Below are 254,047 nucleotides of genomic sequence, written 5' to 3'. Positions count from 1 at the left end.
CCGATGAAGTGAGCTGTAGCTCACGAAAGCTCATGCTCAAATAAATTGGTTAGTCTCTAAGGTGCCACAAGTACTCCTTTTCTTTTTGCGAATACAGACTAACACGGCTGTTACTCTGAAACCTGTCACTTACGATGAGCTATTACCAGTAGGAGAGCGGGGGAGGGGGAGGAAGAAAACCTTTTGTAGTGATAATCAAGGTGGGCCATTTCCAGCCGTTGACAAGAATGTCTGAACAGTGGGGGGAGAGCGGAATAAACATGGGGAAATAGTTTTACTTTCTGTAATGACCCATCCACTCCCAGTCTCTATTCAAGCCTAAGTTAATTGTATCCAGTTTGCAAATTAATTCCAATTCAGCAGTCTCTCCTTGGAGTCTGTTTTTGAAGTCTTTTTGTTGTAATATTGTGACTTTTAGGTCTGTAATCGAGTGACCAGAGAGACTGAAGTGTTCTCCGACTGGTTTATGAATGTTATAATTCTTGACATCTGATTTGTGTCCATTTATTCTTTTACATAGAGACTGTCCAGTTTGACCAATGTACATGGCAGAGGGGCATTGCTGGCACATGATGGCATATTTCACATTGGTGGATGTGCAGGTGAACAAGCCTCTGATCGTGTGGCTGATGTGATTAGGCCCTGTGATGGTGTCCCCTGAATAGATATGTGGGCACAGTTGGCAACGGGCTTTGTTGCAAGGATAGGTTCCTGGGTTAGCGGTTCTGTTGTGTGGTGTGTGGTTGCTGGTGAGTATTTGCTTCAGGTTGGGGGGCTGTCTGTAAGCAAGAACTGGCCTGTCTCCCAAGATCTGTGAGAGTGATGAGTCGTCCTTCAGGATAGGTTGTAAATCCTTGATGATGCGTTGGAGAGGTTTTAGTTGGGGGCTGAAGGTGATGGCTAGTGGCGTTCTGTTATTTTCTTTGTTGGGCCTGTCCTGGAGTAGATGACTTCTGGGTACTCTTCTGGCTCTGTCAATCTGTTTCTTCACTTCAGCAGGTGGGTATTGTAGTTGTAAGAAGGCTTGATAGAGATCTTGTAGGTGTTTGTCTCTGTCTGAGGGGTTGGAGCAAATGCGTTGTATCATAGAGCTTGGTTGTAGACAATGGATCGTGTGGTGTGATCTGGGTGAAAGCTGGAGGCATGTAGGTAGGAATAGCGGTCAGTAGGTTTCTGGTATAGGGTGGTGTTTATGTGAGCATCGCTTATTAGCACTGTAGTGTCCAGGAAGTGGATCTCTTGTGTGGATTGGTCCAGGCTGAGTTTGATGGTGGGATGGAAATTGTTGAAATCATGGTGGAATTCCTCAAGGGCTTCTTTTCCATGGGTCCAGATGATGAAGATGTCATCAATATAGCGCAAGTAGAGTAGGGGCGTTAGGGGACGAGAGCTGAGGAAGCGTTGTTCTAAGTCAGTCATAAAAATGTTGGCATACTGCGGGGCCATGCGGGTACCCATAGCAGTGCCACTGATTTGAAGGTATACATTGTCCCCAAATGTGAAATAGTTATGGGTGAGGACAAAGTCACAAAGTTCAGCCACCAGATTTGCCATGACATTATCAGGGATACTGTTCCTGACGGCTTGTAATCCATCTTTGTGTGGAATGTTGGTGTAGAGGGCTTCTACATCCACAGTGGCCAGGATGGTGTTTTCAGGAAGATCACCGATGGACTGTAGTTTCCTCAGGAAGTCAGTGGTGTCTCAAAGATAGCTGGGAGTGCTGGTAGCGTAGGGCCTGAAGAGGGAGTCTACATAGCCAGACAATCCTGCTGTCAGGGTGCCAATGCCTGAGATGATGGGGCATCCAGGATTTCCAGGTTTATGGATCTTGGGTAGCAGATAGAATACCCCAGGTCGGGGTTCCAGGGGTGTGTCTGTGCGGATTTGTTCTTGAGCTTTTTCAGGGAGTTTCTTGAGCAAATGGTGTAGTTTCTTTTGGTAACCCTCGGTGGGATCAGAGGGTAATGGCTTGTAGAAAGTGGTGTTGGAGAGCTGCCTAGCAGCCTCTTATTCATATTCCGACCTATTCATGATGACGACAGCACCTCCTTTGTCAGCCTTTTTGATTACGATGTCAGAGTTGTTTCTGAGGCTGTGGATGGCATTATGTTCTGCATGGCTGAGGTTATGGGGCAAGTGATGCTGCTTTTCCACAATTTCAGCCCCCCCCCCCCCGCTCTCCTGCTGGTATTAGCTCATCTTAAGTGATCATTCTCCTTACAGTGTGTATGATAACACCCATTGTTTCATGTTCTCTGTGTATATAAATCTTCCCACTGTATTTTCCACTGAATGCATCCGATGAAGTGAGCTGTAGCTCACGAAAGCTTATGCTCAAATAAATTGGTTAGTCTCTAAGGTGTCACAAGTACTCCTTTTCTTTTTGCAAATACAGACTAACACGGCTACTACTCTGAAACTTCCCATATTTAAGAAAGATCAATTCAAACTGGAGCCAGGTGCAGAGAAGGGCTACTAGGATGATCAGAGGAATGAAGATCCTGCCTTATGAGAGGAGACTTAAGGAGCTAGCTTGTTTAGCCTAAAAAACAGAGGCTGAGGGGAGATATGATTGCTCTCTAAAAATTCATTAGTGGGATAAACACCGGGGGTGGTGGAGAGGAGTTATTTCAGTTAGGGGCCAACATTGGGACAAGAACAAATGGATATAAATGACCAAGAAATTTAGGCTTTACATTAGACAAAAGTTTCTAAGGAGTCAAGTTCTGGAATAGCCTTCTAAGGGGAGTGGTGGGGGCAAAAAACCTAACTTGTTTCAAGACTGAGCTTGATACATTTATGGAGAAGGTGGTATTATAAGGTTGCGTACAATGGCAGTGGCCCATCTGTGACTGCAATTAGCAAATATCCCAATGGCAGGAGATGGGACACTGCAGGAGGTGGGGGGAGGGCTCTAAGTTACTACAGAAAATTCTTTCCCAGGTGTCTGCCTGGTGGGTCTCAGGATCTAACTGATCACCATGTCTGGGGTGAGGAAGGAATTTTTCCCCAGATTAGAGTGGCAGAGACCCTGAGTGGGAAGTTACCTTCCTCTACTGGGTGGGGCACAGGTCATTTAGGGGTTTGAACTAGAGTAAATGGTGGCTTCTCTGTAACTTGAATTCTTTAAATTAAGATTTGAGGACTTCAGTAACTCAGCCAGAGGTTACTGTTACAGGAGTAGGTTGGTGAGGTGCGGTGGCAGCCGGTCTTGACTAGATCATGATGGTCCCTTCTGGCCTTAAAGGCTGAGTCTATGAATCACAAAACAAGTGTCCTTTGGCCTGTCTGGCTACCTGTAATACCTTTTGCCTCACATTCATAATGGTTTTTATCCTCAGAACACCATGACAAGGTAGAGAAGTACTATTCGCTTCCTTTTACAGACAGGAACTGAAGCACAGAGATTAGTAACTTGACCAGGACCACCCAGAGAGTCTGTGGCAGAGCAGAGAATTGAACCCAGGTCTACTGAATCCTTGGGTGGTACCCTATGACTGGATCATTCTTCCTGGTCAGACGTGGCCATTACCACAGATCTGATATTGAAGGAACAGACAAGAACTATTGTCCCCTCTTTTGCTATAATAGTTATATTATAATATAATATAAAAGCTATTATAATAGTTATATTTTCTATTATTTCTTCCTCTGAGCACTTGCCTATTAGACTAAAATGCTGCAAGTATAAAAGTCACTTGGTTGCAGCAATGCTTTAAGCTGGATCCTCTAGTATCTCTCAGACACTAAAAGAGAAACAAAACACAGTATATTATCAAAAAGAAAAGGAGTACTTGTGGCACCTTAGAGACTAACCAATTTATTAGTCTCTAAGGTGCCACAAGTACTCCTTTTCTTTTTGCGAATACAGACTAACACGGCTGTTACTCTGAAACCTGACAGTATATTATGTAAGTGCTAAATGTAATTAAAGTATTTCCAGTCTAGGTCCAGTCTGCTTGGAGCCCATCTCTCTAGTCCAGTATCTGGGAGCTTTAATCATACTCTTCTGCAGTTCCTGCTCTGTAAAATGAGACGTGGTTAGCATTCCTGAAACCTGCCTGCTAGCCATTTTGTTTTCTAGTGTAGGCTGCCAAGGCTCTGTTAGAGCTAAGCAAAGATGGCCTGAGATGGAGAAAGCAAAGAGCCCATGAGGTGGCACAGTCGCTCTATGAAAAGGCAACTTTTTAAAGGAAAGTGGTTTAAAAGAAAAAGTTCAGATGAACTCACTGCACAAACTACTGTTTGTTTCCAGCAGCACCCCCATGGTGCTAGGTGCTGCACAAACATGATATGATCCTGGCTCCCTAAGATCTTACATGCTAAATTAACCTCTGAAGCTAAATAAAAGAGGCATTCAATAAAGTGTCTTCAGTTCACAAGTCTTTGGAACATGTGCTCAAATTTATTGCAACTGCAATCATGAAAATAGCCTGTCACCTCTGGCCTTCCCAAATTCCTGCATAATAACAGAGGTAACTATCTTTCCAGTGAGCTCTAGCTAACAAAGGAATTAATGTATATTTTTGCAAAGGAAGCTGTAATGATGTGACCCAGATCTGATAGGAGTTTCCTTTACATCATTCTCAATACTTCAGTTGCCATAATAAAATGGAACTGTCCTTTTTTTGTTCGGTGTATGATTTGCTCACAAGGAAACAAGCTGTTTTTCTGTTTCTCCTATAGATAATCCTCTGATGCATATACTGCATGGGATAATTTGACAAAAAAAAAAAATACAGGGTTGGTGCCTGTGAGGACACAATACACTTTATACAAAGGCCTCCTCTCAGAAATCTTGGCCATCTTACAAAGAAAATGTCCCCCAGGCTACAAGGGAGGGAATAGGCACTCTGAAGGGACAGCCAGATCCTGACATCATCCAGTGCAGTCTGAGCTCAGACAGAAATCTCATCGAGTGAGCAACTTTAATGGCAAAGAACAAAATTTGTTTAAAAATATTTTTTCTGGATAGTTGATTGAAATAGGCATGAATTCTATTCTAATTTAAACAAATGGGAAACACTAAAGGGAGTAGCTGGACTCTGTTTAATAATTTGCTTTTTATTTTACATGTTCCTGTACTATATGCTGCCAACTCCTAGCAGAGGGCATGAGCCTGTGAGCAAGTAGGAATGACCTAGGAACTCCTTCCTCCCACTCCTGGACTATAAAATGTGGTTATTCCTTCACACACAGTAGTCAACTCCAGTGCAATGCTAGGTGACTTTGTCTTAATCAAATCAGGCAGCCATTCCACCTTGCACTTATGTAAGTTACAGCTTGGTCTGGCAATCACAACCTATACAAATTCTAATGTTTGATTGAACCCCGCATGGCAGCTCCTTTGCATTGTCAATGCTGCCAAGAAACCCACGTCATCTGTCAGTGTCTGTGTCAGGGAGGACATGCCCCATCCCAAAGGCCTTGTGTCTACAGACGGGAAATTGACCTGCATGACTATTCTGGAATAACTCACTTCCTTTAGCTGGACACTGTGCTGGAATAATTACTCTGCTTTGCAACCAGAGTAATTATTCTACCAAAAATCACTTTTATTTTAGAAGAGAGTCCAACCAGGAAATATTCCAAAATTATTCCCCCACGTAGACAAGCCCAGAGTTTGTTGTGAGCTCCCATCCAAGGTAAAGGACGGTAGCAATGAACAAGGGCTTTACTCTTTTTAAACCTTTGTATTAGGGAAGTGGGTAGAGGTCAAGGTCCTGAATGCTGAATAAATGTGGTAAATGGCAGTCTCTGGCCCAAAGAGCTACCACTAAAAGCCAGAGCCTATTGGGTGATATACTTATTGTGCCTTGGCTTCTTGAGTGTTAGCTCTTCGGGTAACATAATAGGATGTGCCCAATCAAGGAGCAGTGATTACTGAGGTTGTTGCAGTTTTCATTAGGTGAGGGTCACACAAATTACTGGGGGGATCTATGGCCTCTATATTTACCATGCTCCTCTTTCCACTTCCTTTAAATACATCCATATGAACACCCTACCTGTCTGGCACCTGGATGGGGTCCTCAGTTCAAACTGATTGACATCATGAAAGGTCAGTTTACATGTCTAATCCTGTTGCCATATCAACATCTACAAGAAGCAAATTCTATAAAGGAAATGTCAACTGAACAGAAACAACCCAGCAGCGTCCTGCAGCCTGGGGCTGCTTCCTGGGAGTGTTATGTTGGGAGTGTCATTCTATGTAGGGGTGGGCAAACTTTTTGGCCCGAGGGCCACATCGGGGTGCAAAACTGTATGGAGGGTCGGGTAGGGAAGACTGTGCCTCCCCAAACAGCCTGGCCCCCGCCCCCTATCTGCCCCCTCCCACTTTGCACCCCCTGACTGCCCCCCCTCAGAACCTCCCACCCATCCAATCCCCCCGCTTCTTGTCCCCTGACTGCCCCCCCGGGACCCCACCCCTATCCAAACTCCCCTATTTCCCATCCCCTGCCCCCCTGAACCTCCGTCCTATCCAACCACCCCCTGTTCCCTGTCCCCTGACTGCCCCCCAGGATCCCCTGCCCCATATCCAACCCCCTGGCCCCAGCCCCCTTACCATGCAGCTCAGAGCAGCATGTCTGGAGCCTTGCCACCCGACTGGAGCCAGACACGCTGCTCTGCATGAGCACGCAGCCCCACTGCCCAGAGCGCTGCCCATGCGGCGGCATACCTGGGGGGGAGGGGGAACAGTGGGGGAAGGGCTGGGGGTCTCGCCTTCCCTGTGGGAAGCTCAGGGGCTGGGCAGGATGGTCCTGCGGGCTGGATGTGGCCCACGGGCCGTAGTTTGCCCACCTCTGTTCTATGGTCTCTCTTTCTTAAACAAGCCATACTTACAAGATCCTGGACTCTACCTGGGAAGCAGAGACTTTGAAAAAGATTTGGTGGTCATGATAAATAATCAGCTAAACACAAGTTTACAGCAACATTATAAAGGGCTAGTGCAACCCTTGGATACATAGACAGGGGAGTCTCAAGTAGGAGTAGAGAGGTTATTTTGCTTCTGTATTTGGTGCTGCAACTGCTTGTTACATTGTTAAAAAATTAAGATGGGATGTTTTTCTGAACAATCAGCTCTAGGAATTATTTTGTGGCTCTGCTGCCTATGTTACACAGGCTCTCAGACTAGATCACAGTGGTCCCTTCTGACCTTGGAAGCTATTGAATACTGGGGAAAAATCCAGTAAACCACAGTTATTTAAAAGTGAAGACAAATGGCTGGCTGGCTGGTGGGTTTGGGCCAGAACAAGGACCGTGGCCCTGGGGTGATGCATGCTTTAGAATAAGGTATTAGTTACTCTGCACCAGTACTGTGCAGAGCACTTTACCCTGCAGAGAGTGACTGAATCCTAGTCTCAAGGCGCTTACAATCAATAGGCAGCTGCATGCAGGAGGAGCCAACACCACAGGTTAGGGATTGGGTGTGCATAGGTGCCGACTCTGGGGGTGCTCCGGGGCTGGAGTGCCCATGGGGAAAAATTAGTGGGTGCTCCGCACTCACCAGCAGCCAAGCTCCCCCCGAGTGCGCCATGTCCCCACTCCTCCTCCTCCATCCCCGTGCTTTCCCCCCGCCACCTAACAGCTGTTTGGCAGTGCTTAGGACTTTCCGGGAGGGAGGGGGAGGAGTGGGGACGCGGCGCACTCAGGGGAGGAAGTGGAGAAGAGGTGGGGAAGGGGGTGGAATGGCAGAGGGAAGGGGGCAGGGCTGGGGTGGGGACTTTGGGGAAGGGGTGGAATGGGGGTGGGGCAAGAGTTGGGTAGGGGCGGGGCCAGAGGCAGGGCAGGGGTCGAGCACTCACCAGGCAGAGGGGAAGTTGACGCCTATGTGGGTGTGGGATGGGGGAGGGTGTCTGGTGAAAGACCACAGAGTCACAACCTAAGCCAGGGGGTTGCAATCTTTTTTCATTTGCAGATCCCCTAACTACTTCAAATGGAGGTGCAGACCCCTTTGGAAATCTCAGACATAGTCTGTGGACTGCTGGGGTTCCGCAGATCGCAGGTTGTAAATCACTGGTCTAAGCAGTCAGGGAGGCTGATACAAAGTAGTACACAGGGAACATTTTACATGTCCAAGACCACCTTCTCCATAAGGCTCCTTGCAAAAGTAAAATTGGAGCAGGGACTTAGAGATGGCCAGAAGAGATGTGCCATGGGAGTAGAAAAGGGGTAGAGTTTCAGTCTTGCATGTTGTGAGGGGAGGAAAGGCCTGGGGGCTTATAAGGAAAGGGTATGGAGTGAGATCCCAGTGAGTAGCTGGGGTAACAGAAGGAGATGAGAGGAGGCAGGAAGGTCATGGAGGGCCCTGAAGGTGAGGAAGAAAAGCTGGAATCTGATGTGTGAAGTGACTGGGAGCTGTGGGAGGGAAGTTAAAGGGGTGGTGACGGTGAAGTGGCTGTAGTTGGTGACCAATGCCACAGCAGAGGTTGGTCAGATGGTCGGAGGGGAGTGTCAGGAAGAGGCTGCAATTCATCTCTTTAGCTGGGTTGAGGCACCATGGGAGGCTCATGGTTAAAAGATCCATAATTTCTATTTATAACGGTCAGCACTAGCTTCCTGTGTCTTGTGGTTCCAAGTTGGATGTGACTGACGTTCAGTGGCTGGGGAAGGCAGGGCCAGAGCCGCATTCATGGAAAATGTGAGGTTATGCTGACGCTAGTGGAAATAATCCACACGTTTGTCTGCAAAGCCATGAAGCTGCTCCTGGTATCTAGACTACAACCACCATCTTAGGTTAGGGCAGGTGCCCAGCTGAACTGAGGTTTCTACCTTGATACCCAATGGTTTCAAACTGACATTCCCTAGAGACATGAAATGGGGGTCTTGGGATGAGAAATAACCTTTTGGCTTCTCTTTCCTGCACTAGATCTGTCAAGCCCTTGAAAATCTTAGTCTGGGGTAGCTCTTTCATAATTTTCTTCAATAGCTCTACAATCCCTGGCTGCTCTCACTGTGTACCCCCACAGGCTGAGAGCTCTGGGGCAAGAGTATTCTTTGTACCTGGAGATAATCAATTACACAATGAATTGCCTTAAAATCAGCTTTGTCCCCCCACAGGCAGGGATCACACGACTGTCACTGCTCATTAGCATCTTTTTGAAACCTCTGTCACTAACATGCTCAAACAATCTGTTCTGCACTGAAAGCAATCAGTAACAATCCCACAGCATCTGCAAAGGAAAGGATACAGCAATAAGTAACCTCTCCCTGCTCCACCCCAGATACCTGGCCATAGAAAGCAGGGCTGTGATTTGCACACGATCTGAATGGATGATGTCTAATTTTTTGCATACAGAGCGTGAAAAGGATCCTGGTTGAGGCATGGAAAATATGTGGTCACATGAGTCACTCTGTAATGGTTCATAAATCCTGGGAGAATCGCAAAAGCAAAACATCCAACACTGCATCTTCCCTGCCCAGTGGAACGCCACCTCTGGACATGCTCGGCCCAAGGATGTGGGAATATGGCAAAAGCAAAGAAATAGGATAATTTTCTCCTTGAAATAGAGGAATCTCATCAAACAGCAGCCAGGCTCGGATTTGCAACCTTCACAGAAGAGGCCATTCATAAGCGAACCAGAAAGAAATGAGCCATCAGTCATATTGCCAAACCAAATTCACAGTTCCTACCGCGAGGACTGCAGCTCCAGTTCTTAGGTCCTCGCTGTGACAAGCAGGCAAGAGCATTGTGGTGGGGCAAGAGCCTCCAACCATCAACTGCTGCCCCTAAGACAGTGTTACCTAACGTTGGGCTGTCCTCCTGCTCCACTGTTGTCCATGTCTCACGAGAGGGTAAAGCAGGCTGGGTGGGGCTTTTGCCATTTTTTTGCAGCAATCAGGACATGGTCTGCATTTATCTGAGAGATGTGGGATAGGTTGGGGACTCCCCCATAGATGTGGGATAAGGACTTGGCAGAGCACAGAGGGGGCTTAAAGTATTGAACAGTGAAAGTGCTCAAGGCCTATGTAGCAGAGGAGGGTCAGGGCTTGGGGAATATCTGGTGGGAAATGACAGGGTCACATGCTCAGGCAGGTCCCCAGAGGGCCCTTATGCAGCTGTAAATGGTTGTAAAATGGGTCACCCTCCTAGTATTGTCACCATATATAGACAGTAATAGCCTTTTGTTCCTCCAGATCATTCATTAGCAGGGAAGAGCTGGCAGGCCTTCCTGCAGGTTTATTGAGTAATGGGGCTCTGGAAGCACAGTTCCTTCCTAGGGGAGGGTCACTGACATTCAGCTTTATCTCCCCAGCTACAGAGCCATCCTGTGAATCCTTGTCAGACAGACACCATTTCCTCTTTGGTGGGGCTGTGCTCAGCATTCCTGACAATTATCAGCGGAAGCATGAAGCCTCCATCAAACTCCGAGATCATGCTGCGGCTGTTTATATTTTGCAGCACTTTGGGCTGGAGCTGACGTACTCAGATGAAAATAGCTCATTGGGTTCACACACAGTTTTTCAATAAATTGCTTCAGTGAACTCAGGAAAGGGGCCAGGGAGACCAACATCCCTTCTTTAACCCAGACCAGGTACACACCTGACAGCAGTAGGGCCAGCGAACCAGAATGACTCCGACCTGGGAGCTGGTCTCACATGGAACGTGCTGAAAACTATCAGCTGCCCTGAAATGAGGCTGCAGCCTCGATAAAACTCCAGCTGGCCACTCAGCCTGGGCTGATTTGTGAGCAGAGTGAGGCCCTGCCTCTTGGGACAACCTGCTGATCTGCAGCCCTCATGCATTTCAAAACATTGCCTGCAGCTGAAGCAGGGCCCTATGTGTGCTGGATGCCACTGAGCCACCAGGAAATGTCATGAATCCAGAGGAGACAAGGCCTCTCGGCTAGTGTGCCATGAATGTAAATTTCTTTCTTCAGGCCTGGGAGGAAAGATGGAGGTGCAGGCGGCTGCCAGGGGCTCTTGAGATATCTGATCCTGTTTGTATGGGTTTATATTCTGAACTGACTCTGAGGTGGCCATACTTGTCACGTCCAGGAATATTCTGGAGCAGGCCCAAATTAGAGTAATTTGACCCAGAATTTAGCCTTGACAATGAGAGAGGGCCCTGCAGTACCAAGAGCTGGAAATCTCCAGCCATGAGTCTGTCTGTATCCTTTTGCTGACATCAGAAATGACTCTATGCTCAGACTGCACAGCACAATGAAACAAACCACTGGACACAGACATGGTCTGTGACCCAAGAACCCCTTAATGCCATCTGGCAAGGCAGTTACAGGAATCTCGTGAGGCTGGTGTGTACATTCTAGTTAACTGAATAATGTCATGTGAGGTCTTAAATGAAAGGGGGGAGGATCACACTGGTTATTAATTTCACTGTAAAATGTATGTACAGACACCACGTAAGAAGTTATGTAATATATACTGAAAATATGCATCAAGGTATTAGTCACCAGCAGAAGTATAAAACGTTTCTGTCACACAAGAGATGTTTATGCACCTCTCTTTTTGTCAGGATGTAAGTTAAGCATTGTAAATTAACACAATGAATGCCTATTTATGTATCAAGTCAACAAAGAGATGTGAAGTCAACAGGGAAGCAGCACACAGGAAAAAACAAGCAAAGTGTAGTTATCCTGACTGTGTGCAAAAACAATGAACTTTGGGGGGGATATGTAGAAGGCAAAGAAGAGACCCTCCTCTCATTCTGCAGGTAGAAGGTAAACAGACGGCACGTTTACATTAATGGAAATGGGATCTCAGTCAACTTAGAAGAAAACTTTGGGTGAGATAAAACTTCTTTAGACAAGAGGTTAACCTGTTTCTTAGGTTTAGTCTCTAGAAAGTGTTATGATTTTATTTTAAATGCAACCATTTTTTCCCAATAGCCTTAGTTTCTATAGCCTGAATCTCTAGACTATGATAATAAACATTCTTGTTTTCTCAGTAAATATAGCTCCATGCTGCAGTGTTAAGCAAAGTGCTGGTACAGAGCTGAGATTTACAAGTTGGTGTGTACTGTTCCTTTAGAAACAGCAGAACTGGTATCTTCGTAGTGTTCAGTGGATAAGGGGCTGGACAAAGGGTAGACTTATTGTTAACCTCCAAGGCAAAATAAGGGCTGGCATAGCCCAGGAGAGTGTGCTTGTGTGGCTAACAGGCAGGTGGTGTTAAGGAGCTGATACCCAGCTAAGCACAAGCTGGTGGTTGGGGTAACAAGGTGACTCTCAGTCCTGGGAACCCAAGAACCGTCACATGGCCTGACTCAGATGGAGTGTTTTGGCAGCTCTCAATATCCTTTGTTCTTTTTTCTGCAAGAAAAGTCAGTGGAGCCCCAGCCTAGTGTTTCCGTGAGTTAAGGGCTGGGAACAGGAAATTAATAGTCAGGGCTATTAATACTGCCTTCCCCAGGCAACTCTGAACAGAGCAGCACATCACAGGCTCCCTTCACAGCATGGAGATCTCCTGGTGTACATTCCTATCATACAGGCACGTACTGTGGTGTAGCCTCTGGGGACTCTGCTTGGCAAGTTCGGACTATGATGGTGAGTGAGTGGGCATCTCGGGGTGAAAATCTTACTGCTCCCTTTGCTCCCTGGCATCTTTCTGTGGCTCCCAAGCAAGTACTTGCTGTGAGGGCAAAGGACACAAGCAGCAGTGATGGGCAAACGTGCTAATCTAATGAAGGAGAAGACACTGAAGGTGTTTGTTGAGGGAAATGTGGGGAGGAATTATAGTCAAAGGGGGAACAAAAGAGAAACTGGAGAAACCCCAAAGGCAGTTGTGGGGCTTGAGCCTTGCCTGAGGAGCAGCTCCTGCCCCTTGCTCTTGTTCTGACCCCCCTGTTTAATGGGGAGCAGTACTGTTCGTGCTGTAGGTTCAGGAATAGCTCTGTGGAGGCCACGCACTGACTGTCCTGTATGGACATCAGCCCTGGCGCAAGGAGCCCACAACCTGGTATGGACCCAGCCAAAGCTGTTCAGTGGCACAAAGTACCATCAGCTGCCACTAGGAGCTGATCTGATTTCATAGAGGTGAGGTCAGGATTCTGAGCACATATCAAAGATCAACAACTGGGAGAGACACATCTCTGCCTTTGCCAAAGAGCCCAAGATGGACTGCCGGAATTTGCCATCTATGGAGTTACTTCTGGCTGACTCAATTTGTGTCACCTGTACCCCCTGAGTGGCAGATCCCAGTGCTCTGTGGTGCTCAGTCCCCAGGTAACCAGTAGTGCAAAGGTATCACGAGCTGTGAGAAACAGCATGACTCCAAGGAATTGTGTGGGTCCTTGGACTTGTGACAACGACTGATCAAAGTAACTGGGCCCTAGAGAGAAGGCACAGGAGCTGCTGGAGGGAACTAGAACTTTCTCAGAATGAGATAATTTGATCTGCTTTTTGAGGTTGTCCTTTGCACGTTTGCTTCTGCTGTTTAGTTAATTTGAGCACCAGTTACATTTTCTGCTTATGGTAGGTCACATGACAGCCACAGACCTTAAATTCTTCTGATTGGAACTCATTATGCTAAACTCCCTCCCCACAACCCCAGAGCTCACCTTAGCATTAGCATGGTTGCCCTGCTGTGAAGTAGCTGGGCAAACTTCACCAGAACCTCCTCACAGCCTTAGATCTTCATGTTCAACCCTGAAATAGGGAGACTTGCCAGTTGGGGTTTGTTTTGTTTTACTAAGGGGTTCTAGCTAATTACAGAACCAGCCAATGGAGGCTATGAATAATATCTATGCAGCTTCCCAGCCCCCGCACCCTGTGGTGGGCACACTGTCTCGTTAGAATGCAAACCCCTGGGGGCATTGGGGCAGGAAACTTGTCATGAGCCCTGCCTGCAAAGTGCAAGCACACTGGACCCTGGACGAACAGTAACAGACTATGTTTGCACCACTAGATTACTCTCAGAACAGCACCAACGAGCAGGTGATTACATCGGCAAACACACTGTGTCCTCGGGCCATCCCAGGAGAGAAGGTGACTCGTGGCAACATCACCTACCTGTCCATCCATGAGGACTCCCGCTCCCAGCTGAGCAGTGCAGTCACAGTGTGGCTCATCCCCTGCCTCTATTCTGCTGTCTTCCTGGTGGGGCTGCCAGCCAATGGGCTGGCCCTTTGGGTCCTAGCAACTAGGATTGAGAAGCTGACCTCCACCATCTTCCTGATGAACCTGGCTGCAGCTGACCTGCTCCTGGTGCTTGTGCTACCTTTTAAGATCTCCTATTACTTCCTGGGGAACCACTGGCCCTTTGGGGAGGGCCTATGCCGGCTCACCACTGCCTTCTTCTATGGGAACATGTACTGTTCTGTGCTACTGCTCATGTGCATCAGTGTTGACCGGTACCTGGCTGCGGTGCACCCTTTCTTCTCCCGCTCCTTCCGCAGCCCAAGCTTTGCTGCCTGCACCTGCATCAGTGTCTGGCTCATCACTGCCACCTTCACCTTGCCCTTGACCCTCTTGCAGCAGTCCTACCCCCTGGATAAGGCAAATATCACTCTGTGCCATGATGCCCTCCCCAGGCATGAGGATGCTGAGTACTACTTCTACTACTTTGTGTGCTTGGTCGTCTGCGGCTTCCTTGTCCCCTTAGCGTTGATGCTGTTTAGCCACTGCTCGGTGCTGTGGGTCCTGCTGGGCAATGGAGAGAGGTATGCATATGCCATGAAGCTCACTGTCCTCGTGCTGCTCACAGTCGTGGTGTTCTACACACCCAGCAACGTCCTTCTCCTTCTCCACTATTCCAACAACTGCTCCAAGCTCTATGAGGACTTGTACGTCAGCTACATGGTGAGCCTGGCCCTCAGCAGCTTCAACAGCTGTGTTGACCCCTTTGTCTACTACTATGTCTCTGAGGACTTCAGAGACAAGGTGAGGCGGAGAATTTTCAGCCGCAGCAAGCGAACCATCACATCTCTGAAAACCTCCAAAGAGACTCTGCCTCAGAAGAGCTCCCATTCACAGTCCCTGGTGTGAGGTGCTGGCACCCCTCACTCCCATGGCATCTGCTCGCTCCAGGGCTGAGGTTCGGACACAGAGTAGAGTTCTGAGGTGCAGTCTAGGTAGGAAGTTAATCCAGGCAAGGAAGTGAAGGAGATAGATTCTTAAGACTGAATTCATCAGGCCCTTACAAACTCCTAAGAGGCTTGGAGCCCAAATTTAGATGGTGACTGCTATATGCATACTAACCTATAACAGGGACAGCACATATGACTTCCCATATGGTTGCTCTGCCCCCTTACTATGCTCACTGGGTGCTATAGGCAGGCTGTATAGTCGACTCTACATATAATAGCAGAGGTTGCTGGGGGAAGGAACCTAGAGTGTTTGAGGGAAAAGTGGAAGCTTGAGAATATATTTGCCCAGTATTAAAACTTGCCCGAGCAAACTGACCAAGGCGGGCTGGGGGCAACTTACAGCCGCCCACACAGTAGTCTCAGCCTCTGAGCCCACACATCTTGTGCATGGAACCATTTGGCTGGCGTATCAGTTAGTTGCTCTGCACACAGCATGTGTCCATATGCAGGCAAAGTTAGAATCTTCTTACCTGACTTGGTAAACCCTCATTCATGGAAATACTAGAGTCTCCTTTTCCTAGCAAGGTCGGTTTATCCCTATTTCAGCAAAAATAAGTACATTTAGGGGAAGTAGAGAAAGAGTTTTGCCAGAATTAAGAGTTTATAGAGTAAGAGAGAAAGTGGGAGTCAGAACTCCTGGATTCTATTCCAACCTCTCTCTCTTCCACTGATATGCTCTGTGCCCTCAAATAAGTAATTTACTCTCCTTGCACCTCAGTATCCCTACCTGTAAAATGGAGAGGATACTTATAAGGCTAAATTCATGAATGTTTGTAAAACGCGGTGAAATTCTCACGAGATGCATTGTTTCATGCTAATTATTCTGTGTGAATGAGGTGAAGAAAGCTTATGCTCAAATAAATTTGTTAGTCTCTAAGGTGCCACAAGTACTCCTTTTCTTTTTGCGAATACAGACTAACATGGCTGCTACTCTGAAACCTGTCTAATAAGCTGCTTCTCACTTTGCAAATCCTCAGCCCATTGCTGGTAAGAAATGTACAAACAATATCCACCCATTCCCTTTACACAAAATGCTCTGCTGTTCAGCACTTGTTATTTCTTTGAAGCAAACTGCCTGTCTTTAGTATGTTATGAAGGGAGACCAGCTTGTGCCCAGGAAAAAGGATTTTCATGTCTCTTCAAGACAGTATATTAATGAAGCATTGAAAACTCCCACACTGGAATCCCACACTTCTTTTGTGTAACCTCTGCTGAGACCCAACCACCCCACCACCCCAACCAAAAGAGCTGACCATGCTTGCAGCTGGATTCAGGAATGTGTTACAAATGTGACAAGTTACAGCCACTGTATCCCTCAAAACAAAATTGAAGGCACCTCCTGGCAAACAATGAAGTAGAAATGGATGGGACACCAGCAACTCCTTAGAAGTGTTGAATACTTTGATTCTGCTGATATGTGTATTAATGTTGTCCTCTCAGTGCTCAGAGCCACAGCCCTGCACTATGCCCCCCATGCAGTATTACGAGGCGGATGTTAGTAGAGAGGAGAGGAAGACAGAATTGTTTTAGAAATCAGTTTTTAATAAAATATTCATCAGTGTCTAAAACAACCCCTTTTCTGGACTCATACTAACATTTGTGCGAAGAAAACAAAAATGATCACAAAGCTGTTTTTTTTTTTTTTTTAAATATTATTGATGAAAAACTAGAGCCTATTTCCTACAGGTGCAATACTCAGAATGCTGAGAAAGTACCAGCTGCTGAACGCAGGAGAGATATGATGGAGTTAGGCCAAGAACCAGGGCTATCGTCACTCCACCAGAAATAGCACACATGAGAAAACAAAAACTGAGCAGAAGGGTTTTTTTTAACATTAAATTGACAGAAATGTATTTCTAAATTGACAATCTACTCACAATAATGAAATCCAGATTATTGCGCATTAAAGAATCAATGTCAGCAAAGCAAGTGCTGCTGTTTTCAACTCAATTTTTAAGTTGGTTGAATCTTTTTCTATTTGTTGTCTATTAAGGCTGATCAAGAAGGGGGAAAGGAGGAATGTGTGGACAAGAAAGAACAAAAGAACTTTTGATTTAAAATAAATACCATGGTAATGATTGCTCCTGATAATATTCATGTACAGTTACAGATATAAATACTAATTTCATTGGAGGGATTACAAGCAAAATCACTGATAACTAGAGAAAGCTATCAAGTCTAATTAGCAAAGTACCTTGGTATAAACAGGCGCTTCTGTATCTCACAGACTCACTGGAGTTTCTCTCCCCTTCATGTTGAATCATTGTCAGAGGAAAGGAGAAGACTGTCTCTAAGCATGCGAGAGAAATGGTTCCAAACTGGCAAAAATCCCAAAGCCCAAAGGAAACCCCACTGCTTGTCTGCCCTCTTTCATTCTCAGCCACTACACCCTGTTTTTTTGCTGGGCTAAAAATCTCTCTCTTCTCCCGCAAATAGCATTGAGGAGCTGATCCTGACAATTCAGATGGTCTGGGCCCTCAGTGCTCTGTCCTCTTAGCTCTCTCAGAGATAGGTGTGTGACTGAGAAGCCATGGAGCAAACACTGGGTATAAGCCTGTGAATGATCTAGAGTGTGAAGCCCCCACCCTGGGCCCAGTGGTTTACAGGGGACATATTCCTAGATGGAACATGTACTGGAACCAGCTCTTTGATGAAGGAGGGAAGGACAAGAATTTAATTTGCCTTAATAAGAGAATTATGATAATAGAAAATGGGGACAGTGAGTTTGGGAAAGGGAGAATGCAAGTGTGCATAATAGCTGGGCCTTCAACTGGGGCAAACATGGACTCCAACGCACAAAGTTACTCCAAGCAGCACCTACCTGTGGGTATAAGGCCTTCCTGCCTCATCATTGCTGTGAGGGGGGGAAAGTACCAGCTGCTCTTCTGTATTTGTGTGTTTCTTTCCTTGGTTCCTTAAATAAACAGCCTGTTTAACTGCAGCAAGAAGTTGGCTGTGGGGGAGACAGACTACAGCGTTGCCAGCACGTCCTTAGGAACAAAGGAAGTTCTACCCTTGGGGTGGAAAAGGAAATTGATGGCACTGACTACCCTGCAGGTGCCAAGGTCACAAAAAGTGTTCTGGCCAGGAGACGATGCACAAGATCTCTACTAACCTAGAAGAGCTCTCTAGCCTTATGGGTACCAGGGAATGGTGAACCCTAGCACAGTAATTGGAATACAGAAAGCAGCATTGGCTGGTAGTTAGAGCAGAGAACCTGCAAGCAAGAGACCTGAATTTTAATCCCAGCTCTGCCACAGACTTTCAGGAAGTCCCAACCTCTTTGTGCTTGTTCCTCCAGTTATAAACCTGAGATGATGTTCACTTTCCTGCCTATTGGCCACACCCAGAGCCCCTCTAGTGATGGGCAGAGTAGTAATGGGCAATGGGTAAGGGCAGTGCCAGCAGACCCCATCCTCCTGCTGTGGGTAATAGTGGAGAGCCTTTTTTGAATACTAAACTGGTGTTTTACAGTTAACAGAAAGCCAGAGAAGTGATGGGAGCTGGCTCTGTACTTGGTCAAAGCTTGGGGGAATTCATCCATCTCTACCCTCTTGTGTGCTGGGGTCACACCAGCTCCGCCTGCCCAAGGAAGGTGCCCAGCAGGGGCAGCACATCATGTGGGTGGGATTAATCAGCATATAATTATAATTAATCAACTAAAACGGAAAACCCCATAAAACACCGTTAATCTAATGAGACAATGACACCAACAAGTCAGGAAGCAAAGGGAGAGAGAGGCAGGTTGGGGACCTTGGAGCCAGGCATGAGGATTAGAGCTCCCAGCTACAGGAGGCCAAGGAGCCTGGCCCCAAATCACATGGAGCCTTGCCCAAGCACAAGGAGTGGAGGGCCAAGAAGCCAGATCACAGCCATGTTACTAAGGTGACAGTTCGTGTCTCACTCTTCCAGCCTTCTGGCCTTACTGAGTGCTGAGGCTGGTGTGAGCAAACAGCAGTGTTGTATTGTGAAGTCCCGATGTTTTTAAAAGAAGAAAATGCCTCTCACTGTAGCTTGCACTAGGCCTGTTATTTACCCAGAGGATAAATATTGACTTATGCTGCCATGTGTACAGAATAGCCAGTGCTTGCCAGGCCAATTGCTTGCTGGAAGCAGTGCCAGCAGAGATGGAATGTAGTCTGAAGGCATTTGTTTACCTGCTAGGCAGGAACAGAGCAGCTGGCGCTTGGACTGTGCTGTGGGGCACCGTTAGGATGTAGTCCATTCACACACATTAAAAAGACACAGCAAAATCTCCACTGAGAAGCAGGACAGGCAGGCCACATTAGGATCCTGAGAGAAGAGTTCAGATCAGCAGGGGAAGGAGTGATTTGAAAACTAGCCAGCAGAGATAATCTGGAATTTATGGGCATTTCAGGAACTGAGCTATGAGCTCAGGTCTTCCACCATGTCACATATGTTTGGGAAGTTTAAAGGCTGAAGCAACTACTCACCCCCAGCCTGAGAGACTGACGCTGGAAACTTAAGAGCCACCACAGCTAAGGAATCTTTCTCTTGCTCAGCACTCTGGCTGGAACCAGTACTTGAAAAATGGAACTCAGGGTTTGACTACATGGGGAAATTGGCCAGAATAGCTTTTATGGAATGGCTCCCTGCATGGACACTATTCCAGAATAAAATCCCTTTATTCTGGAATAATCAGTGCACTCACAAAGTGCCCAAATTATTCTGGAACAGAGTGTCCACAAAGGGAGCTATTTCCCAATAGCCATTCTGGCCAATTTCCCTCTGTAGACAAGCTCTAAAAGTGAACTGAATTGGGCCTTTTCTTATTTCCTTTCATGAACAAACACTCTCCATGTGGATTGACACCCCACTTTGTGCCGCGGGGAGGATGGAAGCGGGGAGAGGAAACACTAAGACTATTCTGCAACAGGCAGATGCACGAAACTCCTCAAAGCAGGAAGAAAGACCCAAAATGTCTCTTCTGCACTTCGAAACCAGACAGCTTTTCTCTTCATTTCACTGCAAAATGCATTGCTTAGACCCCAGCTGTCACTGCTTAGGGCAGTTTAGAAGACAGGAGCCAAAACTCTGTGACAAAGAGGAGGGGTTTGTACCTGCCCAGCAGCCCTAGGGCCATACAGACTGTGCACAGAAATTTACATCAAGAACACCCATTGCCCTGGGCGCCTGGTGGGAGAAGAGTAGAAATGGCTGGTGAAATCAGCCAAGGACTGAGAACACCATGGCCACAGGTCTCTTTTATTCTCATGCTGAAGTTACAAGGAGAGAGTAACCAGAGGGCAAAGGCTAGGAAGCTGCAGGCTGCATTTGGCAGTACTTATTCCAGCATGAATGGAGTTCAGCCACTTGACCCTAATCACTCCTATTGTGGGCATTCTTCCCAGGCAGAGTCTGCAGCCATGTCGTGGACTGTTAGGCTTTTAACTCCTGTGGAGTTCACAGATGATTTCACTTCTTTTGGAGAATACTCCCCCTGTCAAGTCTGATGAACAATGAACTCTCCTTTCTGCAGAGGGCTGCTGGTGCAGTGGGCGGTAGGGGGGTGGTGGGCTGGGGTTGTTAACCCTTTGCTGTGGCATACTGAGCTAAAATACACTGCTTTTATTATTTTTAAAGAAAACTCCTCAGCCATCTCTCCTCAAACAGCAACTCAGCTGAGCACAGAGGTCTGGACTCAGTGTAGCTAGGAAATGGTGTTGCAGGATCCTTGTAACATACTTTGAAGTGGTCTAAGGGTTTGAATTCCAGCCCCTGTTCTCCTTGCCTACAGTGGGGCAGCACATTGGTCTCCCATCCTTGAAATAGCTCCTAAGAGGATGCACAAAAGGCAGGAAAATTGATAGAAAAATAATGCTGAGCACCCTGTTGGAGCTCCTGCCCCCCATCAGGAGGCAAAGCCTACAATTCTGAGGGTATCAGGAAGTAGTCGTCATTTGGTTTCTGTTCTGCAGCAGGTCATCTGTAGGAACAAACTCGTACAGGAGTTGATTCTGAGCCTCTTCTTTTTATTTTAAATTATTTATTTCTGTTGAAGAGAGAATATAATGAAGAGAAGTCATTTCCACTCTTCTCTTCTGTAGCAGTGGTGGGGCCAGGCAGGGACAAGCTTAAAATGTCCTTTTGAATTTACAATTTATGTTAGGAACTGACACTTCCAGGCATGCAGGTCCCAGCTGACATCCCAATGTGAGCCTGACCTGCAGCTGGTCCTCGCCCAAGGCAATTAGCGGAATGATTATCAGTATGCCCTTTCTGCATTATTTACACTCACTCTAGACCCAGTGTCATAGTTATACGATATCAGAACTTGATTAAAAAAACAGAACCTCCCCCTCACATGTCTCTCTCACCATTCTACTGTAGTCACCACTTCTTGAATCTTGTCCACTTCTCTCAATGTGCTGCTTGCTGTTGTCAGCTCTGCTGCAACCTCAAAGACGTCAGCTTCAGAAGCATAAGGGTCGTACTCGTAAGAGTAGTAGGACAGGTCTGACTGGAGTGCAGGGCCTTCCTCTGGTTGAAAGGAAATAAAAAGAGGACATGCCTTAGCCAAAGGGAGCCTGCCACAGACAGCTCTTCCGCTTCTCAGCAGGATATGATGGGTATTGGGGGGAGTGGGGTAAGACACGAGAGGAGGCATGTTAGTCAGCCAGGGGAGCTGAACACCTCAAACCTCTCAACAGCAGAGGGGTAAGTGTATGCTGACAGCCCTGCATACATCTGGGACTGTGTTACGGCACACAGGCCATTAAATGGTTCAATCCCAGACTACAGACAGCAGAGCTGCACTGCATCAGGATTTTCTATATTTCCTCCTTTGAGATTTGGGTATTGGGGAAAATAAGAAAGAAAGCTTGGAAAAAGAGCTTTTTAATTTAAAAAACCACTAAGGCTATTTGTGTTTATTGTTGGCTGCGTGTAGGCTGGGGTGGGGTGAGGATGAGATGGCATACACACATTGTGTGTGGGGTGCTCATTCTGTGAGGGCATGCAGATCCTGTAGAAAGAAGCAGATGTTTGTTTAAAGAAGTTCATTTCAAATTACTTAATTACCAATTTTTTTAAAAGTTGAAAGTTCCTGTTTCAGGTACATCTCTGCTCCCTGCAGTTCCTAGCCCTCCAGGCTGAGGATACTGCTCTATCATAGGAAAAAGGGGAGGAGAAAGATGCAATCCTCACACAATTCAATAATGGGATTGGACACAGCACCTTCCCACATGTATGGGGCGCCGGCAGAAGCTTCAATGGCTGAATCAGGGAGTTTTATCTTCTGAAAACTATTATACATTAAGTAGAGATACAGCCTGGTCCATTGGTTAGAACCAAGGAAAGGGACTCAGGACCCCATGGCTCTGTAGGACCCTCAGCTCTCCTACTGACTATCTGTGCGATTCTGAGCAAGTCACTTCCCCTCTCTGTGCCTCAGTTTCTGCACTGGTAAAATGTGGAGAAGAATACTGACCCAGCTGAGTAAGGTCCTTTGAGATCATCAGATGAAAGTTACAGTTTTAAGTATCATTACTAATAAAAACAAGTACTAAGTCAGCTTATAGTCAATGTTAGAGCACTGTACTTTGTTCAAGTTCCAAGGGAGATTGGTTCATGTATCTGGATTGCTTGTCAGCCAATCTGATCACAGATTTTGGCTTGAACGTAGCAGGTGGTGCTGCTGGAGCCCCTCCCTCCATCAGGACCGTCCCACTGACCTAGCAACTAGCTGGAGTGAGGCATGCGTAGCTGGGGCAAGACTCTCCATTTCAGCTGACTGACAAGCTACAGAAGAGCTACCAAAGGATAAGAAAGGGACAGAGCCTTCAGGAGTGGGATTGAAATGTTCCCTCTACCCTATTGTAGATATCAGACTCTTGTCTGGGAAAGGTCACTCACTCGGCATGTTTCCCATACAGAGCAGGCTACCATTATCTAATTTGGCAGACCTGCAAGATGTCCCGAGGATAAGAGCACTGCTGAGGAAGACAGCTGAAAACATCCCAGGATATAACATGTCCTTATTTTCAGAGCTGCTCCTTTCTGCTGCAGTCTGGGCCGAGTTTCTTAGCCTCCCTGTTGGCTTCACTCATGTGACTACTCCAATCCAAGCCCAAGCAAACTGCTCACTTTATTCCACTTACTGCAGGGAGGGAAAGTCCCAACATAATATTTTGTTTTATTTAACAGGAACCCTCTCCAAGGCCTCTGAAAAATGTTTGTACTCCAGAAATAACAATCCTGAAGGCCTTTTCCTACCACCTTCCACACCCTCCCAGCAGCTTGCTCAGCCCTAAGGCAAGGGACCACTTTTCTGAAAGGAGAGTCAGTCTCCATGCTCACTCTTTCTTGGCCTCCTCCATAGGAGAACCTGCCAGATCATGAGATCGTTCTATGAATAGATGAGTGCTGTCCACCAGGGATGGAATTAAGATCACAGTACTCACTCCTCCTAGGAATGCAACATTCAATTCAAAGCAAAGATGAAAGGCCAATGTTTCCTGTTACAAACAAACTGCTCCCCCATCTCCAAATGTTTGTGCCTCAGCCAATGTTTGCTGCACACTGATGGGATGAAACTAAAAAATGGCCCCTGGCCAACCCAATCAATCCTAAGCAGTTAATGCTCCTGCAAAGAATGTTCCAGCCAGCTGGTGTCACGGTGTAGTTCCGTGGGGAGTAGAGTTTATTCCTGAACTCTGGGGCTGGCTGGGAGGCAGTGTCTTCAGCACGTGGGGCTGGGTGGTTTTACAGTGGCACCAGTGGCCTTTGGAAGAGGTCCCCGACAGCCCAGCTCCAGCAGAAGGAGGGTCAGAGCTGCAGAGGCAGGGGATCCCTGGGACTCACTGGACTCCCCTTTTTACTTACTTTACATCAATATGACAAGCAACGTAGAAAAGCCAGACAGCCAGAAATGTATGCTAGGTACTTACAGCCAGGTTTACAACAAGGACCCTGTCCCAAAGAGATTACATTTTAAATAAAAGAGCATATGGCAGGGAGCTGACGAACAGGAAACACTAACGGAGCATGGAAGGTTGGGGGGGGGGGGTCTTGTTGGATCCACGCTGTTCATTTAGATTTTCTTCCTACTGTCCAATTTGTCAGCAGTTCCCTGATGGAAGTAAGGTGATTCAAGTGTGAATGCCGCTCCCTAATGCCTACCCAGACAATTCCTGCAATTCTCTCCAACACAAGAGAAAATATCTGCGAGGCAGGGATGATCCATCTATTCATACTTGCCAGTCTGCAAACACATTTCTTGCAGAATAACAACGCCTGGCCCTATTGCGTCACTAGCATCAGCTCCAGGACGTGGGACAGTTACTACAGAAGACAGGATCTGGTGATGCACAGGAACTCATTCTCTGGCTTCTCAAGACCACATATTTGCCGGGGTAGTGCAGCTGATGGGTTTATTGAGGGGATGATCCTACTCATGTAAGTAGCTGTTACCCACATTAGGAATTCCACTGATGTGAATGGGACTATATTCCTGTGAGTAACTTTCCAGAGTGAGCCCAAGTACATTTCCAAGTTCCCCAGTAAATGAGCTGACAGGGAACTGGGTCACATTGTTCCCATTGCTGGGGTAACACAGCCAAATGCTAACAGTGAAATTATCACTGAGGGCCAAATGGAGCCTGCACAAGTGATATGGCAAATGAACAAGGACTGCAGAAAATATAAACACCACGAACCTCTGCAATAAAATGGCACTTCCTGGTGATTAAGTCTGTACTGAGTCCATTCTTCCCCACCCACCTGAAACTTGATTTGGCTCCTGGAGTTTTACATCCCTTTAGGAAATCACAGATTTAGACACGGATCATCTGAACTTGCACTAGAGCCCCACAGCACCTGAGCCGACTTAAACCAATCACATGCTTCATCACTAACAAACCAATGAGCCCAAAGGGGACGTGGGGGTAAGGAGGGATTCATTCACTTGTTGAACTTTGATTCATTTAATGCGTGGTTGGTTGGTTGACCTAAGATGAGCCCAGAGGATTATTTAGAGTCACATGCTGTTCGCTCTTCCTGAAGCAGGATTTAGCTTGTTTTATTTTATAACTTTCACTCTGCCATGACAGCTCAGTGCAGAGAAGCATCTCTGCTTTCCAGGAGCTTCCTGCTTCCTACTGAAATGACCAAGGCACTCGGAGATCCTGTGACCCAGTCAGGCACAATTGTTTGTGTTTAAATGTACCTGTGCCTATGGTGAGCAAAAGGGTGCACATTTTAGACATTCAAATAAATAAGACACCTGGCATAACAGAGACCAGGTCATTTGTGAATTCCACCTCTTTTGCCCTAGTCTATAGACAATGTGGCCAGCAGTACCTCTGTCTATAGTATAGTGACGTAGCAATGCCGTTATAATTAAGGTTGTGTCACAACTTTTGTTTAAAGGTCAACCTTTCTAAGTCCTCTAAAATCAACATGCTTAGACAGATCCTTTTAATATTTGTTTGTCTCAGGAGTGTGCAGAGTATGACTAGTGACCCAAACTAGGAGTCATTAGATCTAGGAGTTGCGGAGATAAAAGTCCCCAAAATATAGCCATTTTTCAAAAAAGTTTCTAGGTGGGGTTTTTTGTGGAGAGTTAGAACAGAGTCGGCACTAGGCATAAGCAAACTAAGCAATGTCTTAGGGCCCCAAGCCACTCAAGGGGGCCTCCTATTCGCTTTTTATGATGTGTTGTGGTGAGGGGTCCCAAAAATATTCCTGCTTAGGGCCCCAATGAGCTAGCACTGCCTCTGAGTTAGAGGCCAAACTATTGCTGTGATGTGGATCAAAATCCACCAAGTTTTACCCGAGGTAAAGCATGGCACTCACTAAAACTCTGGGGGACCCAAACTGAGAATGGTATTTAAGAAAATATACATTTTTTACAGTCTGCATACAACAAAGCAGAAAAACAGCTAGAGGGTTTCCATTGCCACCATCTGATGTTTTAAATCTCAACTCTTGTAAGTGCTCTAAAATCCAAGTGATTACTCGGACTGCTGTCTCACTGTGGCATAGGGTAACATTAGTGATCCAAATTTGGGGTCATTTGACCAAGGGGCTCCTGAGTTACAGGCGCCCCCCCAAAATGGTTTCCTTCTGCTGCCTTGCACTGTTAAACCAAGAGGTACTATTGACTTGATGAGTCACAGACCTCGTTGAGATTGATGGGTCTGCACTAACCCTTCCGGTAACACAACTTAGGATACGTGAATCACACGTGCCCCATCCTCTCCCCAAGAGAAAAGGAATTTTGGACTGAATGGCCAGAAGTCGCTGCACTGTGAGAGTCATGGGTGGCACTTTTATTTTGGGATGAATGTAATCAAAGTATTCGGGAGGAAAAAATCAGACATGTGAATGCTTCCTGGGAGGGGAGGAGTATTAGGGGACAGAGGAGTAGGGGAATAGGGGATAAGGGTTTGGGGCTGCAGTGAGGAGAGGGGGAATAAATGCAGATGGGTGGCAGGGCAGAGGAGAGAGGTTGGTGGCTCAGGTGAGTGAGCCATGAGGATGAGGGGGTCTGAAGGGAGATGTGGGGGTGAGTGGCAGGGAAACTGGGGGAACTACAGGGACAGGGGCACCTGTCAACCCCACATTCTTGCCCCACTAGGGATCTGAGGCCCCCTCCCCTCCAGATGATATGAGGAGTCTTGCTCCGGTGGGCGGGGCAGCAGAACCGGGGGAGGAGGGACTCATGCACCTTCAGTGGAAATATTGTGGGGCTCCACACCCATGTAAACTTGCACATTCAGCTGGGAACATCCCATTGAGATGAATGAGCCACTTCACACCTTTCAGAGCCTCCTATGCTGCAGACTGGTGCACAGAGTAGCCTTTTCCCTCCATCCTCCCTCTATCCTTCCCATTTAAAGGATGATGCTTCTAAGTGCTCTAAAATCGGCATGCTTGCATGGATTTTCTTAAAGACTAACAGACGTATTGGAGCATAAGCTTTCGTGGTGATGCATCCAATGAAGTGGGTATTCATCCACGAAAACTTACGCTCCAACACTTCTGTTAGTCTATAAGGTGCCACAGGACTCTTTGCCACTTTTACAGATCCAGACTAACACGGCTACCCCTCTGATAAATGGATTTTCTTGAAATTCATTATGCCTTGTGGGAGTACAGAGTAGGGTTACTGACCCAAATTTGGTGTCATTTGAACCAGGTATTCCAGAGATATAAGCCACACAAAAAAATGATCATTTTTCTAAAAGTTTCTAGGTGTTGGGTTTTTTTTTTGTTTTTTGTTTTTGCACAGAACTAGAGATCAAACTATTGCTGTGATGTGGGACAAAATGGTCTTGGTCAGTCTTTATCCACGCTAATGCCTGGCACCCTGGAGGCCCAAACTGTGGACAGTATTTCAGAACACATTCACTTCTTCGCCTGCGTAGATGTCCAGTCTGGAAGGATTACGGCGCGCATGCACCAATAAAGAAAAAAGACTCTGAGAGCATTTCTATGCAGCTACTTTATGTTTGCCTGGGGTAGTTAGAGGGAATGTGCTGAGGCCACTACCCCTGCTGACCCCGCCACTGATGTTTCTAATCCAGACCTTTGTACACCTATTCAATAAAGATTTAATAGTTTATGGTGCTTGCTACAAGTTGTCTGTGTTGTAACAGGTTTTTATTTTATGGGAGGTTTACTGTGAACACAGCAACATAGTCAGCAGCCAGTCTAACCAAAATTTTTGTTATATCTGGTGGGCATGAGCCAGAGGACTTGGGGGGCAGGGCGGGAGAGGAGGCAGGGGACAGAGAAAGGGGTTGTGGCTGCGGAGGGAGTGGGAAATGAGGATGGATGATAGGCAAGCCTTAGAGTCGCTGTTTGAAAAACTGATATTTTAATAGCCCCACAGGGGGAAGGCCAGGGGTGAAGGCAAGTGGCTACTTCCTGATCTCAGGGCAGATTAATGTGATGTTTCCAAAGACAAACAGCACAGAGGATTGGAACTGACAGTGCAGGTACCTTGATCATTAAGGGGAAAAAAAACGTGTGCAGGGCTAGGGTTGCCAATATGTGGATTCTGGGCAATTCCTAGATCACAAGGTTACAGACCTTTTTTTCGGGAGAGCAAGGAGTACACCATGACATGGGGACTACAGGTTGATTTGAGTGGATGCCTGCACTGGCATCATATTTTCCCCACTCTGCAGCAGTGACTTAAAAGGTGGTGATTTACCTGATGTTGTGATGACTCACAGAGGCAGAAATGATCTGGGCCTTGTTTTTGATGTACACTTGATGTACAGTGTATGAGAGCAGATTTGGATCGCATCACAGATGTGTGTCCAGGAGCTCTGATAGTTTTCTCTGATTTGGTTAAGTGTCTGCATGATTGCTACGGTGACGATATGAAAGCTATTATTAGGCGCGGGAAGAACATTAATCAGGAAATTGGAAGGTTCATGGCTAACTGGAAAACGTGTACTGTCTGGCATATAAACATTACAAGTGCTGACACCTCACTGTTCTTGGAGAGAGGGTACATCTATTGGATAGAGCTCAGAGGATCTTTTCTCAAACATAAAAATGTCAGTATTCTGGAACATATATCCTGTCTGTGATTTGTCTCGCTGGCCTTGTCACAAACTCCACCCCACCATCCATTTTGACACATGACCAGGAACATGATTCTACAGTAACTGTAATTGTCCTTCACTCCAGGCAATGCATGCAAATTGGGTTATTGGAGGGGAGAAATAACAGCAACAAAAATGTTTGCATACCAGGGAGTGAGGACTTCAAGAAGGTGTGTTCCCTGCTTACACTGGGAGGCCTGGGTACCATGGTGGGGAGGAGGCCAGGTTGGAGGGGAATGGGTTAGTGGCAGGGCAGTGATGTGTATGTGTGTGGGGTGACTGGCTTAGTATGATGGTACAACTACCTAAATGATTACTAACTCCTATCAATGACATATAATTTCTTGTTAAAAAATACTACAACATTCAACAGCAAACAACTAAATTAATGCAGAGTTAAGATTGCTTGGTGACATGTTGTTGCCTTGTAGAATGCTGAATTGAGCAAAACTCAAACTTCTGAAAACCAGGGAATGCACAGTTAAGGTTGCCCATGCAACCTTAACTCTGCCCTCTTTCAGCACTGCATCAATTTGCTCCATAGACACATATACATTTGCTCTACTAACCCAACAGTTGCCGAAATGTGCAAACTCTTCATCTCCTTTTACAACCTATTCATTCTCATGCACAAGATTCCACCTAACACTACTAAAGGATAAAAAGGAAAACAAAACAAAACAAAAAAGGTTGCCCATGCCACCTTCCTGGTGCACCCTTCAAGCAATGTCTCAGTATGTACATAGCACACAGTCACATTAACCTTTCATGCTATAAGATTCAGGGTGTCCACATCCTGGTTTACACTCACACACATGGCCAATTCACCAGAAAGAATGACACACAGGTACAATTTATGAACCACTTCACAGCCTTTTACAACCCCGTTACACTTACTCACAGGATACCATATCAACCTACACTTTCACTTACCCATCATTAAAGCATAAGAATCCTTTTATATTCCACCTCACTGCTGACAATATCCTTTGTAATAAAAGCCTTGTGCCCTGCTACTGACATACTCTACACAATTCTGCACAGAAATGATGCATACTGCATCCTGAAGGTGCACATGTATCTCTTCCCTTCTTCACACACAAGAGAATGCAAAACATAGATTTCTTCACATCACAATCATAGCTCTGTCACACACCTCAAAGTAGTCCACAGATCTCACAAACACACCTTTACCAAGCAGAGTTAACTACTGCTTGCACTATTTAGTACAGCTTCACCTGACACTCTACACTCAACTGACCAACTACACTCATATTACTTGGAGTGCATGCAGATTACAAATGCTTAGAATGCTCTCATACCCCACTCACTACTGACAATACTCTTTGTAATAAAACCCCTTCCCCTGCTAATTATATAACATACACAATTCTGCAATGAAATGAAGAATACTGGATCCTGAAGATACACATGCAGCTGTTCCCTTTGCTCACATGCATCAGAGTCCAAAACATATATCCTGTCATATCATAATCACAGTTCTGTTACATGCCTCAAAGTAATCCACACATGTCCTCATATCACAGACACACCTTTACCAACGAGATGGGGGACAGTGGATTGGCATTCATGACGCATCCCCCATAAGTAACCACTTGCAGCTTGTCTGTGGTTTGGAGCAACGGATGATCCAATGAGCAGACAGAATTCAAGGATTATCACAACTCTCAGTCAACCAATCAAATGAGTTCCAGACAATGATTCTGAACCGGTTTTGTACCAGAAATAGAATTTGTGCTGCAGCAGAACTTTGGAGGCGTTTTCGAGACAATCCACTGTGTCAATGTGGGCAGCCACAAACCATGACACATATTGTTGAGGACAGCAAAATGACTCACCTTCCTAGAGGTCTTCATGCCTTTAACATCGCTGATAAGAACGCTGTTGCTTGGCTTGATCGACTTGCATACGCCAAATAAATAAACCAAGGAGACCCAACCACTGCCTCCACCATTTAGTGTAGGTCTGACTAACACACTGACTGCTCCTGGAGTGCAAATAATTTCCATTGGCTACTGCCAGCTCCAGGGGACCAGAAAAAAGGGAGGTAGCATGGGCTATGTTCCCCCCTGCCTTTTTTGTCCTTTAATAGTTGGTGTTCTCTGGGTAAGAGTAAATGGGCTGTGAAAGGAGATGAAGAACTTGTACCTTTCAGCAACTGTGGGGTTATCAGAGTAAAGGTATGTGTGTTAATGGGGCATATTGGAGCATTGCTGAAAGAGGGCAGAGTTAAGGTTGCATGGTCGATCTTAACTTTGCATTTCTTGGTTTTCAGAAGTCTGAATTTTGCTCAACTCAAAGTATTCTGCAAGGCGATAACATATCACCAAGCAACCTTAACTCTGCATTTACATAGGAGTTTTTTGCCATTAAATAGAATGTGTCTCAGTGGTTTTTCCTTGTGTGAATGTTTTAAAGGATTCAGATGCAATTGGAAGAAAGAGATACAGAGCAGACCAGATTTATACAGCTTAGAAAAAAACAAGCATCCATATCACTTAGTCTTATGGAGAATCAATTGATTTATACATTATCAAAATCCAGAGTGAGTGTGACCATGACACACACTGACTAGATCAATTTGCAACTCCTCAGGTAAGGTCATCTGTGGGAACGCTCAAAACATGTTTATATATCTTGAAGAGCTGCCCAGTTGCTTTTGTTGAGCAGGGGAAGGGCAGGGAACATGAGGGGGCTAGATATATGCTGGTCTGAGCATCAGTGCCAGGAGAACATGGAAGAGGGAGGGGAACACAGCTTCTGTCCATTTACTTCTCACTCTGCAGAAACTATTTGTTTTGCTGATTTGTTGGAAGAGTTTGAGCCCAAGGAAGAATTGTTGAGTGGAACGCAGCCAGGAAAAATCCAGTCCAGTTCATTTACTAGAAACAGTGTGAAACAACTACTCTATTGACCCACCTCCAATGCTTCCTCGCAAGATTTATTGTAACTCATGAGCATTTTTGACATATGAATCTTGGGGAAAAAACTTCCCATAAATAAAAGCACCAACTGAAATGAGCAGCCAGCTTCCTCAATTCATTCAAACCCAGTAAAGTGGCAGCTCCTTCCCACTCCCCTTCACCTTGCACTTATTAAGGGCATTTACCCCAGACAGAGGCTTTAATAACAAGATCAGAGCAGCCATCTCAAAAGTGTAACAGAAAAGTTAAGGTAAATTTGATTCAGCTGCAATCTCTAGGGTTCCTGCAAATGGTCCAGCTGGCACCAAGTCCCCCTGACTCATTTGCTAGGACGAACTACACCAGTCTGATCTCAAATGGGAAGTTTTCAGTTTACCACTGCTAATGAGATGCTATGACAGCTGCTGAGTACAAGCTCCCCATATCCCAGGGTTTGGCGTTCATTCACCTGCCCCTCTCCGTATATAACTAGCTGCCATGAAATCTCAGGCTCTCACGGGCACTGAAGGTAGCACACAGCATATGTTAATTTTTTCAAAACAGGGGACAAGAAGAGCTGGGGTCGCATTTGTGCATTCATTTGGCCTAAATTCTCCTGCCTTCTCGCTTTTTCTAACTTTGAGATTTTCTACCTAGTTTTTGCAAAAAAATTACTAGTCACTTATTGCTCGTGATCAGCTCTAACTTTATCAAAGAAAAAGGGTTTTAGATCAATCTAAAGACAAGACAATACCTGCAGGAGTTTGTTGAATGCTAGGCTGCTCAATTCCGTGGAAATGTGTTTCTCTTTCTTCTGGCAAATTCTTGGCTGTAGAAGAAAATTATACAATTGCCACAATGTTGGTTACAGAACCACTAGAAAATGTTTCAGTTCCCCATGATTAAGGGTGGAGAAAGTTCTGGATTTTTTTTTTTTTTTAGTTGATGGCAGTGTCTTGGGTAAATGTTCAAATTTCACAGAATATGCATGGCTGCCAAGTCCCCACCCCCACCCTGAACTGTTGCGATTTTCCAACAGAGGGGAGTTGGCACAGCAGTGGGAATTTCCATTTCTACTTCCTCACTGAGGCTGTGACTGCTCGTGGGCGGTTAGCGGGCCAGCCCTAACCCATGGAGTGTAAAGGGGACAACAGGATGTCTCACCAACAACCAAGGTGAGGAACACCACCTGGGTGTGGAGTGAGAGCCAGCTCAGCACCTGCAGATGAACCACATGGGGCCAGCCCAGCCCGGCCTGGGGCAGGATTGGGGCCTGGCTCCTTCTGTCCTCAGCTCTGGCCCAGGTCGCCCCGAGTGCTTCCTCCCTGCCCTGCCCACTGCGGCCCTCACACCCCTGGGGGAGGCACCTCAGTGCCATCTGGAAAGGAGCTGAGACTGGAATCAATCCCCGCACTGTAATCAGCACAGTATTCAGCATTACCACCGCTTAGAACACAAGCAGGTGGGGGCGGGCGGGGGAGAGGTGTCATGGTGTGAGGGGGCCCTGTCCCACCAGGGAGATAGGGGTGGTGGGATGGATCCGCCTCAGCTCCTAGCCAGCTGGCACAGTGGTGTCTCCCTAGGGTTGCCAGCTCTGATTGGATATATTCCAGGAGGTTTCATCACAATACATAATGTTTAATTAAAGATTAATCTTTAATTCCTGGAGACTCCAGGACAATCCTGAAGGGTTAGCAACCCTATGTCTCTCCACCAGGCCTGCAGGGGCCATGGTGAAGTGGGCCAGGCCAGGGCTCCTAATTGCCATGTTGTCAGTGCTGACCCCCTCTCCCCACTGGCCACACAGGAAGCAGCGGTTGGCAAGCCCTGGTCCCTTGCCCAGGCAGGACTGGGCCGGACCAGCTGGCACCATGTGGTTGAATTTACACACAGTTGGCTTTCTCTGCTCATCCAGGGGCGTTCATCACCCTGTCCATTGTTGAGAACACCCACCTGCCCATCACACCCACCACTTCCCTGCCCGCCGTTGGCATGGGACTGGCCCGCTAATGCCCCATGAGCAGCTGTAGCCTCAGTGGGGAGGCAGAAGCAGGGGAACCCATCTCTGCTTTCTTACTGTTGGAGAACAAATCACAGTATTGGGCTAATTTTGGGATTTCTGTGCAAACCACGATTTTCACAGTGCCCTATCCACCATGTTCCAGCATAGTTCATCAAATTGCCACACTGCACCTGATGAAAGCACATGGGAAATCTCTCAGAGATCTCTCACAGGGCTCATTTATATCTGGAGACATCACTCTGGATGAATATCAGTGGAGCCACTGAAATTCCTCAAGGGTCATTTTGACTAGTCCTTTCGTCCTTGAGATATGCAAACCCCACTGTGACCATTTCAGCACAGCAGGAAACTGCCAACTCTACTAAATGCAAGGCCCAGCTCATGTGTAGCAGGACAGGGAGCTACCTTTTCACTTTTGGAGATGGAGTTCAAATCCTCCACTTGTCCACATCAGACACAATTTAATCAGCAGACCTTGTTCAGGGGAGGTTGTGGACTGCCTTGGCTAACCCGTAACAACAGAACAGGAAACTGAATGGAACTTACAGGCAGAACATTGAGACATAGGTATCTGCTCTATCCTTGTATTATTCCTGCAGGATGCTACCTCCATCTGGCAATGGTTCTGATAAATCATCCCATCTGATCCACACACTGGCTCCCCATCATAGCCACAGTCCCGGGAGCACATGCACTGCTCAAAATATTCATCTTCTAAACAGCCAAAAACATTGTTGCACGGCCCAGAGTGAAAGAAACCTGAAATGGAAGCAGGAACATCAGAAGCAGAGGAGAGAGGATATTTTAATTTTTTTTTTCTTGTGTTTCCTAGACATGTTTTTTTTAACAAGAATTCCCTGCAGCTTCTCAACAGGAGTTTGTGAATTTACTGAAGCAGGAAGCGGTGGGAATAGACCAGCCGCTCTGGAATAGCACTGGCTGTAATACTTCAGTTCCCCCATGCACAAACACACACACACGCACCAATTTGTGCGTCATGTGGGACAGAAAGAAGTAGGTAGTCATAGAATCATAGAATCTCAGGGTTGGAAGGGACCTCAGGAGGTCACCTAGTCCAACCCCCTGCTCAAAGCAGGAAGAAATTATTGTCATGGCAGACACATGAAACTACTCTGTCTTGCTACATAATTAACTTGTGGAACTCTCTGCCAAAAGTTGTTATTGAGGTCAAGAACTTAAACAGGATAAAAAATTGTAACATTTATATGAATGAATAATAGCAGCATCCACAATTAAGTTAGATAAAAGATTAAGAAAATTATAAGGGACATAAGGCTTCATATTCAGTGCATAACCCAACCAATAACTGACAGAGATTGGGAGGAAACTTCCCTCATTAGGAGATTATTCCATAATTGTACATTACTCGTCCTTCTGAAGCAACATGTACTAGCTACTGATGGTGACAGAAGACCAAATTAAATGCCAGGTTTCAGAGCATCCGATGAAGTGAGCTGTAGCTCACGAAAGCTTATGCTCAAATAAATTGGTTAGTCTCTAAGGTGCCACAAGTCCTCCTTTTCTTTTTGCAAATTAAATGCATCATTGGTCTGATTTGCTGTAGTCATTTCTATGCTCACCACAGGCATTTAAAAACTACCCACTACCGTAGCCTCGAGACACTGAAATAAACATTTTTTTAAAGCCCTCACTCTCAGTTCTGAATTCCCAAACTATATATCTTTTGGATTCCGCTTTCAGAGATTGCCAGTTCATCTTTGCTGCAACTTACCGACCCAGTGATTGGCTGAGCTTTCCACCTCATTGCACGTTGGCCCATCACAGAGCTCCCGTGCCAGGGGGCTGTTTTCACTCACATTGTAGAAACGAGTCGCTTCAAAAGCTACAGAGCAGCAAGAATGACAAATTATAAACAAGCCATGCGGCTAGGTCTTTAGCGTTAGCAAGATCCAAAGACAAAGAGCACATACCTGGCTCATAGTAATCATACACTTTGATGGGGACAGGGGCAGTTTTCCCAACTATATACTCTCTGAAGGCTTGAAATTTTACACAGGTCATGCATTGGCTAGGAATCTGCACAAAGGGCATAAGAGTTTTAGTTTAACATAGTCTACAGTTCTATAAGTCAGCGGAGTAAGGCAGCTGCTTACTGCTATACAGTGTGCACCATTTAACTCAACTCTCACTGTGCTAGATACCTGCACTAACCAAGGCACCTTCCAATACCAAGCTGTTTACTATGCTGAGACAAGTGTGGCATAAAAGCATAGACAGATCAATAAGATACAGGTCGAGCGGAGTCCTGTGTAAGGCACATCCTGCACTGGGGGCAGTGTATCAGCGCCACAAACTCAGCCTGGCATCTGAAACCCAAGCTGTGTTCTCTGCCTTGTTCATCAGCATCATCAGTCATAAGCTGTTCTGCAACTGGAATTTAGTTAAAGATTCTGTTGCTGATGAACAAGGCAGAAAAGACACAAGCTCCCCCTCCCAGGTGTGCACTGATTTGCAGATCCAACTCCGAATACTCATTGCAAATGGACCCGTGAGTAAAAGGCCATTGTTACATAGCCCCTTTGGTGACCCTAATGGTGCTTTAATGTCAGATTATCTTGTGGTTAAAGCACAGGACTGGAAACTAGGGGAACTGGGATCTATTTTGACCTCCTGTATGGTCTGGGGCAAGTCACCTCCATCTTTTGTGCCTCAGTCTACTGCCAAAAATGTGGATGATGGCTGCCTGCCTCAGAAGGGGTTCATGAGGCTTGCCAATTAAAGTTTGTACTGAGATCCTTATCAGCAAAGAGCTATCAAAGGCAAAGTATTCGTTATTATTTTATTTAAGCCTGATCCACTGATCATTTCTCTCGCCTTATCCTAACATAGAAAAATAACAAAATCATACACAAAGTCATTACCTCATCAAAATAAAAAAGGATTTTTCTTCCATCAACTTCATATCTTTTTAATCCAATTTGCTTGTTCATTAATAACTGGAAGGAAATGAAGAGGTTTATCATAAACCTATTTTATGGAAAATATTTTGCAGTCAACAAAAAACCAAAGCTTTCAAAGTGCTTAGGAAACACCTGATCAGAACCTAGAGAAAACACAACTTCTCTCTGTTGGAAAATTACCTCAGAGGATGAGCAATAAGGGTCACAGGTGCCTCCAGATAAACCAGGAGGAAACTAAGTTTGTGTTTTTCTGATGCGATCTGTCTATGGTATGATATGTCCTGTGAGGTGCAACGTGTTATGGTGCAGCACTTGCTAGCTACTGGGGACCATGCTTATCTCCACTGGAACTCATCTAATATTTCATCCATACTCTGAGTAGCTCCTGGATTATTTTCAGTACCAAGGCTCAAGCAGAACCCCAGATACCTCAAAACACTTGCTAGAGTGCAGTCTCTTGTTTACGCTCCCTCAGTCAGCCAGGGAATTATGCTGATGGACTGCACTGGGTATTAAAGGCCCCCTCCCACCATTGCTGCTGGCTCAAACAACTCAAAACATTCTTCTGCCAGGAAAATTAATCCTTACATTTGAAAAGGGCAGCCATCTGAAAGAGTCCTCGGCACCCTCCCTCAGAGATAAGGGGGTCAGGCCAAGCCCCTACTATTCACCTTCTCTACCTTTGGAGTCAAAGGGAATTGCAGTACACATTGTGCTAGCCAGGCACCTATGCTTATTCTGTACATGCTCATCAATTACTGTACTGTGATGATCTGCACACACTGGGGATTTCAGAGCAAGACCCACACCTACAGTGCTGGCTCCCTGAAATCCACTTCATCTGGTGTTGTTCATCAGTGTCTGCAGAGCTGTTCTCCCTGTGCTGTGTATGCAGCAGGATTACTACCCTTATGGAAAAGTTCAAGAGAATTTATAAGAGAATAACATGACTATTGAATGAATGAACCGTTCCACATAGACAGATAATTATATCCCTACTACATAATGCCATAGGATGCCTCAAAGGTCCTTAGAAGAGAACCAAGGATTAATGCCCAATGGAAAGGAGGGCAAGGCATTATTATTATTTGTTAAAAGATATAATATGGGGCTAAAAGCACATGCACTGTAATTCACCCAACCTGCTACTAATATTTTTAGCTGTGAATTTCTTTAGTGTGCTGCTCAGAGCTGTAAAACCCTATGCACAGCTTCCTGCTATTACTGTAACAAGAAAAGGAACATGTGTTTAAGTCCCACACAATATGGAAAGAGCCAATTTAATTTGTCCGTATAATTTTAGGGGCCTGGTGGTGGCTGTTATTACTCAGCCATGGACGGCTGCAGACAGCCCTTTTATGAGGGCTCGGTGAGACTGGCGCCACCGGGAAATGCTCTGCTCAGCTAAAGTTGCATTTTTTTGGTGAAGTTTGATATGCCAGCCTTTGGTGACCTCTGACCTTGTCGACACCCAGCACTATTAGGAGGATTTGTGGCTACACAGTAAGGGGGCCTGCCTCTTCATTAACCATCACCATCCTCAGAGCTGCATGGGAATCCCCTCTGTGTACACTATTCCCTTGTGAGTGCAAACACCTAACAAGGAAACCTGATTTATAAAAACCCCTAGGACACGATGGTAAGTGCGTGGAGTGGAGGAGAGAGTGGGAGCAGCAAGAAAACACAGAGATGGGAATATCTTGTGTCTCTAATGACAAACAAAGTAGTCCAAACAAGAGGCACATTTGGGGCTATGTGTTAAAAAGAGCTGCCTCCTTTTGTAGGCACAATTTGCAGGCACATTTTGTGTCACAACTGAACTGCAAGTGCAAATCTGTGCAATGCCTCCAAGTGCTACAGGTGTGAGAATTGAGACCTCCACCTACAGCACCTGCAGAAAGGTAGACTGGGCCACAGACCTTTGCAAATTGCCCCCTGAAGGAGTTAGATCTTCTAACTGCATGACTCCTTTTATCTCCAGTGGGAATCACTCAGCTGCAGCCCCAGAGAGGGTTGTGGAAATGGACTGCTCAGAACCTTCTCCCATGCAAACAACTTTTCCCCCAGACAGGGGTGCTGTCTGCGGAGTGTTTGGCTCACAGAACTTGCAGACTGGTTGAATTTGAATCAGCACCTGGGCAGTAAGAGCTATGCAAATCGCAGTGCTGCTTCCAAAGGCAAGAAGATGGAGCTGCAGGGACTCAAATCTCTCTCAGCACAGATGATTCATGCTCTGGGGTGCTTCATGGGTTCAATCTTAACATTTTAAGGTCAGGCTTGACAAAGCCTTGGCTACGATGATTTAGTTGGGGATTGGTCCTGCTTTGAGCAGGGAGGTGGACTAGAGGACCTCATATTCTATGATTCTAAGAAGCAAGTGGGAGAGGGAGAGGAATTATTTAAGCTCATCACCAATGTGGACACAAGAACAAATGGATATAAACTGGCCACCAGGAAGTTTAGACTTGAAATTAGACGAAGGTTTCACCTTCCTCTGTAGCATGGGGCACGGGTCACTTGCTGGAGGATTCTCTGCTCCTTGAAGTCTTTAAACCACGATTTGAGGACTTCAATAGCTCAGACATAGGTGAGAGGTTTTTCGCAGCAGTGGGTGGGTGAAATTCTGTGGCCTGCGTTGTACAGGTCAGACTAGATGATCATGATGGTCCCTTCTGACCTTAGTATCTATGAATCTATGAATCTAAGTGTAATCAACTCTCTTCCCCCACCCAGCAATAAGGAAAGAAAATTATCTGTTGCTTTATGGAACTAGAATCTTAAAGGGCACACCCCTCCATCCACCCCCAAACAACAATAGATCATTGGTGAACTGAGATCCTTTACTGCCTCGCCTCCCTGACAAAAACCCTTGGGGCACTGGGAACAGGGGAGATCAGATCTAGGGAAAGGGGAGATGGGAAAGGCCACCACAAACACTTTTGTTTATAGAGCAGAAGCAAAGACAGACCTGTGTGCCCAGTGCTTGAGAAATGCCTGATTGTGTCTAATGTGCTGGAGAGATCATTCAGTTTGACACGAGAGGGATATTAAACTCGCACATGATGCTTCTCAGATATTAATATATTTAACAATACATCCAGTGTGGGTCAGTCTTTGATACCTTCTCTACTCTGGCTTGGATATGTTCCCCATTTTTTTCTGTTCTGTCCCCCAGGATGCACGTCAGCATTTGGAAGGGAGACCAGCAGTACCTCAACATTCGCATAATGGTGCTAAATGGGACACCCGAATCCCTGAGGTCCCACGTGTTTCAAATATTCTGTGGAAGATTTGTGGTGCATTGCCCAAAGCTTCTTATGACCACACAATGGAAGGCTAAGGCCTTTCTGACTCATCCAATCTTTAAAGTGCCTGGGTGCTGCATAGAACAGTTAGCATGTACAGGCCACTTCGCATGTGCCATGCGCTGTGCAATTATTAACTAATTGCCAGAGTAGTCACTCCTGCGAGGCAGGTAAGTATTATCCTTATTTTAGAGGTGAAGGATATTGGGGCACAGAGAGAAGAAGTGACCGGCTAAGGTCACACAGTGAATCCATGGGGTAACTGGGATTAAAACTCAGAAGTTCCTGATTCCTACATCAGTGGTTCTCAGCCAGGAGTCCGGGGCCTCCTGGAAGGCTGCAAACAGGGCCAGTGTTAGACTGGCTGGGGCCCAGGGCAGAAAGCCCAAGCCCTGCTATGCGGGGCTGAAGTCCGGGGCCCTGAACTCTGCCACCTGGCGCTGAAGTCGAAGCCTGAGCAATTTAGTTTTGTGGGGCCCCCTTGTGATGTGGGGCCCTGGGCAATAGCCTTGCTTGCAAATCCCTAATGCCAGCTGTGGCTTTATGTGCAGAAAAAAGTTGTAGCACAGGCAGGCCACGGAGTTTTTATAACTTGTTGGGGGAACCTCAGAAAGAAAACGGTTGGGGGCCCCTGTCCTAGATCATGGTACATCCACTCTGGAGTTAACCACACATCAAACTACTCGTAAAGCTGAGCAGAGTGCCAGCATAAACCACTAAGTCCTGATGGTGTGAGTACTGAACAGGCCCTGTGCTGGCCCTCTGTTCAGAAGTGGAATTGCTCCTACTTTAAAACTCTCAACCTATAGATGTGTGCAGAACAAACCCCAATAATTCATTTCCTCCATGTATTAGAGAAACACCTGGCTGGCACAGCTGCAAAATCAGTCTTATACCAGAACACAATTCTCTTGACCAAAACCATCCTAGGATTAACTGACACACAAACTTTGCAGCCTCCAGAAAGTGTCAGCACCTGAGACCCCAAGAGGGAAATCCACCCCAGGGCTCATTCCACTGTTCCTGTGCTGTGGGGAGGCACAGGATAGGTCAACACAGCCTGTCCTGGGTCCTGAGAGCTCCTACTGCTTCTTTAGCTGCATCAGGCCCTACCAGAAATATAAGGAGCCCCTGGGGATGGCTTCTTAGCCCAATATGCCAGTGCTTCCTAGTGTTTCACTCCTTGCTTTTCCAGAAACAAAACTGGACCCGCTCTCAGACTCTTTTATACTATTTGCTTCAATTGCCCTTTTCAGTAACATATTCCAAAGACTTAGTCCCATTTGTGTAATGCAATTCTCTCCAGCAGAGGAGAGCTCGCACTTCACTCCTAGTGTTTGATCCCCTCTCCAGTGTGAACAATTTACCGTTAGCAACAATCAGTCCCTTCCATTATTTTTGAAACCTCAGAGCTTGCAAGGAGAATAAGCCCAGCAGCTCTCCTAGCCCTTCGTAGCTGGTATTCTCTCCACTGCTCTGCATGTGCCCCCTCCAAAGGAATAGCCTCCTTCTTTCAGAACAGTATCAGCTCACCTATTTTCTTCATTATCCATCCCTCTGGCTAATAAAGAAGAGGTCCTGACAGTGATTCCCACTGGGAATGTTTCTATGTGCTCTGAAGCTGCCCTGCACCTCCTGTTCCTAAGCCAGTTTTCCACCCATATCCTTTTGCCTTTACTTACAGCTCTTCCACAGGAAGTACTGCAAACATAAACCAAGACCAAAAGAGGCCCCTCGGTTATTTCCTCACTATCTTCCACAAAGCAATATGGGAGACTCCTATTGGTGATATTTCCTTATACTGATATTCAACCTCCCATTACCTATAGGCAACATATGTACTACCCACACGTCCTCTGCAGTATGTGAAAAAGAAGCAGAAGAGAGGTTCAACATTGCTATCTCTATAGCAAGGACTCTAGGGTTCCCCACAATTTGACCTGGGTTTTCCTGCACTTTTTCTACTCCACTTTAGGCATTTATGGCTGTACCACTTGTTGCAGGGGAAAGAGAGAATCCCAGACTCAGGAATTAGCCTGTAAGTGAAAGACGACTTCATTTTCAAATGCATATATTTAAAACACGGCAGAATGGAGACTCCAAGGGTGCACACACATTATCCTGCTACCCATATTACAAAACCTTTTCCATTTTCTTTTAAAGTAAAGGCTCCATGCATTACAGGCACGTATATCTGCACAAAAGTATACATGCTCTCCTAATACATAAAAGGTCAAATTCTATTCTCAGATCCTAACAAACAATCTCACTAGCTTCAGTGACAGTTACCGTGTGATATCTGAGGGCAAGTTTTGACTCAAACTGCAGCCCTCTGAAGATGCACATAATGGCTTCATCTTCACTGGGGGGGAAAAAGGTGCATTCTCAACTCAAGTTAACTAACTTGAGGTACAATCCTAGTGAAGACAAGGCAGTTTGTAGTCTTCACGTGAGTTAGTAAGTCAAATTAAACTGCCTTGTCTTCACTAGAATTGTGCCTTGTTAGTTAACCTGAGTTATGAACACAGTCCCCCCACACACACGCACACATACACACACACATACAGAAAAGACAAGGCCATTAAAGGAAGAGGTCTGTTGTGTAGAGAAATTCCTGATTAGCTCTTTTGCTGTTTCTCAGAGATAGCATGTTAGTTTCTTTTCTCTCTTCAGATAGAGTGTCACTAACAATTTTATTTATAACATCAAAAAGCAATGAAAACAGTGTAATGCTGCAACAAAGTCTAAAGTGAATCTGAAGACTGTAGTTCCTCCCTCCTAGAGAGCTGGCTGGGCAAGAGGCACATTCTGTCCACCTCAGTTTGGCTTGCAATAAACATGATGTTCTCCCAGAAAAAAAAATTCCAAGACACAGAGCCTCCAATGAAATCGAATCCAGATGTTGGAGATAATACAGCCCCTAAGAAGCCATAAACAGCTCCTGTTGGAGCACATTTTCACTTCAGCTTTTCCAAATGAGTCTCATTTAATTACCATGAGCCATGCACAGTAATAAAGGCTTATTTGGCTGAGTTAGGTAAATTTGTTAATCTTACTCAGAACATCTGTTTCCCCACTTCAGATAAATATTTTCTGACAAGTGAAATCTCCTACCCTCTGATTTTAATTACATCTCTTCTCACATAATATGGCATTTACCTCCCCAAGCACCTCAAAAGGAATCCCTGCTAATGAAAGAGCCATGGCCAACCTCTAAGCACATGCTCTGCACTCTGATCACAACATCTTACCTGCTCCAGGCTCTCAATATCTGCTCGGAAACCTGAGAACAAGGGTACCTCCAAGACAGCCATGTTTGATGATCCCGAATGCAGCCACCTTCCCAGGGGGGATAAAAAGAGAGAGAATAAAGTCAGGAACTAAGTTAAACCATACCTGGAGCAGTTGGGGATGAAGCAGACTTGAGACAGAAACTTTCAAAGAAAAGTGACACACAGAGTCTAGGAGGAGAGGATACCTAATCCCAAATGAAGGGCTTGCTAAAAGCCACATTCTCTTTAGTTTTATAAATGCTCCCAGTGACAGGTTGGACCACCTGATGTGCTGGGGTTTAACTGAGCCTCCCCTGCTCAATCAGCCTGGGTTCCCTCTCCCTACTTTGCTGAATTAGGCTCTCTGGCCTCTTGCAGCACACACAAAGTAGGGCCACGTCCTGCTGCAGACACAGATTGAAGTCAGCTCTGTGTGAGAGGGCTCCCCCAGCACTCACGTGCCCTCCCCTTTTAGGAGACAAACCCAAAATACTACTGTCTTGCACTGTATAGAAATATTTGCACAGTGCAAGCTCATCAAATTCACCCTCTTCCTCAATGTGAAGAGAGATGTGCACGACTTCTTGCCGCCCCTCCTCCCCAGTTAGAAATTACAGAAACGGGATTTAATAATAAACAAAACAAATTTTATTAACTACAAAAGGTGAATTTGAAGTGATTATAAGAGATAACAGAAAGAACAAAACAGATTACTGAGCAAATAAAACAAAGTATGCAAGCTAAGCTCAATATACTTAAGAAATAGGTTACAAAATGTAATTTCTTACCCTAAATATTATTTTAGGCAGGTTGCAAAGTTTCTGTGGTTCAGAGTTCCAGTTATATTTCTTTTCAGTCTGGACTCCGCCTCCCACCCCCTGCCTTCCCTTCAGGTGGCTTTAGCAGTCTTTCTTCTTGGGCAAACAGGCCATGGAGAGGAGGAGTCCCGTTTGCATTCTTCCCCACCCTTAAATAGGATTTATATAAGGCAGAATCCTTTGTTTCCCAAACTTGATCCCCCTTCCCTTCCAGTGGAAAGTTACAAGAAGTCCCAGGTAATGTTTAGTATCAGGTAACAAGACCACCTGACCTAATAGTGACAGGTTTCAGAGTAGCAGCCGTGTTAGTCTGTATCCGCAAAAAGAAAAGGAGGACTTGTGGCACCTTAGAGACTAACAAATTTATTTGAGCATAAGCTTTCGTGAGCTGCATCCGATGAAGTGAGCTGTAGCTCACGAAAGCTTATGCTCAAATAAATTTGTTAGTCTCTAAGGTGTCACAAGTACTCCTTTTCTTTTTGACCTAATAGTGTCACAGTTAAGTCCCCCTCCTCCCCACGCCTCCCAGGAGGAAGAGAGATTAGTATCTTCATGGTTTTGTTGTTGCTTCCTGATAGCTCATCAAATTTGATGGTGGGTGTCTATCCCAATATACCCCCAGTTGTAATTGTTACATAGTCCATATTCCTAACTTTAGATACAGACATGATACATGCATACAAATTGGATAATCACATCCAGTAAATCATAGCCTTTCCAAGCATACCGTACAAGACCCATCTTGCATAAAGTATATCTCAGTTATGTCATATCCATATTATAAGCATATTTCAATAAAGAATATGGAGTGTAGCGTCATACTCCTCTCTGCTTTTGCTAGCCAAAAATTAAGTGCAGCCCATAGAGCACAGAGATGTGAGAAGGCAGGCAGAAGAGGACAAGAAGGATACAGTCTATCATGGTGCTGCTAGACTAATTATTAATTATTGGACATCATTAGGCAAGTGCGCTGCTGACAGAGGGAAATGGCTCCTTGTGGGAGGAAATGCTTCTGCTTCTCCCTAAAGTGGCCTGCTGGGAATGGAGTAAGGCATAAGAAAGAGCAGTGCCTGGATTGGTGACCTTGGCACACATATGCAACGTATATTACAAACAAGAAACAATGCAAAAAGGTAGCTCAGGCATGCAACAGCTCTGCACAGATCCACTTTTGTGGATATGGGGGCATTCTAGGCACAAACTCTGAAATCCTCTCCCCAGCCCTGCACTTAGATAGCACGGTGATGGGTAATTAAAAATACACAGACTCAGTTCAGATAATGCCCATGGCACTTGCGATGTCTTGTCACCCTGGACAAGATGGGAATTCAGCCACTTCTATATGGAATAACTCAGCCTTAGGATCACCACTTGCAGAACTTCATGATACAATCCAAAGCCCTTACTGAGCATCACAAACATAAACTTCAAGGCTCTGGGCTTTATCTGCGTCTCTGTAAATAGAAAAGCATGGCCATATCTTAAAGGAAATGCAGAGACACACTGGGCTCAATGTAATATATATATATATGAAAAGTGCCTAAGGGCACATCTACACAGCAAAAAAACCCAAAACAAAACAAAAAAACAACCCCGCGGCAGTGAGTTCCAGAGCCCACATCAACTGACTTGGGCTTGTGCTATGGGGCTAAAAGTAGCATTGTAGACTCCCCCAGTCGGGCTGGAGCCAGGGCTCTGAAACCAGTGAGGGGGGAGGGTCTACGACCCCAGGCTCCAGTACAAACAGGAACATCTACATTGCTATTTTTAGCCCTGTAGCGCAACCCCCACAAGCCAGAGTCAGCTGACTTAGGCTCTGAGACTTGCTGCCGTAGGGTTTTGTTTTGTTTTTTTGCTGGGTAGACGTATCCTTAGAGAGTGAGCTCCCATTGTTAGACAAGAACAGGTATGGCATGGACAGAGGCAGTGCCATCTTCCCCACTGCCAAAGTGCTTTGCCCAGCAGGGGTGACAGGCTGGTTATGCCTCCATAGCCAGTTTAGTCCTTGGCTTCTCTGCTGTGGCTCTCAACGAGGATACTGATTAGTGCCAAGTGAGATCAGGATACATAAGACCCCAGATGGCCTTTCCCCAACATGGCCTTTGGGGCTGGAAGTGGTTACTTGGGGTTAAAGGAATTCATGTCCTATTACCAGGTCCCAAGCCATCCAATCCTGCTCGTCCAGAACTTTCTATAAACAGTTGGTTAGGAAACCTTGTTCTGAGGTGAAGACGATGTTGGCTAAAATTAGTGAGCTGTAGCTCACAAAAGCTTATGCTCAAATAAATTGGTTAGTCTCTAAGATGCCACAAGTACTCCTTTTCTTTTTGTTGAAGGCCAGTAAACCAAGGGGCTGAACTGAAACACTGAGCAATATCTTAAAGGTGACTGCAAAGGGGGAAGCAAATGGGTGTGGTTTTTTCCGTCCGCTTTTATCAATAGGACTTTGGATCCTGTCTACTTTGGGGACTGTATGGTGACTGGAGAATTAGGGATGTGATATCACAAAAGAGCAAAAACTGCACAGTATGGAAGGGAAGATTTTTAGTCTAGTTAAAACTGGTATTTTGTAAACATCCAATTCATTCCAATGCCTAATTGACACCTAGGGAAAAGAGTGTCTTTATCATTATGGTTATTATTAATAATTATCTGTACTACTGTAATGTCCAGGATCCTGAGCCATGGACCAGAACTCTGTTGTGCTAAGTACTGTACAAACACAGAAAAAAAATATGGTTCCTGCTCCAAAGAGCTTACAGATAACACACCCTCACTTGTTCAGATAATGTGAGAGAGCTCACTATGTACATCATCCTCTGCAACATCAGTGAGGCCTCCAGCAAAACCAGAGAAAATAAGACTTGTCATTCCTCATATTTCTATGGGAAAACACAAGCAGATGGAGGAGAATCCTTCCAGTCCATTGTATGTTACAAAGAGGGCAGATGCTCATTGATTTCAATTCCTCACAGCATGGAAACAGGGGCACTATTGCAACAAGGAGATTGGTGCAATTAAGATGTAGACCCAGCTAACTCCTCAGAGAGAAAGTGGCATTTCCTGTTCCAGTAGAGCACTCTCTTTTCTCTAAATTCATATAGTCATTCAGTCTCACCCCCAAAAGGAAATATCCTGAGGACTTGACTCCTCAAAATAAACAATTTCCCTCTTGTGTAACAACTCCAGCTTGATGCATTCCCTTTGCTATCCTTATAAATGCCTCCCATTCAAGCTCTACAGGGGAAGACATCTAAGGAGTTAAAGAGCATGTTTACTGGGGGACTAAGGGGCAGGGAAGATCTCATTTGCTTTTGTTTATTGTCCAAGACTTCGATCTCCTCACCCTGAACTTCCTCTCAAATTTCTGTCTTTGCTCCAGCAATTCCTATGGCAGAAGTTTCAGAAATGACAGCAGAAAGCTTGTGTTGATGCAAGGCAGCCTCCTTAGTTACAGACATCTTCAAAGAACAGATGAAGAACCTTTCAAATTGCCTCCCCATAAGATGCTCGTGCAATAGCAGAGTCAGGGCCTGGCTACGATAATGTAGCTGGACTGGTGACACAAATGGGCTGCGTGAGTGCAAAGCAGAGCAGGCACAGGGACCGCGCTATCCGGTAAGATGCTGGTGCAGATACCGGTTAACTCAACAGGCCTGAGAAATACCCCCTTCTTCCACTGATCATACACCCAAAGCTCCCAGAGCCAGGAGGGCAAAGCAGCAGGTGAGAACCTCAGAGCCAGGGAGAGTTTGCTAAAGAACCTGGACAGGCTCTTGTGGTTACACAGAACCGGCCAGACAATTTTCAGGGTCCCCAGCAAAATGCTGCGGTGGAAGGTGCAGTAGGACCTGAGCTGCTTGCCACTCAGACATTGCTGCTGGAGGAAGGCATAAAGCTGGCTTGTGAAATGCAAGTCTATGTGGGGCCAGACCTGGGGATTTCATGGGGCCTTGGCATTCGTTAGCATCATGACTGCCAGCAACATAACATAAGAGCCAGAAAGAAGGGTTTGGTGAGTTTAGAGACAAGAGAGTCCCATCTCTGTTTGGAGTCACTCTGACAGATTGTTTTCAGGACTGTCTCCAACTCTTTGGCAGGGAGGAGGTGGCAGCAGGCAGGACGCACAGACATTCCCACTGCTATGATGAGGCACTGAGGGACTGTGTTACTGCTGCTGAGATTTCAGGCATCCGGACCAGATAATTCTTTAACCTCTAGAACCCCAGCGCCTGGCACGTTGGACACGGAACTGCAACAGGGATATGAAGACTTGGTGAATTTTCAGTTTTATCTGCTGTGCACTCTGACATTCGTAAATGCCTCCTCACTCTAGCTCTGAGCTTCCCTTCCCTTCAGCCTGCCCTACCACAACCTCCTTGAAACCAAAGCAATCTGTTGACAATAGGGGCAGGATTTCAAGCTGGGGGTGAAAGTCTGGTGGATTCAGCATAGGAAAGAGTCAGGAGAGCGAGGTTCTATTTCCTGTCCCTGCAACTCTCTCATTGTAATACTACAGGCAAGCCTCTTCCTCTTTCCCAGGCCTCGGTTTTCCCACCGGTAAAATGAGGATAAGGCTGCTGACAGCCTTTACAAAGCATTTTGAGTGCTAGGGATGAAAATCAGTGTGTGTTGGTATCACTCCAGACATTTTTTCTAACTAATTTCTAACATTCTTTAATAAGAAACAAGCAGATAAATAGTCGGCTCTGGGGAACCATGTCAACCAAATAATCTCATAGACTGCATTGTTACCATAGTGACCAGAGAGCCATACCAGCAATCGGATTCCAAACTGATACCATGGCAACCAGCATCCTTTGTTAGAGTTTCTGTATCCAAAACTGAACAGACTGGCCTGAGCAACTCAAATAAACATTAAATTAGAGTCAAGTTAATAATATTTATAGAACCATGGCCATGTTTCATGTAGAACTACCTAACTGGCATTACCTAACTCCTTTAGGTTTCTAAGGAATCTTTCATTAATATAGCCTTGGAAAATGTTCTGGAACTTTTTCTTTTGCACCTGATGTAATGAAATGGTTTAGTCTGTTTTCTTCAGGTTTTGTAAGAGACAATAATAAATATATAAAGGTTTAATCAGAGCCAGTAGTCTCCAAATGTTACCTCCTTTCTATACAACAATTGGTAAATTCTTTGTGCATGTTTTTCCTCCTCTCAAAAAGTGCTTCAAAACTAAAAATATCCAAGCCAGCAACCAAGCACTCATAGGTAACCATATAATATCGAGGAAGTATGCACAGCCCAGCTTTCATGAGCATACTACAAGAACAAACCAATGTGCACACTCTCGGAAGTAAAGTAGTTTAAATAAGAAAACACATCAGTTTCAAAGAGGTAGAGTGAGAGAAAAGGCAAAAAATAAAAAAAAATCAGATTAAAAATGTCTCAATCATGTGTCCTACTGAATCAGTATAAATTATTGATGGAACCATTCCAATAATAAACTCTCCCTGCCTATCTTTATTTGAAACTCTTAACACTTGATATTTATTAATGAGTGCCTCAGACACAAACTATCTTACCTGTTACTCTGGCTTCAACACCTGAGCAAATCAAGTGAGACTACTAGGACAAGTAAAACGAGTTGTTCTGTCTGACTTGATTTGAGACAAGGACAACACAGCAAGAACAGTATAACAGTATGTATCCCATAAAAACACATTATAAACCCTCACAGATGTAGGGATGGGATGCAATTCTCACTGGAAGAACATCTGGGAGTGGTTTGAAATGGAAGGACTAGTGGAAGGATCTGCTGATAACAAGCTTAGCCAACCTGTACAGAGAGCCATGTTGAAGGAAATAAAGGGATTTCACTACCTAGTACACGTCTCCAGGATCACTTTGTATTCCTGGTGATCTTGATCAGAAGCTGGGTCATCGTCATCCACCAGTGCCCGTTCTCTGTGGGAGGCTTCTGAGCGATTTTCATCTGGAGAGAGGGGCCGTAGGGGATGCTGAGTTTGCCGATGACACTCTGATTTGGGCTCTTTCAGGTTAACCAGAAGCTGGAAAGCTGGTTTAGCAACAGGGTCAGGCACATTGTAAGTGACATCAATCTGCAGCAAATGGGGGGGTGGAGGGGGAGGAAATCAGGTCTGATTTTAGTGCCATTGACTATGAAGCAATAAAAGCATTGTTTAGACCCTGCAGCATCACCAGACACTTCCAGAGAGATGAGAGCAGAGACTAGACTCTCAGACATTTTGCGGGGAACCTTGAGCAATTTACTAGTAACATCCTGCATCAGTAACACCACTGCTCACAATGACATTTCAGCTGCCAAACCTACACTAACGTGTACAGATGGGAGATTTTACCAAAAAGAATCTCTTATAATCTCTTATATTGGAATTGGAAAAGGTTCAGAAAATGGCAACAAAAATGATTAGGGGTATGAAATGGTGCCATATGAGGAGAGATTGATAAGACTGGGACTTTTCAGCTTGGAAAAGAGACAGCTAAGGGAGATATGATAGAGGTCTATAAAATCATAACTGGTGTGGAGAAAGTAAATAAGGAAGTGTTATTTACTCCTTCTCATAACACAAGAACTAGGGGTCACCAAATGAAATTAATAGGCAGCAGGTTTAAAACAAAAAAAAGGAAGTATTTCTTCACACAATGCACAGTCAGCCTGTGGAACTCTTTGCCAGAGGATGTTGTGAAGGCCATGACTATAACAGTGTTCAAAAAAGAACTAGATAAATTCATGGAGGATAGGTCCATCAATGGCTATTAGCCAGGATGGACAGGGATGGTGTCCCTAGCCTCTGTTTGCCAGAAGCTAGTAATGGGCGACAGGGAATTACTTGATGATTCCCTGTTCTGTTCATACCCTCTGGGGCACCTGGTATTGGCCACTGTCAGAAGACAGGATACTGGCTAGATCGGGGTGGGCAAACTTTTTGGCCTGAGGGCCTCATCGGGGTGCGAAACTGTACGGAGGGCCGGGTAGGGAAGGCTGTGCCTCCCCAAACAGGCTGGCCCCTGCCCCCTATCCGCTCCCTCCCACTTCCCGCCCCCTGATTACCCCCTCAGAACCCCCCACCCATCCAACCCCCCCCTGCTCCTTGTCCCCTGACCGCCTTCTCCTGGGACCCCACCCCCTATCCAACCTCCCCTATTCCCCATCCCCTGCCACCCCCAAACCTCTGCCCTATCCAACAGCCCCTGTTCCCCGTCCCCTGACCGCCCCCCCCAACTGCCCCCTGTCCCCTGACTGCCCCCTGGGATCCCCTGCCCCATATCCACCCCCCCCCCGGCCCCCTTACCATGCTGCTCAGAGCAGCATGTCTGGAGCTGCACCACCCGGCCGGAGCCAGACACGCGGCCCTGCATGAGCACGCAGCCCCGCCGCCCAGAGCGGGGGAAGTGGGGGAGGGGCTGGGGTCTCACCTCCCCGGTGGGGAGCTCAGGGGCCGGGCAGGACAGTCCCGCAGGCCGAATGTGGCCCGCGGGCCGTAGTTTGGCCACCTCTGGGCTAAATGGATCTGGCTAGTATGGCTGTTCTTATGTTCTTTCAAACTATCCCACAGCTTGATATGTCCCTATCAGGATGCATTTCCTGACATTCAACCTAAATATTCACTTTTAAATGTCACCCCAGTCACTTCTAGTCACACCCTCATGTACCACCCTCCTTGAGACAGTAGAAAGAGACAAAGCAAAGGCGTAGAGAGGATTATTTGTTGGCTAGTCATGCCAATTCATCACTGGGGGAAGAGGTTGGAAAGAAATGAATGTTTAATAGACTGTCTTGTCTGTTTAAATGTAATCTTCTCAGCTCCTTTACACAGCCCGGAAGCCCCTTACCTGCATCAGACAGCAGCCTTCGCCCTTGGCACTTACGAACAGCCCAGTGGGAATGCTGGGGATCTAGGGACAAGCATGGGAGAATCCACAGTTAAGACATGTCAGCCTTGGTTTTTATGTGACAGAGCATTCCAGTTTACATGGAACCATATAAAAGCAGAACAAAAATGGCAGATTCTTCCTCAGTCCCTATATTTAATGCAAGCAGCCAGTGGTAATGATCCCAAACCAAACACCAGGCATCCATTGTGATGAAGGATGTTCTCATAACTGAGCATTTTGCTGCCTCTCCCATCAGAGGTTGGGCAAAATACCCAGCCCATTTCCCCCCACCCCCCCCCACTGAAATAATCTGAGTTACAACACAGAACCCAAATTCAGGTCGGTCACTTTGGGAAACTAGTAACATTAAAGCAGAGGAAGTTGTATCTTTTCAGGCACCCACTTACCACTGCAGTCTGGAGAACCTTTTTATTCATCTTGTTAAGCTCAAAAGTCTCTTGATAGTCTAAATTAGTGGAAGCCAGGGAAATGGTAAGGTTGACTCCTCCAACATAAGAAAGAATGGCATATTCAGCCAGAGCCTGCAGAGCTACACATGTATCCTATGGGATTGGGGGAAAAGACAGTTAGTGAAGAACCAAGGAGCACCAACCTTATGAACTAGCAACGTGCTGTACACTCATTAGCATCTGACAGTTCAGGTTTCCTCTGCACTTGCTTAGACAGTAAATGGAATCGCTTCATTCCCCTCTCTCTGCACCTCTTCCTCCCTCAGAAGTCTCAGAGAAAGTGAGAGAGACACTCAAGTTCACTCCTTGCTGCTCACACCCGAAAGGTGTGATAAACAGCACTGTGCGGTATTCTCTGCACCAGGATTTAGCATGACTCCTACATTCCAGAATGAAACCTAACCCAGATTAGTCCCTAGTCAGTCAGTTTGCATTGGCATTTATTTCTATGATGAAATTACACAAGCTGCCAGGAATTCACCTGAGTAGATGAGAATCCTCCAAGTGCATTTCTCTGCTGCGACAGCCATTTAACCACTGGAAGTGCAGAGGCCACATCTCCCAGGAGCGTGTATGTCAGCAGTGCATAGGCTGTCATTTCCACCTCTGCAGATACAACTGAAAGAGAAAACAATCAAAACCACATTTGGAGTAGGGAATCTGGGCTGAGCTAGGTATCACCTCTCTGTAGTTTCACAAGCTAAAAAAATCTTCAGGGTTCAAAGAGTCCAAGGCAGAAAGAGACAAATGAAGCAGTGAAAAATGTCTGTACCCAAATTACATCGGACATTTTCCAAAATGGGCCTCATGTGTCAGCTTCCAGTCTAAGCTTTCCTCTGGCACATCAGATCACAGCTCCTTCTGCTTGACTTTTAGCCCCTGCATAAATTTACTCTGGCTCCCTTTTCCCCTACATGCCACCCAAGCTGCATGGCTGACTCTGCATCTCTGTCATCGGACTTTTCATGCAGAGTCATGGTCTTTTTTGACCTGGCCCAACGATTACTCCATTAATTTTTACACCTTTTCATCTTGATAGTGGAGCCTGGGGTTTTAAATAGTTAATTATTAGTGCTGGCATATTCAAAGGAGACTAAGGGAGTTAGATGGCCATCTCTCATTGACTGTCAATGGAAACTGGGCACCTCACTCACTCTTAGGGTCCTTTGAAAATCCCAGGCCAAATAGCTGTTACTGTAAAATTAAGTATATTTGACTTCTAATTTCCCATGGCAAATGACTCCTCCCCTGAGGAGCCCCATAAGGCTCATAGTTCCCCATTTTATTCACCATCTCCTATGAAGCTTTATGGAGAGCTGGTGAGACAGCAGGGGCTGAAATGCCAGCAATGCATGGGCCACACCCAGCTCTGCACCTCCTAGTTCTCTTAATGTCTGGCCACTGCCCTCTCCTGCTCTTGACTCCTGCTCCTTTTCTGAATTGTTAACAAGACAGACATAAGGAGGGTGAAAGGGACATTAGGGTGCATTATAAAAAACATGCAACTAACAAGAAGTGTGAATGTTGCCCCACTCAGTCACTGGACTTTTGTTGCACCCCATTCCCCTTCCTTTGCCTTCACATGTGAACTCCTCAGGGTAGCGACCTTCCCTTCTTACCTACCTGAAAAGCAGTTAGCACACTGCAGGCATTATATAAAACAAAAGAGAATAATCCCAGTCTTTCCCCCAACAGGAGTATCATAAATAACCACAAACAGGGGTACCTGATTGAGAAAGCCCATCGTTAAATCCCATGAATGTATCTTCATCAGTAACCAGAGTCCCCATTAAGCTCCAGTGGGTAAAGCCATCTAGAATGGTAAAGCAGTAAAGAAGTTAAAGCTATTCCCTAGACATGGGGAGGTTCAAACTCTGCTGTCACATATTTGGTCTAAAACTGAACCACAACCTATACTGCATTGTCATTCCATTTACAGAGTAAGCTTCTCGGGGCAGGGACTATGAATTCCTTTGAGTTACCTACAGTGCTAACTACATTGTTGGTGCTTAAGAACAATTTGTAAAGAGGGATTTATTTTGGCTGGGGGCAGAAGGAAAGAGAGGATTAATGCTGGCAGGCTGCTGAATTTTGCATTCCGAAGAGCCATCTGCAGAATCAGATCTTGCATCACTGATCAAGTATTGTGGCACCAGAGAAGGATGATAAATGTCACACAGTGGCACGGCAAAGTCTCTGGTGCACTTACACTGCTCACAGCAGAGACCACTCATACCTGTACCGCTAGAAGCTAGGGAAGGTGGAGTCAAACCAATGCCTGTAGCTGAAGGACTCTGCCCTGTATCCTGAGAATCAGGAGAATTATGTTATAAAGGTCGATTCATGTTATGAGGAAGCCCTCATCTCAGAGGATATATCCTCCCCAGGCTGATAACTGAGATCACTTGTTCTCGCTGGCAAGTGCTATTAGCTTGTTTCCACAAGTGCCCTGGGGAGGCCTGTACTGAGTTCATTGTCTGAGAAGCCTCAGAGCAGCAGAAGTTATTTGAGGGGCATGCCAGCTTGGCCCTCAGGTGCACAATACCTTGCATAATGGCCATGCTGTTCATTTTCCGCAACATCACTGCAGCAGAGGGACTATGCAGAAGAGTCAGGGCATATGCAGTCAGGGCTGTGGTGTAGGGATCTTCTGCAGAATACAAGTTGGACTCCAAGAAGTGTTTTGCTTTGGCAACTGCTGCTTTTTCTTCCTAAATTGGGGAGAGTGGGAAAAAGACCAGCTATATTACTAGCACCTGCATCTCCAGAGCTGAGATTGCTACATTTTTCCTGAACTTGTGTCCATCAGGGAAGCAGTGTGAACATGCACTTTGCTCTTAGTGGTACAGAACCAACTGATCCTTCCTTTCCCTAAGTAGGGCCATGACTCCAGGGTTAAAAAAATGGGGACTAACACCACAGCAAGAAAGATCCAGATATTAATGTTGCTGAGACATATTTGTTCCCCTAATGCTGAAGAGGCTTCATTCCCCTGTAGGACTCAGCATGGACAGCAAAGATATTTAGTAGCAGTGAAGTCTCTGCTTTACATTTGATTGGGTCCCTTACACTCCAGAGCATCTAGTAGATACCAAATGATAATAAAGGCCAAGATTCCCAGGGCCACCACAGTCAGCAGACATGTTTTATTAACTCCCCCAATGACCTCACTGTGCAGGAACAAAGCTCTAACAATTTATAGAAATAATTTAATTGGATTTGATGTAATTGGGTTTCCTTTGATTGCCCTGTCACACTTACCTTCTTCCTTCCTCATTTCCAAGCTCAGATCATTAGTAACACTTGCAGATCTCCCCTAGGGAAACCACCAGACTGTAATGAACTGGAACTTCTGGGGCTATCTGACTTAGAAATGGCCTAGAGAGAACATCCCTCCCTGCCCTATCTTTCCCATAAAGGGGAGCTGCCGCAGAGGGGGTGGTGACTTACTCCTTTAGCACAGGGGTTCTCAAACTGGGGGTTGGGACCCCTGAGGGGGTCGTGAGGTTATTACATGGGGGGGGGGTCGCAAGCTGTCAGCCTCCACCGCAAACCCCGCTTCGACTCCAGCATTTATAATGGTGTTAAATATATTAAAAAATGTTTTTAATTTATAAGTGTGGGGCGGGGTCGCACTCAGAGGCTTGCTGTGTGAAAGGGGTCACCAATACAAAAGTTTGAGAACCGCTGCTTCAGCACTTTCAGGATCAGATCTTGCAAAGTGTTGAGCGCCCTCAACTCCCACTGAGTCTAACCGGAATTAAGGGTGCTCAGCACATTGCAGGCTGGCCTTATTCTGAGAGCTTTGCAAGGCACAGGCCTACAGCACGCTGAGCACATCAATCACAAAGGTTTTCTGAAGAGATCCTCATGGCTCCTCTGGGCACTTAAAAATCCCCTTAAAAACGGTGCTTTATGTCTGAACAGGAAATCAACATGTCTGAGTAGGGGACACCAAAGAGACACACTGAACAGACCTTTCTCTCTACAGAGACACAGGGTATCAGATTCATAACATATTTATTGTCATTCCCTCCCCACAGGGAATGCTTGGCTCAGCAGTTTTGAGTGTGTGCAATGTGTGATTACAAACAGGGTCCAGAGAAAGAGTGTGTGTGAGATCAGTAGCAGGCTCCAACATGCTATCTACAGAGATTCAGAAGGGCTTGGGGAACTCACTTTGTCCAATATTTGAAGTCCGGGTGGCCAGAGTGTAGCCTGCAGAATTCTACAGTGCAGACCTCAGGCCCCACCTCATCAGTACCAGGTTGCACCTCAACATAAGAGACAATCTGTTCCATTTTTGTAATTCTGTAGCTCCTAGCAAGTTGGCCATGTGGGGCTCAGTTTGGGAAAGTCTGGTCACCCCTGCACTAACCCCACATTTTGTATATTATATATAAAATTAATCTTTAGAACCTTGCTCATTCAAGACCTAAATTAATCAAATGGGACCCAGTTCACATTGGGGAGTGATATGGCAGAAGGCTTCCATAGTTAATTAACAGTAAGAGCTTGTCCTCTCTGCTGGAATGAGGAGGCAGGGATATATTTCTTTTTCTTTTTACTAATGTACCAACAGCTTGACAGAAATGGACAGTGAAATCTATCATTTATCTACACAAGTCCAGCACAGGCAACAGCTCTATAAAGTTGGGGTGATCATATGCTTTAGTGGGTAGGGCACTGGATTAAGAGTCAGTGTTAGGAGGCTCTGCCACTGACCTGCTGTACAACCTTGGGCATGTCACTTCCCCTCTCTGTGTCTTTACTTCCCTTTCTGCCTTGTCTACTTAGACAGTAAACTTTTGGGGGCAGGTGTTTGTTGTTACAGTAGTGCCTACAGTTGTAATAAAATAAATAAATAAATAATATGCTGCTTTACACTGCCCTGCAAATGCCTATTCTTGGAGGTGAGAGGAGAGTTCAGTCTCCAAGGGGCATTCAATTTTCAGCCTACCAGAATCAGCAGCTATTGAGGCAATTGTGGCCATGGTTTTTGGGACACAGCTATTTATCCAACAGAAATTGGACTGAGGACCATTAACTCATTCACACATCCAAATGAACACTCTTCAGATAGTAAATCAGCTTCCTCTGCTGGATTTAACAAAGGTAACACAGTACAGGGGATTCAGGATGAATGTAATAGGTAATCCAAGAGATCTTCTGATCACTGAGATCTGGCTGCCTCCTACCCTTCTGGAGTGATAGAAAGCAGTGGCTCTCCACACACATGCCTTGTATTAAGCGCCAGGAAATTGCATTACAGCAAAGGTGAACATTTTGCTGCAGAGTTTACATTCCACTACATCACAGGAAAGTGACTCTTCTCTAAGACATTTGATAATTTTAAATACCCTAATTGAGGAATCACAGGCTGTAGAATTCATGAATGTGGCTATCTGGCAGGGGCTGCCAGCAAACCCACCTATTAGGATCAGGACAAAGAGGAGCATAGAGACAGATTCATATTTATTGTGTTCACTGCCTTTCTGAGCTGCTCAGCAACTTATGTGGAAACAACTGCCTGCTGCTGGAGGGGATTTAGAGAGAGCAGCTCTGCTCCTCTGGAACAAGCCACAAGCTGACAACTCGAGGTTGCAGGAATCTCCATTGCTAACTTTAGAAAAGATTCTTTTGAGACATTCAACTCTAGATAAGTCAGGAAGACTCCACCACAGCTTCTGGTGTCTGACTGTCACCTCCAGAACCAGCTGACAAAGTCTCCACAGGTCAAAAAAATGCAAAGCCAAGCAACAAAAAGGAAATTTTCAAAACCTAGCACAAGAAATAATCTCTTAGCTATTTTAATGGCTGCTGTTCAGTCCTTTACCTCAAAGGTGATGCCTGTCTCCAACAGACCTGCAACTACGTATGCTGTCAGTGAGATCTTGCCATGGATTCCACCCTGGAGTGGGATAAACATAAAACAACTGGGTGAAAATTGAACAGCAGCACGCTGCATGGAAGGACTTTGGAAGCGAAGCAGGGAATAAGTTGGAACCATGACAAAGGCTAAGGCCATAGGACCCTTTCACATTTGTACTTGGTGAGCCTATAGTTCTGAAACCCAATTCCCCTTTGCAACTTTCTGCCCGGTCCATGGCTCGGTAACACATCTGAGACATGGAGTTTCATAGTTGAGATGCAGTTTCCAAGTGCCATGGTGGGATTTTCAAAGGGTGGCACACAGCTAAGCCCCAGCAGACTGCTTTATTGAAACCCCTCTTTAGTTTCTTTCCCATAGGATCATAGCCCTTTAACACAAAAATCATATGAACCATAAGATTACACTACCTCTAACCCTGGTAACATTCTAAAAACGCATTTGTTGCATGATTCTAAGTCTCTATAGTTTTTACCTGGATGTCCTTATTTAATATTCTACCCATAGCAGGGAACGAGCCATCTTCCTTCTGGTGCTGGATGATCCAGTCCTTTGCAGCTGTTAATTCCTTGGGATCAATGAAAATAAATCCACGAGACTGCGCAAAGGACTTGAGAACAAAGGCTGTTAGCCTGAAAACACAAATTCAGCAGGTTCTTGAGAATAAGAACACAGAGCACTATCTGGGAAATAGTGCTTCTGGGAAATGTATGTTTCAAAAATCTAGAAGAGGAGACACTATTGAAATATACAAAAAAAAGAATGGTGTAGAGAAGATACACTGGGCACTATTTACCCTTCTGGGTAATACACAAAACAAGGGGACACTGCATGAAATTCAAAGGCAGCATATTTTAAACTGAGAAGCATTTAAAAACAACAACAAAAACCCCATAAAAAAAGACAGTTAAGCCTGTGTAACTTACTGCCATAGAATATCATAAATAGAAAGAGAGCCAAAATTTGACTCAACATTGTCATTGGCTGGAATTAATTTCTCTTGTACAGGTGTTTAGCTGCTCCCTGACTCAAGCTTTTGAAATAAGATGCATACAATTACCAATTCAGATATAATACTAGATGGAAAAAAGGGAAAATATTGTAATTTCCCCTATTTTAATTATTTACTGATAATAAAACAACTGGAAATTCAAACCACTGCTAAAGTTTGTCTCTGTTGAGCGTTAGGATCTAAGCAGACACAGAAGAAGTGCTTTTAGAATTCTAAACCTCTGACATGCAAAAAGTGTGAACTCCAGCCGGTTTTGGGAGACTGAATCACTCATTTTACAAGCCCCGCAGGAATGGGAGGGTAGGAGGCAGGCTTCCTGGCAGGGGATTTTTCGAGTGTTAAGTAATGGTGTGTTACAGTATTTTATATCTAGGGACTAAAAGATGCCAGCTCTGAGATGAAAGTAGAGTTTATTATCTTTAAAAAAGTTAAGCATCATCATCACAGAAATTCTACTTCCCCTTCAAATGAGTTCATGGAGCAAGTCAATCTAAAGGAAAATTCAGAGCAGCTGAAGAAATTGAGTGACAGTGCAGGCAAATTAACCAAATGGAAAACTTTTTAGTTTAAGGTGCTGCATTTAGTCAAGTGAATGCTAACACTGAGGTAAAGCAGAGTCTTGGGGAATGAGGGGCATTCTAGAGAACACTGGAACACCCTGCCCCCTCCATCTACTGCCTCAGCACAACTGGTACCTTGAAAGGCCCTGCAGTTCAGTTTCCTGGGGAATCCATCCATCCATCCTGTTCTGTTTCATCCAGGTGGAGCTGGAGTCCACTGAAAGATGTGCTCCATTCTCTCCCTCCTGCCCTGAAGGAGGTGCCCTGCCATCTCCCCAACACAGCCTGGGTGGGGTTCTGTTCTCAAGTAAGAAGGTGCTTATTGAGGTCACGCACTGCCTATGCAGTTCTATGGCATAGAATCTGACCCTAAATGACAGCATTGGAACCTTAAAGGAACATGCATTAACTAACATCTTAACAGTCCCTCAGTTTTGATCCTCAAAACCCATCTAATGTGGGATCACAAAACACTCAGCAGTAGAGCATTAGCAGGCTTCTAGCCATTAAATATTATTTTTACTCTCTGCTATGTGCAACATCCTGACACAAACTGGAAACTTATTGTCCTTTTTGCCAATTATGTCCTTTTCAATTTGGCAAACACTGAATTTTTAACTCTGTTTTAAATAGCGACTTACTTACCACATACTCCCTGAGGAGTCCCTCTCACCAAAAGCACTGTATGAACCATCTTGTCTCTTATAGGTCAACTGGCGTTGGTAACCTGGAAATCACAAAAGAATTGTGGGAGTCCAGCAATTTAGGGCTTGGCTACACTTACATTTTATAGCGTTCTAATTTGCTGGCTCAGGGGTGTGAAAAATCATCCCCCTGAGCGCAGCAAGTCAGAGCGCTTTAAAGCACTAGTGTAAACAGGCTCTGAGCACCGGGACCCACACTCCCAGCACTCGGAGCTAATCCCCTCGTGGAGGTGGATTACCAGGAGTGCTGGGAGAGCACTCCTGCGACAGCACTTTGAAGTTTCCAGTGTAGCCATGCCCTTAGAAAAGCAAGTGTTTAAACTGAATGAAAACTCAGATCATCCAACACTGGTATGGTGGATTCTGCTGCCAAAGGCAATCTCCTGTTCTGCTGTGTATGGTAGAGCCAACCCTGTGTGTGTGTGTGGAATAGATCTTAACTAAATCTTATTACAGGCTAGTATTTATAAGTCTCCATACATCTCCTGAAGACAAGTGATCAAAATATAACTTCTCCTACTATTAGCCTCTTTTCCATGCCCAGCTGGAGGCTCTTTGCATGTCTATATATGGGATGGCACTTGTCAGTCATATCTTCCTTTTATTAGGACTTTCTTTCTCTTCCCTTTAGTTGAGAAGAATTCCTGAGCAGAAAAGTCAGCTTGGAGAACAATAAGATTGACCACCTTGGCAAGCAGTTTTTTGAGACATGCAATAGCTAAGTCATTGGGGTCTTAACATATTTGAACCCTTCCTAGCTGATGGGGCTGTCTTACAGAAGGCACATTTTAACCTAACAGTTATTGTGAAGTTAAATACTGAAGATCAAGAGAAAATACCGGGACCCCATTTTAGGATGCATCCTTTTAGAGCAGTCACCTTAATGTACAAGTGCTCCCTACGTGAACGTCCTTCAAAAGCCAAAGATAAAGTTGGGATTAGCATTTTAGCTATAATGGATGGAATTTACCTTTCACCAAACCTACTTCCCTTGTAATCATGAACCGTCAGTGCTAATAAAATTGGGCCAAGTCTCAATAATGTGGAAACTCCAATACACAGTAATTTTGGCAAGGATTTTAAATGTCCACTGGATCTAAATCCTTCAGAATGGCCATTTCTGATATGGAGATGTATCAAACATGTGCAAGAGGCTACATGACAGAGAGACATTTGGAGCCTGGCTAATCCTCTGACCCATAAATAGACTTTTCATTCCATGCTGCATGACATCTTTATGAGAATGGATTAATTTTTCATTTCCAGGGACTGAGTAGCTTTGCTGACCTCTGCAGATATAGACGGCAGTATAACCTCCTATCAGTGGCTGTCCATCTCCCCCTGCTTCTCCATAACCTCCAAAAGTTTCCCTTTTAGAGAGAGCAGAGCTGGGTGAGTTTGTAAAATAGAAAACAATTGAATTCCTAGAAATTAATTATGGTCCAGCAGTGAAAAGCTTGGGCTGGGGGTTTATAGGATATATGGATAAAAGTAAGAGAATAAAATCCACTTGTTCCACAGAAAGATAATGCAAAAGTAGCCTTAGGGGAAGAACCCAATTTGGTGAAAGAGAGAGACTCTGGGAGCAACCAAAAACAGAATCCAGGGTTATCACATTAATATTCAAATACATAAATCAAAGTTTACATTATTTCATTTGTGGAGCCCTAAAGGGACGAAGGGAACAGTGAAGAAAATGAAAGAATCAGAGTAAAGTACAGATACTTCTGAGAACAGCGGCTGAGGTAACCACATTTACCCCAAGGTCACCTTGCCAAGTGATTGAGTCTCTGAATGCCAAGCCTTTAATATTGGTTGGAGCATCTAGTTTAACTTAGGAGTGCTCTATATTAGTAATGGGCAAAAGAGGAAAAGAAAGAGTCTTCAAGCTCTGAAGCGTGTTTCTGAGAGGGTGCTACTGTGGAATAAAATCAGTGCACACAGCAACATACCAAGAAAAGGGAAAGTGGTGGAGTTTCTGGGAGAACAAGATCAACCCCTCACATTACTTCACCCTTCTAAAAAATTCCTAGCTCCTGCAGCCTCCTTGGTAAGGGCATGTCTACACAACAAAATTATGTCAACCTAAGTTACATTGGCATACAGCCACCACAGTAATTAAATTGTTTTTGCATGCCCACATTATGCTCCTTAAGAACATAAGAACAATCATGCTTGGTCAGACCAATGGTCCATCTAGCACAATATCCTGTCTTCCGACAGTGGCTAATGCCAGAGAGACTGAACAGAACAGGTTATCATCAAGTGATACATCCCAGCACCCATTCCCAGCTTCTGGCAAGCAGAGGCTAGGGATACTTCAGAGCATGGTTTTTCAACCCTGCCCATCCTGGCTAATAGCCATTGATGGACCTATCCTCCATGAGTGGGTGGTGCATGTCCTCACCACAAGCACTGTACTGTCAGTGCGGGGCACTGTGAGATGGCTTGTGAAAGCCCGTATCAGTCGATTTAAGCAATGCAGCATCTACACTGAAGCTATGTCTACACTACCACTTATGTAGGCAAAATTTATGTCACTCAGGGTGTGAATAATCCACCCCCCTGAGTGATATAAGTTACACTGACATAAGTGCTAATGTGCAAAGTGCTATGTTGGTGGGAGAGCTTCTCATGCCGACACAGTTTATGCCACTTGCAGGGTTTTTTTGTCCTGGCGGGAGAGCTGCACAACTGCATTGCTGTACGTGTAGATATGGTCTGACATTTCGTTGACCTAACTACAGTGACATTGACTCTATGCCTCTCATGGAGCTGGAGTTATTAAGTCGGCATAGCAGGGTAGTTACGTCGGTGGGAGCAAAATTTTAATGTAGACACTTATATAGTTAAGTCAAGGTAAGCTGCCTTTCATCAACCTAACTGTAGTGTAGACCAGGCCTAAGTTCACATCAGATACAAGTGCTGCATTCAAGCCCTGCTTAAACTGGCCTATTTGGGCTAAAAGGTACTCTGTTGAAAAAAGTCATTACCATGACAAGTGGGGTCACAGAGTTGGCAAGAAGGTTTACAAACATCTCTTCAACTGCTGCTGGAGCCATTCTACCCACCAAGCTCAACTCTGAGTGCAGACACAGACAAGAGACTAAGGCAAGCTGGTGGTAGGAATTGGCTTGTAATTCTGTGCATCCAGACAGCTAAGTCAATACACATATTTACTGATAATGCAACAAAAAGTCACTGCCTTCAGAATTCTTCAGTAGTTCTATAGCTTGCAGGAGGCAGGTGAAGCCTTTTCACACCCAGCAATCAAAGACAAAGATGTTCTTCTCAGACCAGCAATAGCTGCTGCATTAAATTTGACTTTTCCTTTATATTGAGATCTTCCCTACATAAGCCTCAGATACAATTTACTGCTGAAAAGTATTTCTTCATCACCAGATTGTATTCATGTTGGAAATAATCAATTCAGATTCATTTTGCTGGTAACTACTGGTAAGTTTCTGTATGTCACTCTTCTTACACTTTCCTTGGCTGTTACTCTTACATTAATTTTTCTTTGCTTGTTAGACCTCTCTCCCGAACCATTTCACATCTTGCTTGCTCTTATGAATGCTTGTTCTTACATTTTCTATGCATCCCTTTTTACAGTCCGGAGAGGTGCAAAAATGAGAGACTTCATCTCTCTAGAGTTCATCTGTGTTTTTAAGAACTTTGATGTGGTAAGGTAGAAATTTTACCAAGAAGCCCAGCACAGCACTGAGGATTAAGGGAAGGAGCTGGGAACTGCAAGTGATAATAGGTTCTATGATTTTGCTCTTTGATGGATGGGATTTTAGAGGGAAAAGAAAGTTTTCTTGCTCAGTAAGGCGCAAAGGCCTTCTTAAAGCAGGACAAGGGCTTTCTCCATCAGAACCTGCTACTTGGCAGGGGTCCCAGAGAGCACAGGAAGGTTTAAAGCCTTTTGGAATTTCCTCTGTGGAGGTAAATTAATATGCCGAGTTTGAAGCCCAAACATTTGAAAGGTTGTAAATTAAAACTGAATATTATTAAAAATGAGAAACTGAGCTTGGCTATTAGAAAATGCTCTAACTTTGAGGGCAAGCAGAGAGCACAGCAAACTACCAAGTGAAATAATTCTGGCCCAGTCCCTAAAGGCAAATAACATAGGGCTCTTGCTGATACGTACAGGGAACGGATTACATTTTCTGAGGAATCTCAGTTAACCCTGTCACCTATGATTCCATGACATGGCTATTGTCTGAGTCATGCACAAGGCAGGCCATGTCCATCCCCTTGTGGGTGATTCTTGTTTTTAATAATTTTCTCGTAATTCTTTCCTGTTCCTGGGAGCCTTGCTTTGTGTAGCTATAAACCATTCTGTACAAACCACCCTTCCTATTTGAATGCAGAGAGAGAAAACACTTGAAAAAGCAGATTGCTTTAGGCTACACACACAGAAATGACATGACATTGAACAGGGTGGGGACAGACCCTCTCCATATGGCTCTGGAATGACTGCTCCTGGGATACTAATTTGGTTCTGGATAAATTGTAACTAAAAAGATATTGACAAATTGGAGGGAGTTCAGAGAACAACAGAAATGGTTGGAGGGCTGGAAGGATTCATTTAGAAAAAAAAATTAAAAAAAACTAAATACATGCAGCTTGGCTAAGCAATGACTAATGGAAACACAATAACCTTCCACAAGTATCTGAAGGCTGTAAACAACAAGGAGAGAAAGAAAATATTTAGGAGAGTAAAAGAATGTATAACTAGGAGTAAATACGAAGAGAAAATATGGCTGTGTACCAAGGAAAACTTCCTGACACTGATATCTATGAGGCTGTATGATAATCTCCACAGGGAAATTGTTTGAGACCCATCACTCAGGATATTTCAGGCTAGACAGGACAATGTTAAACAAGTAATATGCTCTGTTGACCTAGACTACTGATAGGTCTTTTATGTCTCTACAGTCTATGAGTCTGAGGAAGTACCTTGCACCAGATAATCTGTGGCTTCGCTCTCCACCTCAGGGCTGAGTTGTTTGGTTTTCTGCAGATATTTTAGGACAAAGACATTGGGAGCAAAATGGATCATGTTCTGCTCCCCACATCCAAATGGTAATCGTAGAAGATTGTCCAAGTTGTTAAGCGTAGGGCCCATCACATCTCCTGATTAAAACAATGAGACACATTCAGTACTGCCACACAATATTTAACTTCTCTCTCCCTGTTGTCTCATTGTTTACTTTTATTTTCTAAATGTACAAGACTGAGGAAGGAGGAACCTGAATGGCTGATAAAGGCTCTACTCACAACTATAATGGCACAAACCCAATTAAGCCCACTGGTTTCCATCAGATGCAGGAACACTAAGCCTTAATATAAAATTGGAACCCCCTAAGATCCTCAGTCTTAACCATGCAGGGTTTCCCTTGGAGTAGAGAGGAAATTTCAGTCTCCAGGGCTCATTAACTCCTTGGCTAACAGCTAAGACCATCAACAAGAGAGCCAGTTAGTGCTACTTGTGATTGTGATGATTTTGTGCATAGATTTCCACTGGGTACTCTCATCTCTTTCCATAGAGGCTATTGAAGAACCATCAAACGATACCAACTTTCAGTCACTGTCAATCTGGACTGAGTTCAAACCAGCAACTGAAAGGCAAACCATTCCACATCCCAGAAAGTAATATTCTTTTCATTATAAGTGGGTATGACTATCCTACCTGGTTCATATTACTTTTAACTTTTAGTTTGTAGCATCTATCTTTATTAACACCCAGTCCCTTTTAGTTGGTACCTATTATTGAGGCAGTAGCTCTTTCTGATCCAGGGATCACATTGTGGGGGACTCCAAGAGTAAACGCTTCATTGTGATTTTCATCAGTCTCTTCTTTTCTCCAGATTTTAAACTCTCCCATTGAGCCCCAGCCTGTGGAGAAGCCAATGTACTTCACCTCAGGCTGTTTGGGGATGGCCCACTCCACAATAATGGATTCATTTAGCATCTGAGTACCATGGCCAACCTGAAAGGAACAAGCAAACCATCCAATTCCAGGATGAACATGCAAGTCAAACCTGCCTCTCTTGTTAAATTTGGAACTCTATTGTATGTGCCCTTGGACTCAGTGGCTTAAACCTGTAGTTGCATCATGAGAACATTACATAAACCAGCCAAACTCCACTGGATTTAATTGGAAATTAAGGAGATATCAGTAAGTTATTTCTCACTGGTCTCCCATCAGTACTGACCAGCTGGACCTGTGTTCTCAAGGAGCAAATACTTTTAATACACTTAATAACAATAATTTTTAAAGCTCAGGTTCCCAGGGCACTGCATGACAAAGAAAAACATTTTGAAACACAATCAAGTGTTCTAATATAAACTGGCCAATAAAAATTTAACATAGAAAAGGAACAGAAATTAGGCTCTTTCTTTCTATAACATGGCAAATGGAAATGTGCCATATATACACTCAGAGTCCTCTTGGTCTTGTTAAGGAAGAAAGAGACCATAGGGCTGTTGTTACACAGACAAATTCACTACCTGAATTATTCCATTTTTCCAGCTGATCCAGAAGCTCCGGAATTCATCCCAAGAGAGGATGCCAGCTGTGTCTGTGCTGACAACTGGCTCACCCATTTTACTAGTAGAAATCCACGTTTTAGCATTTTGATGCCCACCAATGACAATCTCAGTCATCTCTGCCATGTCATGTGGGCCAGAGGACAAGGCAAAATGAGCATCATTGTGTGCTTTCACTGCAATGTCGAAATGAGTCATCCGGGCAGGCTTCTGCATATACTGGTACTCATATTTGTTAGGTGTAGAAATGTGAATTTTCTCTAGTCAAAAAAATAATGGAATATTGTCAGAATTAGATCTTGACGTTAACTTAGGAGGACACAAAATTGTTAATAAAAAGCCACATAGCCCAAGACTGAACTTCAAACACTTGGGGCTTTGTGCTGCATAATATATCAGTACGCATTTGTCACTCCAGTGCCTCATAAATCAAACTAGCAGAGTAGATAGGGATGTCTCTTCCTAACTTCCACTTTCTTGAATTCCTTCCTATATAGAATTAGGACTTTTTAGTTCAAATAATCCAGGTATATTTCTTGTGAAGTCTATACATGATTTCTCAATTCCCATTTTAAAAGGTCAAGAAGACTCCCTGTTTAGCAGAAGCCAAATCATAATTAGCTACTGTAACCAAATCCAATTTATCTGAATCAAGCAGAAGGGATACATTGACTTTGGGTCTGAATTAAAAAATCAGCTAAAAATATACTATAGCTTAATTTAGCCACAGTTGTGCACTGGGCAAAACACTTAGTTTAGCCACTGTGCAAAACACTTAGCCAGTTTTATAAAGAAAGGGAAGTTCACTATTTATTTGCATATAGCATTTGGCCAATTAATATTGTCCATAGTTAGCCAGCCAGGTATGAAAGACCCTTTATATCAATAGCTTGATGTACATGCTGTTAACCCATCAGCCATAGATGGGATATAAATTTTACTGATTTTCCTACTGAAAAGAGGGAAACAAATGAAGTTTTTCCAGGGGTAAAGCAACATGTTTCTATTTATAACTTAAATTGTGGAAAAAAACAAACCTTGTCATATTGTGTTCAAACCAAAAACTTACCATTAGGGCAGAAGAACACACTGTAGGTATATTCTCTGGATAATCCCTCTGGCTACACAAAGGCAGAAATCCATTAGGAAAATAAGCACTTGGATTAACAGCAACCACCATTTAGTTTTAGTTATAAATACACAAAATAAAGTTCTGGTGCCATATAGCATTAAAGGCCCATTATACATTATGAAATATGACATTTCACTGGCATTGTTATCAGGAAGACATACTATGGCTCATCATTGCTTTCAAATGTACCTAAATACGGATTTAGGCACTTAACTTCAGGCATTAAAGCTTCAGAATTTTACACTTAGTGGCTGAACTGCAAACAAAAAATATGTTTTCAATCACTAAAGTCATCTACCATATTGAAGGATAGTGAGTGTTTTATCTGTTGCTAAAATGGTGCTAAGGGTGACCCTGAGAATGTCAGCCCAGTGTGCTTTACTTCATGTCCATGTAAGGTAGCTGAAACAGTAATTAAAGAGATTTATAAGATATCTAGATAATACGATATAAGAGGGGCAAACCAACACAGCTTCTGTAAAGGAAAATCATGTCATATCATATCACCTCATCCAGCCTGTTATAAATATTTTATAGACTCAGCAGAATCACAGTTAAAGAGAAATCAGCAGATACAGATTTCTGTTGATGAATTCCCCCACAAGAGGCTATTAAGGAAACTAAATAAATCAGGGGGAAGAGGCAAAGTTCTATTACAAATTACAAAATGTTTAAAGAGCTATAAAATAAAGAAATACATGGTATTTCCAGTGTGGAATGAGGTTATTGGGGGATGCCTCCCATATTTGTACTAGGACGAGTGTTATTTTACATACTCATTAATGATCTGGAAAAGTAGGTGAACAACCAGGTGGCAAAATTTTGCAGATGACACACAATTACTTAAATTAGTAAAGATTAAAGAGGATTGTGAGAAACTACAAAGGGAGATCTTCAAACTACCACGAGATCTTCAATGATCTAAAATTCAAAAAAGAGTCCTACAAAAAGTGGAAACTCAGTCCAACTACAAAGGATGAATATAAACAAATAACACAAGTATATAGGAACAAAATTAGAAAAGCCAAGGCACAAAAGGAAATTGAACTAGCTAGGGACATAAAACGAAATGAGAAAACATTCTACAAATACATTAGAAGCAAGAGGAAGACCAAGGACAGAGTAGGCCCATTACTCGATGAGGAGGGAAAGACAATAACAGAAAATGTGGAGATGGCAGAGATGCTTAATAACTTCTTTGTTTCAGTTTTCATGAAGAAGGTCGGTGGCAATGGGATGTCTAAAATAGTGAATGCCAGTGAAAATGAGGTAGGATCAGAGTCTAAAATAGGGAAAGAACAAGTCAAAAATTATTTAGACAAGTTAAATGTCTTCAAGTCACCAAAGCCTGATGAAATGCATCCTAGAATACTCAAGGAGTATTGACTGAGGAGATATCTGAGCCATTAGCAATTATCTTTGAAAAGTCATGGAAGATGGGAGACATTCCAGAAGACTGGAAAAGGGCAAATATAGTGCCCATCTATAAAATGGGAAATAAGGACAACCCGAGGAATTACAGAGCAGTCAGCTTAACTTCTGTACCTGGAAAGTTAATGGAGCAAATAATTAAGAAATCAATTTGCAAACACCTAGAAGATAATAAGGTGAAAAATAACAGTCAGCATGGATTTGTCAAGAACAAATCGTGTCAAACCAACCTGATAGGTTCCCTTGAAGGGTAACAAGCCTTGTGGATAGGGGGGAAGCAGTAGACGTGTTATATCTTGACTTTAGTAAGGCTTTTGATACTGTCTCACATGACCTTCTCATAAACAAACTAGGGAAATACAACCTCGATGGAGCTACTATAAGGTGGGTGCATAACTGGTTGGAAAATCGTTCCCAGAGAGTAGTTATCAGTAGTTCACAGTCATGCTGGAAGGGCATAATGGGTGGGGCCCTGCAGGGAACGGTTCTGGGTCCGGTTCTGTTCAATATCTTTATCAATGATTTAGATAATGGCATACAGAGTACACTTATAAAGTTTGTGGATGATACCAAGCTGGGAGGGGTTACAAGTGCTTTGGAGGATAGGATTAAATTTCAAAATGATCTGGACAAACTGGAGAAACGGTCTTAAGTAAATAGGATGAAATTCAATAAGGACAAATGCAAAGTACTCCACTTAGGAAGGAACAATCAGTTGCACACATACAAAATGGGAAATGACTGCCTAGGAGGGAGTACTGCGGAAAGGGATCTGGGGGGTCATAGTGGATCACACAAGCTAAATATGAGTCAACAGTGTAACGCTGTTGCAAAAAAAGCAAACATCATTCTGGAATGTATTAGCAGGAGTATTGTAAGCAAGACATGAGAAGTAATTCTTCTGCTCTACTCGGCGCTGATTAGACCTCAACTGGAGTATTGTGTCCAGTTCTGGGCACCACATTTCAGGAAAGATGTGGACAAATTGGAGAAAGTCCAGAGAAGAACAACAAAAATGATTAAAGGTCTAGAAAACATGACCTATGAGGGAAGATTGAAAAAATTGGGTTTGTTTAGTCTGGAGAAGAGAAGACTGAGAGGGGACATGATAACCATTTTCAAGTACATAAAAGGTTGTTAAAAAGAGAAGGGAGAAAAATTCTTCTTCTTAACCTCTGAGGATAGGACAAGAAGCAATGGGCTTAAATTGCAGCAAGGGCAGTTTAAATTGGACATTAGGAAAAACTTCCTAACTGTCAGAGTGGTTAAGCACTGGAATAAATTGCCTAGGAAGGTGGTTGGAATCTCCAACATTGAGGATTTTTAAGAGAAGGTTGGACAAACACCTGTCAGGGATGGTCTAAATAATACTTAGTCCTGCCTTGAGTGCAGGGGACTGGACTAGATGACCTCTCAAGGACCCTTCCAGTTCTATGATTCTATGACCTGACAAAACTAGGTTACAGGTTTGCAGAGTGATAGATTAAATTCAGTGTAGACTGGAGAGAATGGACTGTCTTGGAGTTAAAGCACTAGATTGGAACACAGGAGGCCTTGGCTCAAGTCCCAAATCTGCCATAAACTCCCTGTGTGATATTGAGCAGGTCACTTAATCTCTTCTAAAAAATGTGCATAATAATTTTTCCTTTCTCTCATATTCTATCTGTTGTAAAATGTTTGAGGCAGAGTCTGTCTCTTACACTCAGCACAATGGGGTCTCAATCTCAGTTGTAAAGTCTCAGCACTGCAATAATATAATAATAATAGTAGAAAAATACAAGATAATCCACATCAGAAGGAACAATTTGATCAAGTTGTACTCAAAACCAGGTCTTAAATTAATTTCATCTGTCATTTTGTGGCTCAGTCACACCTGGCTTTGCTAAATCACTTTGCCCTGAAGTTCCTTATAATCCATTTAGTTTTGACTAAACTGTCCAGTGACACCTAGTTTTTTTCCTGAATTGTATGGAATCATGTCCTCTTACCTCAATAATAACACTACTACGGACATAGTCTATCCCAACTGGGGTCCTTTTGTCCAAGTAATTGTCCTCTGAGTGCTTGCCATTCTTCAGGATCTGCATCCCATCCTGGCAGCAGTTTGTTCCATCATAAGCAAATGCTTTTGCTAAGTGAAAGAAAGAAAAGAGGAAGCAGGGATTTAAATGTAGTAGGATCTTCAGCAGCTTCAAACACTTCTCATTTCAGGATTGCTCTAAACTGAGTAGAGGTTACATTAAGTATTCTATAAATAAAAGGTTTCAGGGTAGCAGCCGTGTTAGTCTGTATCCACAAAAAGAACAGGAGTACTTGTGGCACCTTAGAGACTAACAAATTTATTAGAGCATAAGCTTTCATGGGTTACAGCCCACTTCATAGGATGCATAGAATGGAACATATCGTAAGAAGATATATATACACATACAGATAAGTTGGAAGTTGCCATACAAACTGTTTCAGAGTAACAGCTGTGTTAGTCTGTATTCGCAAAAAGAAAAGGAGTACTTGTGGCACCTTATAGACTAACCAATTTATTTGAGCATAAGCTTTCGTGAGCTACAGCTCACTTCATCGGATGTGAGAGGCTAATTAGTTAAGATGAACTATGATCAGCAGGAGAAAAAAACTTTTGTAGTGACAATCAAGATGGCCCATTTAGACAGTTGACAAGCAGGTGTGAGGATACTTAACTTTAGGGAAATAGATTCAATAAGTGTAATGACCCAGCCACTCCCAGTCTCTATTCAAACCCAAGTTAATGGTATCTAGTTTGCATATTAATTCAAGTTCAGCAGTTTCTCACTGGAGTCTGTTTTTGAAGCTTTTCTGTTGCAAAATTGCCACCCTTAAATCTTTTACTGAGTGGCCAGAAAGGTTGAAGTGTTCTCCTACCAGTTTTTGAATGTTATGATTCCTGATGTCAGATTTGTGTCCATTTATTCTTTTGCGTAGAGACTTCCAGCTTATCTGTATGTATATATATTTCTTCTTACTATATGTTCCATTCTATGCAAGCGATGAAGTGGGCTGTAACCCACGAAAGCTTATGCTCTAATAAATTTGTTAGTCTCTAAGGTGTCATAAGTACTCCTAAAAGAAAAGGATGAAGTGAGCTGTAGCTCACGAAAGCTCATGCTCAAATAAATTGGTTAGTCTCTAAGGTGCCACAAGTACTCCTTTTCTTTTTGCGAAGACAGACTAACACGGCTGTTACTCTGAAACCTGTCATAAGTACTCCTGTTCTTTCTATAAATAAAAGTCACTTATAGTTGTAGGGTCATATTATGCTCAGTCCATAAATATTTGGACAACCTCTGGGTATTGGGGAAAGTCTTTACTAATCCTAAAAGATTCATAAATTTTCGCACCAGTGATTGTTTACCTGAATGGGTGTACAGGATTGTGGATTATTCATTAGTCTCCTATTTTAAATTTTCAGTCATTCAAGCAGTAACTACACAACACAACAGGTGACCACACATCACAAATAACAAATAGTGAAGTCGAAGGGAATAGCCTGAAGTTTGTTCACACAAACTTCTGAGTAAATCCTTATGTAGGATCCATTTATAGAAAATTGGGATCAGCTCACAAAGAGGAAAAAAGGGCTAAATCTGCAGGAAGTATTATTCACAGTGAATGATTCAGCCAGCTCTGAACCTGAGGGGATCTTCTGCAGTGAGGAGAAGGGGAATGCTTTGCAAAATTCCATCAGGCACTCCAGCACTGAAGGATTTATAACTCTACAGTACCTGTGATGTTGCTCAGTCCAAGCTCACTGAAGGACAAGACTATGGAGGTGGGTTTGGCCTTTCCAGGGGCTACACACTTCTTTCTTGTCAGATGGTGTTTCCCAGGATGTCCCACAAACCTTATGCCTTTTGGAACTGAAATCTTCACATGAACCTGTGAAAACAATTATTTAATTGCATTTGATGCAAATCAGACTAGTAATAATGACAGAAACTGACACAAAACCCAAAGATCACAGCATGTTCAACAAACACATAACATACATGTCACATTAATCAAATGTATTTCTTAGAAGAGCTTTAAATGGCAGATTTAGCTTCAGTGCAGTGACTCGATAAATTGTAAAGGGATGTATGTTGACTTTACTTGTGTATGTTCATTTCTAAATCTAACCATCTATACCTGGCTTATGATTGTAGAAGAGCACTGGAGCCAGAAAGAGCATGCATTTGAAAAAGGTCTAGGTTTAGGAAAGAGAGCTTCTCAAATGTCCATGTGTAGCAGGTATCTCATCTCTGATAAACTACTTAAAGCAATTTTCTAACTAAGAATCAAGCTCTTCACCACGCTTCAATGGGAATTTTCCGATAGTCTCCCAAAGACTTTTTTACTTTTTGGGTTTTAAAGTGTTGCAAGGACCATTCAGGATGTTGCACTTGTCAAAAGAAAAGAAAATAAAGCAGCTACTTTCACTAATAGTACAAACTAATATATTCTTCTCTCTTAGTATGTATATTGCACTCATCTCATGGCATCCAAATACCTTATTGACCACGAATCTGCAATCACAATGCCTTGAACACGATCCTTGACGACAGAACCAAATTCAGTGTCTTGGCAATGAGTGAAAAATAAATAAAATAAAGATGCTATTACCTCTATGCAGACAGCCAGGTAATTGTAGACAGTCAGTGGGATTTTGGTCTGCTCCCCACGGATGACATGATAGGGCAGGGTGAAATCGATGAAGAAGGGTTTGAATGTCTTCAGTTCTGTTTGTTTGGCAAGTCCCAGCCCTTTCTTCTCAGACAGGCCCACAGCCTCTGTTATCCATGTAGTGATGGAGTCAGGCACTTCCACATCCAGCTGTGCTTCTCCTGATACATCACTGCCAAAAAGAATAAAGGAATAACTTGGGCTGTCCAGCTCAATGAGATACATTTGAACATGGCTCAAGCTCACAGAGCTAAACACTTTGGGGAATTCCCTCCCAATTCAAGCTCATAGTATAGTATAATATATGACTCAGGAGTGTCAGGGCTTTCAGCTACACTTTGCACACCAGGAGATCAAAGGCCGCAAAGCTGGATTCTCCTCTTGCTAGAGGTCAGCTGTTTTGGGAACCTCTGCTGTAACCAAGAGATGTATGCACATGGAGCAGGTGAGCAGTTACTAGCTAGTATGCAGTACAGTTGGTAACATGGCATCTAACTTCTAAATCCTTCCTGGATTAAAAGCTTTACAGGCATTTTCTCCCAGGCAATAGAAACACTTTCCTTAGAGGCAAAGGTCTGTATTAAGTAAGAAATAGAAGGAGTAAATTGGTTTATCCAACTACTAGTGAAATAAAAGTAGTCTTTGTTGGAACCTGTTATACTTGCTATGTACAGTGCCACATCGGAAACTCTGTCTATCATAGTGCGTCTGTCCCAATATTCTGCCATCTAACATTCTTCATGCTTTGTTAAAATCAGGATTCAACATCATCCTGCAGCATTCGCTCCCTTTCTCCCACAAAGGAGCTTTGGCCATGACTGAAAGGACGGACAGACAGTTTCTTCTAAAGCAAGAACAAAAGCTATTTCATGGCTCAGTTAGCAGGGTGATTGGTGCCATTACAAGTACACACTGAAGGAGGCTCTCTCTGGAGTTCTTATTTCCTTCCCAGAGTCTGATGCACATGCTGCTAGTTCTAGCACCTTTTGAGAAGAACTTACATCTCAGCTGGCATGTTACTAGGAGAATGAGAGAGAATAAGCACAGGTGGTAATCTCGGCATATCATGCTGCCGTCTCACAACACGATACCTGCTGATTCACTGGGGATATCCCAGAAGAGACTTAAGTACAAAGAGTTCAACACTCCTATTCCGCATGGGCTAGCCAAGTTTTAAAACTGATGAAGCATGTATTTTAATATGTTCTTTATAGACAGCTTTTAAGTCATTTTATATGATGCTGTGTTAACACCACAGTTAGGAAATGAGGCAGAGTATTGTGTATTGGTTTGTATGACTCCAAGTATTAAAAGTTAAATTGGGCTTTGCATTAACTTGAGTGTTTAAAATTACCTTTGTTTCAAAAGAAAGAAATATTGCATTTCAGAAAAGAACCAGCAATTAATGGGATTGGGAAGTGCCTGGAACTTGATTAGCTAATGACTGTTACACAAGTGACCAAGGCTACAAACAGATTTCAGGTTACTTTTCTATTTGTTGCAGTCATGCAGTTGCCATTGAAGAAAGAGAGAGAGAAAAACAAAGGGCCAATAAAAGCCCTAAATCAGAAGAGTTCTTTGAGTTCTTCAGCAGATACTTAAACCAGTTGTATTGACAATGGAGGTCTTAAAAAGCAGCCAAATACAAAAATATATTGTAAAATGGAATGAGAGATTATCTCTTGATTGAAGCTGCTATCTAATTGGATAGTTTTGTTCTTTAATATAGTAATATTTGTGTAAATGATTGTTTCTATCCTTTAGTTATCAGAAATATTTAACTGGTAACCTAACTGATAGTGCCAGTTAAATATTGCCCTGTTAACTGAGTTAAATACTCTGATCATATTTGCCACATTTCACAATAGAATTAGGTACCCAAAGAAACAAGAACAACGCTGAACTGAACAGTCAATGAAAAATTGCAGATGGGTGAAGTGAAGGAAGCTTAACCTGCTGCTCAGATCCCCTCAGCATTTTGCAGACATGGAGCCTCTATGGAAATCCCAATAGGGAAACATTAACATAAAACAAATGGATCAAGAAAACCTAGACTCAGTGTGTCCTTGGTAATCCCATGTGCTATGGTCAGCCAGTCTCTAGTGCCCTGTCCTGTGAAGACAGCCCTCCAGATCAAATTACAGAGAATAGCACAGGGACCTTCCTATTATTCAGAGCCTGGGAAATTCACTTGGCTCAGCAGCTCCATATTATTTTAACCTCTTTCAAGCACATTATTTTCTTAACATCTAATAAAAAGTTTGCAACCATAATAAGAGCTGGAAAGTTGGTACCTGCAACATAAACCATAGCTCGGAGAATCAGCGGAAGTGCATCCCAGCTTCAGAGCTGGCAGCATTCCAGTCTCTTTAACCAGACAATTTGTTGCAGCTGATATTCTTTCCACTGGGATTTCAGCCCATAACCAGCATTAACATATTATTTTCACACATGAGGGTACTTACTCTTCTGGGCGAGGGGCCAAGGTATACACATATTTCCAGCCATTAGACACTTCAACTAGGCTCTAGGAATTTTTAGAATCAGTTTGGGAAGTTGACATTAGACATTGTTTCTTTTTTAAGAAGTGTATATTTTAATTATAAATTATAGAAGAAAAAATTCTTAATATTCAAGGGAGTGGAAATCAGACAATGTTTGACTCAGTTATTTATAGTGAAATGAAGGGGAGAAAAATGCATCTGCAACTTTTTATTCCACAATCTCCCACTTATGATTAACTGGGCTTCGGCAGGCTGGGGCAAACTGGCACTTCTAGAATTCTTTGTGTATTTTTACAAAGCATATTTCATGCTCAATTGAACATATTTGAATACACTTGCTGAAAATTCCTGTCAAATTTAATTTATAAACATTTACTGGGAGTGAAGTTTACTTGCAAACTTGGAGAAGCCCTTGAAAATCTGCCTCACATTTCCTATCCCTAGCTTTACTGCTTCTGGGCGGGATTAGTTATCTATTTATTAATTTTTGTGGCAATGGCTGTGCCAGAAACAGGCTGTAATTTACTGGGCAAGGAGTTTGGATTATTTTGGGGATACCCCTACACAAAATGGAAAGTGAAAGGAGGGGCTTTGTGCAGTGTTAGGTTGACATGCCAAATCAATGTAGAGAGCTCACTTAGCGCTCAGCAATATTGAGCAAGGACTTTAGAGACATAACTGTCCAGGCCATATCTCAACACATCACACACAGAAAGTAGCAAAAATAAAAAACACATCAATTTGGGCTCCTTGTCACAGTAATCCATGGGAGCCTTGAAAAATGACCTTCCGTGACCCTGCCCATGCCGGTGGATGGGCAAAGGAATTTTCTTGAATTAGGCTTCAATGACAATACTTATTTCCTCCTTAGAGATGCTCAGTGCTGTCCACACATTTTGAAGGATGTCTCACACTACTCCAGCATCCTGATAGGATGAACCTAGGGTGACCAGATGTCCCGATTTTATAGATACAGTCCCGATTTTTGGGTCTTTTTCTTATATAGTCTCCTATTGCCCCCTACTTCCTGACCCGATTTTTCACATTTGCTGTCTGGTCACCCTAGATGGACCACATCCTAGTAGAGAGCTTGTCTCATGGAAACCTTTCACCACATTAACGATAATGCAGACCATCTCTCCTTGCATTCACATCTGCATAACATTCCTGGGGCAACTGCAGCAATTGCTCACATGAGGAATTAATACTAGGGGAGAACTTAACATGTTTTTAGCTTTTTTTAACACAGGTTAACAAATGGAAACAAAGACCTACTATCATGTGATCTAGTAGCTCTCTGCAGATTACCAGCAAAGTGTTCTGCAGGCCACCAACTGGCTCACAGACAGCATTTTGACAAGTACAGCACAACTTTATAGTGAACAACCTACGTGCATGATCCACAGAGATGTTATTAGCCAACAAATAGTGTCATGTGTTTCATTTCTAGATTTCACTAGAGATTAAATCCCAGGTGTATCTGCAAATCAGTCTGGCCACTGGCACGGAGTGAGCAAAAGCTAGAAGCTAGTCTACATGGCAGCCCATGGTTGCTGTTCCTGTGCCCTCTTTGCGGTTAGAATCCTCCGTTTATGACACCATGGTGAGTTGCTATGGGGAAGACAGTGCTGTCACAGACAGTTCTGACCTCAGGTGTGGGAATAAGCTTCAAGAATAGATTCTGGGGAATAGATTCTGTTATAAAGAATAGATTCTGGGGAAAGTATGGTAAAAGGCAGAGGATATGGTTGCAGCACATAACTGTCATGTAGGGACATTAATCTCCAGGTGAACTAAAATCTCCACAGGATTCTGCACAAACCACTGGATACCAGCAGAAAAGTTCCCCGTAGATACCTGACATTGAGGCAGTGCCAAATCCATGTTTCAGGGAAGAATGTTCTTTTTTTCTTCTCTGCTCTAAGACAAGAAACAAATCCTCAGCAATAAACTATTTTAATGAGACAGAGGGTTACAAGAAAAGGATAAAGAAATTAATGATATCACTTGAATCCAGCTCATATCTTGACCCAGGAGCATGGTAATCACCACAATTAGACAAACCAAGGGTCCACTAGTAGGATATTATTTAAAATAATAAGTAATAATAAATAATACTTCTCTCTTTATACAGCACTTTTCCTCAGTAGATCTCAAAGCGCTTCACAATCTGTAATAGCAGCAAAGAGTCCTGTGGCACCCTCTGCCGTTTTTACAGATCCAGACTAAAACGGCTACCCCTCTGATACTTGACAATCTGTAATGTATTTATCCCCACAATTCTCCTGTGAATCCCCATTTCCCAGATGGGAACTGAGGAACAGAGAGGCTAAATGACATACCCAAGGCTACATATGAAAACTGTGGAGAAGCAGGGAATTGAATCTGTGTCTCCCATATATATTATATATAGGTATATTGTTATATTTGGAAATACATATAATATATTTATGTGTGTGTACGTGTATACACACACACTTACACTTATTTATTTATTTTCAAATATAACAATGTACCTATCAAAACATTCTGGGTATAAGAATAAAATACATAAAACCATTAGCTCAAAATACATTGTGAGTTCTTTTGTACAATTACCCCAATCTCCAGGCAAAAAGGCTGAGAGAAGAGGAATAACATGTATCTTTTAATGTCAATGATCATCCTCTTTTTTTTAGGTTATGGAAAGGGGGCAGACAGGCTTCCCCAAACTGGCCTATTTTGTAGTACAGGGATCGGCAATCTTTGGCATTCGGCCCGCCAGAGTAAGCCCCCTGGTGGGCCGGGCCAGTTTGTTTACCTGCCACGTCCGCAGGTTCGGCCGATCGCAGCTCCCACTGGCCGTGGTTCACCGCTCCAGGCCAATGGGGGCTGCGGGAAGTGGCATGGGCCGAGGAATGAGCTGGCTGCCGCTTCCCACAGCCCACATTGGCCTGGAGCAGCGAACCATGGCAGGTGGGAGCTGCGATCAGCCGAACCTGCGGACATGGCAGGTAAACAAACCGGCCCGATTACCCTGGCGGGCCATGTGCCAAAGGTTGCCGATCCCTGTTGTAGTAGTTACTATTTTATATTCCTCTCCCATATCTCCTCTTGTCATTCCCTTGCCACATTGACTAGTCCTTGTCTCTGCATCCTCGCATTGTACAGTCTCCTTCTTTCTTCCTTCCCCTGATGCCTCTGTTTCCATTATCATCCTCTGGATCTTTTCTGAGTCTCCTGAAGCTATTTTGATATGAGGGGGACAAGCACTTAGTGGAGAATCCAAGAGGACATACTGTCAATTTACAGCATTATCATACTTTCCCTTCTTTCCCTCATCCCTTCTTCATACAGTCTGGCATCTCGCTTGCTTTAACTACCCACTGCATACCGAGCTGGTATGTGTCTACATTGTCCAGAATGATGTTGAGCTGTCTTTCCTAAGAAGCGACAATTAATGCAGAGCCAGTCAGTGTGTGCAAGGAGTTTAACTGGTCTTTCCAAGGTGCATTATTTTGTACTGGTCTATGCTGAAGTCCATCTACCGCTGTGTTGTCCAGTTACCTAGTTCTGTTAGTTCTTTCTGGACACTCTCACAATTTTCTCTCCCCTTGACTAACCTGAGGAGTTTCCTGATAAAACAGAGCTGTGAGAAATATTGTACTCAGTGTGAATTACAAACACACACAAAACCTTACAGAATGTTACCTGGGTACAATCTTAGAATGCATGGTAGCTACCAGAGTCCCAGTGTGTGGCTGAAAGGCTGGCACGGCCTCATCTGTGTACATGCCTCCATTCTGTCTGTGGTTTAGACTGACTAAATCAGTCATCACAACCAAACCAGTTTCCTAGACAACAACAAAAAACAACAACCCAACAATAAAGAAACATTCTACATGCACAACTGTGAACTTTCCCAAATGGCATCAGCTTGTCCAAAGTATTTATAGAGAAAAAACTAATTTGAATTTTTAAAAAAGTTTTACGGAAAATAAAAATGGCTGGCAACTTTTTTGGGGGGCGGAAGGGGATGGACATGGAGGGAAGCAGACTCCCCAGAGAGTTCTGGGAATGTTTGGAAAATGCATTTCACAAATATCTAACAGAAGCAGGTGTATGTATAATTTTCAAGTAACTGTAGGTGAAAAATTAAACATGGCTAGGTTTTATATATACACACACATATACATATACACTTACACACACATATTAGGAGATATACCTACAACTATAGTTCCTTTCTGCTCTAGAAGGTTTAATCACAGGTCATAGGAGGAGTTTATCCTTCTTTAAAAACTCCCAAATTGTTCTGTCTCTACCCCACCCCTTTAGTTACCAGGAGACTCTCACCCTGGATATCACAAACCCAGTTCCATTAGGGACACAAGGCAGAATAGAAGCTGCCCACATAATTTTACAATAAAAAACAAAGGGGATGAGAAAATTGTCTGTCAACTCTACTTACTTTTGTGCATTTATTTTTAAGATAACTAGCATGTGACCCTGCAGTTGTGACCTTGAGATACATGTGCTCCTGTGTCCAGGCACCAAAGGGAACACATGCTTTGTTTTCTTTTAGATCTGATTATTATTTAAAATAATTTATATAGCTCCATAATCATACACAGCAATTTACAAGCACATACATGGGCCCTGCCCCAAGACCATATACCCTGGAGAGGAAAGAGGAGAGGAAGACAAGAAAAAACAGTTCAGGACAAGAAGAACAAGAGTGGATTCCTGCAGAAGCAGGTGTAAAGAAAGGATTAGAAATGAGCTGGTGGGTAAGAAAGGGAAAACGCGTTGGTGGATAGGGCAGGAGACTGTTGAGGGTAAGGGCAGAACAACAAAAGCCTTTAAACCAAGTATGTGGAAAGGAGACAAAAGGAGCAGGAAACCAAGAGAGTTAGGATGACCACAGGGAGCAAGGAGCAGGATTTCGGGGTGGGAGGTACATAGGTGCTGGAACTAGGGGTGTTGGATTGAAATGGTTTGCATCATATACAGGGTTTACAGTTTGGTTCAATGGCTCTCAGCACCCCCACTATACAAATTGTGCCAGCCCCCCTGGAGGTAAAGGAATGAGAGCAGAGATATAGGCAAGGATGAGACTATGTGCAGCCATAATAGGGACAGCAGAAACGGGAACCCAGCACGCTGACAGTGGAGACCCGTACAAAATTTAGATGATCTCTGTTTACACCAAGACCTGACTCCCCTGTCTGGAGACGGGTAGGATTTATCAGAATTTAATTTCTCTCTTCTTGTTCTTTAGTGGACAGAGTGGTACAGTCAGGCATGTTTTTATGGACAGGATCACATCTCATTATGTCAAGGGACATGTACATTTCCCACCAGAATTAATGTCAGGAGTCATTATGCCATCACTTGAAGTCAGCAGGAGAATAGGCCCCAATAGACCTCATGCCAATTAGTGCTTATCATGAGCAAGCTTATCTTAAAAGACTTAGTTAGAAGATACCCATAGGTCTGCACCTTCATTCCTTTTCTAATTCAAACATTAGTAAACTTCAGGAAAATTTTTCCTAAAAAAACTCTCCTTTACAGAGCAGGAAGTTTTGCTAATTGTTACCGATGCTCTCTCTCTCTAAGCATCTATATACATAGCATTCATTGCTATACTCTCTATGGGTCAGATTAAAAAAAAAAGACAACAACTCCCATTATGACACTTGTGGCCCAGATCTAATGTACTGAGCTCTTTTGAAAGTCTGGCCTAAGATCTGAACGTATCACACAGAAAGTTGACAGAGAAGTCAGAGTGAGAGCACAGGTGGATGTTTCTTACCGTAAATGCAAAGCGGGCATCTTTGGTGATATCCCAGTGCCAGGGGAAGACAGAGGAGCGTCGTCGTCTGCGTGAGGACATGCCCGGCCACCAGAAATGCCCTTCTTCCTTGGGAGCCCCAAAGGCATCAGAAACATCATACTCTGCCAGCTCCTGGAAAACCTGAACAGAGAAGAGAGAAGTTGCCATCACATCTCTAAGTACACTGTGCTTCACTGCAGCTCCCTGTTCATTGAGTGGATAGGTCGGAGTGCCAGGAAAGAACGAGACAGAGCCTTGACCTCTATCTCACCTGGGTGGACGTCAGCTGAAAACCTGTCTTGAGAAGGTAGACACTCTTATCCACTGTGGCAATGCAGACACAGCTTCCCTTCGCGGCTTTAACCCTGAGGTTCACAACATCACCAGGCCTTGTCTCATTCGCTGAAAGTGCCACTGACACCTAGGTATTTAAAAAAACCCTCATTATCTCACATAATGTTCAGATGACAAAACTACAAAGAGTAACAAGAGAGGCCATCCTCTCCACTGGCAGTGTTGCGGATACCTGGTTTTCAAAGGAGGACTTGACAGTGAATTGCAAACTGTCTGTGACCCCTTCTCCATTCTCCCTGACGTAATACACCAAGAGACGGCCCAGAGGAGCCATGCTGTGAGCCACCACAAAATGGAGGAAGGTCATGCAGACTTCAACCTCTGCTGCAGGGGGGTTGGTAGGTGCTAAATGACAAATTGTACAAAGCACATAGTTATTTGTCAAAGGCAGTGTCCCCCACCCATGACTACTACCAGACCTGGTGTCCTCCCCTGCAGCCCCCATATCTGCTACCAGGTCCGGCGTCTGCCCATGTCTCATCCCCACGCACTACCAGGCTCAGTCTCCTTCTCCCCAGTCAAGTGCTAACAGGCCCAGCATCCATCTGAACCTCCTCCCCCATCCACAACATCCCTCTGTGCCTCCTGCCACATAAGAACGGCCATACTTAGTCAGACCAATGGTCCATCTAGCCCAGTATCTTGTCTTCCAATAGTAGCCAGTGCCACATGCTTCAGAGGGAATGAACAGAACAGGGTGATTATTGAGTGATCCATCCCCTGCTGTCCACTCCCAGCTACTGGCAGTTACAGGCTAAGGACACCGAGAGCATGGGGTTGCATTCCTGACCAGCTTGGCTAATAGCCACTGATGAACCTATCTTCCATGAACTTATCTAATTCTTTTTTTAACCCAGTTATACTTTTGGCCTTCATAACATCCCCTTGTAACGAGTTTCACAGGTTGCCTGTGCATTGTGTGAAGAAATATTTCCTTATGTTTGTTTTAAACTTGCTGCCTATTAATTTCATTGGGTGACCCCTGGCTCTTGTGTTATGTGAACGGGTAAATAACACTTCCTTATGCACTTTCTCCACACCATTCATGATTTTATAGACCTCTATCATATCCCCCCCGAGTCTTCTCTTTTCCAGGCTGAAAAGTCACAGTCTTTTTAGTCTCTCCTCATATGGAAGCTGTTTCATACCCCTAAATCATTTTTGTTGCCCTTCTCTGTACCTTTCCAACTCTAATATGTCTTTTTTGAGATAGGGTGATCAGAACTGCATGCAGTATTCAAGGTGGGGGTGTACCATGGATTTATATAGGGGAATTATGATATTTTCAGTCTTATTAACTATCCCTTTCCTAATAGTTTCTAACATTGTTAGCTTTTTTGACTGCCGCTACACATTAAGCAGATTTTTTCAGAGAAGTATCCATAACTCCAAGATCTCTTTCTTGAGTAGTACCAGGTAATTTAGTCCCCATCACTTTTTATGTATCGTTGGCTTTATATTTTCCAATGTGCATTACTTTGCATTTATTAACACTGAATTTCATCTGCCATTTTGATGCCCAGTCACCCAGTTTTGTGAAATCCCTCTGTAATTCTTTGCAGCCTGCTTTGGACTTAACTATCCTAAGCAATTTTGTATCCTCTGCAAATTTTGACACCTCACTGTTTACCCCTTTTTCCAGATCATTCATGAATATGTTGAACAGCACTGGTCCCAGTACAGATCCCTGGGGGACATCGCTATTTACCTCTCTCCATTTTGAAAACCCCTCCGTGTTACACAGCCCAGCATCCTTCCCCCATCCTGCCTTGAGCATTACCAAGCCCAGCATCTCTTTCCCGTCATGTACTACCTGTGCCAGCATCCTTTTCCCTCCACATCTCCAACTGCTACTAGGCCCAGCATCCCTGGTCACTTTCCCCCACAGCACTACCAGGCCTGGCGTCCTTCCTCCTATCCGAGTGCTACCAGGCCTAGCAGTCCCATCCCTACCACCCCAGCACTGCCAGGCACAGCATAGCCCATGCCCAAAGCAACATTAGGATAAGAGCAAATTTACCATTTACAGTAAATTAACTTTATATGTCAAAGTGTGCATAAAATTTAATGTGCACCCTTTCACACATTCATTCTGTGCCCTTTAGCATGAGCAAGGAACAGCTAAGGGGCTTAAAAATAAGCAGGTTTGTCTGCTCTAAGAGGGAAGCCCTCATTCTAGATAAGGGGGCGGATTAGCACTTTTGTTGCTAGGTTAAGATTTTAGCTACTGACCTGTTCCTGACAAATGAGTGACATGGATGTTCTTATCAAAGGGGAAGGTGGCTCTTTTGCTTCTTTGCTGTGTGATGTTACCAGGCTGCAGCCCTGAAAGGACAATATTACCTCGCGATGCAACTTCGTAATGTAGAGTGAAATTACATGGACACGTGGACTTCACGGCGATCTGGGCCTCCTCTCCCACCTGGGGAAAGAGACACAGCAGCCAGGGGTCAGGTTTGTTATAATGAACACTTCAGACCCTTCTTATTATCTGTAAAGCACAGAATTGCAGTTGGGGATGAGCATCACACAGAAGACATGGCCCCTAACCCAAGGAGCTCACAGAATGAAGAGATTGTTATATTCACCCTGAACAGTCTGGTGTATTCCTCCCATGCCAAAGGAGCACCTGTGTGCAGCACTTTGGTCCCTGAGAATCTAACAGGAGGATGAGGAGGAGGAGCTACATGGATTAGTGTAAGGCAGTGTTTCCCAAACTTGGGATGCCACTTGTTCAGGGAAAGCCCCTGGCGGGCTGGGCCGGTTTGTTTACCTGCCGCGTCCACAGGTTCGGCCGATCACGGCTCCCACTGGCCGCAGTTCGCCGCTCCAGGCCAATGGGGGCTGCAGAAAGCAGCAGCTGGTACGTCCCTCAGCCCGCGCCGCTTCCCGCAGCCCCCATTGGCCTGCAGCAGTGAATCGCAGCCAGTTGGTGCCGCGATCTGCCGAACCTGCGGACGCGGCAGGTAAACAAACCGGCCTAGCCCGCCAGGGGCTTCCCCTGAACAAGTGGCATCCCAAGTTTGGGAAACACTGGTGTAAGGAATAAAGGAATATCTGGAATCCTGAGGGTTAAGCACTTTGGCACAGAGCAGCTGTCCGAATGGGTTGAATTTTAGACATCCCTTTACAAGGTTCAGATCTCACAGTAGTGGGAAGGGGGAAGGTGTAATATGTGCTTTGCTGTTTAATTGAGATTACACATGGTGATTACTGTAACGTGCAGATGCGAATTCATACACAACAGGCCCGTCCTGAAATAAATCAGGAAAATCTGAACTGGGAAGAAAGTTCATTTATGATGTTGACTCTATGAGCCACATCAAACAAACAGACAGAAGGAGTGCTTCCCTTTCCCAGGCAGATACACCTAGTATCTGCAAGAGGTTTCAGATCAGAGCCCTTGTTTTCTGCGCTGTCTCTGCACCTCCAGTAGGTGGGAAAGAGCAAGCTGTACCCTGCCCAGATCTACTGTCCATACAGGAATTCCCAGGAGGAAGGGAGGGAGTCCTTTGAGGGTTGGCTGTTACCACTGCCATTCACCACAGGATAGGTCAGTCTTAGGCAGCATCTTTTCAAGGTCTGGGAGTCACTGACTTGTCACTGGCTCACGATACCTTCTGTGGGGCAGAGCACTTCATCAGCAGGACAAGCGTCCTCCTTTTGGGATTTGGGAATTAATATGTGTTATTGTGAGGCCACATTTCCCCACACTCAGCACCATCTGCAGCTCCCAGCTACCCTCACCCATTTAAGGTACAATATAATGTTCAATTAATGCTAAAAATGGAGTAACAAACCTGAATCCCAATGAAATATTTTGAGAAGCCTCTCTCTTAAGTGCTAATAGTCCCACCTCCCTACTGCATGCACATGGTGCAAACCAAAACAGTGGCACAGGGAAGTGAAAAGCTACCAAATGGTTAAGTGCAGTCAAAATGCAGAAGGGTCCAGAGAGAAGAGCCTTGTGATGTTAAATATTTGAGGCATTTAGAGTTCCAGAGAGCAAAATGATGAAACTGTTCATGAAAAAAATATGTAGTTGATTGGAACACCCAGTAAGAACTGGCTGAGCTGAAGAAATGGTTCCCACATCAGCTGGTCACACAATTCCCAGCTTTCCCACAGCAGAATTATTTCTAATCAGGTTATAATAAGAACAATGTGTTCAGATTAGTAGAGTATAATCCCCTTTCCATACCTCAGAAATCTTGTAAAAGATTAATTAGCCATTAAACTGCCATGAAATGCAACCATAAAACTCCTTATTTGGCTACTCTGACTCTGAAACTCAGCCTACCAGGCCTGCTGATGATATAGTAGTAGTCAGATATATGGACCACCAGATCCCAAAGTACTTTACAAAGCAAATATACAAACCCATCACTGACATGAAGTCTCTTCTGGGGTGGAGAACAGAACTTAAATGATGATCAGCACAACAAAAAGGGTGGGAAATTCTGGCTATGGACATATCTACTCTTAGGATACATATCATGAAAACTTTTACACACAGAAGGGAAGCTCAGTTTTTAAGGTCTCCTCCCAAAAGTCACCACCCTCTCTAATAGAAAACTACAAGATGCTCAGTTTATTTACCTTTGGGAGGTAAAGGACTGAAATGATGCTTCTGGGATTCAGACTCTTAATTCCAAGGAGACTAGACAGTTGATTTGAACCAAAATTTTAATATCATTGTCATTTTTACTATCCAATTCATATGGACTTTAGGGTGTGGGGAGCTAGTTTGTGCTCTGAGCTCTGGAGTCCAGTGGGTCTCCACTGGGGATCAAAACTCTCTCTTCACACACCCCTATACTTTAGGAAACATGGTACATTATCAGGGGGCAGGTAAGGCTGGCAGCACCATGAGTGAAGTAGCTCATGGCTAAAGATTGGTCAATGTCTAAAGTGAAGCCTCTTAAGGTCTGCCATGGATACAATAATAGGCTATAGCCCCCAGATATATCTGGAAATACTTCATTAGGACAACAAATATGAATGAGCCAAGAAATGCAGAGGTCATCATAATGTAACATGAAGTTGTCCTACCTGGAAAGGCTTGTCTGGTGCTTGGAGCTGGATATGGCACTTGCTAGGTGAGTACCAGCTGCTGATAGACAAGTAGTTTGGCAGATACTGGTCCCCTGCAGGTTTCCCATCAATTGCTGTCACTTTGGTCTTAAGAAAAAATGCATGTGAATGTTATTCACACCTAGAAAGCTGGGCTCCTCTCCCTCCCCATCATGCAGTCCTCACCACCACTCCCACTCCAGACACTGCCCCCTCCCACTTTCTCTTTTGCTATCTTTAAAGTACTGTGATAATACACTCACTTTCTACTGAGATGTTTGAAACTTACTCTTAATGCCACGATGTATTTGATCTACTCAGAGCAGACAACTCTATCCTGTTATTATTATCATCAGTTCTATCAGCAATATGGAGTTGGATAAATATTCACTGCAGTTCAAAGGTGAAAGTTTAAGTCTGAGCTAAAAAGTGTCCCAGTGTCACTACAGAGACAGGGTGGGTGAGATAATACCTTTCATTGTTGGTGAAAGAGACAAGCTTTCAAGCTCACACAGAGCTCTTCTTCAGATCACTGACTGATTTCCCATTTTTAGCACCAATTCACAAAGTGCACGTTTGACAAGATTAGCTTTATTAAAGCCCATTAATCCTATAAAGGGCTTTTACTCACCTCCAGCCAGACATACTGGGCAGCTGTAGGAATAGAGGGGATTTCAAACTCCACCAAGCCACTTCTGGATACCAGTTCACTTGTGTAAACGTTATCCTTTGGAGTTAACTCAGCTTTGATTCGAATTGTGACCTCATCAGCTGGGCTCCCATCAGGGTAAGTGACTTCTACCTAAACAGTTATTTAATTAATAAAACTAGCCCTTTCATGTTATTAGCAATTCCATACAGTTATAAAACTCAGCACCACATAAAAGGAACATCTCAGCACATGGTGTATAACATGTTAGGATAAATTGCCCATATAGCCTTTCTATCAAACACCCTGAGTGTCCCCATATCCTCTACCTTACCTTCCCTTTGTAGGGTAGGCCAGGTTTGAACTGCTTCCTAGTATCCTTGGTGTACTTGATGTCAATCAGCTGTTTCTGAACAGGCGTTGAGTCATCAAACGTGACCTGCTTGCTCCCATCAGAGCTGGTCACAGTGGCCCAAATATTAACCGTGCCTCGGAAATGCTCTGGGACATCAGCTGGCATCATGTCTCTCACACACACATCGAAAACAGCAGAGCCATCAATCTACCAGCCAGGCCAGGGAAGGAAAACATTACTCAGCATGTGCAGTTAAAAAAGTGTTTCTGGTCAAATACAGAACATGGGGCTTGCTTTCTTTGGGGGGTGATGGGGTATTTCTTTGTTTTATTTTAAAGGGTCTTGGGTATGGGGACACATTCCCTAAGGGAAAAAATACCTGTTCATCCATACTCTGTCTTAGCACTGCCCCAACCTCCATCACTCTCACACATTCTCCCCATCAGTATATTCTAAAATACCTAGCACTCCGTTAGCACTATCTCATTAAACACCCCTCCTCCAAATATTGACACAGTCAGATAACATGGGAAATGCTCTTGTATTTTTAGTATGTAGAGCGCAGGTAACACATTTAGACCCTGATTCTGCATCACTGAATCAAAGGAAGCTTTGGTATTGATGTCAAAGGGTGCAGATCAGGCCTTTCTATTGCAGCTGATTTAATGATTCCCCGCACCTCTATGGTTTTGAGGACAGGGTGTCCCACTTCATGCCTGTAGTACCCCACTCCATTTATAGTCATGTTGACAGTTAACTTTCCTGTCACTGGTTTCCCAAACGTGTATCTGAAAGAGAAGAAGCAAGATAATGAAAACCTCAGATTGGCTCCTCTCCATTTCCTTGATTAACCCCATGCTGGACCCACAACGCCTGCATACCTAGAACTCAGAATATAAAAGTCACCACAAGAGGCTATTTCTAAATGTCAATGGTTAATATCTCAGTGAAGGTTTTTACATTAGAAACTTCCAAACAATTGATCTAAACTAAAACTAGACTGAGAACAGAAAGATCCTGTCTCCAGCTTTGCAGGCTTCTGTACACAGTGGCATCCAGACTAACGGAGACTATCTGACTTGAAAGTCAGATTAATCTCAGGCTCCATCTGTTTTATGATTTTTTTTAAACTCAGCACAATCTTCTTCTAATTTCTATATATTTTTTTTCTGTTGAAAAAAACCCAGCATGTAGGCTCCTCCCCAATACAAACATTTCATGTTCATTCTGAGAGGAACAGACAGCTACTTTTAAAAGTTTCAGTGGAAACAGTTCTTTTTAAAATTTAAACAACAGCATCTGCAATTCAGACATAGCAGTCTTATGCCAGCATAACGATGAGAAACAGAAAGTGAAACTGAGCAGTCTAGGACCACTCTCCTAGACAGAGTGAAATGCAAAAAATAAACAAACCGCAGAAATGGTGGAAAGTGCATTCAGTGTTTAAATCATTTCACGTTTAAATTATTATAACAACAAAGATGACTTTTTTCTCCTACCACGCCACTCTGAACTTGAAAAGGGGTCCCTTTAATAGGAAAGTTTATCTGTGCTTAGATGAAAATTTTCTTTCTTTGAGCAATAAGGTCTACAGATTTGTTACAATGGGTACTTCAGCCTGCTTGTAGTTTGAGGGCAGAACTAGACCTGTCAGTCACTGGCAGCAGGGGACAGTCCCACCCACAGAAATTCTGCTCTGACTTCATTGAGACAACTTTCACAGTCAGGGTAATTCTATTCTACTTTTCTAAATTAGGTATATTGTATACTGCATCTTCTCCTGGACAGTAAGGCAACAAGACTTCTACTGAAAAAGAGCATTGGCTAAAGCCTGGATGATCAATATGTACTATTTGATGAATTGGTGGCCACATGGCTGCCAAGCAAATCTCATGACAAGAAATATGATTCTTCTGCCCTCAGATTGTCAGTGTTCCCAGTTCCCACAGAGCAGACTTTGATGCTTGACAAAAGAAAGAGTATTTCTTGCATTTACTTTGGGAATGAATGCTATGACAGTTGTGAGGACTACCTCTCTGAATTAAGAGTACAATACTAGTCTCATCTGAGAGCGCACAACTCCATAAACTCATCTGATTGCAAATAAATAGTTAATTGGAAGTCCACTTTAATGGATAGGAAGTATATGATACCTCCCACAATTACTTAATTGAGAAAGTGTTGTAAGGACCAGAATGAGGTTCCAAAGTTGTGCTTTTTAACTTTGGAGGGGCTGGAATCAGGGGAGGTCTCCTAAGAGGGTATTTAATGTCAGGTTTTGTACAAAACTTTATTTTCTTGAACATAATGAGAATGTTATAGTACAGAGACTTGATCTTTTGCTTGAATGTCCTCAGGTATCCATAGTAGAGGCCTCTTGGAGGAATCCAAGGCTATGTTTCACTTGTTCAATATGGTACTTTTATTTGCTGATTTACTTCTTTTATTTGCTGACTTCCTTCTAGAGTCCAAGAGTGATAATCACTTCATCCCTATATCCATTTTGAACCTAATGTACATATTGCAATAGCAAACTTCCTCTTTGAGGTAGATACACTGAAATATCCAATGTTAGGTGAGTCAGGCTGTAGAGAGCTACAGCCTCTTCAGGCAGAAAGGCATAAACAAACAGTGCCAAGCCCCTCTCTCCTTCCTATCTTTTGTATGGTCCAGGGGAGCAGCAGCAAAGGTGGGGAGGTATATAGCAGAGATCTTGCCCAGCTTTGGAGAGATCATCCCTTACCTCACATCCTAGGTCCTGACATATGGAGAGGCCACAGGGCACTTTATTGTTGTTTGCAGATACCAGAAATCAATCACCAGTCAATCAAAATTACTTTCAATAAATGAGGATACTTCTGGCTGCAGCTTCCACTCTGTTTAATCCAACTTCTGCCATGAAAGCCTTGGTGTTCTTCCAATACCTGCTAAGGGGGTGAGGTAGGAGACACAGACCATTCATTTTGCCTTTGCCATCCTCAGCCTAGCTCGCTCCCTGAAGCCTGCAGGGGCACCAGCTGCCTCAAACACCTCAGAAGTAGAAACAGAGCTGAGGGGAGCATCTCCGCAAATAGCAAATGCAATACTGGGACATGACTAGGAATTAGATGGATCTATTATTGAGCCTAACTGTTTGTCAGAAATTTGAAATAAAGTTTGGAATTTTCCTCAGAAAAGCTCTTCAGCTGGGAAGGATGGATGAGCCACCCGGGGCTGGGGAAGCAAATGAGACAGCAAGGAACTTCAGGAGATGAGGCATTCCTGTGCTGGCAGTGACTGACAGGTCTGGTTTTGCCCCCAAACTGCAGGAAGGCTGAAGTACCCATTGTAACGGATCTGTGGACCTTAGCATGATGACGAATTGCTATGGTGCTAAGCCAAACATCAGAGCAGCTTCCTCCTCTTCCAGAGACTTTATGCATAAAGGATTTGCTCAACACACAGTACAGCATACCATAAGAGATGTGTATGCGATGGAGGAATTAGAAACTTTATTACGGAAGCCAGGAGACCACGGGTATCTGAGCATCACATCCAAATGTGCAGTGACAGGAAAATCATCTGACAATGCTCCAAAGTCATGCTGGAAAGTTTGGAGGATGAGAGACATACTCCCTCTGAGCTTAGATGATTGAACCATCCCACAGCTACACTGCAACCTGTAAAATATGGGACTGTATCTGTGGCATGTCCCCTACCTGGCATGGACAATTCCCTTTTCACAAGTCGCAAGATCTCGGATATAGAGAGGTGGGTCAATCAACAGCTCAAATTTTGGTAACACTAAAATGGAGCAAAAAAGAGAAGAGGTGTTTTACAAATATCTTAGCATCCAGGATGTATTAACAGCTATATATCTCTGACAAGATCCCTTCTTGTGGTTGGAGCACTGCAGGCAAGGTGAAGATGCACAGCCTTGAATAGAGAATGAAAGCAACATATCAATATCAGCTGATGCATCAAACCAGCATCCTACTAGCAAGGTGCTATTAAGTAACCATTCCCTGGAACGAGTTAGTGATCAGCTGCCCCACATCCATACATCACGTTCCCATATGGAGGATCCGAGCTACAGAACTGAACCCAAAACTTCGTTTAGGGATTGGGTTGCAGGCACAGCGCTTCGCTTCTTGGAGCCCGGGGCAGGAGCACCTTGCATTACCTGCAGTACCTCCCATCGTCATTTCAGGAATAGGTCTGAAGACATTCAGAGACTGGAACAATGAGCACAGTATAAATACCTCAGTGGACAGGGTCAGATATTGCAGTTGGGGATCTGGGGGGAACCATCTCCATTTCTCATCAGCCAGAGGGACTCTGAGATAAGGCAGGGGGCATTAAGAGCAAAAATAAGAGAGGGGCGATGATTAGGAATTATGAGTCCCAAGATAGGATCTTATGAGGGAAGGAAAAAACTTAGTGACTGACTTAAAATAACTTTAACAGTTTTTCCAAAATAAAGTGAAGTCTTTGTTACCTATATGCATGGATTGTGCCACATAATGATGAATATAACCCCCTTTATATTATAAAAGATTATATCAACTAAGAGTCTGGTTAAATTTCAAGAGTCCATTTCCTGCCACATGTTACATCTGACAGGAATTTTTTCTCCTGGAATTTTTGATACATCATTTCTTGATTATTTCAACTCAACTCAAAAATATTTCATAATGTCAGTATTCTGAATATTTTGGGGATTATGATCAAAGTTGACTTGCAGGCAATAACTCACCATATTTCTGAACTTCAAAGGATTTGTTGTATGCGTGCCCTTGCATTTCAGCAAAGATGAACCACTCGCCAAATACTGGCTGATCAGACAAGGGGAAACTCATATTTACAATACCTAGGAGAGAAGAAAAGACACTTTGAGCCCTCTCTGAATATCAGACAATCTCTGTAAAGGTTTATTTCAATAAAACCACCCAAAAGGCAGAAATTAAAGTTAACTAGCAGAGGAAAATAAAGTTATGCTAAACTGTAACAGGTAGAAAATTTACCACAACAAAATGGCTTCAGATTGCTCCATTCTATCATCCGAGACCCCCGAGGATCCTAGAAAATTGTTTAGGACAAGAGACATTATCACAAAATAGGCAAATTTCACTAGTACTTTTAACTGTCAGCCTGCAACAAACAATTTCACTTTCACACAAATAATTAGCATCAATCTGCTAAAAAACAATAATAATCCATTGCTTGGGCTATTTTGTGTCAACACTAAAGCCAGTCAGTCAGTTAACAAAAGTACAGACCATGGTGTCAGCTCTTCCATTTCTTGTCAGATAAAGAAATTAGTTAAAAGAGGATGGTCAAAGAAAGGGTCCCTCATTCCCTTCAAAACAAAGAAGAAAGGGAGAGGGGTATATGAGTAATCTAGTAAGATCTCTTCATCTCCACGCATTTCAAATGCGTCCATTATCATAAGTCTGGGCGCAAAGAGAATCATATTACCCAGCCAGGTGCAGCATAGGAATGTATCTGCACAAGTAAAATAAGAGAGATGGGTAAGGTTGTTATATTCATAAACCCCAGTGGATGTAACCAATTTGTTCAGTTTTCCTTTGAAAAGGCATTTATGGGAAAACATTTCTGAACTCCAAGCAGAGATGGTGATGATAGATTTGGCAGAGCATGAACTTGTGACCTGCTCCCTTCAGAGAGGCCACAGTGACCCTGTATAATGATGCCACTTGCTAAATGGTGGATACTCACGACTATGTAGGCTTCAATCTGAAAGAAACAAGGAATAAAATCACCCATGAGACAAAGCCATATTTTTCTATCTTGTGAGAAGCTGTGAGGCTGGCGCAAGTAGGGTACCCCACAGAGTTTCTGGCCCCTGCATGTTGGTGCAGAAGGGACACGTAATAACCACTCATCTGAAAAAGCAGTTTAGTCAAACAACCATTTCACTCAAGCATCTGACTTGAAAACTAGCCCTGCAGACCTCTGCTTAAGTGACTGATCCTGGCCTCTGGATGCTCCCATAATATCAGTGTCAAAGTACTAGTCTCTCAAACACTCCTCCTCCACAGCAGCTTTGGCCTAATTATGTTTTATTGCATTACAGTATTACACCTACACAAAGCAATTAAAGATTATCACTTACTCCTACCCTTTGGCTACAATGTGGCCAAATTCAGAAACTAAATTTAAAACTACAACATCTTAGCAAGCACATGAATTATACCACCCCATAGTAGGAGATACCAGAGTAATTGAAGAAGAAGGGAACAGCCACTCACTACATTGCTGTGTAACTCCATGTATGTGTGTGATAAACAGGAAATGCTGAACACTTAAGACATTTTACTATGGGAAGGAAAGCTATTCTCTTACCTTCTCATTGATCGGTCGCAGGTCAGAAGTGACCATAAACAGGTTTATCAGCACTAAAAAGGGAAAAAAGGGAAAATTCATCAATCATCAAAGCTGGTACTCAGCAAGAGTTGTGGTCTCAGGGATTATTCTTAAAAGGAGTTCTGGTCTAAGTATTAAAGTTTTTGCTTGCAAAAGTGTAGACTGTGAGGTTCACAGAGGCTACTTTACCTTTCTGCTTCGGTTTATAGACAGGCTTGTCAGTCTGGATGAACACCGATGACCCTTTGCTATCTATGGTTACTGTGGTATAGTTATGAAAGATGTAACCTTCCTCCGTTAGATGCCTGTTTCCCCAGACTTTTAAATGTGCTTGTCCACGAAGCCCTGAAGGCACCTAGAAAACAGACCATGAGGTGGGGAAGAAACAGGACTTGAAAGAGTCTTTGTGCTTACAGGGGAGAACACAGAATGGGAAGGGACCTCGAGAGGTCATCTAGTCCAGTCCCCTGCACTCAAGGCAGGACTAAGTATTATCGTGGTTTATTCATGTCAAAGCCTCAGCAGCAAAACTGATATAAACATATTACCACCCCGTCTAAAGATGAAGGGAAGAGACACCCACTAAATCTGTGTGTGTGTGAGAGAGAGCATGCAGTCAGTAGAAAATGCAAAACACAGACATTTTAGAGTTATAAGGCAAGCTTTAAGAGAGCTTATGTCAGTAGCACAGCATGAAGCCCTCTCTCCCTTCCTCCATCACCCAAAGCAAAGCAGTCTCTGACCTGCCTATGCATCTCCTGCTGACCTGAACTCCCCCAATTCTAGCTAATCAGGGTTCAAGAATTAAGCAGTGAAATCTTCCAACAGTTTAAGATCTTTACCCTGTTTTTAAAATTAGGGCTAAATTGATGTTAAAAAAAGAGCCTATCATAATTGTGTGCAACTTCCAAGAGCAGGATAAAGGGAAAGAGGTGACCCAAGGTAATTAAATTTTATTATCCCTAACGGGCAGCAAAAGTATACTTAACACGACCTAATTGAGGAGTCACCCTAACTTAACCTCACTTGCTAAGCAGGGAGGAGTGATGCCAAATCCAAGTGAAAGTCAGAATGGTTGGGGACAGATGTTACTATTTGGGAGCATGGACTCTGTTTAAAAAGTGTCCTAAATACCATTTGATCCTTTACTTCCAGCATTTAAAGACAGAACTGATCAGAGTCAAATAGAATCCTTGTGTCTGCTCAGGGATCACGAGGCCTGAAATCACTGATGAGCAGGTAGAAGGGGATAGCGTGCAATGAAAACCAATGCAGACGATACAGCAGCAGTGAGTTTCCTCACTACCTGGTGAACTCACTACGAGTTTGCTAAGAGGTAGAACCTCAGAACGCTGCTAGAGGCAGAAGCAGTAGCAAGTGGCAAGCAGAGAGCGGTAGGAAGCGATCACAGAGACAGTGGTGAGCAGCAGCAAAGATGGCAGAGACCATAATAGCAGGAAGAAGTCGCACTGCTCAACCCCCTTTCAGGGAGGTGAACCCCTGTGAACAAACCCTGAATTCTGGGATTTTTAGTTCAAACAACCGGGAGTGGGTGCAGCAGGGGAAAAGGGGAGTGGTGTGTCACAGGAAAAGGGGAGTGGTGTGTTACAGGACATTCACTCATCAGACTTCAACACCACAAGATGGAAAATGGAGGCAAAGGACTATTGCCCAAGATACTGTGGGGTGGGTGTGAACTCGTGGTTTGCATACTTTTGAAACATTGTTATGGTGTTTTCCCAAATTAATGCTGAGTTCCTTCTCCCTTTTAATAAAAGTTTTCTTTTATTATACACAGACTCAGTACTTGCGAGAAGGCAAGAATTGCCTCTTAGAGGCACCTAGTGGTGGTGTTTGGTTTTCCCGGATTTCTGGGTGGAGGTTCAAAAGCCAGGTCTGTTTTGTAACATTATGAGGAACCACTAGATATTGAACCCAGCCCTTGTCGCTGTCGACACCACTTGATGAAAGTGATCACATATAAAAAAGTGAGACTCAGCCACACCACCAAGTTAAACATTTTATGCTCCTCAGAATTGAGAGTAGATTCTTTGGATGCTTGCTAACCCTCTGGGATATGCCCCAAGTGTTTTACATAGGGAAATAATTAAGCATATTATAAAGTATATGGCATCATTGAAAGAAATTACACACATTTGCACACTCACTCTGTTTACAATTATCCCTTTGTTTCATACATATGAACCAAATACACAACAACAAAGTTTCTTTAGATAAAAATACAAATATAAAAAAATCTGTCACAGAGTGACATTATGATACCAGTTCAAGACAATTTAAAACTGAAAGGGAGCAGTACACTGCCTTTATCAAAGTATGAAATCAGTAATGACTGATTCAATACTTTGTGAAATGTATTCAATAGTGAAATGCAAGCTTTGGGTGAACAAGTCTACAGAGGCTTCTTTAACTACGGATATGAGCTATAGATCTCCTCACATTAGGCCTTCTTACTGTGAAAGGATATGTAGTAATGGAGAATGTGCATTTGGATAAGTACATTGACCACATAAAAAAGAAGGAGAAATGTCTCAGACCCCTCCTGCAACCAGATTCCCAGGCTTAAACACTGGACAGAACAGCATGAATATCAGTCACAGGCAAACTGCAGAGCAGGAAAAACAAACCTTGGGATATGACCAAAAACAGGATTGCAGTAGGAATATACTATCAACCCCCTGACCAGGATGGTGACAGTGCCTGTGAAATGGCCATGAAGATTAGAGAAGCTATAAAGGCAGACAATCCAATAATAATGGGGGATTTCAACTGTCCTCATATTGACTGGGTATATTGCACCTCAGGGAGGGATGCAGAGTTAAAATATCTAGACATCATAAATGACTGCTTCTTGAAGCAGCTAGTCCTGAAACCCACAAGGGGAGAGGCAATTCTTGATTTAGTCCTAAGTGGAGCACAGGATCTGGTCCAAGAGGTGAATATAGCTGAATCACTGATAACAGCAAACATAATGTAATTAAATTTAATGTCCTTGTAGGGCAAAAGAAACCCACCACAGTAGCACTGAACATCAAAAAGAAGAACTAAACAAAAATGCGGAATCTAGTCAAACAGAAATTAAAAGGATCAGTCACACCGGTGAAATGCCTGCAAACTGCATGAAGACTATTTTAAAAGACCACACTAGAAGCTTGAACAAAATGTATAACCCATTTTTTTTTAACAGAGGACCCCGCAAAAAAAAAAAAAAGGTATCATAGCTCAACAGCAGAGTAAAAGAGGCAGTTAGAGGCAAAAAGGCATCCTTTTAAATTTGGAAGTCAAATCCTACTAAGGACAATAGAAAGGAGCATGAACTGTGGCAAGCCAAGTGTAAAAGTATAATAAGGCAGGCCAAGAAATAATCTGAAGAGCAACTAGCTAAAGACACAAAAACTATCAGCAAAATTTTTTTAAGTACATTACAAGCAGAAAGCCTGCCAAACAGTCAATGGAGCTACTGGACAATCAAGGTACTAAAGGGGCACTCAAGGAAGACGAGGCTGTTGCAGAAAAGCTAAATGAAATTTTTGTATAGGTTTTCACTGCAAAGGCTATGGGGGAAATCCCCAGACCTGAGACATTCTTTTTTAGGTGACAAATCTGAGGTACTGTCCCAGATTGTGATGTCAGTAGAGGAGATTGTGGAAGAAACTGATAAATTAAACAGAATAAGTCACCAGCACCAAATGGTATTCACCCAAGAGTACTGAAGAAACTCAAATATGAAATTGTAGAACTACTAACTGTGGAATGTAACTTCTCTCTTAAATCAGCCTCTGGACCAGATGACTGGTGGGTAGCTAATGTATTGCCTATTTTTTAAAAAAGGCTCCAGAGGTGATCCTGGCAATTACAGGCCAGTAAGCTTAACTTTAGTACCAGGCAAATTGGTTGAAACCCTAATAAAGAACAGAATTATCAGACATATAGATGAACAAGATATGTTTGGGGGAAGAGTCAACATGGTTTTTGTAAAGGGAAATCATGCCTCACCAGTCTGTTGGAATTCTTTGAGGGAGTCAAACAAACATGTGGAAAAGGTTGAGTCAGTGGATATAGTGTACTTGGACTTTCAGAAAGCCTTTGACAAGGTCTCTCACCAAATGCTCTTAAGCAAAATAGGCAGTCATGGGATAAAAGGAAAGGTCCTCTTATGGATCAATAAGTGGTTAAAAGATAGGAAGCAATTAGTGACTGGGCAACAAAATGGCAGATGAAAATCAATGTTGATAAGTGCAAAGCAATGCACGTTGGAAAAAAAATCCCAACTATACATACAAAATGATGGGGTCTGCATTAGCTGTTACTGTTCAAGAAAGAGATCTTGGAGTCATCATGGATAGCTCTCTGAAAATATCCTCTCAATGTGCAGCAGCGGTCAAAAAAGCAAACAATGTTAGGAATAAGGATAGATAACAAGACTGAAAATATCTTAATGCCACTATATACATCCATGCTACTCCCCTCCTTGAATAATGTGTGCAGTTGTGGTCGCTCCATCTCAAATAAGATGTATTGGAACTGGAAAAGGTGCAGAAAAGGGCAACACAAATACTTATGGGTATGAAACAACTTCCACATGAGGTAAGATTAAATAGACTAGGATTCTTTATTTTAGAAAAGAGATGACTAAGGGAGGATATGAAAAAGGTCTATAAAATCATGAATGGTATGGAGAAAGTGAATAGGGAAGTATTATCTACCCTTTCCCATAACACAAGAACTAGGAGTCACCCGATTAAATTAATAGTCAGCAGATTTAAAACAAACATCAGGAAGTACTTCTTCACACAATGCACAGTCAGCCTGTGGAACTTGTTGACATGGAATGCTGTGAATTCCAAAAGTATAATTGAGTTTAAAAAAGAATTAGTTAAATTCATGGAGGATAGGTCCATCTATGGCTAGTAGCCAAGATGGTCAGGGACCCAATTCCATGTTCTGGGTGTCCCTGAACCTCAAACTGCTAAAAGTTGGTACTGGAAAACAGGAGATAGATCACTTGAAGTTGCCCTGTTCTGTTCTTTATCTCTGAAGCATCTGACACTGGTCACTGTGGGGGACAGGATACAGGACTATACAGACCATTGGTCCTACCCAGTACGGCTATTCTTATGTTCTTATGCCATCACACCAGAAGAGAGACAAATAATCCTGACAGATTGCCATCAAGATAGTTGACCATATGGTAAATCAAAGGCTTTGATTTACTTGTAAACCAATTATAGGTTTCTGGATGCAGTGAAGGTATCCGTGCTCTGTTGCAGCAACACATCATAGCTCTTCCTATGAAACACTCAGGTCTGCTGCACAGTAAAATGCTTCCATTCACATGCAGTAATACAGCACTGCATATGAGAAAGAAACGCCAAATGTGCTGAACTACAACAAAAACTACTGCAGTTCACCAATAATATTAGGAAAAACTTTAACAATAAGGGTAGTTAAGCTCTGGAACAGGCTTCCAAGAGAACTGTGGAATCCCCATCATTGGAGTTTTTTAAGGACAGGTCAGACAAACACCTGTTGGAGTGGTTTAGGCATAGTTTGGTCCTGCCGCAGCGCAGGGGGCGGGACTAGATGATCTCTCAAGGTCCCTTCCCGCTCTACATTTCTATTATACTATTAATACTCAAAGCTTATATGGATTTATTCTTGTCTGGATCACACAGTTACAGTGACTAAAGCAATGAATTATCCAAACCCCACAGTCCTACGTGCTTCTTAAAAGTGATGTATTGCCAATATTCCAGAAACATGTCACAATTCAATTACTGTAAGATTTGTTCCCCACCCTCCATCTCCCATTGGAGATAACTACCCCAAAGCAAGCCCTGCATAAAATAATTAGATCCAATATGTTAACACTCCACTTTGTCTTTCACTCCTACTCCAGTCTGTCACAGCAGCAGTGACAAACGTTCATAGAAAATCATGATCACATTATATACCAGAATAGCATATTTAAACACCTCTTATGGAACCAAAGGTTTTGGTGGCACTTAAAAATACATATGGCTTGGCTTTATTATTATTAAATTTATATCCAATATTTCAGAAGTCTGGAAAATACAAACACACCTGATATCAGCATGGAAGTAAAGGGAGACCATCTTGCAAAGATGACATATGAAGGGCCTGCTTAGCACCTCTATTGCCATTTACACCTGTGCCAAATGGGTGTAAAATCACTACCTCCAATGCAAGTAAGTGGTGAACTCTAATTTGGTAGCATTTAATGCTCACTTGGCACAGGGGAAATGATTTATGCAAGATGCAAAGCAGGGGGGAATCAACCCCAGGATGTCCTGATTATGTAAAAGACAGACTTAAATCCCGAAGTCCTAGACATTTGAATGAAGCTCAGATGTTCCATTTATTTAAAATTCATATGATCTCCTTATATAGGTTCATAGTGATTTTTTGTTATGTTTTAACAGGGTTTTCTACCTTAGTTGCATTTAAATTAAGCATGGTGATTATTTTACCTCACTATGGATTCTCCGTGGCCATAAAGGTAACTTCCCCATGTTTCTAGTGCAGCCAAAGTTAATATGGCTGAATTTTATTCACTCCCTGTTGCGTTGCAGTATTACCAATGCCAGAAGCTCAAACCTGCACAAAGCCGGGAAAGAGTCTATGTAGCAACAGAAGATCAGTAGGAACGTGTTATTGCTGGAATGATTTCCAGTTGATATAACCAGTAATTTCTTGACATGTTTTGAGAACTTCTGTGTACATCCTGTATTCCTTGTCACTTATATATCCTACACAGCACCGCATCTATAAAATAACCTAGTCATGAATTTGTTATTGAGCAATCACCCATATAAATTGCTCCATTCTTGCATATATAATTCATATGAAACAGAATCCTGAAGGCTGCACAAACCAAGGTATTAATTCAGTCCTAAATTGATTCTCATTTTCTTTGGCTGCTAATTATCTAGTAGTCTTAGAATATTCTCTCTCCCCAACACTATATGAACAACACTTGACACTCACCTGAAGCTTGATTGTCCCTTTATCTGAGAGAGAGAGAGAGAGAGAGAGAGCGAGTTATGGCATTGTGTTATTCTTTCTGAGTTAAAGCACTTATTTCTAAGACAAGTAGGGCTCAGAGGAGGGAAACCGTCATGATGCCTCCAACTGACAGATCCCCTGATTGTGGTTTGATTTAGCGGAAATATTTTCTTCTGCACTGTGCAAAGCCATCAGCAGAGGTGGGGTGGGGAGGAAACCATATATAGCTGGGCTCTTTAGTATAAACTTGGCCTGACTGGGTATGTTCATTCATAACTTTTTCTCAGAGTAAACTGCAAAATGCTCTATGGTTAGAGTACGCAACTAAGATTGGGGGTTGGCCACAAGGAAGCTTACTAGAATATTTTGCTGCCAAAGATCTGGCCTTTCCTGCGACTTGAATCATCCTCATTAGACACCCATAAAGTCTATTTTGGTTGCTATGTCTTACCATAGTGAAGATTTCTGTTTAGCATGTATCACCCACATGTACAAATACCACACCCTTCTATGTAGCCAGCGCAGCGCAGCTCCCTGCTAACCTGGGACCTAAAATAAGAGTGATCCAATTTGCAAGGGGAGAAGGAGAAACATAAAACCAGAGACATTCCTTTAAGGAAAGGAAACCTCTTTTAAAGGGGAGTTTTTCTATGGATCATGACTTCTTTCACTGGATTTATGCATGTATTCCACATTAGTTATAATAAAGTTACCCATATAAAAGCCAACTAAGATGCCTAGGAACACTCTTAGGCCCACCAAAATCTGGTTCTCTCTTCATGGAGGCAGCTTCAGCCCATAAATTTACAGGCCCTGCCAGACCCAACCACCTCTGGATCACTCTTCTTTATCCCACCTCAGAAGCTGTTTTACTCAAAGCTTATGAACCAAGAGGGTAGACTTCAGAGATTTCCTCAGCTAGTAGGCAGTCATTAAGATCACAGCATTCATGCTTCTCCTGAGCTTTGCACAGAGCAGTGTTAAACATAACGGTAAAAATTACTGTTGATTGTCTGAGACCAGTCTACATTACAGCTTCCATCCTTGGTAGCACTGCTGAGTACCATTTTCACCAGTGTAATTTGTTTTACACTGTAACAAATGTGTTAAGTGAGACATAGTCAAAACCCCTTTTGTCTTCCCAGACAGGAAAGATGGATTTGTTTTTCAATCCTAAAGGGTATCTAGTTGCACCAAAGTTATCACCTCTCTCGATAATGAAGACGAAAGTCTCCATGATGGATCTTGAAGGGGGAGAATTTGCCTCCCCACTAAATTCAGATTCAGGAGTCGAAGCTGATGTTTTTGCAGAGATGTCATATTCTTCCTCAAATTCAACCTTATTCTCTTATCCTACATATAGTTCCTTCAGCGAGAAAGCTCAGGCTTCCAATGGAAATCCAGATATCCACTTGACCACTTGAATACTAGTGCATCACTTGCATTTAAGCTCTCCATGTATCTTAGTATTTCAAAGGCATCAGTGTTGATCATTTCAGACAACCATGAACCAGAGCAAAGCCAGTGCAATCAAAGCTGGGAACATTCTGCACCAATAAATGGTTTACAAATTATTATGGTTCCAGCTTCAGCGTTAGTAGAAACCATTCTCTAAAAGATGCTGAAGAGCTCCCCACAGCACTTTGGCTTGTACACTAGCCCTTACTCAGTTTCCCATAAATGAGAACTTACCCAGAACTGCTCCATGGCCTCGTGCCACTGTTTCTCCTTTGACCACTAGATAAATCTGGACTGTTGTTTCCTTGATTGAGTTAAAGATGGTCACACTAACAGCTTCCTCTACGCCTGATCGGAAAACAGAAGGTGCTGCTATCAAATAGCCCCTGGGAAATAAGGTTGGAAGTGGACAGTCAATGAAAACATCAACAAAATGTGAGGTGATCAAGGTGCCAAACAGCATGAAACTATTTAAAATATTAACATAGAGAAAAGGGCAAAATATCCTGTAATACAGTCACCTAGAGTCTGCCCCTAGGACAGCCACATTGGCAACATGCCATGACTCAACCTAATATGCATAAAATGGAACAGATTTTAATATGGCAATCTTCACTGGCTTCATCTACTTAAAAAAAAAAGAAGTGACTGTAATGTTCCATCTTGATCCAACGAGGAGAGGTGGGCCATCACCATAGGAGTTTTGTAGTCTCTGAAGATCAAATCTTCATATTAATAATGAGAGCAGCTTCCAGCCAATCTGTAGAACACTTTTACATGTTCACACTTTGGGCACCATTTCCCTTGGACCTCACTAATAATCAAGATAGCAGTTCCTGATATGTGTACATTAGTTAATGCTCATTTGCAAAGAGATCCTGTGAAGTTACAGTTTACATCAGCATGCTACCCAAAGAATTCCACATGACAAACATCAATAGAACAAATATAGCAACAAGCGCTAGCTGTAAATGTGTGACTTGTATCTTTGGCTTATATATAGGATACTAAGTATCAACAAAAATAAGTATTGTACTAATTAGACTTTATAGTACTTTGAAATCAGCACTAAGCTCAATTATTTTATATCACAGCAATATATAGCTATTTCTCAACTGTACTTTATCAGATATATTCATATTTATAGAACTGCAGTCACATTGCCATGAATAGGAGCCTGAATTACTGATACAATTCAACTATAGTGTACTAGTATTGACATCCTAATTATACATACTAACACACAATTAAGTACAGTTCACTGTATATGAAAAGGTGATTCACACTGAAGAATTTGGTGACATCAGTCAGAGCCCTCCAGTTTAACATTATATATAATGCCCTATTCTTAAGCACTTTAGACCAAATTTTTAAAAGTGACTAATTATTTTGGGTGCCAAACTTAACACACCTCAGAGAAACCTGAATTTCAGAAGGTGGGTGCTTCAGCACTTTCTGAAAGTCAGGCTCAATTGAGGTATATTAAGTTAGGCACCCACAAAATTGAGGCATACAAAATCATAAGCCATTTCTGAAAACTTTGGCCTTAATTTCCCCCACCTCTGCCTCTCCCCCCAACCCCTGCTTTAAAAGAGGAAGCAGAGGTTAGTGGCAAAAGCTTAGAAATGGGAGTCAGAAGATCTGAGTTCACTTTCCCAGTTCTGTTCATCACTCAGCTTCTGTTAAAATGGCTACATCTTGAACAATGTGTTACCCCTTTTTATTTTTTAATTTTAAAAAATCACAGCTTTGGAAGAAGTATTCTAATAGGCCCACTTTTGCTTTTAAAACTGCCCTGAAAGACTTCACAACCATACATAATAAAATTTTGTGTACAGTTACGATGGGAACGCTTATGATCTTCCCATACTGAATGGCACCATGCCATAAATTTATAGACTGTATGCACTATAGTCTCTTGCATTACAGTCTCCAATGTCTTTGGGGTATGATACTGTAAGCAATACATTTATATCCTCTTTATGACATCATACATCTTTCTGCTTCTTCCCCCCCAAATGGAATTTTTTCATAAGATAATTTTTCATGTCACACACTTTAAAACATATTTCAGCCACTTGCCTCACTATGGTTCCAGCAGTTGGGTCACTTTAGTCCATGATTAATTATCACTCTGGGATGAGGTTGATGGTGTTTTACAGCCCCCAAGTCACCTTTTAGCAAATTCCAACCCAGTGTTTCTCTCTCAGCAGGCCTCATTGCCATGGAGATCCCATTACACCCAACATAAGTTCAGCTCTCTATGGTAGTTCAGTCAGATTGCACTGGATACTTAGAACTTAAAGAATTTGAGAATAAACGTCCTGTGGCCGCAAGTTTAAAAATTCACCAGATTGCTACCTAATCTGCATATCCTTGGTAAGGAAAACACAGCCAATCTATTTGGAGGAGAGAGAGACAAAAATTCATTTGCATCCAGTACTAAATGATTACTTTCAAACTTTTACTGGACAAACTTCTGTTGGGGAGAGAAGCTGGTCCAATAAAAGATATTACCTCACCCACCTTGTCTCTCTAATATCCTGGGACCGACAGGGCTACAAAAATATTGCATACTTTTAAACTGTCACATAAATATTGGTCTGCAGTAACATATATGAAACGTGTATCCACATCATTTTAAGCAATTCTAACTTTTTTTCTGGAATATTAGCTTGTTGATGTGGTCTTTAAATTAAGTCATTTAGTCGTGTTGTACTTGAAAATTAAATGTTTAGCTTGGATACTTCTGACGGTAACTTGACAGATCATGCAAGAACTTTTGACTAATGGCTCTGCCAGGTTACACTAAAACTTGGCAGGAACTGGCAGGATGTGAAATATTTTCTAGTAAGCAAGAGAAAATAGGAAGTCTTCATGGCATCTAGTTAAAGCAGCTATTCAGTGTGGACTGGTTACAAACCAACGTAATAAAACAAAGCAAACCTCAATAAAAATTAAACTAAACAAAAATAATGCACAGGAACTAACTGTGTACTCAGTTTCTATAAAGCAGATGAGAAGATTTTCACAGAAATTAAAAACAAACAAAAACTCCTCAGATGATTTTCCACGCAAGAGAGTTTCACATGTTCTTCCAGTAAACACCTCCTTCCAGGGCAAGTAGCAGTACCTCAAACTATTGCAATAACTGGTTAGCAGATCACAGCTCATATTTAACATTCCATATTCATACCATTGCATTTAACAAGTATTTGTACATAAATGCCCCGCAACGTTGTGTTTAAGACGCTCCAAACAAGTATTACCCGCCCTCTCCAGGGTTTGGATTTTTGCAGAGACAGCCGTATGATGATTAACTATCAAATATATTTGTTTCCTCCGGCATATTCCTCCAGTTTGCGACCCTGGCTGAGGTTAGTGGGAAGAGAATTTTGCATGAATCGCTTTAGGGTTATTTGTGTTGTGAGCCGTCATTTAACAGCTCCTTACACGGGTATAAAGGTTTCTCCATCTACCCTCCTTACCTGCAGGGTCTGCTCCGTGCTGGGGGAAGGAAAAGGTGGAGGTGTTATGCCCGGAGAAAGGGGTGGCATTGCCTCGAGAGCTTAGGGGGCTCCCCACATGCCAGCGGCAGGGAGCGATGCCCCAGAGCCAGGCTGCAGCCCTGGGGTCCCTACCCGGTGCCCCGGACGCGGTGGGGGCGCTGCCCCAGGCCGGTACTTACTGGCTCTCCGGGGGCTGAGCCCCGCACAAGCTGCAGAGGGGCAGGAGAATCCACCAGGCGCAGCCGGGCTCCTTGGGGGGCATGGCGCTCCGGGGAGCGGCTCCTTCCCCCGGGGCTGGTAGCTCTGCAGCCCCAGGCCACGGCGAGCTCCCTGCAGCCCGAGCCCGGCCGGGCAGGAGCCCTTTGTTCCGGCGAGTGCAGCCTCAGCTCCCGGCTCCCGGTCTCGGCTCCCCGGTGCCTCTGGCCGCCGCCCCCTGGCTCCCCCCGCCGCGTCCCCGCCCCCGGGCCGCCCCTCCTGGCCCCGGTGCCCGCTCGGCTCCGGCCCCGGCTCTTTGTCTGCGGCTCCCCGCCTGCTACTGACAGCATGGACCGGGGGAGGGGGCTGGGACCCCCGCGCCTCCCCCTCCCAGCCCCTGGGGCAGCAGCATCGTACCCCCGGCCTGCCCCTGGGCGGGCTCCCCATCTCCCACGCAGCCCGCCGCCCCGGGCAGGAACCGGCCTCTGCACGCACCCGGGCTGAGACCGCCTCGCTCCGGTCCCCTCAGCCCGGGGCACGGACCCCACACACCCGGGCGTCTCTCTCCCGCCCAAGCCCGTGCCCGTGCAGTCAGGGGTAGCCCGCTCCCACGCCGCCAGGGCACTGGTCCCCTGCACTCCCCAAGTCCTGGCCCTTGTCATCCCTCCTGCTGACCCCCAGATCCTCCCCTCAGCCCCCCCCTTTAGCTCTGCCCTGTCAGCCCCAGCCCTGACCCTGTCACCCCCTCAGCTCTCCTGCCCCAGTCACCCCGCCTCACCTCAGCCGGGACCCCTCAGCTCTAGAACCCTCACCCCCCAGTTACCCCGCCTCACCTCAGCCGGGACCCCTCAGCTCTAGAACCCTCACCCCCCAGTCACTCCGCCTCACCTCAGCCAGGACCCCTCAGCTCTAGAACCCTCACCCCCAGTCACCCCGCCTCACCTCAGCCGGGACCCCATAGCTCTAGAACCCTCACCCCCCAGTCACCCCGCCTCACCTCAGCCGGGACCCCTCAGCTCTAGAACCCTCACCCCCCAGTCACTCCACCTCACCTCAGCCGGGACCCCTCAGCTCTAAAACCCTCACCCCCCAGTCACTCCGCCTCACCTCAGCCGGGACCCCTCAGCTCTAAAACCCTCACCCCCCAGTCACTCCGCCTCACCTCAGCCGGGACCCCTCAGCTCTAGAACCCTCACCCCCCAGTCACTCCGCCTCACCTCAGCCGGGACCCCTCAGCTCTAAAACCCTCACCCCCCAGTCACTCCGCCTCACCTCAGCCGGGACCCCTCAGCTCTAGAACCCTCACCCCCCAGTCACTCCGCCTCACCTCAGCCGGGACCCCTCAGCTCTAGAACCCTCACCCCCCAGTCACTCCGCCTCACCTCAGCCGGGACCCCTCAGCTCTAAAACCCTCACCCCCCAGTCACTCCGCCTCACCTCAGCCGGGACCCCTCAGCTCTAGAACCCTCACCCCCCAGTCACTCTGCCTCACCTCAGTCCTCACCCCCAGCCATCCCCCTAGGTTCCAGATCCTTCACTCCCCCCAGTCACCCTGGCTCACCTTAACCCTGAACCCCAGCCCTCTGGCCTGGGCACTGACCCTTCAGCTGTAGCACCCTCCCCCCCAGTCACCCCGATCTTACCTAAGCCCTGACCTCCAGTCCTACTCTCAGCACTGACCCCCCCAGTCAGTCCCTTATCCCTACAGTAAGGACCCCTGTATCAGCTAAATTCCTGGTACCCTCACACACACCACCAAGAACCCCAACCCCCAGGTACCACCCTCCCACTCACTGGAACCCATCGAACCTGTCACCTCTCCTCCCTTAACATTGGCCCACAACTGAAGGGAGTCCTGGGTCACTAGGAGAATGTGAGCTGCCTTGACCCCTTAGGGCTGGCTGACATCCCATCTCTTTGCCTGTCAATATGCCAGGGTGTCACAAACACACTGCAAGAACTGCCAAAACTTCCATCCTCTCAGACCACCTGAAGCTCATCAAACCCAAGGCAAGGTCACAGTGCAAATAGCTTCTCTCCCTTCATTATCTAAATCTAGAAACGGACACTGTGCTTGGAGAGGTCTCATTAAGCATTGTTATAGAGGAACAACCAGATTAAAGAGTTGTTACCTGACTCACAGACCACTGCCGGGATTGTTGCTATTTGATTTTCTCCATCTCTAGGCCCTAAACCTAATCTATCCATCTCCATCCCTAGATCCTAGACAGTAGCTAAAGTAGATTGAGACAGGAGGGGGAGCTCTCGCTGCACCTACCATGGAGGAAAGGGAGCTGTGTGGGAGCACTGTTTAGCAAAGCAGGGAGAAGCTGGGGAACTCCTATCTCAGCAGAGGAGGGGGTGCCATACTTCTCCCACAACTGCCTCTTTGTTTAATTCTTGATTCTAGACTATCCCATCTCGATTCATCCCTGGATCCTAGTATCTCTCTGTCTCTACCTAATCCATCTCTATTTGTATTTGCTGTTGATCACTAGGAGATGCTCACATTGTCTACCTTTATTCAGTGTCAGGAGGTAAGCTCTTTGGGGCAGGGACCGGTTTTTATGTATGGTATTAGAGAACACTCCAAAAACAAACTAATACAATATTACAATATTTTTTAAAAAATAGAAGTTGTAAACAGTAGATATTCCTCCAGCCCTTGTTAACAACAGGGAGAGGAAAGGACAGAGCATCCATATCCAAGACACTGGTGGTATTTCAGGATCATAAAATAAATGTCCTGGTCCCTTGTAAACACTGGAAGCAAATGAGTGCTCCAGTCCATAGAAAAGGACCTAATCAAGTCTAGATCAGTTTGGCTAGAAGCAGTCTCCATAAAACTATGCCTTTCAGGGCAAATCACTTCAAGGCAGCATGTGCAAAATGTATCAGTCCCAAGAGAAAATGAATAAACAGCACAAGGGACATAGGATTGGTTTCCAAGATATTAATAGACTGGAAGACTCATGGAGCCAGGTGCATAGAGTTTACTTGGCACCCAAATGCGTAAGAGGAGAGGCTATTTTCCCTTCCAGTTTTCACAGTGACAGTTGCTGTGTTCCAGATTAAATCGATTGAGAATGGATAATATCACAGTTTAATAAGGATTTTAGCAATCTCTTTCATAATGTTGACTACGCTGTTCATAAATTGAAGAGGAAGGATGCAGAGAAGATGCCAGGGTTCGTTTAGCTGTCATTTTTCATTTGACCTTGTGGTCTTGTCATGTCTGTAGGGAAGGGAGATAGGGAGGGAATGCTGCCTTGTGCTATATTGTGGGTCTGGGATGCAGCTCAGTGCTCACGGCCACATAGGGTATAAAAGGAGGCACCTAAGAGCAGGAGGAGAACCCCAAAGTCTGGTGTGAGATCACTCATCAGAGCGAAAGGATTTGGCCTTGGCCAGGAAGAGTTCCCATTCTAGAAGACTGCAGGTCTGTGGCATGTGAAGAATGGAGCAGATTCTAAAAGAGATGATGGAAGGAGAAAAGGGGGCAGTCTTTAGAGGGAAGTAAGAAAGTTCAGTTTTGGCAGTGGTTCATCCAGGAAGAGAAATGGAATATAGAGCCTTTTGCCATTAAGTCACTGGTTCAAATCCAGCCAAGATCAGTAATGCCTAAATGCCAGACTTTCCAGTGGCCTCTGTTAAATGAGTCTGGTGATGCAAGTCTGGTTCAGAGAAGACAATTGTCACCATCACAGTTAAAACTACACTGCAACCTTGGTAGCAGTTTCAGTACAAAAGACAAGGACTTAAGTAGGCCTTGTGGACTGAACTGCCATCTGATCACTAGTGATGGTCCTTCTAAGCAACAGTTAAACCACATTGACAAGGCGGTAGGGAGAAAGTTTCTGCGGTAGCTGCTCATGCTGGTCTGAGGATAAATAGAGAACTTTCTTCTCCAGAGCTATTAACCATGCGGCTTTTACTAGTGCTAATTTTATGCACACAAAGCCTTGGATTTCCTCATCATTGGACATTCTGTCTTCTATGGGAGTCTCTTGCTTCCTGGGCTTGAAATATTTGAAAGGACTGCAGAAGCAGCATATTTCCCCCTCCGAAAAAATAGCTCAACAGCAACACTCTAGTCAATTTAGGAGTTGTGCTGACGGGGCCCTTTTTCTGCCAAAAGCATAGTAGTCACAACACATGGTGGACTTCAGCCTTCTAGATCTCTGCGCTATACCCACCCAGGAATAAATTAATCCCCACTAATTCATTTTTTGCATTCGGAATAAGTTATTTTCAAGCACCATAAAGTCATTTTGAGGAATTAATGACTAGCAATTGGGAAAAAAGGGAAATTCTGTAATCTCCCATTTCTTCCTTAGTCATCCCAGTCATTTCAGTTCAGAATTCTTTCTTTCTGTAAATATTTGATATGGGCTCTATTATTGTATTTAGCTGAAAGGGCCCTTCTTATCCCAAACCCAGCTACAAATCAGAGCCACTTCCTTGTTTGCCACATGATCTTGCTCATTGGAGCATTTGATTAAGCTTGACCTTTTACTAACTCCTAAAATGATTTCAGTCACCATAAATCTAAGGAGGAAACACCTAGGTGAATGATTAGTGGGCCAGTAAGTTTTCTGCCACTCAGTCACTCCCCAAAAATATAGTCATAAAAATATTGACGAAAGCTATTCAACTATTTAAAGAACAGAACCTGAAGTTTCAGCATATTCCGTGCATGAATCATAGAATATTAGGGTTGGAAGAGATCTCAGGAGATCATCTAGTCCAATCCTCTGCTCAAAGCAGGACCAACACGAAGTAAATCATCCCAGCCAAGGCTTTGTCAAGCCGGGCCTTAAAAACCTCTAAGGATGGAGATTCCACCACCTCCGTAGGGAACCCATTCCAGTGCTTCACCACCCTCCTAGTGAAACAGTGTTTCCTAATATCCAACCTAGACCTCCCCCACTGCAACTTGAGACCATTACTCCTTGTTCTGTCATCTGCCACCACTGAAACAGACGAGTTCCATCCTCTTTGGAACCCCCCTTCAGGTAGTTGAAGACTGCTATGTATGGGGGGGGATGGTTACAGACTGATGTCTGGTTTCATCTCTGGGGAATGATCTACTAATTTTTAATATAACCCCCGTAAACATTAATTGGTAAATTGTTTAATAAATTCACAGTATCCTCTATAACTGATGATACATATATTGCTAGATGTGGCTTCATTTTCCTGGTCACCCTACCCTACCTTTGGTTATTTCCTTATGATTTGTGGTGAGGCATATTAAATCTAGAGGGAAAAAAAGACAGCAGATAAGGTAAATGTAAAGATTTAGAGCGACATTTATGAAGCACAGTTAAGAAAAGAGTTGGCTGGTACTTAAAGAGCTGCAACACCCATCTCTTAAAAGCTCTTTTACGTGCCTTTATATCAGGTAAAGTACCAAGCAGCCTAACAAACGACGATCTCTAAAGTCAATGGGACTATGCACACTAGCAAGCACGAGGTTGGGTAGTAAGTATTTGTAGGATTGGGCCCTAAAGTTGTATGGTTTTCAGAGTAGTTCATTGTAGTTGCAGCAAGGAACACACAGGGAATTCAGAAACTGCCCTAATGTCCCATATTGAATTTCCTAAGAAAAATGAAAGGAACAGAAATTCTTCAGGGAATAGGGGCACCAACCTACATTATATTCCAATCTTCTGCAAATGGCTTTGTTGGGATGCACAGATTCACCATTTTAAAATAATTGAGAATATTACTTTTTTAATAAATAAATAAATAAATAAAAATAAATAATGCAATACTCCATCATCTATACCCAGGAGCAAGTGCCTGGGGATCCCTCACTTGAGCGTCCGAATGAGATCCAGAGTCACAGATACACTCTAGTCTCAGATACATAGTTCACCTTTGTTACATAAAATAAAGCAAAAATGGATATTTAAGCCCTTTCAATAAGTGGCCTATAACAGTGGAGTTGCTCACATTTCTTCTATATTAATCTTCCAAGACCCCTGTCTCTTCCCCCAAAGTCCCTACAATGTCAGGGATCCCATTTTTCAAACAAAACCCAGTAGCACACACATTGTGTGGTTGAGATACTGGATCGCTGGAATGGGTTGGCTCCATTTTGAGGACAGAAAAGTTATATGAAAATTACTTGACAGAGGTCTCAGAGGGAATCCCAACAGGTGATTACCAGGAACATCAATTTAAAGAGATTTTCAGACTATTTTATTGTGAAAAATAGAAGTTATTCATAATTAAAACTCTACTACTGAACTTTAGGGCCCCAAAATTGAATTATACATTACATTAACTAAAAAAAGAGTGTGATTGACTGCCGTGCAGCATATCTCAGAAAGTATTAGTGCCCAATTCCTGTCACCATTATGCTAAGTAATTGGCTTTCATGTGACTAATCACAGAGTAAGGTACTATTCAATGTAGTAAGAATGTCAGTAACACACTCTCAGTGCTGAGTGTGAGGTCTACAGGAACTGCTCACAGCCTAGGGAAAAAAAAATAATCAGGAATTCTTCTAGCAATAGCTCAGATGCGGGACAATGTCCCATGGCAGCTTTCAGCTTATAAACAGCTTTTCCATGTAAGGTGAATCCATTCTGCTTGTGGTCCTTGCCACTTGGGCACACGTGCTCCCCTCTTGTTCACCTCATTGTTCACACATCTTCACATAACAAAACACAGCATGAGAGCTGCCAGGGCACTGTGTTGTTTGCATGAAAGCCAATACACGCAGGGAAGAATGTCAGAAAAGGCCTCAGAGAACATCTTCCCTCTACTTGTACAAGGGAAGTCATTCTCTTCTGACTTCTACCATGTCATAAATGTATGACCATAGACCAGGGGTGGCCAAACTTACCGACCATCTGAGTCGCATACGACAATCTTCAGAAGTTCAAGAGCTGGGGTGCACCTGCTGGGGCGCCAGCCCCACGGGAGGTGCTTCCCAGGGCTCAGGGCTTCAGCCCTGCTCCTGCTGAAGCCCTGAGACCCCCCCCTCCCCACTGGGCAGAAGCCCCTACCCCACCACCCTGCTGCAAGGTAGAGATCTTGAGTTCTCCCCCTGCCCCCCACCCCCAGCCTGATAGGTGAAGAATGGGCAGGGGCTATGGGAGCCACACTTTAATGGTAAACGAGCCGTCACCCCTGCCATAGACTAACATTACTGTTACTTTCTAGCATGATACTAATATTGTTTGGCATTATCTAGTCATTTTCCTGTGTAGAATTAAATCAAACACACACCATTCAATGTCATAACTAATTTAAAATGTGAGCTTTTCTATTCATTTCTAGTCAATGCACTAATTTTACCTTTCTCTCAACTGAATGCATCTGTGGCATGTATGGTCCTAGTCACAAGTCACTTGGATCAACTTTTACTTAGCAGAGGTTGCATTTTAAGCAGTTTTAACTTATCCTTGCTAAATAAACAAGCATATTTTGGGACATAATTTGGCCTTAGTTTCAAACTGAGCCATGAATGAAGTTAGCTGAACATGGAACAGAGTGGGCTCTTTAATACCCTTGGGATTCTTTTGCATTTCCGTAAACTCATCCAAATTACAGGACTACAGAGGACATTTTCTGTTTCACTAACTAAGGACTGTTAAAACATAACATAAAAGGGAAATATTTTAAAATAACTGGAACAGCAATGAAACACACATGGACAAAGCAGCATCAAGAGGTAAGAACAGGTGCTTGGGAATCAGGAATTCTGTGTTCTGTTTCCAGCTCGGTCGCAGACTCACGATGTGGGCTTGGACATAACACTTCAACACTCCTGGCCTCCATTTTCCTATTTGCAGAGTGAGGATAATAATGCCAGCCTCCCTTATAGGGTTGTGTGGCAGCATTAATATTGGAAAACACTGACATCTTTTGATAAAAGGTACTAAGGAAGAGCAAAGTGGAAGTATAAAGAACTGTGTTGTTCTTGTGATGGAGCAAACTATAACTATTTTACAGCACTTCCCCAGGTGTCTCAAAGCAATTTAGAAAGCAATAAATTCAGTACTGGTCCTCCAGTGCCGGCAGAGGCAGCAGCCAACAACATTGGACCCGATGTTACTGTCAGCAACACAGAGCAGATCCCATTTGTTTTTGGCTGAAACACAGTGACACACAATTTGATTGTTATAGTTTTATTAAGTCATGAACTGGTTACCCCTTCATGTACATCAATTACACAAACAGATATAGGCCCTGATGGTGCGACTGGCTTCAAACAGGCAGACCCCTGCACCTGCCCAGATCTAGCTGCAAAAAAATAAACAGCAGCTGTACTTTTTTTTAAGTACATCAGAAGCGGGAAGCCTGCCAAATAATAAGTGGGGCCACTGGATGATCAAGGTGCTAAAGGAGCACTCAAGGAAAACTAGGCCATTACCAAGAAGCTAAATGAATTCTTTGCATCAATCTTCACTGCAAAGGATGTGAGGGAGATTCCCACACCCGAGCCTCTCTTTTTAGGTAACAAATCGAAGATTGAAGTGTCAATAGAGGAGGTTGTGGAACAAATTGATAAATTAAACAATAGTAAATAACCAGAAGCAGATGGTATTCGCCCAAGAGGTCTGAAGAAACTCAGACATGAAATTGCAGAACTACTAACTACAGTATATTACCTATAGCTTCTGGACCAGATGACTGGCGGGTAGCTAATGTGATATCAATTTTTAAAAAAAGGTTTCATAGGCGATCCTGGCAATTATAGGCGGGTAAGCCTAACTTCAGTACCAGGCAAATTGGTTGAAACTAGGGTTAGTAAAGAACAGAATTATCAGACACATAGATGAACAAGAGATGTTGGGAAAGAGTCAACACAATTTTTGTAAAGGGAAATCATGCCTCACCAATCTGTTAGAATTCTTTGAGGGGGGACAAACATGCGGACAAGGTTGATTCAGTGTATACAGTGTACTTGGGCTTTCAAGTATAAGAAAGAAAGAAAGCCCGCAAGAAAGGCTCTTGAGCAAAGTAGGCAGTCATTGAATAAGAGGAAAGGTTCTCCTATGGATCGGTAATTGGTTAAAAGATAAGAAGCAAAGGGTAGGAATAAACAGGAATGAAAAAAATCAGTTTTCACAATGGAGAGAGGTAAATAACAGTGTCCCCAAAGAATCTGTATTGGGACCAGTGCTGTTCAACATATTCATAAATTATCTGGAAAAAGGAGAAACAGGGAGGTGCAAAGTTTCCAGACAATACTCAAGATAGCTAGGTCCAAAGCAGACTACAAAGAGATATCACAAAAATGGATGACTGGGCAACAAAATGGCAGGTGAAATTCAGTGTTGATAAATGCAATGCAACGCACATAGGAAAACATAATCCCAAGTACACATACAAAATAATGGGGTCAAAATTAGCTGTTACCACTCAAGAAAGAGATCTTGGAGTCATCATGGATAGTTCTCTGAAAACATCTGCTCAGTGTGCAACAACAGTGAAAAAAGTTAACAAACTATTAGGAACTGTTAGGAAAGGGATAGTTAATAAATCAAAAAATATCACAATGCAACTAAATAAATCCATGGTATGCCCCCACCTTGAATACTCCTTGTAGTTCTGGTCACCCTATCTCAAAAAAAAAAAAAAAAAAAAAAGATATTTTGGATTTGGAAAAAGTAAAGAGAAGGGTAACAAAAATGATGAGGGATATGGAACAGCTTCCATAGAAGGAGAGATTAGAAGACTGGCACTATTCATCTTGAAAAAAAGATGACTAACAGGGGATATGATAGAAGTGTATAAATTCATGACTGGTATGGAGAAAGCGAATAAGGAAATGTAATTTAGCCCTTCACAAAACACAAGAACCAGTGGTCACCCTAGGAAATTAATAGGCAGCATATTTAAAACAAGCATAAGGAAATACTTGTTCACACATCAACCCATGGAACTCGGTGCCAGGGGATGTTGTGAAGACCAAAAGCATAACTGGGTTAAAAAAAGAATTAGGTAAATTCATGGGGACTAGGTTATTTCATATAGCCAGGATGGTCAGGGATGCAACCCCATGCTCTGGGTGTGCCTAATCCTTTCAGTGCTAGAAGCTGGGATTGGATGATGGGGGGGTTGATCAATCAAAGTGCTCTGTTCTGTTCACTCCCTCTGGAGCATATGGCATCAGTCACTGAGGGAAGACAGATACTGGGCTAGATGGACCATTGGTCTGTCTCAGCATTGCCAATCTTATGTTTTCTTATGTTCAGGCATGGGACCAGGGAATCTTGCAGTGAAGTGCTGCAGGAGCCCAGTTCTGCAGTCCTGAAATCAATGGGAGTTTTACCTGTATAAGAACTCTGGCTCTGAGCCTTAAAGGAGCTGCACAATCCAGCGGTATAAGTGATGCATGCAACGACGGACAACATTCTAAAATGTAGCTACAGTAGATCCAGTGTAAAGTTTTAAAGAATACTTTAGCACTGAGCATATTTCTATCTTACAGAAATTTCCATTTCATATTTACTGGCTATATGAAATAACAGTCAATTACAGCCTCTAAAGAGTACAAGCTGTCTTCTAATTATGAAACTATGTGCCATTTTGTACATACGGCTGTGATCAGCATGGTCTGAAAAAAGGAGGCTTTAGATATCATTTTGAACTATTCAGTTACTGAAATGGAATTTTCAGAGCCTGCCAAAATGAATCCTATTCAGTCTGATGCAACAGGTGTTGGAATTCCAGCAGCTGCCTGCAACCCACATCTGGTAACAGTTAGGAGTTTAAAGGAAGTTCTGTAAGAACTGCTTATATATAAAAACTATTTATTGGTGAAATCTATGAGCCATATTCAGTCACCACTTGGACTTCACATAGCTCAGATTTTTTTTATAAGTTTAAAAAAATTGGAATTCTGCTCTTCATGAAATTTCAGGAATCGCAGGCACTGTTTGATAGCATGTGTGATTGGTGTGATGGTGTGTGTGTGTGTCATGGAAGGAATACAGTTTATTGAACAAGGTGCAGATACATTTAAGTTGGTTCAGAAGAGATCAAAATTACATGGTGACTGTATACATCCTCTCATACCCACTTATCACTCCACAAGAGAAAAAGCAATTCTATCCCTAGGGCTTTTACCACCTATAAAGACACCATAACAATAACGTTTGATTTACAGGTAATGATTGGCCAAACAATACCAGTTATCACTAAACACTCTAAATATGGGACTCCTGAGCACTGGTATTCTAGGCTCCTCCTCCCGCCTGACATTCTTACTCACTTAAATGGGACTATTTACTCACAAGAGTAAAGACTGGAGGATCAGGCCCTTAATTATACTCGTTTGTGCTGGGCCTTAATGCTCTGTCTCCTGTTCATTTGTGCACCACTCTAACCTGCTAGGGCGCTTTTGTGGCTTCAAGTCTCGAAAGTCCCAGCTCCATAGCCAAGTTGTAGTGTGAACCTGAATGGGAAGTGGTGGGCACTGGCTGGTAAAACCCACATCTTAGTCTGATTGCTTGGAAAGGTTCATAGCCATTGACCTGTGTAGTTACTGGCCACTTTTGACAAAATTCAGCTAAAATCAAATTGAGTTTGGTATCTGATAGGCTTCAAAAGAGGCCACTTCTTCTTCCCTTGCAGGAAGATTGACTCAGTGATCTGCTAGCGATTTCGTTTCTTCAACTACTCTGATCAGCACAGTAGGGCATAGACATTTCCAGTGACTTGGGAGCTGTTTTTATTTTAAACATGGACAATATGCAAAGGGAGGATGGGTTTCAGAGGAGCAGCTGTGTTAGTCTGTATTTGCAAAAAGAAAAGGAGTACTAGTGGCACCTTAGAGACTAACCAATTTATTTGAGCATAAGCTTTCGTGAGCTACAGCCCACTTCATCGGATGCATGCAGTGGAAAATACAGTGAGGAGATTTATATACACACAGAACATGAAAAAATGGGTGTTATCATACACACCGTAAGGAGAGTGATCACTTAAGATGAGCTATTACCAGCAGAAGAGTGGGGAGGGAGGGGGGGGGGAAGACCTTTTGTAGTTATAATCAAGGTGGGCCTTTTCCAGCAGTTAACAGGAACGTCCGAGGAGCAGTGGGGGGAGGGGAGGGAATAAACATGGGGAAATAGTTTTAATTTGTGTAATGACCCATCCACTCCCAGTCTCTATTTAAGCCTAAATTAATAGTATCCAATTTGCAATTTAATTCCAATTCAGCAGTTTCTCGCTGGAGTCTGGATTTTAAGTTTTTTTGTTTTAAGATAGCGACCTTCATGTCTGTATTTGCGTGACCAGAGAGATTGAAGTGTTCGCCGACTGGTTTATGAATGTTATAATTTTTGACATCTGATTTGTGTCCATTTATTCTTTTACGTAGAGATTGTCCAGTTTGACCAATGTACATGGCAGAGGGGCATTGCTGGCACATGACAGCATATATCACATTGGTAGATGCACAGGTGAATGAGCCTCTGATAGTGTGGCTGATGTTATTAGGCCCTGTGATGGTGTCCCCTGAATAGATATGTGGACACAGTTGGCAATGGGCATTGTTGCAAGGAGGATGGGGTTTCTTCCAGTTTGGGAAGTGACAAGAAGAGCCCACAGGCTGCTAGTGTTTAGGGTCAGGCTTCGGTTTATGGTCTATCATGTATCAGAGTGATCAGGCTTTTCTTACTCTGCAATCCGTACTTATAACTGTGGTATCTAAGAGCCACAGAAAGACAGCTGCATTTCATGCAGTCGAAGCTATAGAGGCTGGAAATCTGTTATATTGAGGAGCTGCATCAAGACATACCACCTCCCACAAGCGAGAGGTACTGCAAGAATAAAGCTGTGCTCTGCTTGTCCTATCCCTACAGCAGGATACAAAAAGTCTTAAGAGACAAAACAGCAGCAGCAGCGCTGCAAGTGACAAAGCCTCAACCCTCTACACGTGATCTTAGCCAAAAGGGCACTTTTGCAGAAACTCTCTATTCCTTTATGTTTAGCCTTAACTATTCCCAGTGAAACCCTATCAGGACTGCATGGGAGTGACTGTGAATTTTGTCTAAAATATCTGCAATACTTCTTACATAACCAGATCCCTCCCTTTGTATTATGGAGAGGCAGCTGCAATCAGCTTTCATTATAAAGCCCCATTTTAGCCCTGCAACTTTGGCTTAGAAAATGGGTTTATTGGGTACATTGACAGACGTACTTCAAAGACAGATGATCATTCCTGCAAAGTTTTAAGAATATTCATCAGACTGTTGGAGTTATAGCTAACTATACAAGTTACCCTGATTTGAAATTTTGACTCCTGATCTACCATTTGTCTCCTTGAGCTCAAAAATGGCTTTTTGGCATTCCCTCAAACATTCCAAGCATAGACTATATTTGAAGATAATAGGTTATAGTTAAACAAAGCCATGCATGACTTCTGTTGTGGATAATTAGGGGCCCAATCCTGCTTTCATTAGATTTCAAAGGGTTTTTTTGCCATTGATTTTGCCAGGATCTTAAATTTACACATGCACATCCTGAATAAACGAATGGAATAGAAATCTTAATTTCAGTCATTTCATACTATCATTTCTCAGTTAACTTTTAAACGGTCACATCTGTGGCAAAAAAATGCACTAAATTGACTGATTTAACCAATATTTTGTTCTCTCTCCTCTGTTATGGAAAGGAGGCTGTATTTTTAAGTTAAATTGCTACATTTACTCCTCTACGTATATCTGATGCACAAATAGGTAACTGCAGAACAAGCAACAGCAGGCTGGCTCTGCCATATTAATGGAAACATTTCTCACACAACTAGTAAAAAAACCACCTCTTTTTTAGAAAAATCAAACTGCAATGTCAGTTGCGTTGTAAGGAGCAGTAAAAACAAGACTGATCCTGCCTCTCAGGAATGCAACCAACTCTGGAACAAAATTACAAGGAAAAGATAATTACAGAGCATGTTCAAAATAAGAATGTGATCTGAGTGGCACATAATAAAAGGATAACAATATCCAGAACATTATTATACAATGCTGATGAATGTATGCCTATTAATCATCCACAGAACATAACAATCTGATCTTTCTGTAGTGTAAAATTATATTTTGAAGGCTCATATACTTTGAAATATTAATGACAAATTATTTGTGGAAAAGGATGCTGATTTATAACAGGTATTAGGACACAGTATAGCTTAAAAGTAGCTTTAAAGAGTTACACATTGCCACATTAAATAAGAGAAAAACAGAAATGGGAGGGAGAAATGAAGTGATGTATGGAATGGAGAAAAAGACATTTTCAGCTGGGATTTCAAAGTGGAGATTCAGTGTAAGAGATGGCAAAATCCTGAAAGAAGGTGGCACTCCCAATCAGCAGTTAAGTTTGAATGTGTAGGAGTAGGCAAGAATAACCTGGAAGGTCCAAGAGATATGCTACACCAAGTCCATAAAGGGTTTAACGACAACAAGGAGCCAATGGAGTAGTTTGAGGATGGGGTAAATGTAGCCGCACATCAGGTGAGCACCTGAATTCTGGAGAGGCTGAACACTGGGACTTTGGAAGGATTCCAAGGAGGAAGATGCTGTAGTCAATATGTAAATGATTTCAGCAGAGGAGTCCTGGTAGTAGCATACATAGGCAGTGTTGTAAAAATAGCAATAGGCAGATTTGCAGACATGGGCAGTTAGGGAGAACAGGAGAGTTCAGAGTCAAGCAGGCTGTCAGAATGAGAGAGAAACTGCAAAAGGAAAAAACAAGTAAAAGGAAGGAAAGAGGAGATGGGGCTATATTTAAAGGAGACTCCTTTTGCCCACAGGAATAGCATCTTCTTCAGAGAAGTTTTGCAGCTTCATCTTAGCTGAAGAAAGTTAGTTTCTTGCTCAAGGCAGAGAGTATGACCAGAAAGAGTTCACTATAAGGCGGCAAAACTAATGAACAGATGAATGTCATCAGAATAAAGCTAGTAGTTAAAGGGAGAGCTAAGCAGTCCAAAAAAAAGAGATAAGTGAGGTCAACATTCTGGGATGCAGAAAAGGAGATCAGGTCTTGGCACAGAGGAGTCACTACCTGATACAGAAGGAAAAAAGTAGCCAGCTTGGTAGAAGCAGAACCCTGACAAGAGAGATTGTAATGTGTCTCAAGAAAACAGCGCAATGGTTTATATTAAAATTGTTGCCCTACTTTTAGATTGAACTGGATCGCAAACTACATTATAGTCTTCAACAAGGTTCTAAGAAGAGCTCTCCCTACCACCGGAACTTGCTTTTTTGGGGGGGCCGTGTGTGGAAAATTTATCTAAGAAAACTAACTACAGCCTACAAAAAAAGAAAATGAGTACTTGTGGCACCTTAGAGACTAACCAATTTATTTTTGAGCATAAGCTTTCGTAAGCTACGGTTCACTTCATAGGATGCATTCAGTGGAAAATACAGTGGGGAGATTTATATACATAGAGAACATGAAACAATGGGTGTTACCATACACACTGTAATGAGAGTGATCAGGTAAGGGGAGCTATTAACAGCAGGAGAGCGGGGGGGGGGGGGAGGAGACAGACCTTTTGTAGTGATAATCAAGGTGGGCGATTTCCAGCAGTTGACAAGAACATCGGGGTGGGGGTGGGGAATAAACATGGGGAAATAGTTTTACTTTGTGTAATGACCCATCCATTCCCAATCTTTATTCAAGCCTAAGTTAATTGTATCCAGCTTGCAAATTAATTCCAATTTAGCAGTCTCTCGTTGGAGTCTGTTTTTGATGGTTTTTTGTTGAAGAATTGCAACTTACTACAGTCTGTTGTTTTGCTAGTGTAGTTCTCAGGCCTATTTGGCCCATGGAGCACCATGTCCTGTAGTACAGTATTTAAAATACTACATTTTTGTTTTTCATATAGAATTTTCTTTTGGATGGTTCATCTGCAGCTTGGGGAAACCTATAGGAAAGCAGCAAGGGAAAGCCCAGGATTTTCAGAAAATATAAAAAGCATTTCTGCAAATGACTGCTTAAAAAGAAAAAAGATTCATCAAAGGCAGGTGGTGAAGAAAAAGTTAATTGCTTTGCTCAACAATTTGGCTATCATTTCAAGTACTGAAAACAAGCTTATACAGAGACAGTTTAATTAAACCTGATTAATTCACAGTTAGGCTACAAAGGAATGGAAACACTTAATTAGCAGCTAGTAAATGCAGCTGGAGAAGGTGTCTAAATCAGGGATTTGTGGAAGGGTGACCTAAGACCTAGAAGGGAGTGGGGGTAAAGCTTGCCTCATCACACAGAATTTGTAAGTTCTGTAACTTCTACATATCCAACAGCTGCAAAAATGCTCCAGGGAATAAAATTTCAACAGCAACATTAACTCAACAAAACCTACATAGGAAGGCTCAGCAAAAAGGCTACCATGTGCAATCTTAAAGTTCTCTCTTGCTTGCTCCCTTTCAGGTGGCATCCAAGGACGCAAAAGGACAATTCCTGCCAATTCAGATTTCACATGCTTAAAGGCACAACAAGACCCAGCACTTGGAACACAAAATTGTACATCCCACTCTCTGCCAATTTGATGGTTCCTTTCTGGCATCTTCTGAAAGGCAGCAGTGTAAGCATGGAGGCTTGGGAGAGGAGAAAACTGGTTTGCTTGGTGCAAGTAGGGGGACTTCTAGCTGAAACTTGCTTAGATGTGAACCTGAGTGCATCTCTTAGTCAGCAAGGGAGATTAATTTATAACTAGATTTCTGAGGAACTGTTTTCTTTCATACTTGCCATGTGTTGTTGATGTTTTAAAAATCTGTCCATATTATTTGAACACAAAGGAAAAAAGTGTATAGAGCACCCCAGTGTTTTATGTTTCCCTAGTTCAGTAACAAACAGATTTAATGCAACTTTGCCCAAAAGTAACTTGTTCTATTTGGGAGAGACCAACTATGAAAAATTTCAACCCAAAAGGATTGTCTGAGAAATGTCATGGAGAAGTGTTTAGAATGGACTATGCCCAATGCAACCTGAACTACATAGAATCATAGAAGATTAGGGTTGGAAGAGACCTCGGGAGGTCATCTAGTCCAAACCCCTGCTCAAAGCAGGACTAACACCAACTAAATCATCCCAGCCCGGGCTTTGTCAAGCCGGGACTTAAAAACCTCTAAGGATGGAGATTCCACCACCTCCCTAGGGAACCCATTCCAGTGCTTCACCACTCTCCGAGTGAAATAGTGTTTCCTAATATCCAACAGGTTTCAGAGTAGCAGCCGTGTTAGTCTGTATTCGCAAAAAGAAAAGGAGTATTTGTGGCACCTTAGAGACTAACCAATTTATTTGAGCATGAGCTTTCGTGAGCTACAGCTCACTTCATCGGATGCATAAAGTGGAAAATACAGTGAGGATGTTTTTATACACACAGACCATGAAAAAATGGGTGTTTATTACTACAAAAGGTTTATCTAAATCTTTAGATAAGCTATTGCCAGCAGGAGAGTGGGGTGGGGGGAGAGAAAACCTTTTGTAGTGATAAAACACCCATTTTTTCATGGTCTGTGTGTATAAAAACATCCTCACTGTATTTTCCACTTTATGCATCCGATGAAGTGCGCTGTAGCTCACGAAAGCTTATGCTCAAATAAACTGGTTAGTCTCTAAGGTGCCACAAATACTCCTTTTCTTTTTGCTAATATCCAACCTAGACCTCCCCCACTGCAACTTGAGACCATTGCTCCTTGTTCTGTCATCTGCCACCACTGAGAACAGCTAAGCTCCATCCTCTTTGGAACAGCCCTTCAGGTAGTTGAGTGAGGGGGGATTTGATAGCAGCCTTCTTCTCTTCTGCAGACTAAACAATCCCAATTCCCTCAGCCTCTCCTTGTAAATCATGTGCCCCAGCCCCCTGATCATTTTCATTGCCCTCCACTGGACTCTCTCCCATTTGTCCACATCCCTTCTGTAGTGGGGGGGATGGCCAAAACTAGATGCAATACTCCAGATGTGGCCTCACCAGTGCTGAATGGAGGGGAATAATGACTTCCCTCGATCTGCTGGCAATGCTCTTACTAATGCAGCCCAATATGCTGTTAGCCTTCTTGGCAACACAGGCACACTGCTGACTCATATCCAGCTTCTCATCAACTGTAATCCCCAGGTCCTTTTCTGCAGAACTGCTGCTTAGCCAGTCGGTCCCCAACCTGTAGCGGTGCATGGGATTCTTCTGTCCTAAGTGCAGGACTCTGCACTTATCTGATGAGGTTCAACAAGGACTTCTTTCAGCCCAATCCTCCAATTTGTCTAGGTCACTTTGGACCCTATCCCTACCCTCCAGAATATTTACCTCTCCCCGCAGCTTAGTGCCATCCACAAACTTTCTGAGGGTGCAATCCATCCCATCATCGAGATCATTAAAAAGATGTTGAACAAAACCAGCCCCAAGACCGACCCCTGGGGCACTCTGCTTGATACCGGCTGCCAACTAGACATTGAGCCGTTGATCACTACCCATTGAGCCTGACAATCTAGCCAGCTTTCTATTCACTTTATAGTCCATTCATCCAATCCATACTTTTTTAACTTGCTGGCGAGAATACCGTGGGAGACTGTAACAAAAGCTTTGCTAAAGACAAGATATATCATGTCCACTGCTTTCCCATAGCCACAGAGCCAGTTCTCTCATCATAGAAGGCAATCAGGCTGACCAGGCATGACTTGCCCTTGGTGAATCCATGTTGACTGTTCCTAATCACCTTCCTCTCCTCCAAGTGCTTCAAAATGGTTTCCTTGAGGACCTGCTCCATGATTTTTCCAGGGACTGAGGTGAGGCTGACCGGTCTGTAGTTCCCCCGGTTCTCCTTCTTCCCTTTTTTAAAGATGGGCACTATATTTGCCTTTTTCCAATCATCTGGGACCTCCGGCAATTGCCACGAGTTTTCAAAGATAATGGCCAATGGCTCTGCAATCACATCACATTTAAAAGAGAACTAGATAAATTAATGGAGGTTAAGTCCATTAATGGCTATTAGCCAGGATGGGTAAGGAATGGTGTCCCTAGCCTCCGTTTGTCAGAGGGTGGAGATGGATGGCAGGAGAAAGATCACTTGAACGTTACCTATTAGGTTCACTCCCTCTGTGGCACCTAGCATTGGCCACTGTCGGCAGACAGGATACTGGGCTGGATGGACCTTTGGTCTGACCCAGTATGGCTGTTCTTATGTCCTTAAGGCAAATTTCTTTTCTTTTTTACAATGCTGTGCATATTGATGAGAGACTAAATAGGGGTGCATATTGATGAGAGACTAAATAGCTCTGGGCAGAGCCAAGCATGGTGCAGGCAGATATAGGGGTCAGCTCTGCCAGTGCGCTTCAGTCCTGTCCAACTCCCTGCTATTAGCATCCCAGACTTTCTCCTAGCTCTGCTGATGTACCTCAGTCCTGAACTGCAGAGCCCCAAGCTGTTCCCATCCTTGATATTCACGCTGCTCTGCCAGCGCATCTCGCTCTCCACCTCTCCCCCAGTAATCCCAGTCCTTCGCCTTTCCTAAGTAAATGCTAACTATTGTGCTCCATCATACATGTGCTGTGCTTTGTTCCACAGAGAGGCACCCGTTACCGCCACAGGTGAGATACCAGCACACTTTCTCTTGGTCCTCATTGAACTAGGATCTGAAGGCAGGTCTCGGCAGGTAAAGGGGTCAGACACCAAACTATCTCCAGCCCAAACGTTCCATTCGTGAGCAGCCAATTCCCTCAACCCTCGGATACATTAGATCTGGACCCATGGACTTGTGTATGGCCAGTTATTCTAAATAGTCCTTAACCCATTCTTCCACCACTGAGGGCTGCTCTCCTCCTCCGCATAACATGTTGCCCAGGACAGCAGTGGGGGAGCTGACCTTGTCTGCGAAGACTGAGGCAAAAAAAGCATTGATTACTTCAGCTTTTTCCACATCATCTATCACTAAGTTGCCTCCCCCATTCATTAAGGGTCCCACACTTTCCTTTGTCTTTTTCTTGTTGCTAACATACCTGTAGAAATCCTTCTTGTTACGCTTCAGATCCCTTGCTAGCTGAAACTCCAGTTGTGTTTTGGTCTTTCTGATTACACCCCTGCATGCTCGAGCAATATTTTTATACTCTTTCCTAGTCATCTGTCCAAGTTTCCACTTCTTGTAAGCTTCCTTTTTGTGTTTAAGCTCACCGAAGATTTCACTGTTAAGCCAAGATGATTGCCTGCCATATCTGCTATTCTTTCTGCACATCGGGATGGTTTGTTCCTGCGCCCTCAATAAGGCTTCTTTAAAATACAGCCAGCTTTCTTGGACTCCTTTCCCCCTCATATTAGCCTCCCAGGGGATCCTGCCCATCAGTTCCCTAAGGGAGTCAAAAAGTCTGCTCTGCTGAAGTCCAGGGTCCATCTTTTGCTACTCTCCTTTGTTTTGTGAGGATCCTGAACTCAACCATCTCATTGTCACTGCTGCCCAGATTGCCACCCACTTCTACTTCCCCTACCAATTCTTCCGTTTGTAAACAGCAGGTCAAGAGGAGAACCGCCCCTGGTTGGTTCCTCCAGTAGTTGCACCAGGAAGTTGTCCCCAACAGCCTCCAAAAACTTCCTAGATTGTCTGTGCACTGCTGTATTGCTCTCCCATCGGATGCTAATATCTACATTAGCACTTGTTTCACATACTGCCATTCCATCAACTGTAATGCATATATATCCGTATGAATCTGGACATTCAGCTAGGACTACTGTGTTTAAGTCACATGTGATAAGTGGTCAGACTAGGGCTAGACACTGGCAGCAGGGAATGGGGGAAAATGGGAAGACTTGGGGAATTGGAGCTTTTTTTTTTTGTACAAGCATTATATGGCTCCCTCAGGGAAAAGAAATGATACAAGACTGGATTTGAAGACAGTAAAGGGATTAACCTCCAAAACAAGATAAAGGAGGACTGTCATAGGTATGATCAGATTAGCAATGAGCCCCACTGAAAATACTTTGGGCAATGATGAGAAACTGGCTGTGACTAATACCTATATCACTGCATTGTATAAAACTGCAAAAGCACGGTGAAAATGTACAGTAAATATTGCCTGAAGACTATTTTACTTCTTCTCACAGCTATGTCAGTATATTCTTTTCTCGTGTGGTTTTATCAGTCACATGCAGTAAATATTAGAAAAAAGATTCCCATTCTATATGAATGGACTTTAGAAGTTTCAGTGTCCCACCTCTGAATGTCTGATATATAGACTGAGAATTAATTTTTTTTTAAAAAATAGGGGACCTGTGGTTAGATACAGTGGAATAAAATGGACTATGCCTTCCATTGTACTTGCTCTGGAAACTGCAGGCTATTCCTTGCACACTCATTTCAATAAAATTTTAAAGACAGATACTGGGTGAATATTGTTTAAAAAAATATTCCGCAAAACAATTCTCCATTTCTGTGTCTGCTTTAAAAACCACACAGCAGAACAACCAACCTAAAATTATTTCTGTGAATTGAACAGGAATGCTCACATAATCACTGGAAATGCCTTTAATTGTGAATCATTTGCCGCTCTGGAACTCCTTTCATATCCTGGCACTCGTGGTCCAGCCAGCCCTTTGTTTATCATATTCAGTATGAGTTTCCGGATCTCCAACAAAGTGGTATTTACTCCAAGGAGGGGAAAACTACAGTAATCCAATAAATTCCCATTAGCCTAACATGCAGAAACACCTGCTGGGCATTGAGCAGCTCACTGACCATTGATGAGCTGAGGATCAGCTCCACTTGCATATAGCATGCACAAAGACTTTCGGGGGGTTGGAGGGGAGAGGAAAAGAGAGAGACAGACAGGCAGGCCACAATTCTCTCTGTGGCTGCAGTCCTTTATGTTCCACCAGTGACATAAAGAGAATCTTTCCCACCCCATCACAGAGAGCCTGAGGAGGCAGAGCTGAAGTGTGCTGCACTCCAGCTACACCCAAAAGCCTCCCAGCACCTTTTGACTGTGCCTCATAAGAGCTATCCACAAGGAAGCAGACGGACGTACAAAGCAGGAGACCCTGGTGCAAATGACTGTTGGAACTAGTTAGCTTATGTTTTCCAAAAACAGAATGAAAAGCAACTGTAAGAGGTCTAAAGATAGTTCATCTGGTTAGCAGACTGCTCAAAAACTTATCATGATTGTACCTCTGGCCTGGCAGATGAACACCTAGACATTAGCAATTTAAGATAAACATGAACAAGAGGACTGTAATAGCTCAGATGGGACAAGCCTAAAGTATTGTGTGAATAAAGATTTAAGGGGAACATTCAAGGGAAAGATGAATTGCATCAATTTTCCAATTCCCTAAATAATAAACTGGAAAAAACCTTTAATGCTACAGCTCTTGAGAATCTGTTCATAATACTAGCCAAGCTCAGCGCATTTGACCTGAGCAGATATTCTTGACAGTTCAAGAAAAGGTAAGAGTCATGAATTATGTCTATTGTTCTCTTTCCTAGTGGAGCTCAGCTACATTATTTATCTAATGGTTGGCAGAAGCCTATTCAGTCACCTGTACCACACTCAGTAGTCTGACTGCCTGACATGAGGCTGAGAATGACCAGTAGGCAGTGACTTCATTTGGACATACTGAGCAGACACTCCCATACGTGTTATGTTTTGTACACACCCTTTTGATCACTCCGCTGCAGCAAGCCTCCCACTATGCTCACAGTATAGATAACTGCTTCCTGCAGCGCTAGCAAGGAACTACTACCCCAAAAGATTTACAAATCCCTCATACTTAGAGAGACTACACATTCAGTTACTTTGGATGAGAGAAACAAGCATTAAATCCCTATGTATTAATAACCTGATTGCTTCACTGGGTAATTTATCCACGAAAGTTACACCTATACCTATTTATTTATAAACTATTGCTTCTGGCAACTTGGAACAGACTTATTTGGTTCATCTAACATTTACTCACATAAGACAGAGTATAAAGCCTAAGTGTAGTTCTTTCCCCCCTTTGTTAAGATTACATAGTCTGTTATGTGTAAAATAAATTACACAGGAAATATTATTCCAAGGAAGCAAATACCTTTGCTGGGGCATTAGAGATTACTGGGTCATGAATTGTGGCTAAACACCTTTTGTGGAGAAAACAGGACTTACAACTATGAGAACACAGTTCTACTAGGAAGTAGAGCTATTATTTGCTTTCCCCTTTTTGATGATCTCCTAGTTCTAAGATCATTGAAACATCTCCTTCCTAGCCCATTGGTAATTTATTCCCCTCGTTTATTACACTATGCTCCCTATAATCTCAAGTTTCAGACTCTGCTCTAGCTTCATTTCATGCAGCTATTACATACTGTGAATCTCACTTTCAAAAAAGATACGAGCTCTGCTGTGAATCACGTTGAACTATGAAACCACCCAATCTCATCTGAGAAGGAATAAATGCCTGGAGATAAATTAGACTTGCATGTTCTTGGAAGTGGACTACTGCCAAGTTCACTGCTCAGAATCCTCTCCATTATTTCCATGTTAAGGCTGCTCTATTCTTGATAAACTATTGTTTCATGGGTCCAAAGTGGCATCAGGATAGTAATATGATTTAGGAAGCAAAACAGAACACCACCACTGCTACCACATTTAATTATGGAACAAATATGAGCAAGTGCATTGAGGCAAGAGCATTTGTTTTCTGGATACTAGACTGGTTCTTCTAGGATGTCAAACAAAATCTGTCCCCAATTCATGCATTTTTTTTTATTTTGTGCCCTCCCCCCCCTTTTTTTAAAAAAACTTGTAGTTTTTTTAAAACTTTCAAAGAAAACACCATCTAAAAGATAAAGGACATTAAAATCTACTGAAACATCCCAATGCCAGGCTCCAACTCACTTCTTCCACAAGACCCACAAATATCAATATAGCTATCTTTTCTGCACTTAACAATACTAAGGGACAAAAGGTAGAATTCCCATCATGGGATTCAAACTATAGTATGGATTTTGTGCTAATGAAATTCTACTCCTCTACATTTGCTCTGTATAGCTGTATTTTAGCTTTCCTCCCAGTTCTATTTGACCCTGTGCTGGACTTGGAAGGGTTAATGGCACAAGATTCCCAGGACAAACTGTTTCCTTTATCTCACATGCCAGTTACAAAACTCCTTTTGAAGTACCCCGCTACTTTTAATCTGTCTCACTACTTCTGAGTATCAGGTTTGGACTCAGTGTTTTCATGCTGGGAATCAAACCGCAGCAAATTAGCTGACCTAGTTTAAATGTAACGGTCTAACTAGATGCATTTATGTGAGAAAATAATCACATTCTATTCTTTGCTGAAATGTGGCAGATCACATTTATTGGCGTAGACCTAAATAGCTATCCAGGATTCGCTTCCTCAGTCTGACTCCAGACAAACAGGTCCTTATCCTCCCTACACTGATTCCCCCCCCCCCCCAACATGGCTATCCCTCATTCTTTCTATGAATGCCTGTTGCATTTCCTGTTGATGAAACAAAGTAAAGAGATTTAATTTAGTCTAAAAGTGTCTACTGATGGAATTGCATGTTCTCTTCTCTTGTCCACTGAGCAGAATTTGGATGCTTCAGAAATTAAAAGATTTCTGTAAAGCTTGATTCAATGTCTTAAGATAGGACTCCATTACCTCTTAGCACAGAGATATGCTGGCCATATCTGGACTGTTTCACAGAAAAACAAGAATCAGTTACAAAGTGTCAACCTGTGATATCCCATAAGCAACTTTTCATATGAATGATAAGCTCGGGGCTGGAGAGGACTATCAAAGGAATGGTGCGTTTGAGAGGACTAGGCCAAGCATCATCTTAAAAGTCCATCAGTGGAGAGAAAGAAGAGCCATATAGGTTCCCTTATTTCCACTCTACACTGCCATTTGACAAAACTATATTTCTAGGGGGTGGGGAGGGGGAAGAGTTGTAGGGCAACAGCTTACTAACATGTTCTTCCAGTGAACTTGGTTTTACACAAACTACGAAAAAAATTAGGTTGTGGATAAAACTGACTAGAGCCAGCTGAAACTCTGCCCTTAACTACCTCTCCTAATCCCCCAAATTGCAAAGAGCAGGCAGAGCTTTTTTTTACATAACACGTACTGAAACCATTATATAAAATTGGGATGGCTAAGCAAGAGTTTCCATCTAACTGGTAAATAGTTTTAGTCATTGAAATCCATTGTGCAAATGTGAAATCTACATTTGTTTAGTTTAAGAAGGCAGTATACAGGAGTTGACTATGCAGGGAGATGGACTAGCATGTTAATACATATATTTCAAAATCCTTTGATTTTTTTAAAAAGTACCGGGACCTTTGTATCAAGGTTTATTGGATAAATAGTATTTTGGCACATACACTATACTGATAAAGATGCAAGATTGTTTTAAACTTGAACACAGCCTATTTCAAAGGAAATAGAGACTTTTGACTGGCCAAGTATAAGACTAATACCATAAACACCTTGAGACTCACCGAATAAAGGAATTATGAAGTTTTCATTTCTCCAGGGGTTTCTTACCAAAGCTATTAGATTATAGATGTGTCTTGTATAGGTTCACCGCACAAAAGAATTATAAAAGCACCATAAATTGGATTTTTGGTCTTTTTCACAAAGGTTAAAAGAAATACCATTAACTCTCTGAAGAAAAGTTAGTGCTTTAGAGACTCACTTAGGATGAGCAGGAGTTAAAGGCACAGGGACAGATGAATGGTGATCACCCTAACCTTGAAAAGCATATTAAACCAACACATTTATTATGTAGGAACTCATCTATTCAGATTTCCACCCATCAAAAAAGAGAAGCAGTTATTAGCTGATGATCTGCCAACTTGTGGCCACACATAGAATTAAGTAGTTAGCAAAGTCCTCCATCCAGTGGTCAGTTTCCGTAAGTGAATCCTTCACATTTCTACAGCAGGTTTCAGAGTAGCAGCTGTGTTACTCTGTATCCGCAAAAAGAAAAGGAGGACTTGTGGCACCTTAGAGACTAACAAATTTATTTGAGCCTAAGCTTTCATGAGCTACAGCTCACTTCATCGGATGCATTCAGTCAGAGACTACAGCACAGACTCAAACAGAGACCCCTCTTTGAGTTGTAGGCATCTGTAGTAAATGATCCATACTGCCATCACCCAAGAACAGTGCCAGCTGGAGCAGTGAAAAGCATTGCTCAGGTGGGAACTGCTCAGCGTACATCCTACAGTTTTAGTGGAATAAGCAGTACCAAATGAATAGTTTGAAAGAATAACTTACCGGCCCCTCTGAAGTTTTACTGCAGTGGAAGCCCTTCAGAGGATATCAAAATGATGCATAAGAAGAGTCTTAGTGGCTTTTATATAGTGACTTCCCATCCAAGGCAGTGTTAGAGTTACAATAGATTTATGAAAAGTGATGCCAAAATAAGAAAAAACGCATGAAGTCTCCTTCCCAACAACTTTTTCAAAACAAACAAAACAAAAAACCTCACATCTTGTTGGCTATTTAGTCATGGCCTTCACGTTCAGTTTTCCTCACATCCACCCTCTTTTACATGTTACTACTCATACCCAGCAATGACCGCCACTCTGGACACTTCAAATCACACTTGCCAAATCAAAGACAGCAGCTGATAAAGACTTTGATATATTTTTTTTCTCTTGAGTGATGAACACACATTTTAACCCTAATCTAGAACACCTCAATCCAGTTTTGCTTCCCCATACAAGTATGCCAACACATGGCAACTGCTGACCTGATGCCACCCCTTTCCCCCTTCCAGCCCTAACAAGAATGACTTCTGTCCATGGTTGTAGTTGCTGTGATATAAGCCCACAGAGCTAAAATTTGAATTTGGTTCTCAAGAGATGAAATGCTAGAGACCTAAACCCCCCTGTACTATGAAACTAGTTTAACTATTAGGGGTTAGGATGAGTCCTTAATGAGGGGCAGATTAGCCCACTTCTGCCAACTTTGGCATTTCTTGCACCTTCCTTTAATGCATTTGGTGCTGTCCACTGTTGGAGCCAGGATATTTGACAGAACAGACCATGGCATGATTCACAATGGCAATTCCTGTACATTAATTTTTGCATCAATTAAAAACAGAGCAAGACAACTATTGAAAATTTAGAAATCCAGGTTCAGAAATGGTCTATTCTTGCTCCTGCCTTGCTGAACTATCCTTCTTTATGCAGATTAATAGATAAAAACTTTAGAGCTAACACTGAAGAGCAGGACACGGTAAAGTTAGGGCACCAGAGTATAAATAAAACAAGTTCTACATGCCATGGATTATTTGATCCCTACATGCAACAAATCAACAAGAAATTAAAGCTGCTCAAATCTGTTTACAGTGTTGAAGACACGGCAGCATTCTTAAATTTTAAGAATTCCTTAGAGCTTTGGTGGACCAGAAAAAGGAACAAATTAATGTTAAAACAAGTAAACTTGTTTTCTTTAAAGAAACTAATTTAAAGGCCCAGACTAACAGGAAGGAACTACCTACAAGAATCAGAATGATCTGTGTGTCTGTTCTTTGCAAAACAAAAGAGAATTCAGGATGAAGTTTTATTACCATGAAGGACAAACTTGAAGGGCTTAAGAACAACACTGTGAGGAAGTGCAGAAACATGAGAGAGAGCCAGGGGTCGGGGGGGGGGAGAGAAGGGAAGAAGAGGAAGATGCTCTTCACCTAGAGAGCTCTGCTTGTTTTACAGCAGGAAAACAACAAATCGGACAGACACATCTTAACTCCAGATGAACAAACCTGCAACAATACAAAGCAAAGCGTGGGACCAATGTTGCAGTGTAACCTCCACAGACAGAATTCCAAGGGTGGTGGACAAAGGTCATGAAATAGTTGACTACAGATTTCTACCCACAAAAATAGACAAGACTCTAGTGTACAGAAAAATTCAAAAATTCTAAAAGGTATGTGCGCTAATTTGTGCTCATACCTGCTTTTACAAAGTAAAGTTTGTCTAATCCATTTCACCTATAGCAAGAGTTCTCAAACTGGGGGGGTCGGGACCTCCAGGGGGTCACAAGCTGTCAGCCTGCACCCCAAACCCTGCTTTGCATCCAGTATTTATAATGGTCTTAAATATATTAAAAAGTGTTTTTAATTTATAAATAGGGGGGTGGGTTTGCACTCAGAGGCTTGCTATGTAAAAGGGGTCACCAATACAAAAGTTTGAGAACCACTGATCTATAGCATTCTATATGTAACATTTTCATCAACAAGATGTAAACTGTCACCTTAAAACTACTAGAAAGTCCAGAGTAGTAAAATTGCCAATAGATGGACTTAGCTTTAGAGTTTAGAACAGAGAATATTGCACTAATTGGTCATTTGGCATAGTGTTGGACAAGCAGCACATAATAAACTCCTTTTCGATTAGTACATGGTCCTAAATTGAGTAGTATGCTTCCTAGTGACTTGATAACAGATTAGCCCATTGTAGCTGCTGTATGGCAGAGACATGTGAAGGCCTCCTGTTGACAGCCCTAGATTTAAACTTGAGAACAGCAGAGGAGGGATTTTAGAGAAGTCTAATGGCTTAGTGGCTAGAGCCTTTTTTTCCCCCCTCCATGGATCCTTTAAGCCCCCCTTGTACTAGGCCCTGACAGAAGGCACCCTCCTGAAGAGTTGGCTGCTCCTGGGTGAGTTTCAATACCCAGAATGGGCAGTAGAGATCTTAGGGGGGAGCATGAGACAGTGAAACAGAGCAGCTCTGAACGGTGCTATAAGGAGGACAGACCTTTCTGCAGCAGCTTTTATACATCGATTTCCCATACAGGACATGATGCTGTAGCTTGCTCCATTAGAAAAGGCTTGTAGAAAGTAATAATGTGGAGAAACAGGACAGTTCAGGAAATAAAGTTTATTTTTCATTCATGTATATTAAAACGGCTCCGGGAAATTGTACACAACCTTCTCCAAGACCTGGCATGAGTGAACCGTATAATAAGGCCATTAGTGACGAGAGTAAGTTTCAGAAAGTTAAATCTCCTTCCAAACAAAACTTAACCTAATACAAAAGAAAAATACTAAGATACAGAACAAGACTTTAAGCATGAGATTTTTAAGCTTTACCAAACACAATATTACAGAGAAGTCAGTGATCAGTTCCCCCATTCAACATCCTTTGATTTAACTACCACTTAGAGCGACAGCCATCTCTCTGGACTTTTCCTCTTGCTAAATTGCAAAGGAAAGGGGTGATCAGACTTCCTGCTGCACTTCCTCACAGAATGACCAGTGCACATGACATGAGCTCAGGCATCCCTCTTGCAGGCTAATGTCAATAATGCACAGTCCCACACACATTTGGTCCTGCATCTACATATTGACACAATGACCTTTGAGCCACATTTCCCTTGGGAAGAGATCTCTTGCCCTGCTGCATTGAAACGACACACAAGGAACACAAACAAATTGGATGGGTGTACTAAATTTGTCAACAGTAACATTTCTTAGAGCTCTTACTCCACATTTCAGCATTTAAAATGACCTAGCAATGACAAGGAGCTTCCACAAAGGATGTAGGGCTGGGGGTTTGAGTCTACAGTGGACTCATGCCACATTGGTTCAGTTATAAAAATGCTCCACATCATAGCTCATGAATGTTTTACAATTATATAACTGAGGAAATGTATGATAAAGTTACCAGGCAGATGTCCTTAACTTTAGTCTGCTTTTTTGTGCAAGCTCCTTGGCCTTGGTTGAGCATCTGCAGGCATTCAAGTCACTGAGGAACATTTCAAAGCTAATCGAAGTACCAGTGTTTCAGGGTCTCTATTCCATGAGTCTCTTCACAGACTTTTTGGTTATGCAAAGAAACTTCCTTACTGATTTCAAAGGACAGGTCCTGTACTTGCTTGAAGCTCCTGTAAACAAGTCAGACAGACTGAAGCAATTATTGTGGCTAACTGTAACTTAATTAGATGAGTAGTAAAGTGGTAGAAAATGTGGGTTTGCTTTCCAATATAGCAAGAACTTGGGAGTGTTGTAGAGGGAGAGGTCTCTGGGTTCAGTCATGAGCGGGCCTATGAGTTTTTCCATTTCATGTTATTTCTAGGGCTGTCAAGCGATTAAAAAAACTAATCATGCTGTTAAACAATAGAATACCATTTATTTTAAATATTTTTGGATGTTTACTACATTTTCAAATATATTGATTTCAATTACAACACAGAATACAAAGTATACGGTGCTCACTTTATTTTTGATTACAAATATTTTCATTGAAAAATACACTTTTTACAGTTCACCTCATACAAGTACTATAGGGCAATCTCTTTATTATGAAATTTGAACTTATAAATGTAGAATTATGTACAAAAAATAACTGCATTCAAAAACAAAGCAATGTCACATTTTACAGCCTACAAGTCCATTCAGTGCTACTTCTTGTTCAGCCCTTCACTCATAAACAAGGTTGGTTACAATTTGCAGGAGATAATGCTGCCTGCTTCTTGTTTATAATGTCACCTGAAAGTGAGAACAGGTATTCACATGGCACTGTTGTAGCTGGCGTTGCAAGATATTTACGTGCCAGATGCGCTAAAGATTCACATGTCCCTTCATGCTTCAACCACCATTCCAGAGGACATGCTTCCATGCTGATGATGGGTTCTGCTTGATAACGATCCAAAGCAGTGCGGACTTACACATGTTCATTTTCATCATCTGAGTCAGATGCCACCAGCAGAAGGTTGATTTTCTTTTTTGGTGGTTTGGGTTCTGTAGTTTCTGCATCAGGGTGTTGATCTTTTAAGACTTCAGAAAGCATGATCCATACCTTGTCCCCCTCAGATTTTGGACGGCACTTCATATTCTTAAACCTTGGATCAAGTTCTTCTGCTATTTTTAGAAATCTCACATTGGTACCTTCTTTGCGTTTTGTCAAATCTGCTGTGAAAGTGTTCTTAAAACTAAGATGTGCTAGGTCATCATCCGAGACTGCTACAACATGAAATATATGCAGAATACGGGTAAAACAGAGCCAGAGATTTACAACTCTCCCCACAAGAAGTACAGTCACAAATTTAATTGTTACATATTTTTTTAATGAGCATCATCAGCAAGTCCTCTGGAATGGTGGCCAAAGCATGAAGGGGCAAACTAATGTTCAGCAAATCTGGCATGTAAATACCTTGCAATGCCGGCTACTAAAATGCCATGAGAACGCCTGTTCTCACTTTCAGGTGACATTGTAAATAAGAAGGAGGCAGCAGTATCTCCCATCAATGTAAACAAACTTGTTTGTCTTAGCGATTGTCTGAACAAGAAGGAGGACTGAGTGGACTTGTAGGCTCTGAAGTTTTACATTGTTTTGTTTTTGAATGCAGCTCTGTAGCAAAAAAAAATCTGCATTTGTAAGTTACACTTTTACGATAAAGAGATTGCACTTCAGTACTTGTATGAGGTGAACTGAAAAACACTTTTGTTCATTTTTACAGTGCATATATTTGTAATGAAAATATAAAGTGAGCACTTTGTATTTTGTGTTGTAATTGAAATCAATATTGAAAATGTAGAACATCCAAAAATATTTAATAAATTTCAATTGGTATTCTATTGTTAAATAAGCGTGATTCATTCTTTTAATCGCAATTAATATTTGAGTTAATTGCAATTAATTGACAGCCCTAGTTATTTCAACTCTAGTCTGCTTCTTGGGGGAATATTTACCCTATTGCATTATGTCCCTTTCTCACCTCTGGTGGATGTTCCAGCAGCAAGCCTTTACGGAAGTGGTGACTCATGGGGTATAGCAGGGGAAAGGAATTGGGTTCAGGATACTCCCAGGGATACACACTGATGCAGAGGGGAGGTATAATCCATTACTGGAGCCTCTTTGCAAAGCCATATAGAAGAATAGGAGAGCAGAGTCATGGTCTTCTTTGCATTATGTTCTTGAAGACAGAGTGCTGTAGCCCACACCTCCAATCCCTGGTACTTGCTGTTGTCCTGTCTTTCAGGACTTTAGGACTGCTAGCCTTGGTTGAAATTTGTTTATGGGAGTCAGAATGTGTCACATTAACCACCCCCTTGTGTGATCCTTTCCTCATTGCCTTCTGTGTAGGTAGACCTTTGGGGGTGGGAACAAGGAGAGTAAATGGGTGTGTGTGTTTCTTGCTCTGTAGGGGAGGGGTGAAATCTGGCCAGTCGTGGCCAGCTCTAAACTAGGGTACAGGAGGTAAGCTTAGTGGCACTAGCCATTTCATATACGGATTGTCTGAAGAGGTTGTAGGACCCGCAGTTTTTTTTTTTTTAAAACAGATTTTAAGATCCATTATAGAACTCGGGAGTCTTCAGCATGATTTTGTAAATACCTTTCAAGTTCTGCATCCATTTTGAGAGCAATTTCCTTAAGTTCTTTCAGTACTGGGAATGCCTTTGAATTTTCTTCCAAGTAACCAGGTGCAGCTTCCACCAAAAGACTTTGTGTGACAGCTAAATGCTTTTGTACGTCCTCTACAAAAGAGCAAATGTTACAGCTATTATCACTGAATGTACAGTGGCACCTGTTAATAATATACATTTTAAAGATGTCAGCAGCTTGAGTGGTCACCCAAGAGCTTGAAGAACATCTGAGCATACTGGTGAACACTCAGCCTTCAGGAAAAGACAACAGGAGCATATTACTATGAGAGCAAAATTGTCTTGCATTATATTAAGACTAATCACAGCAGGAGACTAGGTAACTTGCTCAATTCAGTTTGTGAGATTAGTAGGTTCCACAGAAAGTTTACAAGCCAAGACCATGTATTGCTACAACAGGAGCGGAAGCTTCATTTATTCAGACTTCCTTGGCTAGCTATATGTTGCTATTGACACAATATCCAAATGTCAATCCTTGCAGATACTTTCAATAATAATGAACCCATAAGAAATCTCTTATAAATGCTACACAAGTGTTCTTAGTTTAGAGTGCTCTGCTCTTCTTACAGAAAAAGAAACTGGATGGATGCAGCTTATTAACTAGAGATGAACAAATATGCAGACAATACAAAGCAAAGCTTGGGACTAATGTTTCAGTGTCTCCTCCATAGAAAAACCCAAGGGCAGCGAACAAGAGTCATGCCATGGATTTAACAAGGTTAGAGTTACATTTCAATTCAAAGAAGTACACAAGAGTCAAGTACACTGAAAAGTGCAAAATCCTGTTAATTTGGAGTTTTCATACCCAAATATTTGTGTCTATTTCCTTCCATGTGAATGTTCTTCATGGGAAGCTCGTGTCTAGTGGTGTCCAGGGCAGTTGCAAAGGTCTTATACTCCTCCTTAAACTGTTCACAGACAGTAAGAAGAGGAGCAAGGACTTCAATCTGAAAACAAAAAGGGACATAACCCAGCACCTCAATGCAGAGAAGCCACTCTGAAAGAACAGTCAGAATTTTTTATCTGGTTTGTCTTAAAGAATAAAGTGAGATTGGAGTTCAGTATTACTCCAGTATTAAAAAGTATTAAAAAGGCCATCAATAGTATTTAAAAAAATCAACAAATTCTGTGGCTGTATCATCACATACTCCTATTTTCAAAAGTGCCCCCCCTCCATCTTTGAGGAGGCCTGCTCCAATATCTGTTTCTTTACTTCCTCTGTTTGGAAGCACTGCCAATGTACAAAATAAACTGGAAAAGATGAGAACGTTTTGTTCTAACCAGTTGGGGTAGTTTTAAAGGGATACTTAAATTACTATTAGTAAGGCTCTTGGTGTTTGGTTATTATAGTTCTACAATATGTTCCCATTAAGTGATTTTTTTAAAAAGTTCCCTCAGGTACCAATGCCAAGATGGAGCTGCTGCCACCTATCTCAATGCATCAAGGTCCATTGCAGTTTTCCTTATGCTGATCCCATGCCACAAAACAGAAAACACACAGCAAGGAGATGCCATTGTGTCACACCCCAGGAAGCGATCAGTGCCTCTGCTCTGGCCCGGATATCTGTAGTAGTCCAGGATGTTTGGGGCCAGATGCTGTGCTTTCGCAAGTGGTGTACCACAAAAGACTAAAGGATGTTACTATTGCTTTAAGCCTTACATGCCTTAGATTATGAGCTGCTCTGGTGACTGGTGCACTATCACCACCCCACAGCTCAGAATATGCTCTTGCTCTTCCTTCAGACCTCCATGTGTTTCCTCCAGTCCATACACGAGAGGCCACCAAAGCAGGTGCTGCAGATATTCTACCTCCTTTACGTTGGCTGAGAAGCATGAAGTGTCACAGCAGGGTTCAAATTTGATGCTTTTTTGTTTGAGGCACAGAATGTACCAAAAGGCGAAAGGTTGCTTCTTCAGAGCAATTGCAAACTGCAGGAGAAACATGAAGTGTGATAAACTAACCTGTTTATCCAGCACTTCTTCAAGCTTCTGCTCTCTCTTCTTGAGCAATAGTTGGCGTTTCAGCTCATACAGCTTTTTCTGCTGTTTTTCCTTTTCTTCACACAAGATTGATAAATTTCTTTCACCTTTCTCCTCCAGCTGGGCAATATTTTTTTCTATCTGTGAAATCCAAGAATGTATTTGGAGCCAATATTAAACCACAGCTAAGTACTTTAGGGGTTAAGTTATTTCCAAAATATTTTGAGAGAGAAGAGAAATTCAAACTTGTTTGAATTCAGAAGTTAACTCACTGTATGCAGTGATTTTTCTGTACCTTATATAGTTACTAAAATGCTATTATATTCTGTAAAGGAAGATTCTCACCTCCATGATCATTTACTAGAGCTCCTTGAAGTCAAAATGGCATCTAGTCTATAAAAGGGAAAACTTAGGAAGTGTGCAAGGGTAGAGAAAAAAATTTATCTGAGTTTTCAGAGGGAGATGTGTCATATGCCTTACTCTGACCATGACCATCTCTTCTTCAAATGTTTTCAGCGATTTCCCCTCATCTTCTGTATCATATTTGACCAGGTCTTCAGGATCCTGTACCAGTCTAACTCCCCATCTTGTCCATTTCACTCCACCCAAGTCAAACATTTAACCACTCCCTATATCATCTGGTCCCTTATTTCCTCACCTTCCATGCAGCTTCTAATACCAAATCCTCCTCCCCTCCCCATTTGACTCTACTCTCGCCTCCAAATTTCCCCCCCAAACATACCTCTTCCATTATAGTATGATGGCTTGTAAACCTAACAACTGTGTAAATCTGTATCATTAACCTCAGTGAATACCTAAGCAGATTGCTGAATCGCTTGTCATCCCATCCCTGTATTCCCCTCCCACTATGTTGCTCTCCCTCCTTAAATAATCCTAATTTAGATTGTAATCTCTTGGGAGCAAGGGCTCAAAACTTTTATCTATAGTGTACCATGCACACTTATACCATTGCAAAAATACAAGAATGGTCAAAGTGTGCACTTCATCTGGAAATTGGAGGCTCCTCCCAACTATCTCAGAAGCTCTCTCAGCCCTGATCATTGTTTAATGAAGTGCATGAAATGCTATATATGAGGTGGGGGAGGAGAGAAAATCTTTTGTAGTGGTAAACACCCATTTTTTCCATGGTTTGTGTGTATAAAAAGATCTTCTGTACTTTCCACAGTATGCATCCGATGAAGTGAGCTGTAGCTCACGAAAGCTTATGCTCAAATAAATTGGTTAGTCTCTAAGGTGCCACAAGTACTCCTTTTCTTTTTATATATGAGGAAGTGTCTGAAGTCACAATTGCATAACCAAGGCTATCTGAAGCACAAATTTAACTTGTGTGGGGCAGAAAGGTTGTTTCAATTATATTTAGAAAGTTTTCCAATAGGCTATGTTTTTTGTAGCTCTGGAATACCAAACATTTGACTATTTGCATCTTACCTTCATTGATACATAGTTTAATAACAATGCCTGAGATTCCAACATCCCAATCACATCATCAGGATCAGAAGATTTCTTAAGGAAATTGATTTAAAAAAAAAATTTAATGGTAGCACATATACTTAGAAATTAAATACAAACAAGTATTTCTAAACTAAAGTTTGAGTCTGTTCAAAGCAGCATCTCTGATCATTACAAGTACGTTTGTAAACAAAGCCCACCCTGTTATCACCAAGTGTCAACTACACACAGACTATTGTTTTTTCAGATGGGTGTATTTCTTAATAATGGAGCATTTCTCACCTACCAGCATGGAGGCTGGTTAACTTTGGGTTATTGTTCTTTTATCCTGTCACTCTACTTAGTGTAGTGTATTCTCTGAAGGATTCACAATACCACTAGAGGATATGAAGTTTCTATGCTGTGTTGGATGAATCGTTGTCAATGTAAAAGGGACCTCAGTTTAATTTTCAAGTACTGTACTATACAAATCACGGGGTGCAAGTATCCTTCATGCATATTTGTGAACATTGGGACACCATTAGAAAGCATGGGTAAGAGCACAACAAGATGAAGAACTAACTTGAAGACTAGCCAAAGTCAGAGTAGGGTCTAAGAAGAAATGGAAGCTGGACTCACAATGGAGTGCTGGTGGTACACAAATCAAATCCCCACCAGCAGAGACCATGTGAGCCTTTAATAATTGTACTTGGTCACACTTTAGAGGACAGATATGCTTGGTGACACACTAAGGAGAGGCCTCCATCCCTGCAGTGACATGAAGAAAGCACCATACTGGATTATACATTCTCTCTTCCTCCATTCAAAATGATATCGGATACTCAAGGTAATACTTCACTATACAACATGGCAGCTGGCAGAACAAAGGATATTTTGATAGAAATTTTAGAATGCTTAGGATAGGGTGCATTTCACTAGCAAAATGCAGATTTTTTTCCTTAAAAAGGAATGTAAAATTTTACATATAGAGCTGAGGTTAGCCCAGTATAAGTAGGTCCAAATCTATTAAGCTTTACAGCCGTGGCTAAATTTGATCTACTACATTTCCTTTTGTGAGCATTTATCATGCTATTTTTAGCAAAGCTGCTTGTACCCAATGCTTTTAGTTTTATTGGCAGATTCTTTATTCTAGTCCTTTGGGAACTACTGCATGCAGCATTAGCCCACAAGCCCTACAGCAGCTCTTCAGCCCATAATAGTCCTTAGTGCTTTCAAGATGACGACACTCTCACCAACACCACACACTACAGAAACACTTGTTACCACATGGTTTCTGGGTAGAAGTCTTAACTCTGGCTGACAAAGTTAATGATGAACAAAAATCCTTATTCAGTACATTCCCAGTAAATATAGCTGTGTCAATTTCCAGCTAATTTAAAGTGTCACTTACTGAGTTCTGCTCTTTTTTTCGTGTTCTTGATTCTGCTCTGAAGAGAGACTTTGAACCAGAAATCTTTTTTAAGAGACTTTTGTCTAAACCACAAAAGAAAAAAATATATAAAAAAAAATAAAAATCTCTATGCACAGCACTTCTCTGCCAAAATGCTTTGAGTGAGACAATCAGCAGCTTATTAAAAGCCAGTTTTAACATGATTTTATGCAGGGCGGATAAAATTGATTTAAATGTTTTTAATCAGATTTTTTTATTTTGTTATTTAAATTAAGTTCTTTTTTAAAATGACATCTGAATTTAATACAAAATATGTTAAGATCTAAAATTATAATCTCTTAAAACATTTAAATAAAAAAAAATGCTGAATCCATGAGCCTCTAGCAAAAACTGAGTTAAAGGCTATTTTTCCATGTAAAGAAAGAAGTTTTTCTCCTGATTCCAAGGTCAAGCTTTATAAATATGGCACAATGGATCATTATATTATATTAAGGGGTTGTTTTGTTTAACAGAAAGACATTTGACATACTGTCTTGTGTGTTTAATTAAATTCCAGTTACCATCCTAATGCAGCTCGACAAATCAAGAGCAAAAAGTTAATCACCATTTTCTAACATACTAAAAATGTACAATTAATAAGAATCTGAAAGTACTCAGCTACACATTTACTTAAACAAACATATATAGTTTAGTGTACCTTCCTAAGCAGCAACAATACATATCAAATCTAGTGTAAAGGCCCCATTTAGTTGTAAAACAACATATTTTAATGGTTATATCAAGGAGAATGTACCTTTCTTTAGAAAATAAAGTACAAAATGGAAGAATTGATTAAAATCCATTATTTAAATCAGGTCTTTCCACTTGGCAATTTAAATTGCTGATTTTAAATTGCCTTGGTTTAAATCAATCCACGCTGATTTTATAAAGGGAAGAAAGAGCCCAAGCAGAAACATTCTATTTTTGGCTCTGATACTGACTCGTATGAACATGGCCATGCCAACTTTTCAAAACTGGCCTCTAATTTTAGGTTCCTACCTTTGAATACATAGGGCATAATTTCCAGAAGCGGTGAGCGCTTACAACAAATTCAGCTTGTTACTACTAATCAGAGTGGTGGATGCTCTGAAAATCAAGTCCTAGGAATCTAGAAGTAGGGCACCCCAAAAATTGGGGATTTGAAAAATAGAGGTCATTTAAAAATTTAGGCCTCACCTCACTATGTCAGTTTCTTCAATTCTAGAATGAGAGTAATAGTTTACCCTCTTTTGTAGTATGCTTGAGATCTTCAGAAAATCGTTAAATACCATTAACATACATTCTAATTTTTGATTTAAACAATGATGTTAAAAGGAGAGAGTTAAAGGAGAAAACTTACCATTAATAGCTGAGAGATCGAGGTCAGGTCGAGCAATTTTATGGCCCTCTAATAAAGTGGACTGCAAGTCATCTTTTCCCAAGACAGTACGATTTAGCGTGCTAGGAGCAGTGCCTGTAGAAACGTGTTATTTTAGTGTGGTAGAACATAAGTGAGCAGCCCAGAACACCTAGCTCTGCAAGTTCACAAGTGTTTGCACAATAGCTCATTAAAAAAACCCAGAAAAGTCTCATCTGGATATTTCCACCTTTATCGTCTTCCAAAAGTCAACAAACATAGCAGGTGTAACTTGCTGCAAAGTTCCTTTTAGTTGGGGTTTAACTTGTTCAGAATGCTGCTATCTTAGCCATTTCATAGCTTGCCACCATGAGCAGAACCCAAATGAAGGAAAAGGTAAAGCATAGGTGATTAAAGTACAGAAGTAATGCTAAATTAAAATCATTTTAAAATATTCCTTTCCCACATTACCAGACTAAACTGGATGATCACCTGGACAAGTGCTCAGACACTGAGAGTCACATACAGGATCATTGTATAAACATGTAGATTTGCAACATTACTAGTGATTTATATATTGTGGGGGTTTTATTGTTCATTCCTCTAGATCTATTAAAAATTAGAGAAGTATTTTTGGGTATTAAAGTAGCAGCCCAATCCATCTACAGAATGACAGATATCTGCTTATTCTAGAGAATTAATGTGGTGTTTCATTTCGAGACAGAGAATGTAGAGCTAATCTACACATAGTACTATATATTTTAATGTAATAAGTATCAATGACAGGAGTCACAATGCTGCTATAACGTCAGATGGGGGGGAGGGGGAAGCTTTTGTAGGCCTATAGACTACCTAGTCTACGATCTTTAGATCAGTGGTCTCCAACCATTTTATGCCCAAGATCACTTTTTAAATTTAAGGGTGACCAAGATCTATCCCACCTCTTCTGAGGCCCCACCCCTTCCCCAAAGCCCCACCCATTCCAACCCCACCCTAGCTCCCTCTCCCCAACCCTCATTCACTTTCACCCGACAGGATAGGTGGTTTGGGTTCATGAGACGGTGCAGGCTCTTGGCTGGGACCAAGGAGTTCACAGTGTGTGTGTGGGGGGTCAGGGCTGAGCCTGGGGCAGGGGTGCAAATTCTGGGAGGGGGTTTGGCTCCAGGAGAGGGGTCAGGACTAGGGCTGGGGCAGGGGCTCAGGAGGGGGCTTCTACCAGGCAGCACTTACCTCCAGCAGCTCCTGGTCTGACTACCGCTACATCAGGCTCTCTGCCTATCCCAGCCCCACACCACCCCTGGAAGGGCCCAACACACCCCCTGGGAGGGCACATGACTCCACACTGCCCCTCTCTGCAAGCCCCGCCCCTGCAGCTCCCACTGGCCAGGAGTGAGGAGCTGTGGCCAATGGAAGCTGCAGGGGCGGGGCTTGCAGGCAGGGGCAGCCACAGAGGGAGACCCCTGCCAGGCCACACTGGCCACTTCTGGGAGTGGCATGCTGCTGGGCAGTCAGGAAGCCTGCCTTAGCAGCAGCCTCGCTGCAGATCACGATCGACTAGAAGACCCTCTAGGATTGATCAGTTGATTGCGATCTACTGGCTGGTGACCACTGCTTTAGAGAATTTCACAATAGTCCCTGCTCCCTCAGTGATACTATGGCAGCACAGGTTGAGAGACGTCCATAAAGAATTGTTCTGATTGTTTTGCTAAACACACACAAAAAACCCACTTACCTGTGGTGGCTTTGCATTTCTGAAAAATGCCTGCTCTTCCAGTTGGGGTTTCCCCCTTTTCAGATCTTTTCACACCAGAAACTACAGATGAATTTGTTGAGGTACTCTGCCAACCAGAAAACAGAAAATATTCAAGATTAATAATGATTAAGAGGTGTAATGCCTTGTCTTGACTCCTACTTCATTACAGAATTTCACTGATAGACAGATAATTTAAAAAACAAAAAAACACTGCCTTGGAGCATCACAATGCTTTGCAACATCACATAAGAGGCCTGGGCTTGGCTTTAATTCTTTATCTTGATTTCTCTCTCTGGGACTTGGTAAGAGCTCATAAGAACGGGTGGGGAGAGAAGAGAGAAAAACTCTTACTGACTGGGATTAGAGAAACCCATATTGTCTAACCAATAGTACTAGGCAGCTCCTACAGCATCAGAGGCTGCCAGGCATATTTCTAAGCCATGTTCTAGTCTCTTTAAAATATTTGTTTTTCAGTTGAAGCGGATATATATTTTCAATGTTTAAAACTGCGTTCTTCAATCAGCTTTCATTTTATTATGTTAGAGGCCAGCATTTCTTTTTAAAGCAGGTCATTTGAAACCATACTTCACCTTCCCCAGAGCTTTTCTATCATATTGAAGGTAGCGAGCCTTCACAACTCTTCCCCCTGACAGGAAGGAAAGAAATGAAAATTGACCAGCAAGAAGACTATTTATCTCCATCTAAATTACGCTAGTCTCAGCACTGTGGCGACGAAGCATTTCGCAAATGCAACACACAACGACATGCATTATAACAAATGAATATTTTACTAGTGATGTTTCCGGCTCATGGGGATGACTGACCCCTTATTTAACAGGGGGAGGAGGCAGGGAGGGGCTGTACACGGTGGGGGGAGGGGTGGATGAACTCGGGGGCGGCCAAATTTCCCTGGGTACAACGGCGGCGGGCAGAGCTCGTGAGGGGGGCGGGCGGCGGCGTGGATCCGCCGCAGGAGTCTCTGGGGAAGGAGAAATCAGCGGATTTCTACCTACCTACCTACCTACGGGCCCACCCGGCCCCGCCCCAGCGCCCCGGCCCGCCCCCAGCCCCTACCTTTCGGCCTCGGCCCCGCAGCGCCCGCGCTCCCGTCCGGTCCAGCAGCTCCCTCCGCCCCCGGGGGCGCCCTGCACAAACACCGGCACCAGGTCAGCGCGCGCTGAGGCGAGCCGAAGGGGCCCGCTCGGGCCCTGCCCCGGGGAGAAGGGGCAATAACGGGGATAGCGCCCCCCACTCACCCCGCCGGGCTTCCCGCCGCCGCCGCCATCGCCGTCAAACTTCCCGCGCAAGCGCTGCGCGATGATCTACTTCTCCAGCCTCATCATCGAGTTTATCCGGGAGTAGCTAGAACGCCCACTTCCTGGTCGCTCCCCCTGCCGGCTTGGAGGGGAAAGGCGGACGCAGCTTTTTCCAGCCCCTGCCGCCCCACCCCAAATCCTTGCAGGGGCCTTGTACATTTGCCCCCACGGGACCAGGGCCAGTAGCTCGGGAGCCAATGTGGGCCGTAAGCACAGGACAATACATTCACTGGGACCCTTCTGCCAGCCCGCTCATGGCCTCGCTGGGGCACCAGAAACCACCCACTGGCTTATACCCTGCCAGTCAGGGTTGTCTTTCTGTAGCAGGCCAGATCTAGTGGTTCCTACCCTAAATGTTCAAAATTATGAGTCAGCAAACCACCATCACCCTGCCAAATCATGAGCTAGGCTTAAAAATCATGAGCTAAAATAATAATTGTTTCTTTCTTTCTTGTTTCTGAGTCTTTGGGAGTAGGGGTAATATTGTCAAGGGTTATCTGCCATCACAAGTACGAGGGGTTTACCTTTTTTTTAAATTAAAGCTCAGATTCTCATGTATTAACTTGACTCCAGGATCTGGGACTTTAAGGAAAAAACCCTAATTATCATGAGATTCGTGTTAAAATCCTGAGAGTTGACAACACTGCTGATCTTTTAAGGCTCCTGATTTTGGCCACCCTTTCCTGCAACCGGAACCTCTCCTATGTAGCAGAGACTTAAAAGGATGGAAATGAGGACGAGACACTCCACTCCACACATACCCACATACTGTGGTCTCAATGGGGTGATGCTAGTCTACAGGTGAGATCAGAGTGGCTGGGAATGTGCCTGAGGGAAGGAAAGGTATCAGTTCTACCTCCTTTTTCATGCTGCCTGTCCAAATGCAGAGGGAGCAGCACGGACCTGCTTCTTGGTGCTGAGCTGCCACCTGGCACACTAAGTGCAGCTGGGCACAGAGCAAACCCACTGCTTAATTTGCAATGAAAGAGGTGTTGGGGCTCAAGCAATTTTTTTACATTCATAACTGATGCAGCAAGCCCAGAGGTGCCAGACTATGAACTGCCAAGCCTAGAGGTGCTGGGGCTCTGCCCTGGCACAAATTGAGCACCATGAAAACGCAGAACCTGCTGCCCCCTGCCACCCACTACTCCCAGTCCAGTGCCTCTGGCTACCCCAGATATTGCCTTCCCTGTCTAGCGGGATGGGTGGGCTGTTTTTCACATAATTTTAGGGATCGGGTGACCAGATGTCTCGATTTTATAGGAACAGTCCCAATATGTGGGGCTTTGTCTTATATAGCCGCCTATTCCCGATTTTTCACACTTGCTGTCTGGTCACCCTAGGTGTGTAGGAAACTGATGATAACAGCAAGGATCAGACATTTGCAATGCAATAACAACAGTTTAGTGACATTGGCTTTGCTTTGTAGCTACCTAGTCGCATCACAATCTACTCCCCCTGCCTGTACAGCAGCAAAGAGGCTGCGTGGCTAACATGGAATTTTTCTTTGTTGGCCCATATGCCCTAAGCATGTCCCTGCAACTGAGCCCAGGCTTCCCAGGCACCTGGCTACTAACATCTGATACCGCCAGGGTTCTCAGACTTTTGTACTGGTGACCCCTTTCACACAGCAAGCCTCTGCGTGCGACCCCCCCGTTAGACATTAAACACACTTTTTAATCCAGTTAACACCATTGTAAATGCGGGCGGCAAAGCGGAGTTTGGGCTGGCGGCTGACAGCTCGCGACCCCCCAGGGCTACCGCCTTGAACCCACCGCTGCCGCAGAGAACCTGCTACCGGGATGAGAGCAGGAGCCGGAACCAGAGCATTTCATGGGGAAAGCAGACAGCTCTGCAGACGGGATGACGCAGCCCAACCCAAACGGACACGCTCCTTGGCGCATCCCCCTGGATTTCTACCCGAGGCGCGCGCCCAGGCGCCGCCTCCCGCTGCCAGCTAGCAGCGCGCATGCTCAGCTCTCGCACGCAGGCGCACTAGCGGCTCGGAGCTCCTCAGGCTTTGCCCGGCGTTGCCCTGTCCCTTCCCCGCAAACGCGGAAGTGAGCGGTTCCTCGGCGGGGCCTGGTAGGAGGGGCCACCGCCGGGCTGGGAGTGATCGACCAACCGAGCCGCCGGAGGAGCGCGATGGGGAACGGGCCTTTGCCCCCCTCGTTCCTCTCCCTCGGTGGGTGAGCGGGAAGGGGCTGGTGTGGGGAGAAGGGGGGCCGGATGGGGAGGCCGGGGGCGGTTTGCGAGGGCGTGGGGAGAAGGGGGGCCGGGGGGGCGGTTTGCGAGGGCGTGGGGAGAAGGGGGGCCGGGGGGGAGGGCGTGGGGAGAAGGGGGGCCGGGGGGGAGGGCGTGGGGAGAAGGGGGGCCGGATGGGGAGGCCGGGGCGGTTTGCGAGGGCGTGGGGAGAAGGGGGGCCGGGGGGGAGGGCGTGGGGAGAAGGGGGGCCGGATGGGGAGGCCGGGGCGGTTTGCGAGGGCGTGGGGAGAAGGGGGGCCGGGGGGGAGGGCGTGGGGAGAAGGGGGGCCGGGGGGGAGGGCGTGGGGAGAAGGGGGGCCGGATGGGGAGGCCGGGGGCGGTTTGCGAGGGCGTGGGGAGAAGGGGGGCCGGGGGGGAGGGCATGGGGAGAAGGGGGGCCGGATGGGGAGGCCGGGGGCGGTTTGCGAGGGTGTGGGGAGAAGGGGGGCTGGGGGCGAGGGTGTGGGGAGAAGGGGGGCTGGGGGTGCTGCAGCACCCCCTGGATTGAAGTGGTTTCCATTATATACAGGTTTTACAATTTGGTTCAATGGTTCTAAGAACCCCCACCATACGAATTGTTCCAGCACCCCTGGTTGGGGGGAGAAGGGAGCTGGTTTGATGGGGGGGGAGACATGGTTGGGAGAAGGGGTGTAGGATGGTTTGTGGAAAGGGTGGGGAGAATGGAGGCTGGTTGGGGGGAGAAGGTGATAATGCTATACAGAGTTCTTCATATGGGAGTTGCTTTGTGACGGGTAATGGAGAACTGGAGGATAACATATGGAGTGTCATACAGGGGGCGATGGTGGGAGGAGGAGGGTCCTGGAGAGGAAGGGCAGGAGGGTGGGTTGAATCAGATCTTCTATAAATACACAGGGGGATCTGTAGCTTCCAGCCCTCTCAGATGGTGCAGGGCTTGCCCATGGGATTTGGGAGGTTACAGGGAGGAAGACACATTCTGGTTGCCCCAACTTCCTAGATAAGGTCCTTCAAGGTTTGCTTGGGGAATCCGAACTACACTACTTGGAACCATTATTGGCAGTGGAGTTGGGTTTTTCCAGCTCACAGCTATTTCCTAAGACCTTCTGGTGCCTGGCCTTTGAAAATAAACCCAAGCATGCAGCTGTGATTGTGGGTGCTCTCTGTTCCATGCTCTACGACTAAGCCAGTGAGCAGGAGGCACTACAGACCCATCTACTGCACAGGCTGCCTCAGACTCCTATTCTGTGCTCAAGTTTTAAGAGAAAGTGCCTGTAGGTTGTATTATGCTATGCTGCATCTATCTGCATTGATGTGTTTAGCAGACAGGATTGCAATGTGGTTACTATTGGCACTCTGTCTTATGTCCAAAGAATGTTAAGGTCTTAAAGCTAGGAAGCATACTTTTTTTTTCTAGGTTCCTCTATTTTGACTAGAAAAATGGCTAGAGACTAATATCGATATCGTAACTGGTTCCATTTGTGAGCATCATGGGGAATTCACAACTCAGAATTTCTGAATTTGGTGAGAAATAAGCAGTGCCCACAACAGTTCTATAATTGCTCATTTCCATCTTCTGTAAGACTGTAGTAGAAGTCACAGAGGTGGTCTTAGACTTCTGACATGTGACCAGCTTTTCAAGGATGATGGCTTCAGCACCCTCCCCACACAACACTTCAGAGTGGATTAATATCAGTTTGCCTGCTTTCCAATCTGCAGATAAGGTATTTATTGCAAGCATTCAGAAGGGTCTAGGGATTTCAGACCTATTACTGGGCCAACAGGAGCAGTTGTCCTAAAATTGTCATGAGGCAATCCTACATTCCAATTAGCACATGAATATTCACACCTGTTGACTTCAGTAAACCTTTGGTTTCTTTATGTTGCATGTCATCAGGAACAGATTTATATAGAAAAAACTGAAGGAAAAACAAGATGGCTGTGTTTTATAATTCTCCACAAGCTTTGAATTTTGTGGAGAGGGTGTATATATACTTATTTGCCTAAAATTATTATTCTTCAGAAGTTTTGACTTTTTCCCTTTAAAGTTGCATGATGCTATTATCCAGAATTTATATAAAATAGCACATCTAAAAATGCAAAGTTTTAACATATCCTTGCTTTAAGAAAAGGAGTAAATTCAGTCACTGTAATTGGGTATGACATACACAACAGCGTATCACATCTGGTTGCAGCGTACCTGAATGATTAATAGACTTTAATAAAAGCAATTGTTGCTTCATTTCAATTTATCAGCTCTTCTCTTGTTATGCTCACACTGTAATCCATGTTAATCTCTGCCGTTCCATTGACTCTGGCAGTGTGCTCTAGAAGACAGAGCACTGAACTGGGATTCAAGATACCTGGTTTCTTTTCCCAGCTCTGTGTTTGGCCTGGTGGGTAACCTTGGGCAAGTCACTTTCTGCGTCAGTTCCACCATCTGTAAATGATTGGCCACCTTTCTGAGCTCTATTGATGAATAGTACTGTATAAGAATAGGTAGTGATGGTGGGGGTATTAATCAGCATCCTGTATTGAAATGCTTTTCTTTTTCACTAGTCATTCACTTCTGTACTTTACCCAGATGAACTTCAGTGTTGGAGTGGGTAATTCCCACTGGAGACAATGTGGGAGTGCCCCCTCCCCCCCCAGCAACTATTGTGCCATTGCTGCACCGGTGTGCTCCCTTCTTGTCCCATTCCCAAAACCCAGGGAAACACCTAAATGTTAAGTGTTGGTGCTTAGGCTTACTCCCAAGCACGGGAGAGCCCACAGTGCTATGTACTAGAATGGTTCTGCATAGCTTCCTTACTGTATCAAGTGGAACCATGCTTTCTTGCTATACTTGAGAATGACTGGCTTAATAAAGAGCTTTTTCCAGAAGTTGACTCAGTAATGCTATACTTCAGTGAAATGGGGCAGCCCAAAAACTCAGATGTTCTAACCAGCATAGGAATAGGGGGGTTCTTAGGTCTCTGTTCCAGTTTTGCTGTGGAACTTAAAATGCTTGTAGGGCTGAATAATTTGGAAACCGTAAATGCAGCTGATGAAAAATTTAAATGAGACCTATCCATAATTGAAACTTTGTAGAAACTGAGCTTTTTGACAAATAGTGATTCAAGCATTAGACCTGTTGAACAAGCTGATGTATGAATAAATTGTTTGTCTGACTCATATACTTATAACACAAGTCTGCCCACCTTAAAAATGACCTATTAGTTGTAAGGACAAATGTCTTGTTTCTCATATCCTTGGAATTCAGAAAGAAAAAACCCTTACTTATGTAATCTTGGTGGTCTCAACTCTTGATAACTTTTAACTGATTTTATTTAAAGATCCCAGGATTTGGTACTTGTTCTTACACATTTATAGTGTGGAAAGTGTGTAATTTTTAAATAACACGCCAAGAATTTCTACAGATACATTGCTTAAATCCCAAATACAAAATATTTCTCTTTAACATTGATTTGGTATTACATACTTCAATACTAACAGTGAAAATTGGCATTTATTTTGTCTGATTTAAGGTATAGTTGATGTTTATTTATAAACTGATCAAAGTATTCTCCTTGCTATTATACAAAATAGATACATATTGCATTTCTAGGGACTTAAAGATTGTAAAAAGTGCCTCTGAATAGATATTGTTTGATTTATTTTTAACTAGACATTTCATGTCTGTGTAGAATTCCTTTCTAGCATTTAGCCATGATCTTAAAAATAGTTTATTTTTACACTGTTAAAATGGAGGTAAAAGGGGAACCTCTGGCCATATATGGAAGCAACTTTAATTTCAAGAACAATGTCCAGTACTACTCCAATAGGTAATTTGTATATGTGATCCTCATGTGTGGAGGAGATACTTTTTACCCCTCCGCCTCCGGTAAAATGCAAGCATCTATTTAAAATAGACTTGGGCACCGTATTCCTCAGGTGCCATGGACTTTAGCTGCAAGAACTGTGCTTCAAGGCCTGATTCTACCAATCCTCAATTTGCAAGTACAAGCATAAAAGAAAAAGTAGATTGAAAACTTTCCAGAAGTCCCCTGCCTCAAGCAGAGAGAGCACCCTATGCACCGTATTTAAAATTCTTCCTTGTATAAAAAACTAATGAAATAATAGTGGGTTGCACATTTGTGAAAGGATTAGCAGAACCTATTTGTTTTGGTCTTCTACTTTACTTGCCTCCTCACTGAGGTCAATTTTTCTTGTCTGCTTTGTTTTGTTTACTAATTACGTCAAGTACCTTTTTAATAATGAAGTGGAGCATGCAGAGTTGGATTTACCTGGGCTTTATTATGCTACCATATACAATATTGAACTTTGATTGGTAACATGATGCAGCTCTTTGCAGAGATAATATGCTCTACTACTTCAACGAGCAGTGGTCTTTATCCGCACGGTGTTTGTAAAGCTGTTTCAGATATGTCTAGATTATGGTATGGCTGCATAAATTATTTTTAAACCCACATAAAACTTAGAGAAAAAGTACCTTAATCATGGGTGTAATTATAGTACCGAGGACAATGGGGACCCAGCCTCCTTCAGGAAAGTAGGCCCTAATGGAGGAGTACTACTACTAATCGAATGAAGAACTGAGGGAGAGTCAACATGGCTTTTGTAAAGAGAAATCCTGCCTCACCAATCTATTAGAATTCTGTGAAAAGGGCCAACAATTATGTGGTCTAAGTGATCCAGTGGGTACTTGAACTTTCAGAAAGTCTTTGACAAGGTCCCTCACTGACTCTTAAGCAAAGTAGGCAGTCATAGGATAAGAGGGAAGGTCCTCTCATGGATCAATAACCAGTTAAATAAGAAAGGGTAGGAATAAATGGTCTGTTTTCACAGTGGAGAGAGGTAAATAGCAGGATCCCCCAGGGACCTGTACTGGGACCAGTGCTATTTGACATATTCATAAATGATCTGGAAAAAGAGGTAAAGGGTAAAATGGCAAAGTTTGCAGATGATTTAAAAAAAAATCATTCAGATCCAAAGCTGACTGTAAAAAGTTACAAAGGGCTCTCACAAAACCGGATGACTGGGCAACAAATTGGCAGATGAAATTAGATGTTAATAAATGCAAAGTAATGCACATTGGAAAGTATCCCAATTATACAAAACAGTGGTGGCTAAATTAGCTGTTACCACTCAAGAAACAGTGGATAGTTCTCTGAAAACATCTGATCAATGTTCAGCAGCAGCAGTCAAAAAAGCTAACAATATTAGTAACCATTAGGAAGGGAATAGATAAGACAGAAAATGTCATAATGTCACTATATAAATCCATGGTATGCCCACACCTTGAATACTGCATGTAGTTTTGGTCATCCCATCTCAAAAAAGATACATTAAAATTGGAAAAGGTACAGAGAAGGGCAACAAAAATGATTAAGGCTATGGAATAGCTTCCATATGAGGAGAGATTAAAAAGACTGGGACTGTTCAGCTTGGAAAAGAGATGACTGAAGGGAGATATGATAGAGATCTTTAAAATCATGAATGGTATAGGGAAGAGTTATTTACCCCTTCACATAACACAAGAACCAGGGGTCACCCAATAAAATTAATAGGCAGCAGGTTTAAAACAAACATAAAGAAGTATTTCTTCACACAATGCAGAGTCAACCTGTGGAACTAGTTGACGGGATGTTGTGAAGGTCAAAAGTATAACTGGGTTCAAAAAATAACTAGGTGAGTTCATTGAGGATAGGTCCACCAACGGCTGTTAGCCAAGATGATCAGGGACGCAACCCCATGCTGTCCTTAAGACTCTGACTGCCCGAAGCTGCGTCCAGAGGACAGGGGATGGATCACTCAACAATTGCCTTGCTCTGTTTGTTCTCTCTAAATCATCTGACACCTGCCACTGTCAGAAAACAGGATACTGGTCTAGATAGACCTTTGTTTCTGACACTGTATGGCCATTCTTATGTTCTTAAGAAAATCACCAGGTAAGGCAACATTAACATCCAGGCCACCCTGATACATGCACTTTGCCGCACAATGCTCACACTATCCAAACAAGCTCCGACTCTGCCTCCACAGCTAACTCCATTTCATTTCCACCATACAGCCACGCACATCTGATTCCTCTCAATCTCATTTAATAAGCACCATAGCCTTAACTCTGCCATCAGATTAATTTAGGTAATAATGCATTATCGGCTTTTGAAATAAACTTGTGTCCAGTAGAGCATCTTAATTTTGCTGAGTTCAGAACTAAGCTGTGCATCTGAGTATGATTCAGAGGAATTGGATGTGTGGATTGTATGTGATTTGTAGGGACTTTGGGGCCTGGGCAGAGTGGGGCTGTGATGCAGGGGCTTGAGGGGCAGTAAGGAGCAGAGCAGGTAGTTGAGAGGGTGAGGAATACCTCCTCTGCCTTATGCACCACTGAGCAGCAAAGCTGAGGTTGGGGTGAGGATAGGGTGAGGTAAGGAGCATGCTTGCGCCCTTTTTATTCTGCAGCCTCCCCTACTAGAGTCCAGCTTGTTCTGTGTTAGGAAGCCCATGGCAAAGACACTTTGTCTCTTGGTTTCCTTGATGACAACAGCTAAGAAAAATATAACAACATTTAGCCATCATATACTTCTTTCAAAAAAAACTTTGATGGTGTTTGATTCAGAATTAACTAAAATTACAAGTGGAAAATTACAAGTCTCAGAGCATTAAAATAAAGTTATAGTGAATCCAATAAAATCTTACATTTGTATGTAAAATATCCAGTAAGAAGGATTTCAAGTTGCTTAGACTTCTCAATCTGCAGCTGATTGTAATATGAAAATTTGCAAGAGAATTCAAGTTTGTTTTTATTGAAAGTAGTAGTACACGTTTGGGAAGCTCAGTGTTAATTTAGGGGATTTAAACCTTGCTTTAAGTGGAAAAGCTCAGTGCAGCCTTGGAGTTGTTGGGGCACCTCTATAATATCCTCTCTTATGGGAGATGGAGAATTTCTCCTTTTCAGTTTAAGAAACAGCCCTACTGTCATAGTCAGTAATTGCATGTTTCTGAAGCAAAGACATAATTGAAAATTGGTGTTTCACATTACTCAGGGACACTAGTATCTTGCAAAGTCTGTGGTTTGAATTAAATATTACTGAACTGTATTTGACTTTGGAGATCAGTCATGTATTGTTGCTATTTTCATGTTGAAAAATACATGACCATGAACACTGCCAAAATAAAATCATAAACTTGTTATTAGGAAAATATAGTACATTGCATGAGATATATGTATTCAGATAACACATTAGTCTGTGTGGATATGCAAAGCTGCCAGTTGAAGTAAGGCTATTTAGTAGTCTAGAAGATACACACAATAAACAAACAGGCATGCATGCAAGCTCTGAAGTGCATGCACATCTTACTCCTGGGGAAATTCTGCACCAAAAATAAAAAATTATGCATACAATATTTTAAAATTCTGCATATTTTGTTTATCAAAATAACACAATATAATCACGCTGGTTTCAATTACAGTATTTTGGTAACTTATTTAAACTACAATGCAATGGATGGAGAATGGGAGTGGGGAGTATTGAAGAAAATCCCCAAACCCCCTTGCCTAATATAATGTAGCTTGGTTTGACCCTTTATTTCTAGTTATTAGTCAACAAATATATGCAGCCATATGCTCAGTGTTACGTCATAGGCAACTGAAGAGCAAGTGATGGCTGGGGAATCAAACTCACAATTTATATTGGCTACTGACCATCTGCAGAAAGGTCAGTAACAAACAGTTGATGGAGCACATTTTGATAGGAAATTTTTTCAGTCCAAAAATTTAGTTCAGTTCTAATCACTAAAGCACCGTAAACATTTATAAGGCTGTACTGTCCTTTACACCACTCTGGCAATGTAAAAGAGCCTTAAAACGTTTACACCTGTTTTATACTACTGGGGGAATTCACAAAGACAATGGGAACAATTCACTAAGCAGGCAGGCTGCTACATTTGCTCTGCCTGAGGAGGCAGAGCCTGCCCCATGCCGGCCTACCTCAGAAACACCCTGATACCCTGCCCCTCCATGCTGAGCGTGCTGCAATAGCAAGCAAGAGGGACAGTGTCTCTCTCACACACGACTGCCCAGTCCCCCGTCCTCCCCCCACAGCAGTGATTTTCGTCTCCACCGGGTGCTCCAGTTGTCCAAACCGACCTGCCTGCACTGCCAGGGTGGGGGTGTGTGACCACTCTTTTGGCTTCCCTTTGTTTCCCCATCAGAATTCATTTTTCTGTAGGGAAACAAAGAAATCTGTGGGGGACATGCATTCTGCGCACATACAGTGACGCAGAGTTCCCTCAGGCGTAGCATCTGAACATACTGATGAATCTCACGCCCACCACATACACTTTTCAAGCTATTAGCTGGTAACAGTTTAAATATTTGACACACTAAAATGGGAAGAAAACAAAAATCTGTATCAGAACACAAGGAAGTATTTGAAAGTTTTAAAAAAACAAAAACAGGAGGAAAGGATGAAGTTGAGTGTATGCGCTGCAAATGGTGTGGCCCAGTTATTAAATGTAAATATTTATAGGCTAATGGTTCTAAGTCTACAATAGTAAACTGTTTATTCAAATGAAAAGTTTCATTTGGAGATTAGAGACACATTGTTTTCTTAAACCCAGAGGAGGCATTATGTTTTGAGTTCTGTTTTAGTTCTTCAACAGCCACACTGAATTCCACTCATCAAAGCATTAATCTACTGAATACTTTTTCCCCTGTCCTTCCATCCACTAAAATAAACCCCTATGTTTACCCAGAAAAATTAATAGTTTTTTGCACTGATTTTCACCTGTTTTTGTTGTTGTAGTAATAAACACAGATAAATTCCCAGGGAAAAAAATAAATAAAATAAAACCTGAAAACTAAGGGCCCTAAGGATGAGGCAGTCCAAGTGTACATGGAAACGAAAAGAATTGAAATATATGATCAGTTCTTCCTGCACATTTTTGTTGTAATGTTAGCTTTCCCTTTTAGCTTCAGTATGATTCACTGGATAAATATGCAGCTTCAAATTATGGCCTTATTTAAACTAAACAGCTACCCTGTGCTGGTTGAGGCACTGTCCTGTTTTCCAGTAGCTTACCAGATCGTAAAATAGTGTGTTCTTATGTACTTTACAAAACATAATTGATATTATTGAGGCTCAAGAACAGTTTGAAACTATCTACAGAATTACTCATTGAAATTTGCTTGTTATCCTACTTTCCCAACTCCAATGTCTTCCTCTTCACATTGTCTGTCTGTGCAAGAAGAGAATTTTAAAAAGTTCATGCTAATTACTTGGTAAAATTAAAGCATGTTGCTTCCCCTCGCTTCCACCCAGAGAGAATGATTGGTGTTCTGGGACGTTGCTCTTCTCCAGTGATGTAAATGACAGCTACTCCCTTCTTCTGTGATGGAGTGAATGAGACACTCTCATGTTGAATAGGTTATTGTTTGAGAAATCTTTAGTATACTCAGTGCTGAGCAATTTGCATGTACTTAGCATAAAAATGAATATTGGGTTAAGCAGTGCTCCTTAACAAACTGATTATATTCGTGCTACTTGTAAGTATTCTGTTAATATTCTGTATATCATATCGGCAGAGGGGAAGGGTAATGAAAACTGAAACAGAAAAAAGAATAGATTTCTTGCACTCCCTGTCTGTCTCCATCCGTTATCTCTTGTCATATACTTAGATTTTAAGCTCTTTGGGACAAGGAGTTTTTGTTCTGTTTGTACAGCACCTAGTACAATGCGGTCCTGGTTCATGACTAGGGCTCCTTGGATACTACTGTAATACAAATAATAAAAAATAACATTGCTTGGGTCATATGGTAAATGTCCTACTTTAAATCAATGAGGCAATCAAGAGAGGCGGAAGAAGATAAAATTATCTGAAAGTCTGGTTTGATTTCTATTGTACCAGCCTAGAGATCTAGTAGTTCTCCAGTAGTACATCATGAATTCACTTCTGTAATGTACTCTACTAGCTCTAGCAGACTGCTTAGGCATACTATTTCCGTCTGAAATTCCAGTAATAGCCTGTGGCAACAGACATTCATCTTAAGAGTCTAATTTTCTTCTGTGTCCAATGTCTCTGCTACAGCTGACCTCAGGTTTATGTATCATTTAGAGCCCTGTTTACACTGAAGCGATAAAGGTTCTGAACCAGCTTATAAAACTATTATAAGCAAATTCAGCACAATTTTTAAATATGGTTTACCTGACCAGTGTTGGCTAGTTTCTACCTAGTCTAGAACGTGTTCCAAAAGGTTATTTCCTCAGCCACACTGCTCAGGCCAGTATTTTAAAACCTCAGGCCTTTTCTGCACAGTGGTGGGAGGAGACTATCTGCTTGGGCACTCCTTGGAGCTGTCATTGAGCAAAATATGAAAAAAAGCCCACCAAACCCCTTGCTGGGTCCAACAGGGCTGTAGGGTATATATCATCTTGGCTTCAGGCCTAGTTTTATTGAAATGTTTGATTTCTCCTGTTCAAGTGATTTTAAATGTTTATCCCAAGAGAAATGTATTTCAGCCTCGAGGTTATGATTTAGTATAGTTTTTGAACTTGTAGGCAGAGAAGTCCTCAGCTCATTAACCTGCCAAATCGTGGCCTTGAGCTGTTGGGGTGAATAGTGGAGGCATCTTCTGCTGGGATCTGTAAGCAGATTGATGGGTAGACCAGAAGATATTTACATCTTGTTTTGTTTAATGCCTATTGCTTCACAGAACATCCATGTTCATTTCTGCTTTGCTTTTGAAGATTTCGTGAGACTACTTTAGCTCTTTTTAAAGGGATACTGTCAAGGTAATTAGACCTAACAATTGATGTGCTTTAAAGTTTCTAATTTTATGACACTGCACTGAGGTTCTCCTCCTGTTTGTATCTGAAGTGGATTATTGCAACGTTGCATTTCAGACTACTCCGAAGTGAACTTTAACAATTAAGTTTTAATGGTTTTGGTCACCTTCACACAAATTATTGAATACTTTCATCTGGATTTTTCAAAGGCAAATCAATTCAAAAAGAATTCATTGAAAGCTGGGTATCCAATTTCCTTAGAGTCCTTTGAAAATCCCAGCCTTTAATATTAAAATAACCTTTAACATCAATATTAAATAACTCTCTAAATGTTTTACGTGAGGCAGCTGATCCACAAGGAGGAAGAGGGCCTCTGAAAATTCAGCAGTGTTAAAATAAAGCAAACCGCATCTGGATTTCGTATTTGGTTGAAGTGAAGCAACCATTATGGTGACTCTTCCTATTTTCTCCTTCAGTGAATGTATGTAGTAATCATGTTACAGCAAGTTCTTTTCACTGAAGGCTCTGTGCCCTAGACTATCCCAGTGAGGAAACAAAACTGCGTTGTCTGTTTGATGTCCCCTAAAGCAGATGCCTGTGATGACTGTATGTACTGCAAATCTGTGTCTAGCATAAATACTCTCAGGTTGATGTCTACCATCTGCATGTTGCTTTGTCAGTGATCGGCCTTCCCCAGGATGGGAAATATTTCTTTCCTGTTTCTCAGTCTTGGAAATCTCCTGAGCTCAGACCACCAGCTGTCCCCTAAACAAGCAGTATATTATGTTATAATGGGCCTCTGTCTTCCATGAACAGAGCTGAGACTACTAGTGTTCCATTTCCCCCAGCAGATATCCAAGACTTTAGTTTTGGAAAATGTGATGGATGAGTGAAAAATGTATCAGACAGCCTTTATATGAGCTAGTAGATGAGGTTGGGTAGGCTTTATCAACAAGGTCAATGCCTAGGTAAGAAAAGCAGCCTCCAGCCACCTTCAGCAACTGGGAAGTAGAAGGCTGCTGAGGTTTCTGTGGGAATGCTGCCTCTGGACTCTGCTTGGGTCCATCTTTCATACCAGTCTCTGGCTAGTAAGTGTCTGAAACTTCTCGCTGCTGGAAGAGAGCAGAAATTCTGTGATTGGGGAGGGTCTAAGCTACTCTACTTTTTTCCCAGAACTGCCTGGCTGAGGAGATAAGATGAAGTGGTCTTTGTCACTCTTCGTTGTCTGTAGCTTTAGTGGTTTTTTGAATCCTCTTTTCCATGAATAAGTCCAGGGTCCCTTCTGCTTTTAGCTTTCCCAAGCAGCAGTAAGGTGAAATTCTGTTTCTTGATAGTGTCACTGCTGACTGGGGTTCTGAGTAGCGGTGGTGAAAGTAGCAGAGTCTTGTAAATTTTACTTTGCTGTTGCCTGACAAAGCTTCTCCCGCTGACATAGCTACTGCCTCAGGGAGGGTGGATTAACTACACTGACAGGAGAGCTCTCTCCCGTTAGTTTAGAGCATCTTCATTAAAGTGCTACAGTGGCACAGCTGCACCAGTACAGCTGCACCAATGAAACATTTTAAGTGTAGACTTGCTCTTATGTAACCCCTTTAACCTTTAAAGAAAGAAAAGGAGTACTAGTGGCATCTTAGAGACTAACCAATTTATCTGAGCATAAACTTTCATGAGCTACAGCTCACTTCATTGGATGCATTCAGCTGTAGCTCACGAAAACTTATGTTCAAATAGATTCGTTAGTCTCTAAGGTGCCACTAGCACTCCTTTTCTTTTTGCGAATACAGACTAACATGGCTGCTACTCTGAAACCTTTAACCTTTGTGGTTGAGTATCTGCCATGAGTCAAAAATCAGTGATAATTATAGATTTAAGAAATGGATGGGACTTCCTGAGTCGTCCGATCCAACCGCCTGTGTGAGTGTTACAACGAGCCTCTTAGAAGTGATAGACTTAATTTTTATGTAGAATAAGGAACCATTCTGCAGGGGATCATATGGATTAACCAGAGAAGTGCCATTATTTGTCCCACTGTTTGTGGTTCATTCTGCCTCCCGTTTGATAAGGATGAACTGAAAATAATCTAAAAAACTTGCGTAACAGAAAATGTTTCAGAAACTCCTGCTTCTACACAGAATTGCTTAGAAATGAAGTTCTCCATTCTTAGACTATGTTCAGGAGTGGCAGAACTGTCGTGTGCATCTCGGGAGTAATTCATTGACCGCCTGTGGTGGAAATGCCAACAAAATAATGTTTCCAACTCACTGTAGATCTTATTTGTGGAACCCTTTGGCCTAAAATTGTCTGCCATTGAAAATGACTGCATGTTAATTTATAACTTGAATTGACTTTCTCATATTGTACTATGTTTTGATTTAACTTGTGACTTGTATTTGGGTCACTTGTTCAAGTATTCTGTACTTTCCACAGTATGCATCCGATGAAGTGAGCTGTAGCTCACGAAAGCTTATGCTCAGATAAATTGGTTAGTCTCTAAGGTGCCACAAGTACTCCTTTTCTTTTTGCGAATACAGACTAACACGGCTGTTACTCTGAAACTTGTTCAAGTAGCATCCTCTGCGTATACTGTTATAGAGCACCTTAAATTGAAGAGAGCAAAGATAGAGCTTTATTGTCCATCTGCCTAAACGGCAAGATTTCCCTTAGGAAACTGCTCTCCACTTAGAAGTTAATAATAGAGGTCACTGAACTCAGTGTACCACAGTCATAATGGTTTGGACTTGTTGTGTGACTACCCATAGAACATAACTAGGTGGAGGTTGAATGCCTGATGAAGCACCACACTGAACGAAGGACAGTGATTCAGAGTGGATTGCAAATCAGAGGAATACAGACCAGCATCTTTTAACTTGGCCACAAAAAGGTGTTGGTTGACTTCCATAAGATCTGCTCTCTCTACTCCCATGAAACTGAAGCTCAATTGCAGGGGTCCAGTAGGGATTGAGGAGGGGAAATCAAGGTAGTGGGAATCAATGACAGTACAGGAGCTTCATGTATGAGGAACTTGAATGCAAATGGGAGGAGAGAGATGAAGCAATAGTTAGAAAGACAAAGGTAAAGGAATGAATAGGGGGTTCTTTAGGTGTGGAATGAGAGTTGTGAATCCCAGATGAGCTAGTTACAAAATTTATCGCTGAAATGTGCTACAATTTAGACTAATTTTAGTTGATCACTTCCTGAAATAGGAGGCGAAAAGCAAAAATACACTTTGGAGCATTAAGGGTGTGGTGGTTGTTTGATTGATAGTAATGAAATTAACTCTAAATTGTGTTTCTTCTCAATAATTGTTGTGAATTTTATGAAAGAAATAGCCACTGTGCTTAAGTGAGGAGAGAACTATCTCAGGCTGGAAGGAACAGCTTGTGAAATCTAGATGCTCAAACTCTTTCCACCCCAACCTCTGCCATCTGAGTCTCACTCATAAAGAAAATCTTTCCATTGCGAGATCCTAAGTAAAAATGGGCAGTTTGTTTGAAATAACATCACTGATGTTCAGGAAAACACCTTACTTTCCATAAATTTGTCTGTGTAATAACTTCATCTTATATTTCAGATAACTTTTTATTTTTTGGTTCAGTTGCTTTTGTATTTCAGGGAAACCGGTTGAACAGGATACCTTTAAACATCTGACTCTCTTCACTCTCCTTTTGCAGATAATGGGCACTGAGCAACAAGCTGGGGCGGTATGCTGAAGTCAGGTTGGGGGCAGAATGAGTTTAAAAGATGCTGGAAGTGCAGTTTGCCAGGAGAAGGCGGCCTATAATCTTCATATTTACCCCCAGCTCTCGACAGAAAGCACCACCTGCTGCAGTGTGACTGCAACTAAGGACAGCACCACTTCAGATGTAATCAAGGATGTGATACATATTTTGAACTTGGATGTTTCAAAGCATTATGTGCTTGTGGAGGTGAAAGAATCGGGAGGTGAAGAATGGGTACTTGATTTGAATGACTCTCCTGTTCATAGGGTTTTGCTTTGGCCCCGCCGTGCTCAGGATGAGCATCCACAAAACGATGGGTACTACTTTCTTTTGCAAGAGAGGGACACTGATGGGACCATCAAATATGTCCATATGCAATTGGTGTCCAAGGAGAAGGATGCTCGACGATTGGTTGAAAGGGGTTTTCTTCCATGGCATCAGGAAGACTTTGATGACTTATGCAATCTCTCCAATTTAACAGAAACGACACTCCTAGAGAATCTCAAATGCCGCTTTCTAAAACACAAGATTTATACGTATGCAGGAAGCATTCTGATTGCCATCAACCCCTTCAAATTCTTGCCCATTTATAACCCCAAATATGTCAAGATGTACGAGAATCACCAACTTGGGAAGTTGGAGCCCCATATTTTTGCCATAGCTGATGTGGCTTATCATACAATGCTTAAAAAACACGTTAACCAGTGCATAGTCATTTCAGGTGAAAGTGGATCTGGAAAAACTCAAAGTACAAACTTTTTAATTCATTGTCTCACCGCACTGAGTCAGAAGGGGTACGCAAGTGGTGTGGAGAGAACTATTTTGGGAGCTGGACCAGTACTGGAGGTAAACTTAGGCTGAAATGTTTCTTTGCACAAATAACTTTTTAAAAACTTTCTGAATAATTGCTGGTATGTGTCATTTTTAGGGAGGATTTTGAAGGCCTTTCTCCTGCGGAGGCATTGAAAATCCAAGTCTGTGTTGATCTGCTACTTTGAAGACAGATTTTTAAATTATTTCTGTTTTTAATCTCTAATCTTTCTTTGCAACTAACTTTCTGCATAGATGAAATAGACCATTTAGTCCTCTTTTGAAATAGGCTATTTCTCTATGTTTCCTTTGCAAGTTATATTCTCGTCTTCAGAGATGTCAATTTTGATCAGTTATATTTTCACGGCCAGAGCTCAATGTGCTGGGGTGAAGGATTCATTGGGTGTCTCTCATTAGGACACTGTCAGTATTTGAGTCTAGGGTCAAATACAACCAGTCACTTGGTTCCACTGAATAAGGAATACAGTGAATGTTTTCATAAGTAAATAGCTCTCCATTGAAATAGTTACTGCTCTGAGTCTATTGGTGCTTTTTTGCATGGTGAGGATGTCTTTAGCCTTTCCATTGTGAACTCCCTTTCGCGGGGATTTACTTCTCTGGTGTAAATGTTTGCTTCAGGCAGAAGCATGTTCTCAGCTGGGGAGAAATTTTGATTAACCCGTAAGAGTTCTGAGCAAATTCTGTCTTAATTACTACATCATTTCCAGCAGAAGGAAAGACAACAACCACCAGTCTTATACAGGGGTGTTAGTGGATTACAGATTGTTGTAATAAGCATTAAATCCAGTGTCCTTATTAGGGTGGCCTCTCATATATACCTGGAATACTGGAGATTCTGGTATTTCTGGGAATGATGTGGGAGTGATCCCATCCCTGTCAGTGTGATGTGCATGTAGGGTCACGCCACATGGGGGCGCCATTTGGAAGATTGTGTCATCTTGCCCCCACTGGTGTGACCATGCGCATGGTGTGTACAAGGTCATGCTGGTGGTGGTGGAGTGGGGCACTCTCCATTATGGCATCCCTCATCAGATACTGCATAAAACCATATCTGGTTTTGTCTCAGTGCTGGATAGGGAACAAACATTACAAAAGCAGAACAATTCGTTTAAAAACCAGATGAGGGGCCTGCCTGGTCCTTATTGAGTTTATGATTTTTAGTTTCTAGAAAAGTTATGAATTTAAGCTCCCACACTCATCTTTTGAAGGTGTTGTGCAGGTTTCCTTTGAGGATGAAGGCTGAGAGGTCCGATATGGAGTGATCACTTTGTGAAAAGTGTTCAATCACCAGTGATAAGGGTTTTTTGCCATATCATTTTTCAATGTGAGTCACTTAGGTGCTTTTGAAAATTTTACCCATGATGCTTTACAGAACAGGGAGCACATGCAAGCATTTTGCCTTGCTTTCTGCTACTTGAAAGCAGAAGTAGAATTTGAGGTTTGCTAGTTGCTGGAGCTCAAGTTTGCAGTTTAGAATAGAAAACAGGAAGGGGTCACTGTGGAAAGCACTATTCAATCAGCTGATCTTGCTGTGTCTGATACCATTAACTCTTTTGGACTCTAATTTGCAAGATGTGATACAGCATAATCAAATCAGATAGAGGGGCTTGAAATCACATGTTATATTTTGCCAACTGAATGAGAAATGCAAATACTCCAAACTTCACCAGCTAGATTTGTAATTATCTGTTATGCAATAGAAAATGAATGCTGTTTTATTCAAGCATTCTTAGGGCATGACTACACTTGCAGATGTAGAGCGCTTTGAGTTAAACCAGCCTTCGGAGAGCGCAGTAGGGAAAGCGCTGCAATCTGTCCACACTGACCGCTTCAAGCGCACTGGCGTGGCCACATTTGCGGCACTTGCAGCGGCATTGGGAGCGGTGCATTATGGGCAACTATCCCAGCATGCAAGTGGCTGCAACATGCTTTTCAAATGGGGGGATGGAGTGTGTTGTGTGTATCTGAGGGGAGAGAGAGTGGGGTTTTTGGGGGGCTGAGAGCATGTCAGCATTCTGTCTTGTAAGTTCAGACAGCTGCAGACCCCCCTCGCCTCCCTGACCCCCCCCTCACAGCATTCCACATTAATGGTTGCTTTGTCTCGGAGCATATAAGCAGCCGGCTGTCAGAAACAGAGCTTTCAAAGGGCATTTCCGCATTCCTACAGCCAATTCCAAACAATGACAAGAGTGACCACTTGACTTAAGGGGATTATGGGATGTTTCCGGAGGCTGATCAGAGCGCAGGAAAACAACACTTCGTTCACACTGGCGCTGCGGCGCTCCAGAGAGGGCACAGCAAACGTTATTCCACTCGCCAAGGTGGAGTACCAGCAACGCTGTAGCCATGGAGTCAGAGCGCTCTACATGCCTTGCCAGTGTGGATGGGTAGCGAGCTAGTGGGCCCGGGGATCCTTTATTGCGCTGTAACTCGCAAGTGTAGCCAAGCCCTTAGAAATTGATACACCTAACATGGAAGTCTGAATCATAAAGAACCACTCCTAGCTAAAAATATGAGTAAAGATTGAAACCTAAACTTGGGAATTTTCTAAATAAACCTTCACATAAAGAAGACATTTCAACATATACCATCTAAAATTTAGGATTTGATAGTTTCTTTTTATGAGTATTTCAGTCAAGAACTTTTCTCATGCTTTAAGGGTCTTTGTCCATCACACATTAATTCAACCTAAACTCCTATCTGGGGCTGTACTTTCGAAAATCCCTTTGTTTGCTTCTTAATAAAAGTAACAAAATGCAGTACAGCTGTATCCCAAAATGTCTTGCGGAGCTGAGCACAAGTTTGTATGAAGGGCGCTACTTATCAGCTTGAAACTAAAGAGGAGGAAATAAAGCATTCATAGATGCATGAAAGTTAATAAGGCAGTACAATCCTGCATGTAGAGAAGTTATGGAGGCACCTGTGACTCTAACCAAGAAATATGAGTAGGGTTATGTCTGCATATGGGTTAGGACCTATAATTCTCCAAGAGTTCAGCTTGAGTATCAGTGGGAGCAGTGAAGGTTTGAAGTATAGACAACTCACATTTTTACAGTAGGGTTAGATAACATGGTAATAACTGTTCAACTCATGTCTGCGCTACTGCCTCCATTATTATCACAGCTGGAGCTGATGAAGTGGAGAATTATGGGTCCCAGTTTTCTTAGGGTAGATGTCCTCTTAGTGGAAATTCCGATTCTGTTAAGTGATGATGAATACTTAAGTCAGTTGTGAGTTTAATAGGAGAATGCAATGAAAACTTTGTAGCAAACGTTCTGTCTTACAGAAACTGAATTGTTCACAACCAAAATGTCCTGTTTCAGAGTTGGTGATTTGGCTACAGTGAGAGTCACTTGGGCTTTTCATTTAATAGAACCAAGCACAACAAGGAATCTTCCTTTGAAAATGAGTTTTCCTGAGGATTTTTGGGGCAGAAGAATACTTTGAAATGTGTTTGTCATTTGGCAATACTCTATTTCGTTTTTGCTTTATATTTTGAGTCCTCCTAAAATGTGAAAGACTTAACTTTATTGAAGTCTGCTTGATTGCAGTAAGACTATAAGAGCCTTTAGGTATTGGCTTAGAACTTCCCCCATTTTTGGTGGCCTCTTATTTTAGTGATACCTGGTTGCCAGGCATCTGCTAATGGGCTGACCTTTTCATAGAGTTCAAGTGAGTCATAACATTTCTCATATAACGTAAAAAAGGTGAATGGCGGCATAGTACTGGCAAGTTGTGTTTGTAATTAAAAAAAAAAAATCATATATTTTAAGAATAGCCTGTCAGGAAACCTGAAACTGCATGTTCTTTGCTATGTGAAGACTAGTTAGCCAAAGCTGGTAGCTCAGCTTTCCTCAAATTAGTGGAAAGTGTTGAATCATCTAATCATTTGCTCAGAATAACCAGACTCTGGAAAAAATTATAACCACAACTACACCTTGCCATGGGATTAATTTAAATGCTGCTTGAAATTACCTTCTCCAACTTCTGAGACATTAGATCTGCCAAAATGATTCATAGATGTCCTAGTTAACTATGAAAGATATTGTATATCAAATAAATCAAAAGAAGAATCAGTCCTGGATTAATATAGACTTAGCGCATAAAAGATCATGGATCTTGGAAAACTAAGGTGGTCAGAAAATAGACTGCTGTTGCTTATACTTCTGCAACACTTGACCAAAGGAAATACAGCTTGGGTCACTCTCTGGCATTCTGACTTCATGCATAATTTTAGCAAGGTCTTTTTTCTGCTACAGATGATAATAGTATAGCAATCACATGCAATATCATAATAGACATGAAAAGCATCTCTTGTTACGCTGTAGCTTCCACATGTGTCTGTTTATGTATGGGAAATTGTCAGGTGCCACAATGGAACATTCTAATAAAATCTCTAACAGTAACATCCCTGGGACGGGTATTTTGTTGAATTTCCAGCTTCCAAGATGTAATTTTTAAAAGCTGTTTAAAGACTGCAAGGGGACCAACTGAACATTCAGGATATAGTAGCTATCTTAGTAATAGCTGCTAGAGAGGAAAAGCTATTCAACTGGAGTGTTTAGTGCTAAAAAATGTAGCCAGCAAGCTGCTGAATAAACTAGGAAGTAGTTTGGGGGCTAATTGAAAGCTTTTTCTGCTTAACTCACTTTCTCCCTCTTCATAACTCCGTCTTGAGCTCTGAGAATAGTTTTCTGTTGGTGGCGTTTGCCCCTCTTTTCTGGGACAGAACTCACCTGACTCTGCAACTTGCAGGCAGCTTTGCCTAGGTAGCTTTTTTGGAGTTTTCCTGCCAGCTCCTGATCTAGAAAAATAGATTGTGAAGACTATTCATTTTCTGTGGAAGACAAAACTGTAAAAGTGACCTAATCTAACAGAATTCCTCAGGGAGAAAAAACAGACTGAAATATTTTCCTCCTAATTAAGTGATTTGCCACTGCACTGCCCTTGTTAATATATAAATGCTAATAAAACACTGTAGTTAAAATAAACTATTACTTTTTTGGACTGCAGTAACACACTGATTTCAGCATATTTGTATTAGGAGATTATGGACTATTTATCATCCAAAGTGCTTTTTCCTTCCCCTCCCCACTCTCAAATTGGTGAGTACATGTGTGAAGATCATTTTAAAACTGTTTTGTGCTAATCTGCAAGACACTGGTTTGAAGGCAAATTTAAGAATTCCCAACCTTTAGACTGGATATGACCCACTGTCTGTCTGATGAATCACCAGTGTCTGACGTGTTACGGGGATCCACCCAGCAGCGGTAGTTGATACCTTTGGGAGTCACTTTTTCTTTCTTTTTCTTTCTTTCTTTCTAACAAAGGAGGGAATGAAAAAGAGGTAAAAGATGGTACAGCAATCATGGTTCATCTTAAAAAAAATTTCTTTTTCAAGTTATGTAAATGCGAAAAGAGAGTTAAGAAATGAAACTGTTGCTGTTTTAACTATAGAGTGGTTGTTACAGGTGTCCTTATTGATACACTAGAACAGTATAGGGAATCTGCAACAAATGGCAGGGACATGTTTTGGGTGGGTGCCAGAGGATGGATAGGAGCGTAAAGTTAGGCTGGCTCTGTTTTCCTCTGCACAATTTAAACAATTTAATCTTTAAAGTGTAATCTCTTACTGAAGTGGAGGATTGCCTTCTGGTATGGGCAGTGCTTAGGAAAACTAAACTATGGCTGGGCATAGGGTTTAGAAATTTTTATATGGACTAAGTTATAAGAACATAAGAGCTGCCATACTAGGTCAGACCATGGTCCATCATGGTCCATCAGAGTATCCTGTCTCTGACTGTGGCCCATACCAGAGTTTCAGAGAGAGTGTACAGAAGAGGGCTATTATGGAGTGATCTATCCCTATCTCCCTCTGAAGGAATTAGCATCTCCTGGGAGCTTTTTAGAAGGACAAAGTTTGGGTTGGTTAAACTTTTGCACTAGTCCTGTAGAAACTTATGTTCCAGGCTTATTCCACATGATTGGGAAGGCTTTACTTCACTACATAGTTTTGGAACGCTCCAAGAATTCTGTATGGTCACTTTGTCAAGGAAAAATGCGAAGTATTGAATCTATTTAAAAGACACACAGAATATGTGTTAGAGATTTTGTAAGATTGGTAAAAAGATAAATACTGGCCTTCTAAAGTGCTGATAAACTTCACTGGCAGTAGTTTCCAAATAAGAGCCATTCTTGGCAAAGCCACTTGCATAATTTGGGAGTGGTAGAAATTCATTGTAAATGTCTACTTTTGAAAGACTCAGCTAAAAATCCAGCCAGCTTCTGAAACCAAATATTGGTACATGTGAATATCTTGGATTCAATACAGCAATGGCCTTCCTAATCCACTGAAATAATAAAGCATGGTGCCTCTGAAGTGGAAGATGGTAGCACAGACTGTGGAATAGATTGGGGTACCTCTTCAGTTGTGGAACAATTTTGATTCTTGTCTCAGTTTGATTTGACAGGAGGATTCCAGGTTACTCAAGGATATTATAGAGATGATAGGTGAAATAAAAACAGCACTAAGTACTCTTCTGCCATTTGGATAATGTATTCCTGGAGGCGTCTTCATGAAACTTAATTCTCTTCAAAGGATGGTTCCAAATAAGAGTGGCCCAAGCTATTAATACTGCCTGTTAGTGTTTCTCTTGTAAGCCGCATTCCTTAATAAATAAGAAATTGCTAAAAATGAATTAATATGACAGCAGAACCCCAAAGGTAGAAAAAGTGAGGCTTTCCCAGAGCCCAGCCAATTCATGCTAGGGAGAAGCTGCTAAACTTAGTTATGGAAAGTAAAGTTCTCAATTTGCTAACCCGCTAGAAATGGAAAACGGAGTAAAACAGTTTGAGCTTGCTGCCAGCCCTCAGTTTCCTGTATTACAGATCTGCTGAGCCTGTGATGTTGGTATGAGGTGGGCCAAGTCTAAGTGGTACTTCAGCTCTGGTTTTCATTCACATTTGCCACAAAAGCCTGCATAATATATTTAGTGGGTGTAGACTATGTTCTATTTAAAGTAAATGCTGTTCTGAGGACATACGCTTTATAAAATGATCATAGTCACAAAAGACATGGCAGTTCCCTTTTTTTATTCACTTAAACCTTAGTATCTTCTAGTTACATGATGTCAAATGTGGCCTGACATATTGGGGTTTTTAGCCTACTGATAAAATACTTCTTTGCTCTTAAGTGTACTCACCACATGGCTTGTCCAGAGTTCCCCAGACATTCAGACACCATGCACTGGTTGTGTCATTAGCCTTTACAGACCAAGACTGCACTATTCTCTCTAGTTAAGAACATAAGAATGGCTGTGCTGGGTCCGACTGACAGTGGCTAGTGTCAGCTGCTTCAGAGGGAATGAACAGAACAGGGCAACTTATCAAGAGATCCATCCCTTGTTGTTCAGACCCAGATTCTGGCAGTCAGAGGCTTAGGGATACCCAGAGCACGGGGTTGCATCCCTGACCATTTTGGCTAATAGCCAGTGGTGGACCTATCCTCCATGAACTCATCTGATTTCTAATTTGAACCCAGTTATAGTTTTGGCCTTCAACATCCCGTTGCAACAAGTCCCACAGGTTGACTGTACATTGTGTGAAGTAGTACTTCTTTATGTTTAATACCTTGATTGTCCATTGGCCCCACTGATTGTTTGGCAGGCATCCTCCTTCTGATGTACTTAAAAAAAACCAAAACCCTGGTGTTAGTTTGTGTCTTTTGCTAGTTGCTCTTCATATTCTTTTTTGGGCTGCCTAATTATCCTTTTATACTCAACTTGCCTGAGTTTGTTCCTTTCTATTTTCCTCAGTAGGATTCAACTTCCAATTTTTAAATGATGTCTTTTTCTCTCTAACTGCCTCTTTTACGCTGCTATTTAGCCATGGTGGCATATTTTTGGTCATCTTACTTTTTTTTTCTTCAATGGGGGGGGGTATAAAATGGGTTAAGCCTCTAATTATGGTGGGTTTTTTTAGTTTCCATGCAACTTGTAGGCATTTCACTCCTGTGAATGTTCCTTCTACAGAATTTCACTTAACTAATCTACTGAGTGGGGTTTTTTTTTTTTTGGTTCCCCTTTTTGAGTTAAATGGTGCCATAGTGGGTTTCTTTGGAATTCTCCTCACTCCCACACAAGGATGTTAAATTTAATTACATTTAAGTCACTATTACTGAGCGGTTCAGTTATACTCACCTCTTGGACCACATGCTGTGTACTTTGTACTAAATCAGGAATTGCCTCTCCCCTTGAGGATTCCTGGACTAGCTGCTCCAAGAAGTGGTCATTAATGATATCTAGAAATTATATCTCTGCATCCTCCCTGAGGTGACATGTTCCCAATCAGTATGAGGCTAATGGAAATCCCCCATTATGATTTGGTTTTATGTTTTCTGTAGCCTCTCTAATCTCCCTGAGGATTTCAGAATTACTGTCGTCATAGAAGTGTAGGACTGGAAGAGACCTTGAGAGGTCATCTACGCTAATCCCCTGCACTCAAGCCAGGACTAAGTAATAACTAGACCATTCCTGATAAATGTTTGTCTAACCTCTTAAAAACCTCCAGTGACGGAGATTCCACAACCTCCCTAGGCAATTTATTCCGGTGCTTAACTACCCTGACAGGCAGTTTTTCCTAATGTCCAACCTAAACCTCCCTTGCTGCAATTTAAGCCCACTGCTTCTTGTACTGTCCTCAGAGGTTAACTAGAACAATTTTTCTCCCTTCTCCTTGTAACAACCTTTTATGTACTTGAAGACTATAATCATGTTTCCTCCTTCCCCTCTCCCATCTTCTCTATTCCAGACTAAGCAAACCCAGTTTTTTCAATCTTTTCTCATGGGTCATGTTTTCTAGACCTTTAATCATTTTTTGTTGCTCTCTTCTGGACTTTCTCCAGTTTGTCCTCATCTTTCCTGAAATGTGGCATCCAGAACTGGACACAATACTCCAGTTGAGCCCTTATCAGCGCAGAGTAGAGCGGAAGAATTACTTCTTATGTCTTGCTTACAACATTCTTGATAATACATCCCAGAATGATGTTTGCTTGTTTTTGTTTTTTTGGTTTGGTTTTTTGTTTTTTGTTTTTTTGGTTTTTTTTTTGCAACAGTGTTACACTGTTGACTCATATTTAGCTTGTCATCCACTATGATCCCTAGTTTGCTCTACCCCAGTATTCTTTCCTTGGCAGTCATTTCCCATTTTGCATGTGTGCAACCGATTGTTTCTTCCTCAGTGGAGTACTTTGCATTTGTCCCTATTGAATTTCATCCTGTTTACTTCAGATGATTTCTTCAGTTTGTCCAGATCATTTTGAATTTTAATCCTATCCTCCAAAGCATTTGCAACCCCTCCCAGCTTTTTATCATTCGCAAACTCTGTAAGTATACTCTCTATGCCATTATCTAAATCAGTGATGAAAATATTAGACAGGACTGGACCCAGGACCAAGACCTGCAGTACCCCACTCAATATGCGCTTCCAGCTTGACAGCGAACCACTGTTAACTACTCTCTGGAAAGGGTTTTACAACCACTGAACCCACCTTGTAGTAGCTCCACCTAGGTTGTGTTTCCCTAGTTTAAGAGAAGGTCATGACCATCCTGGTCAGGTTGTCAGTAGTGTATTATTATTGCTATACTCAGAAATTCCATGCTTGAATAGTGTATCTGTAAAGGGTTTATGATACAGTTTTATTCATTTAAGACATTTTAATATATTTGACTCTATGCTTTTTTTTTTTTTACATATAGTGCCACTACACTACTAGTGCAATCTGCTCTGTCGTTCCCATCTATTTTTCCCCCTGGTATTACTGTGTCCCAGTGATTCTCATTGTTACACACGGTTTCTGTGATGTTTGTTAGATCAATATCTTCATTTAACGCCAGGCACTGCAGTTCACCCACCTTAATATTTAGACTTCTTGCTTTTGTATACAAGCACTTATAAAATTTGTCAATATTTAGTTGTCTGTGTGATGCAATTGGATAGGACTCTTTATTTTATTTGACTCTTTCTCTTCAGTTTCTAACTATGCTTTGTCAACTTCTGTCCCCTCCTCTTTACTAGGATATAGAGTATCCCCATTAATAAATCCTCCCCTGAGGGATGTCTCTGTCCAAACCGTGTGCTCCTATGCTCCTGCCAGCTTTCCCTCAGCCCTTAGCTTAAAAACTCTTCTACACTGTTTTTAATTTTACATGCCAGCGATCTTGTTCCATTTTGGTGTAGGTGGAGCTCATCCTTCCTGTATAGGCTCCTCCTGTCCTAAAACATTCTTCAGTTCCTAATAAACCTAAATCCCTCCTCCAAATGTCGTTGTCTCATGTACTCGGTGAGACCCTGCAGTTCTGCCTTTCTAACTGGCCTCGTGTGTGGAACTGGCAGCATTTCAGAGAACGCTACCATCGAGGTCCCGGACTTTAATCTGTTCCTTGGCAGCGTAAATTTGGCCTCCAGGAGCTATCTCCTTCTTTACCTATGCCATTGGTACCTACAAGTACCACGACCACCAGCTCCTCCCTAGCACTGTACATACATCTGTCTAGATATCTCAAGAGGTCCACAACCTTTGCACCCAGCAGGCCATTCTCCATGCAGTTCTCCTGGTCATTACAAAACCAAATATAGATATTTCTAATAATCAAATTTCACAGTACTTTTACCTGTCTCTTCCTAATAACTGGAGTCCCCTTCCCTGGAGAGGTATACTCAGTGTAAGATGATACCATGACATCATGTGGAAGGAGGGCCCCAACTACAGGATGGTTCCATCTTAATGTTATCCTGCCCTGAGACTTTCATCCTCCTCACCAGAGTGGTGGCTGTCAGATTGGGGGTGGGGCTGGTCTGTTGTCTCGGAAAGTCTCATGTATGTACCTCTCTGCATCCCTTAGCTCCTGCAGTTCACCCACCCTGGTCTCAAGAGCCCATACTTGGTCTCTGAGGGCCATAAGCTGCTTGCACCAAATGCACACACATGCCTTCAGCCCACAAGGTAGGTAATCAGACATGCTGCATTCAGTGCAATAAAATGATACGCATTCTACCTCCCACCCTGCTGCTGGACTTCTGCCTGCACTGTTTTTACTCCTGCAGGGTCTTTTGTGTGTGTTTGGTCTTTGTGTGTGTGTTTTTGCCCTGTGTGTGAGGGAGTTATTAGCCTAAGTTTAGAGAATATTTTTAGGTATATCTAGCTCTCTTTCTCCCTCTCTTAAGTCCCCCACTTGCTTCTCCAGTTCACTCGCTTTTCTAGTTGCTTACTAGCTGGCATTTTAAATGCTCGTTCTCCCTGAGTTAGACCCACTCTCTTGTTAAGGGATTCTAAAGGGATTAGGATAAAAGGATAGAGCTTCTTAGGAAACTATGCTAGGCTCAGCATACAGGCCCCCACCACTTCCCAACAGACCACATTATACATTTCTTTCAAGCAGGCACACAGCGGACAGCAAACTCACCCTAAAGGTCACCTAGTCACTTCTCCTTCACCTGGAGAACTTCCTCGCAAAACTCCTGTTTGCCACTCCTGTTTGCTAGTTGGGTGTGGATGTCTGTCAAGCACTGAATCCAACTATGGTTAGCTTGATTCACTGGGTTGCTTTATCTCCCAGAGAAAAGAAACTAGTTCACTCTTGATAGTAATTAATAAATATGCATAATCCCATAAAACTGGACAGTTCTATAATTAGAAATGGACACCGTGGACCTAATTCTGGCTTTGGTCCTTACATACGCAGGGGCTCCGAATGGAATTGTAGAACTGTTGTGATTCTCTGACTGTGGAGGTGTTTCTGCATGTTCCTCACCCCACCCCAAAATCTCTGTTTATCCTCTAGTTGTCTTCTCATAATTCTACATTTTGAGCTCTAGGCTTGCACTGTCTTTGTTTTATCTGTATGTGCAGTGCCTCACACAATGGGACCCTGACCAGGTTAAGGCCTCTAGGAGTTACCATATTGTAAATGTTGGGTTCACGAACCAGTGCTTTATGCCTATACACAATCCTCTCCCAATGCAGTCTTCAGTTGTGTCATAATATTTCTCACTTTTGTAGTTGTGGCCAATGATATCTTATTTATAAGGCAATCTGGGGACTCGGTGTGTTCCTTTGTGGTTCTACAAGTCCTCATTAAATGTGCTTTAATAGCCAGCCACAGTGTCTACTTTATGACTATCTAGGTTTCCTTTCTTGTTACTTTCACTTCAGGAGGGTTTTGTGAGCAGGGATTGTTTTCCTTTATAGACCCTTATTTTCAGTTACCTGGGGTCTGCACACAAACTTGCACTGAAATAATTAAATTGGCATTAATTCACACACCTTATTTCAGTGCGAGTCTGTATGGATACTTTTATTCCGAAAGAAGTGTGTCCACACACAGACTTGCACAGAAATAACTAAACCTGTGAATTAAAACTTATTTAGGCCTTGTCCACACACAAAATTGCACTATTTTAACTAAAGGTGTGATTTTTAAAAAAATAGACTTTGATAAATTGATGAAACTTTGTGTGTGGACCCTCTTAAATTAATTTAGACCTGGCTTAATTTGGTGTAGCTTGCACCTGTAAATCCTGTTAAAACATTGTTCAGCCTAGCTGGTTTTAAGAGGAAAATGTAACTTTTTGTTTTTAGTAACCTCACCAAATTCTACAGTAAATAATGCTCAGTCCTGTTCTCTATGATATAGAGCACTATGACGTAAGGGGTAAAAAACATGCTGAAGTGGTATTTGCTTCTGATTTGAGTGCAAGGTCAAACATTACTCAGTATTTTGAAATTTTTAGCTATTTGGAATATGTAAAAGGGAGTAATGGGTGTAATTGACAATGAGACAAAACCAGTAAACACATTTCAAAGAGTATATAAAACAGATATATTTTACATCATCTTTTGAGAATTTGCTATGTACTTAGACTAAATACCAGAGGTGAGGTCATCTGAGCCATTGGATAGTTTTTTAAATCATATGCATTGCTTGCATGAGTAATAAGTAAAAAGTCTTTTAGCAAACAAGGCTTATGGGATTTCTTATTAATTAACTCCAGGATGTCTGCTTGCTTGTAAATAGATTATACTTGGGCAAACCTAGTACACTGTGGATTTTTTAGTAGGTGGCAAACTGACAGCCTTAAGACCAATTTTTTGCATATAGTTGATTCTTTGCAGAGAAGGTCTACGAATCCTTTACAGGGGGTCTTCCCTCGTTTGCAGTTTGGTGAGGTTTAATACTGCTGATTTTTTTTTTTTTTTTTTTTTTACTCTAAATGAGAGGTAATTGGTGACATTCTCTTGAAAGCCATAGCTAAGCCAATACCTGGTGGAGAGGGGCAGATTTAACTTCTTGTGTCATGGATTGTTCATTGTTCTGATGTCACAGGAATTCCTATTTATGGATTGGCATCTGTCACGGAGTCCCTGGGCGATGCTCTGGAACTGCTCCCCATGAAGCCAGTCAGGACTCTGGGGTAGTCACCTTTCTGTGAGCAGCCTGTCTTCAGGACACACAGCTCACACAGCTTCCACCTTCCTGGGTCTGACCTCGGAGCATTCAGCATCCTCTGCCCCTCCGTGCGCTTCCCCCCAGCGAGTCCGCTCAGGCGGGGCTCCTGGGGAAGCCAGAGGGTCCTGCACCCCAATTTCGCAGTCAGACGTGACTCTCAGCCAGCCAGCCAGTAAAACAGAAGGTTTATTAGACGACAGGAACATGGTCTAAAACAGAGCTTGCAGGTGCAGAGAACGGGACCCCTCAGCTGGGTCCATTCTGGGGGGGAGTGAGCCAGACAACCACATCTGCCCTTCACTCCATGTCCCAGCCAGCCCCAAACTGAAAACCCCCTCCAGCCCTCCTCCTCTGGGCTTTGTTTCTTTCCCGGGCCAGGTGGTCACCTGATTCCTTTGTTCTCCAACCCTTTAGCTCTCACCTTGCAGGGGGGACAGGGCCCAGGCCATCAGTTGCCAGGAAACAGGGTGTTGGCCATTCTCTGTGTCCAGACTCCTGCACACACCTGCCCTCTAGGGCTCTGCAATGATCATACACCCTTACCCCACCCCCTAGATACTTAAGAACTGCCTAGGGGAAACTGAGGCACCCCCACACTATCCAGAGGAAACATTAAGAACAGTCCCACTTCGTCACAGCATCAGTTCCATTAACTATAAAATTGATTAATCAACCAGGGTTTTCTGAATATACCAGACATATCCAAAATGAGTTATCTGTGTGTTCCCTCAGAGATCCATGCCTGTGAGTGGAGTAAAATCAAAGAGATAACATTGAGAATTACTTGTTAGGTGGTAGTTACAAGAATACATTAAGGAATGCTGGTGATATAACAAAAGCAAAGCAGTAATCAAATCCATAGCTAATGCGCAGTATCCTAGTCACTGGTGTGTAATATGAAATGTACAAGGATGTAAACATTCATTGACTGCAATCCTGAAAATGTGTCCTTGAACATGTGTGTTCAAATGCCTTACAGTGTGTTCTCAGAAAGCTAGCAGAAAACCATAGAAATCTTCTCAGAAGAGACTGTTTCAGGGATCTGTGCTGAAGTGTGGGACAGTGCAACTGCAACAGTATAGTGTACTCTAGTACAAGTATGGATTCCAATGAGAACTGCAAACGAAACAGCGTGATTAGCGTTGATGCAATGTGCCACTATTGATGCTTACGCCATAACTGTCCCAATGGTTTGTTTATGGCTGTCATTTTCAGGGTGCTGTCATACATGGCCTTTCGGTGAAATCATTCCATGGATTTGTTGTATTAGGAAACAAATTTCATCTGGGAATTCATAACTGATGCTGCTTGAAGTTTGCATGAGAAATGCTTGTGGCAGAACTTTCTGCAGATAAAGTTCACACTTGGAGGTGTAATATTTTCTAAACTGCTGCCTTTCCACACTGACTGCATGAGGTCATTTCTGTGTGCATTTTAATCAAGTGACAAGATCCCCTTAAATATACCTCCGCTATAATACCTTTGGTTTGATTTTTGTCTTGACTTCTGGCTATTTTTAAGAAATGTATAAAGGATCTTTATTAAGATTTAATACAAAATGATAAACATTTTAAAAAGTCACAATTAAATGTTAGAGATATGGCAATATTAAACAGTTTTCAGTGCTGTCTATTAAGTTGCAGCAAGTGTTCCTGTTAAGAATTCCCAACTTACAACTTTAAGTATAGGATAACAGAGGTTTCAGTAATGATTTCTTCCTGTGCTGGGGCTGTTGGTATCTTCAGATTTGGTGCACTCCATTAAAACACAGAAACACATCCTTCTTCTTCAAGTGATGGTCCCTAGTTTATTCCACTTGTGTGGAATACGGATAGGGATCACACATCTTGAAGAACCTCCAGTTACAGTATGTAACCTCCTATTTTTTTGGCAGACTATGCATCCCAGAGCCATCATAACCTGAATAATCATGAAATCCATGGGCACTTCTAGGGTATAGATTCCACAGAGAGACTGCCTGGCATGGAATGCATCTTAAAGTCTTAACATTGTGTGGCAGTTACAACAAAAGGGAGTCAATACCTTCCAACTCTTGGAGACAAAACCTAGCAGATTCCTTTTTAAATAAATGTGTGGTCATTTACATTAATTTGCATAAAGTACATATATCTGTAAATACATATTGCCTATTTATCCTAATTACCCACTCCACACATATGACACACCCTCTTTCACTTTATACCAACTCATTACACAGACAAAATTCTTTCTGCATCTACTTCCTTTCAGTTGTGCAGCCTCTAATTCTGCACCCACTCATCCACTACTTTTCATAGATATAGCCACTCATTCAGCTCTGATTCACCCATTCCATGTGCACCATATCTATTCCACACACCTTTCATACACATCCTTTCCACCTGCTCATTCCATATACACATTGCTCATCCCAGGAACCCCCACTCCAGAAAGCTCATCTCCAAATGACCATCCCTAGCTTCTTGCTCTCAGCTACTCCTAAATTAACCCTTTGGCTCTTCCACCAGGCTACTGTAGGAGGGCTGCCAGTCAGGAGTTTTCCGTAGAGTCCAGTGAGAGGGGTGAAACCCCGTGAAGTGTATGGCAGAAAATTAATTGAAGGCAGGCTGGTATTCTCACATTTTATATCTTAACTCCCCTGAGGCTAAAGGCAATAAAATTGCTGCTGAAATATTTCAAACTGAAAGTCTGGCTATCAAGGTCAAGTAAATGTGCTGCTGTCTGGTCCATAAACTGGCCCACAGAGGGAAGGTTGTTCAAATAGTTTTAGGCCAAAATTGATCTATAATCTGTAACCGCAATACAGGCAGAGCTTGAGTAGGTGGGTTAATGACATTTAAATTAGAACCCTGCGGATGGGGCATGCCAAGCTGAACAGACATGTCATTGTGTCAAACTGTGGGTCAGGACCCCAGAGTGGGTTGTGACCCTGTTTTAATGGGGTCACCAGGGCTGGCTTAGACTTGCTCGGTCCCATGGCTGAAGCCTGAGCTCCAGGGCCGAAGCCCAAGAGCTTCAGCCCTGGGTGGCAGAGCTCAGGTTACAGGCCTCTTGTCTGGGGCTGAAGCCCTTGGGCTTCATCTTCCCCCGCCCAGGGCCGTGGGGCTTGAGCAGGTTTCCCCCCAGGGGGGAGGGATAGCTCAGTGGTTTGAGCATTGGCCTGCTAAACCCAGGGTTGTGAGTTCAATCCTTGAGAGGGCCATTTAGGGATCTGGTGCAAAAATTGGGGATTGATCCTGCTTTGAGCAGGGGGTTGGACTAGATGACCTCCTGAGGTCCCTTCCAACCATGAGATTCTATGATTCTATGTGGGGTCATGTAATAATTTTGGGTCTCAGAAGGGGGTTGTGGTGCAGTGAAGTTTGAGAACTCCTGTGTTAGAGGCATTGGAGGTAGAGATCTGCTGTCTTTAGTGTCATGGCTACAGTATTTGTTGTTCCTCTTCCATCCTTCTCTCTGACTCTGGGGAAAGTTATTCATTAAAGTGAGAAAAGAGGAAACAAATTCTAGCAGCTAATTATTGTTTCTCTGGAGAGAGATTTTAGACTGTCAGACTGAAATCTACTCCTGAAAGCTGCTAATGCAAGTCTCTTCATGACAAATACTAATGAACCTAAAATTCACTCATTAGTTGAAAAAATGTTGAAAGGACCAGTTCACTCTGAGAGAAATTCCAAGATGAATTTCTGCTAACAAAAGCCATATCTGTGAACTTCTGTTTTTTCATACAAGATTAGTTTGATTAACCCTCAGAATTCAAATAGGCTAACTTTGCAAAACAGACTTTTGCTTTGTCTTTAAAGAGAAAATATGAAATTACTTTTATATTACTTTGTAACATAGAGGGTGGGATTCATTTTTGGAAACAGGAAGCTTGCTCACTTTGTGGTTTTGACTACGGAGAGGTACTTCCTTGGTAGTTGCAGCTTTCTTCCCCTATACAAGATCCTTCTCTAAGGTCATACTTGCTTTCTAATGAATTCAGGCTGTTTTAACTGTGGTTTCCTTTGTTAAGCTTTTTTTAATCTTGGCTGTTCGTGTTCTATATTAAAGTAATTTCTAATAAATTTAAGTGTCCCCTTCCTCAAATCCTGAAATATCATCTGAGCAAAATGTACTGATATATAACAAATAAGAAAGGAGTCTTAGCAACTGTTCATTCTTATAGCACATGCATCTTACTCTTTCATTAGGATTTTGGGTGTTTAGTGCCAACCAGTAGTTGGATAAACAATGAACAGTGGAAGCTATGTACCAGCTTACTCTGTTTCACTGATGAAAATATAGACTCACCCTGTTCTTTGTTACAGGCTTTCGGAAATGCAAAAACAGCACATAACAACAACTCCAGTCGTTTTGGAAAATTCATTCAAGTCAACTATTTGGAGAATGGTATTGTCCGAGGGTAAGTATGGCATGAAGTTCTTTCTGGAGATAAACTGTATGTTCTTAAAGTTTTGTGCAGACTTGATAGAGTCTGAAATAGCTTTTCATTTAAGCATTCCACATATGTGAATGATCTGTTTCTGTGGGTGGTGATTTCAAAGATACATAACTTCATTTTGTTTGGATTTTTCATAGCCCACGTAAAAACAATACCTAGTACTTTTCCTCAGTAGGTCAGAGGTCAGTATCCGTCTCATCCCCAGTTTGCTGAGGTGCACACAGAGGAAGTGGCTTGCCCAAGCTTACCCAGTATGCTACTGGCAGAGCTGGAAGTAGGGCCAGATGTGCTGAGTCAGTCCAGTGCTCTGTCTGCTAGGCCACATTGGTCAAGATAATTAATTTCATTTGAATATATCCCTACAGAGCCATCTTTTTAATAAGAGTTTAAATTAGTAATACAATTAACAGTGTAATTAATACAAGTTAAGATTTTGTCCAAACAACAAAGGAAAAGAAGCAGAGGCAAAAAGGGATCCTTTTAAAAAAAAAAAAAAAAAAAAAAAAGGAAGTTAAATCCTATTGAGGAAAATAGAAAGGAGCATAAACTCTGGCAAGTGAACTGTAAAAATATAATTAGGAAGGCCAAAAAAGAATTTGAAGAATGGCTAGCCAAAGATTCAAAAAGTAACAGCAAAAATTTTTTTAAGTACATCAGAAATAGCCTGCTAGACAACCAGTGGGGACGATCAAGATGCTAAAGGAGCACATAAGGAAGATGAGGCTATTGCGGAGAAACTAAATGTATTATTTGCATCAGTCTTCATGGATGAGCATGTGAGGGAGATTCCCACACTTGAGCCATTTTTTTAAGGTGACAAATCTGAGGAACTATCCCAGATTGAGGTATTATTAGAGGAAGTTTTATAGCAAATTGATCAATTTAACATCAGTAAGTCACCAGGACCAGATGGTATTCATCCAAGAATTCTGAAGGAACCCAAGTGTGAAATTGCAGAACTACTAACTGTGGTATGTAACCTATCACTTAAATCAGCTTCTGTACCAGATGACTGGTAGATAGTTAATGTGATGTCAATATTTTTAAAAGGCTCCAGAGGTGATCCCAGCAATTACAGGCCGGTAAGCTTAACTTCAGTACCAGGCAAACTGGTTAAAACGATGGTAAAGAACAGAACTGTCAGACACATAGATGAACATGATTTGTTGGGGAAGAGTCAACATGTTTTTGTAAAAGGAAATCGTGCCTCACCAATCTACTAGAATTCTTTGAGGGGGTCAACAAGCGTGTGAACAAGAGTGATACAGTGGAGAGAGTATACATAGATTTTCAGAAAGCATTTGACAAGGGTTGCTCACCAAAGGCTCTTAAGCAAAGTAAGCTGTCATGGGATAAGAGGGAAGGTCCTCTCATGGATCAGTAACTGGTTAAAATTGGAAAAGGTACAGAAAAGGGCAACAAAAATGATTAGGAGTATGGAACAGCTTCCATATGAGGAGAGATTAGTAAGAGTGGAACTCTTCAGCTTGGAAAAGAGACAACTAGGGGGGAATATGATAGAGGTCTATAAAATTATGACTGGTGTGGAGAAAGTAAATAAGGAAGTGTTGTTTACTCCTCATAACACAAGAACTAGGGGTCACCAAATTAAATTAATAGGCACAGTCAACCTGCAGAACTCATGGCTAGGGGATGTTGTGAAGGCCCAGACTACAACAGGGTTAAAAAAAGAACTAGATAGTCATTGATGGATCTGTCCTCCATGAAGTTATTAGCCAGGATAGCAGGAATGCAAAACCATGCTCTGCAGTGTCCCTGTCCTCCGTTTGCCAGAAGCTGGGAATGGGGAACGGGATGGATCACTTGATGATTACCTGTCCTGTTCATTCCCTGTGAAACACCTGCCATTGGCCACTGTCAGAAGACAGGATACTGGGCTAGATGGACCGTTGGTCTGACCCACTGTGGCAGTTCTTAAGATTGTCACTGTATATTTAATTTCCTGCTAAACGGTGGCTGTTCCATTGTCCTCTCCATGTTGTAATTTAAAATAGTTTCAAATCTACTATTTGAAGAGAGTTTGGGGAGAAGTGAAATAGAAGTGAGGAAGTTTTGTTTTTTTTAGAGAAGTCACACACCAGTTGAAAGACAGGTGCAGAAGAAAATGACACTAAACAAGGTAGTTAAAACTATGTACACATGCATTAGCTATTGCTTGGGCTTAATGTAGCTGAAGAGGAGTGGAGAATTCAATGTGTGTTGGTAAAAAAAAAAAAAAAAAATGTTCCCAAATGTAGATTCATTTTAGCTGGGGCATCGTAGTTACAAAACGCATTAAAAAAATCAATATGATGGTGTCTAAATAGAACTTGAACTCTGCAATAGACATTAAATGTTGCAGGTTCTTCTTTAGGAGTGCTCCGATCCAAAAGTGGAGTAACTTTATCAGTTGTACGAAGTGATTAAAGGTTATTTACTACAGCAACAATTAGATGTTATACTGGATCTTTCATTACAAGTAATAGGTTTTGTCCAATAATTGCCTCCTATATGATGTCTTTGCACTTAATTATCCATCTAATGTCATACGCTGAAATCTGTTTCTGTCTTGGTGTGTAAACTTTGTAGTATGTATGCAGAATACATAGCAGCGTCACACCACACATTTCTGTAAACACATTAAGGTTCTGCTTTCATGAGGTGGAATGAGATAGCTTAGAACATTAAAAAGGAGTTCTGGTCTATGCCGCAAACCTGTCCGTGTTATTCCAGGTACTGAAATTGTAACAGTTAACTGTTGCTGGGGTTTCAATGCAATGTCCCATTGAAAAGTCTTATTTATATCATTGCTGTTTCTTAAACACTTCAGAGATGAACAACAAGCCTCCACTCTGTTTCAGTGCTTTGATTATTATTCTGGATAAATCTGGCATCTTTACAGATGAAGTCACCCCAACTCAGGAGATTGGTACCATGTGAATTCATTTGTTTTCTGTCTCCAGCATGAGAAAAGGCTACTTCAATTCTGGCTTCATTCTTTGTCCATTTGTATCCCCTGTGGAAGAGTAGATTGTTCTGTTGCTTACTCGCCATACAGTTTCCAACATAGAGTTCCCTGCTTTCTGGCCTCCCTCTGTGGCTGGTGGGGTGGTCCAGTGTGGGCCAGCAAATTCAGGAAGTCTGGCAACAGTGTTTTTGTTATATTCTCTCTGCATGTTGTGGCCTTTGCTTGAGTCCCTAAAGTGATAAGCAGCTCTAGTGGTAAAATCAAGTTGTGTACAATATTTATGGTTTTACAGCAACAGTTAATCTTGGTTTAATGTTTTTCTATTCATATCTACCAAGATAAAGCACCAAAAAGATAAATGTTCCTCAGGGTAGTTGCCCATTTCAAGCATTCTCATTGTATCCTCTCAAAGCCAGCACAATATGACTGAGTTTTTTCGTCTCAAGCTAGCAGAGGTGACAACGAGGCCATTCTACCCTGAGCTCTAGGGCATATGAAATCTTCATAAACTCACTTGTAGCTAGTTGCTTTTTCGTGTCTAATATCCAGATGCTCTATTTGACTGTGTTGCCCCATTCATGTTTTATTTCTTTTGGGGGATTGCAGGGCTGTTGTTGAAAAATATCTGCTTGAAAAATCTCGCCTTGTCTCTCAGGAGAAGGATGAAAGGTAAGAGGAGATTCGTATTTTGTACTATCTGTTTGATTGTGTCTCCCACAATCAGTGATGTTCACCTTTCTAAGCACAGTTTTTTTGATATAAAAGAAATTCCACAATTGTCTAATTCTCCTGACAAGAGAGTAGATCACAATGAGAAGAGTTTGGGGTGAATTACTGGTTCATGTAGGCAGGTCATCGGCAGTTTGTGTAGCTGTCAAAAGGCTGGACTGCACCTGAATGAATACTGGCTAAATCTGTACTGATCAGTGCTCTCTAGAAATATACTCCTAGCATGATGGTTGCCAGTCCTGGTCAGATAACAAGGATTATTTAGAGTTATGAAAATAAATTTAGCTCAGTCATGTCATGGTGCCAGTATTTCTTAGAGCTAATAGACATTAAACGTTTTAAAGGTGACCCGCACAAAGTTGTTCACGAATTGGTTTGTTTGTTTTTTGTTTTTTGTTGTTTTTTGTTGCTGCTATGACTTATATAGAAGTCCTGAAGGTTTTCCAGAGAACTTCTCTGCTTGTTTGGGGTTTATTTTACCTTAAATATCTGTAGTATCAAGCCTGGTTTTGGTGGAAGAACTGTCTCGGATCACTTGTGAGCTGTATGATAATGGGAGTGGGAGTACAAAGACCTTCTTTATCCAACATGTTAACTAGTAGTTGAAGTTAAAGTGCTGTTTCTTGACACTAGTTTTCCAGACATCATAAAAACAAAAAGGACGCCAGCCCAGTTCTTCTCCCTTTGCAAGTCACCTTTAAGCACCTTCCCTTTGTGCACTCGGACACTGCTACATACAAATGAATTTATGACAGTGGACCCAGAAGGAGGAAATACTTAAGCCATTTTGAGATTTCATATAAAGGTTTCTTCTTCTCGAACCAGTGCTGCTTATCTGGATGTACATTCTGGGAAAACAGATTATGCACTTTTACTTTTTCTAAGTAAATTCTCTACAATAGACGTACAATTCTTTATTTATTACTTTAATAATAAAGAACAAATGAGAGGATGAGTAATTTTCTTCCTTGGGATTTTTTTTCTAAACACTGTGTGTGTCACTAATGATATGTAATGTAGTAATTATGGCAAAGGTGCCTTTTTATCCATTTGGAAGCATGTAAGGCTTAAAGAGAAACCAATATCATATCTTCATTAAGTAGAAATATGTTTCACTCTATAGGAACTACCATGTGTTTTATTATTTGTTACTTGGAGTCAGTGAGGAAGAACGTAAAGAATTTCACCTCAAGCAGCCTGAAGATTATTTCTACCTCAATCAGGTAAACGTTGGTACTCTGTGTGTAACTTCAGTGATGAAGATGCTGTGTCCCTCTTTGAGGTGTTGTAGTGATAAAGGACACCAGAGCAGAGAATATTTGTTTCCTCTTGTGTCCTGTGATGATTCTCTATGTAGAAACTAGTTCAAATGGCAAAGGTGGCTTTTTGACAAAACATTGCTTCTTAGCTATGCAGCAGCATGAGCACCAATAGCACAAATCATGGTATGAACCACTCATTACTCTTCTCTCTGTGGATGAGATTTAACCCTCACCAAACTTGTCCATGCTTCAGTGGAATGCGTTGCCTAGGGAGGTGGTGGAATCTCCTTCCTTAGAAGTTTTTAAGGTCAGGCTTGACAAAGCCCTGGCTGGGATGATTTAATTGGGGATGGGTCCTGCTTTTGAGCAGGGGGTTGGACTAGATGACCTCCTGAGGTCCCTTCCAACCCTGATATTGTATGATTCTTTGTGGGCCCCATATTAGAGATCTCGGCAGGTCCTAAAGACGAACCTGTGAGCACCATATTGACATGTCATAAAATTCCCTTTGTAGAACGATTTTAGAGATGTTCTCAGCCTCAATATCAGTAATAAGACTGCACTTTCCGTTTGAAGACTCAGGTGACTGTTGATTGTGCTTATAGCATCATTCAGCTGGAGAGTGGTTGGGGAAACAAGACGGAGTATGCATTTGAAGTAAGAGCTTAGTCTTGCAGTTGCTGTAAGAAAATTGAAATAAATGAAATTCTGGACTTTGCCAGAGCAAAACAAAAGTTGCTTCAGGCCTGCACTTTGGATGGTTCATCTTCCTTCATTAGAGTGCTTGCATAAGAGTTGTGCCAGCACCTCTGTTGTTCAATGTGTTTATGTGAACTGAATTATTGTGGGGCTTTTCTGTAGCATAACTTGAAAATAGAAGACGGGGAAGATCTGCGCCATGATTTTGAAAGATTAAAACAAGCCATGGAGATGGTTGGCTTTCTTCCAGCAACTAAAAAACAGTAAGTAGAATTGTTTAGCCTCTTTCTGCAGACAGCAGGTTAGTGTTCATATATTGCAGGGAAATTGATGCGAAGTAGTCTGTATTGCTATCTGTGCTGTAAAAATGCATTATGAACAGAATGGTGTGGTGTGTGCTAATTTGTAAGTAATATAGTAAATATAGTAAACTATATTTACTTTGCTAAGCCCATTACAAAACAGGGAAAGTAGAGGGCTACTTTTGTGGGCTGCTCTAGGCCAGTTGTGTTGTCCACATCTCTTCAAGTAGATGTGGCTGTGTTTCTGTTATGCATTCTGGCTGTATTAACCTGTTAACTTCAATTAGAACATTTAAAAAAAGTCACTATTGTTTTTATTCTTCAGGATCTTTTCAGTACTCTCAGCTATTCTTTACTTGGGCAACGTTACCTACAAGAAGAGAGCCACAGGTCGGGATGAAGGGTTGGAAGTGGGACCCCCAGAAGTATTGGACACCCTCTCTCAGCTTCTAAAGGTAGAGTTTTGCCATTAATGTGTTCCATAAACATTAAACCACTGTCACGGTCTGCCTCAATAACTTTTTGGGAGCATTTTGTTGCTCAAGTTCAGCATGCCCCAGAACTGGCATAGGAGTATTGTAGGGGTATCTTCTTGGGGAAGGGAGCCAGCTTGCTATACTGACTAGGAATGTGCACGCTGTGAGTGACTTTTTTGGGAATAGGGAGAGATAAAGGGGGTAAAATACAACCCAAAAGATGGGAATGGTAAAAATCTGGTTACTCTGTTAGCTCTTCAGCTCGGTATCAGGAGCAGAGAAGTAGAGCTTAGCTTGTCAGCACTGGGGCCTTTCCACCACACAAATCAATCCTAACTGCATGTAAAACTTATTCAACCACAGCTGTAGTTGTCCTAAGGGTTTGACTTCGGTATCTGAGGAATTAGTAACTACTGCTGTCACCATATTGCTGTTGGTCAGGTAGCTAACATTTAAGGTTGTCAGTAACTCTTGTTTTTCTTTTTGTGTGAAGGTCAAACGAGAAATTTTAGTGGAAGTACTGACAAAAAGAAAAACGGTGACTGCTAATGACAAACTTATCCTGCCATATAGTCTCAGTGAGGTGAGTGTCTAAAGGCATTAGAAGAAGGAACTTGGCCATTTACCTATAGCTGACCTGCATTGTGAATCTGTTGGTAAAAATGCTCGAACAGTTGTCTTGGGCTTTTCTTACTCTTTAAAATCACTAACGAGAAAATAGCCCCTGATTACATCTGAGCTGTGAATAACATGTGAATATCATGTTGTTGGATTGCTGTGGGATTTTTACTTTATTCACTTAAATACATATTTTTAATAGACATGGCCAAAATCCCATTGTCAGCTGGTGGAAAAAGTTATGTATTATACATTTAGTGAGTCTATACAAATGAATGTTAAAATAAAAACAAATTAAACCAAAGCTAGGGCACTGAAAGCCCTTATACTGTGCCAGAGAAAGGTTCAACAGTGGAGTAATCTTATTTTTTCTGACACTGCACCACTGTAGGAAAGTCCTCATATTTCAGGCCAACTTAATGAACTGTTTTTTATCTGCAGGCTATAACAGCTCGTGATTCAATGGCAAAGTCACTGTACAGTGCCCTGTTTGACTGGATTGTTCTGCGAATTAATCATGCGCTTCTTAATAAGAAGGATATGGAAGAATCTGTTACAGTAAGTTCTTCACCAGAAATAATACCCTCTAAACTTAGCTATTGCACTTGTGCACATAACGCTACCAAAGATCACCCAATAAGACATTAGGCTCAAATATCTGGAGTGAAATCCTGGCCCAGTTGAAGTTAGTGGTAATATTCTCAATGACTTCACTAGAGCTGGGATTTCAACATAGGTGTCATAAAGGCAACGATCTTCTATCATCTTGAAAAGTGTTCGTTAAAATTTTAAACATGTCAGTCATATTGGAATAGACACTATTACTCATGCTTAGTGCGTGGTCAACAGCCACGACTGTAATTGTATGATTAGCTCACTTTCACGATGGCCAATCTAACAGGGTTTCTGTATCATTTTCTTAGTGCTTGTCCATTGGTGTGCTCGATATATTTGGATTTGAAGATTTTGAAACCAACAGTTTTGAACAGTTCTGCATAAATTATGCAAATGAGCAGCTTCAGTATTACTTCAATCAACACATTTTCAAATTAGAACAGGTAAGAAAGTGCATGTTGAAGGAATGATCTCCCAGCAAAAGTTTAAGGATGGGATAATAAACCCTTTTATTCACGTATTGATATGTCTTGCTTTATAAAGCACCTAACCATTGCAGAAAAATAAAAGTATCCCCTCTCCAAAAAGCTTACGCTGTAACATTATAGTTGTGAAACTATTTAGTTAAAAATCCTGTTTCAGGTCCTAGTTTATTTTGTGGAGTGTGTTTGTATTCTGGTAGAGGCCCCATTTGGGTACCAGGGTCCCATTGTACCAGGCACTGTACATGCACAACAGACAGCTGCGGCCTCCAAGAGCTCAGTCTAAATAGAAGATGGGCTACAACACCAGAATACAACATAGATAAGGCGAGCACAAGATAACAATGAAACTAAGTTACAAATTTTGGGACTGAAAGTTCATCAACTTCCTGTAGCCAAAAAGGGAATTAGTTTGGAAAAGTTTGGCAAAGCAGTTGAGGTTCGTTTCAAATTATTTCATCCGTTCATAAATACTTTGATTTAGGTGCTTGTACCTGGGGTATCCTGTAGTGAATTAGTCTTAATCCAAGTTAAAATAGGTGGGTCATGCTTTTGGGTTTGTGCATATAGGGTGAAATTACCATTCTGGGGCATATGGCACTGGAGTCACACAATGTGCATTTATTTTATGGTACTGGATTCGCATGTGTGCACTGGCATATTTTTATTAAATACGAGGTACCTGGTAAATGTAAAAAAAATCTGGCCGATATTCTGAGAGAATAAGAATGAGGAGATTCAAAGTGATGTTTCTCAGCATGTCCATAATTTGTTTACATTGCATGTAGATGTGAAGGCATTAAAAGCCATTATTATTACCATAGCAGGTAGGAGCCCTAGTCATGGACCAGGACCCTTCCCCCACACGCCGTGCTAGGCTCTGAATAAACATAGAACAAAAGCCATATACAATAATAGTAAACCAGTAAATAGTAAACATAGTAAACTATGTATAAGCAAGAGGGTGTTTTATGGTTACCACAGAGAATGTAAACTTTTCTGTGTCTTTAACCTTTCTGTAACAACTTGGCTGGCAAGAAGTCTCTGTACAGGTGTTTCCTCAATTCCTGTGACTTCAGAAGCTAACTATATAAAACGGGGCTAGCCAGCTGTCTCCCTGTGGGTCCAGTTTCTTTATTAACTTGTATTTAACTGCAGTAAAGTGCTTGAGAGAAGTCTCATTTGTTTGCTCAATGGGATAATAGAGATTTATCTTTCTGTGCTCTGGCTTTAACTGGTTCTGGGTCTGGAACCAAAAATTATTAATCTTTCAGTTGTGAAATCTCTAGAGCACAGAAACAGAAATAGCATCCAATAATAAGGTACGCTGCATCTTCTGTTCTGCAATCTGGGAAAAACCTCACTTTCCTCATTTTAAATGTCCTCATTAACACATTCAGTATTTAAAATATTCAGTATTTCTCATTGCTTCCCCCTCCTGATGGTTGTTAGAGAATGTACTTAATGCATGGATACATATCAATTACATGCTGTGTGTCCTGTAAAATCAGCTAGTGCACTTTGTGTGTGCATGGTATTTGATTTTACGTGTTTTGTGTGGTGCAGCATTCGAGATTACAATCTGGTCTTGTGTCCCTAGGCTTAGGCTTGTTGTTTCTTTGTTTTCTTGCTGCTGGCTTTAGAAAAAAACAAAAAACAAAAACTTTTCTAGATCATGACAAAATAATTTGTCCCATTGTCAATCTGCATGAGGGATAAATTGCTCTGTATTATGTATCTTATGAACAGTGTGTAAACAGCTCTAAGCAAAAAAGTAAAGGAAAAAGTTGCCCAAACGTAAGTAAACACAGCAGAGAGCCAGCAGCATAATAATTTAGGACAGGCATTGTTATCCAGACTAACCAGAGTAAATAGCTATATGCTGTTTTTGTTTTTCTAATTCTGTTTTCCCAAACAGCCTTAATCCTTAAGTAATTCATTTCTTGTATCTCTGTCTGCATGGGTTCCTTCGGGGATTCTTTGCATATCTTTTTTTGAGTAGGGACTTGTTCATAGAACTTAAATATCATTTTTTGTAGTGTATTGTGCATATAAATCAGAGTAGATAAATTGGACAGATTTAGTTCCACCCAATTGAAAGGATGCATTTTCTAACATCCATCATGTAGAAAGCACCTCCACTTCACATTCTGTGGTTCTGTTTTTCACCAGGGTGTAAATACGTTACTCAGAATTGTAAGTGTATTATCTCCAAACCAGTTTGCCTCTGGCTTTCACAGCATAAAGAAAAGCTGGTTGTGGAGCTGGCACTGCAAGGTGGTTTGGCACAAGCCTGTGTGGAGGTGCACTTTGCACAACTTTATCAATCAAAACTCCAAACCTCCTGAACCAAGGCAATGCTTACCGAAGGCAAGACATATCCGCCATCGCCCTTAGAGAAATGGGTTCCATGTCTCACTCCCCAGTGTTTTGTAGGCCTGGTCTGCCTGGCTTACGGAGTTTACCATACAGAGATAGATTAATATTTTATTTAGAGAATCTATGCTTCAGTATCTATAAGTGAATTTTTTTTTCTGGTTCTGACTGCCCCTGTATGAACTAACAAACTTGGAACCTGGCAGTATCTATCTAAGGAAGCCCTGATGTGGGATGCGTGTTTAGTTAGCAGGGCTTGACAGGCTGCTGTGGTGATATGGAAATTTTCTTGAGTTGCACAGGAGGAGTATCAAAGTGAAGGGATCGCTTGGCACAATATTGACTATACAGATAACGTGACCTGCATTCACTTAATCAGCAAGAAGCCCACTGGCCTCTTCTATCTGCTAGATGAAGAAAGCAAGTAAGTATCAAGTTTCTTCCTCAAGACTTGCTGTGTGTGTCATAAGGGAAAAGGTTATAAATAGATGAATCTGATGGTTATGGTAGATAACAAATTAAGGGGAGGGAGGGATCTTTGTATGTACAGTGTACAGCTAAATCAGATTCCTTTCTGAGAAATTACGCCAGTATGTTGATCTTGAGTGCTGCTGTAAACGAAACTTGGAGTTTTCACTGTGTAATTATGGAGCTAGTATGAAGCACATACCTGTGGAATGTAATTATGAAAGTGCTGTAAGACATAGCTACTTAGTACCAGTTGTTACAAAGCTTGATAACGGAAGGGGTGTGTGAAATAACTATATGTACAATAGATGTTTCTAAATATTCTGCTTTGTTGTGGACTGCTTTCTGCTTAAAAGTTAACTCTGTAACTCAGCTCTCTAAGTGCCAAAGCGGGGATTATAAGCTGCTTACCCCTGTATAGGGCATAGTTATCCAGTTTGTCACTGCTAGTGATATCTCGGACTTGTACCAGCTCACACCTCTCTGTATGAGCAGGCTTACCTTCATTCATACTTGGGGTGCAAGAAGCTGATATTTCCCACTCTGTTTCCTACTTTGTCCTTAGCTTCCCACATGCCACCAGCCAGACACTACTTGCAAAGTTCAAGCAGCAGCATGAGGAGAATAAATTCTTTGTTGGGACACCAGTGAAGGAACCTGCTTTTATCATCCGGCACTTTGCTGGGAAAGTTAAATATCAGATAAAGGTATGTAGTAGATTTTGAATAGTCACCAAAGGCCCTTTCCTTTCCTTTTCCCTTTCCTATCCTACAATTCAGTATAAACAGAAAACTTGTTGGGTCTGGGTTAGACTTGGTGTGTCACTAGACTTAGATTAGTTTTTTTGTGAAAGTCTTGGAGTGAAGACCAAGACCATGTTAAGAATTATTCAGGCTGACATATCCCCTTAGTCAAACATAGTTCCATAGGAACCCTTTCTGATGTACTGTTTCGGGCCTGGTGATTCTGTTCTGCAGGATTTCCGAGAGAAGAACATGGATTACATGAGACCGGATATTGTTGCTTTGCTGCGAAGTAGTGACAGTGCCTACATTCGGGAGCTGATAGGAATGGACCCAGTGGCTGTGTTCCGCTGGGCTATTCTGCGGGCAGCAATTAGAGCGATGGCTGTCTTCGCAGAAGCAGGACGTCAAAGAGCCCAGAAAACTGCAGGTACTGAGCACACAGAAACCACTCTGGAAATATTTTTAAATACAAGCAGTTGCTGTTCTTTATATCAATAGATCTAACAGATTTACATCTGTAGGATAGAAAGTATTAAAGCTTAATGCTGAAGGGGCAACTGTGTCCTACAGTTTAAATAATTTGTCCAAGGCCAAGAAGGGCATAGATATTGTTATACCTGAGTTCAGAAGTCAGGAATTCCTGCCTTTAAGCCCTGTGTTATGGCTACACCCAGCATGAAAGCCTGTTGCCACCAGTGCATGCTTTAGAAACAGTGTGTGAAATATGATAAAATATTTTGTAAAGCTAGTTGTGATGCAGGCAATTCTAATGCATAGCAGGTATTGTCTGCCTGTCACTGATTATTTAATGGCATTTTGTCAGGCTTCCCAAGCCCCCACTGAGATCCCAGTTTTATAAACTAGATTATTTCATCTTTAATATTAATACTCAGTCTTAAGAGTTTTTTGAATAGATGAGTTTGCCAGCTGTAGTTGAAGCAAAACTTTAGACCCTCAGGTATATTTCTGCAGTTGTGATTGAAATGCTGTATGTTTCATTGTGTGAATAAATTTGTCAAAATTAACAAGCGCTGTCCTTTACTTTCCACAACAGGTGTGGTGCGTCACGGACCCCGGGTTCCTCTGGGAGAACTCCAGAGAGCAAACACACCAGTTGAAAAAGTTTATCGGTGAGAAACATATGCTTGGCCTCTAAATCAGAGCCATTTACACAGAACAATGGGCAGTATCCTAAGGATAGTAGGGAAGAGTTAATTTGCCCTGTGGGGAAGGGCCCTACACTGCCAGGCCATGTTGTCACTGCTATCCACACGCTTGGTTGACAATTCATTTATTTTTTCAGTATCTTGGCAATTGTGTTGAGTTCTTCCAGTTGTTGTTTTTATTAATAGGAAGTAGTACAAAAAATAGGAGATTCGCTAGATGAGGCATAATTGCTCTCTACTTAGTATGCTTAGGCTGTATAAATTGCGATGAGAGACTCAGAATAAGCTGTTCACTTGGAATATCTACCTTTAATTACCCTTCTTCTAAAATGTTCAGAGGCCAAGGATGCCTGAATAACGTTGAATGAATGTGCGTGGGCCTGTGGAAGAAGTGGGGTTTAGAAGGGATTTGGAAGAGGACAGTGGGGAGGATGCTGTGCTGTCATTGGGAATTACGGTAGAACCTCCGAGTTGTGAACACCAGAGTTACAAACCAACCGGTCAACCACACACTTCATTTGGTAGTGGATGTACACAGCAGCAAGAGACGGGAAAAACAAGCCAAAAAAAAGCGCCAGTACAGTACTGTGTTAAACGTAAACTAGAATGTTAAAAACAGAAAAAATAAAGGGAAGTTTAGAAAAAAAGATTTCATAAGATAAAGAAACTCTTTGCTTGTTTCATTTAAATGTCATTTAAATTGTTAAAATCAGAATTTTTCTTCTGCATAGTAAAGTTTCAAAGCTGTATTAAGTCAATGTTCAGATGTAAACTTTTGAAAGAACAACTATAACGTTGTGTTCAGAGTTACGAACATTTCAGAGTTACAAACAACCTCCATTTCCCCCATGTGTGCGTAATGCTGAGGTTCTACTATAGCTTCATGCATAGAGAGCAGCATGGAGAAAAGGAACAGAGGGAACGTTGCCTTGTTGTGAAGGATTCAGTAAACAAGATCCAAGGTGTTGGGCAGGGAACCTAGATGAGTTTTGTTACTTATACACAGTAGCACCCTCCATTTGCTAGCCACTTTCCAGACACTGTGGAAGATGCAGTCCCTGCACCTCTGAGCATGCAGTCTAATTATTTGTGTTACAGTAGTGCCTAGAGGCTTCAATTAAGGATTAGGGTCCTCTTGTACTAGGTACTATAGAAATATCTAAATAAGACAGTCCTTGACCCAGGGATTTGGCAGCATAGGATACCGATGTGATGCAAAAGTACACTGTGAAGAAAACTGGAGCTGTCTATATGCTCTCTCTTGTCTAGATATCACTTCTGTGTCAACTTTCTCTCATTCTGTTACTGCTATGGAATTTTAAGATTTTGCTTTCTGGAACATATCCACTTTTCCTACTTGTTCCCAATTTGAAGTATTAATCCAGATATAATCCAATTTCCCAGCCTCTGGCTGGGATACCAGAAAAGTCTTTTTTCAGATGGAAATAAGGAGCAGATAAACGCATATATTCTACTTTACTTGAAATGCTCTGAAGAAAGGAAGGAAAATAAAGATCTGTCTGCGTGTAAGAAAGAATTGTTTATAAAGTCTTTTTAAGGAGATGCTCCAGCTGGTTGTTAAATAAGAAACAGTGCTACCGAATATCACTGATGTAAACTCTGAACCTAGCCTTACCACTAAGTTTCTAAACTCTCCATCTGTAATTACTGTATGTTGCTTTCTATGTTGTACATTCTTTCCTGTGCTGTTGGACCCTGAAAACTGAAGAATCCATACAAGTCCCCATACTTTTGAAGCCTTTATTTCTAGGAGTATGGCAGTGATCACTGAAAATGCAGTGGTTGGGAGCAGGGAGATTCCTTACAGAGCTAGTTCTGATCATTCCTCTGTCTCTGCATATTTACCTTTCCATACAATATTTAGGTTCTATACATGGTTCTGTGGATGAAGGGAAAGCAGTGGATGTATTGTTTCTTGACTTTAGCAAAGCTTTTGACACTGTCTCCCACAGTATTCTTGACAGCAAGTTAAAGAAGTATGGGCTGGATGAATGCACTATAAGGTGGGTAGAAAGTTGGCTAGATTGTCGGGCTCAATGGATAGTGATTAATGGCTCCATGTCTAGTTGGCAGCCGGTGTCAAGTGGAGTGCCCCAGGAGTCGGTCCTGGGGCTGGTTTTGTTCAATAACTTCATAAATGATCTGGAGGATGGTGTGGATTGCACTCTCAGCAAATTTGCGGATGATACTAAACTGGGAGGAGTGGTAGATACGCTGGAGGGCAGGGATAGGATACAGAGGGACCTGGACAAATTGGAGGATTGGGTCAAAAGAAATCTGACGAGGTTCAATAAGGATAAGTGCAGGGTCCTGCACTTAGGACGGAAGAACCCAATGCACAGCTACAGACTAGGGACCGAATGGCTAGGCAGCAGTTCTGCGGAAAAGGACCTAGGGGTGACAGTGGACGAGAAGCTGGATATGAGTCAGCAGTGTGCCCTTGTTGCCAAGAAGGCCAATGGCATTTTGGGATGTATAAATAGGGGCATAGCGAGCAGATCGAGGGACGTGATCGTCCCCCTCTATTCGACATTGGTGAGGCCTCATCTGGAGTACTGTGTCCAGTTTTGGGCCCCACACCACAAGAAGGATGTGGATAAATTGGAGAGAGTACAGCGAAGGGCAACAAAAATGATTAGGGGTCTGGAACACACGACTTATGAGGAGAGGCTGAGGGAACTGGGATTGTTTAGTCTGCAGAAGAGAAGAATGAGGGGGGATTTGATAGCTGCTTTCAACTACCTGAGAGGTGGTTCCAGAGAGGATGGTTCTAGACTATTCTCAGTGGTAGAAGAGGACAGGACAAGGAGTAATGGTCTCAAGTTGCAGTGGGGGAGGTTTAGATTGGATATTAGGAAAAACTTTTTCACTAGGAGGGTGGTGAAACACTGGAATGCGCTACCTAGGGAGGTGGTAGAATCTCCTTCCTTAGAAGTTTTTAAGGTCAAGCTTGACAAAGCCCTGGCTGGGATGATTTAATTGGGGATTGGTCCTGCTTTGAGCAGGGGGTTGGACTAGATGACCTCCTGAGGTCCCTTCCAACCCTGATATTCTATGATTCTATGTTCCTTTTGCAGCTGCTCAGTGCTTGATTTCTCATTTGATTGCTCTGAGGATTTCGATATAAATGCTTTTGAAGACATCATTGCTTTTTATGAAAGCAAGAAGTAAGTAGAAGTGAGAAGACTTTGTAGTTGGAGACCAGGGAGGCACATTCCTGGGCAGATGCACCTTCTGAGCATGGTCAGGGCAGAAATCAAGCCTCAGAGAGTGTTACACATCCTAAAATAACTGGTTCATAGCAAATTGGACACTTTCAGCCAAGCGCAAGTGAAGTCCACACTGAACTCTTAGTAGGCCAATAAAACTGATCAGCCATAGTGTCACTCATTTCCTTTAGATATTTTAATGAAAAAAAAATTAACAGCTTTCTTAAAAAGAACTGCCAAAGGAACTAGAGACAATGAATGAATACCTTTTTTAAAAATGGTTGGTGCTGCTTCACTGAGCAGCTTAGAATGGCGATGGCATTTTATGGTCAGAAGTGACTTCTTACACTTCTGTTATATTTTTGGTTTGTGCCTCTCTGGAAAGTAAAGAAGGTAAGTTTTTTGCCAAGATGTGACACTCCCAAGCATGGTGCATGGTTAAACTGATTGATTGAACCACTAATTAGAGACCATCCCAGGCTGACTTTTAAAAGCTAAACATGAGTTTAAAAAAATAACTTCAACTGGAAATGGGAGAAGTAAAACTTCACTTTGATGCAGTTTCAAGTAATCCTGCAACATCTAGCTTTCTGGTCTACTTCTTCATGAGATTGTGCTAAGCAGACATACTGTAACATTCAGACATATTGAAGCTATTCAAAGAAATATTTATATTTATTGCTAGATTAAGTGCAAAAAAGTCTCAAATATTGTCTCTAAAGACCATTCAAATAGCACACAGAATAGCTTCTTTGCACATGTTAAGCTATTTAAAATTGTATTTCTCTACAAGGGAGGAATTCCCACTTTTGGGTCATTTTGCTCCTAGCTAGTTGTTTGCAGAGTTTTCCTTGGACATCGCATTAAGGACTTGTTGACTGTGTTGACTTCTATTGGTGAAAAGCTGTGATCCTCAGTGCATTCAGAATTGATGACCCAAAAGCGTGCATCAAATGGACACTAGGCCTAGAAAATAACTTGACACTTGACCCTGATATTTAAAACATGGAGGCACTAATTGATATGTCAAGCCAGCACTTTCTCTTCCAGAAATGTTCATGTTTAGGGAAAAGTAGCCTTGGATGGACCTGCTGTTTAGAACATACTGGGTGATGGGACTTCCTTTTTATCTCCTTGTTTTCTCCCTCATGGCTGTCTTTGTCTGGCTGTGGATCGTTTAGTGACTTGCATGACCAAATCATCAAGAGCATAAAAGGACTTCCCTGGCAGGGTGAAGATCCCTGTAGGCTGCTTCGGTCACTCAGTCGACTTCAGCAACCTCACTTCCATTTTCTGTGAGTTTTGGTGCTCTGGGCATTGCTTTGCAAGTGTAACAATAATGAAGCAGTTATTACAGTCCAGAACAAAATGGTTATTTTTGTGACAGTAGAGCAAGCCGCTCTTAAGATTAATTTAAACAAAACAGAAATTTTGAGCAAAATATTTCCTCTGTAAAAGTGCACTACCTGTAGTGGCTGCAGAGAATGTTACATTGCTTCCTTTGCACGAGCTAATGCTAAATTCTGCTTTTGATACCAACTGGCCTCCAAACACCAAATTGTATAGAAAATCAAGTTTCACAACATATAAGCACAATTTTTATAGTGAGGGTGCTGAGTGCCATTGAACCAAACTATAAATCCTGTATATGATGGAAATCGCTTTAAGGCATGGGGTGCAGCAGCCCCCCTAGTTCCAGCATCTGTGAAGATAAGGAAGTGAATAGTTTCCCGAAGTGCAGGACATAGGCTAACAATACATACATTCCTAGATCCAGTGTCTTTAACTGTCAGGTGTAATTATGTATGAAAATGAATCTATAATAGGTTGCATAATAAGGGGATATTAATTGCCTGACACTGATCTGGGACACACCTTACACCAAAGGGTTAACACTGCAGGAATTAGCAGGGAGTGAAATGCAGCCCCATTCCCGAGGGATTCGTTTTCCAATTCACTACCTCATTCCATTTGGTATCTTTGTGCCCTAGCCTAGGAAGTCCTGGAGATGATCCCATTAGTGAGGCCTCAGAATTCCTAACTGGCATGTGCTGTTCAGCTGTGAACAGCTCCCTGCTCTCACAGAGTGATGCTGGGACCACCAGAGATAGCCTTTTGGCAGTACATAAGTGTGATAAGGAGACTTCCAAAGACTGTACAGTTGGTTGTATAGACTAATAGCATGTGTTTTGTTTTTGTTTTATTTTTTAAAGCAAATACAGCATATGCACCAATTAAAATTTCTCTAACAGCTGTGAATTTTATTTGTAGACAAAACATTTCCTTTTTGCTAGTACTGCAGGTATTGGAAATTGGCAAAACAGTCTCCTTGCAAAGTCGCTTGCAGTCCCTGCATTAATCAGTTATAAGGAACTCCTATGTATGCATGAACACCTCCTGAAGCTGTTGCACTCATTCTCTTCTGCTCTGCATCTTAGCATGGTCTAATTTGCAAGGCATGGCTAACACGCTGAACTAACAAAAATCATATTATGTATTGTTTCTTAAACAATCTTTAATATTTTAACAGGAAGAGTAGAGGTACCAAACAAAAGCAGATCATTCCCAAGGTAAATTTATTCAGCACATTTTATGATGTCTTGGTTTTGCAAGTAATGAATATGCATCGTGCGTCAGGAAAACTGTTCGAGAAGACAAAAAAGTGTTCATCTCCCTTTCACATCCAAAAGATGATTTTGCTGTATAGGTACAGTTTCTTCTTTTATCTGAAGAGTTACGGAAATATTTCTTGAATCCTCTTTCTGTAAAGTGATGTGCATGTAACTGGAAGGCTTATGGAATAGCTAAATATGTGGAGAAAGCACATTTCAGTGTTCCTAGAAGCCAGGAACACTCTTTTCTAGATACTACATCTGAGGTAAACCTACTGAATTCTGGAGCTCAAGTAGAGTTCACAGATCATCTGTGACTCATCCAGGCAGTGGAGACTAGTTGTGGATGAACCTACTTGCATTAGGATATGGGAGGAGATGGCACATGTGCAGAGCCACTGACTAGCCCACAAGGGGCAGAAGTATTGGGGGGAGGCTGTGTGTTTTCCTGTCCTTGAGGAAGAAATGGTTTTGGTATTTGGAAGAGAATGATTTAGGTTTAAAATAAAAATCATGAGATTCACTGAGGGCTTCAACCATTTTCCGTATTACAAGTGTGATCACAGTTTATATAGATGTATATTGACTGAGTGAAAACGGCAAATCTCTTTGTTCTAGAACTTGCTGGACTCCAAGTCTTTGAAGCTTATAGTGAGCATGACTCTGCATGATCGGACTACAAAATCCCTCTTACACTTGCACAAAAAGAAGAAACCACCTAGCATAAGTGCACAGTTTCAGGTAAATGAGTGAACTGGAGAGAGATCGATATTTCAGCCTTCATAGAGGATCAGAAACCACTGCTATGCCATGGAGCATGCAGTGAGTGCACACCACTGAGGACCTATCCCTGAACAGATCTGACTTCTGGTTTATTTCCTAAACCTGTTTGCACATTCTCTATATAGATCTGGGGGTAGTGACCCCTCAGGGGGTCACAAGGTTATTACATGGGGGGTCACGAGCTGTCAGCCTCCACCCCAAACCCTGCTTTGTCTCTAGCATTTATAATGGTGTTAAATATATTAAAAAGTGTTTTTAATGTATAAGTGTGGGGGGGGGGTCGCACTCAGAGGCTTGCTGTGTGAAAGGGGTCACCAGTACAAAAGCTTGAGAACCCCTGATATAGATGATCAGCTCATTCTCCTAGCTCTTATGCAATCTTCTGACACTTGTGGTCTGCCCTGTGTCACCAAAAAAATAGGACCTTCTGGCAGTCAGCACCCATGGGGTAGGCTGCACTAGGTCAGTCATAAGCTACACAGTTAGTTGTTGCCATTGTTTGGAGTATCTCCAAGGATTAGAGGTGAAGGTGTCTTGATGTTTCTGGCAGAGAAAGGAAAAAACTAACACAAAAGAGATGAAATGGTGGCACCTAAGGCCCCCTATCAGATCAATTGTTGTTTGATTAGCCATAAGACTAGAGAGGCCTTGTACTCACAGGAGAAAGGTCTGCTATTGCCAAAATATCATCATCATCATCAAACACACACAGTGTACTAAGGACCGTTGTGTCAACCAGAGTGACCACATTTGACAGCATCGCACCAGGTGGTATGAAGTTCCTAGATCTGGCTTTATCCTATGAACACCAATCTCTGGGCAGCCCCGTGGTCAGTGCCAGGTATGATCAGGGTGTGCACCCCTTTGTGCGTTTGATGGAGAGTGAGAGCACAGTGTGTGTAGGGTGTTTTTGTCCATTTGAACAACATGACTGAAGAACATTCAAAGCTATTGCTAAAGGCAACTCAAAATAGTGATATTTGAAGAATGAGTGTATTGAATGTCTCATTCCAGAACTCCCTCAATAAATTACTGGAGACCCTGGGGAAAGCGGAGCCATTTTTCATCCGCTGCATCCGCTCCAATGCTGAGAAGGTAGGTCATTCTGCCTCCCAGAGCTAAGTTGGTCTGATTAGTGGATGTACAGAAAGGGCATCCCCATCAATGTACATTGTCAACATTTTAGATTTGACTTTGCTTTAAGGCAGCCTGCAACTAGCATGTGTAAAGGCAAATTGTGTTTTCTCTGATACTTGATAAAAATATAGTAGTGCATGAAATAATTCTTAGCCCTTTCTTCAGTTTTTGAAGAGAATGTAATGAAAGCAAGAGACTCCTGTGTGTTGTGGGGAGGGGTTCAATGACTGATGTCCTCCTCAAATGGCTTTTGTCAAAATAGCCACAGCAGCCCTCTTATAAAACTTGTGTCATCACAGCAAGCCTTGGGGATTATGGTTCTGGCAGGTTCAAGGGACTGGCAGCTAGTTCTAGCTCTACTCAGGTTTGGAGTTACAGGATGCAGTTACCATAAGAGAGCTGTTTGGTGGCATGTGTGGAATGAATTAGTGGGTCTCAGTACAGTTCTTTGTGGATAGATGTCTGCACCTCAGGAATGACCATTTTGGCGCTAGTTGCTCCGTTGTTAGTTCTACCAGAAGTACCAAGAAGAATGCAAAGATGAATAATAACAAACACAATTCTTTATATTATTTGGTTACTCTGGTTATTTTTTCTGCTATGCCATGTAAAGTGCTGTTGCTCTTCTGTCAAGTGGTAGCAGATGCTAGGGTCTTGCTGGTTGCTGATTTCTCCTCCTCCAAAGGGAAACCAATGTGGAGTCTGGGTACTTTCTTATTGCAGCTTGTTCATTTACACTGTAGACACCAGTCCTCAAAGAGAGGAGGTCATAAACTGCATGTAGGTAATATGCTTATTCTGAAATCTTAGTCCAAACACCAATGTCCAATTTCCAGGAAGCAGTTCTGTCCCAAGAACTCTAGTTAGAGAAATAAAGGCAGAGAGCAAACTTCTCCAAGCTTCCTCAAAGAACCTACATCACAAAATTAACAGTATACAATAGAACCTCTGAGTTATGAACACCAGAGTTACAAACTGACCAGTCAACCACTCACCTCATTTGGAACTGGAAGCACACAATGGGGCAGCAGCACAGGCCCAAAAAAAAGGAAATACAGTACAGTACTCTGTATTCAATGTAAACTACTAAAAAATAAAGGGAAAGTTTAAAAAAAATGACAAAGTAAGGAAACTTTCTATGCTTAATGACAGGTTTCAGAGTAGCAGCCGTGTTAGTCTGTATTTGCAAAAAGAAAAGGAGGACTTGTGGCACCTTAGAGACTAACAAATTTATTTGAACATAAGCTTTCGTGAGCTACAGCTCACTTCATTGGATGCATTCAGTGGAAGTGAGCTGTAGCTGATGAAAGCTTATGCGCAAATAAATTTGTTAGTCTCTAAGGTGCCACAAGTCCTCCTTTTTTTTTCTATGCTTGTTTCATTTTAATTAAGATGGTTAAAAGCAGCATTTTTCATCTGCATAGTAAAGTTTCAAAGCAGTATTAAGTCAATGTTCAGTTGCAAACTTTTGAAAGAACAACCATAACGTTTTGTTCAGAGTTACCAACATTTCAGTTACCAGCAACATCTCTTCCTGAGGTGTTCATAACTCTGAGGTTCTACTGTAGCATTTCTTTAAGAATTCTACACTGCTCACATGCTAAAAAGAACTTTAAAGATTGTATGTAACAGTGCCATTTTTTGACTCCTGCCATAAAAATACTGTCTCCAGCTGTGTGGATCTGAAGGGAAGAAATGTAAATATTTTGGGGTAGCTGGCTTTAGGTGAGTAGGAGAAAGGTGTCACTGACAGAAAATCAGTGTAAATTCTCAGTAAGAGATCTTGTCTTAGAGGAGATGGTGTAAATTGTGTCCTGTGTTTAGGTCTCTGTTGCCCTGTGTCTCTTTCAGAGGGAGCTATTCTTTGATGAGGGATTAGTGTTGCAGCAGTTGAGATACACTGGCATGTTGGAGACTGTGCGAATCCGAAGATCTGGTTACAGTGCCAAATATACGTTCCAGGTACTTGGGGTGCGGTGGGATCAAACCAGTATGATTTGGGAAGCATCTGCTTCTATTAAAAAAAAAAAAACACACCACTTATGAGACGCACAGGTGTCTTCAGCTGTGTCTCTATAATATATGCTGCTATGACCACTTGGACTCAGTTTCAGTTTCTGTGCTAGGAAGTATCTGCTTAATCTAGCTCTGAAACCTCAGTGAAATGCTATCTAAAAGCATGTGTCATTAACTTAGACAGGTCCTGTATATGCTGACAAGGCACAATCTGAACTGCTCTGAGGTTTATCTGTGCTGTTCTAGTTATTGCATGTAGAGAATCTTAATGTCTCAGCTATGTATATGTCAATAGGCCTATCCCATTATAAAGTAATATACTTATAGCCTCTGCATATGGCAAATATACACACACCTCCATATACTAAGCATTAACTTGGATGTGAAACTGGAAGGAGCCAGCATTTTACAGGTTAAAAAATATTAGTGCAACTTTGGAATATTGATATTAGTAATATTAGTACTTCCTGAAATTAAGCTAAGTTATTTGGGCTGCAATGATTTGGAAGCTAGAGCTAGTTAGAACTCCAGACTCCTGAATTGTCTGCTAACTCTGGTCTCTCAAAAGAAAAGGAGTACTTGTGTTATAGCTATAGCTCACGAAAGCTCATGCTCAAATAAATTGGTTAGTCTCTAAGGTGCCACAAGTCCTCCTTTTCTTTTGCGAATACAGACTAACACGGCTGCTACTCTGAAATCTGGTTTCTCACTGTCTCTGTTTGTTACCGACTCAGGATTTCAAAGACCAGTTTCAAGTGTTACTACCCCAAAATGCTAAAGCCTCGAAGGAAGAGATCTCAGCTCATCTGAATAAACTGAAACTGGACAAAAACAACTACCAAATAGGAAAGACCAAGGTCTGTAAAATGTGTCCTCCACTTCAGCCCCTGTAAGAAACACTAATGTGCTGAGTCTGCACGTTTTGCTGGGAAATCCCAACATATATTTGAATTTCTTTCTTCTCCTATCCACAGAAAAATGAACTGTTTTAAAAATTTGACTCTGTCTTCTCCAGGATATCTCAATTGCTTGTAGCTCCTCCAATCCCTTATTAAGACAGCTAACGGCAGCATCCTGGACTTGGTGCAGGGCTGTACCCTGCAGCGACAGCCTTTATACTTTAAGAACATTGGCTCTGTGGACCATGAGCACCACTGGCTTTTATCACAAAGATCAGTGTTTCCATTTAGAAAGAGATTTGTGCTGCCTTCAGAGTAGTGTGTGGTGGAATCTGAACATGAGGGTTTAGTTAGTAAAACAGAATTTAAAATAGATTTTTGGGAGGAAGAATTCATGATGTTGGGCTTTACAAGTGAACCATATTCCCAGCCCTGTGTGGGACAGAATTGTGGCTATCTATCCTCCATTTATGTTTAATACCCAGAAAACTAGGAAATGGGATGGAAAAACTTATTAATGTATCAGATATAATGAACAGATGTTATGTGGCAGGAGGCAGCCATAGCTGTTTGAAAAATGAAATGCAATACTCTTATAACTTGAAAGCAAAGTATATGCATACCCAAGTATAGTATCCCTGGAATATATCCTTCTAAGAGGTGGAACAGTCTGGTAGTGATTAATGCTCATGTGACCTTTTTTACTGACTAGGTGTTTATGAAGGAGGCTGAACGACAGATGCTACAGGACACACTACATAAAGAAGTGATCAGGAAGATAGTTCTCCTTCAGAGCTGGCTCCGGATGGTTTTGGAGAGGAGACACTTTCTCAGAATGCGGCAGGCAACCATTACTCTGCAGGTATGTGTAACTTGATTTTAGTGTGAGCTGCAAATCTCTGCCAAAAACATTTCTGTGGTTGCCTCTGACCAATGAAATCTTGCTTCTAGACTTGTTGGCGTTCATACCGTATTAGGAGGGCATTGGAGAGGACTAACGCTGCCATTTACATTCAGTCGGTATGGCGAGGATACAGGGAGAGAGAATCCTACCATCAGCAGAGGAAGAGAATCTCCCTTTTGCAGGCTCTTGTCAGGGGACACCTACAGCGCAAGAGGTAAAGGAAAAGGAGTGATCTGGTTCAGCCAGGCCTAAATTCAGATACCGCTCAGGCTGTTTCAGAGCTAGCTTGCTATGGTTGCAGGAATGAATTCTTCATTATGGTGCATTGTCACCAGGTATTGGTAGAGCTAATCTGATCATGTGACCTTATGATATCTTAAGGTATCGTCCCTTAAGAAAGAAGAGTAAAAGCTGCATGTGGCCAGATTTAAACTGGGAAGTGACAGCCCAGGCACTGAGTTTTTGGGTTAAGCCAGAGTGCCCAAGCAGGCTACAATGGCAGCTTGCCCAATGTGCAAGGGTTGCACCGGTGTGGAGCAGGTTGTAGATGTCCTAATCATACTATAGAGCTGAAGCTTGCAGAGACTACAAAGCTCCAAGCAGCCATGCTGAGACTTCAAAATTGAAGATACCCACTGGTTGTACTCTGTGAGCCATATTTAACCCACACCCATGCTTCTTGCCCACTTCTGGGTTAAGCCTTTACACATGCTGTCTTTAATGTGTTTTAACCTAGATTTCAACAAATGATTGTGGAAAAGCAACAGGAAATGCAACAAGCTCAAGAGGGAGAGGCTAGTGTAAGCCCAGAAGATGGTAATGAACTGGCATTGGAGCAGTTGGATGTAAAACCTGAAATGCAGCCGGATCAAGGTGTTGAACAGATGGCAGCAGGAGTAGATGGAGCTCAGAATGATCGAGATGAAAAACTGAGCCAAGCTACTGAAAAGACCATTCCTTCTCAGAAGAGCATGACAGATGTCCATGAGAAGCTCACAAGCAGTCGGGAGAAACGGGAATCTCGCCGGCAAAGGGGTCTGGAACATAATAAATTACAGAATAAGCACGTCCTGTTCCCCTTAGAGGAGCAGTCTTTAGTATGTCATGAAGAAAAAACCTCTGAAAAGGAGACTCCAGAAACTGTCCAAGAGCCAAACAAATTCACGGCAGAAGACACAGTCCTTCCAAAAGGTACAGAGGAAGAGAGAATCTCAGTGGAAGAAAACAAAACCCCTTCAGACACACAGGTCCTAGGTGAAATACTGGACAGTGAGGTCTCCTTTCCCAAGCAATCCAATGACTCAAAACAGGAAATACTAGATAAGGATATTGATAAAGTGAAAATTCAAGAGAACCAAAAGAATCAAGTAAAAGGCAGCCAAAGCTTCACCTGTCCTGAAAGGCCGTCGGATCTCTCACTGAACGTTAAAAAGAATCTTGCTCCCACCAGAAGCTTTCAAACTGCAGATGAGAATTATGGAAATAAAAATAAACACCGAATCTTGAAGGTGGACAAAGATCTGGACAGCCCCCCCTCTTTCCAAATTCAGAGGTATCTGCATGACCCGGGAGAACTGAGGGACAAGCGGGAGAAATGGAAAGGAAAGAGGCAGTCAGAGGCTGGTCAGAATGATGTACTCAGCCAGTCTTTGGATGAAAGAAACCGAACTGGCCAATCCCCTCAGACCCTACTAGCGTAAGAACAGCTTTCCCAATTGCTTTGACGATTCTGTGGTCAGTAGCAGCTGGCTTTAGAGAAATCCATTATCAAAAATATTTAAAATAAAGGCTGGGAGGGGAGGAAGTATTGTGGCAGCCTGTTCACCTGGCCCCAGTGTGGGGTAAAGAAATTCTGTCTGTGCTTTAAAATTCCTGGGTTCTGAGGCCCTAATCCTGCAGTTAGATCCATGTGGATAAAACCTTGTACTCTTGCTGAGCTTCCTTGAAGCTAATGGGGTTTTCTAAAGGATCCAGTGCTGCTGTGTGGATCCAGTTTGAGGACTGAGGCCTTAGTGAGTACATTAGTACTTGCTGATTGTCTGCATCTCTCAAAGAACTTTCTTTCCTACATCACTGGATAAAATGTTGCTCCAAAATGGCCAATCTCTTCAGATCCCCAGCATTGGCTCCATGCTTATGGTAGACAAAATTTAAAGTAAAGAATCTTTGACTTTTAAATGTAAATATATTGGAAGAGTGGTGGATTACAATAATATGTGTCAATTAAGATTCTCCTACACAGGTTAAAATCAACAGGTGGGATTTTTTTAAAATGCTTAAATCTGAAGGATACTTCTCAGTAGGTTATAACTCTTTTATGGGAAGTAAGATTTTGTCCTGAACTATCTGACAATATGAACTTTGATTCTTAAAATATAAAATCTGGTTTTTCGATGCAGAGTAATACTCTTCTAATCTTATAGAAAGAAGGGGACTATTTCTTCGCTGGATGATATCGCTAACCTTGCTCAGTCTGTCACCAGGATTCAGGTATTCACACTCTTCAGAAGTGTATTTTCTTTTTTCCTTACTTGCCTTATTAGGAGTGTGACGCATAGGACCTTGTGTATATTTGAAATGCAGTGTGTACTGTAAATGCAAGTTCCTGTTAAGTCAACCTTTGGCTTAATTTCCATGTAATATGAAAAGTTTAATGTGCCAGCTATTACACAGCAATTTGTCCATTGAATTTTATATGCTTTCACAAATGGAGTCCCAGATGAGGCATTATATATAATAGGGCATTATCTTGCCACATGAGGGAATCTACAAATTGAGTGAAGTGGATTCTTTCGATTGTTGTACAAAAACAAAACTTGGTAGATTTCTTAAAAGATAAAACTTAAATACGTGAACTAGCACTTCCTTCATGGACTGGATTTTAAAGATCGTTCTATTTCTTTAATATTCTGTAGCCATCTCTGGAAACAATGGCGGAGGAGAAGAGCAACAAGAAACAGACTGTGCAAAGGAAGTCCAGTGAACAGTTATCGCCCTTGGATTCAGCTGTCTCAGTTCAGCCACCTAACCAGCCGATGGATGCCAAGTACGTGTTCTGTGTGTGTCTATGGGATTGACTTCAACCAAGCGAACCAAAGAACATGCCCTTTCTATAGCATGCCCTGTTATGCCCAAGTATTGCACATGTCTCTGTGTATGATTATAGTGCTGTGGGACAAGGTAGGGAAAAACAAGCAATATTTTTCTCAGCCAATCAGCAAAAACGTGTTAGTACCAATGATAGACATGTATTGCATTTTTTGTGCATCCGTTATCCCTGGAGCTTTGGTTCTACCAATAGATTTTTGGGAAAATACTCTATTATATACATCTATAATTAATTTATTGACTGACTGACCATTTCAGATAATGTGTCATGCCCTCTCTCTCTGCATTCTGGAAAGTTGTGAATTAGTATATGTAGTAAATATAATCCAGGTAGACACTCCCTCCTTCCGTTCCCTTCCCTTCCCCTTGTCTCAGGCTTTACCTTGCTAGTGCTTGGAACTTATGCTTTGAAGATTTACTTCTCTCTATCATGGCTGTTAATTATACAGTTAAACACACCCTTTCTCTTAAAGCCTGTCTGTGTCTGTATAAAACAAGCTTCCGTTACAAACATATAAAAGAAACATGCAACCTGCTTTTACTTTCAGATCCACATTTAAAAGTCCTCTGCGCAAGCTGCTGGGAAAGAAACCAGACAAGAAATACATTAAGGAGAGTCCTGATGTAATGGAGGAAGGAGAGAATCTCCCTCTTCTATCGTGTATTCTGATGTCAGAAGCAGTGGAGTCACAAAAATTATCAGAAGGTGAGTTTCCTCTGCTCTGTTTCAGCCAAGAATGTGCAAGGAGTAGAAATAAAAAAAATGGGTTGATTGCAGAACCTTCACAGCATTAGAGCCACAGTGAACATCTCAAAAATTGTCCTTTTCAAATTCCCAGTGGTGCCTATGGATGGCAGCTTACCCTCGTGTTCAGTGAAATTAAGATTCTGCAAGCATTAGAAATGTTCTGTGATCAAAGTTACCTTCATTTTTCAGAATAATCAAATCATATGTGACTAAAGTAAAACTTTAGATTCTGTTCTGCTTCCCATTGAGGCAATGTTTCTCAATAAGCCTTCTAATTTTACTAAATAAGCTGTATGTTCCTATGGAAAAGGGAAGTAATCTACGCAGAGTTTCAGACTTAGTTTGTCCTCGCGGCTTCTTCTCTTGTGTAGTCTTAGGGCTTGTCTACACTTACCGGGGAATTGATGTGCGGCGATCGGTTTAGTGGGTCTAGTGAAGACCCGCTAAATCGACTGCAGATTGCTCTCCTGTTGACTCCTGTACTCCATGGGAACGAGAAGAGTAAGGGGAGTCGATGGGAGAGCATTTCCCACCGACACAGCACAGTGTGGACCCTGCGGTAAGTAGGCCTAAGCTACATCTACTTGAGTTATACTATTCACGTAACTCAAATTGCATAGCTTAGACAGACTTTCCCCTATAGTGTAGACAAGGCCTTAGTCTTAATGCTATATTTGGCCAGACTTTGTCACCAAAATTATAGATATGGAAACAGTAATTCTTAAATGTGGTTGGCATGTCTTAAGTGCAAGAGTTTTTGTTTAGAAAGGTGAACTAAATTTATACATTTTAAAATCTGAAGCTGTATGCATCTCAAACTTACTCTTGGTGGATATTGCATTAATATATTCCATGCAGACATATCCACTCCAGCTAGATGCAATTGGACATGTTCAGAATAGTGTTCTGAATTTCTGGCTTCCTTGTGTTTAACCGTGGTTTCTTTGTAGTTTTAACAGTATGAATGCCCAGACTTGATCGCAAAGGGAAAACTGCAAGGCTGGAGTCTTGTCCAAGTCTTGTCTTGGAATCCAAAGAAACTTCTCCAGAAACTGCATTATCCTAAAAGTTTGTGCAGAGAATAAGATAATTGTAGATTTCTTTTGTTTACTTTAAATATTTCTGGTGATATGTATTTGACTTGGCCTTGTGTTAACTGGACATCACTATGAAATGAATTGTTTAAAAGCAGCTGCGATGATTATAAAATACAATCGTGACCCTTCCCATATTGTTGGTGCCATGCTTTCCATTGTGCAGTGCAAGGGAGCTGAGCGAAGTAAAGCTGCAGAATACTATCTTCTCTAGAATATATACTGATTCTTTTCCCCAGCTCCTTCTGGACAGCCACGTCGCCCCCAGGCAGGAGAGCGACCTGTGAAAGAAACTAGCAAAGGGAAAAGGAACCGTAATATTAAAATCAGCAAGGTTTCAGCAGTGTCTGAGAAGTGGCCACCATCTGTGTTCCGTGAGATCACAAATGCCAATGAGCTGAAATATCTTGATGAGTTCCTTCTAAACAAGGTGAGATGAATGGAATGCAGATCAGTGTTGTAGGACCAGTTATCTGATTATGGTTCTTCTCACTCCATTTTTACTTCTTGTGAACTAATATAAATTGGAGTGGAAGCTTTTCATGATTTATATTTTACGTTGTATATTTTCTCACCTTTTGAGATGTCTTTATGCCCAGACTTCCAAGGAAGGTCTGCTTAGAACTGTTATATGAACGGCCTTGGGACATTTCTTTCAGCCCTGTTCTGTAGCTGCTGTATGTGGGGATGTCCTTTGACCAGGAATTCCATGAGCAGGAGTTCCATGGCCATGGAACTGGGTCTTTAGCTATATCATTCAAAGTACTATTGCTCATCATGAATTGCCACTGAATAAAGTGCTGTGTCTTTCTGGTTTTCTCAAAATGTAAATATGAAATTGCTGCTAGTGTGATTTTTGTGCAAAAGTGCAAGTGCTGAGTAGAAATGTCAGATTGCTTTGAACGAATGTTGTTGCCACTCCTAACAACCTGGAGGTGCCCAGTTCACCAGCGTGGGATTCGAAAGATTATTCTCCCAGGCATCGGCTTCAGTGATGATTTAAGGGGAGGAGGGAAGTGATTTAATAACTTGACACAAACTAGATCCTGCTGGATTTTTTCTCAGTCCAGGTGTTTCTAATGCATATGGTGTTTACCTCCCTTGGCAAGTCGCCTTCATACTTGAATGCAGGCAGCAAGGTGATATTAACAAGAATGTATGGATAAGAAGAGCACAGTCATTGCAGAAGGAGGCATAGACAAGTATTATCTTTCCATGTGTGACAGAACCTCTTAGTATTATCAAGATGCATCAGGAAATCCCATTTTGGGTAATTAGAAGCTTCAGACATGTCTGATCCAAAACGGTTAGCTTAAACATAGTACAGACTGGATGTTCTCTCCTTAAATATGATTGTGACAAATACCCTTGCCTTTCAGATAAATGACTTGAACTCCCAGAAGTCTGCTACTGAATGTTTATTTTTTGAAGCCACAGAAAAGTTTAGAGGAAATATCAAAACAATGTACTCTGTTCCTGTAAGTAATATACCTTGTTAGCCCTAAAAGTGATGTGAATATCACACGGATTTTGCAAAGAGCTGAAGTTAAACATTTAAAATGAATGCTCTAGCTTTACTTGTTTGTATTATCCTGAGTCTTTCAGCATCCAAGTAGGAATTTCGAACACTGATTAAATATTTCAGTACTGTTTTATTTCAGTGATAAAATTAGGGTACAAATGTCAGATCCTGCAAACTTACTCATACAAATAGATGCATTTCTTTCTTTCCCTTTCTCATCACCTCTCTGACCACTTGTTACAGTGCTGCAGCAAAGATGGCAGGACGTTATTGTCATCAGCTCGTCCATGTTGCTGCATTAGTTACCCAGTGGGTGACCATTAAAAATTATCCATCAGTGTTTCAACATTAAATTAATGGCTAAAAAAAAGAATGATGCACTTTATTGCACTGATTGTTCAATTTGAATCATGCCTTTACTTCCACTAGAACGGGCAAATCCATGTCGGCTATAAAGATCTGATAGAAAACTATCAGCTTCTAGTTATAAATCTTGCAAAAGAGAGGGAACAGAAAGACGTCAATCTGGTTTTAAATCTCTTCCAATCCCTTCTCGATGAGTTTTCCCGAGGATACGCAAAAAAAGAAGTGTCAGAGCAGCACAAGGTATAGTACTTCCTTTCCACTAGTCGTGGTGGTTGAAAAAGTTGCTTTAAAAGTGTTTAAAGAATTAGAACCACATTTTTCCCAATGTCATTGACGTAGTCCATGTTACTTCAGAACATTTTCCCACCTTGGTGTTCTTTTCGGAAACTTTTTTTCTATTTATTAATTCTGAATCCAGCACCTGGTACTAGATTTTCACAGACTTTGGCCAATTTATTTGAAGGTATTTCTCATTATTATGCATTTTTCAAGATACTGAAAATACTAAGATCAAGTTGGGAAAAATATTTTAAAACCTCCAAAATTCTTGGTAGGGTTCATCAATTCCAACGCTTTATCCCCAGACAGCAACCCCCCTCCAGCAGATTCAGGAGATGGTTTGAACTCTGAGAGGAACCTTATCCAGCTATGTTATGCTAGCAGGTAGAGGCTGCAATGTAGAGCCTCAGATGAAGCTGGAGGTGGAATGGGGGCTGTAAAGTTGTGAGGGAGAGGAAATCTTTGGATTTCACAGATTAATATACCTTTGTGTATCTCACTGCAGCAAAGCAAAACCCAGAAGAAGAAACGAAAACAAGAGCGTGCAGTGAGTATTATTTTTTTTTAATTGTGGTCACGCACGAAGTCCCCCGCCATGGTTGAGGTCACACAGTACTAGGTGCCACAGGATCCTCCTCCTGCAAAAAACTGCTTATACCTATGTGGCTTCTTGGTTTTCAGACCAAACTAACATAATCTTTTCATCACAAAGCTTTATAGCTGTCATTTTCCACAATGCAGCAAAGTGTGCAGAACCATTCCCAGATATGTGCTGGGTACTTCCAGAGTCACTTAAAATGTTAGATAATCACCAGCCCTAGCACACTATCTAACAGATGTAATTCACCATAGACAAGTGCAGTAATGCATGCTGAAAGGAACCATTGAAACTCCAATAATTGCTGTTGGGGTCTGAATGTCAAGTAATCTCTCAGGGAAAAGATCAAGGCATTGTTGTGGATGGCTCCATGAAAATATTTGTAGTGTGCACATGAGCCACCAGAAAAGGGAATAAGATAGCAGCTGCATTAAAGGGTAGAGAAAAATATCACACCAAAAATAATGGCGATTCCTTGCCTCATAGATTTGGTCCCCTCCTCTCAGAAATTATGTAGAAGAAATATGAAAGGTCCAAGGAAGAGCATCAAGAATGATTAAGCATTTGGGAGTATTCTTGAAAGAGCAGGGCTATTTCTTCTGGAAAGTAAAGGTGTCCTAGGAGATAGGCTAGAGGGATATAAAACAACTGGTGATGCTGGGAGAGCTATCAGGGTTCTGTTTGTTCCTGTCCCATTAAGCAAGCAGGGAGCACTTAATGAAACTGAAAGGCCACAATTTTAAAACCGCATGTAATTGCACTGTGGAACTTGCAGTGGTGGGGTGTTGCTGAGCCAAATCTCATTGTGCAATTCATAAAGGATTAAACACTTCATATAACTACCGTAATGAAGATATAAATTAAGGGCTGTAGATGCCTGTTTGTAAAACATAAGCTGATTGCTATCTGGGTTCAAGCAGAACCAGAAAATTAGGCGTCAGTGTGGGTTTTCACCACTTGCATCAAAGTTCTAGCATTGGCTTCTGGATTAGAAGAATCACTGGTCTGTCGTCGTGTGCAGCCTGGTGTGTTCCTAAATGCATACATCTCACCTCACCTGGGGTGCTTTTTAGGACAGACTGTTTTTTTTTTTTAATGAGGAAATTGTTTAAAGGGGAGGAGTGACTGCTCAATGTTAGTAGCAGACTGCATCTAATGGGTGACTGGGTTAAAGTAACTCTGTCTAATAAATGCCTTAATTCTGAAATGGACCAACACCAATTATCTTGGGTTGAGAGCAGTGGTTCTCAACCAGGGGTACGCAGGGGTCTTTTAGGGGGTACATCAACTCATCTAGATAGTTGTCTAGTTTTACAACAGGCTACATAAAAAGCACTAGCATAGTCAGTACAAACTAAAATTTCATACAGACAATGAGTTGTTTATACTGCTCTATATACGATACACTGAAATGTATGTACAATATTTATATTCCAACTGATTTATTTTAATAATATATGGTAAAAATGAGAAAGTGAGCCATTTTTCAGTAATAGTGCACTGTGACACTTTTGTACTTTTATGTCTGATTTTGTAAGCAAGTTGTTAAGTGAGGTGAAACTTGGGGTACACATGACAAATCGGAATCCTGCAAGGGGTACAGTAGTCTGGAAAGATTGAGAGCCACTGGTTTAGCCTTACACCAGAAGCCAGATTTCCCTCTATCAGTTTTAATTGTGGAAGAGAGGAGAAAAAGTAAGGTGGAGATAGCTCAGATTGTTTCTAAAGAAAATAAGCAAAGGGAGCCATTAACTTCTCCCCTTCCCCCACCCAGATTGAGGAGCACAATGGCCATGTGTTCACGAGCTACCAAGTGAGCATTCGGCAGTCATGTGAGCAGTGCTCGTCCTACATCTGGCCAATGGAGAAGGCCTGTCTTTGCAGTAGTAAGTGGAAATGGCTCATTCTTGCCACTTAGTTTTTAAAAATTGCAGATCCTTACAAGTTTGGAGGGCACAGGCATAGCCTTGTTGGTGGGGGTCTGAGCTGGGAGCGCTTTGCAAGTGGTGGAGCCAGGGCAGGTAATACCTTGCATGTAGGGTGGCACCTGAACAAGTTGCCATGGGGGTGCATGTGCAAGTTGGCTGGCACAGGTGGCAGGTAGGATTCTGGCAATTCTTGCCAGGCACTTCATGAAGCAGCAGCAACACCACCACTCAAAGAAACTACATGTCCCTCTTCTGTGGCTGAAGAGTTCGGGATGAGGTGAAATGAGGGAGGAAAACCTCATGACCAGCTGGCTTTCCTAATGACTTGAAGTGATATTGTCATATCCCAACTGGAGCAGCCCTACAGCTAAGAATATTTTTCCATCTCCCATGCAGAGGGTAATTTGTGTTTTGGGGAAAACTCCAGTATGCAGCATATTCGGACTATATAGAGACTAATAGCAAATGGGAAACTGAGGAAACTTTGCATTTGAATCTGCTTTGATCTGTTAGTAACAGTCCCTCTCCTCTGTAGTCTGCAAGTTGATTTGCCACAAGAAATGCATGTCCAAAACTCAGAGCTGCTGCACATCGCCCTGTGGAAAAAAGGTAAGAGAAGTCCTGCCCTCAGAGTACACATGTGTAATGTGTTAAACCAGCTGTTAGGCAGTGATGGCCTGATTGTATCAACAACTGAAAATCTTGCCCAGTGCCACAGCCCAGACGCCATTCTCGCCAGTGGGCATCTTGTGACCAAAAGTTAGTAACAAGCATGGCATAAAACATTCAGCTTTCATTTAGGTGTAACAGGAGGTCCTAACTTAAATGAGTTTGGTAGCCTGGAAACAGGAATCCACATGACACTTGACCTGTATCAATTCCAGAACGACCAAGGTGTAGACTCCCGTCACTTCGGAGTGTGTGTGAGTTCCTTAATTAGCGATAAGAATTCAGTCCCAGTTGTTATGGAGAAACTACTAGAGTATGTGGAGATGCATGGCCTCTACACAGAAGGAATCTACAGGAAATCAGGGTCAGCAAATCGCATGAGGGAGCTGAAACAGTTGCTGCAGACAGGTATGTCTGAATAATGCTGTCAGCCTTTCCTGCTTCCCAGCACACAGTTCAGCTGCCCTGCTATTCTGAGAGCATCTGTAAGACTATTTCTTATCAGAAATACTGCTCTGCACTAACTTGTGTAGTATGGAGCCTGTATTACTGATTAGCTTGCTAATCTGTTCATGCTCATAAATACATATCTCGCAGGCACATTTTGAGTAGTCACGTGGGCTCCAGGGGAGTAGATACGCTAGTGCTTGAATTGTTTGTAGGCTCCCTTCTTTGGGAGCTGATTGTGTGTATCAAAGGAATCAGATGGGCTAAATCTAGTAACTCTTTTCAGATCCAAATTCAGTGAAACTAGAGAATTATCCCATTCACACCATCACTGGCATCCTGAAGCAATGGCTGCGAGAGTTACCTGACCCACTCATGACTTTTGCACAGTACAGTGACTTTCTCCGAGCAGTAGGTGGGTTTTGTCAACAATTTGTAGAGCAATAGGAATGTTTTCACTTGTTCTCTGTCTTAGAGAAGGATTTAGTGCCCCGGCACTAACTCTGTTATATGGCCTCTTCCTAGTAATCTTTACAGCAGTCACTCTAAAATTTGCCCTAGGAAACAGAAATTCCTGGGGTAAAATCCATTTTTGGGCTTTCTGATGTCAAGATTCCAGAATAGCAGCATCTATAATGACACTGCTCTTTCTCGTGGGGGGAAAAATGTTAGTATATTGAGTGCAAAAAATGTGAACAGACCTGGAGTCTGACATTCCTTGCATTTGTCACTCTGTCCTTACCATGCTGTTACAAGCATGTGAAAAGGTGGGGAACTAATACCATCTGGTGTGTGCTGTTGTCTCTCACTATAGTAGGATGAGTAAATGAAGTGGCAACCAAGGCTTCTAAAGTACTAAGCAACAGGAGAGGTTCAGAAATGGTTTTAGCTTAAGATCCCTAAACCCCTCCAAGAGCATTCAAATGTTCTGGCGTTAATTGACTGGTGCTTTAGAACTGCTGTGAGCTCCTGAGTGTCTTGAGATCTTGCTGTGCTCATCTCTTCTTATGCAGAGCTACCAGAAAAGCAGGAGCAACTCGTTGCCATTTACAGTGTCCTTGAACAGCTTCCACAATCCAATCACAACACCCTGGAGCGACTCATCTTTCACCTTGTCAAGTAATGATCTTTCCTTTCCTTTGGGTTTTATCTGCACTGAGTCCATTCTCCCTCTGGTGTCACTTTCCAATTACTGTTAAAAAAGCCATGTAAACCAGAGATCAGTATATTCATCTTGTGGAATTTTGAATTTGTCTTGGAAGCTTTCTGATGGCCTGACCCATTTTGGGATCTGAGTGGGGATTTTACTGCTTTGTGTGAAAGACTGATATGACAAGGGTGAGAATTTAGGGTTGGCAGTTTGTGTGCACGTGTGGCTCTCTCTTTCCTGCAAGCCAGTCTAATTGTGTCAGGTGAGCCAAGCAGCATTAGCTCTGAGAGCATTGTAAGTTCTGGTTGAGTGGTGGTGGGTTTGAACAGCCTAGAATGCAGGGATTAGTGTGGTTGGATGGCAGATACTATGAGGATGTTAGCACAGCTGAGTGGCAGAGGCAACATGAGCACTGTAAATGCTTGTAAGTGTTCTAGTGATAAGCTGGGTACTGCTGGCAAGGGGGCATGAAGTGGAAGGATCTGCTTTCAGCTGAGAGGACCTAAGTAGGAACCTGAAAACAGAGTGATAACTGACTCACGAGAGGGGACACAGAGTGGCTGGCCAAGGTTCATCTGGGCTACCTCAGTCTGTGTAGATTCATATTCTCTTTCGTGCAACAAGATGTAAAATTCACTTATTTAAAAACAAGTTTCCATAACGTCTTGCATATATTGAACCCTCTGGAGCTTCCTCCATAGCTGCCATGCCGAGACACTAGCAAAGTTTGATCAGATCATTTGTTTTCTAGCAAGATTTACTAAGAAACTTTCATTTTGTTCCAAACATTGAATTTCAGAGTGGCTCTAATAGAAGATGTCAACCGTATGTCACCCAATGCTCTGGCCATTGTCTTTGCTCCATGTCTCCTGCGCTGCCCTGATAATTCAGACCCACTAACCAGTATGAAGGACGTCTCAAAGACAACCATGTAAGTCTCGGTGCTTGGTTTGCTGCAGAAGTCTGTATGGGGTGAAACTGCCCTTTCAGTTGGTGCGTGTCTCTGGTGCTGTCATGTGCACCTCATCCACCTCTTGCAGTTTGATCCATGTTAGAACTATCCAATGTAAACTTTGTTCGAGCCCTGTTGGCAGGACAGGCTGGAGGACTGAGTGCAGAATTAGGAGCCAGTAAATTCTAAGTTCTGATCCTGGCTCTGGCACTGATTTCTGTGGCTTTGGCACAACAGGCCCCAATCTTGATGAGGACATCAGGGTAGTACTGTAACTATTAATAATTAAGGGTCCTTTATTTGTTTTGCAAGCAGCGCTTGGATGGATGGAGGGGGATATGTACAGCGTGGTGGTATTAATCTGTATGTGTAAAATAAAAATAATGGGCCAAAATGTAGCACCATTCCTGTATAAACAGCTGTCCTATAGCTGTATTGAGATAGGAGCCATTACTTACATGGTATGGCATAGAAATTAAACACTGTCACTTGCCTACTTGGGAGCCCTTCAGCCTTTACCTCTGAGCCTCTCTCAAGTTGACAGTTGTGCCCGTATCCTCTTTGTGCTAATCACTAGCATCGCTTGCTTTACTGCAGCCTCTCTAGCTCTCTGTGCTTATCCCCACCCTTCCTATGTTGCTGGCCTTGGACCTGCCTCAGTTATCTTAAATAAAGAGCCAGAGCAGAAATGAAAGAAGTGTTTGAAAAATAATAAAGCAGTGGCTTTTTCCAACTTCTGATTCAGTTTGCTCTTCCTGTGGGGCTGAAAAGGTGGAGAAGGGCAGAACCCTCTATACCCTCCAGTGTCTGTGCCGGAGCAGGCAGAGGACAGCAGGTAGAAGAAATAGAAATAGCTAGCAGCGTGGGTGATGCTTGTTCACTTACCATTGTTGCATGGAGACACAGTGTGCAAAGGTTCTGATTATCCAAGTAAGAACATGTATCATCTGTAGCACTGCTTTTGGTTGCGCCCAGTCTTGCTTGTTTGTGTAGACTCTTCACCCTGCACTCGTACAGCACCACCCTCTAAAGAAAGTGCCTCTGGAGACTTTGGTTTGAGAGGGGGCCATCCACATGTGTGTCTAACATCCCTAAGCTGGGTGTATTCATGAGCAGTGTGTTGAAGATCTGTCCATATGTTGGTGACTCATCCCATCCCCCATGGCTGTCCCCAAACCATGTGTAGGTATCCAGGGAGCAGGCTGCTGAATTAACTCTTGTACTTTCACTCACACAGGTGTGTGGAAATGCTAATAAAGGAGCAGATGAGAAAATACAAGATTAAAATGGGTGAAATTAACCAGCTGGAAGCAGCTGAGAGCATTGCTTTCCGCCGACTCTCATTGCTCCGGCAGAACACGGTAAGTGCTACAATGAGTAACAGGCCCCACATCCCAACAGGGGCTGTATCACAGTCTCCTTGGGGTGGGGGAAATGCACAATAGCCTTACCGTTCTCAGCCTGTCAAAGACCAAATGCTGGTTACTGACCTTGGATTATAATGAAAAGGGAGTTGGCCCAGCCCTGTGTTGCACTGGGAACTAGGCCTCTGCCACGTGGAAGTCTGAGTTCGAATGAGCTCAGTGTGCTGGGGAGGGAGAACCTCTTGATGATGTAAGTACAGAGAGCATCTGGGCAGCAGCCCAGCAACTCCGTAAGTAGGATTGTGAGGTGGTTGTGTCTGTTCGGTGCCAGGCAACCTAAAGGGGTTCCTTCATTTCAGAGGCTATGGTGATTCACTTGTTCAAAGTGTGCTTTCACTTCAGTCTCTGGTACTTCCATGAAAAGCTCAGCTACGCTGACTGTGCCAAAGTCACACCTCTGGGCTGGCTCTGCAATGGCATGGACTGTGATCAAAAGCATAATGTTTGGGGTGGGAGCAATCATAAATTATGTATATATTTGTGCATAGTACAAAGAACTGGTATCTTTTCTCTAGGGCACGGTGGTTTAGTATAAAACATGAGACACCCACTCAGAGATCTAGATTCTGTGTCTAGTTCTGCAACAAACTCCGTGTGTGTCTTTAAGCATGTCATGTCACCTCTCTGGGACTCAGTTAACTCTTCTTTCAAGCAGGGGCAATTGTATTTGCCTCCCAAAAGGCATAGGTGCTGGAACTAAGGGTGCTGGGGGTGCTGTGGCTTCAAATGGTTTCTGTGATATACAGGGTTTACAATTTTGTTCAATGGCTCTCAGGACCCCCACTATACAAATTGTTCCAGCACCCCTGCCAAAAGGAGTGGTGTGAGGCTTTCCTAGGAAGTTGTGGAATGCAGAGAATTAAGGTCTGGGATGGAAGAAGTGGGCCTACAACTTCTGGCTCCTAGCCCCAGTGTTCAGTCTTCTCAGCTGAGGAGGCAGTTCAGAGAGATCAGAGGGACGAGCATCCCTTTATCAGATCCTGGTTGACTGGGACCAGGGGACTCGAGAGATGAGTGTATAGCTTCAAGTGTGCATACAGTACAGGCTGCCACACTGGGATTATTGTCAGAGTAGTAACTCCTACCCATGCTACTGCCCATGTAAGAAGAGCAATTTCCAAATGTGGCACAATCAAAACAGAGTGTCGCCAGGACACTTTCCTTTGTGAGGGCTATTTCCCTCCTTTTTTGGCACTAGAGTGGCTTTAAACAAAGAAATTTTTTTGTATAATTACATAAGAACATAACAGCCAGATTGGGTCAGACCAAAGGTCCATCTATCCCAGTATCCTGTCTTCCAACAGTGGCCAATGCCAGGTGCCCCAGAGGGAATGAACAGAACAGGGAATCATCAAGTGATCCATCCGCTGTCACCCATTCCCAGCTTCTGGCAAACAGAGGCTAGGGACACCATCCCTGTCCATCCAGGCTAATAGCCATTGATGGACCTATCCTCCATGAATTTATCTAGTTCTTTTTTGAACCCTGTTATAGTCTTGGCCTTCACAACAATTAGTAAAAGTGAATTAATTTCCAGCTGTCTGTCTTAAATGGCTGAATAATTTGGGGGCAGGGGAGAGGGAGTCAAAAACACAAAATCCGCTTTAAACAGGAACCAGGCCTGGAAAAATTTCAGCCCAGAAGGGGGGAGAGTTTTATAAAGCTGAGTGACTGAAAATGGTGGTTATCATGGAAATGCTGAAGTAACCCTAACTATAGTCGCTCTCATGCAAGTGGTACCACAAAACTTCCTAATTTAAAATGCAAAAAAAAAAGCTCTTTGGGAATGTATCTGCAGGCCAGAGGTAGAAGTGTAGAGAGTGAACAGGAGTTGTCCATGTGGAGCTAGGATTTGAGTCAGCCCAAGTGAGAAGCTGACACACACCACTGTGTGCAGTTCCAGTGCTTTACAAGAGATTCCGTCAGTGTCAGACATGTGACCACCCCTACCCCAAAGGACTTGCACTCTAACTGCACAATCAAAGGCTCTCTGTATCAAACAGGACTTGCACTGAGTGAGATTTCTTCACAATTCTTTGGCCTCATCATGCCATTGATTTAAAAAAAAAAAAAAAAAATTAAAGCAGAACTTCCCTGCAGACTTCATTGTGGAGTTTGGCTTTAAAATCAATGGGATGAAGAGAGCCTTTTGTTTGGCAGTTAAACAGTGTTAGACCCCTATGTGTTAAGCTTGCATGTCTGTTTTTAATCCTGGATGTAAGAATTGTGACAGCCAAGCAATGAGGTTCCACATATGGACCTCAGGATAGTGGCCTTGTGCTTGCTGATTCAAAACCTGATACAGCTGGTCTGTGTGCCCTAGAAATCTGACATAAGTGAAAAATCAGAGTTTTAAAAAAAAAAAAAAAAAAAATGTACAATGGAGCAAGAAGGTCTTTGATAAAGAAAGATCCAATATCTTTGTGCTTGGGTAGATCAAAATGTTTTTAAAACCTTAAATATTGCTTTTATGGAACCTCCAAACACATACATTGCAAAATATCACAGTGATAGAACTATCGAGATTACCATTAAGTCTGACACATGAAGTTTTAATGTAACTGTTCTGATCAGAAAAAACAACTTTCTGAAGTTATCATGATGTAGTGAATTTGGTCTTCATCTTTCTCTAGCTCTGGCCTGTAAAACTTGGGTTTTCTTCTCCTTATGAGGGGGTGCTGGTATGTACAAGATCTGATGTGTTTATAGTGCATGGTTAATTCTCCTATGGCACCACAGCATGATGGGACATTTGCTGCTTATTATAACTTACGTGGTATGAAATAGATTTCAAAACATTCCAGACTGCATGCATCACTGCAGCCCTTTCCCCAAAATGCATGCACTGCTACTGTCCAATTCCTTCCTCACTTCACCATATCTTATTAATGAAGTTCTAACCTGTGTTCATACTGAATGGAACAAGAATTTGTAGTTAACTCTCACAGCTAAACAAGTGTTGGCAAACTTACTCTCTTCATTGAAAAATGTGAAAAAAGAAAAATGTTAAAACAAATTAGGTGAATTTAAACTTTCAAGGCAAATTAAAGCTACTGTGTGGCCTATTCAAAGATACCTGTATATATGGAATGGATATCTAACACCCCCCTTCACTACTTCTGTGGGAGCCCTTCACTTGCCCTACCTTCACCTGCCCACCTTTTATAACTAACTTTCTGTCCAGACGGTAGTGTGAGATATCCTACTCCTGATCATGAAGCATAACACATCCAACTTTCTTACAGAGTAAAAGCCCCCAAGACAGGGGAAATGACAACAGCTTCCCTGAGCTGGGATCACTGCAGGAGGAAGACGAGGTGTCTGATGTTGATAATCGGGAAAAGGAGATTCTGATAGAACGCATACAGTCAATAAAAGAGGAAAAGTGAGTCCCAGCTTCATATTTCTAATTAAATCCATTGAGCTTATGCCTCGTGTCCTGGGAGGCAACACAGCATGCTGCTTTACTTCTGTGTTGCATTTCAAACATAATTTGCGAAGTCAGAATGGAGAAGAGGAGAGGCAGTAAAAGGTAACAGGCAAAGGAAATATTTTCAGGTGAAATTTGGTGACATATAGGTGCAGGACTGCTTTGCTTCTAACGTCTGCTCTACTTAGAATAGTTCATGTCAGCAACATTGGTAAATATTGTAAGTCAATGACTTTCTGGAGTGCTATGATCTATATGTGTTTGATGCAGGGAAGACATAACTTACCGATTACCTGAGCTTGACCAGCAGGGCTCTGATGAGGAAAATCTAGACTCTGAGACCTCAGCGAGCACGGAGAGTCTGCCAGAGGACCGAACAGGGCGGCTGGATACTGAAGGTCAGTATTAAGGTAGTATGTGCTCTTTTTTTTACCCTCTACATTATTTCATATTTTACATATTTTGTGACATCTGGTCAGAACCAGTCATGTCAATTTACATTTTTTAAAATGCACTTTAACTTCCAAGTTGCTTTTACTTTCTTTAAAGGAACCATGCTGTCTGAAATCCACTGTCATGGTCGGAGCCGCAGTGTGCCTGCCAAAGACTCTTGCGGAGGGTCCAACGTTTCTCTTCCACTGGCCTCCACAGTCTCCTCAGTTACAAGGCGCAGACCATCATCAATGCTGGTCAAGATGAAAGTCCCCTGCCGAAATCCAGTGATGCCGACAGCAAATATAAAACTTCCGTATGGGATTACCAAAATGACAGAATCCCAGGGCAGAACACTGGCTGAAGAGTCTCAGCCAGTGGTGAGACGGAGGGACCGGCTAGCGAGGCGAACTGATAAAATTCACTCCATATACATTGCACAAGGGTCTGTGGTGGCCCAAACTCAGGAACCTTTGGACGAATATGAACCAACAGCAAAAGTGAAGCGGAGGTTTTCAGACCCTTACTCACACATTTCATGCATAGATGAATAAAATATTTAAAATGTTGGAATTTTTTAAAAATTGGGACCACAACTTTTAGCTCTGACCCTCCGTTAAGGACTGTAAACTTGTGCACTTGCGCTAAGCAGTCACTGGAGTCGCAGTCTGGAACTCTCAGCACTCTAAGGGTTAAGCATGGTTGCTTAAAACAAACAATATCCTGCTATTTGTAAACAAATTAAAAGAAACTGGTGGGGGAGGGGGAAAGTAGAATCTAAATCTGCTTGGGTCAGAGTAAAATACAGAGACTTGAGTCTGCAGGAAGTGACCTTAGTTTCTCCTGCTGTGCCTTTTTGTATTTGCTTACGATGGGCTCTAATAGGTCCGAAGGTGAGTTAGAGTCCCTAGGTTTTGCCTTACTCCATTTTTTTGTATGTTTTATGACAAGTTCCTTTGTCGTTTACAGAACTGTTAATGTAATAGCCTTAACTCAGACCAAAAATATATCAAAATGTTTATTAATACATTGCACTTTTTAAAAATACATGTGTTAGGTTATCAGTGTCCTATTGCTTAAGTGTCTGCCCTTTCCAGAGAGCCCTTTAAGTAGGAGAGAAGACACTTGATTCTGACCAAAAGTGGATCTGCTTCCCTGAGATTTGGATGCCATTTCCCACCACTTCCATAAAAGGATTTGGAGATGGTTCCGCAGGGTAAATACTGATCATCAAAGGCCATGTAACCATGGAATGTTTCTGAGAGTTCAGTGTTTTGTGTACAAGTACAACCGCATTGCTAAGCAAATGCAGATGTCGCAGTGGGCAACTCTGTGCAAGGCTTTGTTCAGCATATGTTGTGTATCACAATGCTGCAATAGTCACTGAGGGTCAGGCATGAGAACATGCAAGCACAAACAGTTTCTAAAACTTGGGCCACGTGAGTTGGGCTTAGTTTACCATTCAGTCTCTCCTCTACCATTGTGAACTGGGAGTGTAGATTGGGCAGCAGATTTTCTGGCTGATATATGAGGAAGTCTGCTTACTGGCTCTAGTCAGGAATCCCCTCCAGTCTCCTCATTGAAAATTTTGAAATTTTAGCCCCCCCATCCCCCAAAAAAACAACCACCTCACAACATTTTGATTTGGAAATGCTGTTATGGTGGTTCACGGGAATTATAGTTTGGGTGCCTCAGTGCCCTGCTCCTTAAAGACTGATGTGACTATATCTCCCATGATATACCAGGATGTCTTGGTGGGAAAGGTCATGCATTACAGCAGTCACATAGTTGTAGGGCATCACAGGAGAAGTAGTCTAACTGGAGAGCCTGCCCCAGATTGAAGAATGGAAGCACAGGGGACCTAGGGTGACCAGACAGCAAGTGTGAAAAATCGGGACGGGTGGGGGGTAAATAGGAGCCTATACATGAAAAAGACGCAAAAATCAGGACTATTCTTATAAAATCGGAACATCTGGTCACACTAAGGGGACCTAAACTACAACTCTCATGTACTTCTGAATAGAAATTCTTCAGTTTTCAGACTTGCAATAAAAAAAATCAAAATTTTCCACAGAATGCAGATACTTTTTACAAAAGAAATTAACTGAAAACCCAATTTTCCATGCAAAGAAGTCTTGATGGAGAACATTCAGCCAGTCCAGCTGCTTTATTGTAATTTAAACATGCTGCTGTAACAATTAGTGATGAAGAAACATATGTTCCACCCTGTATTTAGAGTTGCTGTTGAGTCAGGGGGGACTGCACACTGACATAAAAAGGCTCTCTGGTAGACCCTGGCATGAGGAGTTTGCGGCTCTAAAGTTTAGAGGTGAGCCGGAAAACTCAAATACCATATTTCACTAACTTTACAACAAGGTGCTGAATGCCCCCGTCAGCCAGGTAGGGAGGGCATCATGAACAAAAACTGGGCTGCTTTTTCTTGGCATATGACATGAAACTAGTGGGCCTAATTTAAAAAACAAAAACTCTATCTCCCATCTGAGATCAGAACAAAATTAGCCCCCATGGTGTTGAGTAACCATTTTCTTCTGCTGTGCACTATCAGGCACCCCTAAGCACAAATTGAGGCAGGCTAGTAAGACTCTTTAAAGTATCTTCCATATGCCTTGAAAGGTTTGTTTTAATATATGGAAATGACCATGCCTTTTATAAACTGGACTAACCTCATCCTGTTCTTGCTTGCCATGTGTGGATTCTGTGTGGAGGAGCAGTGTCACATCACCATGCATATGATGGAGCAGAACCTAGATGGCCACAATGAAAGTGAATATCACAGGAACAGAACAAATCCAAAAAGAAAAGGAGTACTTGTGGCATCTTCGAGACTAACCAATTTATTTGAGCATGAGCTTTTGGGAGCTACAGCTCACTTCAGCGGATGCATACTGTGGAAACTGCAGAAGACATTATATACACAGAGACCATGAAACAATACCTCCTCCCACCCCACTCTCCTGCTGGTAATAGCCCATCCAAAGTGACCACTCTCTTTACAATGTGTATGATAATCAAGGTGGGCCATTTCCAGCACAAATCCAGGTTTTCTCACCCCCCCCCCTTTTTCCAAAAACCACACACACAAACTCACTCTCCTGCTGGTAACAGCCGGAGAGTGGGGTGGGAGGAGGTATTGTTTCATGGTCTCTGTGTGTATATATAATGTCTTCTGCGGTTTCCACAGTATGCATCCGATGCAGTGAGCTGTAGCTCACGAAGCTCATGCTCAAATAAATTGGTTAGTCGCTAAGGTGCCCCCAATCCTCCTTTTCTTCTTGCGAATACAGACTACCACGGCTGTTACTCTGAAACCAGAACAAATCCAGTCTGGCTTGGTGCCGTTAGGGGCTGACCCCTCTCCGTGTGTTCGGTACTGTACAGCTAGGCCTAAGGGCGAGTGGACAGACAACGCCACCCCGCTAGTCTACGAGATCAAGAGCGAGTGGGTGTTCTACCCTCCAGGAACCCCAGCTACTTCGCCGGGGAGGACTGTCTGAAGGTGGTAGTGAAGAAACATGTTTTAAGGAGGAATTTAGAAGAATTTTCTCCGAAGTGAGGAGAATTATGCAGCTGCTTCCTCGCCGCGACCAGCAGGCCTGGGAGCTGGGTAAATGAACCAGGCTGCAGCTCAGGTTTAAACCTGTTTCGGTGTTAAACGCCTGTGCAGTGCACTGCCTTACCTCCTGCGGGACGGGGGTTTTCATGGCCGGGGGCAGTAGCCGGGGGGCAATCGAGCCTGCGTCAGCCCCGGCCGGCTCCCGGCTGCCTGATGCTCCGGCTGCCGGCGGCGGGCCGTTAAGGGGAAGAGGAGAGCGGGCAGCTCCGCCGCAAGGGGGCGCCGCCGTGCCGCGCCTGCGCTGGGTACTGCCCCGGGCTGGGCCCGCGCCCGCGCCCGGCCCGCGCCCGCGCCCTCCTGCCTCGCTCCCGGCTGCCGCGCTGGGGCCGTCCCGCGCCAGCCCCTGCCACGCGCCGCGCTGCGGGGGCCGGGCCGGGCCCTGCGCTCCGCTGACGTGTCCGGGGGCGGGGCCCCACCCCTGCCACGTGGAGGCCGCGGCCGCTGTTCGCGTTGACCCGGAAGTGGAGTGTTCGCGCGCCGGGTTCCGGTTCCGGGTCGGAGCGATGGCGGCCACTCGGCTGGAGCTGAACCTGCTGCGGCTGCTGAGCCGCTGCGAGGCGCTGGCGGCCGAGAGGCGGGAGCCGGACGAGTGGCGGCTGGAGAAGGTGCCGCGCGGGAGCGCGGGTTTCGGGGCCTGGCCGGGAGGCGGCGTCCCCGGCAGTCTCCAGCCCCGCCCGGTGCCGCTGGCCCCTGGCGCTCGCTGGGGAGCGGAGCCCCCGCCCCGGGCTGCCCCTCGCCTGCACGGGAGCCGGGGACAGGGGGCTCCGCGTCCCGCCCCGGGCTGTGCCTCCTGCTTTCCCGCGAGCGGGGCCCCGGCTCCTTCCGTTGCCTGCGCCCTCGAGCGAAGGCGAGAACCCGCCCCAGCCCCGCCGTGGTGCCCTGGCGGCTGCCCAACGCCCCCGGCCCGGGCGCCCTCCGGCCTGCAGCGCGGGAAGCTCTTTTAGCTCTTCCTCTCCCGAGGGTCCCCCTGGAACGTAACGCGGCCGTAGACGCCCTGTTGTGGCTGCCGCAGTAGCTGACCAAGTATGGAGGGTGGAATCTCCTTCCTTAGAGGTTTTTAAGGCCCAGCTTGACAAAGCCCCGGCTGGGATGATTTAGCTGGGGATTGGACTCGATGCCCTCCTGAGGTCCCTTCCGACCCTGATCTTCTGTGTCTGGATTTTGCAAGTGGGACGGTAGCGGCACAGCTCTGCCCGGCTAGATTATCCCATTCTTTAGGCTGGGAGCAGGAGCTGGTCCTTTTCCTGGTGGTGTGCAGGCCCTCGTTTGATGAAGTGACCAAAACAGCTTGATGAGCCATTTTCCCTGCAGACTTCTCAGAGGGATGCGGATGCTGTTTCTTTGAACCGCTTTGCCTATGCGATAGCGGAACGTCATGGTCTTATTCGTAAACCTTAACATGGTCTTGTAAACGCAGTGGTTACCCTGGGAGCTGCAAACTATGTGGTGACTGGGAGGAGATACTATTTGGCAGAGAGCTTCCTTTGAGTCAGGTTGGCTGTAAGAGAAATCTCATGTTTCTGGTCTTTGATGTTTCCTTGGAAGATGTTCTCTTTCCCTGCCAGAGTATCGGTCTTCTGTGACTGAAATGTCCAGGGTTGTGGGTAGGCTGGTGTATTTAGTTTCCTTGGCTAGAGCCCAGTCTTTCTGACTTAGAGATACTCTTCAGCTTTATTAAGATGAAATCTAATATAGGTGTCCTTGGACTTAGTATTGAAGCAGAATTTAAAACCACATCATGTTTTCTCTTGGAAATTTCTTCAGCTTTATTCAGTGAGATTGTTATGTTGTTAAATCTGAGGAATTTTTTTTATGTATGCTGTGTTCTACTTGTATTGGTGCCAAGATATTAGCGAGACAAGGTGGGTGTGGTAATATCTTTTATTGGACCAACTTCTGTTGGTGAGAGAGACAAGCTTTTGCTGTTACACAGAGCTCTTCTTCTGGTGTGGGAAGCTTCTAGCTTGTCTCTCTCACCAACAGAAATTGGTCCAATAAAAGATATTACCGCACCCACTTTGTGTGTCAGATTTTTTGTTAGATCGTTGGTTGTTTGACTTGCTTCACTATAGTGTTTCCCTTGGGCCTTCGTAAATTTACTGAATGTCGGCCTTTCAGAATTGTCTAATTTACTCTGAACTATACTTTTGTGAAGAAAGGAGATGTTAATCTGCCAGGATTTAAAGGATCTTTGTTTAATCATCCTGGCTGTGGCCACTGGATGTCACCCTTACTCCACACACGTAGCGGACCCCTCTTCTTGTATAAGAACCCTATTGTGATAGCCAGACTACCTGCTTTCGTATGAGGAGATGGAGGTTCAAAGTTAGGGGAGTCCTGCTCTCCAAAAACCAAGTACTGTCTTGTTTTCCCTGAGAGGGAAATTAGATACAACTTGCCCAACTTTTTCCTAGAAAAGTTGAATAAGAGCAGTAGGCAATTCTCTGCCCCAGTGTAAGCAAGAATATTCCAATATGTCGGTCAAAAAAGCAAACTGGATATTAGGAATCATAAGACTGAGAATATCTTATTGCCCTTCTATAAATCCATGGTACACCCACATCTTGAATACTGCATACTGATGTGGTCTCCTCATCTCAAAAAAGATACACTGGCATTAGAAAAGGTTTTAAAAAGGGCAACTAAAATGATTAGGGGTTTGGAACGGGTCCCATATGAGGAGAGATTAAAGAGGCTAGGACTTTTCAGCTTAGAAGAGCGGAGACTAAGGAGGGATATGATAGAGGTATATAAAATCATGAGTGGTGTGGAGAAAGTGAATAAGAAAAAGTTATTTACTTGTTCCCATAATATAAGAACTAGGGGTCACCAAATGAAATTAATGGGTAGCAGGTTTAAAACAAAGTAAAGGAAGTTCTTCTTCACACACGCACAGTCAACCTGTGGAAATCCTTACCTGAGGAGGTTGTGAAGGCTAGGACTATAACAGGGTTTAAAAGAGAACTGGATAAATTCATGGAGGTTAAGTCCATTAATGGCTATTAGCCAGGATGGGTAAAGAATGGTGTTCTAGCCTCTGTTTGTCAGAGGGTGGAGATGGATGGCAGGAGAGAGATCACTTGATCGTTACCTGTTAGGTTCACTCCTTCTGGGGCACCTGGCATTGGCCACTGTCAGTAGACAGGATACTGGGCTGGGTGGACCGTTGGTCTGATCCAGTCTGGCCGTTCTTATGTGTGTGGCCTGTATAATTAATGTGCACACACCCCTTGCACGTCAGTGCTTTGTTGGCCTGGGGGGAGAGATCTTGCTGCTCTAAGGAAGTTGAGGAACCCATATCAAAATAGCATCTGGGAACCTCTGGTTTATGCTGAATGTCACACCACTTTTATCCTGTAGCTTGTGGTATAGCAAGGCTTTGCAGTGTGCATTCATGTTTGAAGTAGATATGTGGTACTTCGTAAGGCACAAAAGCCTTTGCCTAGAGGTACAATTTCGTGGCTTACAGATAGATGAGACACACCCGCAAATTAATCAGCATCACTCCATGGCTTCTGTCGTTGTGATAAATAAAGCAGACGGTTGTGGGAACATGTATGCTATTCAGACCATTGCTAGAATTCCCCTTTGAGAAGGAGTTTTAAGATTTGGGAATAAACTTCAAAGCAATGTGTTTACAGCTTGGATCATATTCCACACTCTGACCTTGGTCAGTGTAGTGAGGAGACTTCTGAGAGCCAGCAGTGCGGGTATTGCTTCTCTCATGTCAACTGTTCCTCTGTAGTCTCAACATTGCACCTGGGAGCCAGAGAGCTGTTTCCTGGAAGGGACTCCCTTCCACTTGATCTTGTCTTGGTAATTGGCCTTGTTGCCTTAGTTTTTTGTTTTGTTTGCTTTGCCAGTTTCCTTCCAGGCATATGAGTTCCTGTTCATTTGCTGCTGCAGGGGCGCTTTAATAGGATGTACTGGATGGAAACTGGACATGAACCTCTCTCAGCAGGAAATGTAAAGGGGATGGTGTCCCCATGGGACGGTGACTGCAGCCAGATGGGCATCACTTCACTAATCCATAGTCTAACTTGCCCAGTTATAATGGTTTCCTATTGGCAGCTTTCTTTCTCTGCCAGAAGGAACTGGTTGGTTGTGCCATGTGGGTGAGGCTGTTTATGGAAACAAAAAGTTCAGTGACTATGGACAGTAAACTATGGGCTGGCAGGGCAGACGTTTGCCTGTTCAGAGAGTTGCAGAGCTCAGTCCTGCTGCTTGGAAGAAGGACCTTTCTATTTAGGTCTTTCTCCAACTCGCAGTACCTAAAATCTACTGAAAAGATGCCTTATTCCTGCTGAAGTGAAGATGATGTGACCATTGTCCCCTTAGACATCAGTGAACTGTTCAGTGGAGCATCTGGTGGTTGGGATGGGAACCTGAAGTGAAAACCCTTCAGTTTTGCCTACCATGCCATCAGGGTGCCAAAGTCTTCAGCTGCCTTCTACCCAGCTGCCAAAATCTCTAGTGTCCTTCCCTGACCGCGTTCACAGCACATGCAATACATGTGTGCACACTCAGTGCAAAAGTGTGGCAGTAAAACCTTGGACACCATAAAAAGTGAATAATAAGGAATTCTGTACTGACTTCATTATTCATTTTTATAGTTAATTCAGTAACTCCTCTCCCTCACTTCCAATTTACATGAAGTTGCAGAATTCAGATTCCAAGACCAGAAGGGACCATTGTGATCATTTATTCTGCACTACAGCTCTCAGAAACCAGAGAGCCTCACAGCAGGATTCCAGTCCAGTTTGCTTCAAATTCCATGAGTGGAATTCTAAAGGGTCATTTCCAATTTAAAAAATCACTGTCTGAAATATTTGTACCTGCTAATATTACTACTTATACATAGTCACTATATCTGAAAAATTAAGAGTATTTTCAGTGTGTGTTGGGAGTCTTTCATAAGAACATTACAGCCATACTGGGTCAGACCAAAGGTCCATCCAAGCCAGTATCCTGTCTTTTGTCAGTGGCCAATGCCAGGTGCACCAGAGAGAATGAATAGAACAAGCAATCATTAAATGATCCATTCCCTGCTGCCCACTCCCAGCCTCTGGCAAACAGAGGCAAGGGGCACCATTCCTGCCCATCTTGGCTAATAGTCATTGATGGACTTATCGTCCATGAATTTATCTAGTTCTTTTTTGAACCATTATAGCCTTCACCTTCACAACATCCTCTAACAAAGAGTTCCACAGGTTGACTGTGCATTGTGTAAAGAAATACTTCCTTGTGTTTGTTTTAAACCTGCTGCCTATTCATTTCATTTGATGACCCTTAGTTCTTGTGTTATGAGAAGGAGTAAATAACACTTCCCTTATTTACTTTCTCCAACACTGTATATGTTGGTGCAGTCAGTTTGTTGTCACCCCTCTGGTCAGTGTGTGTCTTCAGCACTGCAATAGTGGAGGAGAAACTCTTTTGTAAAAAATGTTGTGAAATCACAGAAGTTGGCAGGGAGCCTCAAGGGCAGGTATAGCATCTGAAACTTGCTAACTCGGTTTTTGCATCTTAGATTTCAAGCTGATGGTTGCTGTTCTTGGAGGCTTATTTCCATTTGTTGGAAGGAAATTTTGCTTTGAGAGTCCAGTTGTATGCCTTGTTAGCCTGCTATTAGATAGAGAGTGGGGGGAAGAGATGCTGAGAGTAGTCTACAGTACTTAGTTTTATTAATTCATAAGTGCCATTGATAAGATCAGGCTGCTAGACTCTGCATTTCCTTAACCTGTCTCCTGGTGGTGATCCTCTCATTAAGACTGTAAGATGCAGACTCTAAAGAGTGTGTATGTGTGAGAGTCCGATATAACTTTGTACATCTGGCTTTTAAAAACAAGCCACATTAACCCAGGTAAAAACAATATTGGACGATGCTTTCTTTGAAAACAATGACAATCCTCATTATCATTAGTGCTTTATATCCGCACTGCCTTTAGCATTTGCCACACTGCTTCCTGTTAATCCTGACTCTTACAACTGTTTTTTTTTAGTATGTAGGTGCTCTCGAAGAGATGCTCCTTGCATTAAAGAAACACTCAAGGTGAGATGCCGTCTCTGAGACGGAGGTTGGAAGGAAAACGTGTGTGTTCTTTTTCAAGTAACCTCTTAGGTGGGAAATAGGCACAACCCAGGAACACTGAAGCTGTGGGACACTCGGGACTGTGAGGATAGCAGAATGGTTTGTGCTTAGGGGATGCCCTTTGTAGTTATAGCCCTAGAGCTCACTTAGCTCTGCTGGTTTTTTTGCTGTTGGGATGGTGTGTGAATATCGGTAAAGACAGCTCCGGGACTGTTGTTTCACTTACGTTGCAGGAGCACTGAAAGGCCCCATTTATGACCTGAGCCCCATTGTGCTGCACAAACCTACAGAAAGGCATGGTCCCAGCCCCAAAGCCCGTAACAGTCTATTCAGACAAGCCAGACAGGTGGCATAGAAGTGTCAAAATGTTGTATTGGGTAATTTAAATGAAGAAGCCTCCAACGTTTCCCAGGTGCTCCAGCAGTCTGCATTGCCGGCATTGCTCTCGCGCGCCTCCCTGCACTCTGCCATCCCCATGGGAAACCATGCAAGTGTCACCAGAAAAGGTGCAACTGCAGCAGCAGCATGGCAAGCTACAACCCCCTCCCTCACGCACCAACCTGAGCTGCTGCATGTCAGCCCTGTTCTAGAGGGATGATACGTGATCATTCTGCCCAGTTCAATCCAGTGTCCTTCAGACATTACGAGTGAGGGTGACCCTAGCTCTAAGCTGTTTCTGCTGGAAAATGCTGCTTAATCTCTTGACTGTTCCACGTGCATGTGACTTTCTGAAATACTTGCAATCGGACATACTGACTCTCCTGGCTTTCATGGTTTCTTTTGACTCTTGCAGCAAGCCTGCCCCTGAACTGCTGAATGAATACTCCCGCAAAGTGGACTTCTTAAAGGGAATGTTAGAAGCTGAAAAATTGGTAAGAACCTTCTGTCCAGCCTGAAGTGACTTACCAAGCATTTGGTTTTTTGTCTGTCCGTCTGTCTGCACCACATCTCACAGCAATAAGCAGGTGTCTTAGTGCACCCACGCACAACCTTCGCTCAAAATCACGAGTGATGTGTCTTGGGAACTTGTCGTCTGTTAAGTGTAAGGGGTTGATATTTAGAGTTATAAACTTTCTCCCCACCCCTCAGAGAACCACCAAGAAGGCAAATGTTTCTTCTATGATTTATGGTGTCCCCTTCACCTTTGAGCTGAGAGCTTTTGGGGGAAGGCTGTCTTTGTACAGTGCTGCATATGTCTGCTGAGCTATGGACTGCTGAAGAGCTCTGCTGCAATTAGACTGGATTGAGACTGTGCTGTCATGCCCTCTCGCTCACCCTCCATTCTGTGGGAAGTAGCAGCAGAAGAGCTCCCTGGTTATTCTCTAGCCTCCTCTGCAGAGCACAAGATTAATTTGGCCCTCTCTTTATAGTCGTCATCTGCAGAAAAGGCCCTGGCAAATCAGTTCCTGGCTCCCGGCCGAACTCCCACTACAACCAAAGAGCGAACCCCAGCAACTAAAATGGTTCATCTGCAGACAAAGGCTCGCTACACGGGCAAGATGAGGAGTGAGCTGCTTGGTACGGTAAGTTACGTTCTGCTGCTGGCCTTTTGCTACTGCTAGTTCGAGAGGGATCTGCCGCCTCAGCCAGCTGCTGCCCTGGCACTCCCCTTCCAACCTGAAAGTGACCCTGCCTAGTAGCAGTGCTCAGCCATCTAGTTCCAGCATGGGGGTAGGAGCAGAGCCAAGGGGAATCGTGTAGCCTCTGGTGAAATGGAATCTCAAAAACATCTTAAAGTACCATGCTTTTAGGCCCCGTGTACAGAGGCTACAACCAGCCCTCTCCCTGGGAGAGCACGGATTCAGCTGGCAGCATGAGTGCAGAGGACTGGACTAGATGACCTCTTGAGGTCCCTTCCAGTTCTATGATTCTGTGCTGCCCTTCAGAGGGCTGAGCTACAATTATGAGCCTGGGCTCTCTCCACCTCTTGTGCTGGACTCTTGGAGAGCCGGCCCCTGCTTCATGGTGTTGGAGTTTCTGATTGGAAGTGTTGGGAACAGAGGATACTCTAGGGCACCGGGGTTGCTTGATGCAAGGCTGCAGGTCACTTCATCTGCCCATGTGTAATCTTACTGTGTTTCTCTCTCCTCTCCTCTCCTCTGTATCTCCAGGATCCCTTGTCTGTCAATGGTAAGTTTATATCGAAGTAGATGGCTGGAATGTGTGTGGGGAGGAGGAAGGGGAAGAACAAGGGGTGACAAATTTTGCCTGATGAGCCAGAGCATGCTCCGTTTTTTTTGCTAGCCTGGAACTCTTCTTGTGAACCACTACATAAAGCAACTAAGTGCCTGGTTGGTTACTGAGATTGCAGTAGCTCCCAGTTTGGATCAGGCACCCATTGGGCTAGGTTCTGTATAGTTGCAGTCTCTGCCCTGAACAGTTTACAATCCTAATTTAGGACTAGAGGCAACAAGTCAAGCTTTTGCCAGAAGCTGGGAATGGGTGACGGGATGTATCACTAATGATTACCTGTTCTGTTCATTCCCTCTGGGGCACCTGGCATTGGTCACTGTCAGAAGACAGGATACTGGGCTAGATGGGCCTTTGGTCTGATCCAGTATGGCCGTTCTTATGTTCTTAATGTTACCTATGACACTGCATGACACCAGAACATGTCTGTCTGTCTGTCTCCCATTGGGAGGCAAGGCTGTCTAAACCCTTGTTACCTGGTGCAGACACCCAGACAGATTTAAACCTCTTCTCTCCCCTGCCCCCCCGTACCTCTTAGAGTCTTTAGTTTTGTTTCTACAGTTTTCAATTATACCTGCTTAGTTTCCTGGTGCAACAGCTTTCCACAAGAGAGCCAAGCCTGGAGGTTTATCTTCTGCTAAAATTCAAACTTTTTTTTTTCCGCAGAGTCTGAAGAGCTAAATTTAAGGAAACGGAAGTAAGTCATAGTTTAATATTTTGACTCTTTGTGATGGGGAAGCAAGGGCCTTTGACTCCTGAATGTACTTTATTAACTCAGCTAGAAAGGTTTTAATGCCCATTTGAAGAAGCAAACGTAAGTGGTTTCTTATTAGATGTTTTAATAAACTGATGCTCTGAATTCTCTTGCCATCTAATCAGATTTGTGAGCTGTAGTGCAGCTCTGACATCACCTAGTGGTGATCTAAAAACCATTGAGAACAGTCCATAACAACACCCAATGAGTCCTACATTTCCTCCCTTGTGCTCTGCAGAGGCCTTGCATCTGAAGAGAAGCAGTCAGCAACCGATCTGGATGCTGTGTTACAGCATCATCGCAGCATGCAGGAGAAGCTGGCTGAAGAAATGTTGAGTTTGGCTCGCAGTCTCAAAAACAACACCCTGGCAGCACAGAATGTTATTAAACAAGATAACCAGGTAGCACAGATTGCAGTGCAAGAAACTATTCAGATTCTCAGTATTGCAATCCATAACACTAATGTGCCAAGATATGGGGTAAACTGGAATATCTGTAACTTAATTATAAATGTGACTGGAGCTGGAAGGACCTGTCAGCATCCTCCATAGTGCAACTATAGTCTCTTCAGTTTTGTAATCAATAGCCATATCTTTGAAACCTGGATGCCTGATGTAAAAGTAGTGGGACTCTCAGGTTCTGAGCACCCACAAATCCTGCTGAAGTCCGTTGGAGTTGCCGGTACTTGACACCTTTGACAATCGGATGCCTACAGATGGCTTCAGGGGCCCTATCTTTAACTACTCAGGTTTGAAAACTGCGGGGTTTAGTACTTATGGCTTGCTCAATCATCTCTTCTCCATGATTGAAATATGGCTCCTACTGTTTAGGCTACATCAACACAACTTGGCTTAATCAATGACAAGCACTAAAATGTCGTCTTTCTCGTCTTGCAATCAAATCTTACTTACAGCTTGCTCTTTTTTGTTCCCTAGACATTGTCTCACTCTCTCAGGATGGCAGACCATAACTTTGAGAAGCTGAAGGATGAATCTGAACGCCTTGAGCAGCATGCAAAGAAATCTGTCAACTGGCTGCTCTGGATAATGTTAATTGTAGTTTGTTTTATTTTTATTAGCATGATCCTCTTTATCAGAATTTTTCCTAAACTCCGATAATGTGTACAGCCTACAGGAGCAACAGGTAGAAAGCTAGACAGTATGTGACACTCTGCCCATTCCCAGCAAGTCTCTTTGACCAGTTTGGTAAGTACTCACTGTAAGCAGTGACCTACCTCTGATCATATCCTGAAGGGGGTCACCAGGGGCCTACTCCTCCATCCCTTCCTTGTGCTCTGACTGGAGTTGGTGAGACACCTTGTGAACAGGTTCCTAAGTTGGGTCCCTTGATATCCCTTTTGCTTGACTAATATGGTGGTTTCTTGAGAAAGAAACTGCAATAAAGATGGCACTTTCAGTGGAATATCCCTAGAAATAGATCCCTCCAGGTGCCTTGGTAGATATCTGCTGTCCACTTGTGATGTGGCTAAGGCAAATGCTATCGTTCCTTTATAAGGGAGTATACTTTCATTGGAACAGTACACAATTGAAGGATTAAAGACCATATTTGCTCTTTAGAAACCCACTGACTTTAACAGGACCCTTGCTGCAATTGTCTTTGTAACCAGCCTGTAGCAGGTATGGAGGGAGCATTGTTATTGAGTGGGCCCCCTTGAGTCAGAGTAGGCAAGAAGGAAAATTAACTTCACAACCTTGCCTTCCCGCCTATTGGACTCTGGTCACGGAAGTCTCCTGAAGCCTAGATTTATGGGAGAAGATGGAGGTTGGAAGCATCTAGTTTGGAAAGCCTGAATAAACCGGCTCATCTCCTCTTACAATCACAAACCCTAACATGCAACCAAAGTACAGAGCATGTCATTTACCTTTATTCCATTCCTTCAGGAAGCAGCTGATGGTGGCTGTTCAGCCCTGAACATGCAATGTACTCTTCAGACTGTGCAGACCCTGCCTGCCTATGCATCTTGTTGCTTCACTGTAAAATGAGAGTCGAGGAAGTTGGTCTCTCTTTAAATAAGGCATTTACTTAAGGAAAATATCAGCCAGTATCTTCTGGGCTGGGCTTATTTGCATGTTCGCCTTCCTTAACTCTTATTGTTTTTCTAGTGGAAGATACCCTGAACTTTTCAGCCACATTCTGCTCTTGATGAAGTGCTGGCTTGCTGTACTGGATGAAAAAGAGAGCAGTGTAATCATCCCACCCAACCTGCTCATAAAGAGAGAGTGTGAGATTCTGTCTCTCTTGCCCTAACTTTTAAAGCATCAGTACTGCAAAGTGCCTGCTTTCACTTCAGTTTAAACCATGCTCCGTATTACAAACTGTTACTGTTGGTATTCTGTATATTGCTGTCTATTTTGTACAAGTTTATATTGGTTTCTCTTTGACTTATTTATTACTATATGATTTTCATAATTAGAAGCAACTGCCGTCTTCTCTCTATATATAGCAAGTGAATGTTGCACAGTACTATATTGCAGCTTCTGGGGTGATATTTATTCCTGCAGATCGTATAGATTTAAGAGCAAACCCATCCACAGTAGAATGTGTACCTTCTAATGTCACACACATCCTCCTTAATCGCTTCATGTTGTAAGAAAACTGTCACTGTTCCAAACTCCTGCCTTCATCTGGTGCCTCTCAGAGGAAAGCTGAAAAGTGCATCTTCCTAATTCTTTATACGCTGCCTTTGTAATCATTGCCAGTATTCTTGCCAGCAAATTAAAGAAGTATGGGCTGGATGAATGGACTATAAGGCGGATAGAAAGCTGGCTAGATCGTCAGGCTCAACGGGTAGTCGTCAATGGCTCCATGCCTAGTTGGCAGCTGGTGTCAAGCGGTGTGCCCCAAGGGTCAGTCCTGGGGCTGGTTTTGTTCAGTATCTTCATTAATGATCTGGAGGATGGCGTGGATTGCACCCTCAGCAAGTTTGCAGATGACACTAAACTGGGAGGAGTGGTAGATACACTGGAGGGTAGGGATAGGATACAGAGGGACCTAGACAAATTAGAGGATTGGGCCAAAAGAAATGAGATGAGGATTAGCAAGAACAAGTGCAGAGTCCTGCACTTAGGACGGAAGAATCCCATGCACCGCTACAGACTAGGGACCGAATGGCTCGGCAGCAGTTCTGCAGAAAAGGACCTAGGGGTTACAGTGGACAAGAAGCTGGATATGAGTCAACAGTGTGCTCTTGTTGCCAAGAAGGCTAATGGCATTTTGGGATGTATAAGTAGGGGCATTGCCAGCAGATCGAGGGACGTGATCGTTCCCCTCTATTCGACATTGGTGACTGGAACACATGAGTTATGAGGAGAGGCTGAGGGAACTGGGATTGTTTAGTCTGCAGAAGAGAAGAATGAGGGGGGATTTGATAGCTGTGTTCAACTACCTAAAAGGGGGTTCCAAAGAGGATGGATCTAGACTGTTCAGTGGTAGCAGATGACAGAACAAGGAGTAATGGTCTCAAGTTGCAGTGGGGGATGTTTAGGTTGGATATTAGGAAAAAAATTTTCACTAGAAGGGTGGTGAAGCACTGGAATGCGTTACCTAGGCCGGTGATGGAATCTCCTTCCTTTGAGGTTTTTACGGTCAGGTTTGACAAAGCCCTGGCTGGGATGAGTTAGTTGGGGTTGGCCCTGCTTTGAGCAGGGGGTTGGACTAGTTGACCTCCTGAGGTCCCTTCCAACCCTGATAGTCTGTGATTGTATATCTAGGCTCTGATCCTTTAGTGATATGGGTACTGCACGGGAGCCCCATTAGGCCTGCGTGGGTGATGGGGCTCAGCCTGGGCTGTTCTCCTTGTAGGATCAGGGCTGAAGCGAGCCAACTTTAGCCTTGCCGTAAGCAGGTGAAACTCAATCAAGTGCAGTGAGACTTGCACCCACTTATGTCAAGGCCGACTTTGGTCCTGGCTGTATTTGCATCCACGTTCTGTAGGATGTAGGGTGGTGATGTACAGAGAAGGTAATCAATTACAACCTGATAGGGTTGATAAGAGTTTACGTGATGTCGTGAAGGGCTACTGTGTCCAGAATCAGATGAGTGGTATTGTTGAAGTTATACTTTGTTAGAGTGAGGGTGACTGTGGTGTAACGTGTGTGTGTGTAGGGGACAGAGGCTGTGCCTGTGGAATCTAGAGCCCGCTCAGAATGAGAGTACTTGAAAAGCATCCATTCCATCCAGGAAAAATCTAGTGTCCAGGTCCCAAGGCAAAGAGAAACTCATGTATGTGCAAAATAGACATAGAGAAACGTTTGGCTTCTAAGTTGTCCCTGAAACTTGGAAAATGGTTCTTCAAAATTAGGCAGGACTTGCATTGCTCTTCTAGGTGCAGTTGCTAGTGATAACTAGTTAGGTGTGTCTGGTGTTTAAGTATTTTTAAATCATTTGTGAGGAAGGGAAGGAAATAGAAGAGATCACTTTTATGAACCACTAGGTGGCCATGTTACCAGTGCTTCCTGCCTGCTGTGTTCTGTTTCTCTCAGCAGGAGGATTGCTGAGAATAGTTGCATAATGCTCTACAACAGAGGTGGGCAAACTACAGCCCACGGGCCACATCATCTGGCGGGACCGTCCTGCCCGGCCCCTGAGCTCCCAGCTGGGGAGGCTAGCCCCCAGGCCCTACCCTGCTGTCCCTCCTCCCCACCACACCTCCCAGGCCTTCCAATAAGCCTGTCCTGCTGCTCTGAGTGGCATGGTAAGGGGGTGGGGAGAGAGTGGTTGGATAGGGCAGAGGTTTGGGGCAGTGCAGTCAGGAGACAGGGAGTAGCGGGGGTTGGATAGGGGGTCGGGTGTCCTGGGAGGGCAGGGGACAAGGGTGGGTTAGATAGGGGGTGGGGTCCGGGGGTGCAGTTAGGAACGGGGTTCTCGGGAGGGGGCAGTCAGGGGACAAGGAGTGGGGTGGGGGGTTGGATGGGTCCGGGGGCCTGTCAGGGGCAAGGGTGTGGATAGGGGTCAGGGAGCAGTGGGGGGGGGGGTTGGTTGGATAGGAGGTGGCGTCCTGGAGGCGGTTGGGGGGGGTTCTGTGAGAGGGCGGTCAGGGGACAAGGAGCAGTATGGGTCGGAGGTTCTGAGGGGGGCAGTCAGGGGGCGGGAAGTGGGAGGGGGCCAGGCTGTTTGGGGAGGCACAGCCTTCCCTGCCCGGCCCTCCGTACCATTTTACAACCCTGATGTGGCCCTTGGGCCAAAAAGTTTGCCCACCCCGCTCTACAATCATCAAGGCTGGTAGGAAAATGTGACTGACTTTTTGGGGGCTGTCTGTTCAGAGAAGCAAGTGAGAGACTGCCTTCGTGGGAGAGGTGCTAACGATTATATTTAAAAAGCATTTTTTGATTGTACAATTTGATCTACACTGGCCTCCTGTATTAATTCATAAATAGGTTATGAATCTTACTGGTTGGACTGTAAAGAACACATTTTCTTGTAGATACTCACCTGCCTTCATTTCTCTCAAAGCTTATTGCAGGTAATAGGTTGCTCAAAAATTAAGTCAGCATTTATCATGAACAGTTGAAGCAGTTAATTTGTGAGAAACATTAACTGCACTTGGACAGATCCCCAAGTTGTCAAATCAAACCATAACTTATGCAGCTGAAGTATTTGTTGTTCACAAATTTGTTTTTTTCCCACCTAGTTGTTTACCATTTTGCCTAAAGCCATCCCCCCATTGCAATCATCCCATAAGAGCAGAATCTGTCGTGCAGTACTCAGTCACTTCTTGATGGCAGAATGATATGGTGCAGTTCTGGCTGCCTAACCATTATCTATAATTTCCTCCCCCTTAATACTTGAAATAAAACTATATTCTTGAAAAAAACCAAGAACACAAAAACTTTTCCACTTGGGAGTAGAAGAGGGGAGTGTCTTACTGCATTATCACAGCCAGTTGTGCAGATATGTGTAAAACCATACTTCTGTTATTTCTGCTGTCAGCAGGCTGTTGCTGCTATCTTCTGGCCCCTTTTTAAATTGGTAGCCAGAATGGCAAGACCTCAGAGTAGAATTATTAATTTCTAATATCTTAGATCTGAAGTTCAAGGTGTTTATAGCATGAAAATCACTACCTGTACATAGACTTATTGTTCAGTGTGTTTGAAGGGTGTGAACTGCTACACATTAAATCGGTCTTGTAACAATTTACCCCTTCACATTTATATACATGTTAGTATATAATTGTTTGCTCCTGCTAGCTTCATGTAGCTCCACAAGCCAGCAGCAGCTACTGGTCCTCATTAAACTATTCAACCAATTCAGGAACACAAGCTTCCTCACCTTCTACCTTAATTTACTCTGTCCTTTAGAAATTGCTGGGGGCTACATTTAGAATGTAACTCCCATAGCTGGAATGGGGCCCAAAAACTAGCTCTGATACACTTGCTCTTCATGGGCTCTAGAGTGAACACACATGATTAGGTTCTCTTATTTTATGTCTTTCCCCAAAATACTATGCCTCTAGAACTATGTTGGGATGCTGGTTATCTCTGCTCCAAGGGAAAGATCATTACCTGTTGAATTCCACTCGCAGGATCATTGTGTTGTGTTAATTGGCAGCTGTGACCTACATTTGTTTCAGATTAATTCAATAATCCCACTAGTTCGAGAACTCAGTAGAGTTTCCTGCCAGCAGTCTTCAGAAGAGGGGGATCCTGGAATCAGAGATCCTATTTCAGCTGAGGATTCCTCCACACCATGGGCTCTCAGGGCCCATTTTCTTTGCTTGAGTGTGCTGCAAAGGGGCACAGCATTGGCCAGGATTGGGCCCTCTTCTTGATATTCAGCCTAAAGTCTCTATCTCCTCAATTCATCCCATGCTCCACCCTAAATAATTCCTTTCTCCTAAGTTTTTACACCTTTCAAATAGTGGTAGACTGTTACAGTATTCTCAGTTCAGTCATCTCTTAGCCAAGTCACAGTCTATAGCTCTTAAGACTGACCCATGACGAAAGATTTCTAGTCCAGAAGTTCCAGACTCCCAGCACCTGCTAAGTAAAGAATTCAGACTAGAGACAAGCCCTTGATACAGTTTATAGGCAGAATGATGATTTTACTCATGACTTATGCAAGGACTGTTGTTCATAAGCTATTGCGTTGACTCTCGGCCCCATTCTGTAGCAGGAGACTCTAAGGAGGCCTGGTCACAGACAGGGTAGCAAAAGGCAGTTAATGGAGAATTTCTTGATTTCTCCAAGGCAGTGGGAAGTCCTAATGAGATGCATTTGTCAGACACAGATCTGTCTCTCTCTTCAGGAGAGGCTGGGTGTTTTGGCAGGCTACCTGCTGTCAGGCAGTAAAGTGAAAACCTTTGTTAGAGACCTGGGTCATGTCAGGCCAATAAGCACAGCAGCCTCCAGGCCTGGCAGCAACAGTGGCTGTGAATCAGTCTGAGCTCTGTTGGCAGCACCCCTTGGTGGAGACTTTTTTAATGTCTGTTTCAGAGCTGTGTCCTCAGGCCACAGCTGGAACAGATGGTTTAGTGGATTTCTTAGGGTGAATGGTCTGTGGGTGTCAGCAGGTCCACAGACAGCAAGAGGTGAGCATTGTACACAATGGTTCCCAGGGCTGGGTGGTAAAGCAGTTTGCTAGTCCTGGGTGTTTTCCATTGGGTATGCCGTACAAAGATTCTGTGTACTAGACCTCATGGGCTGTGTCCACCCTGCCAAAACTGGGGCCAGCAGGAGCAGTTTGTCAAATGGTGAAAGCAACAGACAGGAGCCTAAAGTTCTATTTTTGGCTCTGCCATTCACTCACCATGTAGCTGTGGGCAACTCCCTTCCCTGCTCTGCCGCCATTGTAAATACAGGATAATACCTCACACAGGTGAGTCTTCATTCTTCATTGCTTCTCAACTGCTAGAGAAATGCCCGTTCTTTTGGAATCCCATCTCAACTGTGGTAGTATGACAGAGGAGTGGGATGCAAAGGGGATATTTCCTAGCGTAAGTTGGGACAGTGTGCTGCTGGAGCCCTCAGCATCGAGTTGGAGAGAAAACATGACCCCCAGCACCAGATGGTTTTGTTGATTTTAGGATGCCACATCAAAGGGGTCATAACAAAAGGAGGGAAGTGAATGACACAGGTGGGAAGGCTATTTATGTGCATTGAACAGCAGCATCTCACAAAGTGTAGGCTCCCTTCCTTCCACGGGACTGGCCAAACCCTGCATAATACTTATCAGTTCGTCCCTTTATCTCCTACAAAAAAAAGTTTAGATTCTATCAGTCTATTACAATGTTACTCTAGCAGCTTGTAAAAGGGATGGGGTCAGAGCATAGTTTACTGCCCAGAAGTCTTGAATGCGGTACTGTGGCATTGCATCCCTCCAATGTCTAATGATACACACACATTAGTTCCATTTCATTCTAGCAATAAGCCAACAACTTGCAGAAGCAGTAACATCATGTGCTGTTGGTTGCTGCAAAGTGCTGTAACTCATCTGATGGACTCTGTATTTCTACAGCATCCCACAATCCTGCACTCCCTAGCTGGTGATGAAATTTCACTTGTATGTGGAGCAGATCCTAAGCATCTCTGTGACACCTGAATTACGGTAGAAATAGACCAAAAAGGAAGGTGTGGGCGGGAACCCTGTAAAGATAAATTGCATCCGATGAAGTGAGCTGTAGCTCACGAAAGCTTATGCTCAAAAGTACTCTTTTTCTTTTTGCGAATACAGACTAACACGGCTGCTACTCTGAAACCTGTAAAGATAAATGTGACTGAATCAGGCTTCATACATTAGACAGTAAATCCCCAATGGAGGAGGGAAATTGAACCTCAGGTGGAGAAGAATCAGAACTCCAGATTCAACAGTGGGATCTTAATGCAAGGAGAGCAGCTAAAGAAAGCATTTTCAGAGGTTTAACAGGAATTGGTTCCCTTGTTAAACTGCCACATGTTTGCTGTTGAAGTTGGAGTGCAGGGGAAAGTGGTAGCTGCTACTTTGCCTCGGAGTTAGAGGGATTCCCTTTGCCAATCCAGAGCTGGTTTTCCCAAGGTCATTCTCTAGTGTTATAGAAAACCACAGTTCAGCCCTGCACACACACACACCCCCCATACTCTAGGGTTAAATACAACAATCTCTGCTTAGAGCCACACCTGGAAGAGCCAGAGAACTTGGCAAAACAAAGGACAATCTTTATGGAAGGGGCCCTGTGGTGTAGCATTCTCTGTTTGTTTAGCTGCTTCATGGTTTCTGCTGCTGTTTTGTTTTTCCCCTGGACATATTGTCTGGTGTTTATCCCATTGTTTTGTCTCTAACGCCATTTGGCTCTAGGACATGAACAGTAAATCTGGGACTGGAGAATGTTTAGGCTGAACAAACTTCACGTTCCTGAGAGGAGACTCCGGTGCCGAGGCATCTGTCTTACCTCTCTGGAAGCACAAACAGCCTAGATTAGCTAATGACTGACAGGTAGGTGGGCAGCTGGGGAGCCTTTGTGTAGTAAACAATTCGAAAAAACTGGCACACTAGCAGTTTTCCATCAGAGGTGGTCCCTCTGCCCATTCTGTTTGCACTGCATGGCCCTCCTCCCACCCTTTCTCTGACTGTGAGCTCTCTGGGTCCTCTTCTGGGTCTGGAAAACACCCAGCATTTTGTGACTAGTATTGCATTCCAGATAATAACACCAGTGCTTTTTTGGCACTGTAAGTGATGGCCAGGGGAGATGTGTTGCCTGGATTGATGGATTTGAGCCCCCTATGAAAAGGTATCTTGTGGTGATAATTCCGTAGGGGACAGCAACCCAGATGGGCAAAAGAAGGTGGAGGTGAGAACAGTAATGGAAACAGGAAGTAGAGGTGGATTAGTGTTTGCTAAGACTCTTGAGTGTCTGTGCATGCTTGTGTGCCTCCTTAGCTGTGGAACAAACCTCTGGATATTAAGGCATCCTAGCTAGAAACTCTCTGTGGCCTGGTAAGTCCTGTACTTTGGTGTTTGTGTTACATTGCAGTTTTCTGTGCCACCTATCTGCTCTCAGTGAGCAAAAATTTAAATCGGTATAAATAGAAACAATTACATTAGAACAAAGGAGGAATTCAATGGAACTTAGGCTGAATATTGCACCATCATTTGTGACATTTTAAAACCAGGCTGGAGAAAGCACTAGTAAAGATACAAGAAGGCCAGTCCTACAGTAGGGAATGGACTAGATGTGACCTCCTTGATCTCTTCCCTCTCTAGCTTCTTTGATTCCCATTCAATGGGTGGTGCCCTCTGTCATTTTCACCTTGAGCGAAGGCTATATTTGCTAATGGAACAATGGGATTGTCCAGAAAGATTTTGGCAGCATTTCCTGTGTTAACAGTAAAACACAGGGGCTTCTTTCCTTAGTACGTAAGGCGACAGGATCTTCATCCTCTTAGCTTTCTCCCACCAATAGCTGTATGTCTGAGTAGTCAGTTATCGGAACGGGTGCGGGCGGAAGGAAGGGTAAGAAAGGAACTCTGTCAGCCCATGATGTGAAATCTTTTGCATTAAGAGACTTGGCACTAGCTCTGTGGGTCTTGGGATGGGATGAATTTCCCATGGTCAGCTCTCATGCATGCTCAGCTACTGGCCTACTGACTGAGAAGTCTATTCTGCACCCTATGCAGAGATATCCTGTCAGCAACATCTGGACTCCAGTCAGCTACTACAGGCTCCAACTACGGTGTTCCTGATTCTCCAAAGGGAAAGCAGGGCATATGTTGCACAGGGAGAATTTGTGAACTTGGCAGTGTGTGTCTCAGAGAAAATCCATCATAAAAAAAATAGAGATCGAGCAATCCATACTGGCTCCCAACAAGGCCACCCATCCCTGGGGCTGATGCAGGAATGTTCTCAACGGCCTCTTCTCCACTGTTTTGCCTAGTGCAGAGGTTCTCAAACTGGGGGTCGTGACCCCTCAGGGGGTTGCAAGGTTATTACATGGGGGGTCACGAGCTATCAGCCTCCACCCTCAAATCCTGCTTCGCCCCCAACATTTATAATGGTGTTAAATATTTTTAAAATGTGTTTTTAATTTACAAGGGGAGGTTGCATGCATTGGTTTGCTGTGTGAAAGGGGTCACCAATACAAAAGTTTGAAAACCACTGGCCTAGTGAGTTGGAGACCATTCCCAGCAGTAGGGCCTTGTGGGAAGAGTAACAAGTGGTAGTCAGGCACTCCCTGCTCTGTCCATTGACTCGCTGCATGGACTTGAGGAATCACTAAACTACTCTGCTCCAGTTTCCTCATTCTTCACGTAGGGTGAATGTATTGACTTTCCTCCCCAGTGAGTTGTGAGGGTGAGTTAATCTCTGTAAGGCTCTTTGGGGCTGTAAAGGTTTAAGTCTGACCTTGGATTTGACTGGATTCATGGCTCGACCAGTCACTTCACTCATGGGGTGGAGGGAGTGTTTTTTTGCTATGGCAAAGCTTGTCCAGCCTAACCTAATTACTCTTCAGCTTTCCCTGCATCTTGGGAACCACGTGGCACTTTTAAGTCCCCTCCATAAAGAACTGTCTGGGCTGTTATACTGCACTGATCGTGGAGGTGTCTAACTACTCCCTGTTGGAGATCTGGAATGTCCCATCTTTTTTCCAGTTGCAGAATGTGTTGCAGCTGCAGGCCTCACGTTCTTAAGCCAGTGCACTGTATTGGGTTGTGGTGGATTCTCCATCACTCTCACGTTTTAAATCAAGATTGGATGCTTTTGTAAAAGATCTGCTTTAGGGATTATTTTGGGGGAGCTCTATGCCCTGTGTCGTACAGGAGGTCAGACTAGACCATCAAAACTGGTCTCTTTCTAGCTCTGGAATCTAGTAATTGCATATAAAACATGACTATCAAATAGTGACAGATCTTCCCTTATTCACGATCGAGTCGGATTTCTAAAGCATCTGTCAGCTGGTTATCTAGGGACTGAACTGCAGCCTCTAGTGGAGCTCCCATCTTGTCCAACTGCTCAATCTCTTCCTTCGCCTCCAGCAGGGTTCATTACTCTTGCTGGTGCTGGGACAATGCTGTTTAGACAGAGGAATGTTTTGATCTTGGTCCTAGCCTCTCTGTTTTTGACCTAAGCTGGCTGGTTCCGTGGCAATGCAGCAGTTTGTGAGCACACCAGCACTGCAACAACCCTCCTACCTCCAAGGATCTGAAAGTCGAGCTGAGTCTTCGGCTTACACCACCAATCAGAGACATTCATCAAAGGGCCAAATGAAACTTTGGAGTCCGTGTTCAAAGCTTGCTGCATTCAGTGAGTCTGTAGTAGCATGAATGGCCAGCGTTGCGCATAGAACTTAGAGAACAATGTGCTGCGGATGCATAAGGAACAGAAGCCAGCTCAGTCTCTCTTAACTGCATTGGCTCTAACAGGTGTGATGTAAAAAATAAAATTAAAAATGTAGTGCCTCAAAGAAATCATCAGTTCTTCTAGTACCGAGTGCCCACAGGGAACAGGCCTGCTGAGTAAGAGAGAGCTAGTTGACATAGTTTCACTCTGCAGTGAGACTTTATGTTGAATCCTCCATTTGCTGCTGTCTAGGTGAATCCTTTTGGTAAGGATCTTGCTGCCAGGGAGCAAGCGTTTTGAAAAGAATTCCCGGTTCTGATGGGATTGATCTGATTTTTTTTTTTTTTTGAGTCAAATCAGTGGCTTCAGATGGAGGCTTTTTGGAAGGAGGACCAGTGTAATTCTTAGTTTCCAGTGTCCCAGAGAAGAGGAAGTCTGGAACACAGCAGAGCTCTCCAGAAAGAGTCCTCAGCATTTTCAGGCTGCAGTAGAACAGTGTTCACAGGATGGAAAAACTAGATTGTTTTGTGACCTAATATACGTTGAAAACCTTCTTCTGGATGTGAAGCCATTCCAGATAGGTCATGTGTGAAGGCATATAATCTGAAATAGCTTGGGTTTATGATAACACCAACTCCTTGGCCAGCATATTCTTGCCTTTATGCTAATGTGTTTTCGGTGAAGCAAAGGGAAAGAGAACACATGTCACTATTGTAATAGTTAAGGGCCCAGTCTGGAGCTGTGTGCCCTTAAAGACATTGGTGCAGTTCTGTGAAAGGGCACAGGGGAAGCCGAAGCTAAATGCTATTTGACAGTCCTCTTTCTACCCTGTTAGCCCATTCTGTGACCCCCTGACACATGCACAGAGCAACTCTAGGGCTAGGTATGGCCTGTGCTCCCTTCCCAGATCTGCAGTGGGGACCGGAGAGTGGCAGATGGTAGCCTGCTGCATCTGCAGTGCCTCAAACAGAGAGCATCCAGTGCACAGCGAAAGCCCGTCTGTTTCCTCTCCTGGGCCTGCCAGCACCCACAGGTGAGGGGGCTGGGCCCACAATCTGCTTCTACCCTGAGAAATTGGAGGGCCTGAGTGAGCCAAGAGTGCAGTTGTCGAGATTTGTGTGTGGCATGGTCCAGCTCCTGCCAGACCCCGCAGCCCCTGCGTGGGCTTCTCCATGTGGGAACCAGATGGGACGGTGCTGCTATTGCTGTGGAGTATGCATTCCAGAACTGCAGCTAACGAATGTATAGGAACTGGGTTTGTGCAAGTCCCTGTGTGCATGACATGGCGCTCCGGGCCCCACAACTCAGCTCAGCTCCTGCCGTGGCCATGCTCTGAATTGTTTTCATGGGACTTTTACAGCTGAAGAGGAGCTGCCCCATATGAATCTGCAACAAGGGTCTGGAACTGCTCTGCCATGAGCTCAGTTTTATTCCACTTTCTTTTCTGACACTGTGCTCTCTTGTTGCCATGGGGTTTTTTTGGAGGGGGGTGAGGATGGGGGGCACTCTGCTGCCTTGTTTTGTGTCGCTGCCATGTGTGTGTTGGTGTCTCTGCTGCCTCCTCTGAGGAGTGGGGCTTGTTGCTGGGTGTCCGGGATGGGAAGGAAACTAAAATCTTTGGCCAATCTCTTCAGGGAGGCCCCCTGTTGATATTCAGGCTTCTGCATCACTGAGGAGAGTCTCAGTGGTGCCCCAGCACCTGCAATTCCCACCAGAGTCAGTGGGAGCTGTGTGGGCTCCCTAGGGAAATGCCTGTTTGCAGCCAGATGTTACTCAGGGGCAGACATGATGGGGT

General features: G+C 43.1%; 5 protein-coding genes across 12 annotated transcripts; 3 read left to right on the top strand and 2 right to left on the bottom strand.

Annotated features, from left to right (window-relative positions):
• The first annotated feature begins 12,371 nt into the window (after positions 1 to 12,371).
• Positions 12,372 to 15,966, top strand: F2RL3 (F2R like thrombin or trypsin receptor 3). The gene is made up of 2 exons (XM_084614894.1): positions 12,372 to 12,506; positions 13,867 to 15,966. Exons 1-2 carry the CDS (start codon positions 12,416 to 12,418, stop codon positions 14,943 to 14,945), a joined length of 1,170 nt encoding a protein of 389 aa, XP_084471020.1. The 5' UTR covers positions 12,372 to 12,415; the 3' UTR covers positions 14,946 to 15,966.
• A 639-nt stretch (positions 15,967 to 16,605) lies between these two features.
• Positions 16,606 to 107,768, bottom strand: CPAMD8 (C3 and PZP like alpha-2-macroglobulin domain containing 8). 2 transcript variants are annotated; one of them, XM_084614856.1, is made up of 43 exons: positions 107,550 to 107,768; positions 104,096 to 104,247; positions 102,386 to 102,408; positions 95,546 to 95,711; positions 95,336 to 95,388; positions 94,709 to 94,726; positions 93,994 to 94,048; positions 93,726 to 93,839; positions 92,689 to 92,773; positions 89,670 to 89,778; positions 88,970 to 89,197; positions 88,618 to 88,788; positions 87,966 to 88,094; positions 85,146 to 85,335; positions 83,086 to 83,258; positions 82,831 to 82,980; positions 82,539 to 82,700; positions 80,435 to 80,577; positions 78,602 to 78,664; positions 74,181 to 74,412; positions 73,304 to 73,457; positions 71,537 to 71,679; positions 68,055 to 68,106; positions 66,947 to 67,245; positions 66,200 to 66,425; positions 65,393 to 65,569; positions 60,372 to 60,453; positions 58,630 to 58,786; positions 58,101 to 58,175; positions 54,810 to 54,975; positions 53,991 to 54,077; positions 52,746 to 52,882; positions 52,202 to 52,357; positions 51,753 to 51,815; positions 49,758 to 49,996; positions 43,072 to 43,159; positions 36,477 to 36,551; positions 35,526 to 35,631; positions 35,327 to 35,437; positions 34,120 to 34,332; positions 32,305 to 32,379; positions 21,385 to 21,547; positions 16,606 to 21,059 (listed from the first exon to the last, which is right to left on the bottom strand). In XM_084614856.1, coding segments are annotated over exons 1-43 (5,544 nt in total). In that variant the 5' UTR covers positions 107,633 to 107,768; the 3' UTR covers positions 16,606 to 21,058. The 2 variants fall into 2 exon arrangements, with proteins under 2 accessions (XP_084470982.1, XP_084470981.1); XM_084614855.1 differs by lacking the exon at positions 16,606 to 21,059 and having other exon boundaries at positions 21,066 to 21,547.
• A 28,599-nt stretch (positions 107,769 to 136,367) lies between these two features.
• HAUS8 (HAUS augmin like complex subunit 8) lies at positions 136,368 to 149,222 on the bottom strand. 2 transcript variants are annotated; one of them, XM_084614591.1, is made up of 11 exons: positions 149,113 to 149,222; positions 148,931 to 149,001; positions 148,447 to 148,502; positions 147,836 to 147,941; positions 146,107 to 146,220; positions 144,729 to 144,811; positions 143,318 to 143,392; positions 141,851 to 142,009; positions 140,694 to 140,835; positions 139,840 to 139,981; positions 136,368 to 137,388 (listed from the first exon to the last, which is right to left on the bottom strand). In XM_084614591.1, exons 1-11 carry the CDS (start codon positions 149,139 to 149,141, stop codon positions 137,268 to 137,270), a joined length of 1,098 nt encoding a protein of 365 aa, XP_084470717.1. In that variant the 5' UTR covers positions 149,142 to 149,222; the 3' UTR covers positions 136,368 to 137,267. The 2 variants fall into 2 exon arrangements, with proteins under 2 accessions (XP_084470717.1, XP_084470718.1); XM_084614592.1 differs by lacking the exon at positions 143,318 to 143,392.
• A 1,979-nt stretch (positions 149,223 to 151,201) lies between these two features.
• MYO9B (myosin IXB) lies at positions 151,202 to 229,399 on the top strand. 6 transcript variants are annotated; one of them, XM_084614475.1, is made up of 41 exons: positions 151,202 to 151,357; positions 165,857 to 166,750; positions 184,551 to 184,645; positions 188,259 to 188,321; positions 189,505 to 189,604; positions 190,505 to 190,605; positions 190,970 to 191,099; positions 191,614 to 191,703; positions 192,180 to 192,296; positions 192,662 to 192,796; positions 195,514 to 195,635; positions 196,245 to 196,386; positions 196,657 to 196,852; positions 197,480 to 197,555; positions 202,003 to 202,116; positions 203,352 to 203,391; positions 204,052 to 204,174; positions 205,231 to 205,311; positions 207,205 to 207,315; positions 208,104 to 208,226; positions 208,981 to 209,130; positions 209,220 to 209,386; positions 209,909 to 210,724; positions 211,596 to 211,662; positions 212,088 to 212,218; positions 212,829 to 212,986; positions 214,362 to 214,552; positions 215,502 to 215,600; positions 216,074 to 216,250; positions 216,795 to 216,836; positions 218,662 to 218,773; positions 219,351 to 219,424; positions 219,700 to 219,892; positions 220,218 to 220,346; positions 220,945 to 221,050; positions 221,881 to 222,012; positions 223,271 to 223,394; positions 226,091 to 226,138; positions 226,703 to 226,842; positions 227,158 to 227,285; positions 227,437 to 229,399. In XM_084614475.1, the coding sequence occupies exons 2-41, from the start codon at positions 165,914 to 165,916 to the stop codon at positions 227,871 to 227,873; spliced, it is 6,417 nt and encodes a 2,138-aa protein (XP_084470601.1). In that variant the 5' UTR covers positions 151,202 to 151,357; positions 165,857 to 165,913; the 3' UTR covers positions 227,874 to 229,399. The 6 variants fall into 6 exon arrangements, with proteins under 6 accessions (XP_084470601.1, XP_084470597.1, XP_084470598.1 ...); XM_084614471.1 differs by having other exon boundaries at positions 209,909 to 210,868; XM_084614472.1 differs by lacking the exon at positions 202,003 to 202,116 and adding an exon at positions 200,690 to 200,779 and having other exon boundaries at positions 209,909 to 210,868.
• A 2,028-nt stretch (positions 229,400 to 231,427) lies between these two features.
• On the top strand, positions 231,428 to 244,769 carry USE1 (unconventional SNARE in the ER 1). Its single transcript, XM_084614725.1, has 8 exons — positions 231,428 to 231,558; positions 236,953 to 237,002; positions 237,835 to 237,913; positions 238,412 to 238,564; positions 239,153 to 239,171; positions 239,898 to 239,928; positions 240,224 to 240,386; positions 240,921 to 244,769. The coding sequence occupies exons 1-8, from the start codon at positions 231,457 to 231,459 to the stop codon at positions 241,101 to 241,103; spliced, it is 780 nt and encodes a 259-aa protein (XP_084470851.1). The 5' UTR covers positions 231,428 to 231,456; the 3' UTR covers positions 241,104 to 244,769.
• The last annotated feature ends 9,278 nt before the right edge of the window (positions 244,770 to 254,047 follow it).

This window comes from Lepidochelys olivacea (genome assembly GCF_965140295.1).
Source record: "Lepidochelys olivacea isolate rLepOli2 genome assembly, chromosome: 25".
Taxonomy (NCBI): domain Eukaryota; kingdom Metazoa; phylum Chordata; order Testudines; family Cheloniidae; genus Lepidochelys; species Lepidochelys olivacea.
Note: the sequence above shows the minus strand (reverse complement) of the source record. Positions and strands in the feature narration are given on the sequence as shown.

Bases quoted from the DNA above. Each gene is read 5' to 3' on its own strand.
- F2RL3 (XM_084614894.1), top strand. From the start codon at position 12,416: ATGGAGATCTCCTGGTGTACATTCCTATCATACAGGCACGTACTGTGG. The intron at 12,507-13,866 runs GTGAGTGAGTGG...TTGCACCACTAG, and splicing joins GGCAAGTTCGGACTATGATG to ATTACTCTCAGAACAGCACC.
- CPAMD8 (XM_084614855.1), bottom strand. From the start codon at position 107,632: ATGCCCCCCAAGGAGCCCGGCTGCGCCTGGTGGATTCTCCTGCCCCTC. The intron at 83,259-85,145 runs GTCAGTAGCTAA...TTTGTCATTTAG, and splicing joins CACTCATTTGTCAGGAACAG to CACCTACCAACCCCCCTGCA. The intron at 78,665-80,434 runs GTAACATTCTGT...TTCTTGTCTTAG, and splicing joins CATTCTAAGATTGTACCCAG to AGCAGAGAAGAAAAAAAGAA.
- HAUS8 (XM_084614591.1), bottom strand. From the start codon at position 149,141: ATGGCGGCGGCGGCGGGAAGCCCGGCGGG. The intron at 149,002-149,112 runs GTGAGTGGGGGG...GTGTTTGTGCAG, and splicing joins GCGGCGGGAAGCCCGGCGGG to GGCGCCCCCGGGGGCGGAGG. The intron at 142,010-143,317 runs GTAAGATGCAAA...TGGATTTCACAG, and splicing joins TAAACTATGTATCAATGAAG to ATAGAAAAAAATATTGCCCA.
- MYO9B (XM_084614471.1), top strand. From the start codon at position 165,914: ATGAGTTTAAAAGATGCTGGAAGTGCAGTTTGCCAGGAGAAGGCGGCC. The intron at 203,392-204,051 runs GTAAATTTATTC...TCTTTGTTCTAG, and splicing joins AAAAGCAGATCATTCCCAAG to AACTTGCTGGACTCCAAGTC. The intron at 216,251-216,794 runs GTATAGTACTTC...ATCTCACTGCAG, and splicing joins AAGTGTCAGAGCAGCACAAG to CAAAGCAAAACCCAGAAGAA.
- USE1 (XM_084614725.1), top strand. From the start codon at position 231,457: ATGGCGGCCACTCGGCTGGAGCTGAACCTGCTGCGGCTGCTGAGCCGC. The intron at 237,914-238,411 runs GTAAGAACCTTC...CTCTCTTTATAG, and splicing joins TGTTAGAAGCTGAAAAATTG to TCGTCATCTGCAGAAAAGGC. The intron at 240,387-240,920 runs GTAGCACAGATT...TTTGTTCCCTAG, and splicing joins TTATTAAACAAGATAACCAG to ACATTGTCTCACTCTCTCAG.